Source organism: Paroedura picta, chromosome 1 (assembly GCF_049243985.1).
Source record: "Paroedura picta isolate Pp20150507F chromosome 1, Ppicta_v3.0, whole genome shotgun sequence".
Lineage (NCBI taxonomy): Eukaryota > Metazoa > Chordata > Lepidosauria > Squamata > Gekkonidae > Paroedura > Paroedura picta.
Genome location: NC_135369.1, coordinates 64,210,938 through 64,449,460, shown reverse-complemented (window position 1 = coordinate 64,449,460; position 238,523 = coordinate 64,210,938). Strand labels below are relative to the sequence as shown.

The following is a 238,523-nucleotide window of genomic DNA, read 5'->3' as shown; positions in this document are numbered from 1 at the left end:
GAAGAACAGCTGGCTCTGGTGCCTGGTCCAGCACTGGAATAAGGGGAATGACTTACCCCAGGCTAGTCGTATGGGTGCACAGCACATTGGAGCAGCCCTGGAAGGGCTTGAGGACACGGATTACTTGGGGGAGGGTCAGCCAGTAGTTGGATGCTGAGCTCCTCTTCCCCATGCAGGATGGACGTGGAGGAAATGAAAGCCTGTGCAACCCTCTTCTGCTCCACCAAATTCACAGTCATGGTGAAAGTGGAGTTCCTCATCACTCTTCTCCTGCCCATCACACAGCATAACCATGGGCAGGTAAACTATAATGAGTGGGCTGCTATTTTTAATAATATTTTTATTTAATTTATAGACAAATTGTTTTTGTGTATTTTAATCCATGTTGTGATGGTTAATCCGGAGCACAGTCAGTAGCTAACGGACAAGTTCCTTCCATATAGCCAGTCCCTTCTCTGCTGCTTTTAAGTTCAGCAGCCTATATTGAGCCATGTACCTGCCTCCTGCCTCAGTCCTGCTCCTGCAAACACTTGTCCTCACTGTTGATGTGCTGCCAAGTGGGCACTGCACCTTCTGTCCTGAAGGTCTCTCCTCATCTTCCTCCTATGGCATTCTCAAGGCTCGGGGGGGGGGGGGGGGTGAAGTGACCAGCATCTGACTTTCTGCTAGCTCAAGGCTGTGGGGCTGTGACATTGTGGGCACACTTCCTTTGCTTGTCTGGCAGAGCTGGGGCACTCACCATGCTCTCATAGGGTTACTTTGGAAAGCCCCTGTCAGAAGTCTTGTCATGTCTGCCTTTCTGTTCCTTCCAAATCTGCCTTTGGAGAATTGTGGGTGGACCAGCCAGCCTGATGGGTATTTCCTGTGCAAAGAAGAATATACTGTGGTGTGTTAGCCCTTATGGGGGGAGGGCAATGAAAGCTATAGACTTCCCCTGTTAGTTTGGTATAGCTGGTTGGCCCAGGTGAACTTTCCCTGGGAGTCTGAAGTTACTGGCTTGTTTCTGAGCCCTTCCATAGAGTCCGAGCTGTAATTGCAGCTATCTTTTCCAGAGAGAGAACTAAAGTGGGAGACCTTTTTTTTTTGGGGGGGGGGGGTGTTTCATAACTGGCACCCCAGAAATGGCTATTATAAGGGGCAATATATTTTATTCAATGGTTTAATAAACACATGTATTTTAATATATTTTATTACTGTTTGTTAATTTTTAAATTGACAGTATTATTTGGACTGTATGTTATATTTGTTTTCTTAACCATCAGGTACTTAATTCAATTTGCTTCGGGTTAAGTTTCCCCCCGCTTTTTTCCGGTTGGAACAGCAGTCTCCTTTCAGTTTCCATTTCCTTTGCTATCTTTTACTTTTCCATTTTTCCTTCCAAGCCAAATTTACCTCATCCTTTTGCTGTGAGGGACTGAAGTGTGGATACTCTCCCCACTTCTCTTCACCTGTCCTCTGGCCAGCTGGTTATCATTATTACCTGCCCCTACATTATCATTAACTCAAATACTTTGGCCACCTCATGAGAAGGAAGGTCTCCCTGGAGAAGAGCCTAAAGCTGGGAGCGATTGAGGGCAAAAGAAGAAGGGAATGACAGAGAATGAGGTGGCTGGATGGAGTCACTGAAGCAGTAGGTGCAAACTTAAATGGACTCCGGGGAATGGTAGAAGACAGGAAGGCCTGGAGGATCATTGTCCATGGGGTCGCAATGGGTTGGACATGACTTCGCACCTAACAACAACACATTATCAGGCAATTTGTGTTGGTATTTTTTTGGGGGGTGGAGAGGAGATTTGGGAGTCTAATGGCACGCTATATGACTCATGCCATGTGAGGGTCTTCTGAGCTGAAAAATTGTCTCCTTGACAAAATGAACTATTTGCTGATATTTTGGGAAATATCTTAGTTTACCCACAACCACTTCTGAAGTGATCTTAGAGAAGCAAGCCCATGTCCTGTCAGGAAAAATAAAACAGAGTAAGAAAATGGACAGCTGAGCCTTTTGGGGACTAGAGATACACCCTTCAATCCAGGCAGTATTCAGGAGAGAGCAGTAGGTTCCATACCTCAGGTGCCATCATTGACCAATCTTCAGAGGCAGCCTTGTGAATAGCCAGCCAGGTGGCCAAGAGAGTACTGGGATTTCTCTGGCCCATGCTAATGAATGCTAATTTAAACTAAGCCCTCTCAAGTGTTGAGTGATAAGAAGAATCAGGAAGGATATAGCAGCTACTTGACATCCCCTGGGGCAATGTGACAGGAATGAGGAAATTCCTCTGGAGCATTTATAGGGCACTCATAATTGAAGGACAACTACTAACTAGCAGGAGGAAGGGGGGGGGGACACGATTTACTTGTCATGTCCACTGACAAGGAATACACAAACTGTAGGATGACTTTCAAATATGTTTGGGGGCACATTTTAGAATGAAAGCCAGTGGATCAATCTAAGTTTCTGTGTCTAATATAGGCGGGTTTGCCACAAGAACATTTGCTAGACTATGCTTGGACCATTACTAGATTTGACCATCATTTGTCCAGTTTGTGTATATTTTCCAGTGGGGAGAGTCATGTGACATTGCCTTTTCAGATCTCTCAAAGCAACTGGCAAACAGGTGACTGTCATACTCCTAGCCTAAGAAAATGTTACTACCTCAGGGATAAAATTCAGGATAGCAGCTTCAATCATCAGCCGGTGCTACTAAATCACAAACTGATCCTACTATGTAACAGCTTTAAACATTTCTGAGTCATAACTGGCTTCTTTGCAAGATGCATTTGTGGGACTGTATGTTTGGAATCAGCTCGACAGAAAAGCTGTGTTTGTTTAAGGATTTTGTTTCCTTTCCATATTTACAGCATAAACCCCACAGAGATTCATATCAGCTGCTTGGAACAATGAAAGCTCTGAACAACTGCAAGGGCTCAGCTGCACACCACACCATGAAGCCAACACACTTGTGCTCCCATATGCAGTGCTGGGGAGTGGCTCTGCACAGGGCAACAGGCAACTGAACAATTGGGTGATCAGGAGGAAAAGCCAAATAGTTATTGTGTGCTTGAAAAATTTGCCCATGGATTTCAGCATTCTATGAAAGGCTTTTTCCAGCCTTTTGACATTAGAGGGGGGGCCCATGAAATAATTTTTCAGGCTTCCAGGGCCCCTGAAAGTGTTGTCAGCTGGCCATTCCTCCCTGCCATTTCCCCTGGAAGTGACATGTCATCAGAAGTGACATCATCACTCGCGTTAAAGGCAGGCTCAAGGATGATGGGGGGGGGGGGAGAGACAGAAAGCAGCTGAAAGTGGTAGTAGGCATACTGGCTCCACCCCTGTATTCATAATTATTATATTTACTAGAGGCAAAGCCCATTGCACCCAGGAAACAATGGGCACTAGGATGTACACCTGCACTGTGGCTTTCTTGGGGGCTCACTACATGGCAAAAGCTCCTGCCCACCCATGGACCCTTGACCCCCCTCCCCCCCGGCTAAGCTGCTTGCCCTGCCGTAACCCTTGTTAAAGGATTGTTCCACCCCCAAAGGGGTCCCAACACCCAGGTTGAGAACCACTGCTATAGAGATCAGCTCCCCAGGGGAGAATGGCTGTTCTGGAGGGAGGACTTTGCAATGACACTAAAGTTAACTAAAGCTCAATTGTCCCAGTAGGGGAGGGCCATATGATGTTTTCCGTGTGTGCTAGATGGTGGGGCTGGTTGAAGACCTCCATCTTAGGCCTTGTGGTACTGTGCTAGTTATGTCAGGGCCCTGATGTTCTCCAGGAGCTCATTCCACCAGGTGGCCAGCTGCACTCCTTTGGGGCTGGGGATCAAAAGTCACTTGGCCATGGCTGATCAAAACATTATCTGTGGGACATTTATAGATAGGTGGTCCCTCAGATACACAGATCCCAGACTGCAAATGGCCTTAAAAGTTACCACCAAGACCTTAAATCCGATCTATAACTCGACTGGATTATTATTGGACTACTTGACTCCCGCTCTTGGGCCACAATAAAACAATGCAGCTGCTGCAAGACTGATCCATAGTGTCCTCGTGAGGACTTAGGCAGTTACATTTTGGACCAGTTGTAACTTCTGGATTAGAGCCAAGTATAGGCCCACATGGAGCAAGATACAATAGTCCAGTCTAGGTGACCGTTCCATGGATCACTATGGCTAAGTGCTCCGTGGCAAGGTAAGGTGCTAGCAACTTAACTTGGAAAAGATGGAAAAATGCCAGTTTTGCTATTATTGTGACTTGAGCCTCCATTGACAAGGAGGCATAAAAAAATCATGCCCAAATTCCTGGCCATGTGTACAGTTGTCAGTAGCACTCCATCCAAGAGAGGAAGATGTGCTTCCTGTTCTGGACCTTTCCTCCCCAGCCACAGGACCTCCATCTTGTTCACTGCCTCATCAACATGGGCAGAGCCCACTGATGGGGTATCCCCAGTACCTCCACACTAATGAGGCAGTGAGCAAGTAGCTTAGGGTCTACCATGGCAAACACTGCCATAATTTCTAATAATACAAGCAGCGCTGACCCACCCCAGTCCAGCTGTCTCTGGAGATCATCCTTCAGGGTGACCAGGGTTGTCTCCACACCATGGTTGGGACCAAAGCCAGAGTGATATCTGTCAAGGACTGATCACTCATCCAGGTATGCTAGAAACTGGTCTGTGGCCACACTCTCAACCCCATTCCCTAGGAATGCAAGTTATGACACACAGCAGTAGTTGGGTGGGTCACATGGATCCAGTGACCATTTCTTTAACAGCGAGTAGATCACCACCTCCTTCAGGCCATCTGGGAAGGTCCTGGTAGAAAGGGATCAATTTATTATCTCCCAGAGCAGTCCTCCCAAATTCTTTTTGCTCGTGTTAAGGAACCATGAGGGGCAGGGATCTACAGGACAGATGATAGGCCTCAGTGAAGCTATGAACATGTCTACCTCAGTCTAGGTAAGTGGGCTGAAGTGATCAAAAGTCCTCTCCAAAAGTGACCAAGGGGCCTCTAACTCCCTTATTGTATCAATGGTTGGGGTAAGGTCATGGTGGCACTGTGAGAGCTTATCTGCAAAGTGGCTCGCAAAGGCCTCACAACTTATATCCAATGTACTACTGTTTGTATGCCCTTCTTCCATGGCAGTAAGTGAATGAATTACCCTAAATAATTGAGCTGGGTGTGAGCTTACACATGTAACAGAGGTGGCATAGAATTCTCTTTTGGCTACCTTCACTGCAGAGGTTAACCCAAGAAGCTGAAATGCTCTCCAAACATGGTTACAGGAAAGGACACAGTTTCTTGAAAAATCCTGCATGGCGTGTGATTAAGAATGCTTAAACGGAGCTTCTCTATTCAGCCACAGCATACCTCTGTGTATCAGAGACGGGGGGAGGGGTGGCACACAATAAGAGAGGTGTTGGATGCTGCCTTGGATCCAAACTAACATTTCTGCAGGCACAGCGATTTCTGCCTATGGAGCAGTTTCCGTCCCTCTTCCCTCCCATGGTTAGTCCAAAATGCCATCTTGAAATCCAGTTCCTAGAATCTCCCAGAAACAGGATTTCAGGGGGCATTTTGGACTGCCAAGTCGCTTTCCCTTGAACCCAGAGAAACACCAGTCTGGATCCAAGCCCCTGTGTTTGTACTCGTGGGCCTTCCACAGGCATCTGTTTTGGCACCAAGGGAAAGGGGGCACTGGATGATATGGTGCATTAGAATGTTCTAGTAGTGCTGCTTTTTGGCGAGGGGACACACAGAAAGGCATGGATATATAATGTTATGATATGCTGTAAAAAGGGCCATAAACATTACCTTCTTTCTAGAGGTCCAGTGGTAAGGAATTCATAAGTGCTATGCGTCCTGTGACCTCTACTTGTCTGCACAAGGGGTCTGTGCCTAATCTTAATTGTCCCTCTGGCTGCATTCAACTGCCTGCTATAGAGGTTTAGTTAATATCTGACTCCTGCAATTAGCTGGAGTAGACTTGCTGCTGGTCCATTTGGCTGGCATAGTTGTAAAAGTCAATCCTGAACCATCTGCCAGTGCTAAAGCGCATCATGAAGCAACAGAAATTGCAACATGGTGGTTTTCTTTCCACAGATACTATGCAGAATGGATTGGAATAGTTACCCACTGAGGCACAATTAGTGCCACCATGGATGGGAAGAGAACACATTTGTGCAGATTATTTCAGATTTCCATAGACACCTGCTCGCTTGCCTTAACCAGATTTATCAAACAGGGGCTAATTAGCACTTCCCGGGAAGCTTGCCTCTCTCTTTAGGCAGAACCTTTGCTTGGCATTTCCTCTGAGGGACGCCTTGTTAATTACTATATCAGGAGAGAGCTGTTAAAAGAAAGCAGATATTTTAGTATTTTAATACTCATTAGAGGACAAAGCAAAGCTCACTTCCCTATTCAAGTTTTGCCCTCCCATTGGTCAGCAAGAACTAGGATGATCTTGAAGGCATGTGTATTTTTTGTGCCACCTTACTCTTCAGATTAATAGGCCAGCAAGACATTTCTTCTCAATTTTCATCTGCAGAGCACTGAAGGAGTACAAAGTTCAAGCCCAGTGACATTTTTAAGACCAACCACGTCTGGATATAAACTTCCCTATGCATGCACACTTATTACATATAAGTAGAGGGTGGGGAGGGTGTTGCCAGGAAGGTCAAGATGGCTAAGTAACTGAGCAACTGATATAGCTAAGATTGGATTAAGGCAGTCTGTAAAACATGTGAACAGCTGCAAATTAGCATACGGCATAATGAGTTTGCAAATAGATGCAAGAATGTTTGTTAGCACATATAGTGAGATAAGAAACCAATATCTCTGTTAAACTCTGGGGGTTCTGTTTTCCTTAGTGTTGGGATAACTTGTAACTATGCAATCTCCCATTCTAGTCTGTTTCTGAAATTCCTTTTTAATAAAATAAAACGTGCTCTACACGTTTCTCAGTTTCACAATTCTTGATGTCAGATTTATACACGTGTCCTTTGGGGTAGAGTTCAGTTCTCTACATAGAGCAAATGGTTCAAACCCTTGTTATAAGCTGGTAATTTTGTGTAGGGGAGGGCAAGCAAGTCTGATTTATCCATGTAGCACATGCAGCGCATACATGCTCTCTGCACCACAGCAGGGAGAAGAAGCCTGATTTATCCTCCTTGCTTTCTCACCTGCTGCCACCTCACCGCTGCTCTTTCCTCCATGCCCAGTGCTCAGATTGCCTCCACTGCCTTCCCTCTCCTGCAAGAGGCTGCAGATGAGGCAGCAGCAGTTGAGTCTGAGGCCCCCTCCTCCTTCAGTCTTTTCAACACACTCTTGGCAAGGGCCTTTTTAAAAAACTGAGTTTGGCAAAGCTCTTTGAAGACACTCTGAGTGACACCCCTTTCCACTGTGGGGGACCCTTTGGCCTCCAGTCTGGCTGCTCCCACCACAGCTAGAGCCCTGCAAATCCTTAAACTGACTCTGATGCTACAGACCCCGTGAATCCTTAAACTGGTTCTGGGGACAGGCTGTCACCCATTTTCAGCAATTGAATGCTAGGCTGAATATTTTTGAAAGTGCGTGATTAACCAGTTATTCCTTCAAAAACATTACTGCAGTTATTCTTTGTTTTTCTCTCTTAACCTGGCTGAACTTGGAGAAGTTATCCCACATTTCAGGCCATGGTTGAAGAATACAGGATCTTGTTAAAGCTAACCAGGCCTTGGTCTGGCCAGGCTTGGATAGGGGGCTTTTATATAGCAGTCTTGTGAAAGAAAAACAGGGTATAAATAGAATATGTTTTTAACTCTGGTGGTCGATTCTCTAGCCTTGAAAATAGGCCTTATAGCTGAAGTCTTGAGCATGTACTTTCTCAGCCATGTGCCTGTTTTCTTTTCTTTTCTTAACATTCTTTCAGAGGCCGGATCACTGCTTTATTCCAGTTCCAGAGCAACTGCAAATGCCCACTTCTTTAAAAAGACTTTAGAGAGAAGTTGAATAATGGCCACAGTATTTTTCCAGTTGAACACAGGTAGCGAACATGGAGCTAGGTCTGCTTTTCTTTTTTAGTTTTTTCTGTTGACAGTGCTTGATGTGTTCATGTGGCCTGTGTTTGTATAAGATTCCTTGAGCCCCTTTTTGATGGTGAAACAGGTGGTATGAAAATAATTAAATACAGTATTTGCTGGCGTATAAGACTACTTCCCCCCCCCCGAAAAATATGCCTCCAAGTGGGGGGGTCGTCTTATACGCCGGGTGCGCTTCAGTTGGGATAGACATAGCTGCCCATAGTGGCCCATAGTACTGTAATGTAATGTGACAAACTCTATATTTTGAATTGAAATGTTGGGGGGTCGTCTTATACTCCCAGTCGTCTTATACGCAGGCAAATATGGTAACTAAAAGACTTTTCTGCCAGGGAATGAGCCAGTTGAACCTGATTGTCATTATCGTTAATTACCTGGCGTGAATAGGCTTCTGAGGAGGTCAGCTCAAACTGGATCTTTTGGCAACTTGGAGGAATACTGACTGTGGAGGACCACAGCAGAGAAAAGCCCAGTCCCAGCATACCTACAGTGATCATGGAAGACCCAAAGTACAACCAACAGCAACTGAGCATTCTACCAAAGTTTCTAGTAGCAATCCTTTCTGTTCCACCTGAATTACTTTCTGGAGCTTGTTAGCAGAGCTCATTGTTACTTGGATGCACAAATTCCAGATAAAAAACGTAATCAATTGAAAGCCGGCAGTATATTAATGATCCCCAGTCAAACAAATGTGATTGCATTAATAATCCATGCTGTTGCATGATGTAATCTTTAATTACCCGGGAAACTTGTCCTATTCATTTCTATTATGGCTCTTTCTTTTCTTTTTTATTATCTGGGTGGGCAGTTGCTCTCTGGAAAACTGGAATAGAAAATTAGGATTGCCACCAATTTTCTGAGGAACATATTTGACAATTGGACTTATTCTGCTCTCAATGACTTCTTTTGACTGCCCCATGTCATCATATTGATGGTTTTGCTGAAAATTAAAACAAGTAGTATTTTGAATGGTTTGCACAATTGGTAGCAGTTATCATGCTAGCTGGTCAAGTATATACAGTTGGTGCATTCTCATAATATACTAGATAGCTTGGATTACACATGCCTCAGGATTGTTGTGGGTAGGCCATGCAAACTAAGGCATGAAATTGGGATCACTATAGGTAGGCAGGTAGTTGGGAGTTCCTGCATTGTGCAGGGAGTTGGGCTAGATGACCCTGGAGATCCCTTCCAACTTTATGATTCTATATTCCAAATATTTGTGCTGTTTTAGTCCATGCACACTTGGCAATGATCAGTCAGCAGCTTTCATCATGATGGTGCATGACCAGGACCTACGGGATTGAATAACAGTTCCCGTGTGGCCATGCAGCAATGCATGAAGTAGTTGTGATCCAACTGAGAACACTAGATTAACAGAGTCAGGCTGGCCTTTGGGAGTCAGGCATGCAAAATGGGTGAGGCTAGAATACTAGAGAGTTATGGCATCCAGCTCCCCTCCCCCCATTGCAGTTGGATCAATATTAACAGGAAAAATCTCTCTTATCAGTTGTGTCAGGTAGGGGGACAGAAGATGGGAGAGGAACAACTTCAGAAAAGCTATGTGTGTACATATAAGGTTTCCAGTTTCTTCCAAGACCAATTCAAGGTGTGGATAATTAGCTTTAATACTGCCCTCCATGGCCTAGGACCCACATATCTTCTCTCATGCATCTCTGTGAGTTAACTGTGGTTCTCTGGCTGCCATCTATTAGCTGTTCTCTCACATAGGGAAGCCCCATCTGGCATCAACAACCGCAGTTTCCATTGTGGCTCCCACTTTGTGGAAGGTAAAGGAGGTGCCATCTTTAGAATAATTTAGGAGGCTCTGCAAGGCCATTTTATTTGCCAGGGCTTTAATATGCCCGGGGGGGGGGGGATGAACTTTAATTGGGGAGGAGAGGCAAGTAAGTGGGGTTTATTTTCTTCAATTTCAACTGTGATCCTTCTTATGATGTTTTATAAGCCACTTTGGGATAGAAGGAAGGTTTGATTAATAACATCTGAAACAAAACATGTAACTCTTTCGAGTACTGAACAACAACAAAATTCCCCAACTGTTCACACATTGTAATTTGTTATCAGATTTGGATCCAGAGTACATAACATGCAGCACAACCTTTAAAACATATATGAGCTACCACCAGTCAATGCTCCTTTAAAAAAATGAGTGCTTGTAGTGTTTATGTGTTTGTTCTCACAACTACAACAGCATGGCTTCCATGAATGCCCTCTTGGAAGGGACGCATTTCATTGTCATGCTGTTCTTCAGAGGAACATGACCATGGTAGAACCAGGAGTTAAATCCTTTGGGAGTCTGGTTGATAAAAGAACTGAACCCACAACTCACAGCCATATGAGTTTCAGTTATATCCTGCCTTTATTTTGAGTTAATCGATATGACATATAATCATAGTTCTTTATTTGCAAAATACATGGTTGTTCATTTTCTTCCATTATAATATGGAATTGGTAGTGGAGAGAAGAGTGGCCAAATCATGATTCTTAAGATATCCATGGACTACAATCACCATGAGCCCCTGCCAGCATGGAGAGCTGCAGTTTGGCCACCCCTAGTATTGATGAACTACCCCGAAAAGCCCATTCCCATAAGTTCTTCCAGTCAATAGAGTTTCCATAGAGGCAAATCTAAAAGAAAAAAAAAACACAAAAATTGCAATTCAGGATCAGTTCAAATATAACCCACTATTTTTTTTATCCACATAGTTCCAACTGTACTACAAAGTTGTTTTGAGCCATTCTATTTCTTTAATGGAAAAAAGGTAACTTGAGTTAAAACAGGCTCTCTGCACTTCATAGGAATGTGAACTATGGGATCAGACAAGTGACATGCAGAGAATTCAAGACTGATTAAGTGTTTCTTTGGAATCAATGTTCAACCTCAGTGCTCTGGGGCTGGCTCATTAGAACAAGGAAGCCCGCAGCTGACAGCTTGTTTGATTGGCTCCAGTCCTTGCATAAGGCACTGCCCCCAAACAAGCCAGTTGTCGCCTGTGTATTAATACACTGCTGCATCTAAAGGCTTACAATGCCTTGGGTTAATGCGAACAATCTGATATAGCAGCCCAGGTGATTACCACTGACCCCCGTGTTCTACTATTCCTTTAAAGTGGGTAGTGAGCAGAAAATATTATTAGAGTAGAAAAAGGGAAACTATGGGTAGAAAAATGAATTGCTCTAATTAAGCTGGGTATAATAAAGATGTGTGAAATTCTTCTGAACTAACATCTCTTGGATAATACAGTAACAAAATCAATAACATTAATGAATCATTCACTCACACTTTCCCCAGTTTAATAGGCTGATCCTGCACTGACCAGGAAGATGGATCAGATGGTCTTTATGGTGCCTTCTAACTTTACAATTCTATGATACGTGCCATCGTCTGTCAACAAGGCCCTTCTGCTTTTTTACATGGGACAGACAGATCAGTGTGTCCTTAAATAAAAGGGCACAAATCTGCCATTAAAGACAGCAGTACTTAGAAACTAGGGGGATCTTCCCCCCTGAATATTATTATATTAATGATAATAATAATAATTATTATTACGTTTCTTACCTGCCACTCTCAGAGTTGACTCATGGCGGGTTACAACAAGAATAAAACCCCGATACATAAAAGCATAAAAACCATAAAACCCAAATCCCAACCTACTCCGGCGACAAGAAAAATAAAAAACCCTTCTTCCAACTCCCATGACAGCCCCTCCCTCAGCGCCTCAAGGCCTCAAGCCCCAGAAATACACCCTGGTCTCAACCAAAGACCTGGTGGAAGAGCTTAATTTTACAGGTCCTGTGGAACTGTGGAAGCTCCTGCTGGACTCTTAGCTCTTCCGGGAGTTCATTCCACCAGGTCGGGGCCAGGACCAAAAAGGCCCTGGTCCTGGTTGAGGGCATGTGAACCTCTCAAGGACCAGGAATCACCAACAGATTAGCACCCTCAGAATGCAAGGTCCTGCGGGGAGAATAAGGCGATAGGCAGTCCCTCAGATACATGGGGCCAAGACTGCAAAGGGCCTTAAAGGTCAGAACCAGAACCTTGAACTTGATACAGGCTGCAACTGGCAACCAATACTGCTGTCTCAGAACCAGCTGAATATGGGCCCTCCAAGGTGTTTCAGTGAGGACCCTAGCTACTGCAGTTTGTATTAACTGTAATTTAAGTTACATAAGTCAATTTTGGAGGTGACTGTCACATGGATCACTGTGGCCAGGCATTCTGGGGACAGGTAGGGCACTAGTACCCTTACCTGGTGAAGATGGAAAAACACCAGGCATGCTACTCTCATGTGCCTCCATAGTAAGTGGTGAAGCATGAACCAAAAGGAAAATCAAAGCCTGTCAATAAATCAGTTCCTTGTGTTTATTGGTTTTGTTTAGGCAATCAGAATCATAGGTATCAAAAATCCACTTTCCTGATACTTCCTCAGTGATTGCACAGTAATTTCTAGTAAGTGAGGAATCCAAGATCACACCCAGATTCCTGGCACAGGGCATGATGTTAAATTGCAGCCTGGCTAGGTCAGGTAGATGCACTTCCTGGTCTGCCCCATTCCTTCTCAGACACAGGACCTCCGTTTTAGAGGGGTTGAGTTTCAGGTGACTCTGCTGCAACGACCCAGCTACGGCTTCCAAATGGGAATCCAGGCGACCATCCATGAGGAGACAAAGCTGGGTGTCATCGGCATACTGATGACAACCCAGCCCAAAACTGGACCAGGTGGGCCAAAGGGTGCATAAAGATGTTAAGGAGCATGGGGGGGAGGACCGCCCACTGTGGAACTCTATATGGGAGTTGAAAGGGGCATGACAACTCATCCCCCACAGTAACCCTCTGTGTCTGGTTCCGTAGAAAGGAGAGCAGCCATTGAAGAGCCGTCCCACAAATCTTGGTCCCAGCAAGATGGTGGGCCAAAATCTCATAGTCAACAACATCAAATATAGTTGACAAATCTAACATTATAAGAATGGCTAAACCTCTCCAAGTAGGACTGCCAGTCCTCCACTAGCGCCGCCAACAAGTCGCCGGGAGGCATTGGGTCCCACAGAATAGTGATCCCCAACCTGTGGGCTGCGGACCACATGTGGTCCTTCGACTAATTGGAGGTGGGCCCCGAAGGACGCCTCCCCCCCGGTCCTTTACTTCATTACCCCCCCCCCAGCCCTTTACAACACACTTCATTGTTGTGGTGTGTCTGTATCTTATTTTGAAGGGATGTTTAAACATTACCATAGTGATCAGAGAGCGTTAGGACAGTGGTTGAGAGTAGAGGAGTAAACTACCCCCCCACCGGGCCTCAGTAAAAGGCATTGAGTGGTCCCTGGTGAGTGGTCACCGGCGTTGAGTGGTCCCCGGTGATAAAAAGGTCGGGGACCACTGCCACAGAATATTCAGGAATCCAGATGGATCCATAAGTCTCTGCAGGAAGGCTAAAATATGTCAAACTCCCAAGCGGGGTGGTGTCTGAATCTAGGTGACAAACTCTTCCTTAACACTTGGCAGGATGGTACAAGTAGCCTGGGTGTGATCTTTCACGCTATAATATTTTGGTATCTGGATGATAGGATCAGTTGGGCTCTGATGGGTGGGGACATATCTGATATGGAACTGATATGGAACCACCCTGAGCCTCAAGGGAGGGTGGTATACAAATGTAATTAATAATAATTAATAATAACTTGGTAAGTAGGTGTATCCTGCCCATGGTAAAGGTTCAGTTTAGATACACTTCAAATATGAAACAAAGCTTCTTTGGACTTCCAGTATCATAATTGTAGTAAAAATGAGAAATATGGTTTGGAATATTGATATTGCAATCCCAGGAAACATCAGAATAGAAAAGAAAGAACAGAAGAAGATCACAAAATAGCAAGATCTTTGAATAAAGTTAGATCATCTCTAAGATAGGTAGCTTACCACTATGCTAGTTAATCAAGATAGGCAGCAGCAGAAAAGAGCAAGAGTCCAGTAACACATTAAAGACTAACAAAATTTGTGGCAGAGTATGAGCTTTTGTGAGTCACTGTTCAGTTCTTCAGATACAATTAGTCTCATATATTGGAAAGTGGAGTGATTTCATCAGGCAAATGACCATAGCAGGTGAATGACAGCAGTGATTGGAATAGGTATGATATGCAGATGATAGTAGGCAAGGAAAAATCAGCTTTGCTAATGAGACAGGAAACCTGGGTCTCAGTTAAGTCCAGGTGGATGCATCGTCTTGATCTTCATTATCACCTGCTAATGCCATTTGCCTGCCATGAATTTTGTTAGTCTTTAAGGTATTACTGGACTTTTAATAATGCTGTTGTCATTGGAGTCCTTGGAGCAGTGCCTAGAAGTCTCAAGAAACACCTAGATATTCTGGGCATTGAGCAAATAATACCAGCTCAGCTCCAAAAGACAGTACTGCTTGGAACAGCAAGAATCCTGTGGAGATATCACTGCAGTTCCATGGCTCAGTCTCAAATTGCAGAGCACCACCTACCAGATAATTAATAGCAATAATCATTATTATTCCCATATATTTCCTAGAAATAAATACTGCAATGGGAATAATAATATTATTGTTAATATTATTATTCCCATTGCAGTACTTATTGGTAGGAAATATATGGGAAGCCTCACATTTATAGCTTCCAGTAAAGAATGTACCTCTCGCAGCAGAGGACTTCAGCCCTGACTCATGCGTTCACCAGGTACAATTCTAGAATGCCTCCGGCTTCTGTCACTGCTGGCTGCACTTTCCAAAACCCTGAACAGGTTTTCTTTCACAAGAAGCAACATGATATTATGGTAGCCAATAGAATAAACAAAAATTAAAAAACAGGTGATATAAGTATTAGGATAAGTTTTTTCCTTCCTTCCCTCATGGATGTTTATATGGGAGACAGTAACTTTAGTTTTCATTCTGGAAACTGAAACCCGATATATTGTAGTACGCTTCTCTAGTTACTTAAGCAGACAGACTCAGGGAGTTTTGTTCAATAGCCTGTTATTAAACAGAAGAGGATAATGTTACCCAGGATATCAGGTTATAAGCGTTGTACTTAATAGCCTGTCTTAGAATCAAGAGCCCCATATTACTATACTTACATTGCTTGGTAGTTTGCGTACAGGCTAAAGAGATGATATTGCACATTTCCCAGTCTTGACTGACATGAGGGGTCGACAAAGGGACAAGTCTTCTGCAGCTCTTATTTCCAGTGTTTGTCTTACATGAAAAAATAGCCCTTGGGGTAACAGTGAAAAAGCCTTTCTAAAGAAACTTGGGTTGCTTACTGCCTATAGCACATGTCTTCATTAGTTGGAGAGCAAAGATGATATTAAGACCCAACAAAGTTTTATTCAAGGTATAGTTTTTATGTGCATGGATGTATCTGCTGAAATGTGCATACACATGAAAGCTTATTCCTTGAATAAAACTTTGTTGGTCTTACAAATGTCACAGGACTCCAACTTTGTTCTGCTGTTTCAGACCAACATGGCTACCTACCCAAATCTATCTTGGCATTTATGGGTTGAACATACTGGCAGTTTGAGATAGGCTCAATGACAATTATTTTTCAGTATCCATCATTAGTTATGTGACTGTGGTGATGTTAGGGCTGTGAACCTCCAAGGCTTGAAGCTCTCCTGGAATTAAAACTGATCTCACAGCTAACAAGACCAGTTCCTCTGAAGAAAATGGCAACTTCGGAAAATAGACTGCAAGGCCTTATGAAGAGAGGGCTGAACTGTGCAATTCCTACTTCAGTTCCTACTTCTCCTCAGTCTTCTCTTGTGAGGGAAATCATGCTCAATGTGGCAAAATCATTTCACATGATGAGGAAGGGGAATCATGGCCTAGAGCCACTGTAGGGCTCCATAAACACCTAGTTTCTTTAAATGAAACCAAATCCTCTGGGTCAGATGAATTGCATCTAAGGGTTCTAAAATAACTTGCAGATGTAATTTTTGAGTCTCTGTCCATTACTTTTGAGAACAGGTGAAGTGCCAGAAGACTGGAGGTAGGCAAATGTTGTCCCCATCTTCAAGAAGGGGGAAAAGTGGGATTCAGGTAACTACCGACCTGTCAGCTTGACATCTATAGCTGGCAAAATTTTAGAACAAATCATCAAGCAGTAGGTTCTTGAGGAGCTAGAGCAGATGGCTGTAATTACTAAGAGTCAGCATGGTTTTCTCAAGAACAAGTCATGTCAGACTAACCTTATCTCTGTTCCATCTTCTATAGGCCTTCAAGTATCTGAAGATGGTTATCATATTACCTCTTAGTTGCCTTTTCTCCAGGCTAAACAGACCAAGCTCCCTCATCTTTTCCTCATACAACTTGGTCTCCGAACCTTTCACCATCTTTGTAGCCTTCCTCTGGACCCGCTCCAGTTTTTATACATCCTTCTTCAGTTGTGGCGCCCAAACCTGAAAACAGTACTCCAAGTGAGGTCTTACCAGAGTGGAGTAAAATGGTAACATTACCTCATGTGATCTGGACACTATACTTCTTTTAAAGGTAAAGGTAAAGGTAAAGGTATCCCCTGTGCAAGCACCGAGTCATGTCTGACCCTTGGGGTGACGCCCTCTAGCGTTTTCATGGCAGACTCAATACGGGGTGGTTTGCCAGTGCCTTCCCCAGTCATTACCGTTTACCCCCCAGCAAGAAGGATGGAAGGCTGAGTCAACCTTGAGCCGGGATTGAACTCCCAGCCTCATGGGCAAAGCTTCCAGACAACATTTCTGCTGCCTTACCACTCTGCACCACAAGAGGCTCATACTTCTTTTAATACAGCCCAAAATCCTGTTTGCCTTTTTAGCAACCAGGCATTGACTCATGTTCAGTGTGTGGTCTACTAAGACCCCTAGATCCTTTTCACACTTACTACATCTCATACAGAGCTAGCATTGGTGTATTTCTGATATGCAAAGATGTATGGGCAGGCTTTCTGGCCTAGCCACATTTGCTTAGAATGTACCAGAAATAATAAAAAATGAAGGTTACTGCTGGGCTCAAGTGATTCAGCAACAGTTTGTCCCTCCTTGGCAGCAGGGCTCTAGTGATTCAACTAGCAGATGATCCCCCCTCAGACTGCTGGGCTCTGCACCAGTGAATTCAGCGGTTACTTCCTTCTTCAGCGCATGGGTGTGCATGGCAGCTTTGTTCCTCCATGGACGGCAGGGCTGTGCCTCGGTGGCTGGCTCCCCCTCAGGTGTTGGGTTTCTGCATTGATAGTGATTTCCATTGTAACTCGCTTGATAGCATGGCTTGCTAGCAACATGATTCCACCCTCCTCACCAGTGTAAAATATGTGGGTTTGCAAGGATGGACATCATGCGGTTAGGCGGTTAGGCACTCTTTGTTGATCTCAGGGTTGAGTGCATGTTGAAACAACAGCTACTTAACTGACTTCCCCGAGAACAAAGCCAAACTTATATACATATATGCAACAAAAGAATCTCCCGCGGCTGATCCCAATAGGCAGGATAATGCAGGATAATGCAGGACAGGCTCAGAGGCATTTGATTAGTTCAAATGGATTGGCTCCCACAGCTGGGGGTCTTGAAGCACATTGGTTGTGTCTGGGGCTGCTGGAATCCTACCTCCGACCTGAACCTCAGCCCTGTGTGGATTCACATCCACAACATCTGTTATGGTCATTCTGCATTGTTGATTAAGCTGAGGGCACAATGAGACATGATGGCATCCATAAGTCAAACCTGGGGACACAACTGCCATTTGAAATTGAATGGGGGCAAAGTAAAAATGTCCATGAGGGCCTGATCCTGGTGGGGCCCAGCCCAGGTGATTCAGAGCAGGACTGCACTGAACAAGGAGAGTGTCATGAACCCAAACAACTGTTTGAAAATGTGATCTGGGTACTGAGAACTGCAGGACATGCACCCTTGGATGATTAGGGTACAGGGGCTCATCATCCATGTGGGAGTGGGCTCCCTAATTTTGGACTGGGTAAGATACTTCCAGCCAGCTAAGACAGTAAGAGTTTAAAAGCTGGAATCATTCAGTTAGGGGGGTTCAAAGGCTAGGAATTGGATTCCCCTGCATAGAACTGGCAGGGACAGAAAATATATTTAGAATCATAGAACCATAGAGTTGGAAGGGGCCATACAGGCCATCTAGTCCAACCCCCTGCTCAATGCAGGATCAGCCCTAAGCATCCTAAAGCATCCAAGAAAAGTGTGTATCCAACCTTTGCTTGAAGACTGCCAATGAGGGGGAGCTCACCACCTCCTTAGGCAGCCTATTCCACTGCTGAACTACTCTGACTGTGAAAAAATTTGTTCTACATTCATCCAGGGGGATATGGAGATAAAATTTCTGTATTGTTAAGTTTAGCTTAGTGATATGATCCCCCTCCTGTTCTTTTCTGGGATCAGTATAACTAGTAGGTCATGTTTCCCTATCTTACACTCCAGTTTAATAACCTTTAGCAATAAAGTTTTCCTGTTTAAGACAGCAAGGCTGTATTTCAAACTTTTCTGTGCATTCCTGGCCCCTCATTCATGCTAACACACAGGGAGAGGGGCACGGTGAAGCTTATGTATAGCCCACCAACACATGTGTAGCCAATCGGTACGTGTAAGTTTCCACAGCAGCGTAAACAGCAGCTGCCTTGGACTGTTTTTCCAGTTCAGGACAACTGTGGGGAAATGTTAAGCCTTCTTTCATGCTGATTCAAATTAGTCCCCTTGAGAATCTGTTTCAGGCATGAGTTCCCACTGTACACCTGCCCAGCAGGCCCTGAAGTGGACAACAGAGAGAAACCTGGGAAGAGAGCACTGTGAAGTTACACCTCATGTAGATGTAAATATGGTGTACATTCATTAATAGCCACATTCCTGATATTGTTGTGAATAGGAGGGTAGTCTGGAGACAGAGCGTAATGAATAGGGGTGAAGGAGAGCATTGAAGGCAGTGACGTGAGACAGACAGATTTGGCCTTTGGTCTTGAGACACATACATTCTGCCCAACAAGCTGAACAGATCTTCATCTAAGATAAGGTCGACCTATCAGTCCATCTAATACACAATTGTCTACTCTGCCTGAGATTCAAGGAAAGAAAGATCTTCCCCAATTCCTGCTCCTGGAAGTCCATAAACTGAAGGTGTCAAGGTTGAATTTGGGGCCTCCTGCATGCTGAAGAAGGCCCCTTTAGCCCCTTGCATCATGCATGGCATGTGCAGGCTTATGCATGTCTGTTGCCTTGACTGCCAGAGAGATGCACAACCCCTCTAGTACACATTGTCCCGATCGCATCTGCAGCACACAAGACCTATTAGGGTGTGGGTGTGGGTGTGTGTATCTGTGTGTGTGTGTCTGGACTCTGGAGTAGTGCTGAAGTGTGTCGTCAGCTCAGTAAATGGCAATTTCAAGGTCATTAAACCATTAAATTAGCTTTTCCCTCAACCTCTGGGAAGCCGTCTTAATTCAGAGCTGGGTTCTTTTTTGGAACTCAGCTCTAATGAACTTCTGATGATCTGGGACCGAGGCAGGCAGCTGCCTCTGTTGAATCAATGTCATATGAGGCTGGCTTTGTTAATGAATGTTTTATAGGCAGTGAAACTGAGTGAATGGGAGATATTTCAGCTTCCAACTTTTTAATTTTCATTGCATTTTCAAGAGTTCTGGAGCAACAGACAATATCTTTGCGACGAACTGGAGAGCACTGTGGTTTGGAAAGAATGTCAGGCATCCTCCTCAGCATTATGTACAACCCTTGCTATGTGAGAAATATGGACCCACAGAGCTGCCTTGCAGGCAGAGCACAGCCCAGTTAAAACACACACACATACACCCTGGCCGTTGCTGTTTGATGCATAACAGGAGTATCAAGGGTTCATCTACAGTGTCAAGTTGTTTCTATTAGTAATCATTTACATTAAAAATCTACTGATGGTACAAATCCTTTAACTCTAGGCAGAAGTCCATGCAACATGCATCGCCAAGATGCCACCCAAAATAACGTCTCAAAGTTCAGGTCCCCCTTGGAATTGGGTCAGCCCACTCCTTACACCACCTTGTGCCATCATGCCATGAATGCAGCTGGGCAAAGGCACAGGGGGGCTCCCATCCTAAGAAGTGGGATATGGGGATGGCATGGGGACATGGTCCTTGCCTCTGCACAAGCCAGGATGATCTCTGGTGACACAGAAGAAGCTGGTTTCCTAAAGCCACTTACTTTTCTGATTAGAAGATATGCATTTTCAGCTTGCTCATTGAACCTCTTCTTATGGATTTTAATTTTTTTCATAACATTGTTTAGTATTAATTCCAAAAGTTGCCATCCTTCTAAGCCCATTGACTTAACAGATTTATTATTGTTGCTGTTATTTTTATTATATTTATTACCCGCCAACACGCACACGTGGCAGCTCCACGCAAACGCGCATGTGCAGAGCTGCCACTCATGCGTGTTTGCGTCCGCCTGCCTCCCCCCCCAGTGAGAAGCTAGCTGGGCCGTGAGCGAAGCGGCCGCTTTGGCAGTTGCTTTGCCCACAGCCTGGCGAGCTTCTCACTGTGGGGGGGGGGGAGAGGTAGGTGCAGCGAGACCCTTGGACTCTTGAGGCTCCGCCTCCAAATCTCAAGGAACATTCCTGACCCAGGGGTCACCAACATCCAGCTGTGGCCTGGAAATCTCCCGGAATTGGACTATAAAGATCAGCTCCCCAGGGGAAAATGTCTGTTTTGGAGGGGAGATCTCTGTGGCAGAGAGATTGCAGGATGGGAGAGGTTGGGACCTCCAGATTTGCTGGAATTTCAGGTCAGCCCTGGCTTTCAATCCTATGGTGATGCAGGGATAGTGTCTGAGGAGAACCTCTATATCCAGAGGCACTAAGCTTCTGAATCCCAGAGCCAGGAGGCAACATCAGGGGAAAGCCTCAACCTCTATGCCCTGTTGTTGGCTGTTCAGAGGAGCTGGTTGGCCACTGTGTGAGAGAGGATGCTGGACTAGGTGGAGTATTGGTCCGATCCTGCATGGCTCTTCTTATGTTATTTTTTTTCATTTCCCTGACCTGAAGTGGCCCCATGGAACTCCTATTTGATTTGAAGGCTACATACAATCAACGGAAACAAGCAGTGCCTCCCCATGGGCATTTCAGGCCAGGGAAAAGACACGGAGGAAAAGCTTATGCCACCTCTCCTCACACATGGTGATCCTGATTTAAATGGATCACCCGCATGCCAACTATGGAACTCTCAGATTACATCTGTTAGTCTGAAACATAGCAGACATGTGGCCCTTGTAATGTGCAAATCAGCCAGCTTATACAAGAGCTTTAATCACTTTATCATGGTAGCCCTGTTCAGGCATTCAAGGCTATTAGCCATGCAAATGTGGAGGGCTTGTGATCACTTCCATTGGCCCTGGATTCTGTACATACAGCCTAATATTAGCACTGACGCCCTAAACATAGAGAAGTATTCCTGTGGAGGCACCTCCAAGGTTCCCAGCTATATGGAATTGCCTGTATTCACACCAGTGTATATATGTAGGAGTTGCTGCTGTGATGTATGTTGTTGAAGGGAGATGTGACGTAGGTTTCTTTAAGTAAGATCATTCTCTTGTCACACCTGGAATGTATTTAAGTAATCTTGCTTTCTGGTTGTTCATTGCCCCTTGCCTTTGCTTCCTGCAATCCACTGCTGTTTTCTCTTATTCAACCTGCTAATAAACTTACTTATGCATGGGAGAAGATCTGAGTCTCATTGTTGTGGCTGTCAGAGACATTACAGCTACAGAACATCTATACACATGGACATTGTGGAGCAAACTGATATGAGGCTCCTTCCTTTCTGATACCACCGGCCAGCTTTGAATTTGGGCTCAAGAAATGGGTTGAAAATCCATGCTCACTTATGGAACTTTGAGGGTGGTCTTGAGCCAATCATTTTGGGATAGGACACAGGTCAGTGACAGAGCATCTGTTTAGTATACAGAAGGTCCCAGGTTCAGTCTCCAACATGGCCAATTAAAAGGATACAGTCACAGGTGATGGAAAGACGTCTACTTGAGAGCCTGGAGAATGACCGCCAGTCAGAGTAACATTGGTAGACAAATGCTCTGAATATAGGGCAGCTTCATATATGCTCATATATAGACCAGGGGGGTCTAAAAATTAAATAATAATAATAATAATAATAATAATAATAATAATAATAATAATAATAATAATATACTTACTCCGCTTACCTTTGCTCATATGTGTTGTGGGAATCAAATGTGTAAGACCCCCTGCATTTAACTCCACGTTTTTGGGAGGAAAGAGTAGAACAAATACATTCACCAGCTGGGATTTGCACCCCTAAAGAAAGAATGAAAATAAAATGCGTAGCTCAGAGGTTTTGAATGATATATGCATGAAATAAGCTGCAGAAGACATAGTGGTATATTATATGAGAGTGTAAGGCATAACAAAATCCCCTAAATCCCCACCCCAAACCCACTAAAATGTTACTCCACATGTTATCAGCCTGAGAAGGCTACAACACAACCAGAAGAGACATGATAAAAGTGAAACAGTTAGCCATTCCATAAATCTCAATAGTAGTTCTTTCACAATGGTATGATTGGCAGGTATGTTACTGTGAGATTTGGTAGAAGCAAATTAGAAACATGTAAGCACAGGCCCTGATCCACAACTGATGAGGTTCTTGGAAATATCAAAGAGATACGACATATCTAAGAAAAACACTCCCTTCAAATAATGTCTCCATGTGTTTCTCAAACCTGCTTTTTATGATCTTGACAAGAAGCTCATAAAAAGGGGAAGGTATAAAATAGGCACCAGTGAGTCTAAACTTAAGACAGAATGAGAATTCCTAAGGTGAGTGTTTCCCTCTACTGTGCCCATAAAACTCTCTTCTTCAGTGGCAGCTGTCAGTGGTGTACAAAGAAGGGGTTCCTTTGTAGGGTTGAAAGGAGGTAGGGTCACAAAGGGAATCTGACAGGTCTGGAAGCTCAGTAGAGGACTCTCCAATCGGAGGTTGCCATGGAGAAGGTGAAACTTATCTCACACAAGAGGCAACCTTGCTGGCTGACACATCCTTCACTTTTGTACCTGGTCCAAAAGACAGAGCTAGAGTTGCAGACCTTGGTTTGAGGCATCCCTCCACAAGGGCTTAGAATCATAGAATCATAGATTCATAGAGTTGGAAGGGGCCATACAGGCCATCTAGTCCAACCCCTGGCTCAACGCAGGATCAGCCCTAAGCATCCTAAAGCATCCAAGAAAAGTGTGTATCCAACCTTTGCTTGAAGACTGCCAGTGAGGGGGAGCTCACCACCTCCTTAGGCAGCCTATTCCACTGCTGAACTACTCTGACTTTTTGTCCTGAACTAGCCTATATTTTCCTGGTCTAGCCTATATCGTTGTACTAGTAGTTTAAACACATTACTGCACATCCTTTCCTCTGCAGCCAACAGGAACAGCATCCTGCCCTCCTCCAAGTGACAACCTTTCAAATACTTAAAGAGGGCTATCATGTCCCCTCTCAACCTCCTTTTCTCCAGGCTGAACATTCCCAAGTCCCTCAACCTATCTTCATAGGGCTTGGTCCCTTGATCATCCTCGTCACTCTCCTCTGTACCCTTTCAATTTTATTGTAAGGCCTACATGAAAATGCTATCTATGGCATGCAGTTCCTATGCATAAAATGAACCCTAGCTCTTGTGAGAGTGAAGGCAAAAAGACTACAAATACCTTTGCAGAAAGCCACTATCATATAGATTTATTTGCATGTTCCTGTACTAGTATATTTGGAGATGTTTTATTGGTGGATAGTGACTGGCTGATTATTTTATGGTTGTATATTCTTTGTTGTGAGATGCCTTGGGCTTTGACAGACAAAATATGCCAGATAAATAAATGGACAAGTAATCCCCTTTTAAAGCCTTCATAACAACCCTGAGAACAAGTTAGGATGAGAAGTAATGATTTTCTCAAGGTTACCCAAGGATCTAAATCCAGGGATCGAGCACTCCACCCACCACCACACAAGCTTTTGTATTACTGGTATCTGCCCCCAGGGAGGTTCGTTCCCTGCAGGATGTTCCTCCAATCTGCAGGGCATGTATGACTGCTCTGTTTTGTGCAGCCTTTAGTTAAGGGCTATGAAGGATGGGTGGGGGTGGGGCTGGCCAATTGTTTTAATTCTTCAAAGTAGTCTGCTGTTAAATTGTTCTATACTTATTGCATTTATTTGTATTGTATTGGTATTTGTTGTATTTTAAAACGTTCTAAGCTGCCCTGAGTCCCCATCTAGGAAGAGGGCATGCAGTATAAATTAAATACATAAATAAGAAAATTCCATCACTCATTTACAGTGGCATGTGTACACGATATTGTTTTATGTCCTTTGGTAAAGGAAGAGCCACAAAGGTTAATTTACTCATTCCCCATTTACCTTTTTTCCTGATACGGAAAGGAGGCTTACTCTATGCACATCAAGACTAGAAAGGAGAATGGGCCCCAGTCCCTTAATGTGTAGACGCAGTAGCACTGGTCCTTCCAGTAACAGGAGAAGATGAAAAGACCTCAAATACCCCTTTAGCTGCAAGGCTGACAGAGTGTGCTCTAATAACACTGGCTGGTGATGGTGATCCTGTGAGAGAGCCAGAGTAAGTCCTGGAGCAGAGAGAGGGAGACCTCACTGTGAGGGGAAGCCGGGATGGCAACATTGTTTTCTCACTTCTGCCTGAACAAAAATGGAGACCTTTGAGTCCTATTTCCCCATACAGTGTTGATGCTGCCAGTGTTTGTTGCTCATCTGAATTTGTATAATATGCATGAAGCTTAATAGACACCTATTTGTCAAGATTTGCTGCAGTCTGTGCATGTGAATTGTAACATCACCCCATGGGAATCCTAGTTTTCCACACTCCCAAGTGTCAATTACCGTTGCCTAGGATTTGAATTGTGCTGTCGGACACCATTATCCATGCTCTGGTCACATCTGGATGGGTGGCCCCAAATACTTGGAACACGTTTTGGCAATTTTAAAGAAACAACACTGGCTGTCTAGCTGGTTCTGGTCACATGCTCTGGAAAACGCTGGAGGGCGTCGCCCCAAGGGTCAGGCATGACTCAGTGCTTGCACAGGGGATACCTTTACCTTTACCTTTAGGTCAATGTTAGAAATAATCACTCTGGCTCTTGAAAGCCCTGTATGGCCTGGGACCAGGGTACAGATCTGAGGATCAGATCATCAGTGTAAACCACTGAGATTAGGTGATGGCCTCCCATAGTGCTACAACATCTCTAGAAGTCCCATGCCATCAATTCTTCTTCAGCACCTATTTTGATTCAATTTAGATATGAAGCAAAGACTTCTTTGTTCACCCAAGCTGGAGGGTGATTTTTTTTTTAATACTACTGATGTCTAGTCTGGATTTCATTGTTTTAACTGCTGGCTATTTGTGAGAGCCTCTTGTGGTGCAGAGTGGTAAGGTAACAACATGCTGTCTGAAGCTGTCCATGAGGTTGGAAGTTCAATCCCAGCAGCCGGCTCAAGGTTGACTCAGTCTTCCATCCTTGTGAGGTCAGTAAAATGAGTACCTAGCTTGCTGCTGGGGAGTAAAACGGTAATGACTGGGGAAGGGAATGGCAAACCACCCCGTATTGAGTCTGCCATGAAAACGTTAGAGGGCGTCACCCCAAGGGTCAGACATTACCCGGTGCTTGCACAAGGGATACCTTTACCTTTACCTTTTTATTTGTGAGATAAGGATTTTATTGTACATTGGCAGCTTCTGTATGTTGCCTTGGAAGCAAACAGGAGAGTTTGTGGGACATTTCTTCCCGTCAATCAGTAACCCACCTGAGAGCTAGTGTCAAGTCAAGTTAGGCTCTAGAATTTCTTTTAAGCTCTTTCCTACACGTATAAAGCATACTAAGCATACTAAGAGTTGCAAAGTACCAGAACATGCAGCGAGTGTTATTCTTGTTGACAAATTGGTAAAATGCAGTATGGATCCTAATTCTGTTAGGTGGATCAATAATTGGTTGACAAATCGTACCCAGCGGGTACTTGTTAATGGCTCAGCATCCTCTTGGAGAAGAGTGACAAGTGGAGTTCCCCAGGGTTCTGTCCTGGGGCCTGTGCTGTTTAACACGGTGGTCCCCAACCACCGGACCGTGGCCCGGCTGGCACAGGGCCACGGCTCCCTGCTTCTGCAGGGCCGTACTGGGCCGCGCATGCACATTTGCACCATGCGCGGCACTCCCACGCATGCACAGCATGGACGGCATACACGGCCGGGCGATCACCCTCCCCGCCAGGTTGCGGACCACTGGTTTAACATATTTATAAATGATTTGGATCTGGGATTAGAGGGAATACTTATTAAATTTGCAGACGATACTAAACTGGGAGGGGTAGCAAACACAACCGAAGACAGAAACAGAATACAGAATGATCTTGATAGGCTCGAGAAGTGGGCTATACTGAATAAAATAAAGTTCAACAGGGGCAAATGTAAAGTTCTGCATTTAGGCAGGAAAATCCACATACACCAATGGGGGAGACTTGTCGGCAGTAGTATGTGCAAAAATGATCTAGGAGTCTTAGTAGACCATACATTGAACATGAGTCAGCAGTGTGAATCAGTGGCTAAAAAGGCAAATGGGATTTGGGGCTGTATCAAATGGAGTATCATATCCAGATCATGGGAGGTGATGGTACCGCTTTACTCAGCTCTGGTTCGGCCTCACTTGGAGTACTGTGTTCAGTTTTGGTCGCCCCTGTTGAAGAGGGATGTAGACAAACTGGAGCATGTCCAGAGGAGGGCAACAAAGATGGTGAGGGGTTTGGAGACCAAGACGTATGAAGAAAGGTTTGGAGAGCTTGGTCTGTTTAGCCTGGAGAGCAGACAACTGAGAGGGGATCTGATAACCATCTTCAAGTATTTAAAAGGGTGCCATATAGAGGATGGAGCAGAATTGTTCTCTCTTGCCCAAGAGGGACGGACCAGAACGAATGGGATGAAAGTAATTCAAAAGAAATTCCATCTAAACATCAGGAGGAAGTTCCTCACAGTTAGAATGGTTTCTCAGTGGAACAGGCTTCCTCAGGAGGTGGTGAGTTCTCCATCTTTAAACAGAGGCTAGATAGCCATCTGACGGAAAGGCTGATTCTGTGAAGGCTCAAGGGGGTGGCAGGTTACAGTGGATGAGTGATAGGGTTGTGAGTGTCCTGCATAGTGCAGGGGGTTCGACTAGATGACCCAGGAGGTCCCTTCCAACTCTATGATACTATGATTCGATGATTCGATGAGTATTGTAACACATCCTTATATAGTTTCTTTTTACCACTGTGAAGTTCAATGCCACAGACATTTGGCAGTGTGACAATGCAATTGCTTTAGGGTGAAAGCATGTTGGGCTGACACCAAGAATGGCAGCAGCTTGTCAGGAATATCCCTCCCATCCCACTCCTCTCATCTGCTGAGGATATGGTTTCCTAACGCCCGTGCTCCAGGAGGAGAGAACTTGACATGCAGCCCCTGGTTCTGTGCAGTGTGTAGTTCAGGCCCTACTGCTTCTCAAATGGATGTGTCCTTGCCCAAGATTAGGGTTGCCAGATCTGTTAAACCAGACAGCAGGGGAGTGGGGGAGCATAGCAGGAGCTAGAAGGGAAGAACCAGGAAGTAGACGAGGCATCCCTGAGTCAGCTGGAAGTGGTGTAGCATTCCACAGATATTGGGGGCAGGGCCATAGCCAGAGGTTTTTTGTTAGTAGGGCAATTTTTTTGGTGAGGGGATAATAGAGTAAAGTGGACAACAGCCCAGGATGTGTCTGTACAGAACCGCCATGCTTATACTTCTAATGCGGTTCTGCTTTTGACTCTGAGTGATTGGCAGTATACACCTCTAGGTATGAACCTGACCATTTTCTAAGAAGAAAATATAGACGTTATTGAACTGTTGCCAAATTATCCAATACACAAGCCAGAATTATGCATTTTTAGAAATATGTTTCACAGATTGAATACAAAAGGAAAAGAGAATCATTGGAAATCACCTACCCCCACATATACACCTAAACATTTTTCTTCTATTTTTATAGAGCAAGCCACTGTGCATAAAAGAATGCAAATCGCTACCAAGTGATTCGTATTTTCTGACTAAAAAGAAAACCTATTTTTGTCTCTTGCTCTGCAAAACACTAAATACAACCTTCCACCAGCACCCTTTCAAATCTGCATGCTTGTAGAAGCATTATCTGTTCTGTAGCCCTGTTGGTCTGAAGCAGCAGAGAAGACCTTTAAGATCTACAACCCTCCTCACACTAACTTGACAGTAAGCACCATTGAACTTACTGGAAGACATGCTTAGGATCATAACAAACACTGCAATATATCTATGTACTCACAAGAACTGCAACCCAACTTCTAGGAACACAGGAGCAGAAAGCTAAGATAGAAGAGCAAATTCATGGAGGGCAGTTTTCATACATTCCTAATCAAATTCCAGTTAACTCTTTAAAGGTAAAGGTAAAGGTATCCCCTGTGCAAGCACCGAGTCATGTCTGACCCTTGGGGTGACGCCCTCTAGCGTTTTCATGGCAGACTCAATACGGGGTGGTTTGCCAGTGCCTTCCCCAAGTTAACTCTTTACTATACATTTATACTATACATTTATACTATACATATATACAAGTTAACTCTTTACTATACATTTTACTACACTGTTTTGCTGATCCAGAGGAAAACATGGACAAAATCACACTCTTACATCCTTGGGGACACTGGGAGTTACTGTATTTGCTGGCGTATAAGACTACTTTCCCCCCCCCTGAAAAACATGCCTCCAAGTGGGGGGGGGTCATCCTATACGCATTTCAGTTGGGATAGACAGAGCTGCCCATAGTGGCCTCCCGATGGCCGCCCACCTCATTCTACATTCCATCCAGTATCTCGTGGTATCCAGCACAGCTGCAGTGGGTCATCAGCGAGGCTGCGGCGAGCATCAGCAGCGAGACAGGGGGGCCAGCCTTTTCGGCATGACTGGCCCGTTCTGCTCGGCAGGAAGCAGCGGCGCTCCGGCCCGCCCCTTGTCTACACAGAGCTCGCACATGCACACTTACACACTAGTGCCGGTCGCAGGGAGATGCAGGGGCGGGCCGGAGGCTTTGCGGTCACGCTGCGGCCGTACAATGGTGACAATGACAGGTACTGTAATGTAATGTAACAAACTCTATATTTTGAGTGGAAATGTTGGGGGGTCATCTTATATTCCCAGTCGTCTTATACGCCAGCAAATACAGTAATTTCATCTCTTTAATGTGACCCCAGCATGAACAAGAACCAAAACTGAAACTGACAACCAACCCCAATTTATACTCTAAGCCCCACAATAGATCTTCCTGCCACTGCCTGCTATTGGTCAGTTTCACTTTAAACCCACTAGATCCAGTAGATGTAACCTAGCCACACATTGGTCAGTTACAGTGCAGGTTTACAATTCTGCCTTGGGCCTCAAGTTTGGTCCTCAGCAGAACTACAGACACACCATACATTTTAAGGAAATTCTTCAACACAAACAGTAATCATCCACACAAATGCCTAAGGGGGGGGGGTATTTATCCTGACCCCAATCTCCAGCACTCGGGCATACCACTTTTACTCAGACCCGATATGCAATGTAGCCATTAGTACTTACTGCTGAAATAGAGAGCACAGCACTACGAGGGAAGTGAGATGAGACAGCAGCACCCGAAGGAAGATGCTTGCTTCCCAAGCCAGAACAGACTCCTGGCTAGTGAGGAAGTTGTCTGGCTTGGAGGTGGCCAATTTGGGCCTCCTGTTAATGATCCCCAGGACAGCATAGATCAGAAGTGTGTGTGTGCATGAAATACTGCACTGTCTCAAAGCAGGCAGGGGCTGGGGGTTGGGAAGTCAGGTGAAGGGTGTGCATCAGAGGAATGAAGGCTTGTTCCTCTGGAATCTCCTTAGCACAGCAACAATGAGGCTGAGAATTCCCATCCACAGCCAACTCTCACATACAATCAGGAACTGAAGGCAGTCAGGCAAGGCAGGCTGCATCTTTGTATTGTCCCCATCAGCTACCATACTGCAGCCCTTTCTCTTCCTCCTCTGGGCACTGGGAGGTCAATGACCCCACACTGCTGGAATCCTATGGGGGAAGAGGGCAGGGAGGATTTAGGGGTGGGCCCAGCCCTTTTCTGCACCCCATAGCTATGGCCCTAGTGTGTGTGTGTGTGGGGGGGAATGTTCTGGTTTGTGGAAGAATGCCCCAACTAACTGACATCAGCTGGAAGTGACATTGGCATGCCAAGGTTGTTGGGTGGAGTTTTGGGCAAAACTCTATGGTTTGAGGCTCTTTTTTTTTTTTTACCACAGAGCTTTCATCAAAGCCAGAGTGTCATCCCCAATGTCTCCAACATGGCAATGTCACTTCCAGGTCATGTCAGTACATTGGACAGTCTTACTGGGTTTGGGTAAGTGTGGTGGAGGAGCCCATGGAGAGCTCCCCTCTCCCTCTCTGACAGTGTGGCAGCACCTGGCAACCCTAGAGAAACCCTGTTTTGCAGCTATCATCAATATGTACAGAGAGCCAGTTCGCTGTAGTGGTTAAGAGTGGTTGCCTCTAATTTACAGAACCAGGTTTGATTCCCCACTCCTCCTCCACATGCAGCCAGCTGGCTGACCTTGGGCCAATCACAGTTCTCTCAGTTCTCTCTCAGCCTCACCTATCTCACAGAGTGTCTGCTGTAGGGAGAGGAAGGCGATTAGAAGCCACTTTGAGATGCCTTCAGGCAGTGAAAAGCAGGGCACAAAAACCCAGCTCTTCTTTTTCTTCTTGTACAGTGTCACACAAGGACATAGAGAGTGATGTGTGTGTGTCTCAAGCTGACTTTTACAGAGTATGGTCTGAGACAAGCATGTCTGGTTCTTTCATCTGCAGCAAAAAGCCACTTGTGTATTTTGAGTTTCAAAAGTTAAACTTCAGATACTTTATTACCTATGTTACAAGAATCATCACAATGGACCTGGGCACTCTGTCTACACACTGTTCTGTTACAGAACTGTTTGCAGCATACTTGAGAGGCACAGAAGGAATAAGTGCTGTGCTTGGTGTGCATTACTAAAGTAGCTCCTCCAGGGCATAAAATGTTGAACTGCTGTATGGGTCAACTTAACCCAGGCTGCCATGGTTTTGACAGAGAGACGCTCAACATACTCCATGGGCTCAGACAAGCAAATTCTTTCTCCAAGATGACAGTAGCCCTCCCCAGACCCCCCCCCCCAACATTTCATGGAGAAAAATATGTGTTCACATTCCATGCAAAGTTCACAAGTGACTCATAGGGAGCATGCCCAGTGTGTTCTGTGGAACTGGATGGCCAGATTGCCAGTGGAATTTTTTCAGTGTTCAATTTCCAAAATATATATTTACCAGAAGCCTAGGACATTTGAGGCCACTGTACATATTATGAGGTAGCAAAGGATATGTGGATTCCAGTCTGCAGATACCAGTTCAGACAGTCCTTTTAGCCCCCTGGCAGGTAAACATGAACATCGGTGGTGGCAACATAGCAAAACTGACCATCAATCGAGTTGTGGCAGTGCACTGATGTGCACTGATCTTATTCATCAACTCTAAAAGGCAGAATTTTACTTCACTGCAGAAAGAAACATGCTTCATATTAGTCTGGAACAAACCCAAGCAAAGTACTTTGATGCCGAGGAAACTTTGTCCAAATGGATTCCTCAGCACTGAGCTTTTGAATCCAGGGTGCAGATACTGAGGATGCAAAGATAGCTAGGGAGAAAAAAATTAAATAGTTCTGAGAGAGACACCAACCCATCCCTTATTGTTACCTGATCCAAAGCATATAATGGTAAGGTACACAACAGCCTAAAGTTATACTCAGCCTAAAAGTTACACGTGGGGACAAAGCAGATACAAAGATCAGGAGATATACTATTTTTTTCTCTTCACCTATAATGTATTAAAGGTACATTGAGATATACACACAGATATTAACCTGACTTGGCAATTTATTATCTATATGCTTGTATTCTGCATTTCCTCCAAGTAGCTCAGGACACCCTATCAAGGAGAGCTCCCCATTGTTCCTCACAACTTCCTGGTAAGTTGAATTGCCAACTCTGGGTTGGGATATCCCTGGAGATTTGGGAGTGGAGCCTAGGGAGGGTGGGGACTGAGAAGGAAAAAGACCTTAGGCATAGAGTTGATCTTCTAAACCAGCCATTTTCTCCAGGAGAAATGATCTCTGCAGTCTGGAGAGCAGTTATAATTTTGGGCAGACATTAAATATGCATTGAGGAAACAAAGCACCAAGCTCCTTAAAAGAATAATCTTGTTATGAAGAGAAACAGCTTTGTATGGAAAGAGGAGAGAATTAGTCCTAACAGTCTAACTGCTTGCTCTGTTCATTCAATCTGTTGTGGGGTAAAGCAGGGAGGAAATGTTTGAAATCTCCTAATGAGCTAGTCAGGACACTAGAGGAGGCATTTAAAATATCAGGAAGTTCCTATTCTAACTATGCTAAATACACATCTCCTTAGATGCCCCTTGTTGGACATTCTTCACATGCTTTTGAATCATGCACACTGCAGATCTTGCATATTCCAACAATAATCCAGAAGAACTCCAGGCTCTACCTGACAGTTGCTGCACGAGTAAAGTGGACGATTCCAAAATTTTAACAAAGGAGAGACAGATTCTACCTGACAGTTGGCAACTGTGGGGCAGGAAAAGAGAACTTGATTGGTCAAAAGTCACCAGTGAGTTTTAGGGCTGAGCTTCACTACACCACACTGCTCTTCACTGGCTCTTTGTTCGTATACTGTTGAACATAAGGTCTGCAGCTCATGCACACTCAGGGCTCTCCCTATTTTCAAGCCCCACCCCACTTCAGCAATAGGAGCAGCTCTTTACATACACTCAGCTTAGACCTGCCTCTTCTATTGACCCTTTATGCACGGCGGCAACTACTCTGCGCTGCTGCCATGCCATTGCAGTGGGGCAGGATGCCCCACCATTCCACATGAACGCATGGGGGCGGGGTGTGTGGGGCTGCCCTGGTGTAGTGCGTGCACACGTGTGCTTTGCGCCAGGGCCAACAGGGTAAGCAGCAGCGGCGGGGGGGGGGAGATGTGGAGGGGCCACGGGGAGTTGGGGGGCTGGTCCCCCTCCATACGCTTTGGCAGGGGCAGGGGGATGTCCCTGCCAGCTCCGTGGATCCGCGGTGTCCCTGGCAATTATTCACAGCGCCGGCCCGCCACAGCCCTGCAGGCACCCGCAGCATCCAGGAAGCTGTGGAAGTTCCCGCATTTCTATAACGCAGGCCTCCTGTGGCCCTGGGCTGGGCTGGGCCCTGAATGGCAGCGACGTTCACCATAATCAGGGATTTTCCCTGAAGTCCTGTCGCCACCACTTCGGGCATTCTGGCCCATGCATAATGGGTCTTTTGACAGGAAAGGGGGAAACTAATGTACACAGAGCTTTTATCAACTCCAGACTGAGATGACTTCCTTTCCACAGGTTTATGGACATCATAAACATCAGATGCTTTGAGGTCATTTCTGTACTTATATTTTTAATGCATGTTTTATTCTACCAGTATTATTTAATTGTTGAATATGAAATTAATGCTTCAGGCCACTCATGGTGTCTGGTCAATGCATCTCCTGCTTCCCCTCTTCTCTAAACTTCCGCCACTGTATTTCAGAGATTACAGAGCAGCAAAGCAGTGTCAAACCATCCTCTGGAATGACATTCTTCAAGAAACATGCTGGATAATCTGGAAAATGCATGAGTAATGGGGCCTTCTGAAGGCTAATGGAAGAAATCTTTCCACAAAAATATTATCAGTGAGAGCTGGAGCCAACGGGGGTGGGGCGAGGGTGATTCATATTAAAAATGAATGTGCCAGGAGAACTGGAGAAGGGGCTAGAAAAGGAGCGCATCAGGCCCTTGCCGGAGGAAAGGCAATGATAACACGCAACTCTTCCAACAGCCGTAGAAAGCGATCACAATGGTTTGAGAATGACTGATGCTCTTGGAAAGAATGCAGGTCAGAGAATACGTAATGCTTGGCAGAGAGACCTCATGGAAGCTGGGAGATGTGGTGTGGAGATTGATGAGCAACAGCCAAAAGCGTTCTCAGGCCTTCTGTGATCTCTTTAGCAGCCCAGGCGGAATCACTTATCCTGTTTGAGCCTGATCTTTTGCTGTTTGAAAAAAAGGTGTGTGGAAGAAAATGATGAAACTGCTTCCTTTGCAGGGGCACTGTAGAGACTGCTTCCTGGAAAGGCTGCTGCTACATGGAAAAAAAGGAAAATGACAACTTCTCAGTGAAAATAAATTCTGTGTGCTTGAGAAGTAAAGGAAGGGCACGAGTTATTGTGCCTGAAGTGGTGAATATTTTTCCCCACTGATACCAGCTAGTACGTCTGGAGTTTATATCAGAAACTGGTTATCCTGCTTGGACTGTTAATAGGTTCCCCCAAGATGGATGATTTTATATTGATATAAACAGGAGGAGGGGGAAATTCTGCCTTAATTTGAAAGCCAAAGTAGCATGGGTGTTACTGACCTCAGTGACTCTTGGATTGTAACTTTTATTATATTATTAGAAATGGAAAGCTGTGAAATGAAAGAGAAAACACTCAGGCTGAAAGGGGATGCCTTAGGTTCCCCCTAATGCTCTCCATAAATTCACTGTACTGCTATTTCTTCTACTGTACGTGTAGTAATAGACTCACTAATTTCCATTGACTATAAATATGGCAGTCTAGACAAAGCATCCTGTAGATACAAATATTCCTGAACTTATAGTCATCATAGACATGAAGAAAAAGAAAAAGGAAGGACTCTTCTTAAGGTAGGAATGCCAGCCTCCAGGAGAGATCTGGGACCCGCCCACCTTCCCCTCAGAGTAAAGATATCAGTTCTCCTGGAGAGAGCAGATGCTTTGGAGGGGGACTCTGTCTTCTCCAGGCTCCATCCCCAATTCTCCAGAAATGTACAAACCTAAACTGGCCACCCTACTCCCCCATCCCCTCTCAGTGACCAATGGGAACCTGGCAACCCTATTTTAGTGTTGTGTTTCCAGAACTATTGGATGGCTTGCACAGGTCATTCCTGTATCTACAAAAATGTGCCAGGTTTTTATCTGAATGAGTTGTACAGACAGTAAGCTGGAAAGTACAGCCTTCAGAAAGTGGTTTGACAGTTTACAGGTCCAGCCGAGAGTCAAGATGTTCATATTCAGATACAATGTTTGCATATCCTTGCAGACTCTCAAGGGAGTGTACAAAGAGATCAGACCCAAATTAGTGCACAATGAAGGAGAATTGGCTTAAAGAAATACCTATGACATTGGCTGGTTTTGATTCAAGTGGTCTATAAATGGAACATACTGCTTGGGTTTGGCAAGCAGCACAGCTGAAAATGTAGGCATATTTATGCATTTCTGATGATGACTCACAATCACTTTTCTATTGTGTGTTCTACTACAAGTAGAAACCTGCAAGGACTTGTGGGGGCATCTCATTTTCTACTTCCCCACTGTTTCTTGCTTCCCTGCCCTGAAAGCCCCCACACCTTTTTCTTCTTCCTTCTCTCCTATCCAACAAAAAGCTAACCTTTATCTGGCCCTCTCTCTGCAGCTCCCCCCCAACAGCATCTGCCCAGTAAAACTGCGGTCCAGTTGTGTGGTACTGGCCACTAGGTCAGGCCTACTTGCGTTATGGGGAACTTTCAAGAATTTGTGTGATGGCATCTCATTTTCTCCTATATTCTTCTCCCCACACAATTTCCTCTGTTCCTACATCTGGCAACCCCAGTAACCTCTCCCCTTCCTAATTCTTTCATTCTTTCATTCATTTATTTCATTCAGTAACCTACCTTTTACCAGCTTTCCACAGGGCCTGCAAGACAGAGCTCTTCCGCCAGGCATACAGTTGAGGCCAGAGCAGCGTTACCATCAGTGGATCCCTCTGATAGGTTAGATCTGGTTCCCCGCTCCCATCGGAAGAGAACTTGGCCCTAGGGCTGAACCGGGGGCAGAGGGGAGGTATTTAAAAGCTTTTAGGGTAGTGATTGCTATCTGGTTGTTTTTATGGGATTTTAATGGAAACTATTGTTTATACAATGAGCCTCTTGTGGCGCAGAGTGGTAAGGCAGCCGTCTGACAGCTTTGCCCATGAGGTTGGGAGTTCAATCCCAGCAGCCGGCTCAAGGTTGACTCAGCCTTCCATCCTTCCGAGGTCGGTAAAATGAGTACCCAGCTTGCTGGGGGGTAAATGGTCATGACTGGGGAAGGCACTGGCAAACCACCCCGTATTGAGTCTGCCAAGAAAACGCTAGAGGGCGTCACCCCAAGGGTCAGACATGACTCGGTGCTTGCACAGGGGATACCTTTACCTTTACCTTTATTGTTTATACTTGTAAACCACCATGAGACTTCACGGGAGTGGTGGTATAAAAATTGAAAAATAAAAAAATCTGCCTCCTGACTTCAGCCACATTTGCAATTTATTTATTTCATTTATACCCCACTTTTCTTCATAGTTAGGACCAAAGCAGCTTACAGCATTATCTTCTCCTTTCTATCCTTACAACAACCCTGTGAGATAGGCTAGTCTGAAAGCATGTGACAGGCACAACATCAACTAGTGAACCTGGTGCAGTGGTTAGGACTGCGGACTTCTAATCTGGCAACCCAGATTTGATTCTCTGCTCCCCCACATGCAGCCAGCTGGGTGACCTTGGGCTCGCCACAGCACTGAGAAAACTGCTCTGACCAAGCAGGAATATCAGGGCTCTCTCAGCGGAAAATCCCATAGGAAGACAGATCTGAAGCTACCATCTGCACTTCGACACAGTTCAGTCTGCTTTGGCACTTCAGACAGCAGCCCTTTAAATTTTAAAGGGCAACAGATAGGGGGAACTGCTTAGCATTCCTGCTCTGTCTTTCCCGGGCTTCTCCAGTGCAAAGGGGAGGAGGGAGGGAGGCAGACCACTGGCTGGGCTTCCAGCCAATCATTGCAATGCATATTACATCTGCAAATGCATTGCAATGATGAGGTCTTACAGCGTACAAAATTTGTATGCTGGAAAGTTATTAAGGTAAGTGAGGGGGGAGGATTCTGGGGGGAATTTAGCTTATAGGAAGGCAGATTTGGGGGAGGACTTTTGTTGGCCAATCATGGAGGGAATTTCCTTTTTGAAAATCTTCTGTGCATGGCCAAGACCATTTATTATTATTATTATTATTTAATTTCTAGATTTATGCAGTGGAGGTTTCATGCCAGGCTTCAGGCTGGAGTTTTAGTCATGGTAGATTGCCCCACCTCTTCCTGCACCCACATGGGGGGCATTTGGCCCGGTATGCCTCATCTGCCCCCGATTTGTGCTCCTGCACGGGAGCTGGGGCAGTGATGTTCCTACTGCTAGGACTGACCGGTTTGTTCCTGTTGGTCTTTACAGTTTTTTAAAGGTTTAAGTCAGTGTTGTTGTGGGTTGTTGCAGGTTACCCACTTTGAGTACTATGGTTCTCTGGGTGGGTGGCCCACCACTCTGCTGTAGTTTGCTGCTGCTGTTTGCTGTTGTTGTGGCCTAGGGAGAACTGTTTGATTCTTCTTGGGGTGCTCAATTAGGTGTTCCCCTCTAAATAGGCACTAAACGAGACTATTGTAGGAAATATTTTAAAGTTTGACTAATAATCCTGGGCTCCAAGGTCATTGCAGATGGGGACTGCAGCAAAGAAATTAAAAGACGCTTGCTCCTGGGGAGGAAAGCTATGGCAAATCTAGACAGCATCCTAAAAAGCAGAGACATCACCCTGCCAACAAAAGTGCATTTAGTCAAGGCTATGGTATTCCCAGTTGCAATGTATGGCTGCGAAAGTTGGACCATAAGGAAGGCCGAGCGTCAAAGAATTGAGGCTTTTGAACTCTGGTGCTGGAGAAGACTCTTGTGAGTCCCTTGTACTGCAAGGTGAACAAACTGGTCAGTCCTAGGTGTAAACTGCACGGAGCTTTTATTCCAACCCCAGATCGAATCAGTCCCTGCCCTCTACACAGAATGCGATTTCAGTTTGGATTTTGGGCGATTTTAATTTTCCTTCTGCAGCAAGAAGGATTGATCCGGAGTGACCCTACCTTTAGTGTGCAATATCGCAGACTGCTTTTAATTCTCAATATCCGGATTGGGAAAGGATTGGGAAAGAAAGCTCCATGGTAGAAAACCTCTGATAGGCTACACCTGGTCATGTGACACACTTGCCTTAAAGGAGAAGCCCCTAATTTATCTCAACTTCTGTCAGTCCTGGATTTTTTCTCCCTTCTTTGACTTTTTCAATCATCTCCCACACCCCCTCCAAGAAAAGAAAGAGGCCCCTGCTTGGCTCCTCTTCCCCCGCCCTTCAAGAAAAGAAAGAAAGAAGCTTGGCTCCCCCCCCCCCCCCCCGAGCATCCCTAACCACATGCAGAAGACTTTCCTTTTTCAATGGGGGGGGGGGAGAGAGAGGAAGACCCGAGTTCAAAGCAATCTGAATTCAACAGGATTGACAATGGAATAAAGAAAGTAAGTGCAGACTCTGCTCTAGAGGAGATCAGCCCTGACTGCTCCTTAGAAGGCCAGATCCTGAAGATGAAACTCAAATACTTTGGCCACCTCATGAGAAGGAAGGACTCCCTGGAGAAGAGCCTAATGCTGGGAGCGATCAAGGGCAAAAGAAGAAGGGGACGACAGAGAATGAGGTGGCTGGATGGAGTCACTGAAGCAGTAGGTGCAAACTTAAATGGACTCCAGGGAATGGTAGAGGACAGGAAGGCCTGGAGGATCACTGTCCATGGGGTTGCGATGGGTCAGACATGACTTTGCAACTAAAAACAACAACAATATTTTAGGATAGGCTTTCCCTAATTAGCCAGCTCAGTATTGGAATTATAAGAGAAAAGGCAAGTAGTACCTCTTCTTTCCAGTTAAATCATTAAAAACCACCTCCAGTGGCTTGCCTCTTCTCCGCTGAAGGCCAGCTTTTCTGTTAGAGAGAGGAGGACTTCAAGGCCAGCAGTTTCCTGGGTTTTTAGTGGCAGAGGTGGGGGTCTGCTGCACATCTCTGCAGCCTTCCTCCTAGACTTGTTAGACAGGGGTCACAGGTTTTTTAAAAAAAACTTACCCTAACTTTCTAAAAAGATTGAGCATCATTGTTTCCTATTCAAGGTTAGCTAGGAGGAGGAAGGTGTCCATGTGACACTACCCCCCTTGCTTTCTGAGGCTTCCCCAGGGCTAATGGATTGTCTGTTGGCATGGATTTGTTCTGCAGAAATCCCCCCTCTCTGATGTGGTGTTTGGTGGGCTTCAGGTCCTCCCTGGAGGCTGGCATCCCTAGACAACTAGTGGTGCAGCAAAATTTCCCCACCACCACCTTGGCAGGTACCCCCTTCTTCTCCAGGGGAACCCAGGTGAGCTCTGGGTGGACTGAAATGGGTCTCCAGTTCTCACCTGGAGGCTGACACCCAAACATTGCTTGGGCAACCAGCCACTGCTGTCTCCTGCAGCTCTGGCATGCAGTGTCCCTTTTCCCCAGGGGAAGTGATGGATATGGGAACTGCTCTCTATGTAAAGATGAGCAGCAGATGCTGTTTATTCTTATCTCCTGCCTTGAGAATGGCATCAGCATTCTAGACCTGAGAGTGAGAGAGAGTTCCTCCCTGCTTTGGCAGTATTCAGATTTACAAAGTCTCAGTGACCTGGGGGGGGGGGTTGAGTTAGGGGCTCCAACCTTTCAGGGTTGCTCCAGGAACCTCTTCTCAGATTGGACCAGGGGGGTCCAATTCTAGGGGCTCCCCATCCTACCTCCTTTATATCCAAACTAGGAATCAAGCCCACTGTAGCTGCAATACAGTGGGCGCTAGTGGGCCAGGGAGCGACGGCGAGCCGCAGGGCGGCGTACCTGTGTGGCCATCTTCATATCCGTCCCGGGCGCTCCACTCACCTTACTGGCCGGGCAGCCAACGCCGCTCGCTCTCGCTCTTCCCGGCACGGGCCCTGGTCACGGTAAGGGGCCTGGCCCCCCTCCACCTCCCCATTCCCCTCCGGCTCCCGTGGGCGTTCTTCGCACCTCCCGACGTGCCAGGCCGACGGACAGTTGCTCCCTTGGCGGCGTGCGGGCAATCAGAGGGCCCAATCGGCATCCAGAGGAAGGGGCCAATCGGCACCCTTCCTCATCACAGACTGAGCCCACCCTAACTCCTCCCACTGGCTGCTTACCGCATTATGTCCTATGGTGAAGATCAGAATAGAGAGTCTGTTTTATCTCATCATTGGATATAATAGAGGTAGGATGAGGCACCTTCTTTGGGGAACCCTAGAATTGGACCCTCTGGTCCAATCTTCTTGAAACTTGGACGGGAGTCATAAAGAGGCTCATGAAGATTCACTGAGGGCCATTCCGCACTGATTCTTTGTAGTAGGAGTGTGCCAACTTGAAATCGCTACTAATTTGCAGTTATGCACAACGTTGTTGACAATCTGCCACACTCCTGAAACCGATCCACAAAAAGCGATTTGTTGTAGCGCTTTCAGGGAAATCGCAAAAAGTGGTTTCACCCTCCGGAAAGCGCTACACTCTTGCAACCGAACTGCAACACTAGCGGGAAAGTTCTGTGCGTTACCATTGTTGCATTTTCTGCAAAGTCCCTCCCCCTGGCTCTCTCCTCTGATCTTCCGGCAAAGTGATCACCATTTTTTCTTCTCAGAGCCAGCGGAGATCAACGCACCCAGCGAGGCTTCCCCGGCTGCAGTCCCTCCCCACAGCTGTTTTAAGTCACCAATCACCAAGCACCACACAGCCCCATTTGCTGGTTTATTTTTCCCTTTATTTTCGCCCCAAAATCGCACCTGTGCGGGGGGAGGGTACTTTTTTTTTCACTTGGGAGTGTGGCAACAATGAAATGGCTGCTCAAACACCACCTGCTAGCTAGATTGGTCTCTCCGTTGCAACAAATCAATGCAAATTCGTTGCAACGTTTTTTTTTTTAACCTGCCTTAAAGGGAAAGGGGCTTTTCGGGAGCATAATAACGGCCGCCCATTGGCTGCTCGTTTGATTGACGGCCAGGGGCGGGACAAAGCTCGGCAATAGCGCTTCCTGGCTAGCGATTTTTGCCGAGACCGGAAACCTGTGGGAAACGATAGAAACGCAACTGGATTCCACTACAAAGGCAGGTATGCATAAGAACGAATTCCACTATTTAAAATGGCGTCTTTTCATTCCGCAACCAATTTGCAACATAGATCCTGGTGTGGAATGGCCCTGAAAGTTTGGAGCCTCTAACTTAAGCAACCCTCCAGGCCACGGAGACTTTGGAAACCTTAAATTCCCCATTGAAGTGGCTGAAGCACTTCGGAGATGTCTGAATTGCCTCGGCCAAAGCCGGATGTAAATCAGCTGCTTCGGATGGGCTTTTAACAGTTCAAAGCAGGTTCTTTCAAACCCAAAGTGGTTCAGATTTTTTTGTTAGTGCACATGCCTACTGGAAATGACCCTGTCCTCTTCACCTTTTACTTCCAGAAACAAGCTTTGGAAGCTGCGGTTGCCTAGCAATGGCCATTGAAGGAATAAGTTTTTTAAAGCTACAGGTACTCCTTTTACAATTTGGGGTTTTTCATAATATCTCTCTGTGTATGTGTGTTTGTTTGTTTGTTTGTTTTAGATTCAGATATTTCTGCAAAACTGGAGAATTGTTCAAATTTGTAGAAAGATATGCCTGGCCTGTTCACAATTCTATTCACTGGATTTTATTCTCAATTTTGTCTGACTTTGCTATTAGAATGCATGATTTTATAAGGTAGAGTTTATATCTGTAGTTTCCTTGGTAATACATATCCCTTAGACAAAGCCATAAAATTTCACTAACTCTAAATGGAAAAGTCTAAGTAATTGGAGGTTCTTCCTAGGGATTAGTTAACTTATACAAACAGCTGTGTACACACACAACCATTCACTAAACCAGTATAAAGCACTTGTTATCTTTTAGAAGAACCAAGATATAAATGTCCTGGGACAGGCCAGAATCCCCTTATATATTATATAACTTATGGCTGGCCATTCAGTAACAGTGCAGAGTTGTGTAAGAGGCAAAAAGCTCACTGAATAACAGTCCCTCCAACTCCTTGTACAAAGCAATGAATAAAGCGCTGACTGTTCTGAACTTAAATAAACTCTCAATAGAGCCAGAGCACCAAGGTATGCAGCCAGGGAGTTTGTCATCTGGAGAAAGTTTCAAAGGGGGAAAGTTTGTTCAGAGAAGTAGGCTGACTACAGTGGTTCTCAATGGTGAAAGTGTAGTTGGAAGATACTTTAGGAGTTGGTCTGAGGATTAATGATACTGCCGTCCGGGCAACATTCAGAAGCCAAACTCTCTCGCTCATAGTTCACATTCATTTCACAAGCTGATCCCCTGTGCTCTCAAACCATGGATAGGTTCACAATTTAATAAAATGTATTTTGAGTGTGACCCAACTGTGACCCAAGCATGCCTCACTTCAGCAATCTGGCCCTTTTCCACAAGCAAAAAGACCTTTGTTTTTCAAAGGAACCTGCTGCCTAGCCAATGGAAACTGGCATTTGTTAGACCGTCATGAAATCCCTATGGAAAAACACAAAGCAACTTCTGCATTTGTGCAGAGGTGGTCTTCAGTGCTACATCAGGGTGACCATCTGGTAGCTTCCACTGAATTTGCTCAGAATTGATGAGATTGCTGGGAAAAATCATTTGTGACCCAAGTGTTGGATACAGTGAAAATGTCTGCTGATGAAACAGAGACCAATTTTCACTGTTACTGGCTACTCATGCTGTACCCACAAGCAAAAACATATTTGTTTTTCAAGGGAGCCCACCGCCTAGCCCAGTGGTCCATAACCTTTTTCAGGCTGCAGACCGGTGGGGGGGAAGGCAATCCGGGTGCCGTGCATGCATGGCAGCCCATGCACAAATGCGCATGTGTGGCAGTTCCGCACATGTGTGTTTGCACCATGCACGGCCACAAACATGCGTGCGTGGCAATTTCGTGCATGCGCGCATGCGCAGCAGGTATGCGCATGCACGTTTGCACCATGCACGGCCACAAACGTGCATGCCCAAAAGTTCCACGCATGCGTGTTTGCGGCTGCGCATGGTGCAAATGCCCAAAAGTTCCATGCGTACGTGTTTGTGCCAGCGGCCATGCTTCCCTTCCCCCCCTCCCTCCACCGTGGAGGTCTCATATCCAGCCTATTCTCCAACAGCTGCAATGGTTACCAGTTGAATTCCGGATCAGACTAAAGGTTCTGGTAATTACCTTCAAGGCCATACGCGGTCAGGGCCCAGTGTACCTGAGGGACCGCCTCCCCGCCTATGCCCCCAAAAGAGCTCTGCGCTCTACTGCCTCCAATCAGCTAAGGATCCCTGGCCCTAAAGAGGTCCGCCAGGTCTCGACCAGGGCCAGAGCATTCTCTGTTCTGGCCCCTACCTGGTGGAATGAGCTCCCAGAGGAGATCAGGGCCCTGATGGAGCTTAAACAGTTCCACAGGGCCTGCAAAAAGGAGCTCTTCCATCAGGCATTTGGCCGAGACCAGACGTAATCAATCAGCGACCAAGGGCCCCTGCTCCCCCCCCCTCAGAATCCCATCAATAAGCCCTGGACCTGTTTGTATTACTATATTGTTTACTGTTATACTGTGTTGTTATTTGGTTACAATTATTAGTTATCAGTTATACATGTTTTACAGACTGTTTTATGTATTGTTCTCTGTTATAATGTAAACCGCCCTGAGCCTCCAGGGAGGGCGGTATAGAAGTATGATAAATAAAATAAATAAATAAAATAAAAAAGAAGCTTGCCGGGCCGATTTGGCGGCCGATTTGCTTGCGGCCTGGGGGCAGGGAGAGGGAGCCGCGGCCCGGTGGTTGGGGACCACTGGTCTAGCCAATGGTAACTGGCATTTGTTAGCACATCATGAAACCCTGAAGAGATCCAGCCTACTAAGAATTTAAGAATTGCCTCTCAGGCTCAGACCAAAGAGCTACCTAGTTCCGCCTTCTGTTCATGACAGATGCCTTTGTGCAATCACAAGGGGACCAATCCCTCTCTAATCAAGTGATCCTTTGGTACTTGGATCACCAGCCTCAAGGTGCAGCCTGCAGTTTGCTCTGAATTAGGACTGACCACCAGACTGCAGGGATCGGCTTCCCTGGAGGAAACTCCCAAGGATGCTGGCTGGGTGAGCTGCCTCTTGGCATACCCAACACTGCTCTCCGTCCCCAGCAATCTCCCAAGACAGAGTGAGCAACTGTGTCCTGTACATGGAGATTCCATTTAGTGGTTACTCGGGCCAATAACTTCCGGTAGGCCCACGTTTTGGCAAGCCTAAGTGAAAGAAACAGTTTTCGAAAACATATGACATTGTCTTGAATTACTTAAACTTCTACAGTGTCTGTTTCTTTTTAAAAAATTAAAAAGGAAGTCAGGCTGATAAAGTAGTATTCAACCAGTATTGCAGGGATAGAGTCTAAAAATATGTAGCTATTGTTCCTTCATTTATGACCCAGATGGGGTGAGTTGTTTTGGAGAGGAAGCTGAAAGATAAACAGTTCCTACAGGCTGAGGGCTTTGTGCCAACCTAGTCAGATCCCTGAATAAGAGCCTGAGACTCTTTACTGTTGTTTGTAAGTTATTCCCCACGGCTTAGGTTGGCTGCAGCTTGGGCTGAACCAGCCTGTTCTGCAAAGCAATGCAATTCTAACAGTGCAGTCCTGAGAACCCTTTCCTGGGAGTAAGTTTAGATGCTGTCTAAATATAGTGGGATAGGACAGGGACACGTGTGTGTGAGTGTGAGAGAATAGAGAAGAAAGGGGTTTGAAATTAGGTTTTCTTCCCTACCTTTCTTTCCCACAGCAACTCTGAAAGCCAGTGTGGTGTAATGGTTAAGAGCAGCAGACTCTAATCTGAAGAATCAGTTTTAATTCCTCCACAGGAATCATACTGGGTGCCCTTGGGCCAGTCACAGTTCTCTCTGAGCCTCACCTACCTCTCAAGGTGCCTGTTGTGGGGAGAGGAAGGGAAGACAATAGAAAGTAGCTTTGAGACTCCTTAAGGTAGAGAAAAGCGGGCCATAAAAACCCTTCTTCTTCTGGGGTGGGGGACAGCTAAGGCCAAGAGGAAAAGAGAGTGTTCCTGGCTCAAGGTCACTCAGTGAGTTACTCCCCCAGGTCCAGTACTAGTGTTGCCCGTGCCAGCATCCCAGCCCCTTGACTCACATGGAAGGGCTGGTGATGTCACCATCTTAAAAAAATAACAATTTTGTTCATGGAAATGGTGGAGAGTGAAGGGGTTGATATACAGTATACAGTGCTGGGGAAGAGGGAAAAGGGAAAAAGTCAGGGCCATTCTGCACGACTTAAATGTAGCCAAAGTCTTACCTTTCATAAACGCTATTAATTTAACGTTCCGTATGACGTCATAAACAAACTGCAAAACTCCCGCCAAACTCCAGCAACAATCGGAATTTTATAGTGCTTAGGGGGAAATCCAAAAAAGTGGATTCCCCCTGAAAAAATCGCTACACTTCTGAGCACAAGCTGCAACACATCAGCAAAAGACATGTGCGTTCTCTAAATAGCGGTAGAAAGAATGTCCCTCCCTCGCTCTTGTCCCCGAACTTCCAGAGAGGCAATCGCCATTTCCCCCTGCCCTTAGACCTGCGAAAGCAACAAGCGAGCGAGGCTTCTCCGGCTAAAGTCCCTCCACAGAAGTGCTTAACAGTAAAACAAAGCTCCCCACTGCAAGTGTCTTTAAAGTTCCCAAGCACAATACACACCTCTGTTCGACACTGCCCGTAATTTCGGCCACAAATCACGGCCATGGGGAGGGGGATTTTTTTTTTTACTTGAAGAGCATGGAAACGATTAAGCACCAGCTCCTATGCCAGCAAAAAAGGTCTTTCTGAGACAATGCTTGAACAAATATTAGTTGCAGCTGGTGTGTTTGGGTTTTAAAAAAACAGCTTTTACAGGGAAAGGGGCTTTTTGGGAACATGAACATTGGCTGTTCTGTTTGATTGACAGCCAGGGGAAGGAAGAAGTGTGGAAAAATATTGCTTCCTTTGTTGTGATTCCAGTGAGAACAGAAACCTGTGGGGAATGAATAGACAGCTAATGGGACTTCAATATTCCACTAGAATTAAAGGTTTGTGGAATGACGAAATTCCACTATTAAATATAGCGTTTCTGCATACTGAAAACATTTAGCAACAGTGGTCCTTGTGTGGAAAGGCCCTCAATGTTTCAAATACAGTCTCATCTTAACATGGGTGTGGGGTTCCGCAGGTTCAAGGTTCAAGGTAGATTCAAGGTATTGGTATTGACCTTTAAGGCTATACGCGGCCTGGGTCCCGTCTACCTGCGGGACCGCTTGGTTGCTTATGCCCCCCGCAGGGCACTCCGCTCTGCGGGTATGAATTTACTGGTTGTCCCGGGCCCACGGGATGTTCGCCTGGCCTCGACCTGGGCCAGGGCCTTTTCAGTCCTGGCCCCGACCTGGTGGAACGAGCTCCCAGAAGAGCTAAGGGCCCTGCAGGATCTACCAGCTTTCCGCAGGGCCTGTAAGACGGAGCTCTTCCGCCAGGCATATGGTTGAGGCCAGGGCAGCTCTCCCACTAATCCATCAGAGGATCCCCTCCAATATTGAGATCTCTAACACCGAGATAATGGTTAGATGTATTGTACTGGTGCCACCCTCTTCTGAACATTATTCTTTCCACCAGGCTGAACTAAGATCAGAATTGTTACCACCGCCGCTATATGTTATGTGATATGTTATATGTAACTTTTAATTGGGGTTTTTATGGGGATTTTATTGTGTTTTAACTATTTATGTTGTAAACCGCCCTGAGACCTATTGGGAGAAGGGCGGTCTAAAAATTAAATAATAATAATAATAATAATAATAATAATAATAATAATAATAATAACAACAACAACAACAACAACAACAACAACAACAACAACATTCAGTCTACTAGTTAGTTAATTACAGTGATTATGTTTTTCTATGGATATATCATTTGATACAGAGCCTCTTGTGGCGCCATCTGAAAGCTTTGCCCATGAGGCTGGGAGTTCAATCCCAGCAGCCGGCTCAAGGTGGACTCAGCCTTCCATCCTTCCGAGGTCGGTAAAATGAGTACCCAGCTTGCTGGGGGGTAAACGGTAATGACTAGGGAAGGCACTGGCAAACCACCCCGTATTGAGTCTGCCATGAAAACGCTAGAGGGCGTCACCCCAAGGGTCAGACATGACGCGGTGCTTGCACAGGGGATACCTTTACCTTTACCTTATCATTTGATAATCCAGAAAGCATTTCCAATGGTTTTGAAATTTCTCTGGAGGTTCTTTGCATACCATGCTGGTCAGTCTTGCCATCGATACAAAATGTCCCATCTTGTCCAACTTCTGGAACTGATGTTTGCTTCCATTTCACTGCTACTATTAACCTAGCTGCAGCGGTTGCATAGAAATAAACTCTTTTAGTTGCCTTGGTAAACATATGTTTAGCATACATAGGAAACATATACTTCATAATTTCCTGCATGAGCCTGTGTATTTTACACCAAAACCTTTGGATCATTTCACATGTCCACCACATATGGTAAAAGGAATCTGTTGCCTTTTTACATCTCCAGCACCTGTTATCTGCACTGGGTGAGGTGATGTCACCTTCTATTGGTAGTACTAATGGTAGAGCTCCTACATGCCAGTAGCTGAATTGTACCATAGATTCTGTTCTTGAACAGCTGGTGGCTAGGCATCTTCAGGTCTTCCTAAATGAAGCAGATGGATTAAGTCCTTTCTAGTCTGGTTTCAGGCCTGATTATGGCATGGAAATATCTTTGGTCATCCTGCTGAATGACCTATGCCAGGAGATGGGCAGAGGGAGTGTGACCACTTTTCTGGGATGAGATTGGGAGGCACCATTTTGCAGTGGTTCTGGTTCTATCTGGATGGTAGGTTTCAGAAAGTGATGTGGGGGAACAAAAGCCCCTTAGCCCCTTAGCTTGTTCCCTGTGCTACACAAAACTGCAGTAAATTTTGGCTGGATTGTTACCAATATGTGGATGATACTCAGCTCTATCTTACACGTCTGGACAATCCCAGAAAGGCTATATAAACCCTCAGTGTCTGGTGAAGAGTGCTTGTACTCGAAAGCTCACATCCTGAATAAATCTTTGTTGGTCTTAAAGGTGCTACTGGACTCTGATTTTATTGGATTTCAGATGTCATCCATTCTGGGTGGGGTTGTACTCTTTTTGAAGAAACAAATCTGTACTCTGGAGGTATTTTTAGACCCAGGCCTACTGAAAACTATTTTCCCCTCTTGGCATTCTCTCAGTGAACCTCCTTTTATGCCTAATGTTTTAATTGCTGTTTTAATGTTTTGTATGTGTATTTTAGCTGTGGTATTAATCGGTTTAATGATGTGGTTTTGTTGGTTTCAATGGTTTTTAAGTATTGGCTTTTAATTTAAGAACATAAGAAAAGCCCTACTAGATCAGATCAGTGGTCCACCCAGTCAAACACCCAATCTTACAGTGGCCAACCTGTATCTCTGTAGGTCCAACAATAGAGGACAGAGGCCAAGGCCTTCCCCTGCCTCTGAATAGAAGTTTCCTTTAGTCACCATGGCTAGCAGCCACTGATAAACGTATCCTACATGAATATTCTTAACCCCTTTTAAAGCTGTCTATGGCTCTGGCAATCGCTACATCTTCTGAAAGCAAATTCCACATTTTAATCATTCATTGTATAAAGAAATACTTCCTTTTGTCATTTCTGAATCTACTGCTCTTTACCTTTACAACTAGCCCTCAAGTTCTAGCATTTTTTTTAAGAAAAAGGAAAAGTTTCCTTTATTAACTCTCTTCACCCTGGGCATCATCTTGCAATCCTCTATCATGCTACCCCCCCCCCCCCTTAGGTTGCCTCTTTTCTAAACTGAAAAGACCCAGAGTTCTCACCTTTTCTTCATAGACATTTGTTAACCATGCTAATGGCTACTGACCCTTCTGAGGACAAAAGATGGGGCAAAATTTTTGTAAAATAAATAAATATGTGATTGTGTGTAGACTCACTCAGGTGATTTTGAAGGGTACAAAACCACAAACTGTGTTCTAAGCATAAAATGTAGTTTGCCTCCCATCAGCAATTGATGAGTGGAGTAATCAGTACAGGTAAGTGTTCATAAAAGTCTTTTCATAAAGCCATAATACACGGGGGCTCTCTCATGGCCCTGAGATTTCTGTCTACCATCATGGAATCCTGAGAATGGGTCAAAGCTGAGTTTCAAGGCGAGACTTGAGATTTGGCAATTGTGTCCATCATCTGACTCACAAACAGGCTTTCTTGTTGTGACTGAGTGAACCTTTCCCCTCCTCATCCCATATGGACCCACGTAAGCTGGCAAAGTGTAGAGAGACAGTACTTGTTTTATTCTGAGCAAAAGAATGAGCTCCAGTGTTAAAGGAAATGAGAATGGCTGAAAGGAATGAATAGCTCTGGAAAGTCTGGTAGGGTTTGCATGCTGTGTCTCACCACTAAGGGTTTGTGTAGGGGAAACAGGCTTCTTTCATGCCCAGACTGCCTGCATGGGCAAGCCCTCTCTCACATACAAAATGAACTGTAATTGTTATCACGTTCAGCAGCTTTTGCTTTCCTAGACTGAGCCCAGTAATTACCAAAACAGTAATTGCAACTGTGCTTGCTCAGGTTGTCCAAAGTCTGAAATGGTCCCGCCCTGTGCATCTCATCCTGGGTGGGCCTTTTTCCACTTGCCTGAGGGGTACTCAGATTCCCTCAGACACCAGCATGGCAATTAAGTCGGTCCAGGCCATGGGCAGGTTCCTATGACGTGGCATACAGTCGAGCGTGTTTAGGCCTTCTTCTAAGGCAAGGCTGTAACCTGGGGCCCGCCTATTCCATTTAGCTCATTACAGTAGGGGTAGTTATATAGTCACTGAGGAAAAGTTACTTGGATGATGCTAACAAACCTCTGTTATTTTTCTTCTCTCAGAATCTGGAACTAAATTCTGGAATACATTAAATCCTGAATATGAGGGGCATTCATATCTGGCCCTTGCAAACAAGCATTCACAGTGTTGCAAGACATTTTCAAGCTGCACCCAACTAGGCTTCCCTTTAAATTGTGTGGAAATATGCATAAGTATCTGACATAACAAGGAGGGATGTGCTTTTGGATATTTTTGAGGTCTCCCAAAATACCAGAAATATTTGAGAATATTGAGAGCCAAGATTTTAAAGCTTCCAGGCCTGTTTTTCATCAACTTTACAGGTTTAGTTGCACTTGTAAAAGTTTGTTTGGCTTGGATTCTCTCTTGGTTTGATGTTGGTTCTATTGGACTTGATGGTTCTGTATTGGGAAATGTTTGGACAGTGGCTGCTCTGATATGTTTGGCTATGGCATGGGGCTGTAGGATTGTTCCTCTTGATCTCATTTGCTTGAAATTTTCTTGAAATTCAGAGGTCTTTAGTGGACAGGCAGTGCCCGAGTTCCCTGCAATTTTGGTGTCATTTCCTTCAAAAACAGCTACTTCAGCCTCCTAGAAAAAGTTCCCCAGAGGAAATAATGGACCTGAACAATTTCAGAATTCCTCTTTTCCTCCCCTCCCAAAATAAGAGGTGAGAATCCAAAATGTTATTGAGGATTCAAATGATCCCAACACTAGTATGGAAATCACTTTTGAAATCTAAATCTGCATGGTCTGGGTTTTGCTTTGTTTTGTTTTCAATTCCTAATTCCAAGAGTAGGATTCTGCTGGAATCTATCCACAAATTATGTGTGATGAATGACTATTTCTGTCAGTGTTTCTGAGGTGACTCTGTAATGCTGTACTGGTCCTCTTTCTTGATCCTCTTTGCTAATATGATACCTCTGAGTCCCTCATTTTCTCTTCCTTGAACTTCATACCCAGAGAAAAGCTACCTCTTCACAGCTGGAAGCAGATGACTAATGAAGACCTGAGAACATTCATCAGCTTCTGCATTATGCAGCCGTTCTCTAAATATAGCTGGTGGTGCAGGTCTGAATCTGACTTTGTCAAGGGAGATTCATAGGCCAGATTCAAAAAACAATTCATCACTTAGTGACCATAGCAACAGCCATCATGTGTGAGAAAGAGAGAGAGAACAAGGGAGAGACAAGGAGGTTTTAAAGTAGGGGCAACCACAGCAATACCTTCTCTGGCTTCACAATGGCAGGATCTACTGTTGTTTGAACACAACCAGAAGTGGGATTTCTCCTTTATGTTTCTAGCTGTTGGAATCAAAGGAGCAAGGTTCTAACATGGATTAGTGCAAAATGAAATAAAGAATAAAGATTTAGAAAATCAATTAGAAGCCCGAACATGTGTTTGTCCCGTGCCAAGCACCCTGGCCACTAATCCCTGACGAGAGCCCTCAAAATTTACTTAGATAAAATTAAGATATGGAGCATTTCCGCACATCAGAAAAAATAGTGTTACGCCAGCTGAATGGCATATTGCTAAATATTATCATGCCTCCCAGCCCCTCCTCACCTTTTTTGCTGTGTCGCTTTCATCTGCTGCCTTTTCCAGCTTCTCACCCTCCAGAACTGCTGCTGGAAATGGCAGGAGAGAGCAACACACTTTACATGCAACTCTCTTCAACCTGTCAATCAATCGAGGCAGCCAGTCCCCTTTCTCCATGTTTTAAAGGTCCCGCGATGCCACTATTTTTTTTAAATGCATAGTTCTTCATTTAAACGGCTAAGCATATAACTTTTTGGGGGGAGAGGGGGACTTTAGAGAGGCATGCTTTGTGTTACAACTTTGGGGGAAAATAATTTCTGGCATCGCCTGCACACTTGTCCACCTATTTTTTGCTCCAGGATGTTAGACCTTTTCAAAAAGAAATTCCTGTCCCCGAAAACAAGGGAGAGGGAGGCGGGTGCGAGGGCGGAATGAGGCAGCTGCCTTTAGTGTGTTTAAGCCTCCATACCTTCCCTCTGCTGGTTGCTCTCTGGTAGCTAGTGCTAAATAGGTTGGTGAATTCATTTTATGTGATTCCCCAACTAGCACTTTACAATGGGGGATGTTGCCAGCTGGTTACTGCCTAGACGCTGGATGTTGGCGACATTATATGAAGGGGCCAGAATATAATGACTACATAAGGTAAGCATTTCACAGCTTGAAACTGGCCTTTCTCATCTAACAACTGACACCTGGCAGAGCATCCTAAAGTTCAGGATTCATCTCCACTTAAGAGCACACCTCGATAGCATATTATCCTACATGCTAGTAGACTGTTTCAGCTCCACTTGGTATGGAGAAGTTGTCAACTACCTAAACTCAGATTCAGATTCAGGTACTTTTATTGGCATGTGAACTACTTAAACTCAATTGGATTACCATTGATGAATTCCAAGATCTAGGAGAGAATTTTGTGTTTCACCAAGTTAAATTACAAGTCCTAGACATAGACCACCAAGAACTGATGGCAGATGCCTGCTCACCGCTGGGTTATGGTCTTCAACCTACATACAGGTAGGTTTATTATCAATAAATATTTATTATGTTGTGAGCCTCAGGGTGACTAACAACATAATAATATAACATCTTTAAACCCGCGCCGCGGAATAAATAAAGGAGTAAGGGCTCTGGGGGAGGAGTTAGGGTGGGACCTGTCCGGGATAAAAACTCGGAGGGGCCAATCAGGAGCCGTGAAGCGAGTGTCCATGAAGCAAGTCTGTGAAGCGAGTGTCCATCCAGGGCCAGCAGCCAATGGGGAGGCGCGCAAAGCGCGCCTCCCCATTGGCTGCTTCGCCCTGCTGCTGACTCAGTGCAATCTCGCAGACCGCACTGACAGTCCTCTAGCCGGCCTGCTCCTCCTCCTGTTTCTCCCAGCTGGTGGAGCAACCCCGGTGAGTTGGGATCCACTCCGCCTTCTCCTGCCTGCGGGAGCGCCCTGTGACCAGGAGAACCACGCGCACATGTTCCGGCCTCGGGTGGGGAGTTTCCCGCCTTCTACCGGCTTTACCTTTCTGCTTTCTGCTTCGGGGGGTGGGGGAGGCGGCGGCCACCGTTCTCTCGGCCCCGGGAGCTCCCGGGGCTGAGAGAGCGCCATTTTTGGCTTCGGGGGGGGGGCGCCGCCGTTCTCTCGGCTCCGGGAGCTCCTGGGGCCAAGAGAATGCCATTTTTGGCTTCAGGGGGTGGGGGAGGCGGGCGCTGCCGTTCTCTCAGCTCCGGGAGCTCCCGGGCCAAAAGAGCACCGTTTTTTCCTTTGGCGGGGTGGGGGAGGCGGGCGCCGCCGTTCTCTCGGCCCTGGGAGCCGCCTCACTGTGGCAAGGCCGCTCCCAGGGCCGAGAGAACGCCGTTTTTGGCTTCGCGGAGGGTGTGGGGGCGGGAGCCAGCCTTCTCTCGGCCCCGGGAGCAGCCTCGCCACCGTGAGGCTGCTCCCAGGGCCGAGAGAACGCCGGCTCCTAGCGCCCATTTTATTCAAAAATAAAATGGGCTTTATTTCTAGTTACATAATAAAATAACATACAAAATTCAGATTTGGTTAATTAAAATTAAAAATTAAATCCAATAGTTTTAGAATGGCCACCTACTTTTCTTTAGAGAAAGGGGCATTTTTAGTCCATTTTTACTGATCAATAGGTGGGTACTTTGGGCATCTCAGGTAGGGAGGCCAAACAATTGATGGTATTTCCTGGCCTCAACCATAGGCCTGGTGGAACAGCTCTGTCTTGAAGGCCCTGTGGAGCTGTCTAGGCCCTTGCAAGGCCCTGATCTAGTTAAGAAGAGAGTTCCACCAGACCAGTTGAAGCCAGTTTAACTTATTTTCTGTTTGCTCGCCATTTTGTGGTATCACCCACTTCCCATTCACCAAATCCTAAACCTTCCTCTAAGGTCCTCAAGTTTGGAGAGCTTTGTCCTATGCAGTAAGTGATGAATGAAGGCTTTCCCTGGATCCATCCCTGGGACTGCTCGATGTGGCCTGGGAGACCTGTGCTCAGGACTAGATTCCCGGGCATATGGTGTGTTAAATTGGACGAGGACCATGGTATGAGCAGAGAGGGGACTTAAAGCATAAAATAACCACAACACATTGCTCCTGAAATGCGCTCCTTTTTTTCTGCTGTTAAATTTGGAATATATCCAAGTATGGGTCTTTGAACCTCGCTGTGAATTTTATTTTCTCTCCTCCTGCTTGATGAGATTTAAAATGGTGCCTTTGGAGAATACTAATCATTAGAGCTAGCTAGAAGAACATATTCAACTACTTTCCCAATTGAACTCATTCAGTGAGGTAAAACCAAGGAAAATTAATTCTTTTTAATAAAAGTGTTCAGTGGAATGGAAAGTGAAGTCCAAGCAATGGTAAATACATCAAAGCCAAATGAATTCCGTTTTTATCCTGTAGGCAATAAACAAACACAGGTGAAATTTTATGAGCTTTTAAAAAGAACGTTATGAGTGTTTAGGGAGCTGCAGTATAATTGCAGGCCAAAGCAGGGATAAAATCTAGTATAATATGAAATGTGTACCTGCAATACCTTGCTAACATAAAATAACCAGTTTTTAAAAAGATTCTCAAACAATAAATTTCCATTTCTGTGGCTTCTGTGTCTTAATATTCTCAATCATGTTTTTTCACTTGTCCTCTGTGTTTCATGTCCAATTACATGCTTCAGTGCAAGAGTGCACATGGCAGGACCTCATAGATTCCAGTGGAAGGAGCCAGTCTGTATATATGGAAAAGCATTTCCCATTAACATTTATGGAGAAGCAATTCAAAGAAGAGAAGCTCCGTGCACTGTGCACGCTGGAGAGCCAACACACAGAAGAGAATGCTGACCCAAGGCAATTGTGCCTGTTGCATCAAACCTGATCCTGAAGAAGCCACTGGAAAATTAGAGTTCTACTTAATTTTATTTACAGGTTTATGTAAGGTTTTCAGATGTCAGAATGGCATCATTTTCATCTCTGTTTTTAACTTTTTTATGTCACTGGCACTAAGATTATCATTATGAAAAGGTTGCCCCTTTTCTAAACAATAGGCCAGAATGCCTGATACTGTAAATTGGCTAGAGCCAAACAAGGCAGGACTTGGTAGCAAGGCTGGAAGCCCTAAGCAAGCTGCTGTGAGGTTTCTTTTCAAATAAGAACATGAAAGAATATAGGGTTTAAAGAGTTGGAGAGGTGCTTATCTTTCTGCTGTGGGGTGTGATTGTTCAGTTTTCATCAATTCTAGTGCAGATCCAATTGGCTGCACAGAAGTTGCTTTTGTGTTTATTTATGTTACTTATAGTCCACCTTTCTCACTTGGACTCAAGGTGGATTATGCAGAATGAGTCAATACTATCAAAGGATGGGGCATTCAGTGAACAGTGCAATTGGATTAGGGATGTAGAACCAACCAGAGGTCTAAAAACAGAATGAAGCAAAGCATAAGTGTTAACATGACAATGTGTTGTTGTTGTTAGGTGCGAAGTCGTGTCCAACCCATCATGACCCCATGGACAATGATCCTCCAGGCCTTCCTGTCCTCTAACATGACAATATAAAAATGCAAAAAAAAAAATAGTCAGTAGGATTCTACTTTCAACAAATGGTACACAGTAATATAGACAAGTTATCCAAGTAACTTTGTCAGTCATTTTGTACAGTACAACCCAAATTGACTAATTCAATTTCACAAGGCTTGAGGAAAGCCAGGAGAGTGGGAACCTGCCTGACCTCCTCAAGCAGACCATTCCGTGAGGGTGGAGGCCACAGCAGAGAAATCACGCACACAGGCATTTGTTGATTTTTGCACATTTGCAGGCTGGATACTGCAGAAGACCCTGCTAAGATGAACAAAGTTTTCATGGTGGAGCATAGGGGAGAGAGAGTCTCACAGGTACGAGGGCCCAATGCCATGAAGGGCTTTGTATGTGACAGCCAACATTTTAAATTCAGACTAGTAACTCCCTGAATACTGAACAATGAAGTTTAGAAAATTGGTTTTCCAGTAGGACATCTGAGATGTTAAAAAATCTAAATTCTCCATTACATACCAGATTTAAAGTAGAATGTGTATTCCAAGTTTTAGGAGATGAAGAGCTGTTCTCACAATTCCCCTTTCATATTGGCTTTATCGCTGAGGCAAAATTCTCACAAGATCCATAGAGTTAAACACTAAATCCTGAAATCTAAATCTGGCTGTCCTGGATAAGAACATCACAAACTGTTCCAAAGAAATACCTACAGTGTTACCAATAATAGCAGACTTTGTCTCAAAAGGTCATAATGCCCAGTGCCTCACATGAGGGTGATGGAGACATTGGACGGTGTCCGTGATGGGAGACACCGGAAAGAATATTTTTAAGGCACGGCAGAAATGCTTGAGGTTTGCATCACCTGTCTATTTGAGTGCAGAAGTTAATACATTTTCTAATGCACTCACTAAATTCAGACAATTAGAGCAAGATCATGTTTAATGGTCACTTAAAATGAAAAAAAAACACTCAGGAGAAATTCATTCTTTGCTAACTTTGCTAGCTTTTTCAGTCATGAATGACCTTGGCTATGTATCAGAGGAGGAGTTGTGGGATTCATTTATTAGTCTGCAAATGTTTTAATAAAGGACACAGAGTGGAAAAATATTTCCACATGACTGCAGCATTGTTTGCTGATGATGGTATATTTGGCAGATTCCTGCTTTGCTAGGGGCTTCATAAAATGCTCTCTGGTTTTGTTTCTCCATGGCAAATGGGTGTTTGTGGTGTGGGAAAGCTGGGGAATGCTGCTCAGAAATGTACATTAGGACACCCACATGTTCTGGCCTACACAGAAACTACAGGATCACTTATCAGAGGGCTGTCATATTTCATTATAGACTCCTCTGGGTGGCTTGTTTTTTGATGGAAGCATAACCTTCGGAACATATTTTGTATGTTCCGAAGGAGGGGGGCCTCCAATGACAGGAAGGAAGCAGCCGCCGCCAAGTTACTTTACAAACAGGTAAAACACATTACAAATAACTTGCAAATTACTCAGTAACTTCCATATGGCATCTATTATATATAGGCAGCTTTTCATTTGGAAGTGAGGTAAGGAGACAACAGCAGCTGCTCCCCGCACAGGGGTGCAAAAAGACAGTAGCAGCTGCTAGCAGCATGGGACTGGGTGGGAATGGCATCTGCACACCCTAGTCCTTTGCCACTGCTCAATCCCCTCCCCCCAATCCCTCCCTTTCTTCCCTTCACAGGCACTGTGGAAAGGCAGAGATACCTTGGAAATTATGCCAGCCCCACACCCATGGCCCAGCAGCCCCCTTTCTCCTTCCCTTTCCCAGCTAAGCCCTGCGCAGATAAACAGGGGAAAGAACACAGCCCTTTAAAGTAGCGATCCCCAACCTGTGGGCTGTGGACCACATGTGGTCCTTCGACAAATTGGAGGTGGGCCCCGAAGGACGTCTTCTCCCCCCCCCCCGGCCCTTTACTTCATCCCCCCCGGCCCTTTACAACACACTTTGGGTGTCATTGTAGAGAAACAAGCTCAGGGTTCCCATTGATTTGTCATTGTCATGAGTTAAAATGTCCATGAAAATAAAATGTTCCTTATGTTCATTGTTGTGGCATGTCTGTATCTTATTTTGAAGGGATGTTTAAACATTACCATAGCGATCAGAGAGCGTTTAGGGCAGTGGTTGAGAGTAGAGGAGTAAACTACCCCCCACCCACCAGGCCTCAGTAAAAGGCGTTGAGTGGTCCCCGGTGAATGGTGCCCGGCATTGAGTGGTCCCCGGTGATAAAAAGGTTGGGGACCACTGCTTTAAAGGGTCAAAAGGGGGTGGAAACATGGGACTTAGCTCTACCAGTATGGAAAGTAAAGTGTATATCCAGTTCCTTGCCCATACTGGCTGTGTGTGTAGCATCCAGATGGATGGTTTGCCTATCATCAGCCCCCAGTTTCTCTACTGAATCAGATGCAAGGAAGTTTCTTTTATCTGGTCAAAAGAAGAAAGCCCTGGGAGGTCCGCACGTCAGTCTCAGAATGAACAAGACACTGGGTGCTTTCACACGTGCTAAATAATGCTGTTTCAACCCACTTCAGCAACTGTTTGCAGTTGGCTCTTGCCAAGACTCCAGTATCAAAAAGTGGCTTGAGAGTGTTATTTAGTATGTGTGGAAGTGTCCATTTGTGTAGATGCTTCCATTTGAATTGGAAACTTTCCGTGCTCCATGTGGGACATTAATCCAGGAAATTATTTGTTTGCTTCTTGTTGATTGATCATTTATTCAGCTCTTAGCAAGTTGCGGTTGTTTGGCCAGGCAAGAGCGTGATCTCATACAGTCTTCCACATGCAGAGAACAACAAACCGCAAAAGCCAGCCCTTAGCTAGGTAATCCATAGTTGTCCGGTTTCTACTGTGGGCCTGGATGCAGAATGTGTTTGCAGCTGATATGAGTTTTGGGGAGTGATTCATGAAGCACTGGTAATTCCAATGCATTTTGCACAGAGTAAGGCTGAAGCAAAACCAGGGAAGAGCCAGAAGAAAACATAGTAATTGGCTTCAGCTATGACAGAACACACCAGACTCGCGTACGGCTGAGCAATTTTCAGCATACCTCTACAGAATAGAATTTCTTTTATCTGGTTACCTATTTGTAATGTGTTTTTCTCCCTTGCAGCTAGCCTACTGGAAGGGATGGAAGGAATGAAAATAAATGTGTGGCCAAGGCACACCTCTTGTCCTTTGCCCAGCTTTTGCCTCAACTTTAAACCAGTCAACACGTCCATGTTTCTCATCCAAGGACCACAACCCGCAAGGGCAGGGGAAGGGGGAATGAATGTTCATAGGTCTTGCCACCACATCCATGCACATGATCCAACATGTCTTAAGAGGGAAGGCTTTGCAGTAGTGGCAGTGCAAACATCCAGCTGTCAAGAAGCCATTGATATGCTTGTATGAACCACCCCTAATAAGATACTATGATTCATTATTAATATTAAGGTGGATTTTTCCCTCCTCGGGCTAGGGCCAGGATGGAGCCAGGTAGCTGCATTGCCTACCCAGAGCTCTGTTTCGCCCCACCTAAGAGCTGTTTTAAAAGACACGTTTTTCAGTTTAGATTCTGGCGGGTAACAGTGTTGTTGTGAAGCAGCAGAACAAAGTCTGAGTCCAGTGGCATCTTTAAGACCAACAGAGTTTTATTCAAAGTATAAGCACACTTCTTCAGTAGATAAATGCTTGTGACATTCTAAGTCTACACTAATCTTAGTTAGAGTATATTTTTTTCTCACAATAAGAATGCATAGGGTATAAAGTATTTACAAGTTCCTATTGGTTTATGAATGACCCTCTTGTGGCGCAGAGTGGTAAGGCAGCAGAAATGCAGTCTGAAAGCTCTGCCCATGAGGCTGGGGGTTCAATCCCAGCAGTCGGCTCAAGGTTGACTCAGCCTTCCATCCTTCCGAGGTCAGTAAAATGAGTACCCAGCTTGCTGGGGGTTAAACGGTAATGACTGGGGAAGGCACTGGCAAACCACCCCGTATTGAGTCTGCCATGAAAACGCTAGAGGGCATCACCCTAAGGGTCAGACATGACCCGGTGCTTGCACAGGGGATACCTTTACCTTTTATTGGTTTATGAAGAAACAAATTACCAATTTTTAAAGCTGCTCCTGACAGCTCCACTTGGTGAGGATGGCTGGCTGTGGCCTGGCTATATCCTGGGCGACCTCCAAAAGGGCTATGCTGTGCATAGGAATGCCAATCTCCCGGTGGGACAGCTCATCTCCTGGTGATAGAGATCAGAACATTACACTCCACTCAGGTCCCTCCCTGCCCCAAATCTTGCCTACTTCCAGCTCCACACCCAAAGTCTCCAGGTATTTCCCCACCCAGAGCTGATAAGCCTAGCTGCGCATCATAGACATGCACAGAATAAAAGCCTTAGGGAACAGAAGTTGTAATAAGAATTAGATGAGATCTATTGAAAAAGGAGGCTGGATTCTGTTTGTGAGAACCTGCTGACATCCTGGGGCTGTGTCCCTTGGTGGAATAAAGTGCTGTCAAGTCATAACCAGTTTATGGTGACCCTGTAGGGTTTTCAAGGCATGAGACATTCAGGGAGTATTTGCCATTGCCTGCCTCTTGGTGGTAACCCTGCACTTCCTTGGTGGGTCTCCCATCCAAATATTAACTATGCCTGACACTGCTTAGTTTGCAAGATCAATAGTACACCTTACCATAATACATTTCAGATCCTGTTCTGTGCAATGTTATGTGTTTGCATTAAAATAGTTATACCTCACCTTTTCTTTTGCCTCAAAACGTCATACAAATAATCACAGTTCAAGGTGGTTCAACATATAGAGGCCCAGGACTGGAGTTGAGCCATCTGGGTTCAATTTTCAACTGTGTCAGAGACACATAGACAACACTGATCTCTTAACCTCAGTTGTCCAGCTGTGAAATGGGAATAACAGCATGTCAAAAGGGTTGTTGTATGGAATATAGTATAAGGTGTGAGGAATCTTGAGCCAGATCCACCACTGTCTTTGCCATTATGGCTTACAGTCTTGACTCTCCACACCAGAAGAGCATTAGCCTAATTATATTTCCAAGTAATTAATATGAACGGACTCATTTTGCCACTGACAAAAGCACTGAAAACAGAAAACAATCTAGAGACCATTCTGGCAGAGTTCAAGTGTAAATAAAAGAGATAACAGAGACTCTTAAACTTTTTAATTAAGCCATCGGACAGATTATTTCTTTCCTTTGCCGTCATGGCAGCAGATGGCAGGACTCTCAGCAGCATCCTAATAGGCCAATCGGTTTCAAGTAAAGCTGCTAACTTGGATTGGCTGCCTGGTCTCAGAACCTGTCAGAGCAGGAATCATGAAAGCACTATGAACTTTCATGAGGGAGATGCAAACAGGGATGCAAACTGGAGAGTCCCCTGAGAAGTCACCCGCTGAACACACATGGACCTGTCCTATAGTATTTGTCTATCAAGGTCAAAATTGTTTGCCTAGGCTGGCATAGTCTCAGCTACAGGTCTTTCACATCACCTACTACCTATTCTTTTAAACTGGAGAGGCCCAGGAATGAGCTTGGAATCTTATGTATACCATGTGGATACTCTGCTGCTAAGCTATAGCCCCCCCCCCCCCCCTTGGCTTCAGACCAAAAGGACTCCATGCATCAGAGTGGCCTGTGGCTCCCAGGAGAACTTCTGGGTCAGGGTGGCACTCTGCCAGGACAACAACAGTATCTGCTGTGTCTGGATGGTTCCTGGCTATTGTCCAGCTCTGACTCCTGAGCACAGCCTATCTTGCACTGCCCACCCTTTCTGGCTTCCAGGCTTTGTTTACAGAGGCTTCCGAGCACCTTGCAAATTAAAAAAAATCTTGTCGTCTGGGTCTCAGGGCACACTCTTGTTAGTACAGGAGAGGAGGACAATTTTGGCCCGCATCATGCTGTTCCTAAGGGGACAGAATTTCAAGGGGACCTACAAGTTTGTTTCAGAGAGGAGCAAACCAACTATGTCCTTAGAAGGGAAGATATTACGGCTGAAGCTCACTTACTTTGGACACATCATGCGATCAAACTCACTAGAAAAATCATTAATGCTCGACAGGGTCAGCGGCAAAAGGAAATGTGGTCACCAAAGGATCCGCTGGCTCGACACGATCAAAGCTGACACAGGGATGACCATGAACCAACTAAAAGAAGCAGTCAGAGACAGGGGCGCATGGCAAAGACTTTCCTATAGACTTTCCTATAGACTTTCCTATAGAATCGCCAAGGGTCGGACACGACTGAATGGATAACACCATCATCATCAGTAGGAAGGGGGAGGCAGGGGGTCCCAGTCTGCAAGTTTCACTCAGCTAGCTGCACTTTGGATATAACCCTATATCAATCCAAAACATTCAACATAGATACATAGGACTAGCCCAGGCTTACATTCCTCTGCCAGAATATGGCTAAAAAATTTCCAGATCTACTGGACAGTTTCTCCCCATTTTTCCTAACTTCAAAGCTAAATGTGACCTTTTGTAATCCCATTTTTTGTGTATTCTCTTTTGATATAGATTTAGCTATACTGATCTGAAGCAGCAGAACAAAGTTTGAGTCCAGTGGCACCTTTAAACCCAGCAAAGTTTTATTCAAGGCATAAGCTTTCATGTTTTATTTCAAGGCATAAGGAGCTACAGGCTCTGCAGGATCTTTCGGCTTTCTGCAGGGCCTTGAAAACGGAGCTCTTCCACCAGGTCTGTGGTTTGAGGCCAGGGCGAAGAGAAGATCTATGAGCCCCGCAAAGAAGGAGTATTCCACCACGTGCCATATGTGATGGTCAGCCACTCCCCTGGCTCCCAACAGGGGTAGGTGGTGGGTTGGTTGTGGCTGTCTGTATTTTAATTGCTGGTTTTAAGGGGTTATAGGGTTTTAGGGGATTGTATTGTTTTTACTCTGTAACCCGCCACAAGCCAGCTCTGCCAAGAGTGGCAGGTAATAATTCCAAATAATAATAATAATAATAATAATAATAATAATAATAATAATAATAATATAATGTGCATGTGCACCTGTATCTGACAAAGTGTTCATGCATCCAAAGGCTTATATCGTGAATATATTTGGTTGGGCTTAAAGATGCCACTGGACTCAAACTTTGCTCTTTAGATATAGTTTACCCACTCCCCATTTTTCTAAATGAAAGATGAAAACTGCTAATGTGCTGCTAAATTAGACTTTATTTTCTCTAAGTGAAAGTTATTTAGCTCCTTTGCCCTTCCTTGTATAGCTGACTTGTAAAGGTCACTCTCTTCTCTGAATTGACCTATTTGATCCATGGCACTCAAAATATTCAAAATCTCAGGAATGACTTATTTTTAGTTCTGAATAGAATACTTTACCACAAATGGGAAACTTGTGAACAAGGCCAAGCTTGTCCCAAAACTGAATATAGATGAAATAATAAATTTGGCCTTTCATAAATAAATGTAGCCTTTCATAAATATACGATAATTCTGGTATAGGTAAGAGCTTGTGTTTGGGGCAGGGATAGAAATTTTGCTGCACCACGTGGGATATAGGAGCAGCAACGTTGGTGAAATAATTTTACCCCCACCCACAACATAGTTTTCATGTGAGAAAATGGCTTGGTTAGGGGGAGCAGGAACTCTTCCTCTCCCAGGGCTTCACCCCCAGGTTATTTGAGCTCTCCTTTTTCCTTTTCTTTTTTTAAGAAGCAGTTCACCAGAGCTACTGTGCAGCTGTGAGGAACATGGCAAAGCACATGAAAATGTGTGAAAAACATTTCTATGAACTTCCGTAGCTCTGGAATGGAACCTGTCAGACCTAATGTATTATGAAGTTCAGATAATGGTCCACCTGCCAGTGGTTGGTTGTTGGGTTTACACATGATGCTGAATGCATGATTTCTATTGAAAGCCAGTATGATGCTAAGAGATGGGAGTCCCAGGTTCATATCCCTGTTCAGCCATGGAACTCTGTCTCCTCCTAGGAGCATGGGGTGGCATTCATCATCACTGGCAGTCTTCAAGCAAAGGTTGGATACACACTTTTCTTGGATGCTTTAGGATACTTTGGGCTGATCCTGCGTTGAGCAGGGGGTTGGACTAGATGGCCTGTATGGCCCCTTCCAACTCTATGATTCTATGATTCTACGATTCTATCCTTGCCCACTGAAAGCACGTGGTACAGTAGTTAAGAGCAGTGGACTCCAGTCCGGAGAACTGATCCTCCAAATGCAGTCAGCTGGGTGATCCTGGGCCAATCACAGGTTAGCGCTCTTTGAGCCCCACCCACCTCACTGGGTGTCTGTTGTGGGAAAGGAAGGAAAAGCCACTTTGAGACTCCTTTGGGTAGTCAAAAGCAGGATATAGAAAACTCAGAAGGATTTTGTTTTTGTTGTTGTTCTTCTTCCTTTTCAATTTTACCCTGGCCAGGTTGTCTCTCTCAGCCTAGCCTACCTCACAAGGTTGCTGTGAAGACAGAATTGAGAAGGCCAAGAATGGTGCAAGCCAGCATGAGCTCCCAGGAAGAAGGGTGGGATAAAAAAAGTAATAATACATAAGTAAAATTATGTGAAGTTGCCCATAGTGGTCTGGTATTCAATATGTTATGCAGATAACTGGGGGAGGGGGGATCTTTCTTCATGTGATATTCAGGAAAAGAGAAAGGCAGATGAGTGGAGATCCAGTGGGCATTACTGTAACAAGAGGATATAACAGAAGTACAGGGCAGGAAGGCATCAGAACTATTCTTGAAGGGGGTGGGGTATCAAGGTCTGTTCTTGGAAGGGGAGCCACCAAGGAAAACTCTGCAGAGGAAATAAAGGCAAACTACCTCTGCTTCTGATTTATCTTGAAAGCCGTTTGCTGGACTTGATGTCATCTGACAGACACAACAGAAGCAGTGTAATTGCTACAAGTGGAGAGGGCTTGTCCATTGCGAATAACAGGGACATGCAGGTGCAATCCTTTGTCCTGTGTTTCTGAATTGTGCCAAAGGACTTAGGTATCATCAGCATCAGCATCTTCATCAGCTCCTTCTCTGAGTTAGATGTTGTGAATCACACTCAGCAACATGGACAATGTGATGCACACAGAGAGACACAGAGTATAGCTCAAAGAAAAGTGCTAATATGAGTAATTATTGGAGTATGTCACAGTGCTATTTAAAGGCCAGAAAGTGCTCTGGGCAGAGTTTCATTGCAAGTGTCTGCCAAAGCACTTCCCAAGGGGATCATGATAAATATAGAGAGTAGGGAGCCAATCTGAAACCACCTGAGTGAAGAGCAGCTAAGCACATGCCTTGGAGGCCTGCAAAGCTCATAACCCAACAGACACTTTGCTCCCTGAATTGTTTTGGAAGAGGCTGGCAAACATGAGCAATGGATTTTTTTCCAGGTAGCCTTCAGAGATCCTATAATAATCCATGTCCAAGAGGCAGCTCTAGTAGGCACTGTTTGAATATGAGTAACCTTGGCTTCTAGCCTTTGATTAATATTGTCAGGCGTTGTGATTCAAGCCATTTATTTTTACAAAATGAAAATAATGAAGAGGATGCTGATGTCACAGCACATGGCATCTTATCGTCAAAGGGAAATATAGGACCAAGACATCTACGCAAGAAAACACATTCCTGGCAACACTGTGTAACCTGCCATTCCAATCCATCTGGACACACATCACTTTTTTTTTTAGTCTTTGGGTCCTATTTTCTCTTCAAGTCCAAGAGATTGTTGATCTTGCTCATACTAAATGGGCCAAATGCAATGATTCTGCTAGAGTGAGAGACTCAGCATGCCTGGACATTGGAGGGGGGGTGCTAAGTGTATATCAGGGCTATACACTTGAATATGATGCTTCTCTTTGACCGTTTATGCACTGGAGGTTCCATGCCAGGCTGCATGCTGGAGTATTAGTCGTGGCAGGTTGCCCCACCTCTTCCTGCACCCATGCGAGGGAGCATTTATTATTTGTTTTTTGTTAATTGTTATTTATATTATAAATGTGGTTTTGTAATCTTTTGTTGCTCTATTGAAAGTTGTTTTGATGTTACAGTCTGTATATCATTCAATGTATGTTATATAATGTTCAATGTAAACCGCCCAGAGCTGCAAAGAAATTGGTGGTAAAGAAATCTATTAAATAGATAGATAGATAGATAGATAGATAGATAGATAGATAGATAGATAGATAGATAGATAGATAGATAGATAGATAGACAGACAGACAGACAGACAGACAGACAGACAGACAGACAGACAGACAGACAGACAGACAGACAGACAGACAGTGCATAAACGTTCTTTGTCTTACCTGGAGGCTGTCCTTTGACCCCTCCTTCTTTCCTGTGCCCTTTGTTCCACATCATTCTCCACACGGCTCTTCGTGGAGACATACATTGCAACAGGTCTCTCATGTTGAAACAATATCCACCTACATCCATATGCATGATGCTGGATTATCTGGCCACAGAACAGGGAATAGCAGTCGTCTGATTAGCTGTCTCTTGAACCTTTTGACTGCAGCCTAAAGGTATACTGAATCTACTGGAATAAATGTAAGTTTTGCTTTTGCAAGGTATTTCTTGGGAGTTTTATTTTATTCTGTGCCAGATTTTTCTCAACTTTTTTACCATTGAGAACCCCTGAGACATGCTTCAAGCTCTGAGAAAGCTGAGCAGTGGCCCAATCATGCAAAACATAGTTGGTAAGCATAGCTATGTACATGCCTACCTGTGCCCCCCCCCCTTCTCACCCCCTCCAGACCATCATTGGTCATTTGGGAAGGGAAGGCATATATGGTCATATCACTCAATAAATGTTTAACCAATTTTAAAAATATATTAAAATTACCTTAAATCCCACTTATTCAGCAAACCCAGGGCCCTCAAGAAATCCCAGGGTTTCATGAACCCCTCGTTGAGAAAGCTTGCTGTATGCAATATCATGGGCCATTCCGCACCAGGATCCATGTTGCAAATTGTCTGCGGAACGAAAAATCGCCATTTTAAATAGTGGAATTCGTCGTTATGCATACCTGCCTTTGTAGTGGAATCCAGTTGCGTTTCTATCGTTTCCCACAGGGTTCCGGTCTCAGCAAAAATCGCTAGCCAGGAAGCGCTATTGCTGAGCTGTGTCCCACCCCTGGCCATCAAGCAGCCAATGGGCGGCCGTTATCATGCTCCCAAACAGCCCCTTTCCCTTTAAGGAAGGTTTTAAAAAAAAAACACACACACACCCGTTGCAACGAATATGCGTTGATTCGTTGCAATGGAGAGACCCATCCAGCTAGCAGGTGGTGTTTGAGCTGCCGTTTCATCGTTGCCACGCTCCCCCCGAGTGGAAAAAAAATCGCCCCCCCCCTCACGGCCGTGATTTTCGGCCAAAAACAGTGTGAAAAATAAAGGGAAAATAAACCAGCAAACGGGCCTCTGTGATGCTTGTGCTTGGTGACTTTAAACAGAGGGACTGCAGCCGGGGAAGCCTCACTGGGTAAACAAAGGCTTGCCGGTACGTTGATCTCTGCTCGTTCGGAGAAAAATAATGGCGATCGCTTTGCCGGAAGATCAGAGGAGAGAGCCAGGGGGAGGGACTTTGCAGAAACCGCAACAATGGTAATGCACAGAACTTTCCCGCTAGTGTTGCAGATTGGTTGCAGGAATGTAGCGCTTTCCGGAGGGTGAATCCACTTTTTGGGATTTCCCTGAAAGCGCTACAACGAAGCGCTTTTTGCGGATCGGTTTCAGGAGTGTTGCAGATTGTCAACGATGTTGTGCATAACAGCAAAACTGTAGCGATTTCAATTAGTAACCATTGTGCTATTTTGGACGAATGCGGAACGGCCCCACGTTTCTGTGACCAGACAAACTCAGCTATGTTGTTAACGAAATATCCCTATAAATTCAACACCAGCATTTTATCTCATGTAGGCTAGGTCAGATGGAGGTAGCTGGCAGTCTTCTGATTAAGATCTCTATGTCCAAAAGTTAGGCAAAGATAACAAGAGATGCCCTCTTGATCCTAAGAGCTTCTGCTGTTGCCTGACAGAAGGATGGCTGGTAGGGGAGAGCGCTCTGATTGCCTGACAACAAGAGAATCCACACCTGCTGAAGTTCTCCCTTCAAAGCAGGTATTAAAAGCACAAGAGCACTCTTCAGACCAAAGCATTACAACAGACTTCATAATCAGTCGCTGAAATGTCACAACGGGTATTTATTCGCAGCCCCGCTGAGGCTTTCAAAGCCAAGCAATAACAAGGAATTTTATAAAGAGAGATATCCTTTGGAGGGGATTCGATTCCTCCCTTGCAGAATCCCTTGTACTTGCGAAAAATCCACCAGGGGATTAAATGACTTCTCTGCTGCCTGTTTTATGTCGCCCATTTGCTTTTGTGGGGGCAGAAGGTTAAAAAGCTACTTGTTTTAGGGGCCCTTCTTGTCTCATAATCTAGAGGGGCCATTTATTTGTTGGTTTATTTGCTGCCCTCCCAGGGCAGTGTACAGTATGGCACATAACGACAGTGATTAAAGCAAATAAAAACTCTCTGTTCACTCCAAAAGGATCATTGCTGAGGGGTAAAATAAATGACATATGAGAAAAGAAGGCTACTAAAGGTACTTTGGCTGTAGAAATCAGAGGGGAGCGAGAAATGATAAATTTCCTCTGGAAACAACCCACTGATGCTTAAGTGCATATTGACAAGTGGCATGGGCAACTATTCCCTATTAGGGGAAATGCATAAACGAAGGATATCACTATTTTTAAATTTTCTTTTGGACTTGGTTCAGAGTTTACTTCTGGGTTATATTTGTATATACATGAGGAATGGACTCTCTTCTGTATGCCCTGGCTTCCTCCTCCTCCTCCCCCTCCTCCTCTTCCACTTTCAGAGCTCTTAAATACATCTCAAATCCAGCTTCCTGCCATCTCCAGTGGACTCTTCAGTGTGAATACAGAAGTGCTCATAACTGGAAAAGCAGGTACCTTTTGTCCCAAAAGAATTACTCCCTATAAACAAGATAACAGATTTTTGATTTTTAAAATAAAACTGGACTCCAGGAGAGAGACAGCAACAGGTCCAGAACAGGGCAGAAACTGCACATAGCGTTGCCAGCTCCAAGTCAAGAAATTCCTGGAGATTTGGGGTGGGGCCTCAGGAGGGGAGAGGACTCAGTTGGATATAATGCCAACAAGTCTGTCCTCCAAAACAGCCACTTTTTCCCCAGGGGGACAGATCTCTATTCTCTGGAGATCAGTTATCATTCTTGGAGAGCTCCAGCTCCTACCTGCAGTTTGGCAATCCTAGATAACAAGGCCTCTTGTGAGATGAGGTGGAGGCAGAATAAAATCTGGTTGATCCATGGTACAGCCAACTAAACACCAGAAGCTACCATCCTGTGTCCAATCACCCATCTATCAAGCTCAGTGTGTTGTCCACTCTGACTGGAAGAGACCCAGAGATGGGTCTTTCACATCACCTGTTATCTTTTACCTACAGATCCTGGAGATTGAAGCTGGTACGTTCTGCATGCAAAGCAGAAATTCTACCAGTAAATAAAGGGGTAGCCTGGTGACTCCTGAACACAGCAGGATCCAGTAAGTCATAGGCAGAGACTGACAGGAGTGAAATGTGATATTTTTCTGAACCAAATCCTGGTCACCCAACATAGCATAGATTCGAGACCAGTACAGTTTATTTATTTTAGTTAGGTTTTCATTCTGCTGGATACACAGGCAGAATTAACAACAGATTAAAAACTTTGTCCAAAATAAGTGAAATGAAAACAAATAGGAGGAGGAACACAGACCAGCCGGCAGATTTTTTAAAAAACAGACTTTCAGCAAACTGTCAGCGGCAGAATCAAACATCAAAGAGCCCTTGGAAAGAAAATAGTTTTAAAAATGCAGCAAAATAATGTTTGTAGAACTAAAGAAGAACTGGGTTTTTTGTACCCTGATTTTTACTACCCGAAGGAGTCACAAAGTGGCCTACAATTGCCTTCCCTTCCTCTCCCCACAACGGATGCCCTGTGAAGTAGGTGGGGCTGAGAGACACTGTGACTGGTTGCATGTGGAGAAGGAGGGGGGAATCAAACCCGGTTCTCCAGCCTCTTAACCACTACACCATGCTGGAAAGGCACAGGCTGAAGATGAACCCAAGAGAATACAGACTACAACCATACTTGTACTATTTTCTGCTCTATCAGATTTTCTAAGTTACTATTTAGGACACAGAGCAATCTCTGCCATATTTCTCATTCCCAAATGAAATCTTAATAAAAACAAAAACAAAACCTGTCCTAAAAGTGGAAACCCCACATCCCGGGCATGAGAGTCACAACAGACAAAGAGATAATCAGTTCAGCTAGTGGGTGGGGTGGGGTGGGGTGGGAGCCTTTGCACAACCATCAGCCTGCGGAAGGACATTTATTGGCCAGGCCATCCCATTCAAAGCAACGGAAGAAACCATCTGTTTCTGTCTACATAACACTATGTATTCATATCATCTGGGAGAAGTCATAGAAATGGGAATGGGAAAATCTTAATGTGTACAGTCTTGATGGACTTGTCCCCTCTGCTTGGAATCCTACAGTGCTGTTGGGCTGCGGATGTGGAATGGTACAGTCTAGTGATGATCTTGGCAGATCTTGGCAGCTTAGCAAGGCTGGAACTTAGAAAGAAGACTTGATGGAGGAAGGCAATGACAATCCACTGTGGCTTGACCACTTGACTTGAAAACCCCACGAGGGCTTGCTGTAACTTGACAGCACTCTACATCAGGCTTTCTCAACCAAAGTTTAATAAAATCCTGTGGTTTCTCAATGACCCTGTTAGGGTTTCCCAAATGGATGGGAGTTAATTTATATATATATATATATATATATATATATATATATATATATATATATATATATATATATATATATATATATATATATATATATATATATATATATATATATATATATATATATATATATATATATATATATATATATATATATATATATATATATTTAATTGTTAAACATTTATCAGGTGATATGACCATATATGGTCATGTTGACCCACTCAGCCCTCCCCAAATGGCCAATGATGGGCCTGGAGGGAGTGGGAAGGGGAGGGACATGTACACAGCTATGCTTCCCAACTGTATTCTGCATGACTTTGTCACTTCTGGGTTCCTTAAAGCCTGAAGAATGTTTCAAGGGTTTCCCAATGGTAAACAAAAGTTATGAAAGGCTGCTCCACACACACAAGCACATAAACATTCTTTTCAAGATGTTGCCACCCACCTCTGCATGAATACATTCAACCTTGAGTCTCATCTAGTGAATGCATCACCCTGCATCAGAAGATTTGTCCATCTCAGTCAATACTTTCTACATGGGCAGTGGCTCTCCAAGGACTCAAGCAGAGCCCTTGCACATCACTGACTACCTGACTACCTGGAGATGCTGGGATTGAACCTGCGCCTTGTAAGATATGTGGGCCCAAGAACCACATGACACTGGAATCATTGCAGCTCTTTAATTGTGAAAGTACATGATAGACACAGCACCAAGACTTCACTCTCTAAGCAGCCCCTAAGGTCCCAACATATATACACAATGAGAACAATAGGGCTGACCAGGGCGGCAAGCCATTGGCACAGATCCCTTGATTCGTTCAAAGTGATTGGTTGTTGCATTGGCCACGACACTTAGAGTCCAGATCTACCTGATCCAATTGAGGACCATGTGCTCAGTCCACTGTAGGATAGTCTGCGTGCCCGCATACACAACAGGCCTTCTGCATTAAAATAACCACTGAGTCATTGTGAAGCGTGGCAGTCTTTGTTCCTCATCTTTGTGAGAATCATGGAGGCCTGCACATAGGTCTGTGGTCCAAATGAGATGTGAGACCATTTGAAAGTGATTTTAAAATGCTGGAAGAGCCCAAACCTGATTGTGCCTCCCATTTTAGTGATGAAACAGTTGGGATACTGTTAAGGCCATGCTGGCACTTGCTAAGGCATAGATGGGGAAACAAGAATGCCTCAGCCCACTGCATCTCTGGCCCATCAGGACTGGGCCTTGGTGGCATTTGTAAATCACTTTGAAAGAGTGTTGACCTCCATCCGTTGGCTCTCTGTCATGTCTAGTTAGGCCCTAAGAAGCCAAGGGAATTAGTGGCAGGGCTGGGTACCACGAACTCCTCTGTGAAGCTCCTGGGAAGAAAGGGGAGTGTTCCTGCAGAAGGAAAGTTTGAGATTTCCCAGGCTATTCCCTACTACCCTTTCCTCTTGTTTGCAGAGGCTCAGAAGGTGAAGGCAGAAAAATACACTGATGCAGAACAGCGTTATATAAGATGACACAAGAGAACAAGGAGATTAACACAGTTCAGTGATATATTATGGTGCCTTGGATGTGGAAAGCAAATTACAGAAAATTTATGACCTAAATTTTCCTGCTTACACAAACTTTTCCTACAGAAGCTCATTTTTGGCAACATCCCAAGAAGTGGAGGCCTGCAACTAAATGTTGCACATTTTCCCAAGGCAATTGGAAATACAACATCCTGTGCAAACCATTCAGTTTTGGTTGTTTCCCCCCCCCCTCTAATTAGGCCATTACTCCTTGTAATTTTAAATTTGTGTCATGTCTCATGTAAAGGATAGCCTAGACATGAGTTATCCCTGGATCACGTTTCAGCAAAAGTAGAATCCCCATTTCTCTTTTAATCGGCTTTTGAATTACAATAAATTGTTCCAGTGGCAATTACTCCCCTGCTGTATTTAGCACTCATCAGCACCTCATGAATATCAAATGTATGCTCTAGTTATCTGCGTATGGCATGAACCAGTATCCTGCCTGGATTCATAATCCCTGGGCACAGACTGAGGAAAACACTCTGAAATGTCCAAAGGGATGACAACTGGCAGTTTGTCCTGGCAGTCCCATATGGTTGCTACATTCTCATGCATCTGGGTGGACCCAGACATCATAGGATCTACCTTCTGCCCCAAACACCATTCTGGGGAGTCAGCAAAATTTTATTGTAGGCTTTTTATTTTATCTCTATCACAGGGAAGGTACATGTCACACCCTTTTCCTGGACTAGATCCTTTCCAGGATGTGACTTTGTTTTGTCAGTCTGCCTGTCCAAATGTTTCCTCTTGTTTAGATCCAACCTGCTTTGTTACTAGGCAGAGATGCAGTGGCATAGCTCTAGCTGTAAGATGTTATTCATGCCTTACTGGCTCCAGTTGGGTTTTCTTCACAGGCTCCTTGTAGGATAGTGATTAGGTCACCTCAGTAGGTGTCAGGCCTGGGACTTTCAATCAATTGCAAAGGCATTTCCTATAAAAGAGAATTTCTGAGAATTTCTTGCCTTTCTTACTGGGAAATAATGTGAGAATACAAGCTGAGGAAGATAAAAATAAGGGGCTGAGACTCAGCAGAAGAACACCTTCTTTGCATAGAGAATATCCCAGATCCAATCTCTGGTATCCCCAGTGAAAGGATATCTCAGATATCTGGGTTCTAGGAAAGATCTTTCTCTGCCTGAGATCCTAGAAAGCTGTTGCCAGTCACAGTAGGCCCTGATTTCATTACATCCATAGGGACTTCTGGAATTCTGAGAACATGGTGTGGGCACTAGCACACGATGGCTGTGATTTGGATTGGGACAATCATAGAAAGATGGGATGTTCTAATCTAAGCCAAGTGTCTTCTTATGATGGAAGTTCTTCTGAAATACCTCCTGCTCCAGTGAGGTGGAAAAGAGCCAGGACTTGCTCTTAGCTTTAGGAAAGAGACACTTTGGGGGGAAAGCAAATGGACTAGTAACAATAGGTATCTCAGGGAAGGTCACTGAAGGAGGCAGTAATAAGTTAGATGGAGCAATGATATCATCCAGCAGCTGAATGTATTTTAACTTGGCCATATTTTCAAATTCCTGTTTGACCCTAGGTTTCCAAACACACCCCAGTGAGATGGGATTGTAACAGAGGAAAACAGCTCCCATTTTGTTCTGTAACTTGCTGAAGAGGACCTCCTGGGTGAACTAAGACAATCATTTACTACATGGTGGCCAATTAAAAACTTGCAATTCTACTGCAGATGATTATAGATCCAAAGGAAATAAGAAATAGGTGAGTCAGTCTTCCCTCAGCAAGAAATGATAAAGCCTGGTTGCTTCATTCAGCAGACTGACTCCACATCAGGCATCCTTTACCGTCCTCTAATCTCTCTGCATCAAGAACAAGCTTGCTGTGGGTACAAGAATAATTCAGTGTGGCACAGCGTGTACGCATATGTTAGCGAACGTTAGAAACAAGTTGGCATATTTTGCAAAATATATCATGTACTTATGTAGTCTGAGTTTTTCATCTGTTGTGGACATAACTTGAACAAGAATGTGGCACATTCTGAGCTACTTTTAAAATATTAATTGGATACCATAAAAAGATACACATAAATACCCATAATAAAAAGAATATAAATTCTGGGCAACTTTTGTGTGGCATTTCAAAAGCCAATGAATAAACAAATCAAAATCTAAACCTATACCATGAAACAGAGTTCTTGGAAGCTTTATGGTGTAACAATTCTAAAGCTGCATCCTTCCAGTTTTGACAGGAAACCCTGACCATAAAATGGTATGTTAAAAAAGGACAAAAATGTATTTAAAGCACACTGAGTACACTTGATATCATATATTCTCAGGCAAAGAAAAACATTTTTTAAAACTGCTTTCCATGAGGCTGAAACCATGGGACAGAAATAGCTGATCCCTGCAGTTCAACACAAAACAAAACAGACATGAAATGCTACAAGCAGGAGTTCTTTGGCCTTTCACCTGTCCTGTGAGCTGACATCTCTTTCGTTGTAGGGTTGCAAAAAAGGATTGGAGCCTACAAGAGAACAGCCTACTTTTGATTTGGAAAACACACACTTGTTTGACACAACCTGAATTTATCCGTGTAATCCTTCCTCACATCTCTACAGCCAGGTTGGAGCATCCAGTGGAAAAAATTCCTGTCTATTTTCAGAAACAGATAAAAGCATTCAGATTATGGAGTGCAGATCTCGGCTCAAAATGGCTGGAAAAAATCCATTCAGCACCACTGTTGCTGACTCCAATGGCCCCCTTCAAGTAATGAATTTCAGTCATCTTGGCTCCCCCTCCCTTCTGGCAGGCTTTCCCTACACTCATCACCACTCTTGGAACTGCTTATGCACTTAATATCTGCACAAGATCACCCTTCTGTCAGAAGTGTTTATCCTTCAAGGGGATAGAAGGGAAGTTTTGTAAAACAGCTGGATTTGTAGATATTGTTTACTAATTACTTTGTGTCCCACCCTTCTTCCAAAGGACTCAAACAGATATAAGGAGGGTTTCCAGGTGGTCTTCTATCCCAGTACTGGCCAGGCCACAATCTGCTTTACTTCAGAGCAGAACTTCAGATATTCTCTGGGTCATTTACTATTGTTATTTCTTCTTGTTGCATGTGTGTCTTTTACAAGCTTCCTTTGGATCCTATTACATAGTAAATCTCTGGCCCTCATACACATATTTCAAGCCTGCAGGGGTTTCATTGAATGTGCTGGATCAGAACAACTGCTCGCTAAAGGCAAATGGCAACCTTTACTCATACATGTTTTTAAAAAGTTATTTTAAAGTTATTTATATGGGCTGAACAATTAAAAACATAGGCATAACCAGGATAGCCCAAATAAGTCTGACCTGGCAGATCTCAGAACCTAAGCAGAACCTGGCTAGTATTTGGATGGGAGACCTCCAATGATTTTACAGTCAGAAGGAAATAATTTATTTTTTTTACAGCATCGCTAGCATTCCCTTTCACAGAACAGCAGAAAAACAACTTAGATAGCCTATATCAATCTAGAATAAATTTGTTGATCCGGGAAAGTCAGCACGGATTTGTCTCCAACTGGTCCTGCCAAACCAACCTGGTTTCCTTCTCTGACCACGTGATGGGCTTATTAGATTATGGAAACTCAGTGGATGTTGTTTACCTAGATTTCAGTAATGTTTTTTACAAGGTTCCCCATTATGATCTGATGGGTAAACTGGAGGACTGTAGACTGGATTTTCAGATGGTTAGGTGGATAGAGAACTGGCTAGAAAACCATCCCCGAAGTGTGGTTGTCAGTGGTAAACACCCCAGAAGTTATAGAGTTCGAGATCTAAACATGATTTAAAAAACTGGGCAAATGAGAACAAGATGCAATTCAATATGGAGAAGTTCAGAGTTCTACATCTGGGTCACAAAAATGAGACGCATGCATACTGGATGGGAGATACATTTCTGAGCAGCAGTGTGTAAGAAAACGAATTTGGGGTTCTCATGGACTGTAAGCTAAATATGAGTAAACAGTATGATGTGAGCATAAAGAAGGCAAATGTAGTCTTGGGCTGTATCAACAGAGGCATCACATCAAAATCACTAGATGACATAGTCCCACTGTATACCACATTGATCAGACCCCACCTGGAGTACTGGGTGCAGTTCTGGAGGCCTCACTTCAAAAAGAACATGGACAAAATTGAGAGGGTTCAGAGGAGAGTGACAAGAATGATCTGGGGACTAAGCCCTATGAGGAATGGCTGAGGGACTTGGAAATGTTCAGCCTGGAGAAGAGATGGTTGAGAGGGGACATGATTGCTGTCTTTAACTGTTTGAAAGGTTGTCACTTAGAGGAGGGCAGGAAAAAGTTCCTGTTGGCAGCAGTAATGGGTAAACTGTGCGTAGAACGATATCAGCTAGATATCATAGGGGGAAAAATCACTGCCAGGGTAGTTAAGCAGTGGAATTGGCTGCCTAAGGAGGTTCTGAGACTTCCTCACTGGTAGTCTTTAAGCAGCAGTTGGACAAATACTTACCCTGGATGCTTTAGGCTGATCCTGATTGAGGAAGGGGTTGAACTAGATGGCCCATATGGCCCCTTCCAATTCTGTGATTCTATGAACTACACAAATAGTTCCCTCAACACAAGTCCTGCTACTGACCAGCTTGCTTATAATTATAGTAGGGGAGGGGACGCAGCATGGCTTAGCCCAATCTCATCAGGTTCTAGAAGACAAGAGACAACCAAAGAAGGTTCTGCAGAGGAAGACAAAGGCCAGTTGCCTCTGTTTCTCTCTTGGCTTGAAAGCCCAGGGCTGGGGTCACCATAGGTCAACTACAATTTAGCAGGACTTTGCATACACACAGTTGCAGATGAAAAAAAGGAAAATCTTACAGAAATTTCAATACAATTAAAATTGGTAAATATTAAAAAACAAAAACAAAAAAACACCAAAACTCTACAACAATTGAAGGAGGTGATGGCAGTCGTTTTGTACTATTGCTTCAAGTGGGTGGCCATATTGGTCTGAACATTGTATCTGAGGAAGTGTGCATGCACAAGAAATCTCATACCTTGAATTAAACTTAGTTGGTCTTAAACAGGCTTTCTTGATCAGGGTTTTGTGAAATCCTTGGGTTTCTTGACAGCCCTGGAAGGGTTCCCTGAATGGGTAGGAGTTAATTATTTATATATTTTTTAGATTTCTTAAACATTTATCCAGTGATATGACCTTATATGTTCATGTTGACCTCCCCCCCCCCCGCTTCCAAAACGGGCCAGAGATGGGCCTCGAGGGGATGGGAAGGGGAGGATCCCAGGTGGGCATGTACACAGCTACACTTCCCAACCATATTCTGCACAATTACCTGACTTCAGGGGTTTCTTTAAGCCCGAAGAATGTTTCCGGGGTTTCTCAATGGTAAAGAAATTGAGAAAGGCTGGTCTTAAAGATGCCACTGGACTCAACATTTGTTTTGGATTAACATAACTGATTTTTTCCCCAAGATACATGTACTTAGGGAATAAAGTAAGGAGCAAAGGTGGCCCAAACTAGCCCTTTTCTATCATGATTTTCTTAGATATTGGATGTCTGTTGGTAAGCCTTTCTGAGTTAGAATTTTTTAAATGAAATTTTTTTGAATTACTTCTAGAAAATAATTGGCTATCAATTGCATTTTGTGGTCTAGAATAGCGATCCCCAACCTGTGGGCAGCGGACCACATGTGGTCCTTCGACTAATTGGAGGTGGGCCCCGAAGGACGCCTTCTCCCCCCCGCCCGGCCATTTACTTCATCCCCCCCAGCCCTTTACAACACACTTCATTGTTGTGGCATGTCTGTATCTTATTTTGAAGGGATGTTTAAACATTACCATAGCGATCAGAGAGCGTTAGGACAGTGGTTGAGAGTAGAGGAGTAACTACCCCCCCTCCACCGGGCCTCAGTAAAGGGCGTTGAGTGGTCCCCGGTGTTGAGTGGTCCCCGGTGATAAAAAGGTTGGGGACCACTGGTCTAGAAGAATCATGGCTATGGTGACTGCATAAGCAATTATCTTGGAGTACACAGATCAATTTTGGACTAAAGAGAAGGGCAACCACAATGGGGGTTTAAGGATACAAGATTCCATGAGGCAAGGACTCTAGGCAACCCACAGACTTGGACAAGGTGCTACTTCAGAATAATAGCAAAAATCATCTTCTAATCAAGCATCCTGTGAGTATTCTTCTAAAAGGCGGGGACTATGGGAAGAGGTGTGCAGGAGGGGGGATCCTTGCATTTGGGTCCTTTGGGTCTTGGCAGCAGCTCTAGCAACAGTAGCATAAGAGAAGTTATTTATGAATAAGCACTGCAAGCTTGGTGCCACTTACTTGTTTATTTAGTTTGAATTTATACCCCGCCTCCCTTGACAAACCATAAAACAGCATAACCCATAAAATCCCATTAAAACATAATACATTCATCATAAAATCAGCAGTCATAAAGATGGCAGTGCAAAACAGTTTCTCCCAATCTAACACTGCTGGGCCCAACTGAGGACCAAGTCAAGATCTTAATAGCACAGCATAGGGCGGGACCCCCTGTTCGTAACTCCAGTCAATCCCCCCGGCCTCAACCAAATGCCTGGCGGAAGACCTCCATCTTGCAGGCCCTGCGGAAGCTAGATAGCGCCATCAGGGCCCTTAGCTCTTCAGGGAGCTCATTACCACCTCTTAGAGCCAGACTAGAAGTGACAGCTGTTTTGGCACTTGAAAAGGTGGTGTTGTTAGTGGAGGAATACGAGCACATCATCCTGATGCATGGCAAGCCAATCAAGATTGGGCTCTCGTGGCATTTTTAAAAATTGTCTCATGATGCTTCCAATGGCATGGTTGTCCATGTATTATACCTGTGGATACCATCGTCTAGTTTGGCCCTGAGCCAAAAGGTGCTGAACGCAGGGTGAGAGATTGGAATTCCAATAGTACTGCCCTCTGATTAATTTGTTAAGGGGTTTTATATTGTATTTTATTGTTTTATTGTAAACCGCCACAAGACAGTATTGAGACCGGTGGTATAAAACTCCAAATATTAATAAATAACAAATAAATATCTTTCAGGGAATTGTATAGAAATAATAAACATTAAGCAGTTTTGATGGAAAGGGGAAAGATCCAACTCATAATAGTGCTCTTTGTCCTGCAGAAACCTCTGGAATGTTTTCTGCTCATACCAAATTATAATCTAATGTTCCAACTAGCAGTAGAGTTCAGTGTTGCCTTACAGATCATGATTTTCTGCATCAGCTCAAGTTCTTGGGTGTGAGCCACATCCCACTGAGTTCAATGGCAACACTCCTATTGTATCTGGATTGTATTTTTCATGTGAAAATACAATACACTTCCCTGATTTAACAGTTTTCTATCATACTAATACTAAAATTACATTGCTGCTCTAATACATTAAATAGATCATGGAAACCTAGGGAAAAAATCAGATTCTCATAACCAAAAGGGGGGAAATGCATATGCTATTAGATTAGTTTAACATATGGCAACAATATATTTCATAAACAATTACAGAACGGAATACAAATATCTTTATATGGGATCCAACTGGTTAAGATTTCTCTGAACTTTAAATATTATTGGCCTCGGAGGAAATAAACTATAGAAGCATGCTGCTATGTCATTCTTGAGAATCATCCATATGCTGGCTAGTATTGAACAACAGCAATCTTCAGTTTTTACTTTTCAAACGAGGTCCAAGGCACCCTGGGCAGAAAAGAGCCTCACTAACTGTAGAAAGTCAAACTGATTTCTTTCCCTTTGCTCCCTGCCAGAAAGAACAGCCCCCATCCCCTGAAGCTATGTTTTCTGGTTCTGCCTCTAAAACCAGCTGCTTAGATGGACATTTCACTGGTGCAGGTCCTGATTCCTCCATATCCTCAGAAGAAGAGGCAGCTGGCTGACTCAGGACACCCAGGCTTCAGCAGCTGTCCCACCTCCTCAGGGTATGCTGATGCCAGGCCCTAACCAACTGCCTGATCCATTTAACGGGAGAAGTCTGGAGTTGAACCTGAGATCGTATTAAGCAGATGCACTACCCCTAAGCCACTACAACCCAACCTCACTCTCAGCCAGAGCTGGACTCTACACTATGAAGTCATCTGAGTGTTCTGGGCATTCTTCACTGAAACGTATGACAACATGGCAAAACTTGTGCCCCAGTGCTGAAATGCCCAGTCAGAGAGAGGTAGAGCAACAGTGCACCATAACAGTACATTACAATCACTGTATTATTCGGGGACGGGTGCCTTTTTGTAGTTTAAACATGCTTTCATAACTAAACGAAATAAGAGTTGGGACAGAACCCTATATTTGGCATTGTTTTGAAATTCCCCAGACTTACAAAAAGAAAATCATGTTGTTACCATTTAGTCACACTGCAAGAAGTGTTTGGATAGCAGCTGCTAGGCGAATGTTTGACACAGTAAATCTCTTTACTGTGTTGTTGTGACTCTTCAATAGTGCACCACCCAAAATCAGCAGGGAATGTATGTGTGAGTGAACAAAGACCATACTTTCTTCTCTCCCTTGTGAGGATGATCTGATGTTAAATGTCTGTTTCTCTGTTGAACTTTTATTATTATTATTACATTGGAATTAAGTATTTACAAATGTTTTCTGTTTTTGTTGATCTTGGATGTCCATCTCTGTGGAAGCAAATGTTTGAACAATAAATGTTTTTAAATCTACTTCACAACTCCTTGAACTTTGTTCCTGCTCCATGCGTGCTGTTTTCTTTTCCTGGAACCCAGGAGATTGCCATCTTCAGCATGATGAGTCCTTCTAAATGCTAATAATCAGAGGGTTTTTTTTGTTTTTGCAAATATGTAATGAGTAAAGCCTTGTGGCCTGAACTCAAAGAACAGCTGTTGGATACCAGTTCTCGTCAGTATCCTATGGAGTTCCACAGGACCCTTCAATGTAAAACTCTTAGAGCAAATCATTTGTAGTTTGAGGGCTGGCTGATACATGGATTATATACATACACCATCCAAATCTCCCTGGGATGTGGTAGAGATCATAAATCACTGTCTGGCTGCTGTAGTTAAATGGTTAAGATATAATATATGGTTAAGATAAATATATTAAATCTAACCCAGAAGATGGCCCTGTACCTTGATACAGATGATCTGGCCATCTGGATCCATACCACATTGAGCACTCTTTAGGGTTGTGCTGGCAGTGTCCGAGGTATGTGGGGTTGTGAGAGATCTGAGAGAACTGGGAATGGGCCGCAGTGACCCAGCAGGCCTCAGGTGTCTCAAAGCATTTTCCAATCGTCTTCCCCTTCTCTCCCCATAGCAGACTCCCCATGAGGGAGGTGGGATAGCAAGCCTCACAGGGAAGCTGGCAACCCTAAGAGGAAGACTGCCTGTGCACAGCAGTCTTGACCTTAGTAAGGTTTTTTATACTGTTTTTTTTATTTGCCAGGCCAAGGTTATTTGCCAGTTACTATTTCAGTTACGATGTGTCTCCAGACATTTACTTGTTCTCTATTTAGTTTCAGGCTGTAAATATTTATTTAGATCTTCCTGAACTTTCCAGACTCACAGGACTGATGCTGGTCTGCCTGTCTGCGCCCCAGAATACAAACAGTTGCTGGTAAGGGCTGGCCATAACCCATAGGCCAGGAGGGACACTCCTGCACCACTCCCTACCAACTGCAGGCAAAAATGGCTCATTTGAAGGCTGGACTCTGAGGCATTGTATGATTTTGAAGTCCCACCTCCAAACCTCCAGGAGTATTTCCAACCCAGGGGTAGCCAGCCTACAGGTGTGGCCTGGAGAGCTCCTGGAATTACAGCTCACTTGCAGAGTATAAAGATCAGCTCCCCAGGCAGAAAGGACTACTTTGGACAGGGTTGTGGTACAGAAGAAACATTTAAGGCTTCCCACACAGGTTGTTGTTGAACTGAAAGACTTGAGGCCTACTGCACAGGGTTGTTGTACAGATGAAACAGGAGACAAAAGAGCCAGTTTCCTCTGCAGAATAACGCTGTGCAGTGGCCTCAAATCTGCAGAGAGTTGCAAAGAAGAAAGACACATGGTTTGGCTGTGTCTAACCCCCGGCCAGAGCAGTATTTTAAGTGAGAAGGGGCTTTTCTGTGGCCTCCCTGTCAGGCAACTGTTTGGCAGAAGGGGATAGTCCCCCCCCCCAAAGGAATGCCCTCAGGCTCCCCTGCGTTGCTCTTGGAAAGGCCTCCCTCCCCTCAATCAGGGCCTGTCAGAGACTCCTTCGCAGCAGGCCTGAAGGGGGGAGGGGAGCACTCTGCAGCCTCCTGCCAGCTCTGTCAGGGTTCTGAGGCCATTTGTAGTTGGACATGACAGGACAGCCTTGGGGCGAAACAGGCTGGCGCAGCGTGTCCAAGCCTCTGTTCTCATCCCCCTTGGCAGCCCTACTGACCTCCTCTCCCTGCGGTGGTCAGGAGCAGACTGGTAGCCAGACTGGGTTGGGTGAATGGAATTTTGGTCTGTCCTGGTGAGGAGCCAATAGGAAGGCACTTTGTGCGCCTCCCCATTGGCTGCTTGGCCCTGGATGGACACTCGGAGGGCCCAATCAGGAGCCGCTTTGTGGCTCCTGATTAGGCCCTCTGAGTTTTTATCCTGGACAGGGCCCGCCCTAACTCCTCCCCAGGTGGCCTTACTCTTTTATTTAATAGGACCGGTTAAAGATATGTTAAATGAAACATGTTGTTATTGGTACTAACCTTTATATTTAAATATAGGCCCCTCTTGATCTTGAGGCCCTAGGCTGAAACCTAGTTAGCTTATAGGAAAATCCGGCCCTGAACTTGGGAGACCATTGGCCAGCGAATCTGGCCTCAGTCATGGGGAAGATAATGGAGCAGATATTAAATAGGTTGACCTGCAAATATCTGAAGGACATCTTTGTGATCCAGGGAAGTCAACACGGACAATAAGCTGCATAAGGAGGTGGTGAGCTTCCCCTCACTGGAACTCTTTAAGCTGTGGCTAGACAGATACTTAACATGGATACTTTAGGCAGATGCTGCATTGAGCAGGGGGTTGGACTAGATGGCCTATATGGACCATTCTAACTCTATAATTGTATGATTCTATCTAAGGTTTTTAAAGCAGAGTTTTAAATGCAGCATGAAAATCTTCTGGATAAAATTGTTTATATGATGTAATTTTGCATATGTACTAATTAAAAAATTATGGAGGTTGAAAATCCCTTTAGGAAAAAAAAGGATGTATGCACATTTTAAGGGAGAAAGTGCATTAATAACAGGCCACGCACAAAATAGACAGTGATATTTGAGGCTCAGTATCATTCTACCTCTAAACACAAAGGTTCTGCCAAGCCTTTATGGTCAGTAAATTATAGGGTGTTATTTATTGGGGCACCCAGTAGGGAAGGGTATTATTACCTTCATATCTTGTTTGTGTGCTTCACAGAGACATCTAGAATGCCACTGTGGAAATGAGATGCTAGCCTAGGGCCCTTGGTCTGAACCAGCAGGGCTGTTCTTATATTATATTCTTTGGGCGAGGGACAGATGGAAAATGTGCTCAAAAGATAGACATGAGAGTGATTAAACCAAACTTTCCTGGCTCTGAGAATCCAGCACTTACATGCTGGTTTTTCCATAGGGCAGTCCAAAGCCTCCTTGGTGTTAATTTTTCATAATTCACACCCTAAGTTAATGATCACTTCCTCATCCAGTGCTGACCGAGCTTATTGTTTACTGCCTGCAGTGCAGTGCCGCTTTCTGCTTTTGGTTTAGACTGCAAGATGTAAAATAGCCACAGGCTGTTTCTGCAGCCAGTTTGAAGTTGCAAAGTATTCCAGTGTTGGATTCTGTTAGGAAGGAAGGGGTTTGGCTCCTGCTTCAGGGTGACCTCAGCCTGAAAGCAAATTGGGACATCAAACTGGGATCAACAAAATAATGCTAGATTAGGGTTTTTGTTGTTGTTGTTGTTTGATTTTTGTTTTGTCAAAATCTTTTTTGGCACCTTTCTGAAGAAGTGGTTCCAGGACTGACATGGGAGTAAGTTTTGCACTTGTCACCTCTCTTGTTGTCTTTCAAACATGCCCTGGCTGTTTATAAAATTAACTGTTCATGCTGGAAGTGAAAATGTAAACAGTCATATATTCACAATGCAGAGTTCATGTAGTAACAAAAGAATTCTAAGTGTCAAACAAGCTAGAAGAGCATTCTCCCAACCTATCAGAAGTAACAAGAGAGTTCACGCCAATGACAAAATGTGACAGCCATATTTTAGGCAAGAATGTTCACGCTTTTGCGTAGATATGCTTGCTTTCATGCAGTAAGGCTGCTTGTAAAATCACACGCATGGTTTTTGTTAATCTATTTTCTCAGATCTCTGCTTTTCCCTCAGTGTACCTTCTTTGGGATACAATATGTTGGAGGCATTAGATCCACATAGTATCATTTGTTCTTTACTATGGTTTCTGCTGGAATGAGGGCTTTCAGTTTTCTGAGCAAAACAAGTTGAAAAGACAGCATGCCTTGCTGACATGGCCTTTTGTTATTGAGGAGTGGAACTGTGAAAGTTCAGGGAGTACAGGAAAAACAGGGCCTTGATTGGGAGATGAAACTACAAATGGCTGTCCAACAGGTAGAGGCAAACAGAATACCTCCCTTTTCACATATCCTGGGAAGCAGGAAACCCTGAAGGGGAAACAGAACTACATACGGACTAACGAAAGACCAGGCCTTTATCTGTCCTGATCCTCCAGTGAGAAACCCTTTCATTTGAATGAGGGCAGCCAGCAACATGCTCTGTTACGGTTGTCAACCTCCAGGTGCTATTACAATTGACCTCCAGAAAACCAAGATCCATTCCCCTGGAGAAAATGGCTGCGTTGGAGGTTAGACTCTATGGCATTACAATATGAGGAGATCCTTTCCCAAACTCCACCCTCTCCAGGCTCCACCTCCAAATCTCCAGGTATTTCTTATTCTAGTGCTGGTAACCCTATGCCCTACCTTTCAATGGCTGCACCCATTTTCTGAAAAGCCAGGTATGTGCCAAGGGATGGACTGATTAACACAATGTTCTAGAACCTCGTGCTAGGGTATTATCCTGTAATTTTGTCAAATTTTAAGAAGTTAGTCTTTATACCCTACTTTTCACAACCCAAAGAGGTCTCAAAGCATGCAATTGCCTTCTCTTCCTCTCCCCCACAACGGGGGCTGAGAGAGCTCTGACAAGACCGCTCTGTGAGAACAGCTGTAACAAGACTATGATTAGCCCATGGTCACCCTGCTGGCTGCATGTGGCAAAGCGGGGAATCAAACACCAGATTAGAGGCATCCACTCTTAATCACTATCCCAAGTGGTTAATGGAACAACATATTTATAAACATGTTATATATAGGCCCGTTCTTTTCCCCCAAGATATATATAATCTAATAATTCAGTGTTTTAAGCAGTATTGTACAGAGTAAAACACCTGCAGCTTTTGGTGAGGAGAGCAAGCTTTCTGGAATGTCATCTAGCTTCTGCTGCAGGCCATTTCCACACATTTCATTTGTCCTGGGTTGGATACTGTTGAGTTATGTTTTTTCTTATTGCTTTCCAACAGCATTTTGGTATATTCATGTACCTCCATGAGTTTCCCTAGCTTTTGTCCAACTTTTCCAAAACCTGCTTTGCTATGAAGTTTTAGGAGAAATTGCTCCAATCTTTGGTAGCTGCTATGTGGGTGTAGCCATTAGAAACAAATTGGTTTAGCCCAGTAGGGGTGGAGTTTGTGAATGGAGACCAAGGAGAGTGTGTTTGTGTGTACAATTCTGGTGCCTTGCACATTGTACAAGGTAACTGACATTTATATATGTAAAATGTTAATTGGAAAGTGTGTGTTTGTAAAGTTTGTATGACTCATTGTAGCATTATTACTGGAAACATATATTTTACCTCAAGACTGCATTTTCCAAGCTGAAGCCTGGTTTCTGTGATGGTCAGTTTGTTGTATTGTTCTGTATAAAGGTGGCTTTGGGCATTAAAAAATTGACTGACTTACATTGTCTTGCAAGTTCAGTTTCTAATATTGCACCATAGGACTAACAGAACCAAGCTGAGCCGCCCCTTCCCAGATGCTACACCAGGCCGACTACCATCTCTGCTCTGGGCCGCAACGAGCTGCCCTGCCACCATCAATGCCCACCTTCTGGACTGCGCAGAGCCCGCCAACCACTGCCCAGATCGCCCACCACTCTGGAGCTTGCTGAGCCACTCTGGACCATGCAATTCTCTCCCGCACATTGTTTAAAAAATTTTTCCCCTCTGGCCAAACTTGTCTGGAACTTTGGCCTGAGTTATCATCAATATGCAGATGTAACCTAGCTTTATCTCTTGATTGGTTGGCCATCCTGACTCCCCCCCCCCCGATAGTTTGGCCAGTTGTTTGTAAGCAGTGTTAGTTTGGCTCAAGAAAAGGCATCTGAAATATAACTCCTCCAAGACAGAGGTCCTATAGTTTGGCAAGACGACGACAGATCTGGAAACGCACTTACCCACCCTAAATGGGGTGCAACTAAATACCTCATATTCCACTAGGAATTTGGGGGTGATCCTAGAGGCCTCCTTGTCAGTGGAATCTCAGGTCACCAAGATAGCCCAGCAGGCATTTTTTCCACCTTCACCAAACATGGCTACTAGCATCCCGCCCCAAGAACACCTTGCTGTAGTGATCCACACAACGGTCATCTTCTGTAATTTGCTCTATGCGGGCCTTCCTTTGTCCTTGACCTGGAAACTTCAGCTGGTGCAAAATGCAGTTGTAGGTTTCTCACTTGTGTGGAGAGTGGAGTGTGGAGAGCCCATATCCAGCCAGTTCTAAGGCAGCTGCATTGGTTGCCAGTTGTATACTGGATCAAGTTCAAGGTTTTGGTTTTAACATTTAAGACCACCCGCAGTGTGGGGCCAATGTATATGAGGGACCATTTGACCCTCTATGCCTCCTACAGGGCCTTGTGTTCTGCGGGTATAAATAGGTTGGAGATCCTTGGCCCTTGTGAGGTTCACATGCCCTCAACCGGGACCAGGGCCTTTTCAGTCCTGGCCCCTGCCTGGTGTAATGAACTCCAGAAGAGCTGAGGGTCCTGCAGGAGCTTCTTCACTTCCACAGGGCCTACAAGTCAGAACTCTTCCACCACGCCTTTAGTTGAGGCCAGGGTGTGGAAGATTTGGCCCGTCCTTGGGTCCTTCTGAGACCCTGTCTCCTTACATTTTCCTGGGCACATATTGTTGCTTGATTTTACCATTTTTACTGTAAGCTGCTGTGGGCTAGCTGGTCTTGGAGCAGCAGCATAAAAGTTAAACAAACAAATAATGTACCTTCAACTCAGCGATTTTATGTCTCTGGATTTCTTACCTCTCCCTGGCTGTGCAATGTGCTTCTCTTTCTTTCAAAACTGAAATATGATCAACCCAGCCCCATTGTAGACAAAAGTTTAGGATTTTTTGGCTAAGATTTCTATTGTTCTTCCAACTTTTTATGATTCTGTGACAGGACTGAGCTCCACAAAGCCATCTATTGAATATTCAGCTTCCTTCACTGTAGGCCACATCCGCTAAACTGTTTGCAGTTATGTATGACGATGCGAATCCAACAATTTCTAATGGAGAACACCTATAGATATAGACCTCAAGAGAACTTCTGCAGAATAATCTCTTTGTAGATACCAGAGTTCATACATGCTATTTTATATTGTTTGTTCTCTATTTCTTCTGATATGTGAAACATGTCTAATTTTGATTTTACTTGACAGCAATATGTAGCCAACTCTCCCTGTGTATTTTTTAAAAACCCATTCACTTCCATTATTTGGATATTTTTTAAAAAATCAGTGTTCAGGTCAGGCTAATGTTTCCTTGAGGAATTTCTGGCATATTCTTCTATAAATGCATTTTACATGTGGCCAGGAAGAATAACATCTTGTTACATCATGTAAGAAAAAACCCTAGTTCTTTCCTAATACTAGTTTCCAATATATATAAGCAGATGGCTAATCAAAGACAAAAAGCCTGCCTTGGAACAAAATAATTACATCCACACACAAAAAAAATGGTATGTGTGGAGCCCTACTTAAAAGGACAAGGTCAAATCATTTTCCATTTTCTCTCCTTTTAAAATAAACCGTTTATTATATTTTGCTCTTAGAAACCTGACAATATTTTCTTTTCCTGCCACATATTCACTTCATCATTTTCACTTCAGGGCAAATTGCCCCCCCCCCCCCCCGCTGAACATAAAAATGGACATTGAGGTTTAAATGAGGAACACTCCAATCTTAGTTTCTTTGTTAATGGAGCTTACTGCTTCAGTTCTTAGGCCAGGAAAATTCCATATTACGGGAGGCATGTGGTTCCCACTGAAAACAACAGCCCTGAAGTTCCTCTTACTTTCACCTCTGGTAAAATTTTCTCTCATTTTCATACTCCTTTCCCACACACTTTCTGTTGGAATCTGCAAGATCTGTAGTCTGTAGCATTGGAGGAGATATGTAGTTATCATGGCTGGATTAGAAATTGATATTTTTCAATCTCCTCTGTGTCCTGATTGGCTCATTGGAGACTTTCTGCTCCTTTGAGCTCCTTTGAGTGGGAGATATGATGGTGGAAGGAGGTTTGACAAAAGAAGGGCTGGGAGATACGGTTATGCTCACAACCCTTCTAACCTCTGACCCATCCCCAAGAGCACAGGGGAGGAGGAGATGGTGGCACTGACACTGATGTTGTGTAATGTAAGGTCGATTAGCAATAAGACCTTGTGAGACTACCGGGCATGCCTGATCGAGACCTAGGCAAGAGAAGGCAAGACAGTCACCTTGAGTGATCTTGCTCATTCAGAAGGGGTTTTTTTGTAAAACACAATTTTTTGTAAAACTCTGGAGTGCAACCTGCTCCATACCACTGTCTCTAGGCTGGATATCATCAGACTCATCAGGCTTGCCAACATCATCAACAATGATCCCTTGCTTCAAATGACCACCAAAATTATTTTCTTGATTTTCTCTTCCTTTTCTGGGTTCAAAAATAACTTTGCTTTCTGTGTATCTATCAGTACCCTCAGATGCTCTAACCTCTGACTTGGCAGCAACGAACTCTTTGGATGTTCATGACAAACCCAAAGTCTTGAAACACTTCCATTGTCTTTTCTGTGTCCTTCCTTGACCTCTCTGTAGGTGGCACTCTTATCAACAAGTTGTCTAGATATGGATAGACGTGAATTCTCGTACATCTTAACTCTGCTACTGGTGATAACACTAGTTTGGAGAATGTCCTTGGGATAGTGGATAACCCAAATGGTAGAGTTTTGTACTGGTAGTGTTCCTCTTGTATGCCTTGGCAGTAACGGAACATACTCTGCTCTGGTTTGGTCTCACTTGGAGTACTATGTTCAGTTTTGGACACCCCAGTTGAAGAGGGATGTTGACAAACTGGAACGTGGAACAACAAAGATGGTGAGGGGTTTGGAGACCAAGACATATGAAGAAAGGTTGGGGGATCTTGGTCTGTTTAGCCAAGAGAGGAGATGACTGAGAGAGGATCTGATAACCATCTTCAAGTATGTAAAAGGGTGCCATATGGACGATGGAGCAGAATTGTTCTCTCTTGCCCCAGAGGGACAGACCAGAACAAATGGGATGAAATTAATTCAAAAGAAATTCCATCTAAATAGTGGTAGGGAGCAGATTGCACTCCTCGTGGGCTAGATGACCCATGAGGTCTCTTCCAACTCTATTATTCTATGATTCTATGATTCTACCTCCTTTAAATCTAGGGATATCAGAAACTCCTTGCTCTGAATAGCAAGTTGCCACTTGTGCATTTTAACTATGAGAACAGAAGGTAGAATGAGTTGCTGGCTGAAGTGCGAGCCCTTATGGAACTCTCTAGGTTCCAGAGGGCTTGCAAGACAGCAGTCTTCCACCAAGCATTTGGCTGAGGCCAAGGACCACCATTTCCACCGAGCTGAGGCCCCCAAGTGGATGCAGCAATGAAAGACACGCTGCCAAATGGAAGGTGTATTGCCAACATTTGTCTCCAAATTTGTTTCCTGTTGCAGTGTTCTTCAGTGAACCGCCAGGCATCTCCTGGTGAATCTTCCTGTTGTGATTTCTTCTGACATGGTTTCTGCTTTTCCTAACCATTTGTAATCAGGCTGCTCCTCTCATATGCGTACAGATGCAATGCTGCTACATAGAGAATTGCTTGTCTTTGTTGGAGCATTGTTACTATAGAACAACTTAAACCCTTTTTCTGGGGTCATTTGCATAGACTAAAATCCCTCTTCTTCACAACTTCACAACTGTTTCAAAATAATAAATCTGTATGTTGTTTTCACCTTCTATCTCTCTCTACCCTGCATTCCTTTTAATCTTTGTGGGTTGAAGCCAGCACCCTTATTATTATTAATGTAACTTGAAATTTGAAGTATTAATGTAACAAAACCTTAAGAATTGCACATAAATTCCCAGTCTATCACATCCTTCCTTTTGCTGAATACTGAACATTCTTTTCCTGCCCTAGCTGTTGTCTTTGGCGATAAATACCAGTCTTTCCATTTCAAAAAAACTTATGGAGGTTTTAATGATGCATATATAGTTTCTGAATAAACATTTGCTTTCTATCAAAACAGCTGTTGTTAAGTCACTTTAGCATTATACAGAGACAGCTCAATGGTTAAGGCACGTTCATTTTCCCTTGCTTTTTTAGATTGTTTTTCCAGATTAGCTGTAGCCTGTTACATCCATCCTTCCAATAGGCCTCTTGTATCATTACTTTTCAGCATGTAAAGAAATCCTTATTAAACTAATACCCACCTTAAAGGGAAGAAGGGTGCCTAAACTGTAAAAAGGTAAAGGTAAAGGTATCCCCTGTGCAAGCACCGAGTCATGTCTGACCCTTGGGGTGACACCCTCTAGCGTTTTCATGGCAGACTCAATACGGGGTGGTTTGCCAGTGCCTTCCCCAGTCATTACCGTTTACCCCCCAGCAAGCTGGGTACTCATTTTACTGACCTTGGAAGGATGGAAGGCTGAGTCAACCTTGCCTAAACTGTAGATGAAGCCAAAATGTCAGGCTGTACTTCACATGGTGCTGAAGTGACAGTTTTAAGTTACAATTTCCACATTGTTTGCAACTTGAATAATTTTGTAAGTGTCGACATTCATCTCTTAATCAAAAGGGTTTTGGAAAGTAGAATAACCTGATATTATTAATTTTATTTATCAACTAGGGGCAAAGCCCATTGTCTCCAAGAATACAACAGGCACTAGAGCTTGGCAGTGGGAAGAGGAAGGGGAGGAGTTGTCCAGTCTGTAAGGGCATGGGGTTGAATGTGTGTGTTGTGTGGGAGGTTGTGGTGGCATGGTGGCAAATGAGGGTATGGGTGTGGAGATATGGGTTTCAAGAATCTGTGGTGTGGAATGTTTGTTGAGTGTGGGAGAGGACTGACCTTTGGGAATTTTGGCATAGTGGTTACAGATGAGCTTTCCAGAGCCATATCCTCAGATATGTGAAGGGAAAATCAGACTGGAGACTCTTCTTAGGGTTCTGAGGCAATTTACAGTTGGACATGACAGTTAAGACAGCCTTGGGGCGAAACGGGCTGGCGAAGCCTGTCCAAGCCTCTGTTCTCATCCCCCTTGGCAGCCCTACTGACCTCCTCTCCCTGCGGTGGTCAGGAGCAGACTGGCAGCCAGACTGGGCTGGGTGAATGGAATTTTGGTCTGTCCTGGTGAGGGGCCAATAGGAACGCGCTTTGCGCGCCTCCCCATTGGCTGCTTGGCCCTGGATGGACACTCAGAGGGCCCAATCAGGAGCCACTTCAGGAGGCACAAAACTGAGTTTTTATCCTGGACAGGGCCCGCCCTAACTCCTCCCCAGGTAGCCTTACCCTTTTATTTAATACCGCAGGAGCGGTTAAAGGTAATAATTTGTGAGTACATACAGGTAGGTGTGTAATACTCTTCTTCCTACATCTTCAACAAATATTGCCCTTCTTTCCTGAACTGAAGTATTGTGTTATGCATTGTGCAATGTGAACATTACAGTCTACTCAGGCCTGGCAATAGGTAGGGCCAGGTAGCCTACCTCAGATGGCAGATCTGAGGGAACCATTAAATGTTAGCAAATGATTGACTGCCAAAGAAAGCAGCTGCTCAAATTTGGGTCATCAGTATATCTGACACTAAGACAGATATGGTTGCATTCAAAACAGTGGGCAAAAATCCCTATATGTGATATAAACTGATTTAAACAACACAAAAACAGTTATTTCGAAAGTTAAAGTAACTTAGTATCAAAAAGTCTACTGGCATGGATAGTGAAGGGGGGGGGGAAGAGCTGCTTTTTAATACCCTCTCTATACTACCCAAAGGAGTCCCAAAATGGCTTATAAACATCTTTCCCTAACTCTCCCCACAAGAGGTGGCTCACATCTAATTCTGGTTGCTCTCACTGATATATGGGGGTCCCCCCCCAAAAAAAAACAAATACCCATGAATTAAATAAGAACTAAAATTTTGTAAACAAAATTTACCATAGACTTTGTATTAAAAGCAGGAATAATAAATTGGGCTTGTTACTGGGTTTTGCTTGAAACCCAGTTTGGGGCACCACAACTGAAGAAAGATGTAGAGAAACTGGGGCATGTCCTACTAAGATGGTGAGGGGTTTGGAGACCAGTCGTATGAGGAAAGACTGAGAGAGCTTGGTCTGTTTAGCCTGGAGAGAAGACGACCAAACGGTGATATGATAATCATCTTCAAATACTTGAAGATGGAGCAGAGTTGTTTTCTGCTACCCCAGAGGGATGGACCAGAACCAATGGGTTAAAATTAATTCAACAGAATTTCCGGATAAACATCCGGAAGAAGTTCCTGTCAGTTAAGAGTGGTTCCTCAGTGGAAGAGGCTTCCTTAGGTGGTGGTGAGTTCTCCTTTTTTGGTAGTTTTCAAGCAGAGGCTAGATAGTCATCTGACAGAAATGCTATTTTATGAACTTAGGCAGATTGTGAGTGGATGGGCAAGTATTTGTGAGTGTCCTGCACAGTGCAAGGGGTTGGACTAGATGACCCTGGAAGTCCTTTCCTACTCTATGATTCTATGATCTGGAAATCTCCTGGAATTACAGCTGGTTTCCAGACAAAAAAGATACATTCCCTGGGGAAAATGGCAGCTTCAAAGGGCAACCTCTATGGCATTATATTCCACTAAGGTCTCTTCCCTCCTCAAACTCTACTCTCCTCAGGCTGTATCCTCAAATCTCCAGTAATTCCCTAACCTAGAATTCACTACCCTGCCTGAGCTATATCATGTTTCCTCTATGCCCTGAGATAAATAGCATGTTTTAAAATTAGGGTTGTCAGCTGTGGGCTGGGAAATACCTGGAGACTTTGGAGCTGGAGCTGGGACTGAGCAGGATCTGGGGAAGGGGGCACCTCTGTGGAGTATAATGCTATGGAATCCACCCTCCAAAGCAGCCATTTTTCCCCAGGGGAACCGATCTCTGTCATCTGGGGATGGTATATAATTCCAGGAGATCCCCAGGTTCTACCTAGGGACTGGTATCAGTATTTCAAGTTTCAAAATTTCAGCACTAATCTTGTTTTAAAACTCCTATTTCAGGGCCATCCACCTGACTCTACATTTAACCCATCTATTTGCTATAACATTCATAAGACCAATGTAACACAATAAAATCACTGAAGAAGTTAATTGTTTTGGGGAAAGATTTCTTTAGAGCTCTTCATATTCTACTTCAGCATTTGATCTTAAAGGGGGAATCTGAAAATATAGAATCATAGAGTTGGAAGGGGCCATACAGGCCATCTAGTCCAACCCCCTGCTCAACGCAGGATTAGCCCTAAGCATCCTAAATATCACCAACGTCTGACCAAAAAGTAACAGTAATGTGGCATACAATGCAATTCTAAGTATGTACACTCAGAAGTAAGTCCCAGAGTCCCTAGAACCAGTCCCTGTGCTTTTGAGGAGTGGGAATGAACCATACCCTTTATTTGAGAAGTGAACTGACTAACTGTTAAATAACCCAAAGCTTGGCTGGCTGTATCTGTGAAATAAGCTGAATTGAGAGGGAGACTCACCACATTATTAATTCAAAATAGGTGTTTTTTACCTTTACTCCCTTGATTTAATCCAGTATCATAATTGTAATGCTATTAAGGAGGAAGCATCAATACAGAGACGGTATTTGATTACTCATAGATAGAGCCTATTGAAAACCTAGCAACAAAAGGCACATTTGTTCTGTAGCATATTCTGTGAATAACCTAGGTGGTAATGAAAAGAACAGATGCCAGAAGCTATTTGAGTCTAGAGCACTGCTTCTGCTTTAAAATTAGCAATGGCCAATATGCATAGGAAAGGGTAAGACAATAAAACAAGTGGCCATTTAAAAACAGATGTTAAGGGAATATGGTCTCAACTCAGGAACACTGGTTTGATTTGGTTGCTCGGAGATCTACAGGCAAATCCCAGCAAAGGAAACCAAATACTGAATTAGCGTTCTTTTATAGCAAAAAGACAGTATGTGGCAGTCCCTTCCGCTGTTATTAATCCAGCTCCTCTCTGGTTACAAATGCAAAAACATTCCGTTCAACTTGAATCACAACATGCAGAAATGGAAAGAAGGCCTAGTAAGTCATCCCTGGTTACAGAAAGGCAAGATGGCATTGCTCTGGGCTCCATTGCCCATCCCCCAAGTAAATGCAAACCAAATTTTACACTCAAAATAAACTGTTCAGTTTACAGATCCATCCTAACATTTATTTGTTTGTGTATTTATATAGGGATTTATATCCTGCACATTCCTCCAGGGCAGGGCACAACAGGATGGAATAAAATAATTTAAAATACATTAAAAACATAAGCCCCCTAACCTCCCTCCTGCCTTCTCTCCCATTCATCCCAGCAGGACATTTAGTATGCAGACTCAAAGGACACAGAGTAAGTCCGTGACTGGCCATGAAAAGGAAGTTCTGTCCCTTTACCAGGAGTTTAATAGGCAGAAATGGGCAGCTGAAACCTTCTGGGGCACTAGGGCAAGTAGTTGTGGATCAAATGGATAGTAAAAGGCTAGCTTGAGAGGCTAGTTTAAATGTTGGCAACACTATGGCAGAATCAGATTCAAAGACCACAGAACCAGTACAGTACTGCAAATAGGGCCGCCAAGCCTGTTTGGGAAATTCCTGGAGATTTGGAGTGAAGCCTGGGGAAAGTGGGTTTTGGAGAGGGGAGGACCTCACTGGGTTACAATGCTAAAGAACCTGCCCACCAAAACAGACATGTTCTTCAGAGGAACTGATCTCTATAGTCTTGAGATCAATTATAATGCTGGGAGATTTCCAGGTTCCACCTGGAGGCTAGCAACCCTAGTTGTAAGGCAATGTTTACACAGCTGCAGCAAGAGATGTTGGATACAGCACTTGTTTCACAATTCAAGATAGTGCATACATAATGGGAGTAAGAAGTGTTTAATAAAGCATCCCTTTACAAGCACTGTGGAATTGGGTTGCTATTCTTCACACTGATAACTTATCCTTAAAAAGCTTTTAAGATGATGGAAGTTCTGCAGTCATGTATAGACAATATGTGCATAATTTGCCTTTGTTTTGGCATTTGGAATACCTTATCTAAGGCTAGTGGCAAAGTGATGAACTGGGAAGTTATGCAATATACTTACTGTATATACTCACATATAAGCTGACCCGCATATAAGCCGAGGCACCTAATTATACCACAAAATCTGGGCAAATTTATTGACGCGCATATAAGCCGAGATATGGAGCGCATTGTTCTTGAAAGACTTCTTCAGATTTCCCATTGACCATCAGTGTCAATTTCACCATCTTGGCCAGATCTGCCAGTTTGGCCAGCCATTCTTCTATTGAGGATAGTTCTTGCACTTTCCATTTTCTGGCCATGACTAATCTAGCTGCTGTCGTCGCATAAAAGAATAAACTTCTGGTTTGCGTTGGGAGGCACTGCGGTGTGTTATGGTTTCATTGGGAAGCTAAGACCCCACATTTTCTGCATAATAGTATGAACTTTAGCTCAATATTTGTATACTTAGAATCATAGAATCATAGAGTTGGAAGGGGCCATACAGGCCATCTAGTCCAACCCCTGCTCAACGCAGGATCAGCCCTAAGCATCCTAAAGCATCCAAGAAAAGTGTGTATCCAACCTTTGCTTGAACATTGCCAGTGAGGGGGAGCTCACCACCTCCTTAGGCAGCCTATTCCACTGCTGAACTACTCTGACTGTGAAATTTTTTCCCCCTGATATCTAGCCTATATCGTTGTACTTGAAGTTTAAACCCATTACTGCGTGTCCTCTCCTCTGCAGCCAACAGAAACAGCATCCTGCCCTCCTCCAAGTGACAACCTTTCAAATACTTAAAGAGGACTATCATGTCCCCTCTCAACCTCCTTTTCTCCAGGCTGAACATTCCCAAGTCCCTCAACCTATCTTCATAGGGCTAGGTCCCTTGGCCCCAGATCATCTTCGTCGCTCTCCTCTGTACCCTTTCAATTTTATCGACGGCCTCCAGAACTGCACACAGTACTCCAGGTGTGGTCTGACCAGTGCCGTATACAATGGGACTAGGACATCTTGTGATTTTGATGTGATGCCCCTGTTGATACAGCCCAAAATGGCATTTGCCTTTTTTACCGCTGCATCACACTGCCTGCTCATGTTTAGTTTACAATCCACAAGTACCCCAAGGTCTTGTTCACACACAGTGTTACCTAGAAGCGAATCCCACATCCAGTAGGCATGCTTTTCATTTTTCTGACCCAGATGCAGAACTTTACACTTATCTTTATTAAATTGCATCTTGTTCTCATTTGCCCATTTTCCCATTGTGTTCAGATTTCGTTGAACTCTGTCTCTATCTTCCGGGTTTAAAAAAAAAAATTTTTTTAGGCACAACTTATTTATTTTCAAGTGGGTGGTGGTCCCCAACCTTTCACTTCAGTGGTCCCCAACCTTTTTATCACCGGGGACCGGTCAACGCTTGACAATTTTACTGAGGCCCGGGGAGACGGGTAGTCTTTTGCCGAGAGACATCGCCGCCTAAGCTGCCGGCGCCTCTGACTTCCCACCACCCACTGGGGGTGCTGCCAGCAGCAGCTGCGCAGTGCCATGCTGAGGGGGAGCCCCAGCCATGGCGGCCGCCAGAAAGCACCAAAGGTGAACTGGCGGCAGAGTGGCAGGGCAGACCCCAAGGCAGCAGCCGGGCAGGAGTACGAGGAGGAGCCGCGGCCCGGTACTGACTGATCCTCGGACCAGTTGGGGACAGCTGCTCTATCACATTTCCACTACATATGATAAAAAGAGCCAACTTTATCTAGACATTTCCAACATTTGTTATTACAATTTTTTGTAATTTCAGCAATCACTTTTGGTGTTACATACCACCTATAAAACATTTTGTACCAGTTTTCTCTAAGAATTTGACTTAGTAAGCTTAGGAATTCTAGACCATATATATTCCCACTGTTCAATTGTAACATTCGTCTCAATATTTTGCATCCATTTAATCATACATGATTTGACCTGTTCCTTCTCTGTCTCATATTTTAGTAACACTTTATATATTTGTCCTTACAGATGAGGTTTCTCTTGGAATAAGAATTTTGTAGTGCAGCACGAGGACACAAACCCCGATGCCAGAGCGCGGCCGCGACAATGCACTTCTGCCCCAGTGCCCAAAGAGAGTGCTGGAGCACTCCCAGGCTGCCTTTTGCCTGGCCGGGCGACTCCGAGCAGCTACACCCCCCTTACCCTAGGCGCAAGCAGCTTGTTGCTGCCCCCAATACGTCCTGGCAGGGCACTCTGCCTTGGGGCCTGGACCATTCTGAGAAACAGCTCTGTCAGGAACTACTTCCGGATGTTTAGACAGAATTTCTTTTGCATTAATTTCATCCTATTTGTTCTAGTCTGTCCCTCTGGGGCAAGAGAGAACAACTCTGCTGCATCCTCTGTATGACACCCTTTTAAATACTTGAAGATGGTTACCAGATCCCCTCTCAGTCGTCTCCTCTCCAGGCTTAACAGACCAAGTTCCCCCAACCTTTCCTCATATGTCTTGGTCTCCAAACCCCTCACCGTCTATCTTTAGTGCCTCCTCTGGACACACTCCAGCTTGTCTACATTAATCTTCAACTGGGATGCCCAAAACTGAACACAGTACTCCAAATGTGGCCGAACCAGAGCAGAAAAGCGGTACCATCACCTCCCCTGATCTGGACACGATACTCCGTTTGATACAGAAACACTCTGGTCATAAACCCGCAACCTTGGATAGCTGCATGGCAGACTGCTCGAGTACCACATAGTGGCACGGGATGCAGCAAACATGTTGGTAGTGTAACGTCCTTATGCAAGCGGGCGCTGGTGAGCCAGAGGCCAGGGCTTGAGCCTGGCCTCAGGGCCTGTTCGGATGACCGTGCGGCCATCGTCCCTAACACACTCAGACACCTTTCCCTCAGGTGTTTTCTTTGCTCGGAGGCCTGCTCCGTCCCAGAGGCAGACAGCGCTGGAGCGGCTGGCAGGGCAGAAAAAGAGGAAGCCGCGCCTGCCCCGAGTGTCTTTCCCGCCGTGGCGGTCGGCGGGCCTGGCGAGCGCCGTGCAATTCGGGCGCCGGCTCCAGCCTTCCTGCCCCCGCACCCTCGGCCAGGGGCGAGACGGGCGGCGGGGGAAGGGCTCCCGCAAGGCCGCTGCGGGGGCATCAGGCGTCGGGGGGCGACGCCAGGGCCTTCTTGCCGCCGCCCCCGTCCCTTCCGGGATTAGGCCGGGAGAAAGGAGCGGGGGGAGGGAGTGGATCCCTGGCTCTTTAAGGCAGCCCTGTGGTCGGCGGAGGAGGCGGTCTCTGTCATACGAACCGGTGCAGGGGCAGGAGGCAATCTCCTTGGCAACTGTTGCGCGGGCAACAGCGCACCGGAAGTACCGCAGGGCGGCTAGGTGGGAGGTCAAAGGTGACATCGGGACGAAGATGGCGGCCGCGGGGGGGTTGGTTGTGTCGCCGCGTCGCTCGGCTTCTCTCGCGGTGGTCTGCAGCAGCCCGAGGCGGGGGCTGGGCATCCTTTGCCGCTAAGGGAGCGGGGCTCGGAGCCTTCGAGGCGGAGGCGGCGCTTCAGGTGAGAGGCGGGGCCGGCATGGCGGGTGGGCGGCTCGGGGGACGATGTCGGCTGGGCTCCCTGGGTTAAGTCGCCTGGGGGTCAGCGCGAGTATTTTGGCTTTGCAGTCAAGAGTATTTTGTGAGCGCTCTTTATTTATTTATTCATTCATTCATTTTACCCCGTGGCTCTCTCATGTGCTCTGAAGGAAGGCGCTACAAAGGATGAACCCAAATGAGTTAAAACCGTGCCCTCTGGAAATAATGTTGGAAGGCCGGTTGTCTAGAATTAGGAGTGTCATTTGATTTGCACGGGCGCTGTTGCGATACATCACAGCGCACAGAAGTTGCAAGGAAAATGTGGAACACGCTTAGAGAAACCGGCGCTGGTCCTGGAATGAAAGCTGCCCGAATGGACTAACGGTCCTTGGAAGTAGCACAATTATACTGGGGGTGGAATGACAGCTCTGAACGTGGATTGATAGTCCCTGGAACCAAAGCTCAATGCACAAGGCATCTACAGTGATAGACACATGTTCAATAAATCGTGAGGTTGGAAATTATCCCTCAGGTGTCTGTAGTTCTTAACCTTTTAGTTCCAAAGGCTTTTTTAGAATCTGGAGTGGCTTTCACCAAATTCTAGGTATATAATTAAATTATTTTCTTATTTTAAGAGTATCATCAACACCGTGTTTTCTTGTTCTTCACAAGAAACATCTCTGTTTTCTTTGCCTTCTCTAAAATATTTCCGCCTCTATCTAGAATTCTCTGTTGATCTTTGCTACTTTTTAAAATCCAGTCTTTAACAGCTCTGACTTTTTTAAGGTGACCAGATTTTAACATTGGTAAAGCATGGCACCATTGATGGGGGCAGGGGGGGGTTCTTGATTAAAAATTTGGTCTATATGGAGCAACAAAAAGTTTCATAGAACGCATAGAACACAAAAATAGTATTGTAATATATATATATTTAATTTTGATATAAGTACAATTTGCCAGGTACCCCCAGATGACTCTCCAAAAGTGGGACAATCTGGTCACCTTAGACTTGTTTATTATGTGCTAGACTAGAAGACAGAAGGTTTTACCTCAGTTTTTAAAAAAGAGGATCTCATTTGAAAGCATTCTGAAAACTTTGGAAAAAAGTAACTGACCTGTTGCTGTTTCTGTTTCTTGAAACTAACTTGTTTGGGCTGGTTTTAATCAGTGGTTGTATGTGGTTTTCATTTTTGAACTTTTTAAATTAAATTTATGTGTAGTTGTTTAAAAGAACTTTTCATTATTCATTTAACAATATAAACAATAAAATAAAGACTTTGGTAAGTAATATAAAATCCTTTCTCCTCTGACCTCTTCTCATTTCATTATTAGTGATGATGTGAACAAGCAAAATAAATCTGCTCAATTGTTATAACAGTATAAGCATATTGTCTTATTTTTCCATTGTTGTGACTTTTCTTCCAAGAAAGCAGTTATAGACACCATTTTCCCATAAAATGATCCTCTTGGAACCAATGCTGAGTTTTGGCTTGTTGCAAGAATTTATAATGATTAAAGGTAAAGGTATCCCCTGTGCAAGCATCGAGTCATATCTAACCCTTGGGGTGACACCATCCAACGTTTTCATGGCAGACTCAATACAGGGTGGTTTGCCAGTATCTTCCCCAGTCATTACTCACAGGCAAACAGCTTCAGAAAGCATTTCTGCCGCTTAACACTCTACGCCACAAGAGGCTCTTAATGATTTTGTTGTTGTTATGTGCGAAGTCGTGTCCGACCCATCGCGACCCCATGGACAATGATCCTCCAGGCCTTCCTGTCCTCTACCATTCCCCGGAGTCCATTTAAGTTTGCACCTACTGCTTCAGTGACTCCATCCATCCACCTCATTCTCTGTCGTCCCCTTCTTCTTTTGCCCTCGATCTCTCCCAGCATTAGGCTCTTCTCCAGGGAGTCCTTCCTTCTCATGAGGTGGCCAAAGTATTTGAGTTTCATCTTCAGGATCTGGCCTTCTAAGGAGCAGGCAGGGCTGATCTCCTCTAGGACTGACTGGTTTGTTCGCCTTGCAGTCCAAGGGACTCGCAAGAGTCTTCTCCAGCACCAGAGTTCAAAAGCCTCAATTCTTTGACGCTCGGCCTTCCTTATGGTCCAACTTTCGCAGCCATACATTGCAACTGGGAAGACCATAGCCTTGACTAAACGCACTTTTGTTGGCAGGGTGATGTCTCTGCTTTTTAGGATGCTGTCTAGATTTGCCATAGCTTTCCTCCCCAGGAACAAGCGTCTTTTAATTTCTTTGCTGCAGTCCCCATCTGCAGTGATCTTGGAGCCCAGGAAAATAAAATCTGTCACTATCTCCATTTCTTCCCCTTCTATTTGCCAGGAATTGAGAGGGCCGGATGCCATGATCTTTGTTTTCTTGATGTTGAGTTTCAAGCCAACTTTGGCACTCTCCTCCTTCACCCGCATCAACAGGCTCTTTAGTTCCTCTTCACTTTCTGCCATTAGAGTGGTATCATCTGCATATCTGAGGTTGTTGATATTTCTCCCTGCAATCTTGATCCCAATTTGTGACTCCTCTAATCCCGCATTTCTCATGATGTGCTCTGCATACAAGTTAAATAGGCAAGGCGACAGTATACAGCCTTGCCGAACTCCTTTCTCAATTAATGATTACAAGACCCCAAAGTTTATAAATTCAGTCTTGCTCATATGGGAACCCTGTTTTTTTTGGAGGGGGGGGTTGTTAGAGTTCAATAGCACGTTTAAGATCAACAAAGATTTATTCAAGGCGTGAACTTTCGAGTTAATGCACTCTTCCTCAGACTAAATGAACAACCATAATAACTGTAGAGATATAAGGAAAAGAAAATTGCAAATTGCAAAAGGAAATTGTGGCAAATTAATAAACTGCATCATAATATCCAGATTAAGCCATATGATGCCATATGATAATTATTTTCTAAAACAGCTAATCAATCCTTTTGTGTTCAGTTGTAGTTCACAAAAACATTGGAGAAATAAAACTGTCAATGCTAGTAATTAATGGCAGACACTTACACAGTTGTGTAAAGAAATAATTAAAGGAGACTAGTTGCTGGCCCCATCCGTCTCCAGCCAAGTGTGGAAGCATCCCTGCAAGTGACACACTGTGCTGGCAAGTTCCTTGTCCTGACACCAGAGAGTTAAATTCAAAATTAAATATGTATTACTAACATCACATTACAGTCACATTGTCCCAAATAAACTAAACTAAAAAGAAGAGGGGATTGTAATGAACGTGGTTATAAGAGTTGAATGGGGCTAACATAGTGAGAAAAAAAATCAATTTCCTTGTTGAGTCCTTGGGTATGCCATTGTTTTGAGTGTTGTAATAACTTGCATTTCTGCAATCTCCCTTTCTAGTCTGTACTTGAAATTCCTTTGCAATAAAACAGCTACTTTGAGGTCCCCTATCGAATGTCCTGGAAGGTTGTTCCCCTACAGGTTTTTCAGTCCAGTGATTTTTGATGTAGGACTTATGTCCATTAATTCTTTGGTGGAGGGTTTGACCTGTTTGTCCTACGTAGAGAACAGAGGGGCGTTGTTGGCATTTAATGGCATATACAGTGTTAGAAGATGCGCAAGTGAATAAGCCTTTGATGGTGTGGGTGATGTTCTTAGGTTCAGTCATTGTTTCTCCCCACAACAGGCACCTTATGAGGTAAGTGAGCTGAGAGAACTCTGAGAAAAACTGCTGTGTGTGAGAACAGCTCTGACTAGCCCAGCTGGCTACTGTGGAGGAGCGGGGAATCAAAACTGGTTATCCAGATCATTCATTCATTCATTCATTAGCCCACCACTTCTAGAAAGGCTCGTGGTGGGTTACAAACATATAAAATTCCCAATAACATTTCAACTAAAAACAATATACAATCCACAATTACATATACAAAAATCCAAGATATAACACGGCGAACTAAAAACAACTAACCCCACCCCCTCTGACTAACACCTCCGGGGGTGGACATGGGAGAATTGATCTCCAGCCGCCAGTAGAGTGATCCAAGGGGGGGGGGGTCCAGATCTTCCTTAGCGCACCGGCCTCAACCATAGACCTGGCAGAAGAGCTCCGTCTTGCAGGCCCTGCGGAACGCCCATTAGATAGATTAGAGGCTGCTGTTCTTTAAAACAATTCACTTTTTAATATTACCCTTTATCTTTTTGTATTAACAAATGAAAATATATACCAGAAACTTGAAAAAAAAATGTCTGCCAATCCTTCTGTGCTTTTTCAGAGTTCAGCAAGTTCCCCCTTTTTGCATTTATGGTGTAGTAACACAGAGGCAGCTGGAAAGGCCAGAGGAGGACCCACCTACTGGGTCAGAGGCGGTCCCTGTTCCTGATACAGCAGGGAACTACTTGGGAAGGCAGTTGGTGACCTGAGAGGTGCAGCAGGAATGGAGTATGCCACCTGCAGGAAAGTTGCCTGCCAATAAACAGAAGCAGGGACATCAGCTAGTACACTGGGCAGCAAAGGCTTCTGGATATACAAATGTGTAGGGCAAAACAAGGAAGGGGGTGAAAAGATGGGAAAGTCTCACAGAAGGGAAAGATGGTGCTGGGTTTGGTCAGGGTGGGTGGAGCCCCAAGGATCAAAAGGGGAGGTACCAGGAAAGAAGAAGAAGGCAAGCTGGCTGGGAAAGGCTTTCTCAGATACCACCAAATTAAAAGATTGCATAAGCTATTTTTGTCACATAAGTTTCTGTAGCTTTATCTTTTCCCATACCTTCTTTAAAGCCTCTAAAGCACAAATTACAACATCTGGAATATCTTTTAGCATAATCCACTTTATTTAATTATTTATTTCATGTGTACTCCGTCTTTCTCCCCAGTGGTGATTCTAAAGTGGCATACACCAGTCATCTCCTCCCTTTTATCCTCACAGCTGCCCTGTGAGGTAGGTTAGGCTGAAGAGTATGGCTGATCCAAGGTCTAGCAAGCGGGCATGAATGGGGATTTGAATGTCGGGCTCTTAGATAGTAATCTAACCTTAACTACTACACCACACTGGCTCTCAGTTTCTTTCAGGTGTTGAGTTTGCCTTTTTAAAGTTTTTGTGAAGGTCACTGTTTGTTCCATGGTGGTGGTGAAAAGTACCGTCAGATCATAGCTAACTTATCTTGACCCCAGAGTGTTTTCAAGGCAAGAAGCTAACGGAGGTGGTTTGCCATTGCCTGTCTTTGAATAGCCCCCCTAGACTTTCTGGGTGGTCTCTCACCCCAAGTACTAATTAGGGACAACCCTCCATAGCTTCAGGGATCTGATGTCAGGGTAGCCTAGGCCACCGAGGTCAGGATATGTATTCATAAAGTAGTTTTACTTCCTGTTTAAGAGAAGAAAATAATGCAGTCATATCAGCTTTCAATTCAGCTTTAAAACTTCCAAGATGAGTTACATGTAACCCTTCAGTCACTTATAGTAATGGAGATAGAAGTCTGTTCGTTTGCTAGTTATGAGCAGCCATTTTAGATCTGCTCTCCTCTTCCCCATCTGACCTTTGACTCAGACCTCATTCTAAACTGCCTCCTTATTTTGAAATAGCTGTTTATAATCTGTTATCTGTTTTTTTCTGTGTGGGGGGGGAGGGGTACTGCACTGCTGGAAAGGAGCTGTGGATTTAGTCAGCCTTCTTCAGCTGTGGATTTAGTCATGACCTCACTTCCCCCTCCCAGAAATAAATGTGCCGTTCCTATGGATGATGAAAACATACCACAATATTTATTGATGAAATTCTAGCTTCTTGCAGAATTTCTCATCACTGCAACTATCCCCCAAGCACAATCCCTTATTACTTGTAGGCTTAATATGAAAGACACTTAAGAAGGAAATCAGGGCTTCTGGTGCTTAGCTCTGTCTTGCACTTATGTACTTATTTGACGTTTCAGACTGAGATATAACATGTGGCTTGTCAGCTTTTAGAGCTTATTTGCAAGGCTGTCAGAAACTAATGGTTTTTTAGTGAACATAGTTTTTAGCCACGACATCTTAAAGCAGAATTGTTGGTGCGTTGTCACATTACTTGCCGTTTGTCTTTTGGTCAACTAGAATGCAAACATCTAATGATGGAAGCTAAATATAGTGTCGGTTGGTTTATTATGTGTAAAACTAACAAAAAAGCACTTGCAATCACTGGATTCTTATTTTGGTCCTGATAGAGGATATTTAAAAACAAATGTGATTCCGTTGACTTTTGTCTCTTGTAGAGACAATATTGTACCTGCTGCTTGTAATTTGTCAGATGAAGGCAGTGTTTATATATAAGCACAGTTGTAGCTATAATAAGATTTTTCATGTAACCATCTGCTTCTAGTTCAAATGAATACCAATATCTCTGTGTGCCCAGGAAACTACAAATTTAGTAGGATCTTCTTTGACATTAACTTGTTCCTCATAGTCTTTTTCCAGGCCTGTTCAAATTGAGGTACACTATGTGTCAAGTAGATTTATGAAGCCCCTGTAAACTGCTTTGGCAGATTACTAGTTTGAGCCAGCCTCATTTTTATAAAAGATGAAATGGGTATATGATAGTTGCAGAGTTGTGGGCTGAAATCTGTAAAATACCTATGTTTAATCCAGAAGCATTCTTAGGCCAGGATAATAACATTCCAGGAACTAGAAGCATGTTTTTGGTACCTAGCACTATTTAAGCCAGAACTGTAAAAATATTTCAAATTCTGTTACTATTGAATGATAAAGTTTATTTTTTTAATGCTTTAGCTATTCCAGACTGTGTCAGTTTGAAAGGTACAACATTTGAAAATAGTGCCTGGCCTCATAAAAATGTCTGAAAAATCATTTATATGGTCCTGGTGGTCTGAGAGCTATAAATGCATGTATAAGTAAATGTTTTGTTTCATTAGAAACTGAAAGATATATATCTTTGAAGGAAGGTGCTCCTTAAAATTAATGGTGTCAGTATTGAGTTAATTTTGGAATTGTTCTGCTTGTCAAAATAAATCTGCAAGCCTCACTTTGCTTAGAAGAGTTTATTGTTGTACAAGTCAAGTGTATCGTAGCAGGTTATATATTAAGCTTATAGTATTCTGTTACAACAGGGACTCTGCTTTATTTTTTTGTAGGAATTTTTGTAGATTCCCGAGGGAATCTGTGGCCTTTCCCCTCCTGCCTTAGTGGACTTGGCCACAAGCTAGGTAACTGGCTGCCTCCAGCCAGAAGGCTTGGTGTCAGTTGTGCTGTGGCATGGAGGGTCCGGTTTGTTTTCTTAGCTCCTACCTTTCTGGCCTTCATCAGGTGGAGCTGCCATAGTAGTAGTAAAGGTGAGGAGAGGAAGTGAAAGGGAGGCCAAAGGTGCAGGTGGTGATGTCATTTCTGGTGACACGTCACTACCGGTGGGTGTGGCATGGGAGGTGTGCCCAGCTGACATAACCTCTGAGGGTCCCCAAAGGCTGAAAATTTCTTTCAGGGGCTCCTCCATGGTTAAAAGATTGGAAAAGGCTGAGTTAGAGGCGCAAGGTTTGGTACTGACATGCCCATCATATGCCAGCTGGCTTCCTGCCTGTACATAAAATTACTCCTGCAGGTTCAAGGGACCATGTAGCCTAGCAGTTGGAGGACTTAATTGTGCATTAAAAGCTTTCAGACGTGTCCAGATTTTTTTGCTTCAGTCAAGGTGCATTTGCCACAATACCCTGTTAATAGTAATTGGGATAATCTTATCACAGTTAATGAGTCTCTAAAAAGGTAAAGGTATCCCCTGTGCAAGCACCGAGTCATGTCTGACCCTTGGGGTGACGCCCTCCAGCGTTTTCATGGCAGACTCAATACGGGGTGGTTTGCCAGTGCCTTCCCCAGTCATTACCGTTTACCCCCCAGCAAGCTGGGTACTCATTTTACCGACCTCGGAAGGATGGAAGGCTGAGTCAACCTTGAGCCGGCTGCTGGGATCAAACTCCCAGCCTCATGGGCAAAGCTTTCAGACAGCTGCCTTACCACTCTGCGCCACAAGAGGCTCATTAATGAGTCTCTAACTGATGACAATTATCCCTCGGATGACATCCCATGTGCTAATAAGGTAACTAAGATAATTTCTGACACACCCACCTTTCAGCCCTAGATATCCATCTTTCCTTTGTGGAAGTTTCCCCCCATTGTGAGAACTCTGTACCTGTACTGAAGAGGTAGTATCCACTTTGCTCATCAACCTTTCACTATTCTTTCACAAGCCACCTCAAAAGGAATATTTGTTTTCTATCATTCTTCTATGTCCCCACATTTTTGCTTGCTATAACTGATTCTGTCACATGCACAGACTTTTGAGACATGTAAAAATTAATATTGTTCATGATTTGGGGGGGGGTTTCGAGAGGCACACTTTGTGTTACAGCTTTGAAAAAAATATCTTATATTTCTGGCATTGCCTACATGCGTGATGGCCTATTAATTGCTCCAGGAAGTTAGCCATTTTTAAAAAGACATTCTCATCCCCAGGAACAATGAAGAGGGAGGCGGGTGCGAGGGTGGGACGAAGCAGGTGACTTTAGAAACTTTGAGCCTCCATACCTTCCTTATGCTGGTTGCTTTCCGGTAGTAGTGCTTTTTATGTTGGTGAATCCACTTTATGTGATTCCTGAACTCGCAATTTAAAATGGAGGATGCAGTGAGCAGTTTGCTGCCCAGAAGCTGGATGTGGGTGACGTCATGCGGAGCGGCTGGAATATAACAACTACATTAGGTAAGCATTTCTCTATATTTATTGGATGCAGAAAAGCCACCTGAATTTTGGATCCCTTGTACTTAGTACTGCCTTGCACGACAGATTTCACTTGTTCTTTCCCTGAATCTTTACCCCAGCATCAACTTTGATCCCCAAGCCTTATAGTTTCTGCAGATGCACTTAGATTATCAGCTGCTCAGATGCTTATAAATATCTCCAAATGACTTTCCTCATGCAGAAGACTCCAAAATAATACTATATTGCCCTCAGATTTTCCCACTACTGTGTTTGCCAGCCCCCCCCCCCATGTACACACAGTATACATGCTACACTTGTGTATGTTTCTTTGGTGATACAAAATATTTAATAGGTGATACAAATATTAAGTACAAAATATTAAGTAGTACAAATGGGAATTAGGACCATATTTTCAGGTTTAGCAGCACTGTACTTCTAGCCAAGAGATTCTTGTTTGACCCACTTTATTACCTCATACTTTATTACTGAAGCAGTCACTGAAGCAGCTGGTGCAAATTTAAATGGACTCCGGAGAATGGTAGAAGACAGGAAGGCCTGGAGGATCATTGTCCATGGGGTCACGATGGGTCAGACACGACTTCGCACCTAACAACAATAAACAAATTACCTCATATTATACTTGTAATGAACGCATATTCTGTACATTTATTGAGACAAACATACACAATGAATAATGTTACTGTTTTCCCATTTATAGCCTCCTTTCAACTTCTTTGCCTCTCAGAAACATCCATGATACTGAATTATCCAAACTGAAATGCAGAAGCTTGGTCAAAGTAGGGAAAGATGTCTGAGGCAGTCAAGTCCATAAGTATTGCATCCTCCGTGTTTAAAAGAATCTCACCATTACTGAGCCCATATGGGCCTAGATAGTTTTTGTTTCAGGTTTGCTAATTACTTATCTCTTTTAAAGTTATTGCTGTATCTAAATCTTCTGTATGGTCTGATATCTGGGGGCTTATTGATTCTCCCAGGTTTTCTTTACAAAATATATGAGTTTATTATCCATTTTGTATTCTGGATCTCATTGCTGTCATACAAGTGGGGAGAAGCTTTTGTCTCGTTGTTAAAAAAAAATGTCTTATGTTTGCATGTGTGCCTCTTTTCATGATTCTGAATGCTAACATCTAGCACTTAAATGTAAAATCTAAAACTGCAATATCTCTATTTCAGGCTAGGGGCTTGTTCTACCAGGATAGATTATTCTGCTATCTGGTGTACCCTAATTGCATGTAAAGCGGGATTGGAGACTGCAAATATTAGGTTAAAAGGAGCACTTAGCTCCCTCTATTTGCATCTGTTGTTTACATCTGTTATGCCTGGCCCGATGGAAGTGTGCCTGTCCTCAACTAGGGCCAAGGCCTTTTCAATCCTGGCCCGTACCTGGTAAAATGAGCTCCCAGAGGAGCTGCAGGCTCTGCAGCAGCTTTTGGCGTTCCACAGGGCCTGCAAAATGGAGCTCTCCCATTAGGTCTATGGTTCAGGCTGGCGCAATGAGAAAGATCTGTTGGCCCCCCTCCAGGATATTGTGTGTATGGCGGCTTGGTTTCATCTGCCCCCTCTTCCCACTTCCCATTTGAGTTACCGGGAGAGGGGATGGGTTTTTTATGGTTTTTTCTGTCATTCTTCTTTTTTACATTGTTCATTTGGATGGTGATGTTTTATGTTTGGGATTTTAATGGGGTTTTATTCAGACCAGTGTAACCTGTCATGAGCCACTGGGATGGTGGGCAATAAATCTAAGTTATAATATAATACAATACAATACAATACAATACAATATACATTCTCCCCCTCTCATTCATGCATATTCTTAGAACATCTGAGAAAGGCAGCATTCCTGAGGGGATAGGGTTAAGACAGACAATGACCAGGACCTCCACTACCTCTTTGCTCTGAAAATTAGATTTCCTGTCTTGGACTCCCTTGCACAGGGCATACCTGGAATGTTGTTGGCAGGTTCTATTTCAATTCATTATGTAAATACAATATACAGGAATAGGATATGGTATCTATTGGGGAGTATATTTAAGCCCAGTAGTGCTTTATGGACCCGCAAGATTTTCAAGGTCTTCCATCAGGCATTTGGTTGAGGCACGGCTGCCAGTAACATCTAAGACCTCCCCCCACATTCTCCCTTGTCTTATCTATACCCTGGTTTGTAGGAGAGGCTGCTAGCAGGATGTAGGGGTGATTCTCTAGTTATTTTAGCTGCTTATTTTGTGCATTTAATATGATGTATAAGATGAGACGGCTGGGCTGAGACGGCGGTCCTATAAATGTAATAATAACAATAACAATAATAATAATAGGTCAAAGAAAGCTCCCAAAGTTGTCAAATCTAAGCATTCTGTTGTAAACCAACACAGCTGCATTCTGAAACTTTTTTGTGGTGATTTCAGAACATTAGTCCTGTTTTACCTTGTTATCTCCAAGGTGAACATCAGTTTTATACAATATTATCCTTAAAGAGACCTTGTATGTTTGATAATGGAGGTTTTTGCAAAAATAATTTTTCTAATAATTGCAAATGACAGAATATTTCTCTGAAATCCAAGTTTTTGTGAGCAAGCTAGAGTGTGTAGTTGTTGAGAACATAAGGTTTAGATTTTTTTTTTCAAATCAAAGTTTAAAATAAAACTTGACAACTCTTCACTGTTTCCACTGTTTGTATTTGGCAGGATTTTCAAACTGCTTTCATTTTCCACCACATACTAAAGGGTGAATTTGTTGTGGGCCTTTTCTGGGGATACATTTGTTTCTTTAAATACCTTTTATGATAGTTTGTAAATGGCAAGGTTATCCAAGTATTTCCATTTATTTTGGCTGTTAAGGTGGACCTTAAAAAGCTTTAGTTCTAGACAAAAGGGCAGAAATTTAGGAGCCAGCTTGTTATTCTCCATGATATCCTGTCAGGATATGCAGTGGAGGAACCCAGAAACCTCCATGAAAAAGGGTAAACTTTAGTTACCAAATGGAAGAAAAGGCAGGAGTGGACCCCAGCTGCACCTAAAGGATAGTCAAGGTTTTAAACAATGTCCTTTCTTGAGTTTACTTTCAGTTTATTTCATTCATCCAAGGATGTCAGCCAGAACTGTTTTCCAGATAAAATCCGTTTTCTATTATCTTTTCCTCAGTGGCAAGTCCTTGGAATGAAATAAACTGAATGCAAGCTCAAGAAAGTACATTGTTGAAAAACATTCTTTATTATTGTTTAATGCTATAAGAAATGCTGTAAGAAATGCAAAGAAATTAAAAGACGCTTGCTCCTGGGGAGGAAAGCTATGGCAAATCTAGACAGCATCCTAAAAAGCAGAGACTTCACCCTGCCAACAAAAGTGCGTTTAGTCAAGGCTATGGTATTCCCAGTTGCAATGTATGGCTGCGAAAGTTGGACCATAAGGATGGCCGAGCGTCAAAGAATTGAGTCTTTTGAACTCTGGTGCTGGAGAAGACTCTTGCGAGTCCCTTGGACTGCAAGGCGAACAAAACCGGTCAGTCCTAGAGGAGATCAGCCCGGACTGCTCCTTAGAAGGCCAGATCCTGAAGATGAAACTCAAATACTTTGGCCACCTCATGAGAAGGAAGGACTCCCTGGAGAAGAGCCTAATTCTGGGAGCGATTGAGGGCAAAAGAAGAAGGGACGACAGAGAATGAGGTGGCTGGATGGAGTCACTGAAGCAGTAGGTGCAAACTTAAATGGACTCCGGGGAATGGTGGAGGAAAGGAAGGCCTGGGGGATCATTGTCCGTGGGGTCGCGATGGGTTGGACACAACTTCGTACCTAATAACAACAACAATGCTATAAGGATAGGTCTTCTCTTCTTGTTTTGAGTTATCTGAGACCGTCCTGTGTTTTTCCTATTGGCACCTAAAGGGTAGACTGGACTAAAGTCTGCCAGTGCAGGTCTCCTTGAGAGTAAAGGCCTACTCATAGTTTAAAGTGGGTAGCTGTGTTATATTTTACTTTTACATCCTGCCCTTCCCTGGTTGGCTCAAGTTAAATAATATAAAAATATATTACATATAAAATAATCAGTTTTAAGTTTAAGTTTTAAAATTATTTTTAAAAACTGCCTTCACTTTCCAATTTAGATGTTACTGAGTGGATAGTGCATGTTGGAAAGATTTCAGTTGCTGGATGGTTCTGTAGCAGGGAAGCCAGTGTCTTCCTGATGTTATTTCCTGGCCTCAACCGTAGGCCTGGTGGAACAGCTCTGTCTCCGGAACTGTTTAAAGTCCCAAAGGGCCCTGATCTCAGTAGGAAGAGCGGTCTACCAGGGCCAGGTGGTAGTTGAACAAAAATTTGGTCTAGTAACACCTTAAAGACACAGAATTTTAGGATATAAGCTTTCATGTTGAAACTTATTTTATCAGATACAAATGAGAATGAAGATCAGTCAGCTAGTCCAGGTCTAACAGTTTTCAATACTTTTGTTTTATAATATAAGTGAAGTATGTGCTATATCGTCTTTAAATTCTTATACACATTATTGCAATAACATCATTTCCATGTAAGGCTTTTGATTTTTTAGTATAACATTTCAACCACATGTAATTTGCGTTCGTTTTCTAGTTCGATATTTCAGTTGAAGTCCTGTATATACTCAAATATAAGCTGACCCGCATATAAGCCGGGGCACCCAATTTTACCACATAATCTGGGCAAACTTACTCTTTTATTTAGTCCGTGGCGCCCACGGCGCCATGGGCGGTGTACCGATTGGGCAAGGCATTCATCCATATAATCTGCTTGTTTACTTGGCCTTGTTGTTGTTATGTGCGAAGTCGTGTCCGACCCATCGCGACCCCATGGACAATGATCCTCCAGGCCTTCCTGTCCTCTACCATTCCCCGGAGTCCATTTAAGTTTGCACCTACTGCTTCAGTGACTCCATCCAGCCACCTCATTCTCTGTCGTCCCCCTCTTCTTTTGCCCTCGATCGCTCCCAGCATTAGGCTCTTCTCCAGGGAGTCCTTCCTTCTCATGAGGTGGCCAAAGTATTTGAGTTTCATCTTCAGGATCTGGCCTTCTAAAGAGCAGTCAGGGTTGATCTCCTCTAGGACTGACCGGTTTGTTCACCTTGCAGTCCAAGGGACTCGCAAGAGTCTTCTCCAGCACCAGAGTTCAAAAGCCTCAATTCTTTGACGCTCGGCCTTAAGTCCTTGCAAAAGATTTTACAGACCTCTGTTTTCTTAAATTATTGCAATACCTTAGCCTCCCAAATGGTACAAACTGTAAGACTTGGGAACAAAGGTAGAGAAGCAAGCTATTTTAAGAACAATAAGAAGAGACCAGGGATCTGTTTAGTCCTACATTCTATTTCACACAGCAGCCAATCAGTTACCTCAGGAGGGGGCAATGCACAAGACACATAGGTCAAGGGGTTCCCTTGATGTGTTTCCTGGCACTGGAATTCAGAGGTTTCTTGGTTAAATATAGAGGTTTCCTTTAATCATTATGTCCTAGTACCCATTGATGGATCACTCCTCCTTGAATCTGCCTAACCCCATTTAGAAGCCTTTGTATGCTTGTGGCCATCGCTACATCCGCAAAATGCTGATATGGGAGAGGGCAAAGAACCCTTTCTATCTCTTTTCTCAACTCATGCTTAAGTTTATAAACTTTTATCATGTCCCCCCCTAGTTATCTTTTTAAAAAATAAACCATACTCTTTAGCATTTCCTTATAGGAAAGGTGCTCCAGCTCAGAACTATTATATTGCTTTAGTTACAGCTCAGTTACAGAAGAATTAAGACTGTTCACAATGAGTCATTTCAGTGACTATTTTCTTTAAAATTACTCCTGTTGTAATTCGGAAGTTGACCATCATGGACGTTAAAATGGCTTTTCATTTTGATTCTTAAATATATAAACTTTTACATATGTGCCTTAACCTTACATTAAAAGTGTAATGGAAAAGTAGATCATTTTTCCCCCATATCTGAAAGTTGCTGCCAAGACTGCCTCTCTACAAAAATATCACTGTTATTTTGTAAAATAACATTTTAAAGCTGGTGTATCCTCAAGATGTAAACTACATATTTTTTAAAGCGCCTTAGTTTCTTACACTGAAAGGAAATTAATTCTTGAAAGAATGTTGTACATAATCCATCTGAGGCATTTTTGTTAAAGAAATGTTAGCTGTCAAGAAGGTTGCAGCCAATGTTGAATTATTACAATAACATTTGAAAGGAAGTTTTCATAAAGGGGACACTTTAAAGCATTTCTTCCAGCACTGTAATTGTAGACAAGTTGATTGTTGTTGTTGTTAGGTGTGAAGTCGTGTCCGACCCATTGCGACCCCATGGACAATGATCCTCCAGGCCTTCCTGTCCTCTACCATTCCCCAGAGTCCATTTAAGTTTGCACCTACTGCTTCAGTGACTCCATCCAGCCACCTCATTCTCTGTCGTCCCCTTCTTCTTTTGTCCTCAATCGTTCCCAGCATTAGGCTCTTCTCCAGGGAGTCCTTTCTTCTCATGATGTGGCCAAAGTATTTGAGTTTCATCTTCAGGATCTGGCCTTCTGATATGTCCTCTCAATTTTAGGATAAATGTCATATTTGTCTAAGAAGGCTACTGGAATGTGAAATTTGCTGTTGAGTTATAGACAAGTCATGAGAGAAGTTCCTAAACATTGTCCCTGATTTTGTGTATTTGACAGTAGACTGGAACATAGATATAGGCCAGCTTATATATTTAGAGAAAATTGGACCCATGTTGAGACAGGAAAATATGTCTAGGTGTGGGACTGCAATGAGGAAAGTAAGCTATACAATTTTCTTAGCTTCGTTCAGGTCTATTTTGGCCTATATAGCTTTTTGTGCAGAGTTTGTGGCCTCCAGAATTATCTTTCTAGAGGTTTTAGGGGTGTTGCTGTGAGAAGAGAATAATGAGAAAGGTCCATATCAGCAGCTGCCTTCTATAAATGAAGCTAATCATCTCTTAGATTCTGTATTCTTGAGTTAAAATCTGTGACTGGGATGGTATTTGCCGAGGTTACATATTTACTGAGTCCAGCTCCAGAACTGTAGTTTAATTACTGGCCAGATCCAGGAAGTACTTGCCAAAGTAGTAGGGGGGAAGTCATCCAAGGATGGTTAGGTCATGCCTCTGCTCACTCAGGTAGGTCTATTCAAATTCAAATGGATTGGGTGGCCTTATCTGGGTGACCAATGAGCCTCTTGTGGCGCAGAGTGGTAAGGCAGCCGTCTGAAAGCTTTGCCCATGAGGCTGGGAGTTCGATCCCAGCAGCCGGCTCAAGGTTGACTCAGCCTTCCATCCTTCCAAGGTCGGTAAAATGAGTACCCAGCTTGCTGGGGGGTAAGCGGTAATGACTGGGGAAGGCACTGGCAAACCACCCCGTATTGAGTCTGCCATGAAAACGCTGGAGGGCGTCACCCTAAGGGTCAGACATGGCCTGGTGCTTGCACAGGGGATACCTTTACCTTTACCTTTATCTGGGTGACCAAGGACTAGCTGTTCGCTCAGATAGAAGGTTTGTTTCCAAAACAACACAAGAAAATCATACCTTTGCTCCAATAACAATGGAAGTTAAATCTTTTGGCTCGAAGAGCAAGAAGAATGGCTCCAAGATGAGCTCTACTGCCCCCAAAAGCAAGGACGGCTCTGAGACCTAGCCTTAGTGAGATGCAGGTGGACTCCTTTGATTGCCCAGGACCCTGGCCCCAGGCTGGGGGCTCAGTCTGTGGCTGGTATAGGGCATCAGCTGGCTGCCCTGTCGAGGGAGTCACCTGAGGTACTGGGGCTGGGCTCTTTCACTGCCTCATCAGACATCGAAGAACCTTCTGGGGGACACCATGCCTCTCTGGTGAGATCCGCCTGCATCTTGGGGGCTCCCTTTCAGGGTCCTGGGGGGATGGCGGGAACACTTCTGATCAGGGTACCTATTCTGTGGGGGAGAGGGGGAGCAGCATGGATTGTAAAGCCTCATCCAAGACAAGACAAAACAGGGAAACGGGCTGGGAAGTCGGATTGCTCGAGTAGCCATGTAATGGCTGCACCCACTTCTCCTTTGGTGCCAAGCCCTCCCCCTAACCTGGCGACCCTCATCGCCTCTGTAATACCGACATCTAGTGCAAGTTCTTCCCCCAACATAAAGGTGCCCACGTTGCCATTGATTTATGGACTAACAGAACAAAGACTGGCCACTTCAGTGGTGGCAGCAGCACCCACAGAGCATTCTTCTCTTACGACCGGCCCACTCTATCCAGATCTGGTGGTTGCCCCATGGGATTTCCCCTTTCCTACCACCATGCTTCTATGTCCCCTTCCCCGAACGTGACTACACTCAGCCTCCATTTCCAGGTTTCTGTCAGGCCCTGTGAGGAATGGGGCCGGTGATGCCGAGTCAGCACCCCCACTACCAGGAGTGGAGCTGTGGGTCCTATGGGCATATTGGGCTATTGCCCCAAACCAGAACTTTATGTGAGCCTAAGGCTGTGGACTACCCTACCAGGGACCAGGACCGGTCTCTAGTTCTGCACAGAAGTCTCCCACATCATTCCTAGCCAGGCAGGCAGGGGAAATTGAGGAGCCCAGTTTTGAGGCCCCTCTCAGAGGGGTGCAAGCCAAGTGTTCAAGAGAGATGGGAGCCCCTTCACTGACACAAGGGATTGCTAGGGCTGGTGCAAGGCCTGTCAGCTTGGCCACCACCTCACTCCACTTCCCCAATCTGGTAGAGGATATGGAAGAGGGGGAGGAATCTTAGGAAGACAAAGATCTCGATGGAGTGTAAGTAGCTGGACACTCAGGGGAAGCACTTTCACTGTATTTGTGTTCCAATAAAGAGGAGGGAGAGTTGTCTGGGACTGAGGATCAGCCATAGCATGTCTCAACTAGATTATTCCACGCAGAGCACTTCCAGCCAATTCTCTCTAAGGTGTTGTCAACAATCAAATACCTGGTGCCTCCTGAGCCCCCTGAGGAGTTGGGGGAACCTGAGATGGTAGACCTGGATGATAGTATCTTCAGGGATTCTCTGCAGCAGAATAGCATCTTCCCCAGCCACTACCAACCAACCCTGAGGTCAGAATGGGGTATACTGGCATTCCTAACGGGAAAAAAATAATGTGTTGTCTGCAAACAAAAACTATGGAAGACCTCAAGATCCCCCTGGTTGATGTATCTGTGGTGGCTCTTCACTCAGGTGTGGTCCTGTCCAAAGATTGCAATAATGTCCTCAAGGACAACACTGACAAGTGCAATCAGATGGTGCTGAAAAGATCACACAAGGCTACCTCCTAGTTGATCCACAACAGGGATATCCAATTTCACTTGGGCCATCATGGTCTGGGCGGACAATCGGATGAAGTTGCCAGATGAAACCAATCGACAACTGAAGCCGACACATCTTACGATAAAGAGAGCAGCAGAATTCATTGCTGATGAAGGCCAAGACTTGATCTAGTTTGTAGCTAGGGCACAAGTGGCTAACATCATTAACTGCTGCAATGTCTGGTTAAAATTGGAAAGTGGAAACCTCCAAGGTTGCCCTGGCCATGGAAAATTTCTCGGGCTGCCTGCTCTTTGGTAAGTTGAATTTGGAGAAGGTCATAGTAGAAACCAAGGATAGGAAGAAGGTCATACTATTATTGTCTGCCACAAAGCAGGGGGATGACAGACAATGACCTCACTCCTTTCGTTCCTATAGATTGGCTTCCTCAAAGCAAGCCAGAGATTACAAACCCTCTGCAGCATTTCAAAGACACCTGGGCAGCCACACACGGGTCCTCTTGATCATCACTGAGGGAGACAGTATCGAGTGTACCACACTACCAAACAAACTACTTTGTTTCCTCACTGGTTCTGAAACATCCCAGCAGGAAAGCAGCCCTGATGCAGGCGATTCAACACCTTATGGATATGGGGCTATGGAATTGTTTCCAGAGGACCAGTGCTTCAAGGGAATATACTTCATTCTCTTCATAGTTCCAAAGAAGACAGGCAATTAGAGGCTCATTCTGAATCTTAAAACCCTCAACGTATGGGTTCAGGCAGCGAAAGTTCCACATGGAATCCCTGAGACACATCTACAGGTAATTGAAGACGGAGTGTACAGTTACAGGTCGACACATGCGTGACATGAAAGACAAACAACAAAAACAAAGATTTGGAGGATCTGCCAGAATGTTGAACTCAGATGGTCCTCATAATCAGGACTGACATGTTCATGGAGGAGCTTGTTAAAAAAACTGGAAGGCCAGTCCTTGGTCACCCAGATAAGGCCATCCAATTCATTTGAATTTGAATAGCCCTACCTGAGTGAGCAGAGGCATGACCTATCCATCCTTGGATGACTTTGCCCCACTGTAGAGAAGGAACCTTCAGGTAAGACCAATATTTCACTCTCCTATGTAGTTTTTTTTTTCCTGAGCAGCCTTGGGAATGCACTGTGGGCTGTGAAGCACATTAAAGAAAATTATTTGCATCTAAAGTTATTTCTAAATTGCTGACAAAGAGCTACTTGGAGTAGAATAACTCGGTACAATTGAAATAAAAGCTTTTCATGGAATTACAGCCATAGCGTTTGATCTATGTATTCATTAATCTGCTTGCTGTTGTCAGTTCAATAGCTTTCAATAGGCTGATTTTAAAATTATGCCTATGTGTTGCGAAGGTACCAAATTTTGCAATATTTTGAGGTGTGACATAAAAGGAGCAACATATTAAAAACCATCAATACCTTGTCAGAATATGATGAGATGGATTTATTGTAACATGATCCTTGTGGGATTGCCCTTGAAAATGATCTGGAAACATCAGTTGGTGCAAAATGAGCTGTTTGTCTGCATATTTAAGCAGGTAAGATCTGAACTTTAATTTTAAGCAATTCCACTAGTTTCCTGATTGTTCTAAGGTCCAGGTCATTATGCTAGTTGATTACTTTTATGGCTCTTTGGTGACCCAGAGTCCCCTTAACTAAAGGACTTGTATGTACTGGCCAACAATTTTTCCAGTTCATCCTTTCAGTTGGTATAACAGACTGACTAGAGACTGGACACTTTATATAAAGCAGTCACCTGAAGCTGAAGTAAAAAATGGGGGTCCTGTGTCTGTGTAGAAAAGGATTAGTAGAGGAAATGTGCCTACCTAACCTTGATGGCATGCAGCTTAATGCTGCACAACCTGAGAGTGATATTTGATTCCTCCCTCTTCATGGAGGCCTAAGTCACCAGAATAGCTTAGCTGTGGCTCACCAGAAGTCCATACTCCTAACCACTACACCAAGTTGCCTCTCAGTAGCAGTGATGACAACTGGAGAATAATATTCAGCATTTCTATGGTGCTTTCTTTATTAAAACAATGGTGAGGTTTAGCTCAGTTCTATGCCAACAGCCTCTCCACCCTCCCCACTTCTGGTGTTGGGACAGTCACAGGGCTCAAGAGAACCATACTCATGAAATGGTGGCTAGATGCTGAAAGTTATGATAACAGTCCCCAAAATCAGAATTTGGCCCTTTTGTACACCTCTGGCTAGATGGTGATTGGGAATCCAGAACTACGTAAATAGTATATTAAAGGGAGTTCTTCCCTTTAGACCAGGTTTTCTCAATCATGATTTCATGAAAGCCCTGGGAGGGTTTACTGAACGGGTGGGAGTTAATTAGTTTTTAAATATGTTTTTAAAATTTGTTAAACATTGAGTAATATGACCATACTAGTGACCAAGCGCATTGTACTTGTAAATACAACGGGCACTAGGTGTGCTTTTGGGGCGGGGGGGAAGGTTTCCCCCCCCACCTACGGGCCCAGAACCGCACCCGCAGCCTCCTCAAAGGCTGGACTCTGAGGCATTGTACGATTTTGAAGTCCCACCTCCAAAATTTGAGGAATATTTCCAACCCAGGGGTAGCCAACCTCCAGGTGGGGCCTGGAGAGCTCCTGGAATTACAGCTCATCTTCATAGTATAAAGTTCAGCCCCCCAGGCAGAAAGGGCTACTTTGGACAGTGTTGTGATAGAGAAGAGAAATTTAAGGCCTCCCACACAGGTTGTTGTTGAATTGAAAGACTTGAGGCCTACTGCACAGGGTTGTTGTGCAGATGAAACAGGAGACAAAAGAACCTCCACAACAGTATCCAGTTTCGTCTGCAGAATAACGCTGTGCAGTGGCCTCAAATCTGCAGAGAGTTGCAAAGAAGAAATACACATGGCTTGACTGTGTCTAACCCCCGGCCAGAGCAGTATTTTAAGTGAGAATGGGCATTTCTGTGGCCTCCCTATCAGGCGTTTGGCAGAAGGAGAAATTCTCCCACCACCCCAAAAAAGGAATGCCCACCCCCATGCCTTGAGGCTCCCCTGCGTTGCTCTCGCAAATGCCTCAGGGGCTGTCACCTTCCCAGAAAGCCTGAAGGGGGGGAGGGGGAGCATTCTGCAGCCTCCTGCCAGCTCTGTCAGGGTTCTGAGGCAATTTGCAGTTGGACATGACAGTTAGGACAGCCTTGGGGCAAAAAGGGCTGGCACAGCCTGTCCAAGCCTCTGTTCTCATCTCCCTTGGCAGCCCTACTGACCTCCTCTCCCTGCAGTGGTCAGGAGCAGACTGACAGCAATGTCTCCAGATTGCCCCTGGCTGGGCTGGCTGGGTGGGTTGGGAGGCGCAAAGCGCCTCCCAACTGGATGGAACTCTGGTCTGTCCTGGTCAGGGCCGAATCGGAAGGTGCTTTGCACCTTACATTTGGCCCCTCACCCCTCTGGCTGGAATTCCTGCCAGTCTGGGGCCAAGGGGCCAATAGTTGGCCCCTGTTCCCTATCCTGGACTCAGCCCATCCCCCCTTAGCCTTACTGTTTTGTTGATACCACTCCCTGAGCAGTTTACAGATGTGGTCATGTCGACTCCCCCTCCCCAAATGGCCAGTGTTGGGCCTGGAGGGGGAGGAAAGGGGAGGGGCCTTGGGTGGATGTGTACATAACTATGGTTCCCTACCATATTCTGCACAATCATGCCACTTCTGGTGTTTCTCAGAACTTGAGGAATGTTTCAGGGGTTTCTCAATGGTAAAAAAATTGAGAAAGGCTGGTTTAAACATTTGTACCATGTAGGTGAAAGCCCTGAAGTTGACTATGATGATATACAGAAATAGCTATTTATAGAATCAGTAGAATAAACAAAGTGGATTACACCAGACAACCTACAATTGTCAGCAAGGAAGTAATGCCTGTAAATAGTTGAGATTCTGAGATGCTAAAGGTCAGATCTGTATCTTCTAGTAACCAGTGATAAATGGCCTAGTAATAAAGCATTGTTCCAGGACAGACTTGCAAACTGTTGGCAATGGCTTTTATTTTGCTGATGGCTGCCAAATAATTGTTTTATTGGAAGTCATGGCAATGTGTTCATCTGACTCCTTTTCTTATATATTTACAAGATTTGACATGAGAGTTATATATACCTGTCTCAAAACATTTCCCTAAATTCACTCCAGCTCTGAAGTTGTGTTGATTTTTTCAAGAAGGCATAAGTGTCATTAATGCATAGGACTTTTCTAATCCTATCATTACTATGACTGTGCAGTTCAGAGAGCAGCTTGCCCAAGGCCCTTCATAGAGCTTCATGGTTGAAAAAAGAATCTGAACTTGGGCCTTTCATGTCAAAACACATAATGTTATGTGGGCAGAAAGTTCTGTGCCATTCTCCCCCTCCCCTCCCCAATTCTGGTAGAATTTCTTCAGTTCTGAAATCGCTACACACAGCTATCTTCTCTAAGGATTCATGTGGAATTGGGTTGAAGCAGCATAGTACTGGAGGCTCTTATTTGTTGTAACCACCGCAGTACTTATTTTCTTCAGAGACCTTTTTGTTAAAAACAAGTTTGTTTCAAGATCTATGCTTTAATCTCTTACGGCAATCTTTCAACTCCCCTGAAGCCAGGCAGCCTGGGAAACCATTATCAAGTAATTTTTTGCCTCTCAGTTTTTTCAGTGCAAGTAGTCTCCAGGGTTTTACTTAACTACAAATTCTTTAAAGAGATATTTTATATACCCCAAACTGTCATCAAAAGCAGTCATATCAAAGGTTCATTCCATATGCTAATCTCTTAATGAAGGAACAGCTGTAAACCAGTGCTCACTAGCTATATTGGTCTCTTCTTTCTGCTGTAGCCCAGAATGCTCCCTGTGCTATTTCTGGGGGCACCTGTCCCCCTGGGGCAACATTTTAGGTTCAGTGGGAGTGGGAGATAGAAAAAACTCCATGTTTGGAAATACATTTGTGGAAATGTTTCTTGAATCCAGCTTGAATCATTAGTCAGCTGATACTGGTCTCCATCCCTATGTGCATCTGCAAGCACTTCTTTCCTGGTGCTCCTGATAAGGAGTGTTTCCTGGTGTCTGTTTCTCCTGTTGCAGTGGTGCTTTCCCTGAGGAAGGAGCTAGACTATCTGCCCTAATGGCTTCTGAGAACAGGCTGTACTGGAGGTGAACGAGGGGAATTTTAGACTAGATATAATCTATTTCAGGCCGTATCTTTCTAAACTTTCTTCAAAATACCATAGGAAACTTGTAGGCAAGTTTAATGTTATATTTCTCTTAATGGCAGGAAGCTTTTCCTAAAGTAAGTTTACCTTCTCATATACGTTAAACTGCTTGACTCATTTCAGTGTTTGCCTCTTTTAATTACATATATTATGTATCATCAAGTTGCTTCTGATTTAATAGCAACCATAGGAATTAATGACCTTTAAAATGTCCTGGAAACAGTTTAAACCCACAATGAAACACCTCTATTGAAAAGAAATGTGATGTTCAGTGCATATATTTTCTTCCTACTCTGACTTGAATGAGGACATTTGAAGTGAATTGTTTTGCCCTGAGACAAAAGAGTGGTGTTGACCATGTTTATTCCCAGTGGAAATTGAACCAGATGTAATCTTCTATTGTGTCATGTGGTATGCTATTTTGGTGGTCTGTGCGCCTGGAAATTATTCCGTGGTCCAAACATTAATTCTGGATGGGAAAGGTAGAACGTTTGCAATAATCTCCAGCTATACCTAGTAGAATCCTTTTTAATATTTCTGATTTCCAAAAGGAGTCTCATATTCCTTCCGGTTTGCTATAAGAGAGAGTGGGTGGAAGGTTAGTGCTAGCCCACTCAGGTAGAAGGAATTTTTGAACTCTTCAAAACAACATTTTAATTAATTAAAATAAGACTTATACTTGATAACTTAATAAACAAGTCGAAAATAAACACTGTGCGTATTTGCTGGAGCTTTCAGTGTTCTGTAGGGCCTGCAAAACGGAGCTCTTCCACCAGGTCTATGGTTGAAGCCGGGCGGCAGGGAAGATCAGCCCCCCCCCCATAGGAGTGGTGGTAGCGAAGTCTATCAGCACTAGGGTTGTACGATTCGGCTGCCTGCATGTGTGCGTTGACCGGCGCGCCCGTGCCTCCCTCCCCCCAAGGAGATACGCTGGCTGCTACAGGCAGGAACAGCTGCTTTGGCGGCCGAATCACACAACCCTAGCACCCTCTTACACATTCCCCTCTAGGTGAAATAGATTTGGGGTTTTAGGTCCAGAAGGAGTTTTTTCGCTGCAGCATCTTGGTTTTATGGGGTTGTTTGTATTGTATATATTGTGTTTTTTATATCGGTTTTAATGGATTGTACTGGAGTTTTTATCTGAGTGTTATAACCTGCCTCGAGCCTTCGGGGCGAGGCAGGTAATAAATATAATAATAATAATAGTAGTAGTAATACTAATAGTAATAATAATAATAGATTTTAAAAGAGTGAAAGGTTTACAGGCTTGCACAGTCCTATTGAGGAGTGATTGTATCTTGCTTTGGTATGGATGTAATTACTTAAAAATTGAATCTAGTAAGTAACATATGCCATGAGAATGGATTTTTGACCCTGGTTTCTTTTGACACTCTTTCCAATTACTTTTGTAGAATATTGACAGGCAAATAAATCAGAATGATTGGTACTTAAATCCTGCATTTCCTTTGCAACTACGGTGCCATTCAGTCTTAGACCAAGTCTCCCCCTGTTTGGCCTCAACATGTACATGATTCTTCACATTGCCTACAGAATATTTTTACTGGATTGATGCATAATCAATTGGATATGATTTGGTTTATATATGACAAGAAACAGTTATTTAATCAGGTTTTTGTTTCTTAAGCATCATGTGTTCCTGATTAAAACAAGGGGGCAGGCCTGTTTCAGTGTAACACTTTTTCTCCCAGAGGTCAGGAGGACGTCCTGGTGGGTGTTTCCCACCTCTCTTCGAGGAAGTCAGGTCATGTTGCGCACTTCCTGTCCTCCATGGGAAACCCTTTCTTTTGCCTAAGTCTTTCTCCTACTTCGAAAGGGAGCTCAGCAAGATTCAACATCATTCTGTGATTGATTGAGATTAATAAAACTTAATTGTTGTGTTAATTGAATTCCGGACTACCTTGCCACAGGTGGGTAAGGGACAAAAGATGGCTGTTCGTGGATCCCCAGTGTGGCAGTGCTGCCTTCCACAGTCGCAAGGTACCTTCCCGGGAACAGACACACCTGGAGCGTTTCCCATGGAGGACAGAAAGTGTGCAGTTTGACCTGTCTCCTTCAAAGAGAGGTGGGAAACACCCACAGGATGTCTTCCTGCCCTCGCGGGAGAAGGACCCTTCTCGGTGAGTAACCAATAGTTGTTCTCAACTGGCAGTCTTCAAGCAAAGGTTGGATACACACTTTTCTTGGATGATTTAGGATGCTTTGGGCTGATCCTGTGTTGAGCAGGGGGTTGGACTAGATGGCCTGTATGGCCCCTTCCAACCCTATGATTCTATAAAATAGTTGCTGCTCTCCTGGCTTAAGTTCTGTAACTACCAATTATAATGCAATGTGTGCATTCTCTTTTGAGCAATTTTTATGATCTACCAGTTGATTAAATGTTTGGCATCATCCAAACCTATTTTGTGAGTTTGCATTGGAATGGAAATGCCCTTATCCCAGCTAATGAGACAGTTCAGTCTTGGTTGCTGACAGGAGTTTCTGGTTGTTCATAGCTCTTCATGTGTTAGCAGATCCACAGTGTGAAGTCACTTCTGTGATTGTGACCTCTGAGATAAAATTGTTGGGGTGTATATTCAGGGGTCTGCAATGATAGCTTTGTCTACTAGCAAGCTATTATTTGTGATTTCTCCTGACCTTCCATCATGAAGTCCTCTGCCATCACCTGAGAGCTTATATGAGAGTCAGGTTTGTCTTGCATTTGGCACAATATATTGTGTTTGTAAAAAATGAGAATCAATATTTCAGAGTATGTTAATGTATAGATACTAAAATTAGTGGATTAATTTGTGTGTATTCACTACAACATTTAATATTGATTCTTCCAGTTGTAATTTTACCTTGCTGACAGTTTTGCTTTAATTCTGTCTGAGCCCACTATTTGACTTCTTGTTTGAGATGCCAAACATCCATTCTTGTAACTGAAACCTAGAGTATACAGACATAGAATGTGTTAGCATGCAAGGAGGGATCATAGAATCATAGAATCATAGAGTTGGAAGGGGCCATACAGGCCATCTAGTCCAACCCCCTGCTCAACGCAGGTTTAGCCCAAAGCATCCTAAAGCATCCAAGAAAAGTGTGTATCCAACCTTTGCTTGAAGACTGCCAGTGAGGGGGAGCTCACCACCTCCTTAGGCAGCCTATTCCACTGCTGAACTACCCTGACTGTGAAAAACTTTTTCCTGATATCTAGCCTATATCGTTGTACTTGAAGTTTAAACCCATTACTGCGTGTCCTCTCCTCTGCAGCCAGCAGAAACAGCATCCTGCCCTCCTCCAAGTGACAACCTTTCAAATACTTAAAGAGGGCTATCATGTCCCCTCTCAACCTCCTTTTCTCCAGGCTGAACATTCCCAAGTCCCTCAACCTATCTTCATAGGGCTTGGTCCCTTGGCCCCAGATCATCTTCGTCGCTCTCCTCTGTACCCTTTCAATTTTATCGACGTCCTTCTTGAAGTGAGGCCTCCAGAACTGCACACAGTACTCCAGGTGTGGTCTGACCAGTGCCGTATACAATGGGACTATGACATCTTGTGATTTTGATGTGATGCCTCTGTTGATACAGCCCAAAATGGCATTTGCCTTTTTTACCGCTGCATCACACTGCCTGCTCATGTTTAGTTTACAATCCACAAGTACCCCAAGGTCTCGTTCACACACAGTGCTACCTAGAAGCGTATCCCCCATCCAGTAGGCATGCTTTTCATTTTTCTGACCCAGATGCAGAACTTTACACTTATCTTTATTAAATTGCATCTTGTTCTCATTTGCCCATTTTTCCATTGTGTTCAGATCTCGTTGAACTCTGTCTCTATCTTCCGGAGTATTTGCCAGTCTCCCAATTTGGTGTCATCTGCAAACTTGATGAGTAGTCCCTCCACCCCCTCATCTAGATCATTAATAAATATGTTAAAAAGTACCGGGCCGAGCACCGAGCCCTGAGGTACCCCGCTACTCACCTCTCTCCAGTCTGATGAAACACCATTGACAACAACTCTTTGAGTGCGGTTCTCTAACCAATTCCCTATCCACCTAACTATCTGAAAATCCAGATTGCAGTCCTTCAACTTATCTATCAGAACATCATGGGGAACCTTGTCAAAAGCTTTACTAAAATCCAAGTAAATGACATCAACCGAATTTCCCCCATCCAGCAAACCTGTTACTTGGTCAAAAAAGGAAACTAAGTTGGTCTGGCAGGACCTGTTGGAGACAAATCCATGCTGACTTCCTTGGATCACCAAATTGTCCTCCAGATGTTTGCAGATTGCTCCCTTTAATATCTGCTCCATTATCTTCCCCACAACAGAGGTCAGACTCACTGGTCTGTAGTTTCCTGGGTCATCCTTCCTCCCTTTTTTGAAGATCGGAATAACGTTTGCTCTTTTCCAGTCCTCCGAGACATCTCCAGTCCTGAAAGAGGTTCCGAAGATGATGGACAAGGGCTGTGCAAGTTCTCTGGAAAGTTCTTTGAGTACTCTCGGGTGCATTTCATCCGGACCAGGGGATTTGAACTCATCCAGTGCAGCTAAATGCCTCTCGACAACCTCTCTATCCATGTTAACCTGCCACCCAGACACTATCCTTTGGCTACGGCCATCTCTAGATGTGCCTAAACACTTTGACCTGTGGGAAAAAACAGATGTAAAATAGGCACTAAGCCTTTCTGCTTTCTCTGCATCTTTCGTTAGAGTTTGTCCATCCGCACCCAACAGTGGGCCTATTGCCTCCTTGACTTTACGTTTGCTCCTCACATAACTGAAAAATCTTTTCTTGTTACAATGGGCTTCCCTGGCCAATCTTAGCTCACTCTCAGCTTTGGCCTTTCTGATGATTGATCTACAGTGCCTAGTAACCTGTAGGTACTCTTCTTTAGAGCTCTGTCCTTCCCTCCATTTCCTGAACATTTTCCTTTTCTTTCTTAGTTCCTCTTGAAGTTCTCTGTTCATCCAAATAGGCTTCTTAGAGCTCCTGCAGTGTTTTCGTCTTTCTGGGATAGTTATTGATTGAGCATGCAATAGCTCTTGTTTGAGTAGCGCCCACCCTTCACATGCTCCCTTCCCTTCCAGCATTCTAGTCCATGGTATGACACTCATCATGTCTCTGAGTTTATTAAAGTTTGCCCTACGAAAATCCAACATCCGCGTCTGGCTACAAGCTTCCTTGGCTCCCCCGTGTTTGAATGTTCCTTGGAATGTAATATTTTTTTTAAAAAATAGTAGTGTTGGCTATGTTAATCCCCCCCCTCCAATGTCCATGTGTGTATATAGCAGGGAATTCTGTTTTATTTATTTCTTTGGCAGAGAGGACTTACAAGAATATGATCATACTGTGGAAGAAAGTTGATGGTTCAGAATCTTACCTCATTCTATATAATTAACTCTCACATGGGTATTAAACAACATCAAAATCTAATTTTGGGAAAATATATTTTTAATACTTTTGTGATCTTCTTCCAGTAACTTCACAAGTGACTATAACTGTATGATGACTTCTTTCCATTATGCCAAGTTAAATTAAATGTAAATAGAAAGTAACAGACCTCAAAAGTCTCTGGTTAAATTTGAACTCTGTTTCCCAGATTGGGCAAGTGCCTTTGAACTGAGGTCATTGTTTTTTCTATGCATTTTATGTTCCAAATTCTCAAAATTAAATAAATGCACTTGCTGTTGAATGTGGAACAAGTGATGTCACAAACATAATTTTGGTGAAATGAAAGATGTTGACAATTTTCTGGATCAACACTCTTACTAAGAAAAAATCTAATTAGTAAAATCAGATTATGCTAATAATATAATGATATGAAGAATTTAATGTCTTTTAACCCCTTAGGAACAAAGCCTTAACCAAACTCCACATTAAGATAGCATACTAATTATATCACTTCAGACTTGTTTGTTAATGTTTGTCCTTAAAGTAATACCTTTAAAGGCTACTGTAAAATACTTCTGGAATATTTCATAGACAATAGAAGTTTTACAGTAAAATGTCACCTCAGCTGCCTGTACTTCTCGTTCACCTACTTTCTTCGAACCAGATTTGGCAGCGTAAAGTGAAACAATCTGAATTTTAATGCACAATTAATATTGAATCATTTTTAAGTTGGATACAGTGTGAGGAAACCAACACTGTATACATTAAGTTGTCAAACTGTGACTTGAAGAATTAACACATTCCTCTGTATGGGCCTGTGTTGAAAGAGACATTGGTGAAAGCCTTCCTAAAAAAGCTATCCTTGGTCCCTAGTGATCTGACCAATTATTAGCCAGTTGGCTCATTCTATGCATGGTACAACTTGTGTGGCTGGTAGCAGAACAGCTCCAATCATTTTCACTCTTCTTCAGTCATTGGTTTCTCTGCCTTTAAGTTGAATACTAGAGGCAGTACAGCTTTGTTAATTATAGATTTTAGCAACATTTTACATTTTATTTATTCTTTATTATAACCTCTATTCTCCAGGATCTTCTTGAGATAGCTAACAACCTTGGTATCCTTCTTGGAGTATCAGGATCAAAACCAGATGAGTTAATGATCTGAAACTGGAAGGAGGTAGATTTGAGACCCGAAGTACCTTAGAAACCAACAGTTTTTTCAGGGTATAAGCTTTCTAGAGTCAGGATTTCATTTCTCAGACACAAGTAGAAAGTCCTTAAATCTCAGTCAGAAAGTGGAAGGGGTATAATGGATAAGGGACTCAGAATGTAAAGATACAATACAAAAAGTAATCTGCTTGTTTAGAGCAGGGGAGAAATGTCCAACATAGGTTGCAGGTCTAATGATATGTGGAACCAGTTTGAACTGAGAACTGTATGTAACCACTTTTTTTGTCTTTTCATTTAGTAACCAGTAGTTTACTCTTATTATTTAGTTAGGGCCTATCTTGCAGCAAGTTTTGTCTTGGTATTATTCTGGCTTTGTTCATCTATTTCCTTACTAGAGAGCCAGTTTGGTGCAGTGGTTAAGAGCGGGGGGCTCTAATCTGGAGAATGGAGCCAGATGGATGACCTTGGGCCAGTTACTGTTCTCTCAGAGCTCTTTCTGCTTCACCTACTTCATAAAGTTCCTGTTGTGGGGAGAGGAAAGCTAGGGAATGGCAAGTGCTTGAGAAAGCCTGAATTAGACATTCAAAAGACTACATTCTGGTCCTGGGAGTGGCATTTACTAAGCAGTGGACCAAGGTATTTAAAATGGATTCCAATGAAAAACAGGCATTACATTAAAAAAAAAAAAAGTGGTCAGAGTTCCATAAAAATGAGATATCAGAAGACTGTAGAAATGTTTAAAAATGTAAAGATTAAGGTGAACAGTTTAATGCCTGGAAAGGGGCAGAACAGACCATTTGTAACACACTTAAATTGGAGTAGTTTTGATGGGAAAAGGTATCAAGCTGTGGCTGATTAGTTCATCTTCCCTGAATTGTTCAGGTGCAGATGGTACAGTGTTATGTGAGCAGTACAACTGAGAATAAAAATCACTTTAATAGAGCAGCTGTTGCTCTGACATTTCCTTTCAGAGTCATTCTAAGTATTTTAAGAGAATCTTGCCAATATGGATTTATTGGTCGAATAATTTCAAAGGAATACAGTGTTCTTTGAAAATTAGGTCAAGATCTGTGAAGAGGAAGAGTGAGGAGGTGTTGGACTAATTTAGTGTCACTGTGAATAGAGATGGGTAAAATAACAGGTGAATGGTTTCTTAGTAGGAGAAACTAAATAACATTGAATATTTTTAATTTATAATTGGTGTAATAGTAGTGAAGTCAGGAACATTAACGTCATTTATACCCAAATTTATCCACAGTAGAACCCCAAAGTGGCTTAAAACATTCTTCCCTCCGTCATTCTGTCCTCAAAATAATCTGTGGGATGGGTGAGGCTGAGAGTTTGTGACTCGACCCAAAGTCACTTAGCAGGCTTCCATAGCAGAGTGAAAATTCAAACCTGAGTCTCTTGAATCTTAGTTTCATTCTCATTACTGCACCATGGTGACTATGTTAAGCATCACAGTTGTCCTAGATGACCTTTGTCTCCTGTTGAACTTGCTTATAGTTTTATGCAGTGTTAACCAGAGTAAATCTGCATAGGATTATACTGTTACTGTACTTTTTAATTCTGTCCTTCCTCTAAGGCGGGGGTCCTCAACCCCCGGTCCGCGGCCTGGTAGCGGGCCGCAAAGGCCGTAGTACCGGGCTGCCAGCAGCCGCGCCTGCCTTCCCCCCCCCACACAGCGAGAGAGGGGGAAAGAGGCAGGCGCAGCCGCCAGCACGCCAGCGACGCAAATGTGCACGCATTCGTGGCAACTATGCGTGCACGTTTACGTGCAGCTGTGGCGGCTGGGCCACCGGCTCTCTCCCACCCTCGGAGGCGGTCCCTGACCACAAGAAGGTTGGGGACCGCTACTGTAAGGAGCTCATAAAAGTATACATTATCCCGTTTTTCTTCACATCAGCCTGTCAATTAGGTTCTCAGCCAGGATTTTGTGAAAATATGGGGTTTCTTGATAGCTGTAAAGGGTTTTCTGAATGGGTGGGCGTTAAACATTTATTGTGATGTGACCATATGTGGTAATGTCAACCCACCGACTCCTTCCTCAAATGGCCAGTGATGGCCCTGGAGAGGGTGGGAAAGGGAGAGCCCCCTGGTGGGTGTAAACACAGCTATTCTTCCTAACCACATTCTGCATAATCATGCCCCTTCTGGGGTTTCTAAATACCAGTTTGTGGCTCTGACAACCAGCAAAGCATTTGCTTATTCCCCTCCTTCCCCTTCTTCTACATAAATTGTAATCAACTTCGTATCAATAGAAAAGCCTTATTCAGCTGTTTGTTCCCCGCAGAAGCTGTTTGTGAAACAGGCTGAGCTCCTGGGTCCTGTTGGGAATTTCCTTGACTAGTCACAGAGTGGGAGTTACTTTTGTTGATCATTTGTATTGTACATTATCTTTGAGTCTATGTAAAGAATATAGATTGTTAATTAAAACGTTTGTATACCTTTTCTAATCGTATAATAATTTTGGCATTTGATATTTCTTTGTAGTGAGTTTATTCATCTCTTGCTAATAAAGTGAAACATTCCACATTGTCGTAATGCAATACGCCATTCTCTGCTAGTTGCATAGTCTGACATGTTGGATCTGGCTACTCATGAGAAAAAAAAATCTGTTTGACAGGCTACTGTTGATTTGAAATTCAGCAAAGCCAGATATTTGGTTCTGATCACTCAGTTTGGAAATGCACCATGAAGTATGAAGTCAGACAGCTACTGCGCTGCTCTGTAGACATCTGCAATTGTAGAAGCAGTCAAACCTCATATTTTTAACCAGGTAATAAAATAAATTTTATACTGCTCCCTGTTTGCTGTATGATGGAATTCTTCATGCATACGTTGTGGTTTTCAGTTGAAATCTGTGTGTATTCAGAGTTTGTGGTGTAGTGCAGTTTGTGAAGTAGGACAAGGACCTGAAATGACCAGGTTTAAAACCCTTGCTTGACCACGGAAGTCTGCTAGGTTGACCATCTACCTGTCACTACCTTTCAGTTTAACCTACTTCACAGAGTTGTTGTGGGAATTAAGAAGAGGGGGAACTAGGTGAAAAGCTTTGAGTCTCTTAATTGAGAGGAAAAAGTGGAATATAAATAAAATATGTTGAAACACACCAAATTCCCAGCTTAGCAATGAGTGCAGCTGTATCGTTGGCGATAAAAAGACTGCGGTATAAAATAACTTCTGGATGAACAGTATTATTCAAATAACTACTGGAATATGCACATCTACCACTGTATTCCTTTGAATGCATTTCTTTTAGAAAGCAGCTTTTTCTATTGTTAACCAAGAATTTTAAAAATTAACTAGAAAACAAAACAAAATAGTTAGGACTTGCTGTCTCTCGTTTCCTGGAGACAGAAAATGTATTATTAAAATAACTACTGGAATCTGCACATCAATGACCATTTATGCACTGGGAACTTCACTGCTGCAGCTCCCTTGCAGGAGCACAAATCGGGGGCGGATGATGTGCACTAGGCCAAATGCTCCCCCGTGTGGGTGCAGGAAGAGGTGAGGCAACGTGCCGTGACTAAAACTCCAGCCTGCAGCCCAGCATAAAACCTCCAGTGCGTAAACGGTCTACCAAATAGCCATCAGGTTTGTTCGTTTGTTGTTAGGTGCGAAGTCGTGTCTGACTCATCGTGTCTGACCCGTCGCGACCCCATGGACAATGATCCTCCAGGCCTTCCTGTCCTCTACCATTCCCCGGAGTCCATTTAAGCTTGCACCGACTGCTTCAGTGACTCCATCCATCCACCTCATTCTCTGTCCTTCTTTTGCCCTCAATTGCTCCCAGCATTAGGCTCTTCTCCAGGGAGTCCTTCCTTCTCATCAGGTGGCCAAAGTATTTGAGTTTCATCTTCGGGATCTGGCCTTCTAAGGAGCAGTCAGGGCTGATCTCCTCTAGGACTGACCGGTTTGTTTGCTTTGCGGGTGCCGATAGGCCCCTTCCCTCCGATTGTCAGGGGCTTTCCGCACCGGGATCCTTGTAGCAAATTGTTTGCTGAACGAAAAATCACCATTTAAAATAGTGGAATTCGTCATTATGCATACCTGACTTTGTAGTGGAATCCAGTTGCGTTTCCATCGTTTCCCACAAGCTTCCGGTCTCAGCAAAAATCGCTAGAAAGGAAGCGCTATTGCTGAGCTCGTCCCGCCCCTGGCCGTCAAGCAGCCAATGGGCAGCCGTTAGCATGCTCCCAAACTGTCCCTTTCCCTTTAAGGAAGGTTTTTTTTTTTTAAACACACACGTTGCAACGAATATGCGTTGATTCGTTGCAACGGAGAGACCCATCCAGCTGGCAGGTGTGTTTGAGCTGTCGTTTCATCGTTGCCACGCTCCCCCCGAGTGAAAAAAAAAATCCCCCCCCCCCTCACGGGCCCGATTTTCGGCCGAAAACAGTGTAAAAAATAAAGGGAAAATACATCAGCAAACGGGCTTCTCTGTTGTTTGTGCTTAGTGACTGTAAAGAGACTGTAAAGAGCTTTGGGGAGGGACTGCAGCCGGGGAAGCCTCATGGGTAAACGAAAGCTTGCCAGTTATTTGATCTCCGCTTGCTCGGAGAGAAAAAAATGGCGATCGCTTCGCTGGAAGATCAGAGGATTGAGCCAGGGGGAGGGACTTTGTAGAAACCACAACAATGGTAACGCACAGAACTTTCCCGCTAGTGTTGCAGATTGGTTGCAGGAGTGTAGCGCTTTCCGGAGGGTGAATCCAGTTTTGGGGATTTCCCTGAAAGCGCTACAAGGAAGCGCTTTTTGCGGATCGGTTTCAGGTGTGTGGCAGATTGTCAACGACGTTGTGCATAATGGCAAAACTGTAGTGATTTCAATTGGCAACCATTGTGCGATTTTGAAGGAGTGTGGAAAGCCCCTCAGTCTGGCGGCAATTGGTCCCTTGCCGTCTGACTGCCTAATCGGGAGGCGCGAAGCCTATTTACTAGTAACAATATAACAGTATAATACTATAAACAATGCAACAGTGCAACAGTACAAGGATGTATGTTGGTGATTTCTCTGACTCAAATTCTTTCAAACTTTAGTTAGAGAAGGGTTAAATGATATGGGGAACACAGTGGGTTAATCTGTGGGACTCACGAGAAACTCTTCAAGTATATTGCTGTCCATATTCACTGGTGGATTAGAGCCCTTATGCCTTCCATGCAGTAAAATCAGTTTAGAACACATAAGAGTTACATTGTAACATCAAAGAAGTAACAATTAAAATATATAAAGTACATAGGATTCTGCAGCCACTGGTACAAGCTGACTTGCAGATGTTATTTATATTCCTTTTATTCCACAGGGAGGGCTCTTTTAGGAGTGAGCCAGTTCAACATTAATCGATAATTCATTGGCCCCAACCAAATGCCTGGCGAAATAGCTCCATTTTTGCAGGCTCTTCAGAACTGTGAAAGCTCCTAAATGGCTCGCAGCTCTTCTGGGAGCTTATTCCACCACACTGGGGCTGTGGTTGAGGCCAAATGTAGATCTTGAACGCAAGGGATCAAAATTCAGTTTGAAATGGCAGAGCAGAAAGCTCTACCGGGATGGAGGGGGGCACAGTCAGCCTGTAGGTATGTGACACCAAAGCTTGAACTTGATCCAGAATTCAACCCAGGAGCCAATGCAGCTGCCTGAGAACAGGCTTGATGTGGGCTTTACGTGGTGTTCTAGTGAAAACCCACATTGCTGCATTTTGGACCAGTTGCAGTCTCCGTGTGAGGGACAGGCCTGCATGGAGCAAGCCTATATATGATAATAAAATGGGAAGCATCTCCTAGTTTTCAGTCATTAGCTCTCTTCCAAAATTTTCTATGATGTGTTTCCTTTTTAGTGCATGTATTGCAAGGAGTGAAGGGAACTGGCATGCTGAAATGGCTAATAGCTATTTAACAATAATATATTGAAGTGAACTGGAGAAAATTCTTCCTTATAGTTGTCAGCTTGATATTTGTATTACTAATTCCAATTCTTTATATTCCATTATCCATTTCCATCATGTATATGACAAGCAGCTGGTTTTAGCTTGTTTTGTCTTCTTTAGATTTTTAAATTAATACATCATCGTATATCATCATATACATACATATGAATATACTAGCAAGAAAGCCCATTGCAACCAGGAATGCAATGGGCGCTAGGACCCAGGGGACACCAGGAGGTGTTTTTTTTTCTGCTGCGTGGAGCTGTGAAAGGCTCCGACAGGGTTTTTTTGTTTTCTGCTGCTTGGAGCTGGGAAAGGCTCCTACAGGGTTTTGTTTTCTGCTGCTTGGATCTGCGAAAGGCTCCTTCCGGGGTTTTTTTTCTGCTGCTTGGATCTGTGAAAGGCTCCTGCAGGGTTTTTTTTTTCTGCTAGCTCTCGTGGGCGTGCCGGCTTGGAGCTCCTACAGGGGTTTTTTTTCCTGCTGCTTGGAGCTGGGAAAGGCTCCTTCAGGGTTTTGTTTTCTGCTGCTTGGATCTGCGAAAGGCTCCTACAGGGTTTTTTTTTCTGCTGCTTGGATCTGTGAAAGGCTCCTGCAGGGTTTTTTTTTCCTGCTAGCTCTCGTGGGCCTGCCGGCTTGGAGCTCCTACAGGGGTTTTTTTTCCTGCTGCTTGGAGCTGGGAAAGGCTCCTTCAGGGTTTTGTTTTCTGCTGCTTGGATCTGCGAAAGGCTCCTACAGGGTTTTTTTTTCTGCTGCTTGGAGCTGTGAAAGGCTCCTTCCGGGGTTTTTTTTCTGCTGCTTGGAGCTGTGAAAGGCTCCTGCAGGGTTTTTTTTTTCTGCTAGCTCTCGTCGGCGCGGCGGCTTGGAGCTCCTACAGGGGTTTTTTTTTCTGCTGCCTCTCGTCGGCGCGGCGGCTTGGAGCTCCTACAGGGGTTTTTTTTTCTGCTGCCTCTCGTCGCGCTAGCGGCGAAAGGCTCCTCCGGGGGTGTTTTTTTTTTTCTGCAGCTTCTCGGCGGCTGGAGTCTTGTGTTGTGTTTGCGGCGGGGGCTTCCTTGGGGCCGGCCTGACGCGGTGAGAGACGCTTCGCGCCTCTCACCGCGTCAGGCCGGGAGCAACTGCGAGCCGCGCTGAGCGCGGCTCGCAGTTGCTGGGGCTGGGAATCGGAGGGACCAATCGGCAGGCGCTTCGCGCCTGCCGTTTGGTCCCTCCGGTTGTCTGTCATGAGGAAGGGTCCAATCCGGACCCTTCCTCATCCCGGACACATCCCGCCCCAGAACCCCTTACTGTTTTATTTAGTCCGTGGCGCCCGCGGCGCCACGGGCGGTGTACAGATTAAGAATTCCGTATTCACTCACCAGTATTTCCATACATAGAAGCCATTTTAACCTTCCATGGTGTTGGTGGTTAGAATACCCTAAAATGAACCAGAATTTTCTGGACTGTGCCCACCCTACTCCTCACTCCAGGCTCTGATAAATACAGCTATGCAGGTTATGTGAATTTTCTACGGTGTGGTGGTTGGGAATGGCTGTAGGGAAAAACGGAAACCCCTGTGCCCTCCACCCAGGAGTGGTTTAACACAGGTGCCTGTATTTTAAGTCATCAGTAAAGAAAAGTTAATCATTTGTTACATTTTAATAAATGCAAAAGGGAATATTGAAAATTTGAAAGTATTGATTCTGCAGGATAGCCATTTTGAACCAACAAGACTTTTGAAGGTATAATCTTTCAAAAGAAGTATAGTGTCAAGATTGCGCAAGGTGATAGTACCGCTTTATTCAGCTCTGATTAGACCTCACTTAGAGTACTGTGTTCAGTTTTGAGTACCACAATTGAAGAAGGATGTAGACAAACTGGAGTGCATACAGAGAAGGGCAACAAAAATGTTGAAAGCTTTGGAGACCAAAATGTATGAGGAAAGGTTGAAGGAGCTTGGTCTGTTTAGCCTGAAGAGAAGATAACTAAGAGGTGATATGATAGCCATCTTCAGATACTTGAGGGGTCTCATATAGAAGATGGAGCAGAGTTGTTTTCTGTCGCCCTAAAAATCGGACCAGAACCAATGGGATGAAACTAATTCAAAAACATTTTCGACTAAACATCCGGAAGAAGTTCCTGAAAATTAGAGCCGTTCCTTAGTGGAACAGGCTTCCTCGGGAGGTGGTGGGTTCTCCTTTGGAAGTTTTTATAGAAAGGCTAGATAGCCATCTGACAGAAATGCTGATTCTGTGAATTTAGGCAGATTGTAAGTGGCTGAGCGGAGGGATTGTGTTCATACTTTGCTCTTGTGGTCCTTTTTTGTATATCTAGAGAAATGCTGATCACCACTTCGGGATTGGAAGGAGAATTTCCTCCAGGCCAGACTTTCTTGGGATTCTGGGATTTTTTTGGGGGGGGGGGGAGATCATCTGAGCATGGAATTGTAGTCACTGTGCGTGGGCAGGTAGTTGTGAATTTCTTGCATCCTGCAGGAGGTAAGACAAGATTCCCGTGGAAGTACCTTCCAACTCTATGAGTCAGCTTCCTTCCTCAGATGAGTTTTGGGAAATATTGGAAGGTTATTTTTCAATGAGAATAGAAATAATGATTTTTAGATTGGATATAGAATCTGTTGAATGTATTTTTAATTTCAGAGTCAATAAATGCTCTAGAATTATTGGAATATCTACATTATTTTTCCTATATGATTTAGTGTAATTTTGATTCTATATAAAATTGGGTTTAGAAATAATTTTGCGTATAATGTGTTTTTTGTATATTTGGGGTGAAGAATGCATTTGTTTTAGAAAGCAGCTTTTTCTATTGTTAACCAAGAATTTTAAAAATTAACTAAAAAACAAAACAAAATAGTTTAGGACTTGCTGTCTCTCGTTACCTGGAGACAGAAAATGTTTTGGCCTTGCTGTGGCAACCAGAAAATGTGAATGCGCAATAAACCAATAACTTGGAGTTCTGCCACAAAATAGATGAGAAATTACAAGTGCTGTGGAATAGTGGTGTTATCTCAAAATTTCCAGCCTCCAATGTGAGTTGTAACCAAATTCTTTCTCTCACTACTCTATGACCTTTTCTTACAATAGGAAAGTTATGTTAGAATACTTTTTAATATATTAATTTAGATTTAGAAGAAGCTTAGTAAACTTATGCCTACCATTGGGAAACAGGGTAGCAGTTGGAGATAACCAAGCCTGTCACTAGCAGTTGCCATGTGGGGTGCCACAAGGAGTAGTTCTCTCCCCATTCCTATTCAGTGTCTTCATGCACCTTCTTACAGATGACACTCAGCTTTTCCTCATGATGGATGGCCACCCTGACTCACACCCAGACACTTTGGTGAGATGTCTGGAAGCAGTGATGGGCTGGCTCAAGCAGAGCCATCTGAAGATCAATCCTTCAGAGACAGAAGCCCTGTGGTTTGGTAGGAAAGGTCCAGTTGACGAAGTGTACCTCCCTTTCCTGGATGGGGTGCAACTATCAGTTGCACACTCTGCCAGGAACCTAGGCATGATCTTCAACACATCCCTCTCCATGGATGAACAGGTGACCAGAGAAGCAAGGCTAGTGTTCTTCCACCTGTGCCAAGCTAAGCTACTAGTGCCCTATCTAGACCCAGAAGGCCTAGCCACAGTGATCCACATGATGGTTACCTCTAAGCTAGATTTCTGCAACTCGCTGTACATGAGCCTATCCTTATCCCTGACCTGAAAACTACATCTGGTCCAGAATGCAGTAGCCAGGGTCCTTACGAGAACACTTTGGAGGACCCACATCCAGTCTGCACTCCAACAGCTTCACTGGTTACCAGTTCTGGTAATCACCTTGAAGGCCATACATGGCTTGGGCCCTCAGTACCTGAGGGACTGTGTCTCCACCTATGCCCCCCAAAGAGCACTACTCTGCAGGCTCCAATAAGCTGGTAACCCCTGGTCTCAGGGAGGTTTGTCTGGCCTCAGCCAGGGCCAGGGCCAGGACCTTCTCTGTCCTGGCCCCCACCTGGTGAAATGAGCTCCTAGAAGAGATCAGGGCCCTGTCAGAACTAAAACAGTTTCGTAGGGCCTGCAGTATGGAGCTCTTCAACCAGGCTTTTGGTTGAGACCAATGCAATCAATCAGAACCTAGAAGCCCCCCTCATCACCAAGTACCCCTTGCAGGCAGATGTCAGAAACCATAGCACTGAAATACAAAATCATGTGTTATAAATTATAATGTTATAAGTAAATGTTAAACATTCAACAGTTTAGTGTTATGAGTTTCCATTGTTAGAAATATATATGTTCTCAATTGTTATATGTTCTCTGTATTGCACCATGAATTTTATTGTGAACTGCCCAGAACCACAAGGAAGGGTGATGTAGAAATGTAATAAATAAATAAACAAACAAACAAATGTTGTTGACTGATAAAAGGTTGGTTCCCTACATAACTAGTACAGCTGATTTAATCGAAGATTGGTTGCATTAGGTTTTTAAATTTGTGGTGGCAGGAATAAATTGGATTAAACATTTTACTAAATTTGCAGGTTATGTCTTGCAATTCAAAGTGGAAATATACTTCGGATTTCATGGTGACAGCTTAATTATTTGGTGAGTAAAAGACTAGATTTTTAATCCTTTTTGTAAGCTGGACTCTAGGATATTCAGGACTCTGGGTATTGAGGCTTCTTATTCAGGTAAAAGGAAAAATAATATGCATTTTATTGGGACAACCATCAACACATTGTCTGATCTGTTTATACATCATTTTGGCCCAGTTGTGATGGATGTTGACAGGATCCTGGTATCTGTGAAGGCTACCACTTCTGCTTTAGATCTGTGTCCACCTTTATTACTACAATCCTATGAGGACCACATAAATGAGTCACCCTGTAAAGTGGGTGAGCCTGAGAGAGCCCTGACATTACTGCTCGGTCAGAACAGTGTTATCAGTGCTGTCACCCAGCTGGCTGCATGTGGGAGAGCGGGGAATCAAACACGGCTCACCAGGTTAGCAGTTGGCGCTCCTAACCACTATACCAAGCTGGCTCTCAATATTTTGTTCCCAAACTTTTGGCATTCTGTAAAGACTGTAAAGTTCTGTAAAGTTACCTCTTCAATTCGGTAAAGTTACCTCTTCAATGGACCATAAGTAAGGCTGAGCATCAAAGAATTGAGGCTTTTGAACTCTGGTGCTGGAGAAGACTCTTGCGAGTCCCTTGGACTGCAAGGCAAACTAACCAGTCAGTCCTAGAGGAGATCAGCCCTGACTGCTCTTTAGAAGGCCAGATCCTGAAGATAAAACTCAAATACTTTGGCCACCTCATGAGAAGGAAGGACTCCCTGGAGAAGAGCCTAATGCTGGGAGCGATTGAGGGCAAAAGAAGAAGGGGACGACAGAGATTGAGGTGGCTGGATGGAGTCACTGAAGCAGTAGGTGCAAACTTAAATGGACTCCGGGGAATGGTAGAGGACAGGAAGGCCTGGAGGATAATTGTCCATGGGGTCGCGATGGGTCGGACACGACTTTGCACCTAACAATAACAACAAAGACTGTAAAATAGAATTATTCATTAGGCATTTTTATATAAGGTTGTATTGTAACATAATGGTCCTGGAAGACATTTCAATAAAAGTCACAAGGCTATGCTATTAATATATACTATCCACACACAAACACACATACACTCTATACTAGTAATACTATATACACACAAACATCTATACCAGTAATATATATTATCTATTGCTGTATATTTTATCTTGCTTTCACTGCAGTCTATTTCTGCATTTGGAATGCCATTTTCTTGCATTATTTACATGTCATGTTTAATATTAAATAGCACTTTGAGTTGTAACACTTGTCTATTCTGACAGGAAAATTGCTGAGACAGTTGGATTCCCCACACAAAACTGTGCATTTGTTGCAGAATTCAAAAATTGTTCAGAAAGGTACAACAAAATCATAATTTACAAATGAGTTACCTCTTCAAGGCCCAAAACTTTGAGCGACATTCTCAGCAGTTATGTTTATGATCATAGAAGTGGAGTAATCTAATTTTCTACAAATGTGGCCAACCTTTTGAATTGAAATCTTGAGCCAAAGTCGGTCACTTAGCAGAGTGGCTATACTTTTAATTAGGCTACAAGTTACCAGTATTTTCCTTTTTTATAAGCTGGTGTTCCAGTGGTAAAAAACATGATTTAAGATGGCATGTATAGGATAATAATGAAACCCCCCTGCTTGTATTTACTTTTTGTTTGTTTTATATATATATATATATATATATATATATATATATATATATATATATATATATATATATATATATATATATATATATATATATATATATTGAAAGTACCAGTTTCTTATGTGAACTCCTGTATGTAATTTTATAAACTGTCCCAGTGTAATCTTAATTGTCACAGTACAATCTTAAATAATGAGAATGAGACTATTAATGATAGAAAAATTCACAGCCAATGATTGAATGTTTTGAGATTGTTCAGTGTTTAGCCTGCAAAACCTCTTAATATATAGGATAGTTTTAATAGTAATAATGGATGAAACCAAGACCACCTTAGTTTGAAGTGGATTGGAAATATTTATTCTGTCTTTTGGAGAACACTGAAGGGGAAAAAACAGCATTTGTTTTTTCTGAGAATCCTTAAAAAACATTTGGGAAACCCAGCAGACCCTTCTCAGTCATTCTGTTTTCTGGTTTCACCTTCCTGTTTCCCACACATTAGCATCTTTACAGAGATGCTGTGGGGCACAAGAAAATAGAAGTAATCAGTTCAAACTTCTAGGCAAAGTTTGGCGGTATATTAACATACAGTATAATTAAAATGATTAACAGATTCCAGAGATTAGAAAAAAACAGTAATTTTCATTTCCTTGTATTCACTTGAGATTGAATTGCATGAGAAACATCTAGGGTTCAATAAGAATGGGCAACTAGATAATCAGTTGCTGACAGCAGTTAGCTGAGACCTTGCCCTTCTGCCCCCTGCCTGTACTCTCAAGCATGGAAGCATCTTAGGGCATCAACTATATACACATACACACACACACACACACACACACACACAGATATATATATCTTTTCCCTCTTAATAAAACAGTAAGGGGTGTTGGGGTGGGCTCAGTCTGTGATGAGGAAGGGCAACAATTGGTCCCATGGCCCTGGACTGACAAGCGGAGGGGCCATTCGGAAGGTGCAAAGCGCCTTCCGATTGGCCCCTCACCAGGACAGACCAAAATTCCATCCAGCCAGGGGCAATCTGGATAAATGGCTGCCAGTCTGCCCCTGACCACCAAAGGGAGAGGAGGTCAGCAGGGCTGCAAAGGGGGATGAGAACAGAGGCTTGGACAGGCTGCGCCAGCCCTTTTCACCCCAAGGCTGTCCTAACTGTCATGTCCAACTGTGAATTGCCTCAGAGCCCTGAGAGAGCTGGCAGGAGGCTGCAGAGTGCTCCCCCTCCCCCCCTTCAGGCCTGCTGCAAAGGAGCCTCTGACAGCCCTTCCTGAGGTGAAGGAGGCCTTTCTGAGAGCAACGCAGGGGAGCCTGAGGGCCTTCCTTTTGAGGGGGCGGGACTTTCCCCTTCTGCCAAACAGTTGCTTGACCGGGAAGCCACAGAAAAGCCCCTTCTCACTTAAAATACTGCTCTGGCCGGGGGTTAGACACAGCCAAGCCATGTTTCTTTCTTCTTTGCAACTCTCTGCAGGTTTGAGGCCACTGCACAGCATTATTCTGCTGATGAAACTGGGTTTTTTGCCTCCTGTTTCATCTGCACAACAACCCTGTGCAGTAGCCCTCAAGTCTTTCAATTCAACAACAACCTGTGTTGGAGGCCTTAAATGTTTCTTCTCTACCACAACCCTCTCGAAAGTAGCCCTTTCTGCCTGGGGAGCTGATCTTTATACTCTGCAGGTGAGCTGTAATTTCAGGAGCTCTCCAGGCCCCACCTGGAGGTTGGCTGCCCCTGGGTTGGAAATATTCCTGGAGGTTTGGAGTTGGGACTTCAAAATCGTACAATGCCTCAGAGTCCAGCCTTCAAAGGAGCCATTTTTGCCTGCAGTTGGGAGGGAGTGGTGCAGGTGTGCCCCTCCTGGGCTATGGGCTATGGCCAGCCCTTACCAGCAACTGTTTGTATTCTGGGGCGCAGACAGGCAGACCAGCATCAGTCCTGTGAGTCTGGAAAGTGCAGGAAGATCTAAATAAATACTTACGTCCTGAAACTGTAAATAGTGAGAGGGAGAGGAAGGGAAGATGATTGGAAAATGCTTTGAGACACCTGAGGCCTGCTGGGTCACTGTGGCCCATTCCCAGTTCTCTGACCACTCACAACCCCACATACCTCACAGGTTGACTATTGTGGAGAGACAAATGGAAAAGGTGTTTGTGAACCGCTTTGAGACTCCTTTGGGTAGTAAGCAATAGGATACAAAAATCTGTTCTTCTAAGGAGCAACCATGAAAAAGAAGCATGTGGGCACATAACATTTTATCAACAGTGAAAAAATGGAAAAGAAGGAACAGGGTGGACACCTGTGTACTGTGACTACCCCATGTGTATTAGGGCAGAGGGGCATTTCGGTGTCTGTGGCCTAATTTACGCAATAAGGGAAATGACACAGAACTGGGGGGAATTGGTTGCCATTTAATCTTCCCCTAAGAAGAGTCACCAGTCTGATTTTCCCTTCACATATCTGAAGACATGGCTCTGGAAAGCTCATCTGTAACCACTATGCCAAAATTCCCAAACGTCAGTCCTCTCCCACACTCAACTAACATTCCAAACCACAGGTTCTTGACACCCATATCTCCACACCCATGCCCTCATTTGCCACCATACCACCACAACCTCCCACACAACACACACATTCAACCCCATGCTGTTACAGACTGGACAACTCCTCCCCTTCCTCTTCCCACTGCCAAGCTCTAGCGCCCGTTGTATTCTTGGATACAATGGGCTTTGCCCCTAGTGTGTGTGTGTGTGTGTGTGTGTGTGTGTGTATATATATATATAGAGAGAGAGAGATAGAGATAGAGATAGAGATAGAGAGATATAGATATATAGAGATAGATATAGATATAGATATATATATAGATATATATATATATATACATATATATATATATATACATATATACATATACATATACATATACATATATATATATACATATACATATATATATATACATATACACATATACATATACATATACATATACATATACATATACATATATATACATACATACACAATTCCAAATTACACTGCATTGTACTAGTCATAGTTACAGTACAGTCTACTTGTTCAAATCAGTAATTCCAATAAAGAGATAAATTAAAATACAGAGCGCTTCTGAGGGATTGCTGAGAATGTAGGCTAGGATATGTAGTGAGCTAAGAAACCAATATGTTTCTTAAGTTACAATATAATCTACTTGCTCAAATCAATTATAAGAGATAAATCAAAATACAGAGGATATTTGGTCTTTCTGAGAGATTGTTAAGAATGCAGGTTAGCATATGTAGAGAGTTAATAAACCAATGTCTGTTGAGTCCTAGGAATTCCATTGTTCTGAATGTTGTAATAACTTGCATTTCAGCAGTTTTCCTTTCCATTCAGTTCTTGAAGTTCCTTCATAATAAAACAGCTACTTTGACATCTATTGAATGTCCTGGTAGGTTAAAGCATTCCCCCACAGGTTTATAAGTCTTGTTGATCCTGATGTCAGATTTGTGTCCATTTATCCTTTGGAGGGCTTGCCCTATTTGTCCTTTGTAGAGAAAAGGGCATTGTGTGTATTTGATGGCATATACAGTGTTAGAAGATGAGCATGTGAATAAGCCTTTGATGGTATAGTTGATGTTGTTGAATCCAGTGATAGTGTTGTCTGGATGTATGTGACAGTAAAGTTGACATCTGGGTTTGTTGCAAGCTGTGGTACCAATGTCCTTGTTCAAATTAGATGTTGTCTTATTTTGGGTGTATTATTGTGGGTGAGGAGTTGTTTGAGATTGGGGGGTTGTCTGTATGCAAGAAATAGTTTGCCCCCCAGAACTTGTGAAAGAGAACTGTCAGTTTATATCACAACGAAAGCTCATGCCTTGACTAAATCTTGGTTGGTCTTAAAGTTGCCATTGTTGTGCTACTTCAGACCAGCACAACTATCACTTGAATCTGCCAATTTGTATGTGTGTTTAGCTTCTTCCTAGGAGGAATTAAGTGGGAGGAATTAAGAACAACAGGAGAAATCAGAGGGAACAGCTCTTCCTCCAGTTTAATACATTTGGGAAAGTGCTGGAAATGGGGGAAAGGAATAAAACTGACCTGAGAATGCAGGTGCGAAGCCATCATATGATGAGGCAATATTCAAGAATAATCTAGGCTTGACTGTAATGGACTTTCCAAAACTGAAGATGGTCACTTCCAAACCACCACCCACCATAATGTGAAACCCTTTTCCAACTCTAATTCTTAATGGACCTATGTAGCTGCTAGTGTACTACTGGAATATTTTGACTCGATGTGTGTCAGAAGGTTTGACCTTATATTGAACTCTTCATCAAACTTGTTGCTATACAGTTTTTATATCATTGTTTCAGCATTTTAATTGAACTGTGACCCTAAGTGGTGGGCAGTTTCTTGTAGGAGGAAATATGCTTGGCCCCAGACTAGAATTCTTTCTTAGATTGGCCAGTAACATTTAAAGACAGTGAAGTGACCTGTGCACATGAGATCCTTCCCTTGCATTCCTGGTAGTTTGACAGCAACTTGATTACTTGAAGTTGCTTTCAATAAATCATTGTGGTCATGAAAGCAACATGAGAGGGAGTCACTCAGAGATAAAGTAAACATATTTGGGGCACTCCTCAGCCATGTAGATATTTGGGGTTGTTTAGATAATATGCTTTCATTATGCAAAAGAGAATGCACAATGAAAAATGAAGCCAAGCGAAGATTCCTTTCACATAGGTTTGCATGGAGTTGATCTCTGAAACCATCATGGGGGCTGGACAGTCATCATGGCAACGCCTCTGCTGCAGCTGTCAGGTACTTGGATTGAAGCCAAAAGTACTCAAGAGACAGTGCCGCAAACATATTTGGCTAAACTTACTGTTCACATTATACCTTCTCAATCATTTAGTGTGATGTGGCGAAAAAAGCGACAAAGTGACAAAACTACAATATGCTTGATTGATGTACTGTAGAAGAATACTGCACTTATTTAGCAGTACAACACAAATTATTTGGAACGAAGATAGAATAATACTAGTGAAAAAGAGTGGAACTTAATGGGGGACTAAATTTGTTTCGAAGTTGCTTGTATAAACTTGTCTTCTTTATTGTCTTCCAGAGCCATGGTGTCATGGAAAGGGATTTACTTTGTACTTTCACTGTTCTTGGGAAGTTTTTTTGGAAGCATATTTATGCTTGGTCCCTTGCTGCCATTGATATTTGTCTCTCCTGCCTGGTACCGCTGGATTACTGATAGAGTTGTTGCTACCTGGCTTACTCTTCCAGTGGTAAGTTCCTTAAATATATATCTACATAAGTCCACATTTCTCACATTACCAAAATATTAGCTTTAATGCTAGTCTTTTTTTAATTAGAAATTTTATTTTTATAAAGATATACAGAAAAGAAGAAAAAAACAAAATTTCCAGTTCTTCGCCAAGACTAGTCTTTCTGCTGCCGTAGCATGAAAAAGAGAATCCTAGCATGAGAAGGGAGTAATTCTGGACATAAACTTGACAACATATATTCAGCTTTCATATCAACTTGATACTAAAAATCTCTTCTAAAACAGCATTTACCTTTATCCAAAACCTGATTACATTCCCACATCGCCACCACATGTGGTAAAGGAGCCCACCAGCTTTAATGATAGTCTTCAAGCAGACAGATACTTATCCGGGATGCTTTATCCTGCAGGAAGCAGGGGGTTGGACTAGATGGCTTGTATGGTCCCTTCCAGCTTTATGATTCCATGCAAATACAACTGTTGTCAATGTAATTAAATTGCCAAATGGGAAAAGGCTGATATATTAAGCCTAGTTGCCAAATACTATATTTAAATACATATAAATAAAAGCCCGTTCAGTCTTAAGCTCTCAGACACAAAATAGAATGCAGACTGTGCCTACCACTATTACAGCTACTGATCATATGTAAACCGCTCCATGGGAGCAGTAAAAATAAAAGAGTAAGCCCTAGGTGGGAGGAGAAAGGGGCAGGGCGAGTCCAGGATAAAAACTAGAAGGGGCCAATCGGGAGCCACAAAGCGGCTCCTGATTGGCCCCTCTGAATGTCAGTTTGGGGCCAAGGGGCCAATCAGGACATGTGGCTCCGGATTGGCACCTTGGACCGTCCCAGATGTCTCGGACCCAGGGGTGAGGGGGCCGGGGGAAGACACCGCCGCCGGGAAAGGTGCAGGCCTGCTCTGTTCCCCACGCTGAAGCTGGGAAATCGGGGTGGGGGCAAGTGAAAGGCTTCGACATGGCGGACCTGCTCCTTTCTCTGCGCCGAAGCCAGGGACTCGGGGGGGAGAGAAAGGCTTTAACATGGGGAAAGGAGTAGGCCCGCTGCCTCGGAAACGCGCTGGGCCTGCTCCTTTCCCTGCGCCGAAGCAGGGGACTTGGGGGGAGGGGGGTGGGGGTGGCGAGTTGCTAGTTCACGATTGGTCCCTTGGCTCGGGGGTGAGGGGGCCGGGGGGAGATGCTTCGCCGCTGGGAAAGGTGCAGAAGTCAGCGGGCCTGCTCCTTTCACCGTGCTGAAGCTGGGAACTCGGGGGGAGGGGGCGGGGGGTGGCGAGTTACCAGTTCCTAATTGGCCCCTTGGCTTAGGGGTGAGGAGGCTGGGGGAGACCCTTCGCTGCTGGGAAAGGAGCAGGACTCAGCGGGCCTGCTCCTTTCCCTGCACCGAAGCCGGGAACTCGGGGCTGGGGGGAAAGGCTTTGCCACAGGGAAAGGAGCAGGTGTGGCAAACCTACTCCTTTGCCCATGCCAAACCCGGGGACTTGGCAGGGGGAGGGGGTGGCGAGTGTCCAGCTGCAGTGGTGGTCATGTGGCTCATCAGCATACTTCAAGCAGAGAGATCCGAGTCCCAATTCTTTCACTGCTGAGAGGCAGTGAGCAGCCAGGTACACCATGCTGTTGTGAGGCTAGAAATGGGGGGGGGGGGGGGGAAGAAACCCAGCATGTGCCGGGAAGGGTGAAGGGAGAAAAAAAAGGGAGACAAGCCAGGCCCGCTCCTTTCCCGTGCCAAAGCCAGGGACTTGGGGGGGGGGGATAGGGGGGGCTGGCAGAAGGGCTGTAAGGGGTCCAGGGCCAGGAGAGGGCAGAATCACAGAATCATAGAGTTGGAAGGGGCCATACAGGCCATCTAGTCCAACCCCTGCTCAACTCAGGATCAGCCCAAAGCATCCTAAAGCATCCAAGAAAAGTGTGTATCCAACCTTTCCTTGAAGACTGCCAGTGAGGGGGAGTTCACCACCTCCTTAGGCAGCCTATTCCACTGCTGAACTACTCTGACTGTGAAAATGTTTTTCCTGATATCTAGCCTATATCGTTGTACTTGTAGTTTAAAGCCATTACTGCGCGTCCTTTCCTTTGCAGCCAACGGAAACAGCATCCTGCCCTCCTCCATGTGACAACCTTTCAAATACTTAAAGAGGGCTATCATGTCCCCTCTCAATCTCCTTTTCTCCAGGCTGAACATTCCCAAGTCCCTCAACCTATCATCATAGGGCTTGGTCCCTTGGCCCCAGATCATCCTTGTAGCTCTCCTCTGTACCCTTTCAATTTTATCTACGTCCTTCTTAAAGTGAGGCCTCCAGAACTGCACACAGTACTCCAGGTGTGGTCTGACCAGTGCCGTATACAATGGGACTATGACATCTTGTGATTTTGATGTGATGCTCCTGTTGATACAGCCCACAATGGCATTTGCCTCTTTTATCTCTGCATCACACTGCCTACTCATGTTTAGCTTACAATGCACAAGTACCCCAAGGTCTCGTTCACACACAGTGTTACCTAGAAGCGTATCCCCCATCCAGTGGGCATGCTTTTCATTTTTCTGACCCAGATGCAGAACTTTACGCTTATCTTTATTAAATTGCATCTTGTTCTCATTTGCCCATTTTTCCATTGTGTTCAGATCTTGTTGAACGCTGTCTCTATCTTCTGGAGTATTTGCCAGTCTTCCCGCATTTGCCAGTCCTCCCGCGTGTTAGCGTCCATTTTATTTTCCCATATAATGGGCTTTAAATCTAGTCATAAGCATATTCTGTCATTATATGAGTCCAGCAAGTATAATGTCACAGTCTTATTAGATAGCTGGTCATGAACAATGCTGATTTGTGAGGATGGGATCCCATCTCCCCCCCTCCCCCTAGTCTCTCACCAAGTCTAGCCAAAGGAGACTGAATGTGGATGAACAAAACTTGTAGGCTGGTTGTTGAGGGTTTTCCAGGCTGTGGTCTGGTAGTTTTAGTTCCTGATATTTCGACAGTAATCGTGGCTGGCACCTTCAGAGGTATGACATGGCAAGATGGGAATCTCCCCTTCATTTTTGCAGGTACTTTGACACACAGAAATTTCCCATCTTACTGTATTGCTACCTCTGAAGAGGTCAGCCACAGTTACTGGCAAAAAAATCAGGGACTAAAACTACCGGACCCTGGACACATCCCAGAAAACACACAAGAACCAGCTGACTTCAGCCTTGAAAGCCTTCTATAATTCATAAAACTTCTATGAATGGGAGGGGTTGTTTATTGAGCGGAAGGAAACAGAGGATTCAACTGGGAGAATTTGAGGAGCATGACTGGAGATGAAGACATTTGGCAGGGAACTGAATCTATAAAGATAACATATTTTCAATACTTGTGGAGAAGGTGAGGGGCTTCCTTGAGTGGAGCTGAGGGAACAGAGGAAGTGGTTATGTGGGATATTTGTAAACCTCACCTCCTTCATTTTGGGGGGGCACCAGCTGTCTTTGTGGGTCAAGAGCATGTGGTTGACCACATCAAAGGTGGTTGACAGATTACGCAGTACAATAATGGCCAACCTGACCCAATCAAGCTGGCATTGGAGGTCATCCCACAAGGCAACTAACACTGTCTCCACCCTGTGGCCAAGCTACAAGTCCAACTTGTATGGTTTGAACCCCGAAGTTTCCTCCAAGAATGCTAGGAGCTGATCCATGGTGACCTTCTCCACCACCTTGCCCAGAATCATGAGATGTGAGACTGGGCGGTAGTTGGATGAGTCCCACAGATCAAGCTATGATTTTTTTCAGTAAGGATCAAACAAGTTAAATTTTATTTGAATGAGTAAGGGTCGAAAGAGTTAAACTTTATTCTTAATTTAGTTTCCCTGTAATCAATCCAAATCCTTTGTGGCTATTGGAAAAAAATTGATATATTTATAGGGAACATGAAATTGAGGGGTACAGTTTTAGTTCTATTTACTAAATATGGACCTTTGTATGTTGAAGAAAAATGTCTGCTGGTGAATAAAAAAGGGAATAAAAATATATAAAATCAAATCATATTATTGTGAACAAGAATATTATGTGGAACTTTATCAGAAGCTTTACTGAAATCCAGATGGACTATGTCCACAGCATTCCCCTGATCCAGCAAAAATCCAACTTTCTTAAAAAAAGAGATAAGGTTGGTCTGACATGACTTATTCTTGCGAAACCCGTGCTGAGTCTTAGAAATCACAGTTCTCTGTTCCAGCTGCTCAAGGACCGACTGTTTGATCATTTGTTCCAAAATTTTGTCAAGCTGACAGGTCGGTAGTTACCGGGATCCTCCTTTTTCCCTTTCTTGAAGATGGGGACAACATTTGTCCACCTCCAGTCATCTGGTATCTCACCTGTTCTCTAAGAAGTGTCAAAAATAATGGACAGAGGTTCAGGGATTATACTGCAAGTTCTTTTAGTACCCTTGGATGCAATTCATCTTGCCCAGAAGACTTCTTTTCATTTAAAGAAACTAGGTTTTTATGGACTTGCCCCACAGTGATCCTAGGCCACCATTCCCATTCCCCCTGTTGTGATATGTTTTTGTCCCATTGAGCATGATTTCCCTCACAAGAGAAGACTCAGGAAAAATAGGAGTTGAACAGTTCAGCCCTCTCTTCTTCTTCTTCATCATCATCATCATCATCATCATCATCTGTTATAATTTCACTTCCTTGTCCTTGCAGTGGTCCTACAGTGTCCCTACTGTTTTTCTTACTTGAAATATAACTAAAGAACCTTTTTTTTGTTATGTTCAGCACTTCTTGCTAGCCTAAGCTCATACTGAACTTTAGCTTTTCTAGCACTTTCCCTACAATAAGGCCTTCCATTTCCTAAATGACTCTTTTTTTATTCCTCAAATCATTTGACAACTGCTTGTGGAGCCACTTCGGCTTCCTTAGGCTCCTTCCATCTTTTCTTCTCAAGGGAATTGTTTGTGATTGAGCCTTCAGTATTTCACTTTTAAGAAACTCCCAGCCCTCTTGCACTCACATCTCCTTAAGTCTTTCTGACCATGGGATTCTACCTAACATACCATTAAGTCTGTTAAAATTTGCTTTCCTGAAGTCCGGTCTATACGTTCAACTACATAAAGGTTTTCTCTTTCGTAAAATTGTAAATTCCAAAATCACATTGTCACTACTACTAAGTGTACCCACTACTTCCACCTCATCTACCAGTTCTTCCCTATTGATGAGAATCAAAGCCTTGCAGACCCCCTGGTTGCCCTCTCTGTTTTCTGGGAAATGAAGCTTGTCTTGAATAGTACTATAATCATATAATTGAATTGTTTTTCCTAGGCTTTGTTGGAGATTGTGTTTGGGGCAAAGGTGGTTATAACAGGTGATGGATTCATTCCAGGAGAAAGAAGTGTTATTATCATGAACCACCGAACACGAATGGATTGGATGTTTTTGTGGAACTGCCTATTGAGATACAGCTACCTCAGACTTGAAAAAATATGCCTCAAATCTAGTCTCAAAGGCATTCCAGGATTTGGTAAGGCATTAACATATTTTTGCATTTTTATATTGTTTGTTGCCTGATATGCTATTTTAGTTTTAACTCTTTTTTTACATGATGGCTTTTAATATTTATTTTCATCTGTAGATTTTATCCGACCAAACATTGTCATATTTCCCCCATATTCCCATCAGCAGTTCTCGAAAGCTGATTCCTATAGTCATGAGACCTACATTAATAATAAGCTATGTGGGTTGTAGGGGTGCAGTGAATATGTGTATGGAAATAAAATGAGAATATTCATTACCATCCTGTTAGGGCATGTTTCAAGCTTTTATTCTCAGTTGAACTTTAATCGTAGAGCCAGTGATCTATTTATGTCTCTTCATTACTCTTTGCCAATTAACTTGTGGAATGTATGATACAATTCACTTATCAATCAACTGTTATAATGATAATAAGCAAAGAAATCTTGGAAAGTATTTGTGTTTTCATAGCTTCCATGTTTTAAATCAGTTTTTGCTTATTGTTACGTAACAAGCAAAAACGTAGCAAGGTAAGCTTCGGATTTTATTTTATTATAATAACATTGTTGGTGATGCTTTTTCAGAATCCTTCTGAATAATAGCCATTTTATACTCAAATGAGAATCCCATCAGTGAACTTAATGTAGAAAAGGAGATGAGTCCATTTGCTCATACCGTGCCACAAATTTTGTTAGTCTTTAAGGAGCTACTGGGCGCTTGCGCTTTTCTACTGCTAAGACAGAGTGAAATGGCTACTCTGTTTAATATGCCTCAGTCAGGTTTCTCCTTTGACTGGAAACTTGTGCTGCTGTTTAGGGATGGATACGAACTGGTTCATTATCGTTGTTGTTGTTGTCATCAGCCACTTAGTTGAGTATGACTTTTGGTGATCCCATGGCTCAAATGTCGCCACGATCTACGATCTCGCACTGCCTCCCTCAGCCCTGCAGTGTTCTGGCTGGTGTCTGATCCTGTCCAGCCACCGGGCCCTTTGTCAGCCTGGTTTCCTTTTTCCACTGACCAAGCTTAGCATAATTGATTTTTCCATTGAGTTGGATTGCATGATACGGCCAATGTAAGTGAGCCAGAGTTTTGTAATTTTGCCTACCAGTGATATATCAGACTTTATGCACTGTAGTAATTTTTTGTTTGTGACTTGCTGTCCATGGAACCTGCAAAAGCCTTCTTGAACACCAGAGTTCAAATGAATCAATTCTTCTCGTTCAACTTTCACAACTATAAGTTTCATAAGAAATATGATAGATCTAACTAATCTACTTTTGGTAATCAGGCTTATGTCCTTGCTTTTCCATATTTGGTTTAAGCTCGTCATTGCTGAGCGACCCAGAACAATTCAGTGTTTTTATTTCCATACTCCAATCGCCACTAACATCAATTTGTGATCCAAGAAAAGGCCAGATTTCTTACTTACGTAGTTGACCTTTGTAATCAGCTGTTCTAGGCTTTTCTTAGTTTTTGACAGGAGGGCAGTATTTATATTCTTCCTCCAGTCTTAATTCCAGTGTTTGATTTTTTGAGTTCAGTCTCTCTCATGATCTTCTCAGCTTACAAGTTAAACAGGAAGGGGGGAAAGCTTACAATGTGCACTCCTTGCTCTATTTTGAACCAGTCATTGTCACCAAATGGTGTACGCACAATGGCTTCTTGATTAGCGTAGAGCAGGGGTAGTCAAACTGCGGCCTTCCAGATGTCCATGGACTACAATTCAATGTAGTCCAATTGTAGTCCATGGACATCTGGAGGGCCGCAGTTTGACTACCCCTGGCGTCGAGCGACTGCATCAGTTTGATCAAATATACTGGCACCCCTAAATTTTACAGGGCTTCCCATAATTTGTTGTGATCCACACAATCAAAAGATTTCTTGTAATCAATACGATAGATGTAGACATTCTTCTGATATTCCTCTGACTTTTCCAAAATCAAACTCAGGTTTGCTATATAATCACAAGTGCCAAGCCCCCATCAAAAGCCAGCTTGAACATCTGGTAATTCTTTCAATGGTGGTTGCTATGTGTAGTATGATTTTGACCAGGCTCTTACTAGCATGAGAGATGAGGGCTATTGTATGGTAAATGGAACAGTTTTTTAAGTCACCTTTTTTGGTACTGAGATGTATACAGATTGTTTTCACTCCTCTGGCCAGTCATTAGTTTTCCAGGTTTTCTGGTACAATGCTGTGATGGTTTTGATTGGTACACATCCCAGCAGTTCCATGGGTAGGATGTCAATACTTGGTGCCTTGTTTTTTGGCAATTGACTCAAGGCTCATTCAACTTCCTCCTCAAGAATGGCCAGGTCAAGTTCTGTTTCTATTTTTCATTTTGAAGAGAACAAACCTCCATTCTGCATGCATATAGTTGTTTTGTGTATTCCCGCCACCTGATGTTCTTGATGTTCTGTTGGTCAGTATGCCAGAAAGAGTCTCAAAGTGGCTTACAATTGCCTTCCCTTTCCTCTCCCCACAACAGACATCCTGTGAGGTAGGTGAGGCTGAGAGAGCCCAGATATTACTGCTTGGTCAGAACATCTTTATCAGTGCTGTGGTGAGTGCAAGGTTAACTAGCTTGACTGCATGTAGGGGAGCAGGAAGTCAAGCCTGGCTCGCCAGATTTGAAGTCAGTGCTCCTAACCAATGTACCAAGCTGGCTCCTGTCAGGAGAGCTTAATCTTGCAGGCCCTGCAGTACTGAACATGTTCAAGCAGGGCCCTCAGCTCTTTCTGGAGCTCATTTCACCAGGCAGGGACTAGGGCCAAAAAGCCCCTGGCCCTGGTTGAGGCCCAGTGAGCCTCACAGCAGATGGTTGATCTTCAACCTGTTTGTTACCACACAGCATGAGGCCCTGCAGGGGGCATAGGGAGTTAAACAGTACATTGTGCATGGTCTTAAAGGTTAGTACTACTTGAACTTGATCTGGTATTCCACTGGTAACCAGTGCAGCTGCCTAAATGCTGGGTGGATGTAAACTCTCCAGGATGTTCCACTGAGAACCCAAGCAGCCCCGCATTTTGCCCCAGTTGAAGCATCTGGGTCAGGAATGCAGGCAGGCCTGCATGGAGCAAATTATAGAAATCTAGCCTAGAGATGACCATCGCATGAATCACTGTGGCAAGGTGTTCCTGGGACACCTTCACTGGCTGATCTCCTTTCACAGGAATCACGGATTGAGATCATCAAGCTGCCACCAGCTTGCATTCAGAGTCCCTCAAGGAGCAGTCCTCTCTCCAATGCTATTTACCTCTTCATGTGCCCTCTTGCTCAACTGGTGCGGAGGTTCAAGGTGGGATGTCACCAATATGCTGATGACACCCAGTTCTTCCTCCTGATGGATGGACACCTTGATTCTCCCCCAGAAATATTAGCTAGCTTCCTGGAAGCAGTGATGAGGTGGCTCAAGCAGAGTTGTCTGAAGCTCAGCCCTTCAAAGATGGAGGTCATATGGCTGGGCAGGAAGGGTCAAGGTGAGGAAGTGTGCCTACCCAATCTGGACAGAGTGCAGCTATAAGTGGCTCACTCCACCAGGAACCTGACCCTGACCCTTTTTTTTTTTGTAATGATTTTTTTAATTTTCATAAAGATAGAAATATAGGATGCAACACGAGTTATTGATACAAAAAGCAGTAAATAAAATATAATCATCCTTTGAAAATATACGACCCCACATTGACTCCACAGTGATATAAACTTTTGCCCAAAACTCTAAGAGCCATGAGTCTAAGAGCCATCCACATTTCCACTACATTTAAAAAAAGGCCTGTTTAGATATACAAAAGAAAAGTTATTATTAATCAACTTACTTGAGAGATCGTAGACCTCACGTTAACTGCTTGATACAATCTAAGAGCTATCCTGGCAGATATTTCTAGGTTTGAGTTAGATGCTTAACATTAAACATTTCTTATAGAACAGTATGAGTTTTGGCCCTGTATCAATACCCTGATGAAGGGAGAGGAAAGTAGGGCTTTGCCTTAAAGATGTACAAAGAAAAAAAATTACAAAAGGATTTCATAATTTCTCCTTATCCTTAATACAGATACATCTACAAAACCATTTATACTTGACCCATTCTAAGAGCCATCCTGACAGGTATAAGTTGAGAGCTTTGCATTTTCTACAGATCAATATGAGCTTTGGCCCTATAACAATACACCAATAAAAAAAAATAAGGGGGGAAAGCCCCATTTTATATTTCCAACACTAACGATTATATTACCTATATGCCTACTAAGGAAAAGAAACAAGAGAGAAAAAAGGCACTGCTTCCCCTTTTTCGTAAAAATAGCAATGTAGGATACAGTATATGTTGTTAATACAGAGAATAATAAAATTTCCAGGTTTAGATAAATGCTTAACATTAAACATAGAACAATATAAGCTTTCAGTCTTCTATAGCTTCTCCTTATCCTTAATTCTGATACATCTACAAAACAATTTATACTTGACCCATTCTAAGAGCCATCCTGACAGGTATATTTTCAGATTTAAGTTGAAAGCTTAACATTAAACATTTTCTACAGGTCAGTGTAGGCTTTGGCCCTAGAACAATACACTAATAGAAGAAAGAAAAAATAAGGGGGGAGAACCCCATTTTATATTTCCAACACTAATGATTATATTACCTATATGCCTACAAAGGAAAAGAAACAAGAAACAAGAGAGAAAGAGACACTGCTTCCCCTTTTTCATAAAAATAGAAATATAGAATACAGTATAACATTAAACATAAAACAATATGAGCTTTCGGTCTTCTTAAGGGGGTCTCATCTCGAGGCTTGCTACATCTTGTCGTTCCCGTAGACTTATATTCTGTCCCATTGGCCTTTGGCGTAGAAAGTGCAGTTGTACTCTTTCCCGCAGAATATGCATCGATAAATCTTGAGGCCGTTGCACCTCCTGGACTCCAGTATCAATACAATTTTTTCCCCAAAGAGCCCCTTTAAATCGGTTACTTTCACTGCAGATCCATATTTCTTTTGATTGATGTTTGTACACTGTTGCTTTGAGATGGCTGTATGTCTTTTTAAAAAGGGTGTCCTTATCTGGGCTGCAGAACTCCGGCATCCCATTTTCCGTCTCCAGAATTTCAGATTTCTCTTCTACTGTTGGTTTTCCACCTTGTTTAGAGCTGTCATCAGCCACTGTTATTGATCCATCATTCCTGTTAAAGACTTCTTCCTTGGCATCTTGGATCTCCCTGAAGATATGAATTTCAGATTTCTCTTCTGCTGTTGGTTTTCCACCTTGTTTAAAGCTGTCATCAGCCACTGTTATTGATCCATCATTCCTATTGGAGACTTCTTCCTTGCCATCTTGGATCTCCTTGGAGATATTTTTGACCAATTCATCTATAAATACTTTGAAATCTTGGGTTTGTATCTCTATTAGATGAGCCAATCTTTTTAACATAGACATGTTTTTGACTTTAAAAAAAACGGCCTCAAACAATTTTACAAGTGGCCAGTAGATGTCCTCTGTTTTATCCTCTGGCATGTGACGTATTGAAGTCAGTTAAGGCAGATATTCTCGTGCTGGCACAGAGTTCTCGTGAGATCTTCCCATTCACAGCTCTTATCTCTTATCTCCGAAAACCAAAACAATTACAATAAGAGCTTTTGCCAATTAATTCGAGTTGATTTGAGTCCTTCTTCTGCTTAGTTAGGAGAATTAGCCTGCCTCATAACGAGGTGGCTTCGGGCAGAGCAGAGTAAGAGGAGGGGGGAAACAAAGGGCTTTGATGCAGGAAGAGAGACGAAGGGAAAAAAAAACGAGAGATACTTGCAGTAAATGATGTTTTGGAACTCATCCGATGTCCTCCCCTCAGTTCAAAACGTTCATTTGTGGTAAATCATCGTGTAGGGTTGAAGCAGATACTTTAAGATTAAAGAAAGAAAAGAAAGTCCGAGATAGAAAATGGCAGTCGTCCTCTGGACCTGGAACGCTGACAGCCTATAATCCAGGGAGATATACTCCCTAAAGGATTGGAGACAGCCCCAAGGACTTCCTGGGTAGAAAGGTGAGGTGGGGTTTGCGTACCCCTCCTCTTTTCTACCAATTGCTTGCGCAATTGACCCCTGTCAGGCTTCAGAGATAGCAGAGCAGATGCCCTGCCACCCTCTCAGGACGACATCTTTAGCCACACCCCGACCCTGACCCTTGATGGCTCCCTCTCAATAGAGGCTCAGGTCCAAGAGTAACGCGACTGGCATTCTGATACCTTTGCCAAGCCAACTATTAATGCCCCAAAATGCCTAGCTACAGAGATCCACACGATAGTTACCTCTAGACTGGACTTCTGCAACTCACTCTATGCAGGCCTGCCTTTAACCTAGATCTGGAAACTACAGTTGATCCAGAATGCTGTGGCCAGGATCCTCACAACAACACCATGGAGGTCCCATGTTCAATCCATTCTACAACAGCTGTGCTAGTTACCAGGCAAATTCCACATGCGGTCTGAGTCCAGTTTACCTGAGGGACCGCTTTTCTGCCTACACCCCTCAAAGAGCTTTATACTCCATCACCTCCAACTGGCTGGTGATCCCTGGCCCCTTAGAGGCTTGCCTGATCTCAACTGGGGCCAGAGCTTTCTCAGTCCTGGCCCCCACCTGATGGAACAAGCTCTCACAGGAGATCAGGACCCTAATGGAACTAGAACAATTTCGCGGGGCTTGTAAAAGGGAGCTTTTTTGCCAGGCATTTCGTTGAGATTGACCAGAACCAACATCTTTCACTGGGTCCCCGAGCCTTCCTCCCATGAATCTCAATGTCCTGAACTGACCAATCATGGGTCCAGTTGCTTGTTGCAGTTGTGAATTTACTGTTCTCACTGTTTGTTATTGTTATGTTGTTATTTATGGTTGCCAATTTTCTCTGTATGGTTGCTGTTCCTGTGTTTTATGTGAACTGCCCTGATCCTCCAGGGAGGGTGGTATGTTAATGTCAAAAATAAGAATAATAAATACATTTTATTTATACAAAACATGTCAGTTTAGAAACTATGAGAATCTCTTTGTGGCCTTTCAGGGTCCCAAAAGAGGTTGTAAAGTTTACTCCAAGACAGTTGCACAATGGATTGCATTCCCCATTTGTAAGAGCTACAAAGACAGGCATCTCATGCTCTCTTCAAGTAATAGCTAACTCTACTAGATCTCTGGCCTTTTTCTCTACCTTCAGCCTACATGTGAAGGATATGAGTGATGAAGATGCAGTTTTGAGCACAGAGTGACTTTCATGTGGAAGATTTTGTATAAAGTGAATAATCCTTCTATTTCAAGAATGTGTTAACCCATGATCTTTTGTCAAAATTCCAGTAGAACTAACTAGCTGTTTTCTTGACATATCTATATATTTATGGAGCTGTAAGGCAGGTGGGATCCAGATATTGTACATTAGCAAAGGCACACTCTGTCTTTTACTTTCCATCATTGAAAGTGTCATTCCCTTGAAGAGAACATGAATGACAGTACATCAGAAGGGTATAGTGCAATCTGTTAGCAAAGAGTTGTTCACCCATGAGGCTTTAAAATTACAACCCCCATTGCAATGTTTTCTTTTTGTCATGATTTTTAGAGACTTTTGACGTTCTGGCAATTTAATGCTTATGTTAGGTTGAAACCTATGGATCTGTTCTGCTGACATTAGAGCCTGCTTATCATTCAAAGTGATATATACTCCACTGGAACATTCCTTTCCTACCAGAACTAGACTTCTTGCCCTGGAGGGTGGAATGGATTTATAGGATCCATTTTAGTATAAATATGTAAAATTCAAGGTATACTTTTCTAAACAATGTTGTTGATTCTATGATTGCGAGTCAGGAATGGAAACAAACAAGAAAATTATACTGCCTTGTTTAAATTTGTTCAAATTTATTATAGGTTGGGCTATGCAGGTTGCTGCCTTCATTTTCATTCAGAGGAAATGGGATGAAGACAAAAATCATTTTGAAAATATGCTGGATTATTTCTGTGACATCCGTGAACCTCTGCAGCTTCTCATCTTTCCTGAAGGAACAGATCTCACAGGTAACTAACTTATCTCCTGTTATCAAGATGGTAAAACATTAGACTTACAAGTGGTAACCTGCAATAATCATGGAGGGAGGATCCCTTCTCTCTCTTAGACAAAGTTCCCCCCACCAATAGTAGAAACCACTGCAGCAACTTCCTCCTCCCCTTCACTGCCAGTAAGCCTGGCCCAGCCTTGGCTCTCCACTATCACATCCACCCACAGTGAGATTCCTGACTCTACCATTGACCACCAAATCTCAAGTCCCCCCCCACCCCCAGTTCTTTACAGTGCCACCAAATCTGCCACAACTACTGACCAACTCTTTACTTCCATTGGTCACAAGCGCAGCATCTCCAGTTCCTTGACATGACTTCACTCCCAGTGAACATAGTGCAGCTCCTGATGTCTTCTGGCTCCAGATCTTAGCACCTTCCCCATACCTTTATTACTAGTGGTTCTTGGCCTATGCTGCTGGGCCCACTGCGTCTCCCAACCCCTCTGTCTCCATTCGTAGCAAATCCAGCACAGTTCTCGACCTGGCCCACTGCAGAGCTCCAATATTGGAGCCCCAAGAGGGTGTAGGTTTGTTGTCTACATGCACAAGACGACAGATGTATTTTTGGAGGTGGGAAATTTAACTCCCTATAGTATATTTATAAAGTTTTCAGATTTTTTGCAAACCTGGGGAGACCCATAGCTTTGCAGATCAATCTGTTTTGTGCAGGTGCAGCCCCTTTCCATGGATTTAGATATCCACAAAAGGGGCATAACTTGAGAAATAATTGATAAACATGTCCAAGGAAAACACAAGCTTTACGTAAACAAATAATATGTAGAATTTACTGCTAGAGGATATAGTGATGGGTATGAGCCTAGGAGGCTTTAAAAGGAAGCTAGACAGATTCTGGGAGGGATGTCAGTAGGTTTTCTACCATTGTAAGAAAAGAGAATATCCATATTCAGAGGTAGTAAACCTTTGATAGCCAGTGCAAAAAAGCAACATCAAGAGGAGGCCTCTTTACCCTGTTTGTTGACTTTGAAGGACAACTGGGACCATTTCCATACAGGTGGAAAAGATCAGGCTGGTGTTGGTGTGGCAGCAGGTCTAATCCCCACTTCCATACAGCATCGCCCTGTCCTGCATTAGTCCCTCTGTTGCCCCATGGCAATGGAACACGGATATTTCCGTACATCCCTTTTTGCTGTGGACACCACCAGAGCCTGTCCCAAGGCAGGTGAAGAGTCCAGCCTTCCAGGGCTTTACGTTGTGCGGGTACTCATCTGTTGGTCATTCCTGGTCCTAGGGAGGCGCACCTGGCTTTGACCAGGTTCTTTTAGGTCCTGGCCCCGACCTGGTGGAATGAGCTCCTGGAGGAGTTATGTGCCCTGCAGGATCTCTCAGAGTTTTGCAGGGCCTGCAAAACAGACCTCTTCTGTTTACGGTTGAGGCGGGATGGCAAGGAAGATCAAGGCCCCCCTACAGGAGTGGCGGTAGTGAATGCCACCTGCATCCTCTGTCTCCCTTCTCCTCCAGGATGTACTATTGGGAGGATTATTCTGTGATGAGTTTTTGCCACAGCATCTTCTTCCCCATGGGGTTTGGATTGTATTTTGTATGTATCTGTATTTGTTCTGTTTTTATGTCTGTTTTAATTGGGGTTTAATTGGGGGGCTTTATCCAGATACTGTAACCTGCCTCAAGCCTTTGGGGAAAAATGGGCAATAAATTAAAATAATAAATAAATAAATAACTCCCCCCCCCTCCCGTTCTATGGCATCCCAGAGGGGGCAGAAAATGGCCCACTTGGCTCCACGGCACTTTGTGGAGCTACGGGGTCGACTGGGGCATTAAAAATTTTTCATGAAGGTGGGATAGTGTTATCATGCAATCCCACCTTTTTGAAAATAAAAAAACCCAATCATCCCATCCCTTCCATGAAGCATGGTGGAAATCCAGGGTGGAACAGGACAGTCGGGGGAAATCCCCTGGGAGACCCTGGGAAGCAGCAGGGCTAATTGCCCTGGTGCAGCCGTTGCCATGCAGAAAAGGTAAGATTGACCAATGTGTGAAATGTGAAATGCTAGTCTAGTTGGATTACTAGTCTTACCCAGCAAAATTCTTCTTAAAAAAATCTTCTTATGTTCTTACTAGATATATAGTAAAGGAAGAATGGGCATAGGCTAGAGTTTTAGCCAAGGAGCTAGTGATGATGGAGTGCATGTTTGAGGAGAGAAGCAACACTGATTTAGCAACATATTATTTCCTCCTCTTAACAATATTCAAAGATGAAGCCTGCTTGGCTGGGAGAAGACTGGTGATGATGTGATTGAAGAGGCATTGAGGGCAAGCAGGATTGAGTTAAAATATAAAGTGTACATATTGAGTTTTTGATGGTAATATAGAAATAGTTTTGATCTGCAGTATTTCTCACTCTGCCTTCTGTCCTAGCGCATTTGCAATTGGTTATATCAACCAGCAAGGCCCAGAATCAGTCAAGTTGTGCAATAATGCTGGAACTCTGAGGTTGCTAGGTAGATGGACACACTTGTTTTCATCATGTATATGAAAAGCAACAAAGTGCGGTTATTCTTAGAGCAGGTTGCCAGGCAAAATAATGCTGTGTGATGGCAGGGTAACTGGTTGCTCTTTTCCTTGTACATGCTCAGCCATGAATAGAATAATAATTAACCAAATTCAAATGTTTGCGCTTGCATATAGCAGCTAGAATTATGCTAGGAAGTAAATTGAAATGCTGAAATTTGCTTTCATAAGATTGACAGTAGAGACTGGACAAATAATGATGACAGGGAGCGTTATATTCTGGTCAGGTTATTTTGACTAAGAAATGCCATTGTCATTTTAGAGATACCATAATTCCATTTCACACTGTCATTCCTATTTGCACATCTTTAGAGCAAATGTAAAAAAAAATCATTCAGGATTATAGACACATTTCTTTCCTATGGGCTTTTATATAATACCAGAACACTTCTGCGCCTTCTCGGGAATAGCTTTGGAGTGTTCTGGAATTTTAGCCATTAAATAACTGCTGCAATCTCTTCTTTTGAGAAGGGCAAATCTGATCATCCCTAGTGACAATCTGTTGTTGGGTATGCTTATTTAACTTCTATTTTATGCCATGCTATGGCCTCTGAATGGCCCATTATGCACGGCCGCCGAAACGGCGATTTCGGGTCACATGGAAAATGTGGAGGGGGAAGACGCGACGCATACCGGTTATACACGGGGCGGGGTGCGATGGCGGCAAAACCCAGAGTAAACTATTATGCACGCGCCGATCCGGGCGCCACTTCTGGTTGCGCCCCGCTCACCCGGAAGCTGCGCTTTCTTCCGCGTTTCACTGACGCGGCTTTTTCGGCGGCATGCACCGAAGCTGCAGCCGGTTGCAGCCGGCTCCGTGCGTTATCCGTGATTTTAGTCGCCGCCATTCCACCCCGAATGTGCGCTAAAACCCCCGTGCATAATGGGTCAATGTGAGACATGATAAATTGGTGCTATTGATCCCGAAAATACTTTCCATAGAGAAGTTGGCCAGATTTATTATTTATAAATTTAGATAGATGGGAAAATATTAATTTTGAAAATTGACGTTTCATTAAAAGATGCATTTATTTAAAACTGCTTTTCTACCAAAATAGGATCCCCAGGGTGAAAATCAAGGTATTAAAACAAACAGTACATTACAAATGGATGCAACACCAGTAAAAATGGGAAGCTATGAAATTGTAGGTTTCTTTTTTTGTAGTTGGCTCTTTTTAAGCATCAAACATATTGAGCATACATATATGCACATGTACACTCTCTTGTCTTGCACACTTATGCATTGCAAATCACATTATCTATGCTCTATATATTTTTTCTTAAATATTTAATTCCAGCTATTCTTGGCTCTTTTGAGATAGTTAACCACCATGTAAAAATAATCTGGTTTACTTTTGAAGCTTTGTTTATTAAATTTTAATCAAATAAACATGTGAAATCAGATCCAAAGTGATTTACATTGGGGAAGAAATTCTGCTTATGATTTCCCAGGAATTTCACATCACTGGCAGTTGTCAAGCAGCCTAAACTGTCATACTGGTTCTCAGGTTTCAGAGGAGGGGGGTTGTCCTTATGTGTTCTGCTACACATCATTGCCTCTTTTTGGATCAGTGGCAACATGACTGGAACTACTGGGAAAGCCTTCTATGTTCATATAGATTTTCCATCAAGATGTGCATGATTCTAGTTAATGTCTCTTGGCAATCCTTGTTTTTTTCCAACTCTGTATTCATGTCTTCTTCCCAGAATACAGCCTGCCTATCTACTCCCTGCTTTCCCTCTGTAGAGGTCTGAAATGGTAATCCAATAGAATCATTGTCTGAAGGTTGTTGGACATTGTTCTGCAAAGGCTGTTAAATCTGAGTGTTCTAATTTTGCCTTAGATGCGGGTATTATCAATAAGATCCAGACTTGAATCCCATAGCTCTGTTCCTGGGCAACAGTTCTACGTATAAATTCTGCCAGCATACTCCTGATAAAGGCATAATAAAAACAAAACATGGAGTCTGAAGATGTTTATGTTTATATTTATGTAAGAAAGTAAAGCAAATACTTCATAGGATTGTTAATGTAACACAAATTACTTTTATCCGTTCCTCTACTGATATGTTTCTGATGCACATGTTATCAAGCTTAGTTGCTGCACTGATTTTAATCAGTGTTTATGCCCTTTATATCTTCAGAAAACACCAAAGCCCGCAGTAATCAATTTGCTGAAAAGAATGGACTTCAGAAATATGAGTATGTCTTGCACCCAAGGACTACAGGCTTCACGTTTATAGTGGACCGTTTAAGAGATGGTAATGATTACTGGATTTTTTTCTTTCTCTGTTCTCATTTCAAAACAACTGGATAAGGAATGATGTTGTCTTCTAATTCATTTGTGCTGCTTCTTGGAAAGATGGGGCCACACCACAGTTATCCATGCTCTGGTCTTGTCTAGATGGATTATGAAGATGTACTTTTAAAAGTTCGTTCACGTTAGCAGGTTCCAGATCTGATGGCCAGGGTTGCCTGTGTTGAAGAGTCTACAGTGGCTTGTCGTTTGTTTCAGGATCACTCTAGACATCACAGGACCCTTGGCTCAGGCCTGTAGATACTGATGCCATTTTAAAGTTATTTAAAAATGACACACTGATCCTAATTGGGCCCACAGTAGGCTGAGGCACAATTCATCCCACCTCCACCTCTGCCTTTTCAAATCATTTGGATGCCATGCCAGTTCATTTTCTGGAGTATTGTTGCATTGTGCAGATTGAATCCAGGCTAGGTTTTTCACTAGCAGTATGGTAGTTTCCACCAATTCCCTTTTCCTGTGGCAGACCTCCAGTTTGCCTCTCATTGCTGTTTCAGGGCAATCCCTGGGCTGCTATGGCGAGATGGGAGGCAGGAACATTCTTTTCCAAGTGCCTTGGGTGAGCATAATTTAGCCTGGCTTCAGCCCACCATGTAATGCTACTATTTTTCATATGGTGTAAGTTGTTGTATATAAATCCTGTGTTTATAGTTATAGCTTATAGTTACTTTGAAAAATGGAAAAAGCGAAAGTAAACATTTTAAATAATAAAGTCAGTAAAATGTAGATATGGCATAAAAATATGGCTCAGTTTGATTACTCCAGAGTAGAGTATCTGGATATGTTCAGTTAGCCACCACCCCCTTATCTAGGCCAGCTTTTCTGTTAGGAGGAGTTATATATGTATAATGTTACAGGGGTCTTTCTGAGTATTGCAAACCAAAATCCCTCTCTAAAATGCCACAGCTTCTGAAGCATTTATTTCAAAGGTCTGGTATTATGATGGACTTTTCGTATTGAAATTTGACATGCACAGCCATTCATATTGACAGAAAAAAAAACATACTTTCCCAAAATACTAGTGTGAATTAGTGACTGCAAGACATTTGCAAATGGTCTTACTGCTAGGTTTGTTTATTTACTCCATTTGTGTCCTGTCTTCCTCCCCAGTGGGAGTCCAAAGCAGGTGAGGCTGGTTTTTCCATTTTCTTCATTCTACAGTTGAAAATGATGACAAAATTAATTTTGCATTTCATGTAATACTGACTATATCTCAGGCCGTTTGGAAGGGCAATAGAATTAAACACACAGGAAAGTTATATCCTTCAGTATCATGCCTATATCTTTGCAGATTATTTTTTTCTTTTTGTGCAAAGATGACAACTTTAAATGCCTCATGCTTTTCTGTGAATAAATTTTGGCTTGTGGCAGTTTTTCGCTCCTCAGGCTGAAATGCATTCCCTTCAGGCATAAGTGCATTTTATAGCTCCAAAAATAGGTCAGTGGTGAAGGGGAAAAATGTCAGAAGAAGCTTAATTGCTTTTTTAACTTTGCAAAAATTAATTTCATTTGTCAAGAACTCTGATTAATCTGTATTGCAGGCTGTCGTATGAATGAATTACCTGTTATATTATAAATGCCACTGTTATATGAACCATAAAAATACTTAGGGAGAATCTGAAATAATAACCTTCAGAAGAAACTTATATTCACCTCTTTTGTTTTTGAGTATTAGCAGAGACCTAATGTTCACTGAGGTGAAATATTGAACCTTTCTAGTGGCTTATTTACTTCAACTTCCATCTCATTAAAAGGTATTTTACCTTTCTTTAAAGCTGCTTGACCTCTAGTCTCCTAGATTTAAACCACTGCCTCTGTACCATGATTTCTTGCAGGAATTAGTGGAATTCACAAATGGCTGCTAGAAAAATCCCTCTTGTGAAATCACACGTGCTTCTTCTACCTACTTTGAAACTTATTTACTCACCAATTCATTTTTCTTTCTTTCAAATTGTATTGATAGATCAACTTATATTCCCCCTTTTTAATGACATAGATAATGCATGTTTTCAATGGTCTAAAGCAATACAGACATTTATAACACATTTTAATTCTTTTTTATTACTGTGCTTTTCATTCAAATAAATTGGCCCACAAACTAAGAGGTACAATTTAAAAATATTTTAAAGTGCCTAGTTTCAGCTGCAAAAGCTTAAAACCATGTTTCCTGAAAGGTCCTCTGGTTTCAAGGCAAGAAAGGGAAGAAGGCATCACTTGTTACCATAGATACAAACCGTTTACAGCTTTTAAAGTTAAAACCACCACTTTGTTTTGAGTCTGGAAACCAGCCAACCATCTAGTGCAGGTCCTTAAGGTGTGTGTTTCACAAACTAACTATTGCATTCTGGACCAGTTCAAGTTCCTGTATTATCTTCAAGAGCAGCTCTACTTAGAGTGCATTTCAGTAATTCCATTTAGACAGATACCAAGGCATGTAGCATAGTGGCTAGGTCTTTGTGGCTACAAAAAGGATACAAGTGTTCAAAGTGTAGATAGGAAAAGACAATGCAGGTCATAGTCACCATCAGGAGTTCAAGCATCAGCAATACAGAATAAAGATACTCACCAAATAATGACTTCAGAAGACCATCTTCTCTTGATGTCTATTTGAGAAGAACTTCAGCAGTATTTAGTTTAAATATTCAGACTTCTTTATTATAAAATATGAATTTTAATTATGAGTATGCTAATTGATTTTTCTCTTTACAACCTGTTCCACCATATCTGTCTGCAATAATGTAGACATTCTCATTTTGTGTCCTAGTTTGTGATTTGCCCAGATGAATTTTCCAGCATGATAGAATGCAATTTCTTATTGACATTATTATAGACATTTAAATAAATGATACGTTATTCTTTAGATCTTATGAAAAACTGGAGCTGGAAAAGTAAGTCTTCCTGATCTTGCTCTTTCCTTTGTGGACCCTCAAAAATCATCTGCTGAGGGTCTCATACCATAAAGGTGGCTGCAATGAGAAAGGAAATATGGCAGATTAGTCTCATTGTCTGCTAGCAAAAGAATGAGGAGGATGCAGTTTTGCCCAGTTTCCTATCTTTTGCACATCTTCCAAATTGCCCATTTTGTGTAAGGGTCCCATAGCCTTTAGCAATGGGTGATTTGGGGTCATATTGAACTGTTGAAGTGAAATGCACAGAAAGCTTGTTTTGGTCCCATTCTGCAAGCTTTTCCATGGGTCAGAACCTTCTAACAAATGAAATATTGAATGCACAACAGGATAAAATCCATTATTTCCTAAGGTTTGAGCAGTAAAATCAAAACACAGAATAGGGAGTACGGTAAATATGTCATAATAATAATACAAACCAAATTAAAATGAAACTGATTAAAATGGCAGGTCACCATTTATCAAACTACCAGTGACTTGGCAAATTATTGTGAGGCACCACAAAAAACAAAGCTATATCACTGAGACCTACCCATCTTGTTCCGGAAGCATTTAACTGGTAGGGTTGTGAACTCCCCCTCACTGGCAGTCTTCAAGCAAAGGCTGGATACACACTTTTCTTGGATGCTTTAGGATGGTTAGGGCTGATCCTGCGTTGAGCAGGGGCTTGGACTATATGGTCTGTATGGCCCCTTCCAATTCTATGATTCATTTTTGCAGTCTCTCTTAATGGCTAGGCAGGTCCATATTAGAGAAGCTGTTAGTAAATTGTTTTTGTCTTTTAAGATTAAAAACTTTTTGCTTGGGGATTAAATAGATGGTATGTGCCATTCTTTCAATATTGATGAGATGTGATCCTTGTAATCTGTACCATTTAGCAGTCTTGCTGCTGCCTTTTGAACAAATTGGAATCTCAGAACAGTTTTCAAAGGGATCTCATATAAGGTATATTGTATTTTTAATCTAGATATAATCAAAAAAATGGATAATGATGGCCTAAACTTGATTCTCTGGGAATTACTGCTGTTGTCACACCAACCAAAGCTGATTAAAGATGCTGCATCTTATTGATATGTATTGTTCTACATATTTATAAATGATTTGGATGAGGGATTTGAGGAGATACTTAATAAATTTGCAGAGGATACTAAACTGGGAGGGGTAGCAAACACAAACGAAGACAGAATCAGAATACAGGATGATCTTGATAGGCTCGAGAAGTGGGCTAAACTGAATAAAATGAAGTTCAATAGGGACAAATATAAAGTTCTGCATTTAGGTAGAAAAAGCCAAATACACCAATATAGGATGGGGGAGAATTGTCTTTGCAGTAGTATGTGCAAAAAGGATCTTAGGAGTCTTAGTAGACCACACATTGAACATGAGTCAGCAGTGTGACTCAGTGGCTAAAAAGGCAAATGGGATTTTGGGATGTATCAAACGGACTATCGTGTCCAGATCACAGGAGGTTGTGGTACGGCTTTACTCAGCTCTGGCTCAGCCTCACTTGGAGCACTGTGTTCAGTTTTGGGCACCCCAGTTGAAGAGGGATGTAGACAAACTGGAAAGTGTCCAGAAGAGGACAACAAAGATGGTGAGGGGTTTGGAGACCAAGACGTATGAAGAAAGAATGGGGGAGCTTGGTCTGTTTAGCTGGAGAGGAGACGATTGAGAGGGGATTTGATAACCATCTTCAAGTATTTAAAAGGCTGTCATATCGAGGATGGAGCAGAGTTGTTCTCTCTTGCCAGGGACGGACCAGAACCAATGGGATGAAATTAATTCAAAGGAAATTCTGTCTAAACATCAGGAAGAAGTTCCTGACAGAGCGGTTTCTCAGTGGAAGAGGCTTCCTCGGGAGGTGGTGGGTTCTCCATCTTTGGAAATTTTTAAACAGAGGCTGGATAGCCATCTGACAGAGAGGCTGATTCTGTGAAAGCTTAAGGGGGTGGCAGGTTACAGTGGATGAGTGATAGGGTTGTGAATGTCCTGCATAGTGCAGGGGGTTAGACTAGATGACCCATGAGGTACCTTCCAACTCTATTATTCTATGATTCTATGATGAGTCCTGTGCATCCTTCTGTAGCAGTGGGTTTGACAGCACTCCCAAGATAACGCAGAATGCAACCTACCTAAAACAAGCTGAAACTTCTTTCCATGACTAGCTGTAATATCAAGAAGTAGCACTTCTGTCTTGTCTGGACTGACCTTCACTTCTGGAATCTGTTCACAACTTCTGGAATCTGTTCCATTCTTATACCTGCCTCTGCTGGAAAACGGCAATAGAATTGTATGTCATTCTCATAATGACAGTTCTGAATATTCAGGTGGTCTCTCTCATCAGTTTCCTGTGGATGTTAAATAGCACAGGAGACAAGCTAAAGAACCCTGTCTGGTGAACTTAGTTTTGACTCACAAAACCTTGTACCCTGAAAATCTTGTTGGACTCCGAGGTGCTGCTGGACTCAAATGTAACTATCAGACTCTGTATCAGAAGTGTCATGGAGTCATAGATCAGCCTTCTAGCACTATCTTTGATTGGCCAACTAGATGAGAAAGGAAGCACTGAAGAGTGGAGCCTCTACTATAGTCTCAGCTTGCAGGGTCAGGGAGGTGTTTAAAGTCATTGGTGCCTCATCTATTTGAAAATTGTTGACAAATGCAATGTACAATTGCTGATGCAAGTAATATTTTACAGTTTTTTTTAAATGGGTTATGTTGCTACAATAGAAGGATTTCACCATTTACGGCTTTTAATAGACACATAGTCTGAGATACAAGTATCTGTTTCTGTATGCAAATTGTAGCTGGCACACTTGCTGTGATCCAAAGGAAGCATCTTGGTAAAAAATATGCCTGTGAAATTGAGTAAAATAGGGAGAGACAAAGCAACTCTTTACTGCTTTGTTACAAGATAGTGCATGAATAATCAGAAACATGAGTGGATTTAATTTTCCAGATTAATGTTTCTAGTTAATTCTGTGCTTTATTTTTTATTGTGTGTGTGTGTGTATGTATGTATATGTGTGTGTGTGTGTATATATATATATATAACCGCTCCTGCGGAGCGGATAAAATAAAGCCCTAAGGGCTAATGGGGAGGAGTTAGGGCGGGCCCTGTCCGTGATAAAAACTCGGGGGGGGGGGGCAATCAGGAGCCGTGAAGCAGCTCCTGATTGGCCCCTCCGAGTGGCACTCAAGGGCTCCCCATTGGCCACTTGCCCCGGCCTCGCCTCGCCCGCCAGGGGAGTTGCTGCTCAGATGCAAAAGATCTCTGAGGTGGTGAGTCCTCTTGGTGAGTCCTCTTGGTGAATTCTCCTCCCCTTAGGCAGAGCCCGTGTCAAAGACGCGGCCTCCCTCGCCCTTGCCTGCTCTTCACCCTGGGGAAAGGGTGTCACACCGTGTCAAAGATGCGGCGGCCCTGCTCCTTTCCCGCCCAGCGGCCCCCCCCAAGCCACCCAAACACGGACGGAGCCTCGTGCCACGCCAGCCCCGGGAACACTTCGCCCCGGCAATCCTTCCTGGGGGATGTCGCATACCCTCCAGCGCCACGCACTCCACCCCAAGGACACCCTGCACACAGACTGCCCGACACTTCCCCCCCAAACGCCCAAGCTTCCCCGGCCCCCACCCTGCCTGTCATCTGTCCCTGCCGCCCACCACACCACCTAAGATGCCTGCGCGCAGCTAGACTACCCACCTGCGTGCTTCCTCTGCCGTTACCCCGGCTGTCCCTTTTCCCACCCCGCCCGCCCATTTTCCAACCCCCCCCCAGCCTTCTCCCTGGACCCTACTTACGGTCCTTCGCCACTGGCACGCCCATCCCCTCCACTTGACTACAGGCCCGAGCCCAGAGGCTTGCAAAGGCTCCGCAGCTACAGCCCCAACGTCAGCCGCTTACACGCATACGCGGATCTCCGCGCCTGCGTCCTTGCGGCCACTGTTCACCTGAGCCTACGACGCAGCCGCAGACCTCCGAGCCTGCGCCGTAACACCCGCTTTCCCTCCATCACCTCGTCCTCCCCCCATCGCACCACAAACGCGCCGCCGGAAGCGCCCGCCCGCGCTTCCCCATCCCCCTACCCTGCCCTTCATCAGCCCATTTTTAGAAATGGGCTTTAATACTAGTACAAGGTAAAGGTAAAGGTATCCCCTGTGCAAGCACCAGGTTATGTCTTCCCCTTGGGGTGACGCCCTCCAGTGTTTTCATGGCAGACTCAATACGGGGTGGTTTGCTAGTGCCTTCCCCAGTGTATACTAGTATATGTGTGTATCTATCTATCTATCTATCTATCTATCTATCTATCTATCTATCTATCTATCTATCTATCTATCTATCTATCTATCTATCTATCTATCTAGATATCTAGATATCTATCTAGATATCTATCTAGATACCTATCTATCTATCTAGATATCTATCTATCTATCTAGATATCTATCTATCTAGAGAGAGAGAGAGAGAGAGAGAGAGAGAGAGAGTAGCATAATTGATGCATTTACTGAGATTGCTTCCCTGTTGTCTTTGACTGTGCCATCTGAATATGAGTATCCAACTTAAAGTAGTAATAATAATAAACATACATAAAGAAATTTGGTCTCCATGGTAGAAATGTATTGTAGAGAGGGGCTCTTAGATATGTATACAAAGTTTGGAAGCCAGAACTCCTAATCCACATCCCCTACTGTAGGTCAAACCTAGTGTTATCATGATCTTGCTGTCAGAATGTGTTTAGGGGTTTTTTTTTAAAATTCCAGAAGCAAAAAAACAACCCCTCTGTATTATATGGAGAGAGCAAATCGATTAACACAATCAAAGTATAAGTTATAAAGGCAAGACACTATTGTAAAAATCCTAAACACACAATTGTAAATAAAAAGTTTTAAATGATTTATTGTAGATGAAAATCTGACTTTCTAAAGAAAAAAACAGTAAAATATAGATTTCTTGACAAGTATCTGATCTTAAAACCAGACTTGGCTCAAAGTGTACTTAAGTTTTGTCTAAGTTCTTCTGATAAAGCCATTTTGCTACATTCTCCTTGAGAAAAAAGGCTGGCAAGAAACAGGAAGCCAAAATGTCTTTCCTAAACTAGGCCAAGCATACAACTTCTTAAAGCTTAGAACCTTCCATGAGGATCAAAGCCAAGATTAGCTGGAAAGTTTGATTCTTAATAAGAGAGAAAAAGTTACTTTTAATCTTGATAAATATGCTGGGTTTTGAAATATTGTAAATGAAAACAAGGATGAGTTAATCTGTAGAGACCACTTTATGGACAGGAAGGAAGCAGGGCCCCTGAAATATTTTACAACTCAGATATCACTCTTAAGAAAGAATCCAGGGCTTCTGCTGCCTGATGGATAGACAAAGGAATTTCATGTTTACATACCAGGTGGGGGTGAAAAAAACCCTGATAAGATGCAGGAATGGCCTTTGGCCAGTAGATGAAAATTTCCACAGCCTCCCTGGATGCTGGTGGAAGCATGAGATAGAGCTGAGTATCATCTCCATATTAGTAGCAATGCAACCTAAATTTCTGCAAGGCCTTTTCTGGTAGCTTTACGTAGAGGTTGAAAATCACTCAAGACAAGATGGAACCTTGCAGAACCCTGTAGGCCCAGAGGCCAAGGAATGGAACAACAGTATTTCAGCAAGCATTGGTGAAACCAGCCTTCAAGGTAGGACAGGCATCAGTACAAAACAGTGCCTTCCAATCCTTAAAAAGCAGTCTAGAAGGATACCATGATTAATGGCAGTAAAAAAACAATCCATCAGGAGGTCCAGGACAGTTAAAGCCATACTCTCTGTCCATCTCCTGGTACATGTCATCCACCTGAGTGATGACATGTACCAGGAGATGGACAGAGAGTATGAGGCCATTTCAGTCCCATAACCAGGACTGAAACCAGGGTGTAAACTGCACAGAGCTTTTATTCCAACGCCAGATTGATTCAGTCCCTGACCTCTACACAGAATGCGATTTCCGTTTGGATTTTGAGCGATTTAAATTTTCCTTCTGCAGCAAGAAGGATTGATCCAGAGTGACCCTATCTTTATTGTGCAATATCTCAGACTGCTGTTAATCCTGAATAAAGAAAGTTCCGTGGTAGAGAACCTCTGATAGGCTACACCTGGTCATGTGACACGCTAGCCTTAAAGGAGAAGCCCGTAACTTCTCTCAACTTCTGTCGGTCCTGGATTTTTCCTCCTTCCTCTGCCTTTTTCGATTCTCTCCCCCTCCCCTCCAAGAAAAGAAAGAGGCTCCCTGCTTGGCTTCTCCCCCCCTTCAAGAAAAGAAAGAAAGAGTCTTCAAGAAAAGAAAGAAAGAGCCCCCCCCCCCATCTTCTGAGCCTCCCTAACCACGTGCAGAAGACTTTCCTGTTTCAATGGGGAGGAGGGGGGAGAGGAAGACCCGAGTTCAAAGTGATCTGAATTCAACAGGATTGACAATGGAATAAAGAAAGTAAGTGCAGACTCTGCCCAGGTTGGTACAGATAACAATATCCTTGGTCCCAGTCACCACTAGTTGAATAATCTTGCTCCGGAATGGTACATTTGATACTGAAGTTGATCAACTCTCCTGGGTCCAGAGTAGGTTTCTTTAAGAGCAGACATAATTGCCTGCTTCAAATCAACTTCTACTCTTCCAGGCCCAGTCTGCCAGCCCCCATCCTACAGATTTAAGAAGTGAGGAGGGGAAGGGTTATACAAACCAAGGGCAGACCACAAATCTCAAAGAATCCTGCCCATGTCCTCAGATTGTACAAGCTGAAAGGTATAGAATCATAGAGTTGGAAAGGGCCACACAGGCCATCTAGTCCAATCCCCTGCTCAATGCAGGATCAGCCCAAAGCTTCCTAAAGCATCCAAGAAAAGTGTGTATCCAACCCTTGCTTGAAGACTGCCACTGAGGGGGAGTTCACCACCTCCTTAGACAGCCTGTTCCACTGCTGAACTCTGACTGTGAACATTTTTTCCTGATATCTAGCCTTTATCGTTGTACTTGTAGTTTAAACCAGTGGTACGCAACCTTCCGGTTGCCGCGGACCGCTGCTCTGGAGTGGCAGGAGAGGGCGGCCCAGGGTCCCACGCATGCGCGGCAGCCCCAGTGCAAACGCGCGCGCGCGGCATTCCGCGCATGCACGTTTGCGCCGCCGCCATGCCGGTGGCCGCGGCTCCCTCTCCCAGCCCCTCCGGGCCGCCAGCAAATCGGCTGCCAAAGCGGCCGATTAGCTTGCGGCTCGGCAAGCTTCTCTTCCCCCCCTCCCGAAACAAGAAGCTTGCCGGTCTGCGAGCTAATCGGCTGCTTCGGCGGACGATTTGCTCGCGGCCTGGCGAGCTTCTCGCTTCAGGGGGGGGGGGCGGGAAGAGGGAGCTGCGGCCTTTGCGGTCTGGTACCGGGCCGCAGCCCGCGGGTTGGGGACCACTGGTTTAAACCCATTAGTACGCGTCTTTTCCTCTGCAGCCAATGGAAACAGCATCCTGCCCTCCTCTAAGTGACAACCTTTCAAATACTTAAAGAGGACTATCATGTCCCCTCTCAACCTCCTTTTCTCCAGGCTGAACGTCCCAAATCCCTCAACCTATCTTTATAGAGCTTGGTCCCTTGGTCCCAGATCATCCTCGTCGCTCTCCTCTGTACCCTTTCAATTTTATCCATGTCCTTCTTGAAGTGAGGCCTCCAGAACTGCACACAGTACTTCAGGTGTGGTCTGACCAGTGCCGTATACAATGGGACTATGACATCTTGTGATTTTGATGTGATGCCCCTGTTGATACAGCCCAAAATGGCATTTGCCTTTTTTACCGCTGCATCCCCCCTTCAAGGATCGCTGCCTTGTTGTGGCAAGGGGGCTTGCGTAGTTCAGTGAAGCTATGAGCTATGCCGTACAGGGCCACCCAAGACGGACAGGTCATAGCTGAGAGCTCTGACAAAAGGTGATCCACTGGAGAAGGCAATGGCAAACCACTCCAGTATCTTTGCCATGAAAACTCTATGGACAGTTCCAATAGGCATAACGATATGACGCTGGAAGATGAGCCCCTCAGGTCGGAAGGTGTCCAATATGCTACTGGGGATGAGCAGACGGCTAGTACTAGTAGCGCCAGAATGAATGAAGCGGCTGGGCCAAAGCCGAAAGGACGCTCAGTTGTGGAAGTAACTGGTGGCGAAAAGACAGTCCGATGCTGTAAAGATTTTTATTCCATAGGAACCTGGAACGTCAGATCCATGAATCAAGGCAAGCTGGACGTGGTTAAACAAGAAATGAGAAGACTGAACATCGACATTTTAGGAATCAGTGAACTAAAATGGACAGGAATGGGTGAATTTAATTCAGATGACCATCAGGTATACTACTGTGGACAAGAATCTCGCAGAAGAAATGGAGTAGCATTCATAATCAATAAGAGAGTAGGAAAAGCAGTCTTGGGATACAATCCCCAAAATGACAGAATGATCTCAGTTCGAATCCAAGGCAAACCATTCAACATCACAGTGATCCAGGTCTACGCCCCAACCACTGCTGCTGAAGAGGATGAAGTTGATCAGTTCTATGAAGCCCTACAACACCTTCTAGAAGCAACGCCCAAAAATGATGTGCTTATCATCATGGGGGATTGGAATGCTAAAGTAGGAAGCCAAAAGATAACCGGGATAACAGGCAAGTTTGGCCTTGGAGTACAAAATGAAGCAGGGCACAGGCTGGTAGAATTTTGTCAAGAGAATACAATGGTCATAGCAAACACTCTTTTCCAGCAACCCAAGAGACGACTCTACACATGGACATCACCAGACGGTCAACACAGAAATCAGATTGACTATGTGCTCTGCAGCCAAAGATGGAAAAGTTCTATCCAGTCAATAAAAACAAGACCAGGAGCTGATTGTGGTTCAGATCATGAGCTTCTTGTTGCAAAATTTAGGCTTAAATTGAAGAAAGTAGGGAAAAGCACTAGGCCACTCAGATATGAACTAAATCATATCCCTGACGAATACACAGTGGAGGTGACAAATAGATTTAAGGAATTAGATCTGATAGACAGAGTGCCTGAAGAACTATGGACGGAGGTTCGCAACATTGTACAAGAGGTAGCAACTAAAACCATCCCAAAGAAAAAGAAATGCAAGAAATCAAAATGGCTGTCTGAGGAAGCTTTACAAATAGCTAAGGAGAGAAGGGAAGTGAAAGGCAAGGGAGAAAGAGAAAGATACACCCAATTGAATGCAGAATTCCAGAGAAAAGCTAGAAGAGATAAGAATGCCTTCTTAAATGAACAGTGCAAACAAATAGAAGAAAACAATAGAATGGGGAGGACCAGAGATCTTTTCAAGAAAATTGGAGATATGAAGAGAACGTTTCATGCAAAGATGGGTATGATAAGGGACCAAAATGGTAGGGACCTCACAGAAGCAGAAGAGATCAAACAAAGGTGGCAAAATTATACAGAAGAACTATACAAGAGCGAGCTTAACATCCCTGATGACCACAATGGGGTAGTTACTGACCTGGAGCCAGACATCCTGGAATGTGAAGTCAAATGGGCCTTAGGAAGTCTGAGCAACAATAAAGCTAGTGGTAGTGACAGCATTCCAGTTGAACTATTCAAAATCTTAAAGGACGATGCAGTAAAAGTGCTACACTCAATATGCCAGCAAATTTGGAAAACTCAACAATGGCCACAGGATTGGAAAAGGTCAGTTTACATTCCAATCCCAAAGAAGGGCAATGCCAAAGAATGTTCAAACTACCGCACCATCGCACTAATTTCTCATGCTAGCAAAGTTATGCTCAAAATCCTACAAGCTAGGCTCCAGCAATACGTGGACCGAGAACTTCCAGAAGTACAGGCAGGATTTCGAAGAGGCAGAGGAACTAGAGATCAAATTGCCAACATACGCTGGATCATGGAGAAAGCTAGGGAGTACCAGAAGAACGTCTACTTCTGCTTCATTGACTATGCTAAAGCCTTTGATTGTGTGGAGCACAACAAATTGTGGCAAGTTCTTAAAGAGATGGGAATACCAGAGCATCTTATTTGTCTCTTGAGAAATTTATATGCAGGTCAAGAAGCAACAGTGAGAACTGAACATGGAATCACTGACTGGTTCAAAATTGAGAAAGGAGTTCGGCAAGGCTGTATACTGTCGCCTTGCCTATTTAACTTGTATGCAGAGCACATCATGAGAAATGCGGGATTAGAGGAGTCACAAATTGGGATCAAGATTGCAGGGAGAAATATCAACAACCTCAGATATGCAGATGATACCACTCTAATGGCAGAAAGTGAAGAGGAACTAAAGAGCCTGTTGATGCGGGTGAAGGAGGAGAGTGCCAAAGTTGGCTTGAAACTCAACATCAAGAAAACAAAGATCATGGCATCCCGCCCTCTCAATTCCTGGCAAATAGAAGGGGAAGAAATGGAGATAGTGACAGATTTTATTTTCCTGGGCTCCAAGATCACTGCAGATGGGGACTGCAGCAAAGAAATTAAAAGACGCTTGCTCCTGGGGAGGAAAGCTATGGCAAATCTAGACAGCATCCTAAAAAGCAGAGACATCACCCTGCCAACAAAAGTGCGTTTAGTCAAGGCTATGGTCTTCCCAGTTGCAATGTATGGCTGCGAAAGTTGGACCATAAGGAAGGCCGAGCGTCAAAGAATTGAGGCTTTTGAACTCTGGTGCTGGAGAAGACTCTTGCGAGTCCCTTGGACTGCAAGGCGAACAAACCAGTCAGTCCTAGAGGAGATCAGCCCTGACTGCTCTTTAGAAGGCCAGATCCTGAAGATGAAACTCAAATATTTTGGCCACCTCATGAGAAGGAAGGACTCCCTGGAGAAGAGCCTAATGCTGGGAGAGATCGAGGGCAAAAGAAGAAGGGGACGACAGAGAATGAGGTGGATGGATGGAGTCACTGAAGCAGTAGGTGCAAACTTAAATGGACTCCGGGGAATGGTAGAGGACAGGAAGGCCTGGAGGATCATTGTCCATGGGGTCGCGATGGGTCGGACACGACTTCGCACATAACAACAATAACAACCGCTGCATCACACTGCGTGCTCATGTTTAGTTTACAATCCACAAGAACCCCAAAGTCTCGTTCACATACAGTGTTACCTAGAAGCATATCCCCCCATCCAGTAGGCATGCTTTTCATTTTTCTGACTCAGATGCAGAACTTTACATCTCATTTGCCCATTTTTCCATTGTGTTCAGATCTCATTGAACTCTGTCTCTGTCTTCTGAAGTATTTGCCAGTCCTCCCAATTTGGTGTCATCTGCAAACTTAATGAGTAGTCCCTCCAGCCCCTCATCTAGATCATTAATAAATATGTTAAAAAGTACCGGACCGAACACCGAGCCCTGAGGTACCCCACTACTCACCTCCCTCCAGTCTGATGAAACACCATTGACAACAACTCTTTGAATGCGGTTCTCTAACCAATTCCTTATCCACCTAACTGTCTGAAAATCCAGATTGCAGTCCTTCAATTTATCCATCAGAACATTATGAGGAACCTTATCAAAAGCTTTACTAAAATCCAAGTAAACGACATCAACCAAATTTCCACGATCCAGCAAACCTGTTACTTGGTCAAAGAAGGAAACCAGGTTGGTCTGACAGGACCTGTTGGAGACAAATCCATGCTGACTTCCCTAGATCACCAAATTGTCCTCCAGATATTTGCAGATCACTCCCTTTAATATCTGCTCCATTATCTTCCCCACAACAGAGGTCAGACTCACTGGTCTGTAGTTTCCCAGGTCATCCTTCCTCCCTTTTTTGACGATCGGAATAACGTTTGCTCTCTTCCTGTCCTCCGTGACATCTCCAGTCCTTGAAGAGGTTCCGAAGCTGATGGACAAGGGTTCTGCAAGTTCTCTGGAAAGTTCTTTAAGCACTCTTGGGTGCATTTAGTCCGGCCCAGGGGATTTGAACGCATCCAGTATATCCCACACAACTAGATATATTGGTGCCATGGGACCATCCAATGCTGTTGCTGCTATTGTACAGTCCATCAGATTATTATTATAACAGAAAAGCCCATTGCAAAAAAAACAGGCTCCAGTTCCCCCACACACACCTGGGGCAGCTCCACTGAGGCCTTGCAAGGCCGGAGCGGGGCTACTTGAGGCTGGAAGGGAGCATCAGTGGGGCATTCTCACTTACTCCCCTGCCCTGGCTCTGCTGAGGCCTGGCAAGGTCACATGGGGCTGCTTGGGGCTGGGGAGAGCGCTGTTGGGGCATTCTTGCTTCCCCCCCATGGCGTCATGGTTGGGCCTCATTCTGCCTACTCCCAACTCCTGCCTGCCAGCTGGCCACCCTCTTGGCAGTAGGCATGGTCCTGGCCCACTCACGCAGCCACTCGAGCATGCCGCTTGCAGTTGGCAGTGGGCCCTATGCAGGCGGCCAGGCATGTGGCTAGACAGGCAGCCACAAGGCCTCACAGCACATTGTCTCCCTCCCTCCCAGGCTTTCCTCCCTGCCTCCCCATGGTGCCATTATTAAATGGGAACAGGACTTTTGAAGACAAAATTGGCTTTACCAAGTTCACAAAAGTGTATGCTAGAATAAAAACTTGGTGATTTGAGTTTGGTGTAAGACATTACTACTTTCAAAGCTATGTCTGTGTATGGCTAAGGACTACACCCCCACACCTGTCAAAACTTGTCTACTTTCAGCAGGCTCGGGCAATTCACCCAATACAAGATACCTGCTATCCCCTTGCTGTTGCCCAAGTTACTGCCAGACTTGAAATCACCCACTTGGAACTTACGGAAAAGTGAACTCCAGGCCTGTAGCTGGGGCTGCTGAGAAATATATGTTTGAAGTAGAAGGCAGAGGCATTCAGTTCCTGGATTTATGCTTTGCAGATTCTTCCTTACACTATGGAAATCCATTGGCCCATTAAAGACTAACAGTACTTAATCCATCATGTGCATTCATGAGTCAGAACTAGGGATGAGTGATTTGGCTCTGATGACCATGAAAATACTCAAATCAATGCTGATTCAAGTACTTTTCAGGTTTATCCAAGCCAAATCAAGTATCCTATCAATTTAAATCAGCTGAATCAGAGAAGCCCAAATGGATTCGATCTTGATTCAGCTGATTCAAGATTCAGCTGATTGAGAAAGAGCCCAATGTGTTTTGCAGGCTCTTTAAATACCTCTCCTAGACCCCTCACAGGCTGCACAGATCCCACTCACCACAGCTTTGGAGGGGTCTGCGGGGAGATATTTAAAGATTCCGCCAAACAACTGCTCCCCAGATAAGATTTTATTCACAGCAAGATCTGCTGCCTGGTGGCTGTTTCGGAGGAATCATTTCAAGTTTCCGGAATCAGCCAAACTCGAATCAATGTACCAAATCTGTGACTTGGTTGACTCAAGTTGTTCCGAATCAGGAAACCTCAAATCCAAAAAGTACTGATTTTTTTTTCCTGGTGCACATCCTCACATCTTCAAGCGCAATGAAAGGAAGAAAGTATTTTTTCCCCTCATTTTTATGCAGAGGGAGGCACAGAAGGAAATGAGGGAGGCAGGAACTGATCTAAGAGGGACCTGGCATTGTAAATGGGGCATAGTTTTCTATGTTAGAGACCTGAACAGTGCTACTAACTCCTTGGGTGAAGCAGTACTTCCTTTTATCTGTTCTAAGCCTACTATCCAGGAGTTCTTATATTGCGAGAAAGGGAGGAAACTACTTATTTCTTTGCCTTCTCTATGCTATGCATGATTTTGTAAACGTCTGTCACGTTACTCTTTAATTGTTTCTCCAAGCTAAAATGTTCTAATCTCTAACCTTTCTTCAAAGGTAAAGTGTTTCATCCCCTTAATCTTGTTTGAATTACAGTGACCAGAATTGTACACAGTATTCCAAATTAAGCTGCACTTTATATTTATACAAAGGCACTATGATACAATTTGATTTGTTTTCAGTCCCCTTCCTAATAATCTTCAGTTAGAATTTTTGGATGCAATGTGCATTACTTTGCCCTTACCCATTTTTCACATTGACCACCACTCTCCTAGCTTCAACAGACATCTTTGGAGCTCCTCAAAACCCTCCTTGGTTCTCATTTCCCTGAACCAACTTAGTGTCATCTGCAAGCTTAGCCACTTTACTGCTTACTCTCAACTCCAAATCATTAATAAACAAGTTAAAAGCTATCAGATCTAATACTGAGCCCCTGTGGAATCCCACGGCTTACTACCTTCCACTGCAAAAGCTCCATTTTTAATCTGCAAGAGAACTTGTCCTCTTATCCTATAACTTCAGAGTTTACTTTTGGGCCTTTATCAAAAGCTTTCTGGAAGTCTAGGTAGATGGCATCTACTGGGTTACCCTTGTTCACTTTTACAAGGAGGACGAAGCAGTTTCATCTGATTCCTGTTTGTGATTGCCGTACCTTGTGCTTCATCATATTTTGTTCTCGATGGCCCAGGCAAGCCTGTTCATCAGATCTTGGAAGCTAAGCAGGGCCAACCCTGGCTAGTATCTGGATGGGAGACCTCCAAGGATTTGGAGTCATGTTGCGGAGGCAGGAAATGGCAAGCCACCTCCGAACATTCCTTGCCTGGCTGCCAGACAATCCTTGGATTCACCTCCCATATAAATACTGAGAGAGAATTACAAGTGGTTCCTCACTGCAGTATGTGAAAAGCAGGGGACCAATACAAGCTGTCTTAGGCCTTCAAAGTTATTTTCAGAAGTGTCCCATGCATGGGGTGCTAGGGTAGTAATTTACATACATTAGAGATCATCAGGAATTGCTTAAAGAAGCCATTTTGTGCCTGTGAACTGAAGCATATTCATTAGCCAGTTTGCCTTGAACTCTGTTTCCTATAAATGAACTCTTCTGAGGTCCAGTTTTGCATTTTGCAAGAAGAGGGGAAGGTGGTATATAACTTAAATAAATAAGAAAAACTGCCTCTTTCCCAGATTTTAATTGCATTGTAGTTTGAGAATACACATCCTTCAATACTACAACACTGGCCCCTAGAGGACATTCATGCTAATTCTGTATGTTTTACTAATATGGATTCTCAAAATATGCCCTGTTATATAGGGAATTCACATGGTTGCTAATTCACCTAATTTTGAATTATTATACTTAAATAGTATTAATCTTTACTTTCCTGTTGTAAGCATTTGCTCTGTTGCCATTATTCCAAATGCCTGAAGATGTTTGGTTATCCATCCATACTGATTATATGCCTATGCCTACAAATGGCTATGCCTATTATCAAGAATGGCATTAAGAGGTCAGTGTGATCATAGTAGTGGGATTTGTTTCCTTCCTGCCCTCTTCTTTGTTTGTTTGTTCCCAAAGCACACTGTTTGGGGCTTGTTACTTTGAGGAGAATTGGATATATAAATCTGACAACCAATTGCCGGGTTTTACTGGAGAACTCTTGAAAGCATTGACATATTTATTTTGGCTGGGTGTTGTCATGGGTACCAAAGTTGAAAAGTCAAAATATACATGACAGAGATGCTTGGGAAAATATTATAGTGAAGTCAGAACTTTCTTAAAATAGATTTATTGGAAAACACAAACAGTAACACTTTGCTTGTTATGAAACAGTTGTATTATTAGAAGCATGATATTCATTCCAAATTTAGTTTTACCTTTTCTTTCCTCTTGTCTGTATAGTAAGTATTAAGATAAATGCAGGCGGAACAGAGACCCGGATCCGGCTGGTTGCTTTGAGAATGTACATCATGTACACAAAAGGGTACTGCACACGTAATAAACCCGGCATTAGTGGCTGTGCATACTGAGAACCTTGATGAATTGATTATGTGTGTGTGTTATAGTAGGCAGGAGAAATGCTGCTGGTATGAGAAGCTTAGCTGACCAAACCTCCAGTTCAGAAGTGGTAGCAGGTCATATAAACCTCTGGGATTTGACACCTAGATGGTTGCCAAGTAGACTGACAAGTACCACAGCAGGGGAGGACAATGGAAAAGCAGTTTACCTCTGCTGGTCACTTTTGGAGACATTTCTCTCATTCTTGTGTACATGTCCCAAAGGACTTTTGCAGCCCACATGTGCTTTTTCCCCTTCACTCTGCTTCTAGCTCTGCATAATCCCACAAACATCCTGAGGAAAGAGTTCTTTGGCAGGGGAGTAACGCTTTCCTTAATCCCCCTCCCCTTCTCTGTCAAAGCCACAGGCTATTTGCTTGGTTCAGTCTACAGACAAATGTTGAAGGAGAAGAAGCAGTTATCTTACTGGAGACAAGGAGCTTTCTAGAGTGCCCCTCCTTGGAGACTTACTGTGCTTTCTTTGTCATAAACACATGTATACATTCTAGCATCAGAGATCCAGGATTGGTCTGAGGTAGTCTGCATATGACCCAAAGAACTGACCGCCCAGATGGTGGTAGGCACAGAAGATCTGGTGGTATTGCAAGTTAAACATTACATCTGTTAAGTATACAATGAATCCAATACTCCGTGTGCTTCCCTCTGCCAGTGTTATCCTCAGAAAAATTCTAGCCTACCTCACAAGTTGGCAGACTATGAGACTAGAGATTTTAATCCATTATTTGAGATGGTCCCAGTTTAGCCGGATGATGAGCACTACAATTGGCGGTGTTTATTCTGCTGTCTTTAATTATACTTTTTGATCTTTTATTGCTATTGCGTTATTTTATATTATTATTTGTAAACCTCCATGAGGAGGATAGGAGAGAAATATTTACATACTATGGGAGTCACCCATACAAGGTTCGGTGACATTTCCTAGTTTATATAATTTCTAAAACGGATTAGAAAAATATGTTGAGGATAACAGTAAGACACAATGGCTAAAAACAAATCATAATTTTGCTGGAGCCAAACTAGGCATCACTGGCATTTCCTTACCCTGCTTGTAAATCCCCAAAGGCTGCATAGGAAACTGAAAGCTAGACTTTGTGATCTAGCAAGGCCCAGTTCTCATGTTAATTGAATAGAGTTATTTTGCACAGCATCACATAGAATTTTGCATTGCAATTAGTGAACAGCAAACATCTCAACTCACAGACCAGGGGAAGAAAACCTCTGCTTGGGCCTTTGGTACCAGTCAGAGTTGACGGTGCTGGGCTAAATGAGCCGAGGTTCTGACATGGAGAAAATGTGTCCTATGGTCAAATAAGTTCAATAGACCTCTTGCAAGGACTGACTGTAGTGTGCAGCAACACTGCATTGATGTGAATGGCAGTTCTGCTCCTTGCACATGGTGGGGTTGCCTGCACATTTGATGTGTTCTCTCTGGAGTTTTTGCTAGGGTATGCACAGCATTGTGAGCTAGCAGAGTATGGAGAGAAATCAAGGGGACCAAGAGAGAACCCCCAGATGCTTGCTCCTGTGTAAGGAATTGTAATTACCACATGTTTTGTAGAAAGACGGAAAAGATTCCAATGTTTGGTTTGGCAGTGCAAAAGGGCTAAGCCACTTCGGAAAAACTTGGTTTCAGCCAACAGATGTTTTACTTTGGATTCTGTTAAGGCACAAAAGATGCTATTGGTATGCCTGGACAACATAAAGCTCTGGAGTCAACTGCAGCCTGCACATAAAGGAGTTCCATATGTTTGTTGGTTTGCATCCTTTCCCCACCTTTATGTAAAAAAGTATAGGTTGTGCTCTGGGCTACCAAAAATGGGGATAGGGAAGGAAGGTGCCTTTTTCAGTATGCCTACATTGTTGCTCTTTCCCTGAATTCGAAGGATTAGAGAGGATCTAATGATAGCTCGTCTAATTGACTGCAGCATTTTTGTGGCCTGGCCCTCCTGCACCAAGTAAAGTAAAAGTTTTGTGGCTGTGGTTGCTGAACTGCAATCTAAATTAATTGTGTTGTACTGGTGTGTCCATAGGCTGATGGCCAGTGTAGATGGTGAAAGGCTATTTCTGGGGAGTGATGACTGGTGAAGAGGTGGTGGTTGAAGAAAGCACTTAACCTTCTCCATGCATTTAATTTCCCCATTCCAAATCGACTGCATTTTCATGTGGCTTTTTTCTGTGCATTTAAATGTGGAAAAGCATACATTTAGAACCCTGCTGGATAAAAGCTTCTGCCTGTTTGGAACAGCAAAACAGGTGGAGAAAGGTTTGTGTCTACCCGCTGCTTCTCTACTTCTGTGTGCCCCCCCCCACGCGGGGCGCTCATGCAGTAACTTTTCCACATCTAAAGGACCTGTTTTATATGCATGATAGGATAGGATGTAGCTTGGGCCTCGCTAAGGGGGGAAGAAACAAGTGTGACCCCAGAAAAATACAAGGGAGAAAATGGGGCAGAGTAACTAATAGATTGTGGTTCTAAGGAACTGTGATGGTCCAGGTAGCAGAGAGTATTATCAAAATGATGTGTCAATAACATGTGTAGAGTGGGGAATGGCTTGTAAGAGGTTGGGATTGCAGCTAAAGGATCGAATGCTTGTGCTTATGAGGTAAACCTTTTAGAACTCAAGGCAGATAACAGTGATAAAATAATAAGCAATCTTTATTTATAAGAAAATAATAAAAAGAAATAGTCTGTTAGTGTGTTTGATATATGTTTGACTAGCGAATAGGGAATTCAAGAGGGAAAAGAGTTGCAGGGAATTAGGGAAGATATTTACCAGTCCTGGAGAGCAGAGAGGAAGAGAGATGATATAACCGGCCAACAATGTGAAGGGTGATCTGAATGGGTCCTGGATCAGAAACACACTTTGGCTAGGCAAAGCAAGGGTTTTTGTACCCTTCTGAGAGGAGCGGAGCAATATAGAATTTTCCAGGAGTGACATTTGGAAATGGCATGGCTGATTGAGATGGGTGATGATGGGCTTAAAGAAAGGAAAGAAAGGAAACCATCATTTTTCAATAAGTGTCTGGTGATCTTTGGGGTGGGAGAGAGATTTCTCCTGGCAGATTGTCTTAGGATGAGTCAGAGGTGTGAGGACAAAAGATATCACCTAGATGCCTCTAGGCAAACTTGACTCTGCCAGTCACTTGATGAGCAATACAAGGGGGGGGAAGCAGGACGTGTCTCAGGCTGCAGCTGTCATGTCAATCCTTAGGCTTCGGTCAAGCTAGAGAGAAGATGGAGTCTGATCATCTTGGTAAAGAGCGTCTGGCTTTAGCATAAAGCCTAGACTCATGAAGGGTACCATGGGTCATTGGACAGACTGTGCCAGGCCATTGCTGTATAGCTCTGCCACACTTAACAAGAGGGAATACTGTAGTGTGGGCTACAGAGAAGGGTGGAGTCAAGGCATGGAGAAAAATATCTGTGAGATAGAAAGGCACAGCTGTTGGAGAGAACAGTTGCTAGAACTGTTGTGGAGTTAGAAAACAGAAAACTGGATAACAGGTGGAATTTGGAAAGTAATTAGGGATGCATGAACATCTGCTGGTTTATTCATGTCTTCTTCACCAGACATGAACAGGGGCACGATGTTTCAACAGTTGGATTGGTTTTTGATTTGTTCATTGGTATTTGAAGGTTCCTTCACTGTATTCCTTTCTAATTATACAGGGCAATTGGAAAACCTTCCAAACAGTGGCTACAGATCTCTGAATTTGCTGGGTTTCAGCCTTCCCCTACTAAAGGGATTGGGGGGTGGGGGGTAGATTAGAAACCCACTCTCACCTCAGCTGGGCTTCTAATCTACCCAGTATCACTGTGTTCGGTGAGAACTGGGTAAAAGTCACATTGGTGGAGTGGAGTGTGTCGCCATTGGGTTGGACTCGGTCAAGAGCTTGGCCATCTGGTTGGTATACTGTCAGCCCAATGCACGACCAGATACCCTGCCGAGCCTGCTAGAGGCAGCGGCCGCCTGGGCTTTGCAGTACCCCAGGCTCATAATCTTGTGGGACTTCAATGTTCATGTGGACGCGCTGTCTCCAGGACTTGGCTCGGACATAGTGTCAGCCATGGCGACGCTGGGGCTCTCGCAAATTGTTGCCAGGCCCACCCATCAGGCCAGCCACTCCCTCGACCTGATCTTCGGGGCTGGGATAGAGGTGGTTCTGGATACGGCCTTGGCCGTTCCATGGTCAGACCACTACGCCCTGCGGGCTCGGATCAAGACCCCACCCCCTCCCCAGTTGGGCGGCGGACGTATTTTTGCCCGGCCAGGGAGACTTACGGATCCAATTGGTTTCCAGAACGCTCTGTGGGACCTGAAACCTCCTGGTACCTCCTGGCACCTCGTTGGCGGCCATGGTGGAGGACTGGCAGTCTCGCCTGTTGACCGCCATAGACAAGATTGCTCCCAGACATCCTCATCTGCCCTCGACTCAAACAGGCACCCTGGTATACCGGGGAGCTCCGGGAGAAGAAGAGGTAATTGAGACAACTAGAGCGAGTGTGGCGGAAGGCTCGTGACGAAGCTACAAGAACATCTCATCGCACGCTTATGAGGGCGTATGAGATGGCAGTGAAAGCGGCTAAACATAACTTCTTTGCCGCGGAAATTGCATCCGTTAGCTCTCGCCCAGCTCGACTATTTAGGGTTATTAGATCTCTCACTGCCCTGGAAGAAGGGCGCCAAAATAGTAGGAAATTGACCATCAGCTGTGAGGCATTTGCGAGCCACTTTGCAGATAAAGTCTTGTCGCCCCACCACTCCCTTCCCGCCATGGTTAATACATCATCATCATCATCATCATGCTCTTGATCTTCTAGACAGGAGAGAATGGGCATTCGGCAGGGCAGTTCTTCAGTCTATTTTTAATTGATGAGCTCATACTAACTCCTAAGATACCTGTTCATGAAGGTCCCAATGTGTGTCTGCACTACACGAGGGATAATGAAAACGGGGTTGCGCTTACCTGTAACCGTTGTTCATTGATGTATTGTGTGCAGACACACATTCCCTCCCTCCATCCCTGCTGTGAACCATGGTCCATTCTGATATCAGGGTCTTGGGTCCAGGCTCGTGTTGTGGGATAGGGGATCAGGAGCTCTCCATCCTAGTCACGTGTGCGCTGGGTGGGAAACCGAGCGCATGCACAGTACTGAGGGCTAGAGTGACCCCTGTAGGAGCTTAGCTGGTGAAACAATGGCTCCCGGCCTGTGCTTACACAGTCCCAATGTGTGTCTGCACACAAGACTTCAGTGAGCAACGGTTACAAGTAAGTGCAACCCCATTGAACCTGCAAAATGACTAAGAATGCTTTTCTGGTCCTTTTGAGTTAGTAAATATATATATATAAATTGCCTACAAAAGTTAATTGGAATGTGCTACATGCTTTATGCTGTGGCAAATCTATCATGAGAAAAATGTGCCATAAAACCATCTTTGTGAACACCTCTTTTGTATGGAATTGGACACTGATATTCTGATTTAGCAACACAATCCAAACAGCCTCCTTTGAAAGAACCTAATTCCTGATAATGCTTTCTGAATACTTCAGCAAATGCCTTCATAAAGTTACTTCTGTTTTTCAATGGCCTTTGCAGCCATGAACAATCTGAATTAGCCAAAATACTGTTGTTGAACTAGCTTTTGCTGCATACTGCTATATACATATTTATTTGAATTCATTGCAGACTATAGCAGAGAGACAGAGAGAGATGGACTTCTGACAGAGTGTTCTGAAATATCAGTGGAGGAATTGTCATTATATGAAGCAAGAAATTGCTGGCCTCCCATGGGTGGGCATAGCTTCTTGAAAGGAGTTTGGTTAGAGTTGGTTCACTTGCGATCAGTGAACAGAGGGCCTTGCTCAGCAGTGCTTGACTGCCAGAGACAGTAATTCCGCCCTCCTCAGTGTCCAATTCTGTCTGTTAATTATCATTGCGGGTATATTGCATTCAGAGTCTCATGTTCCATAGTTAACCATGCCAAGAACCATCATCTACAGCCTGCATTGCTCCGGTCTCTTTTCAGTGTAGCTGACAAAGCAAATGGTATTTGCTGGCACCAACCAAATTTAGCCACGTAAGTGTAAGAGTTACCAATTTCACCCTACTTAAAAACATATAGTTAATGATAGTTAATGAAAGTGGGAGAGTTCGGTCATATACCTTTTTCAGCATTTTACTTTTCTTGCAATTTTAGATTTTCTAGCGAACGGTTTTTTAAGGATGCATTTTATTTTTAGCCACTTAAGTATAATTTTCTGATTCAGAACATATTTTGCAATAATGGTACTAAAAATAGCTCATTTTGAATTGCAGCCACTTGAGAGGGCTGCTTTATCCATGCTGCTTTGAAAAAAAACAGAAGAAAAATGCATCCTTAATAGCCATAGACACTTTTAGCCAATAAAAATTATTGTAGGCTATAAAATGTGATTAAATGCAAAGAGCAATCAATTATTTTTCTAACTCCCAAGTGTGTTCTTAGATGTGAACAAAACTCATTGTAATGCTAATGAAAAGCTTTTTGTTTAACTAGTTTACTTAGAGGATATCCTGCCCCCTGTTGCATTATTAATATAGCCAAACCACTGGAAAACTAAGTGCAAATGCCAATCTACTTAGTGCTATCATTCAGCACAACAGAATTTTCCATCTTCAGCTACAGCCTGTGTAGGATAGGCAGAATGAAAGATACATGTGCTTTTCAGATGTGTCGGTCTTGAAGAGGAAGAGGGAGCATACTCAGATTTAATATGAAACTCAAAATCTAGTAACTAAATAGAGTAAAAAAGAAAAGATTAACATAAAGTAGATACAAAAATATGAGAGCCCGCAGGAACTTTTAAAATTTGGACACTGTGTGGTAGAAAATGGCAGTCCCAAAATGGCTGCTGCATGAGGCTGAGCCAATCACCTTCATTTACACAGTGAAACTTCCAATGGCCTTTCAGAATCATTGCTGAGCAAAAGCCCCATCTAGCTGTTGTGAGGCCAAAACTTGCCTTTTATACTTGACAGTAGATAGCACAACTGTGAGTAACATGGATTCCAGAGGAAGTGGGGAAGAGTTCAATGTGTTTCTCAGTCTAGGATCCACTTGCGTCGACAGTGGTCTTTGTAAAATTCAGGTGGTCCCATCAAATTGGAGCATGTCCAGAGGAGGGCAACGAAGATGTTGAGGAGTTTTAAGACCAAGTTGAATGAGGAAAGGTTGAGGGATCTAGGTCTGTTTATTCAGGAGAAAAGATGACTAAGAGGTGATAACCATCTTCAAGTATTTAAAAGGATGTCATATAAAGGATGGAGCAGAGTTGTTTTCTGTTGCCCCAGACGGTCAGACCAGAACCAATGGGTTGAAATGAATTCAAAAGAATATTCAGGTAAGCATTCAAATTCCTGACAATTAGAGCCGTTCCTCAGTGGAACAGGCTTCCTCGGGAGGCGGTAGGTTCTCTTTCTTTGGAAGTTTTTAAGCAGAGGCTAGATAGCCATGTCACAAAAATGGCTAATTCTGTGAATTTAGGCAGATTGTGAGTGAATGGGTAGGAGGGACTGTGTTGGTGCTAGGCTCTTGTGGTTCCTTGCCACTTTGGGGTTGAGAGGTGAATTTCCTCCAGGCTAGACTGGTCAGGGATTCTGTTTTTCAGGGGGAGGCATCATCTGGATATGGAATTGGGGTCACTATAGGTAGGCAGGTAGTTGTGAGTTTCCTGTATTGTTCAGGGGGTTGGACTAGATGACCCTGGAGGTTCCTTCCAACTCTATGATTCTGTAAATAGTATTTCATTAATGTACAACCTGGAAGCACCAGTACAAAAAGAAGCAGGCTTTCTATGAAAGAAAACTGTATTAGAAAATAGGGGGGAAGAAAGTTATCTATAAAAGGTAATAATATTGCTGTTACATTGATTAAATGAATTCTTAAAAGCTACTCTAAGAAGTCTGTGGTACAAAGTGCTTAATATCTATCAAAAGAGATGCTGGAGTTCAAGCTAGTTTGATCTTAAGTTTCTTCCCCAAAGTTACATCCTACCATTGAAAACACATGCCCAAGTAGAATGCCTGGAAGTTATTCCAAATGCAGCAGCCTAGACAATTGCAGTAAAACTATGTTTCTTGAAAATAGTATTGATCAGATTTTGGAAATGTTATTGAGCACCTATATTTAGATGTCCTTTTAGGATTTTGCAAAAAGAAGTCTTATAAGAAATCAGTTGCTAGCATGCTACATATGGTTTGCGAGATGCAATTTTGATGAGCCTGACCTAGATTTGTCCACAAGTTCTTAGTGTTGTAACTAAACAGAAAACAAGTAAAATGTAAGTTTAACTGTTGCCCATGTGTGTGTGCTGTTGCTTACTGTTCTAGAATCATATAATCATAGAGTTGGAAGGGCCATACAGGCCATCTAGTCCAACTCCCTGATCAATGCAGGATCAGGCTAAAGAATCCTAAAGCATCCAAGAAAAGTGTGTATTCAACCTTTGCATGAAGATTGCCAGTGAGGGGGAGCTCACCACCTCCTTAGGCAGCCTATTCCACTGCTGAACTACTCTGACTGTGAATTTTTTCCCCTGATATCTAGCCTATATCACTGTACTTGTAGTTTAAACCCATTACTGCGTGTCCTTTCCTCTGCAGCCAACGGAAACAGCATCCTGCCCTCCTCCAAATGACAACCTTTCAAATACTTAAAGAAGGCTATCATGTCCCCTCTCAACCTCCTTTTCCCCAGGCTGAACATTCCCAAGTCCCTCAATCTATCTTCATAGGGCTTGGTCCCTTGGCCCCAGATCATCCTCATCGCTCTCCTCTGTACCCTTTCAATTTTATCGATGTCCTTCTTGAAGTGAGGCCTCCAGAACTGCACACAGTATTCCAGGTGTGGTCTGACCAGTGCCCTATACAATGGGATTATGACATCTTGTGATTTTGATGTGATGCCCCTGTTGATACAGCCCCAAATGGCATTTGCCTTTTTTACCGCTGCATCACACTGCCTGCTCTTGTTTAGTTTACAATCCACAAGTACCCCAAGGTCTCGTTCACACACAGTGTTACCTAGAAGCGTATCCCCTATCTCCTTCAAAGTATTTCAGAACCAATAGCTTTAGAAGTGGGCAGGCCAGTTCTCCTGCTCTAGGGGGAGAACTCATGCCGCTAAACACTACTCTGTGCACAAAAAAGTCGGGAAGAAGCCACCTGCATTGTTCCAGCAATGTCATCATTTCCATAGAAATTTTTGGTGAATCCTAAAGTGCTGCTCTGCCATCATGCTATTACTTCTACTTTGCCAAAAGTGACATTCTGCACTATTGTGCCTCTCCCTGTTCCCCAATTCCCCCCCCTTTTTGTGGGGGGGGGACTACCAGCTTTAGCTGGCAACCCCATTTAGATGCCATTTTCATACACAAAAAAAATGTCTAGCATTACTGTTTGCTGATATGGCTGCCATGCACTAATGCTAGAAAATGCAGAATGCCAGTAGATACCAGTAAGGTAGCAAAATGAATGGCAGTAGCCTAAACCTCTTACTGATATGCTGGACAAAAAGCCCGATGGAAGCACCCATCTGATTGATCTGTTAATGTGTTCCTGTAACAGGATGTACAATGCAAATAATTCTGACAAGCATGTCTTTCATTTTACTAATACAGGAGCACTATTGCAGTAAACAAGTCTTTTGAAAAAACAATGTTTACTGCAATATTAACTCAAATCTTAACCTATTTTTTAAAGCCGTTTTTTCCCCCTGCATACTATAGTAGTTTCTCTCACGCTTTGGTACCCCCACAGTTCTGACCCACTTCTGTTACTACATCTTTTTCTAGATGCCCAGAAATATTTCTCTCTCAATTATTTATTTTACTTTTAAAAATTTATATCCTGCCTTTCTGTTTTCACAAGAGCCATCAAGGCAGCTCCTTCCCTCCCTTTTCTTGCTGCTCTCTATAGTGGGCCCTCACATCTCAGTCATTTCCCCTTTTCCTTCCACATCTCAGTTATCCCACCTTCTTCCAATCTCTTGTAGTTGTTTTTTGTTTCCTCCCCCCTCGCCATTCCTCATCCCTTTTTACCCACACATAAGAGTAGCATGATAGGTTATTGAGATGAGGAAACAATTTATGTCAGAAAACACTGACTGTGGTGAATGGGTGTTTCATTCTTCTATTGCCTGGCATGCCAAATTGCCCTCCAGCAGGCTTTCCCCCACATTGAATATGTGGATGAGCTGATTGGGGGAGAGGTTACTGTAGCAGAAAAGGGATAAGCATATCTTTTTCTGCCATGTCACCCTTCCTGTAAACAATTTTTGCTTTTCTATATAGACTATTCAGCTACTATTACATATACCTGCAAGTTTTTAAATATATAGTGATGATGAGAGAAGATATATGAGAGAAGATATGGATTGCAGAAGCTGGTGGGCCATCCAGGATGGCTGATAGGCTGCAACATTAGAGAGAAACTGGCACAAACTGCATTTCATTCCAATGAACCCACAGAGAAGAAGAGCAGTAACGCATGCATTTTCCCACTCCTGCTTTTGGGAAATTGTGCCAGATTTTGATATGTTCAGCTGAAGGTGGAGAAATTCTGCAATTAATGGGTGTTTGGATTAAGACCGACAAATTGACAGGAGTGGGGCTGTAGTTGGTCTGAGGGCCCCGATCTAGAACAGTGGGGAAAATTATTTGCAAGAGGCATGGGACTGACTTGTTTGTGCACTGATGTCTTTTGCAGCTGTGGATCACAAAGTCATAACGTTGCTGTAATAATGAAGCGTATCTTGTTATTTACTTGCCTCTTTCAAACATACAGCCTAGAAAAAGTATATCAAAACAAGAGGAGGGCAAAAAAAAAAAAATAGAATCTCATCTATTGAATGGAAACTTGCTGCTATATGTGATCATCTTCGGTTTCACTGTTTGAGCACACTAAGAGTTCCGGGAACTAATTATTCAGCAATGACTGGTGAGATGGAAATGTATTAAATATACATAGATGGCTTATGGTGATTACTTGATCCGTACAAAAAGGTCAACGCTAGATTTTTTTTTTTTAAATGTACAGACTTTATATTAGCAAAATAATAAAAGCGAACAACAAGACATCTTAATATTCAAGCTATATAACAGTACAAAAATAAAGCTGGTGCGATTTGACTTTGCACTTATCGTTTAAATAGTGCCTCCTACTAAATTCTTAAATTGTGCTAGCATAGACACCACTGAGTTGTCCATATCATTTTGAAACACTCAGGTTAGTTTCCTGCATTGTAATATAGAGAACTAAAAAATCTTTACAAATGAGGTAGTCACTCACATGGTCCTCTTTCCATCAGCTCTTCAGCTTCCCGTCCCCTCATTTAATTGCAATTGCCCTGGCCAGCCCTAGAGCCAGCATGGTGTAGTGGTCAAGGGCAGTGGACTCTAATCATGAGTGTCGGGTTTGATTCTCTGCTCTTCCACATGCAATCAAGATGGGTGACCTTGAGCCTGTAACGGTTCCCTTAGGGCTATTCTCATGTTTTTATTTCAGCTCTAAAATGGTGAGCCCTGTGGGCTTGCTAGTAATATTTCCCAAAGCCAACTTTTTATGTGGGTATTATTTAGAAAAACAAAACACCTTACCTGATCCCCCACCCCACCCCTACCCTTTGGTCGTCACTATTTTCTTCTGTCTAGATCAGTTACATTGGTGTTGCAGCAACTCAGAGCAACTCAGTAAGTGTAAATAAATAGGCAAATGTTTCTGAAGGAGTCTTGAAAAGTGGATGTGATTTTTAAATCCTGGTGACAATTTTCATTAAATTTTGTGACTAGTTTAGGGTGAGTCTTTGTAATGGAATGGATGCAAAATTTAACTTGTATGATATACATTTCATACAAATGCAGCTTTTTGTAAAAAGAGCAGGGATCTCTATTCATCCATCACCCAAATGAATAAGAAAAGATGTGAATTGTGTGACGGGAATGGAGGGCCAGAAAATATTGGGCAAAGAACTGACCAGGTAACTCATGGAGGACAGAGCAGAAAAGCAGGGCCATGATGGCAAAATTACATGAGGAAAAGGTGATACAGTTTTACATCAGAAAATAGAGGGTATGAAAACATAACGCAGGAATTGAGCAAGAAGGGCTGAGAGCCACAGAAAGGTTGGGCAGCTGTTGGACCTTTGTTACATAATATATTTAAAGAATCTTAAGTCTTTAATTAACAACACAGAAAAGAGAATGAGAGAAAACAAGAAGATAGATCTTTTGCATTAATTTGTAAATGAAACTTTCATTCTGTTGACATAGATTTGGCTACTACTGGATGTGCTACCCCTTACGTACATACACACCAAATTCAAGGTTGGAAAGACAACAGAATTTCTAGAGGTTGACAGTCTCCACCAATATACAGCTTGTCTTGCTTTGGGATGGCACACCCAGTTTTTTTGTTTTTTTTACCATTCATATGAAAATGTCTTTTCTAGGTATCTAATTTCTTGGATTATATGTGTGCTAAATTTTTAACTTTCTGTATGACCTAGAAGAAACTCACAATGTGGAGGTACACTATTGGGAAACAGGAATACAAGTGTCCACTGCCGAAATGTTTAAAAATGGGATGTCTTAGTCCACCTTTGTCTCAAATTTCAGGGCTTTGTTTGCTTGGGAAATACCCTAACACGTAATCACATGTTTCATATCATGTTTCAAATATTTTCTCCCACAGCATAGTTGTGGTGTTTCTCTATGCTGGAATATTTCTGAACATTGGCACAAAAATGGACTCTTAAACAACTTTGGTTTTCTTTTTGGATCAGATCACATCATACCTAGACTAGAGAATTCATCCTATTTTCCTTCTTCACTCAGCATATTGTACAGTTTATTTTATATTTAAGTAACCTTTATGGTACACCTCAATATTGGGCTTTTGGGTGGCCAGCAACAAGATAAAACTTCAGAAATATAGTAACATAAAAATACATAGTACCCACATATAAAAAATAGACCATAGCTAAAAACAATAAACTATGTAATGTGTACTTGGAGGGTAGGGGAACAAATGAAAGAGGGATAAGGGGCTTGAATAAATAGAAATATGCCAACCTTGCAAAGAAGGCAGAATTCTGTAGCTAATACAGAAAAGCCTCTAGGTTTGGCAGTCACATTTGATTTGTGATGGTTGGGCCTCGTGGCAGAAAGACCTCAGCCATCCTTATCCATTGTTCCTCTTAATATTTGTGAAACAGCCTGGGAGGTGGAATGTGTCCGGGATGTTTGAGTTGGAATAGTGCCAATCAGGCTGGCCACATCCTGATTGGCCCTGCCCCTACAGCTCCCGCCCTCAGTTCCTGAATTCTAGCCACTTTGCTCTCAGACGCAGAGCCAGCAGCAGGTCAGGACAGAGAGCCCTGGGCATAGGGTGGTTGTGGAGGGAGCGAGCCCTCTAGGCTGCTAACGAGCAAGCCCCAGGCCTGGGCCCCGGCCCGCTAACAAACAAGCTCTGGCCCCGGGCTGCTAACGAGCAAGCGCTGTCCTCTGTTGGGTCCCGCCCTGCTAACGAGCTCTTTCCCAGAACTGGCCAGTCCCCGCCCATGCCACTTGCTCCGGCTGCAAGTGGCCCAAAGCCACCTTACATGGCAGGGGGGCCCTTTCAAAGCCCGTTCTTAGGAACGGGCTTTGCAGCTAGTTCATATATAAGAGAAGAGCTGTGCTTTATACTCTGCATTACACTATCTGACAAGGTCCCTTCCTCTCTCCACAACAGACATCCCATGAGGTAGGTGGGCTGAGAAAGCTCTAAGAGAACTGTAATTGTAAGGTCACCCAACTAGCTGCATGTGGAAAAGTGGGTAATCAAGCTCAGTTCTTCAGATTACTATACCACTATACCATGTTGGCTCTCAAAGAAAAGATGGTCCCACACTGTTTAGGACTATAAAGATCCGTTAAAATTGTGATTGGTATTAAATCGGTAACCAATATTACTGGAATAATGTGGCCCCTGGAGATCTCCCAGGATTACAGCTGTTCTACAGACTACGAAGACCAGATCCCCTGAAGAAAATGGCTGCTTTTGTTTGTTTGGTTTTTTAAAATAATATTATTATTTATTATTATATAAAGCATTTACAGAAAAATTGAGAAGAAAAAGCGACCAGCTGATATGGTTTGCCATCTCTTTTAACATACATATTCAGTTCCCATCATATATTATTCCTAATCTAGAAGTTTTTACCATTTTTCTTAGCCAAGTGATTGTTAATACATATGAGAGCAATAATAAAGCTAGTGGTGGTGACAGCATTCCAGTTGAACTATTCAAAATCTTAAAGGACGATGCAGTAAAAGTGCTACACTCAATATGCCAGCAAATTTGGAAAACTCAGCAATGGCCACAGGATTGGAAAAGGTCAGTTTACATTCCAATCCCAAAGAAGGGCAATGCCAAAGAATGTTCAAACTACCGCACCATTGCACTCATTTCTCATGCTAGCAAAGTTATGCTCAAAATCCTACAAGCTAGGCTCCAGCAATATGTGGACCGAGAACTTCCAGAAGTACAGGCAGGATTTCGAAGAGGTAGAGGAACTAGAGATCAAATTGCCAACATACGCTGGATCATGGAAAAAGCTAGGGAGTTCCAGAAGAACATCTACTTCTGCTTCATTGACTATGCTAAAGCCTTTGATTGTGTGGAGCACAACAAATTGTGGCAAGTTCTTAAAGAGATGGGAATACCAGAGCATCTTATTTGTCTCTTGAGAAATTTATATGCAGGTCAAGAAGCAACAGTGAGAACTGAACATGGAATCACGGATTGGTTCAAAATTGAGAAAGGAGTTCGGCAAGGCTGTATACTGTCGCCTTGCCTATTTAACTTGTATGCGGAGCACATCATGAGAAAGGCGGGATTAGAGGAGTCACAAATTGGGATCAAGATTGCAGGGAGAAATATCAACAACCTCAGATATGCAGATGATACCACTCTAATGGCAGAAAGTGAAGAGGAACTAAAGAGCCTGTTGATGCGGGTGAAGGAGGAGAGTGCAAAAGTTGGCTTGAAACTCAACATCAAGAAAACAAAGATCATGGCAGCCGGCCCTCTCAATTCCTGGCAAATAGATGGGGAAGAAATGGAGATAGTGACAGATTTTATTTTCCTCGGCTCCAAGATCACTGCAGATGGGGACTGCAGCAAAGAAATTAAAAGACGCTTGCTCCTAGGGAGGAAAGCTATGGCAAATCTAGACAGCATCCTAAAAAGCAGAGACATCACCCTACCAACAAAAGTGCGTTTAGTCAAGGCTATGGTATTCCCAGTTGCAATGTATGGCTGCGAAAGTTGGACCATAAGGAAGGCCGAGCGTCAAAGAATTGAGGCTTTTGAACTCTGGTGCTGGAGAAGACTCTTGCGAGTCCCTTGGACTGCAAGGCGAACAAACCGGTCAGTCCTAGAGGAGATCAGCCCTGACTGCTCTTTAGAAGGCCAGATCCTGAAGATGAAACTCAAATACTTTGGCCACCTCATGAGAAGGAAGGACTCCCTGGAGAAGAGCCTAATGCTGGGAGTGATCGAGGGCAAAAGAAGAAGGGGACGACAGAGAATGAGGTGGATGGATGGAGTCACTGAAGCAGTAGGTGCAAACTTAAAAGGACTCCAGGGAATGGTAGAGGACAGGAAGGCCTGGAGGATCATTGTCCATGGGGTCGCGATGGGTCGGACACGACTTCGCACATAACAACAACAAATGAGAGTATGATCTGTTATAAGAATACATTCTGTTATTATCTTAAATGATATTAGGTCAGTCTCCTTCATAAATTGGCCCTGACCCAAGAGTTACTACTGCCGTCTTGTTAATGCCTATGAAGTATGGTTTGTCATCCTCTTTTAGCATACATATTGACATACATATTTAATTCCCATCGCATATTAATCCTGATCTAGGAGTTATTACCATCTTTCTTAGCAAAGTAGTTGTTGATACACAATTGTATAATCTATTATAAGGATATATTCTATTATTGTCTTAGATGATATAAAGTCAGTTCCCTTCATATATTGGTCCTGTCCTAAAAGTTACTGCTGCTGTCTTTCCCACTGGAAGCCAGGAGAATACTCCATTGTTCAACTCATCCTTCAGGTGGTTGCAGAAAATGAAATTGTGTTTTTTTCCATAGTAGAGTGTTTCTGATTGTCCTTCTGTCAGGGCAAAAGAAATCTCTTACTTGATTCTTGCTTGCAGTCGCCTTTGAGTAGGCTCTGAATACTTTATCAATCTGGATCTCTTCCTCTGGTCGCACAGGAGTATCTCCTGATAGCTTCCTGGTTGCTGTCGCTTTTGAATAGACTCTTTTTATTTTGCTGATCCAAATCATTTCCTGCTCTGAATAGACTTCCAGGTTTTCGGTGCTTTCCTTCCTTGAATCTGTTTTCCCAGGTTCTTCAAAGGTACTTTGGGTTTTTACATCTCTGGCTCTCTCCCCCTCCTGTTGATTAACTTCCAAACATTGAGTTTTCGTTTGATTTATTATTGGCAAAGCTGTATCAGCTGCTCTCTCCGGACCGTCGGCTCCGTCCAAAAGCTCCCCCTTAATCCCACGGATTTCCTTTTCCAGCTTATTGACTGCTTTCAGTATCTTTGAGTTCCCTTTGCATAACAAATGGAAAAGCTGTGCCTTAGTTAATTTCTCCATAGTTCCAGGCAGTCACAAATTAAAAACAGAAAGTCTCGTGAGGTCTCGCGGGAGCACGGGTGATCCCAAATTATCAGTTTGTCGATCTCCGTATCAAGTCAGCTACCCCCACTGAACTCTCTCTTTGTTTGGTTAGTGGGTATAATTAGCTGGGAGTCTCTCAGTCGGCGAAAGAGGGAATTCACTTGTAAATTGGTTGAGGGGGGGGGAAGAGCTTGTGGAAAAAGAAAGGGGAGAGCCAGAAAGCTTTCAATCCTTACTGTTGCAGACTTCAGCTTCTGTCAACGCTCCTGTCAATCTGGTAAAAGATGGTCTGGGAGGAATGTAAGGTCAGCTGGTCGTTTCAAGCTTGTGAAGTTTTTTGCGACAAAGACGCCATCGTGACCTTGAGCACACGCCGCTATTAATCCGGGGAGTTCAGTCCCCCTACCTCCCCACGGATCTGTAGGACCCTCAGGATGCCGTTCCCGGTTCCTGGGGCGACCGGCGAGCAGATTTGCGTATCTGCTCAGGTCAGCCAGGTGCAGAAGCTCCTGACCCTCGGCATGGCTTAAGAGCTGAACAGAAGTCCAGCTTTTTATGGCGCCATCTTCAGTCGACTCCCCAAAATGGCTGCTTTTGGATCGTGGCATCATAGTCTGGTAGCATCATAACCATCCTCCCCATGTTCCACACCAAAATCTCCAGGAATTTCCCGGTGTGGAGTTGGCAGCTCTTAATTCCTAGTAATATGTACCTATCTGCATGCTGCATTCTGAGCAACTGAAAGAACCATACTGCTTCAAAAACAGCTTCATAGAGAACACGTTGCAGTATTCCACTCTTAATATCAAACTGTCAGAACATATGAGCTTCAGTGGACCAGGATGTTATAGCAGCTCCAGAGTACAAACCTTAAACATCGCTATCCCCAGACTCAACCCCCTCCCCCCAATCTCTTAGAGGTTTCCTTACCTGGAATTGGCAACTCCATTTCTTTTCCCACCCAGCAGCCAACCTATCTTCATCTGCCCTTCTGTCTGAGGATTCTCCCCCACCCCATCATGGCAGCCTCTACTTAGGAAAACCTTAGCCCAGTTCGTGGTAAGAACTCTCAAGGACTTGTGGAGTATCACCTCACTTTTCCTCTCTTCACACTATTTCCTCTTTTCCTACTGCAGGCAATCCCCTATATCCTCTGCCTTTCCCTGCCTCATTCTCTTCTATTCACCAATCTGCCTTTTATCTGCCTTCCATCTTCCACTGTAATTATTACTTATTTACTTCATTTGTACTTCACCTTTCTCCACAGTGGAGTCCAAAGGAGCTTACATTGTCTTCCTTTCCTGATTTTTATCCACACAACAGACCTGTGAAGTAGGCAACGCTGAAAGCATGTAGCTGGTCCAAAATCACCCTGTGAGCTTCCAAAGCAATATGGGAATTTGAACCTGGGCCTTCCAAACACTGCAACAGAGTTCCAACTGCTACACCACGCTGGCTTTTATAGTGTGGCTGCTGGTCTCCTTGAGTCATCCAAGTTGGGAGGCATCAAATCACCAGAGCATGGAATCCTGTGATTGCCTAGCAGCAGCCACTGAAGGAATCTGTTAACTCTACAGGTTCTCCATTCACAATTGTTAGACTTTTTAAAACCCTCCAATATATACTTTTTTTTGGGGGGGGGGTCACATTTTTCTACACGCCTGGGGCCCTTTTCATGTTTATAGAAACACCTGTCATGGCTCCAGTCACTGGTTTTAAATGTCCAAATTTGGCTGACTTCACTATCTGTTCCACTTAATATTTCTTTTAAGACCTTGGAGGAGGAGCGTGTCTCATGTCTTAAGTGCCACTCAACGCTTAACACCCACTCAGGGTGGCTGTCCCACCTGAGTGCCTCCTCCAACCGGCTTGTCTATCTGTCCAGCGGCCAGCCAATTGCCTTCCATCCCCCATCCCTGACCACCCCCTTCTCCTTCCACTTCCCTCTGAAGTTTGGAGGCTGCGGATCCCTGCCGTGTGAGAGCTGCCGAGCTGCCCCTGCCGGTGAGTTCCCTAACAGCTGCCTGCAGCCTTTCCAGGTCCAGGGGGTGGGGGAGGCAGTTTGCAGAGTTCTTCTACTACTCCACCCCCCCCCCCCAATCTAGCGCCTGTTGTATTCCTGAATGCAACGGGATTGGCCCCTAGTTCAAATATAAGATTAAGAACTTCTTGTTGTACGCTGATAACATAATAAAACCAAGGAAGTGATTCCCCCCCCTTTTTTTTATCTGGTTTAATAGCATCTACCCATGGTGTTGACATTCACCAGTGCTTCTGGAATGCAGAGACAGCTTGCTAGGAATCCAGATGTTTATAGTGTGGTCGAGGTTTCCAATACCTTTTTTAAAAAAAATATTGGAATTAAATATTAAGCTTTAAACAGTGTTGTTTCTGAACTGGTAATACTATGTCAGTATAATTTATTCTAAATATACAACATGAGACTGTTGAATAGACCGTTCATTTGTTCCCTTTATCAAAGCAGCAGCTTGTACTGCCTCTCACTTAACAAAAACATAATGTTGACCTTAGTCACTGGGCTATACTATGAAGTCAGAGTTATAATTCCTGGGAGTCTTTAATTCCAGATTGCTTTGTTTTTTTTTCTTCTTTGCTTGAGGTTGCACTCAGGAATAATATATCATGAGAGAGAGAGTTCTGTAGTAATCATATTGTTCTTAGGTCAGCCGTTAACTTTTTCATTTGATTTTATATGGAATAGTAAGGTTAGGCAGTTTATGTTAAACTAGATATTAAGCCCGCTGTGGGTAAAATACAGCGGGCCCTAGCATGACGGGTGGGTGGAGGGATGGGGCGAAGGAAGGAGGAAAAGGAGAGAGACAGAAAGAAAGGGAGGAAGATAGAGACAGAAGAAGAGGGAGAGAAACAGGTAGCCAGAAAGAGGCAGATGGAAGAGAGGGAGGAAGGGAGAAAGGGAAAAACAAAGTGAATGCTGGGAGGAAGGGAAGGAAAGGGCAAAGTGAATGCTGGGAGGAAGGAAAGGGCAAAGGGAATGCTGGGAGGAAGGGAGGAACAAAGGAAGGTAGGTGGCCATGGGACCTTCTGCTGGGCCCAGGGGCAGGCTCGGCTGCTCCAGGCCCCGGCAGAAGGCTCGGGACGGGGGCGGTGGGCTCCGCGGCCTACTGCCAGGCCTAGGAGCAGTCTCGGCTGCTCCAGGGCCTGGCAGAAGGCTCGGGACGGGGGTGGTGGGCTCCGCGGCCTACTGCCACGCCTAGGAGCAGTCTCGGCTGCTCCAGGGCCTGGCAGAAGGCTCGGGACGGGGGCGGTGGGCTCCGCGGCCTACTGCCAGGCCTAGGAGCAGGCTCGGCTGCTCCAGGGCCTGGCAGAAGGCTCGGGTGTCATGACCCCCCTGGTTCATGCCATCCTCTTGCATATTCTCTTGCATATTCCCACTTTCTCAGGCCTCTTCCGACCCAAGGCCATAAAGCAATAAACCTGTCCTCTGAGATGTTTCCTCCCTTCCTTTTCCCAGCGGGCGAGGAGGCCCAACAACTGTATCAATCTCACTGTAAGTGTCCTTGCGGAGACAGCCAAATCTCAACAATGTGCCATCTCCCCGATAAGGCACCTGGCCATCTGGTAGCCTGAGAACAGGACCCCTTTTGTCGTTTCTACCCACTCTCCCGCCAAATCCCCTGAGCGCCCCTCCTTTATTTGGTGCACCCTATATCTACCCCACCCGTTTCACTTGTACTTTGTTATTATCAAGATCTTTGCTTAGGAAGATCTTGGCATGCTTAGCTAACTGTGGACTTTGCCTAATAAAGCTCTATTTCGGAATTTGCAACCGACTGTTGGATTCTTGATGCGCTTTCACTTGGGACTCCACTGGCTGGGCTCAGCCTGATTCCTGACATCGGGATGGGGGCGGTGGGCTTTGTGGCCTTCTGGCGGGCCCAAGGGCAGGCGAGCCTGCCCCAGGGCCCGGCAGAAGGCTCCCTAGGCGAGGGGAAGCCGGCCGGAGGACTTACCGCTGGGGAAGGCTTCTTCCTCTGAGCGGCAACTCCCCGGCCTGCCCAGGCGAGGCTGGGCCAACCAGCCAATGGGGAGCCGCGCTTTGCGCGGCTCCCCATTGGCTGCTTGGCCCTCGAGTGACACTCGGAGGGCCCAATCAGGAGCCGCTTTGCGGCTCCTGATTGGGCCCTCCGAGTTTTTATCCCTGACAGGGCCCGCCCTAACTCCTCCCCACTTGCCCTTACTCCTTTATTCCTCCCGCTCCTCCGGAGCAGGGGGAGGGTTAAAGATGACAGCTGGTGATAATAGATTCAGGTGGGTAGCCATATTGGTCTGAAGTAACAGAACAAAGTCTGAGTCCAGTGACACCTTTAAGACCTTAAATAAAACTTTGTTGGGCTTAAAAGTGTCACTTGTCTCAGACTTTGTTCAGCTGACAATATTTATTATATTTATATTCCACCCTCTCCTGCAACTCAGGGCAGTTTACAGCGAAATTTATGGTACAATACAAAGAATGTCATCCTTGAGAACATTTAATAATTGAGAACATATTATAGAATAAAACATTTCTAACAGTAGTACTCACAACAATAGAACATTTAACACCCAACATTTTATTATAACATTATGACTTTACAGCTTGCTATTTTATGTTATTTCAGCACTGTGGTTTGACACACCTGTCTGCGAGATGTAGTTGGTGATGAGAGAGTTCTCTGGGCTCTGATAGGTAGAATTGCTTCATTGTCCTCGACCAAAAGCCTGGTGGAAGAGCTGGATTTTGCAGGCCCTGTGGGCCTGTTTTAGTTTTGGCAGGGTGCTGATCTCTTCTGGGATCTCATTCCAGCAGATGGGGTCTAGAATGGAGAAAGCCCTGCCCCTGGTTGAAGCCAGATGAGCCTCCCTGGACAGAGGGATCGCCAGCTTGTTGGTGCCTGCAGAGCATAGTCCTCGGGGGGGGGGGGCAATAGGTGGAGAGGTAGCCCCTCGGGTACTCAGCCCCCCCCCCCCATGTATGGCCTTGAAGGTGATTATCAGAATCTTAAGCCTGCTTGGGTATTCAACTGGCAACTAGTGGAGCTGTTGGAGTGCAGGCCAGATGTGGGCTCTTCAAGAACTCTGGCTGACATATTCTGGACCAGTTGTAGTTTCTGGGCCAGGGATAAGGGTAGGCCCACATAGAGTGTGTTGCAGAAATCCAGCCTAGAGGTATCTGCCACCTTGATCACTGGGGCTAGGTGTTCTGAGTCCAGATAGGGCACTAGTAGCTTAGCTTGGCACAGGTGGAAGAAAGCTAGCCTTGCTACTCTTATGACCTGCTCCTCCATGGAGAGGGAGGTGTCAAAGATCATGCCCAGGTTCTTTACTGAGTATGCAACTAATAGTTGCACCCCATCCAGGTTGGGCAAGTGCACTTCCTCTCTTGAACCTTTCCTACCAAACCACAGGACCTCCATCTTTGAAGGATTAAGCTTTAGACATCTCACTTTGAGCCAGCTTGTCACTGATTCCAGACATCTGACATCTAAGTAAGGCTGCCCATCCATCATGAGGAAAAGCTGGGTGTCATCTGCATATTGCTGACATCTCAGTTCAAACCTCCTTATCATCTGGGTGAGAGAGCACATGAAAATATTGAATGGGTCTGGGGAGAGAACCACTCCTTGTGGCACCCTGCATGGGAGTTGCCAGTGATGAGATCAATTCTCTCCAATTGCTACCCTCTGTCCGTGGCTCCAGAAAAAAGAGATCAGCCACTGAAAGGCTATCCCTTGAATCCCGGCATCAGTGAGGCAATGAGCTAGCAGTTCATGATCGATTGTGTGGAACACTGATGAGAGATCAAGTAATATTAGCAGTGCTGCCCCGTCTCTGTCCAGCTGGTGGCGGAAGTTATCCATCAGGGCAACCAGTGTCATCTCAACTGTATGGCCAGGCTGGTAGCCCGGCTGGCCTGAAGCTCCTTTCAGGAATGCTGTCAGTTGGACTGTGGCAGCTCTTTCCACCACCTTCCTAGAAATGCTAAATGCGAGGCAGGGCGGTAGCTGGTGGGCTCCTGCAGATCCAGGGGTGGTTTCTTCAGCAGAGGCCAGATCACTGCCTCCAGTTATGATGGAGCAGTTCAGAATGAAATGATACAGTGTGTGCTGTTTTGGGCATGGGCAGGATTAGCTAGTTGAGGAAATAATATGAATTGAGTGCTAGTTTTAGCTAGGAGTGCAAGGCTAAGCTGCATGGTGAATTGTCACCCTTTCCCACTGTAGTTAGTATTGCAGCCACTGAGGCTAATAAAGTGTTCATTTCTCGCTTAAAATGTTTGTTAAAAGTTCTCAAGGGGATAGATCAGGAGGACTTAATAAATTTCAATGTATATAGGTAGCAACAAAGATACCGTAGAGCAGTGGTCCCCAACCCCTGGGCCACTGCCCGAGCCTCGGCAGCCGGCCACGTCTCCCTCTCCCTGCCAACCCCCCCCCCCCCCCGCAGCGAGAAGCAGCCGATTAGCTTGCGACCCAGCAAGCTTCTTGCTGCGGGGGGGTGGGGGGAGAGGGAAGCGTGGCCAGCGATGCAAACGCACATGCGTGGACCTGCCGCACATGCACGTTTGTGACCGACGGGGACGCAAATGTGCACGCACTGCAGGTTCCCGCATGTGCGGAACTGCCATACATGTGCGTTTGTGCCCCCGCCGGAAGCGCAAACGAGCACCCGCGGCAGGTCTGCACATGCACGAAATGCCATATGTGCACGTTTGCAGCCCTACCGGGTGCAAACATGCATGCGCAGCAGGTCCGCGCATGTATGTTTGCGCGGGCCCCGGGTTGCCCTCTCCCCTCACCCCTTGGCAGCGGTCCACAATGTGAAAAAAGGTTGTGGACCGCTGCCATAGAGAACCTGCCAAATTTCTTTTTTCCTCATCTTTACACTAAAAGCTACAAATTATTTAGTAAATACATTTATTTGATAACTGGAAGCTAATGTATCTGTTTTAAAATAGGCAAAATGACTTTCTGTCAGCTAGCCAAATTTTCAGGTGGGTTGTAGCTACCCAGTTGTTTGAAAGGGCAATGCAATGCACAGCATATTATGATTTTTGAAGAGTAAAAAGGATTTGAATAAATAACCCTCCATATGTAGGGAATTGTATGGAGAGATTGCAACCACCAAGGCAGCCTTTAATCCTATTATAAAAGCTTGGTAAAAACACTTAGGGTAAACGGATCGTTGAGTAATAAGGCTGCCTTAGTATTTTAGAACATGATACCTAAAGTGTTCTGTCGCTGTGATTTCCTTGTGTTTGCTAGCTAAAGGGAAAAGGAAATCAAATGTTCTGTTCTCTGGGTTTGTTATCTAGTCAATTTAAACTATTTAGACCAGCATTAATACGCAAACAACACACTTCAAAGGCTGCTTGTTAATGTACCATGACTGAACATGAAGCACTTCTGATAACACCATATATTAGTTTATGCTGCACGACTGGCCCTGTGCTAAAGTTAAGAAGCATGTATTCCATCCACACACTGCTTATATAACTATACATTTTATGATGCATGAAGTTCGCCTGAAACAAGCTTCCTGAAGAAGCACAAAACTTATTTCTGGGCTCTCGTACCAGTTTCTCAGACAATAACTACAGTATTTGCTGGCGTATAAGACTACTTTTCCCCCCTGAAAAACATGCCTCCAAGAGGGGGGGGGGTTGTCCTAAACGCCAGGTGCACTCCAGTTGGGATAGACATAGCTGCCCATAGTGGCCCATAGTACTGTATTTTGAGTGGAAATGTTGGGGGGTCGTCTTATACACCCAGTCGTCTTGTACGCTGGCAAATACGGTAAATGGCCAGATTCTTGCATCCATGTCTCTGTGTATGTCTTATGTTGTTTGCCATTCCTAAATTCATTTGCAAAGTCTTGAACTTCGAAACATGGTTAAGAGAATAAACTCTGGTGCTGTGCTGATTTATGAAACTGGAGAGGTCAAAAACAAATGCAGTTCTAAATGATTCTCAGGTGTTGAGCTATTGCATCAAAACCACACAGAGCATGCCTCTTGTTACTTAGCCTAAGCTTAGGTTAAATACTGTTCTGTATTCAGTGATCTAAATGTGGGAATTTAATAGTCCTGGAATGGTATGTATAATATAATCCTATGCAGAGTAAGATTGCCAGTTGTCTTCAGAGTATTGTGGCTGGCAAACATTTAGCAATTTGGTTAAAGCTAGATAGAAGTGCAGCATGACTGCCCAAAGGTCTGACTGCCCAAACAACCTACAGCAAATAGAACTTGAATGCTGGGTTATCTCCCCAAATAGATTTTTTTTAAAGAATTAGAATGGAAGCTGGTAACCCACGCCTTCGTGACCATCATCGCTCATATATTTATTTGTTTGTTTGTTTGTTTGTTTATTTATTTAGATTTATATACCGCCCTCCCCGAAGGCTCAGGGCGGTTTACATTAAAACTAGTCAACAATACATGAAACAATACATATAGATCAGGTTCAGCAAATCATCTGTAACCATCCTCACAATGATAGACTTTGCTAGTTGATTCATTCATCTGTCAAATAGCATAGCTCATTAAAAGAGTATGAAAATGATTAGGACCAAATGGTTGTAAGTTTGACAATTAGCTGTTTGCACATTGGTCAATTAGTGCTTTTTCATTTAGGGAAACAATAGATTGACTTTCAGTTGTTGAGTAAAAATATCTTGCCCTGCAAATCTGACAGAGATGAAATTTAGCTTGGGATATATTTTGCCCATGCTGCTCTGCTCAGTTCCTGTTACATCCTTTTAACTAACCCACAGATCTTGTACATTTTATAGTTTTGTATACTTTAAAAGGCTTTTTACTATTCAACCATGTGCTTGTTTTGTCCAGACTGATTCCTTTGGGATTACTCTTTGAGCTTGCATTGACAAATTGAGAATATTGTCCCAAAACAAAGAATATACCAAAAAAGGGTGTTAGTTGATGGAACCCGAGGGGTAAATTTAGCCCATGTTCATGTTATCAATTTACTATATAAAGATATTCAGCTTGTTATTTCACAGGACAGCCAACTGACCCTCATCATGTTTGTACTGAGGGATTTTTAAATACTTGCCAAATATTTTTCCAATGGCGTCTTCCAAGAAATGTTCTTGCCTCTTAGAAACTTGAAAACAGTATTTTCTCTACTTTTTCTCTATTACCTCATTATACTTGTTCTTTGGCAGACTGAAAAGTAAGTTCCTAAATTTGTTCTGCTTATATATTTAGAAGAATTGTTGTTTTTTTATACCCTGTTTTTCACTACTTGAAGGAGTCTCAAAGAGATTTGCAATCACCTTCCCTTCCTCTCCCCACAACAGATACTTTGTGAGGTAGGTGGGGCTGAGAGAGCCCTGCCAGGACTGCTCTGTGAGAACAGCACTATCAGGACTGTGACTAGCCCTAGGTCACCCGGCTGGCTGCATGTGGAGGATCAGGGAATCAAACCCAGTTCACTGCCACCCTTAACCACTATGCCAAGCTTTCTTCACTGTGTTCTTCTGATTTAATTCTCTAGTATAATAGGTGTTATTATTTCAAAATGTAGTAAAATTAAAATAAAGTAGTTTTCATGGACTATGATACTTGCCTTGATGGCATCTACTTAAGAGTAGTTAAGCATTAAAATCTTTGGGATTTTAGGCAGGGGGAGGATGTGAGGATGACTCCATACACAGAAATGCAGTGAGGTGTTTGTTGTTTCCAGTCTATGTTCCTGCTGGTTTCTTAACAATTTTTGTTCTTTGTAGACTGAACAACAGCTTCCATGAGAGAAATAACGTCATCTTTCACTGCTGGAATGTTAACCATATTAAATATTAATCTTAGCTCCAGTAGTTCAGCCTCTGAATATCAACAGAGTTTGAAATTTTGGTGAATCATTCTTAAAATTATACTGCAGAATGTCAGTGGTGTCATCCAACTTGTTTGCTAACATGTTAAATTTATACGTTCATGAGGCTTACCATATTACAATCTGTGGAATGAAATTATTTTTTCAAACACACATAGTAACAGAGCTGTGTACTCTATTTTCTCCAGTGTTGTTAGAAATAGATCTCAGAATCAAAGCCTAAACACATAACCATACATGCCAATATTTATATCCCTTTTCCACTTAATTTGGTGATGCATCCTGCATGTTCAGTTCACTTTTTATATTTGACAGAGAAATATAAGAGGTAAAACTGTGAGTGGGGAATAAAGGAGCTCAACTATTGTTGCCATATCTTTTCTTCCTCCTATGTCCAAAGTTGAGAGCATTGAGAACTGTTGAAATGAAAGGCTAGATTTCACTCCTGGCTTTGGAATTGCCAGGGCAGGGTGACAACCTGCCTCCTAAAGTTCCTTAGGGTCTCTTCTTCTGAATTCCCCTTTCTCTGCCAGTCCTTTGCCTCCGAGATCTCTGAAGCCAAATTGGAAGAAATACTGTTTCCAACAGTGAATGTGAGACACATGAGTCAGTATGAATATTTTGTGGCTTTGCTGTTTCTTTGTCCTTTAACTGAATCCTCTGCTGGCAATCTGGTCTACTACACTCTGATTACTCCATTGGGCTGCAGCTATCTAAGTGTTCCCACAGCCTCTGCTACAGGTATCATCCTGATGGGATACCTTCCCATCACAACTGTATGACCAGTGTTCAGTCTTACCAATTCACCACATTATTAACTTTAAAATCAGCCCCAGTTCTGCCACCAGTAGTTTGTATGTGTTGTAGAATTATGTACTACAGTATCATCTTTCGTTATGCATATCCTTGAGCCAGTTAACAGAGGGCTGGTAATTCCAGAATGAAAAAAAGTATTGGCTGAGCAGGAGAGTATGTGATAAACATATAATCTAACATTTTTGCAGTGCTGTTTTTTTTTTTTTTTTGAAGAGCAGAATTTCAATTTAACATAACTAATTCTATTATTTTCGTTGCCACTGATTCTTTCTTACAGGTTGGTTTGCCAGAGGTTCTGCAAATCTAGGCAGTTAAAAATAACTCTTTTTGAGTTAAGGCAAAGTGTTAAGACTGCAACATGTCAGGGCTAAAGCACATGGCCAAAATTGTCATCAGTTTTATGTGCAGAGATTGTAATACCTAACCTAGCCTGTTCACTAATATATGTTTAAGTCATGAAATACAAGAAGGCTAACGTAGGATGCACAGAAGGTCTCTCTTGCAATAACCACTCATAAAGCTATTTACTTTTTTTTAGGAGTGTCACTATATCACATGCCTTCACATGTCCTGTAGCCATAGGTACAATCTGGCAATGACTTTGGCAGTTATAATGGCAGCTCACTAAAAAGCAGAGACATCACCCTGCCAACAAAAGTGCGTTTAGTCAAGGCTATGGTCTTCCCAGTTGCAATGTATGGCTGCGAAAGTTGGACCATAAGGAAGGCCGAGCGTCAAAGAATTGAGGCTTTTGAACTCTGGTGCTGGAGAAGACTCTTGCGAGTCCCTTGGACTGCAAGGCGAACAAACCGGTCAGTCCTAGAGGAGATCAGCCCTGACTGCTCTTTAGAAGGCCAGATCCTGAAGATGAAACTCAAATATTTTGGCCACCTCATGAGAAGGAAGGACTCCCTGGAGAAGAGCCTAATGCTGGGAGCGATCGAGGGCAAAAGAAGAAGGAGACGACAGAGAATGAGGTGGCTGGATGGAGTCACTGAAGCAGTAGGTGCAAACTTAAATGGACTCCAGGGAATGGTAGAGGACAGGAAGGCCTGGAGGATCATTGTCCATGGGGTCGCGATTGGTCGGACACGACTTCGCACATAACAACAACAACAACAATGGCAGCTCTCAAGGCCCCCTCCCCACTTGTGAGATTTGCTACTGAGTTACTATGGTTGCATCAGTGGATATGGATACACTGAGTCACATGTTATATCCTCCAGCAACATGCCTCCCAGTTGATCAGGGCAAAGTATTAAATGCATGCTGGTTTGATAGTGTGTAGGGGGCTTGTGTGTGTGTATGAGATGAATGGCCCATTAATTTCCCTTGGGCTAAAAGAATTACTGGATATGATTTGCTGCTTGTAGGAATGGCAGGCTATAAATTCAAGAATAAATAAAATAAATATATAAATAAAAATGGGGAGTGTTGAATGCTATCCTTGGATTTCCTTTCCACCGTAACATGTTCAGATGTTTGAAGGAGAAAAGTTTATTAAGTAGATAGATCAATTTAAGATGGTCATCTTGGAATACTGAATCCAGTGGCATTTATGAGCCAATAACCAATTGTCAGATTGATCTGTCTTCTGTTAATAAAAGGACAAGCAGGATTGGGTTTTATACAGTACCAGAAGAAAGTTAATAAGTATATAGTCCACCTATTATACCAAATTATTTATATTCATACATTAAGCCTGAAAAACACAATTAAATGAAGTAATTACCCAAAAGAAAAGAAAAATCTAAAAATGTCTTTAAAATCCACTTAATGTATTCTAACTTGCTTCCAGAATGCTTAGTGTGTCCGATGCTGCTGGTCTTATTTTGGTTGGGTCATTGATAGCCTTCCTGGGTCTTGCCATCCCAATTATTTCAGGTTAATGCTGAACTATAGAACATAAGTCATGAACTTCCCTTTTTTCCTAGCTACATACATGGAAGGAGTGGTTCATAGTGGATTCAGTAGAGCGTGCCTTAAATGTAGAAGGCTTCTGTGAAAAATAATGAGAACAACATTGGAGATGCCACAGATTTATCATTATATCCAGACAGCAAGCCACCATTTCCCCTGCATTCTTCATTTGCCATGTCAGTCAAAAGCTTTTGGGGATTAAATTGGTAATTGTTACTGTGTTATTATGTTGTTCTGAAAACGTACTGCCGTGATCGCTAATGTCCCAGCTTTCCTTTTTTTAAAGTGTGGCCCTAGCTTCTATTTTTCCGGCATAATAAAAAGAATGACTCAAGCAGCACATTTCTATTTATCACTTCACTTTGGAAGGAGCTTGAGATGTAATTTTCGTTTTTTGTTGTTTTCAAAAAAAATTTAGCGACCACAGCAAGACATGGTTATCAATTACTGATATTTTTTAATGAACTTGCACAGCAGCAAAAATGGCAGACATGGTTGAAAGAAAAGCCATTTATTTTGTATTGCATCCCTGACAATAATGAAAGGGAAGCCATTTGGCAACTAATTACAGTAGTGACTGGAAGAAAGAAAAGGCCAGAGAGTGGGTGAGAGCTACTCAGTGAGCCCCCACCACCACCAGAGAAGCAGCATGTGTGAGCATGGCCTCCATCTTGGTGTTGCTCCTTCAGTAGCCTAGCCTCCTATAGCACCTCACTGTCCTCTCCTTACTGTAGAAGATATATATTACACAAAGCCCCCTTGCTGCCACTGCCATCTTTATGCATTTCCTAAAGCAGGCAACCCCCCCCCCCCATGCCTTCCCAGCCTCCAGGTCTAGGTAAGCCTTGTGAATTCTTCACTCAAAAGAAGAAGAAGAAGAAGATGAAGAAGATGAAGAAGAAGAAGAGAAGATGAAGAAGAAGAAGAAGAAGAAGAAGAAGAAGAAGAAGAAGAAGAAGAAGAAGAAGAAGAAGCAGCAGCAGCAGCAGCAGCAGCAGCAGCAGCAGCAGCAGCCACTTTTCTCTACCTGAAGGAGGCTCATAGCGGCTTACAGTCACTTTCCCTTTCCTCTCCCACCACAGACACCCTGTGAGGTGGGTGAGGCTGAGAGAGCCCTGATACCACTGCTCGGTCAGAAGAGCTTTATCAGTTCATGGCGAGCCCAAGGTCACCCAGCTGGCTGCATGTGGGGGAGTGTAGAATCGAACCCGGCATGCCAGATTAGAAGTCCGCACTCCTAACCACTACACCAAAGGGTTCCTAGAATAAACAACTGCAATGCTTAATCTGAGAGATGGCCTTAACCTGTATTTTGGAAACTGATCCCTGAACGTGGAAACTATGGGCCATTCCGCACAGCCACCAATGTAGCTAATTCTGAGCGCTATCGAAAAGTGCTGCAATTAATAGCAGCAGGTCTCAGTAACACATACAGCCATTTTTCTCGGGGGAAAAAGGCTTTCCCACTAGCGATGTTCTCATAACACACAAGTTTCTGGTCTCACTCTTCCACCCCTGGCCCCTATTTTTCCACACTTCCACCCCTGGCCGTCAATCAAACAGAGCAGCCAATGAACTGTTGTGTTCGTGCTTCCCTTTAAAAACTGTTTTTTAAAAACTCGAAAACACCTGCATATTTGTTCGTTCGATGTATCAGAAAGACCTCTTTCACTGGCGTAGGAGCTGGTGCTTAATCATTTACACAATCTTAAAATAAAAAAAAAATCCCCCCCCGGGTGAAATTTCTAGTCGAAATTATGGGCAGTGTCGAACAGTGGGCTGTATTGTGCTTGGAAACTTTACAGACAATTGCTTGTAGAGGGATTTCAGCCGCAGAAGCATTGCTTATTCGTTGCTTTTGTCGATTTAAGGGGGGGGGATGGCGATCGCAACACTGGAAGTTCGGTTGCAAGACTTTAGGGCAGGACATTCTTGCTACCGCTATATTGAGAATGCACGTGTCTTTTTCGGATGTGTTGCAGGTTGTTCTCAAGAGTCTAGCGGGTTTTTTAGGGGGGGAAATATCTATTCCCCCAAAAGCGCTACAATGAATCAATTTTTGCAGGAGTGTTGCAGATTGTGTACGACATTGTGCGTAATGTTAAAAAATAGCGTTACACAACAGTAAGACTTCAGTAACATTAACGCTGTGCGGAAAGGACCTATATCTTCCTTCGCTGCTTGTGCATTTTGTGGAAAGGTGGTGGCATGGTATTGCCTGATCTTATCAGATCTCAGAAGCTAAGCAGTTTTGGTACTTGGATGGAAAGACTCTGCAGAAGATGGCAATGGTAAGCCACCTCTGCTTCTCACTTACCTTGAAAGCCCCTGGCTGGGGTTAACATAAGTTGGTTGTGGTTTGATGGCACATACGCACATGCTAATTGACTTTTAAGAAGTCAAAGATTATATTTCCTGATAGTACTAGAGTAATGTTCTTAGAATCCAAGGGAGGATTAATGAGAGTAATGTAGAAAGAGAGGGTGATCAAAGAATGGAATTAGCTTCCATATGCAAAAACGGTATTTCAGAATGGCACTTGCTTGGAGTTGATAATGGAGGCAGCTGTGCCATTTGTGTAAAGTTTGTTTGTTTGTTTCTTAAAAGCATCTGATTGGCCACTATAGAAAATGGAATGCTGGAATAGATGGGTGCCAAGATCATAGTTTGCTCAGGGTACCTCCCTCCCCTCCAAAAAAACAACAACATACCTAGTAAATGTGGACTTCTAGGTTACCAAAAAGGGTGGGAACTAGTGATGTAGCATATAATCAGTCAGCAGCATGAAGAAGAAGAAGAGTTGGTTCTTATATGCCGCTTTTCCCTACCCGAAGGAGGCTCAAAGTGGCTTGCAGTCACCTTCCCTTTCCTCTCCCCACAACAGACACCCTGTGGGGTGGGTGAGGCTGAGAGAGCCCTGATATCACTGCTCGGTCATCATCTGCATCTCAGATGTTTTCTCTAATATTTGAAAATGAAATTTAACTCTGGTATCTATTAAAATAATTTGTTTTTAAAGGCAGTTTAATGCCAATATCATTTTTCTGAGACAAGTACAGGGCTTAATTTTTATGGGTAGCAGCCATCAGTTGCAGGGAGTCGTTTTCTGTCTTTATTATTTTCTTTTCTGCAACTGGCATGCCACATGTTTGTGGCTATACATTTTTGATCTTGCCCTCTGCTTCCAAAAAACACTTCTCTTCTAGACAGTTGCTGCAATACCATTTTTATACCCTTTGTTCTTATTAGTTACATGATCATGATTAGCTACATGATTAGCTACATGATTATAATGTCAAAGCACCCCATAATCAATTAGATCTGGCTGCATGGCAATGGGAGCAATCCTAAACTGGTCTACTCAGAAGCAAGACCTCCAGATATTCAGGCAGGTTTGTTACCAGGAAGGCTTATGTGGCCAGTTTAAATGTAGCCAATGTCAGTGAGGGCCAATGAAGCACTCACATTTCTCTTGCTCCAGATGGAAGCGGGGAAGGAACGTGTTGGGCCATTGCAGAGGCAAGTTATTCTGTGTTTCCCATTTTACAGTACTTCACTGGCGATTTCATTGGCTAGCGATGCAGCACGTCAAGAAAATACATCTTCTGAAAAGTTATGAAAAATGGTCTACTGCAGGGGTAGTCAACCTGTGGTCCTCCAGATGTCCATGGACTACAATTCCCATGAGCCCCTGCCAGCATGGGAATTTTAGTCCATGAACATCTGGAGGACCACAGGTTGACTACCCCTGGTCTATTGTACACTTTTCAAGGGGCACAAAAATGTTTATGAATATCACCTCTCCATCCCTGTTATGGCTCATTAAAGTTTTACATGTGATGCTAGTGCAGATGCTGCTTTTACCTCCCTAACAGTTTTGCCTGCTAGAAACTGGAATATTTTAAGTGCAGGATTTGGACCTGGTATGCCATGAATGTGGCTTCCATCTAGGGCAGCCTTTTTCAGCATTTTGATTATGGAGGAACCCCTGAAATATTTTTCAATCTTCAGGGAATTTCTTTATGGGTGCAGGAGTAAGATGCAGGACCCACCCAAAAAATCATATACCGTTTCCATTATGGAGAAAGAGACTAGGCCAGAGCAACAGGGGAAGAGGGCTCCAGTGATGTCTAGTGATATCAGCAGCCATCTGAATTTCTGGGAAAGGCCTTGTAACCCCCAGGGAGTCCTTGTGTAAGCCCAGGGTTCCCCCAAACCCTGGTTGGGAGTCCCTGACTTAGGGGAAGGGATATTTCCTCTCAGGAAATATGACTCAGTAATACCTTTTTAGTTCGACCACTAGGACCTCCAGTGAATTGCTTTCAAAATGTGTCAGGAAAATAGCAAATATGTGCCACCTTTTTATGCTGCTCAAAGCTCTATTTTGAGAAGGATCTACTGTTAAGATTGTATGAAGTTGCCTTGCAGCACCATACTATTGCTCTATGTAGTCCAGAATTGTTTACTTAATATATAAACAATTGTCTGGATTAATAAATAAACCATACTCTGAATGGCAGTAGCGCTCCATAGAAGTTTTCCCAGGAAAAATCCTTTCTCAGCCTTGCAGCCTGATATCCATTAACAGAAGATCCTGAACCAAGGAGTTACTGATAGACTCTCCCCAAGAGTAAACGCTCTTTCCCCATAAGTGAATAGAGAGGCAGCAGTTATATACAAGAAAAGTACATCACAGTGGTAACTGTGCAAAGATCTCCAGTCAATCTAATACAAAACCTGGCTACAATATCACTTTTCCTGAAATACATTGCCTTTTGTTTACATATGAACGATGTGGAGGAAGAGAGAAATATAGGCAGTACTCTCAGTGTAGCTCTCAGTTAACTGAAGCATTTCAAATCAAGTTTGTATTGTGCCTAGATTTGAACAGGCTAGTAACCAGCCTAGACATCTTTGCATACAGCAATGTCTTCTCATTTAAATTCAATCATAGTCACAAAACAAGCCTGGCTTAGACTAGCTGAGGATATAAACTTCATTTTCATCTCATTAGGCCACCTGGAAGCAGCAATCAATGAGCAGTCCTGACGTCAATGGTCTCTCTGCCTCATTAAAATGTTAATTTCATGGCTTTAATTCCTTTTGTAAAACGTGCTGCTGAGGGACACTCTATACAGACCACCCACACACACACACACATAGCACTGAACTAGACAAATCACCATGCCATATTTCATTTTATTGCCTTTGGAGTCCCCCCCCCCCCCCCAATTCTTTTTTTAGTTCTCTGAAAGGACATTGCGGACATTAGACAAATGTAAATATTTCTTGAAGCGGAGAGCCTTCTAAGAGTGCATCAAGTTCATGAATTAATCATGTTATAAATTTCTATGCTGTGCCGTTCCAGTGCTCCTGAAGTGATCAAAACATGAGACAAATGTGATAACTAGCATTTTACCCAATAATAGATCACAAGAATAGAATGTATGTTCTATAAATACCAGGAGCCTTATTTGAAGACTGCGCCCAGTGTTGTTTATAGCTACTGCTAAAGTTACAAGACACTGCTCATATACTGAAATTCTGCCTCAGAAACTGCCATGACTAAGATCCCAATCCTGTCCTTGAGTATGAAATTGCAAGAATGACAAGGAACTTAGTTCCCCTACAAGTGACCACCTTATTCCTGTACTTTAGCACTGCTGTTCCTCCTTTGCTGGGGTCAGCATATAGTATAATGGAGTGCTCCCTTCTCCCTAGCTCTAGTATAGAATCATAGAATAATAGAGTTAAAAGGGAACCCTGGGTCATCTAGTCCAGTAGTCCCCAACCCCCGGTCCAGGGACCAGGACCGGTCCATAGATCAGTTGGTACCGGGCCGTGACTCCTCCTCATCCTACTCCCTGGCTGCTGTCTCGGGGGCTGCCCTGCCACTATGCTGCCAGCTCACCTTTGGTGGTGTTCTCCAGTGGCCGCCATGGCTGGGGCTCCCCCTCGGCGTGGCACTGTGCAGCTGCTGCTGGCAGTGCCCCCCAGTGGGCAGCAGGAAATCAGGGGCGCCAGCAGGAAAGCAAGTGGAGCAGGGGCGGCGACATCCCTCAGCAAAAGACTAGCCCCCCCCCCCCCCGGGCCTCAGTAAAATTGTCAAGCGTTGACCGGTCCCCGGTGATAAAAAAGGTTGGGGGCCACTGATCTAGTCCAATCCCCTGTGCTGTGCAGGACACTCAAAACCCTATTGCTCATTCACTGTAACCTGCCACCCCCTTGAATCTTCACAGAATCAGCCTCTCCATCAGATGGCTAGCCAGACTCTGTTTAAAAATGTCCAAAGATGGAGAGCCCACCACCTCCCGAGGAAGCCTGTTCCACTGCGAAACCACTCTGTCAGGAACTTCTTCCGGATGTTTAGAAGGAATTTCTTTTGCATTAATTTCATCCCATTGATTTTGGTCTGTCCCTCTGGGTCAAGAATTTCATTTTTTATAATCTACATACAGAAACATGTTTTCATGCGTCTGTTTTTCCCAGGACCTATCAAAATGCTGCCGTAGAGGGAAACAACCATAGTCTGTCTGCAGGTACAGCATAGGCTGTCTGCAGGTTGCTGAAGTCATGAAATGTCCTTTAAAAAGTCATTGCTCTTGTTTCTCTCCTTAAAGGGTAATTACCATGGTCACAGATGACTGCATTGATCATGTTTTTCTTGGGATGGGAAGGGGAGTAGGCTGCCATCCAAGTTAATGTTTACAATTTTCCACCAATTTTACAATTTTACAGTGTTTACTGTAAGAGCCTCTTGTGGCGCAGAGTGGTAAGGCAGCAGACATGCAGTCTGAAAGCTGTGCCCATGAGGCTGGGAGTTCAGTCCCAGCAGCCGGCTCAAGGTTGACTCAGCCTTCCATCCTTTTGAGGTCGGTAAAATGAGTACCCAGCATGCTGGGGGGTAAATGGTAATGACTGGGGAAGGCACTGGCAAACCACCCCGTATTGAGTCTCCATGGAAACGCTAGAGGGCGTCACCCCAAGGGTCAGACATGACCCGGTGCTTGCACAGAGGATACCTTTACCTTACAGTGTTTACAATTTCTGGTAATCACCTTTAAGGCCATACACAGTTTGGGCCCAGTGTATTTGAGAGACTGCCTCCCTGCCTATACCCCCAAAAGAGTCCTACTCTCTGCCACCTCCAACTGGCTGTGGATCCCTGGCCCCAGAGAAGCACGTTAGTCCTCAACAAGGGCCAGAGCCCCCACCTTGTGGAATGACCTCCATGAAGAGATCAGAGCCCTGCCTGAACTTCCACAATTCCACAGGGCCTCTTCCACCAGGCATTCGCTTGAGGCTGACCGACTTAGAACACCTGCTGAGCCCTCAGACGCCCTCTCCATGACTGAAAGAACCAACCAAAATTGTTATTTTTATATTATAAATGTGATTTTGTAATCTTTTGATGCCTTATTTGAAAGTTGTTGATGTTAGTCTATATATTGTTCCATGTTGTTGTTGTTGTTAGGTGCAAAGTTGTGTCTGACCCATCGCAACCCCATGGACAATGAGCCTCCAGGCCTTCCTGTCCTCTACCATTCCCCGGAGTCCATTTAAGTTTGCACCTACTGCTTCTCCATCCAGCCACCTCATTCTCTGTCATCCCCTTCTTCTTTTGCCCTCAATCGCTCCCAGCATTAGGCTCTTCTCCAGGGAGTCCGTCCTTCTCATGAGGTGGCCAAAGTATATCGTTCCATGTAAGTTATATAATGTTCAATGTAAACTGCCCAGAGCTGCAAAGAAATGGGCGGTACAGAAATCTAAATAAATAAATAAATAAATAAATAAATAAATAAATAAATAAATAAATAAATTTTCATCAGGTCTTCAAACTGACAGCACCACATTTCAGAAAGAAGCCTTTGTGAATTCTTTGTATCCATATCACATGTAAACTGATAGGAAATGGAAAATTCAGGTTTCCATCGTAATTTCCGTATTCTTATAAAAATAAGCAATTGATTGTTCAGTTAAATTGAAACAGTGTTCTTTCAATGTATAATGAAGTCAAAACAACATATAGACAGCATAACTAATAAAACATGGATTAAGTGAAAGATGCCTTTAAGCACATTGTCTAACTCAAGAGGTGCATGCAGATAGTTTGAAAAATAATGCCAGTGGCAGTAGCCTTTCACAGACCTTTACAGCATGGAAGGTTCAGTGCCAGACTGCCACCTGGTGTTTGAGCAGGGACAGATTGCCCCCCCCCTCTTCCCACTCCAGCACAGGGAAGCATTTGGCCCATTACATCTCATCCGTCCTGGATTTGTGCTCCAACACGGGAGCCAGAGCAACGAGGTTGTGCTGCAGGCCAGCAGGAGCCTTTTTTTCCTGTTTAAGAAAGTGGTATTGTGTACCAACACAATACCGCATTCTTAAACAAACAAACAAAAAATGCCCGAGGCGGATCCACTGCACAGCATGGCGAGGCTGCCTGGGGCATTTTTTTGTCCTTTTTGGGATGCTGTACCAAGGCAAGGGTGGGGAGGAGCTGAGCTAGGATGGCCCAACTCTTCCCCTACAGACGTCCTTGGCCCAACATAGGCCCCACTGACGCCTGGCACAAAAAAGGGAACACAGAATTCTCTTGCCGTACGGCAGTGGTCCCCAACCTGCGGGCCGCGGCCCAGTGCCGGGCCGCGAAGGCCATGGCGCCAGGCCGCGGCTCCCTCTCCCCGCCCTCCCCCGCAGTAAAAAACTTCCCAGGCCACACGCTTGCGGCCCGGGAAGCTTCTTACTGCGGGAGGGCGGGGAGAGGGAATCAGGGCCGGGCCGCGCATTCACGCGGGCATGGCCCATGCGGGTGTGGTCCGATGCGGGCCGTGGCCCGCGCGGCCCGATGCGCAGGCGTGGCCCGATTCGCGGGCGCGGCCCGATTCGCGGGCGTGGTCCGCTGCCCTGCCGGTCCCCAGCCTCAGAAAGGTTGGGGACCACTGCCGTACGGTATCTGAGGGCCTGAGTCGAGCCGTGCTGACATCAGGAAGAACCGGGAATTTCCCCACCACCAAAAAAGCAGTGAGGCTGGGCAAATTCCTGGTGCGGAAAAGGTCACATTAATTGTCATTACACCCTTTATAATATCAGCCAGTGGTAAAATAGCTCAGCATTCACATGTAGGAAGATTGTGTTTCATCTTCTTGTGTGAAAATAAATAAAAGCATTGCCAAGCATTGCCATTTGAACATTAGTATTTGAACAGAGCTTTAACAGTGCCATGCTAAGCAAAGTTACACTTTTCTGAGTTCACTGAAGTCCATGGACTTAGAAGGATGCAACTTATGTAAAACTTTGCTTGATCAAGTACTCAATAGTGTCAAGAAATGCATGTTAGAGCTAGTTAACGCAAATATATTTTTAATCTGTTGACTATAGAAGCTAAGCTCTGACAATTTTCTTGAGTGGATGAATCATCAGAGATCAACTACCATAGGCAATACATTCATTTCATCCAGTATTAAATCAAATAGTGCATTAGAACAGCCACATTTGGCTGAAAATCATCAAGTACTGAGTATTCAAGCAGTTATCCAGTGATAGGAATGTATGTTTCAATCAACATCAGTACCTTTGCCCCATTCCTTTGGGACCCTAATCAAGTGGAAAGATGACTAAATGTTATAAATAGAACAAATAAATTAGCTGCTTCACAGCCATTGTCATAGGAAAATATTTTCAGGATTGGATAACGGAGGTGTCTCTGAATGAGATTGCTGCACATATAAAGAGATCCTTTTGTTTTTCTCTCCCCAAGTAACTGATGCTGAAAAAGAGGAGAAAGCTCTAAAACACTGACCCTGATACTGAGAAAAATAAGTCCAATATAACAGGCATAAATATATTTTATTTTTTTAAAAAATAGCAAAATAAAATGTTGACCCAGAAGAAAGTCCCATTTTATTCGGTAGGGTTTGCTCACAGGTAAGCTTACATATGGTTGAAGCCTTAAAAAACCTAAGGCTGAATCTGCACTTTATTCCATTGTCAATCCTGTTGAATTCAGATCAATTTGAACTCAGGTCTTCCTCTCCCCCCCTCCCCATTGAAACAGAAAAGTGTTCTGCACATGGTTAGGGGAGTTCAGAAGGGGAGAGGGGAGCCAAGCACAGCCGGAGCCTCTTTCTTTGTTTTATTGAATGGGGAGAGAGAGAGGATTGGAGACAGCAGAGGAGAGAGAGAAAAATCCAAGACGCAAATCCCTACCGACAGAAGTTAGGGCTTCTGCTGAGAGAAATTAGGGGCTTGCACTTTAAGGCAAGTTTGTCACCTGGGCAGCCTTAGCCAATCAGGGCTTCTCTGTCACGGAGCTCCAGCAAATTCAAAGCAGCCAGAGATTGCTTGCTTTCTCATGCTTTCTCAATCTGATTCTTCAAATATGAGGGTTAAAAGCACACTATTGTAGGATAAAGGTAGGGTGGGTCACTCCGGATCAAGCATGCTTGTTGCAAAGGGAAAATTTAAATCGGACAAAATCAAAATGGAAATCGCATTCAGTGGAGATGGCAGGGACTGAATGGACCTGGGATTGGAATAGAAGCTCCATGCAGATTCCACCCAAGACTTAATAGAGCTATGGTGGAGAGAAACACAAACTAGGGAGACCTTACATTAATCTGAAATTTTATTACGGTGTTTTTCAGCATCACCAAGTAATCCATTTGATACAAACTCATTACTGGGTTTCAGTGAAAATTAAATTGCAGTGGATCAACTTCCTTCATTAAAAGGTCATAGCCCCCTACTTCCTTGAGCTTTCCATAACATAAATTCTCTTGGTAATCCTTTTGTACAGATAATTTCATGAGTTTGAAAGTTCTAGGTACATACATTAATTCCCTTGTCTTGCCTCTTGTACCTATTTTAGATCACTTGATCTTTGTTAACTTTCGTAAAACTAATCTTGTTTTCTAATGGAGATAAGCAGGGCATATACAAAATACAGAATACGTAGAAGCAGTTGGCCAAGTCAGAATAACAGTTGACTGCCAAATTATAAGGCATTCCTTTTAATTGGTTCCGAATGCATCAAGTCAGACATTTCATTGTTACCCAAGTTGTTTTGCATTAAATAAATCTCACATTATCAGGATCTAAAGTCTTAACTAACTCTTAATTTTGGTTATCTGAAAACTAAATTTTCTCCTTTTAAAGTTCCAGATCAGCCAGGGAATAGGGGACAGACACTTTTTACTTATCTTGACTAGACTTCAATAAGGCTCCTGAGGAACCAGTAAACTTGTTTGGGGACAGACCATAAACTTCTGACTATTCTTGGGCCTGATCATGTCACTGGGGGGGGGGGGGGGAAACATTAGACCTATTCACCTTATTAAGGTCTTGTGGCACAGTTGGAAGGCCCATATCAATCTTTCTGAAGAAAAGCTGGTAAGATTCTGGTCAGTGCCTGCATGGGAGACGTGGGAATCATATTGTTGACTCTGGCTAGCCCTTGGAAGGGCAACCTCCAGAAGCAGGCAATGACAAAACCACCTCTGAACATTTCTTGCCTGGCATCTAGACAATCTTAGGCTCTCCTGGCTATATTACATCCATGGCATGTGGTAAATAATATTAATAATATAATCATGTGCCACCTTTCATTCCAGGGTAAAAGACTGGTGGAATATAAGTGAATATGAATGTGCCTTGAGCATGGATGACATCCTGTATGATATAAATTTGATTTGAATCCTTCCCCAGTTCCTACCCTTTACTTCTTTTTACTGTTGCTTTAAGAAGAAATGCCTTAATGTATCCAGTAAAAAGCAATTGTACTAAATAAATCATGTGTGTTAACAAAGCAGTATATCACAATTAGAAATCCATTATAGTCAAATTAAACATTCCATTATTGAATTGATAGATTTGACTTCTTCCAGGTCTCAGGCTAAGCCTGCAACAAATTCTTCTTTGTGGATAAATATTAGTCAGTCATAATTAAAGTGTATTTATTGGAGCTGAGACTTTTCATTAAATCCCTTTCTGATTAAGATGGCTCCCTGAGTACTGGGTTGATTGAACGTAATAAGATTTGTCCACTTGTGTATCATTGTATGATAGAAATTGTTTTGGTGCCTGCAGATGTAGCAGCTATAAGATCATTTCTTCATCTGTACCCTCATGGATTTAAACACCTGTCACTTCCAAAGTTATATAATCTGCATACTGATCTGGCATTTTGTATTTTAAGGCAAGCACTTTGTATGCATAGCTAGTGAGTCATGACATATATGGAGTACCAGTAATGGCCACATAGCAAATCTTGAATTTGTATTGCTGCATCTAGCAGTTTTTAAGGAGCATTTGTTCCACTGGCCTGTTCAGGATGTTCACAGGTAGTTCATCCACCTGAAGCTGATTTCTTTCCTAGGTACATAGATAAACTAGTTTGCATATATGTACATAACATTCTTCAGGAGATGTTCATTTACAAAAACAGATACCTATTTGTATGGAGTTTTAATGAAACTGCAAGGACTATAGGCAGAGCATTAGCTGTTCAAATGTGTGCCAAATTCTATTTAAATAACTAAGAAAAGAACTTTTATGAGTATCATCATCCTTCTAAGTAAATTATACACTTCTAAGCCCATTGACTTCAATAATCTATGTATGCTTTCTTTCAACCATTACACAGCCAGTAGTTTAGTACTACCCACTCCTGAAATAATGCAGTTTTCTAGAAAATTAGTGTATATTATTCCAAAGAACTGCTTTCCATGCAAGAGGGTTTAGTCGTCCATTTGAAATACGGATTTTTTAAACAGTCAAGCCCACCACCACCACCACCACCACCACCCAAGCCAGCTTTCTTTTTTAGACTCCCTTCTGTTTCAGAAGAAGTTTGCTTGGGATGATGAGGAAAATATGAGAATAATGTAATTATTGGGAATAAAAACCAGTAGAATAATAGGTTTAAAATGGCATTTATAATTGGCTGTATAAGTGACATTCACACAACTGATACAGCCATGTTCTTTAGAGCAGGGGTAGTCAACCTGTGGCTCATGGGAATTGTAGTCCATGGACATCTGGATGACCACAGGTTGACTACCCCTGCTTTAGAGCTTTCTTGGAAATCTCCCCCCCCAATATGGAGAGTATATGCTTGAAATATATGGAGTAAATCCATTTTGAACTAATATATGTTAGTCTTTTTTGGATCTTATGTGTTCAGGGGGCTGTATAAGAAACAAAAGAACAAAGCCCTGTTGAGCTCATGGCACAACTACTACTTCTACTGCACGGTTCTTTGGCTGCTGGCTGATGTTAAAAGCTCTGCTGACCAATGGGACTTATTTCCAGGTAAATTTGTATCAGAATATAGCTTTAACCTATCATCTACTGCATCTGCTTTCTCCTGACTGCCTGGAGCACATAGTGAAAATAACTGAGTAGCTAAAGAGAACTAGTGGTTGACTTTAGACACTGATGTAAAGTTGTGCATGTATTTGGTTGAAAACAAGGGTTGTTCTTACCCATTTCTAAGTTATTTTGCAAATTGTTCTAGGATTTACAATCTCAGTCATAATAAGCCTCTCTAGTCCAACAGTTCTTCAGGTCTCCTCAGGAGAAGGGGGAAAACACTGGATTGCCATGCAAGGTTAAATTATGTACTTCTTGCAAAAAGAAAGAAAAGAAAACTAGATCAAAATACAAGGAAGAGCCTTACAGTCCCAGAATATGGGCTTCTAGGAATTCAAAACCATGTACCAGAAAAGATTATATTTTTCTTTAAAATTATCCCTAGCATATTACTAAGTGTATATGATTTAAAAAAAAATCTTAATGGGCTATAATATATGAAAGGAGTTTTAAGGTTTTAAATGAGTTTTACTCATCAAGCCTTCAAAAGTCAGGCCAGGCAAAAATTAACTAGCATTTACTGGCTAAGGATCAGCAAGTACCTTGTTCACATCCTTAGATGGTCAGGCTTGATATCTTTAACCACTCCTAGCGGAGTTGATAAAATAAAAGAGTAAGGGCTCCATCGGTGGGCCCTGTCCGGGATGAGGAAGGGTGCCGATAGGCCCCTTCCCCCGGACTCACAATTGGAGGGCTCCCGGGAGCTGCGGCCCCGCCCCAGCCCACCGCAAGCTTCCACCAAGGAGCGCCCTTCTCCGTCGCCACCCGCACTTAGACCTGCTGCCATCGGAGGCACCGCCCACCGCGCTGCCGGCCCCTCCGTGCGCTCCAGCCTCCCGCCAGCACCTGCCTCCTGCCGTCCATGCCGCCACTGGCCGCCGCCATGCCGCAGGCCCAGCTCCAGACATCCAGGTAGGCCACGGCGCCCCGTCCCCTGTCCAACACTCTCAAAGTAGCTGTTTTATTACAAAGGAACGTCTGAAGAAGTTTGCATCTATGCATGCTATGTCTCTCAGTTCTTGATTATTCCCAGAACTGAGCTTTGTTGTTCTTGGAGGTGCCACTGAACTCAGGCTTCGTTCTCTCACATCTGTTTGTTAACTCTTGTATTTGTATGCCAATTTATTGCCATTCACAGATCTTATCAACTCCTGTAATCTATATCTCAGCTATAATGTGGTGTGCATGTCATGTGCTCTGCTTTTTTATGCCCAGCCAGATACTTCATGCATGTAGACTATGGCAGCCGCCAGAGACTGCTTGTGTGGAGCACTTCATGGGCATTGGAGCTCCAGTGGAGTTTTGGAATTTGTATGATTCTTCTATGCTTAATAATATCTGCATTAGATAGAATGACTAGGAATGTGTGGTGCATGGCCTAAAGAGAGAACAAATTTGCATAATTGAAGGAAATCTGTGATTGCTAAGTCTGTCATTTGAGTTAGACCAACGGAGCAATGAAGAGCAGTGAGTCAGTTCTGCCTGGTCATCCCGGAAGGCTGAAAATAACTTGTTATTCCAACCCTTTTATCCTTTCTCTACCCCACTCTTCATATGTTATATGTTTTTATTTATAGCTCAATTGCTTTGTCATTCATGGAATAGCACTTCAGAGACTGTGGAGGAAAGAAAGCATAGCTATGGAGGCTAAAGGGCAGCTGCCAGGTTGACGCTTGGATGAATGGAGCAGCCATTCCATTAAGATGCTCCACAGCACAGCATGTGTCCTGCTGCCCGCAGTCTTTACACTTCCCCATTTGCTCAGTCTTCCTTAACACATGAGAGACCCTTTACGAGACACTTAGTTTTTGTCAGGCGGAGTAGCGTGGTCATGTAAGCAGGGGGGGGGGGAGCAGGGCCTTTCTGCATAATCGGAACCGAGACACATGTCATCATTTGCTCACTACTTGTGTAAGTCCTCATCTAATGCCACATGATGGGATGGCAGGGCAGAATCATGCTGTTGTTCACTCTTTTTAAAGAAATGTAGATGGTCCCAGCACAGAAGAGGAGATTGAAGTACACAATTTCCAAAGAATCGTTAAAAACAAACTATCCTGAAAGTTCACAAAATGGCAAGACGGAGGGAACAAATAGTCCTGAGCATTCTTATGCTGAGAGTGCGTTGTTAAAGGTTAAAAAATGAATTTTTACTGCATTATATAAGCACAGAAAAAAATTATGTTGGTTTTCATTAATCTATCACAAACAACATCCCAAAAGAGCTTGTAATATGTTCTCAGCCATGATTTAAGCAAATAGAGAAAGAGTTGAGTTTTCGCAGGTATAAAATTATTGGGGGTTGAATGTCAGGAAAACTCAAAAGAAATGCAATCTTGAGATGCTAAAGTAAACTCAAGTTTTATAAGTAACTTGCTGCATATATTATCCCTTCCCCTAATCTCAAAATAATTCTCATAGGAAAATAATTCCTATGCCATCCGAATGAGTAAATTCATCTCCATTTAGGACACACAGTGTTGGAAGCCGAAATATCTTTATTGGGTAAGAGTACAATTGGGGTTTCTTTGAATCAAAACCACCATTAGAATTTATCTTTCTGGCTGACTTTTGTTATTATCTACATGCAACGAATGGCACTGTCAGTTGAGCTGTACTGTGGTTTTGATCAACAAAGATGGATTATTGAAAGGAAAGATGTTTAAAGCTTAAAATCTTGGTCACGTATGCCCTCTCTTCTTAATACTGCAAGAACAAAAGAAACCAATAGAATGCCTACCTGTATCATTCCTGTTCTTAGGTTTCCAAGGCCATCTGGAAAACAGTGCTGGAGTTAGCAGACTCTTAGTCTGATTCAGCAAAAGAGTTTGGTTTAGTTTTCCCCCCTCTTAGTCATTATCAGGTCATGTCAGAATTCAAAATCATGTAGCAAAAGAGGCCGCCTAAATTTATATACCTGCGCAAGCAATTGTGTCGAACAAAAGTTCCATCTCTGTTCCATATAGATAGTATTGTAGGGGGAGTTTAACTGTTACAGTGCTAGTAGTTTCCAGCTGCAAGGGTTAGTGCATAGTCACACATTGGAAGGCTAATCTCTCTTCTCCGTTTTCCATTTAATACAGTCGTACCCAACCTTTTTATTGCTGGGGACCGGTCAACGCTTGACAATTTTATTGAGGCCCGGGGGGGGGGTAGTCTTTTGCCGAGGGACGGCGCTGCTGCCGCCTGAGCCCCTGCTCCACTTGCTTTCCCGCCAGTGCCCCTGACTTCCCGCCGCCCGCTGGGGGGGCACAGCCAGCAGCAGCTGTGCAGTGCCATGCCGAGGGGGAGCCCCAGCCAGGGTGTCTGCTGGAGAGCACCAAAGGTGAGCCAGTGGCAGAGTGGCAGGGCAGCCCCCAAGATAGCAGCCGGGGAGGAGGACGAGGAGGAGCCACAGCCCGGTACCAACTGATCCACGGACCAGTACTGGTACCGGTCTCCGAACCGGAGGTTAGGGACCACTGCTTTAATACACTCCCAGATGCTTTCAACATTTGATGCTCCAGGAGCATTCATTCTTCCTTAGGCCGGTTTGTTTTGGGGAGGAGGCTTTTAATTAATTTACTAAGTCATAATTTCTGCACCCAGCTTGAGTACCCAGCATGCTGGGGGGTAAACGGTAATGACTGGGGAAGGCACTGGCAAACCACCCCGTATTGAGTCTGCCATGAAAACGCTAGAGGGCATCACAACAAGGGTAAGACATGACTCGGAGCTTGCACAGGGGATACCTTTACCTTTACCTTTAATTTCTGCACACCTGGGAGGCACTCAGACAGACAAAGACCTGTTTGTGGGTGGCCTGATTTTGCTGCTTTTGTTGTTTTCAGCCACTTTATACATGTTTTATTGATTTATTCACTTATTTTATATGCCACCTTTATCCCCAGTGGAGACCCAAAGAAGCTTCTCACATTCTCCTCTTCTATGTTTTATCCTTACAATCACATTGTGAGATTGGTCAGGTGAGGTCCATTCAACACAGCGTTAATGTTGCTGAAGTGTTACCATTGTGTAATGCTATTTATTTTTTGTTATTCACGACGTTGTACACAATCTGCAACACTCCTGTAACACTCCCGCAAAAATCGCTTTGTTGTAGTGGATTCCCCTTAAAAAACCGCTAGACTCTTGAGAACAACCTGCAACACATCCAAAAAAGACATGTGCGTTCTCAGTATAGCGGTAGCAAGCATGTCCCTTCGTAAGCTCTTGCACCCAAGCTTCCGGCGTCGGAATCACCATTTCCCCCCCCTTAAACTAGCAAAAGCAACAAATAAGCGATGCTTCTTTGGCTGAAATCCCTCCACAAGCAATTGTCTGTAAAGTTTCTGAGCACAATACATCCCCCCCTCCCCGTTCGACACTGCCAGTAATTTCAGCCAGAAATTGCATGGAGGGGGGGGCGGGTTTACTTTAAGAGTGTGTAAACGAATAAGCGCCATCTCCTACACCAGTGGAAAAAGTTCTTTCTGATACATCGAATGAACGAATATGCGTTGCTACTGGGGTTTTCGGGTTTTTAAAAAACAGTTTTTAAAGGGAAGCACTAACACAACAGTTAATTGGCTGTTCTGTTTGATTCGCGGCCAGGTGCGTGAGGAAGCGCGGAAAAATATCGCCTCCTTTGTTGTGATTTCGGTGAGACTGGAAACTTGTGCGTTACGAGAACAGCACTAGTGGGAGAGCCTTTTTTTTCGATAGAAATGGCTGTTGGCATTACCGAGACTTGCCGCTTTTGATTGCGGCGATTTTCAATAGCGCTCCGATTTAACAACATTGCCCATTGTGCGGAATGGCCCTGAGAGTATGTGAAAGACCCAAGGTCTCCCAGCAAGCTTCCACAGCAGAGTGGGGGTTCATACCTGGGTCTCCCAGGCTGGCTGTCTTTAATTATTATGTATCACTGGGATTCTCAGCCAGGGCTTCCTGGAACCTTGGAGCTTCATGAGAGCTCCCAAAGGACTCCCCAGCCTTTCTTCTACGTCCTGCCTTATGGGCACAGCCACACTTCCAGCCTTTCTTTATCCAATTTTTTTAAAAAAATACTGTAGCCCCTCTCATATAGCCAGTTTGGTGTAGTGGTTAGGAGTGCGGACTTCTAATCTGGCAAGCTGGGTTTGATTCTGCACTCCCCCACATGCAGCCAGCTGGGTGACCTTGGGCTCGCCACAGCACTGATAAAACTGTTCTGACCGAGCAGTGATATCGGGCCTCTCTCAGCCTCACCCACCTCACAGGGTGTCTGTTGTGGGGAGAGGAATGGGAAGGCGGGTGTAAGCCGCTTTGAGCCTCCTTCGGGTAGAGAAAAGCGGCATATAAGAACCTACTCTTCTTCTTATATAAAATGTCAAATATTTTCAGAAGCCCTTTTGTATGCTGTGGAGCAGGGGTAGTCAAACTGCAGGCCTCCATATGTCCATAGACTACAATTCCCATGAGCCCCTGTCAGGAAATGCTGGCAGGGGCTCATGAGAATTGTATCAATTGACATCTGGAGGGCTGCAGTTTGATTACCCCTGCTGTGGAGTATAGTTCAATGGGGAAGACATACTTTGGTCACAAGCTTAGTTAGAATTCATAAGAGTTTCCTTTGCTGGTCTGAAATAATGCTGAAAGCAATTCATATTGCGTTGTAATTATTGAGAGAAAGACATCATGTCTGTAGATTCTGAAATATGAGCAACTTTAAACAGAACACCAACGTGCCTAAGGAAATATTATTAGCTAGGAGCCAGACAACAATGCCTTCTGGAAGTTTTCTGCGTAGTATTTTCTAAGTAGCTGGAACCATTGCACATTTTACTGCTTCATCTTTATTAGTATTAGTTATGCATTACTTCATATTAGTTTGTCAGCAGTTGAATACTGATGCTTTCATTTTCTGTTAAATACAATCTACATTTTAATCGCAAAAATAATTTCCCTTATTACAGTAACAGTGCATTCCTATGCAGAGTGTGTAAGTGTGTAAATGTAAAACTGCAATCTTGTATACCTCTACTTCAGAGTAAAACCTATAGAACTGAACAGGGTTTTAGTCTAAGTGTATGCCTGCAGGAACATGTTGTGGGATTTTAGCTAGAAGAATTGAAGAGTTGACCTAAACAAGTACGGAAGAGAAAGGTTCTCAATCATATAGTTTGTGCATAGATTGTTCCATGGATCCTTTTGTAAAATTATTTCTGGGCAATTGCAGTAATGTGGAAAATCACGAAGCAAGGTTAAATTTACAGTCATTGGACAGAGCTTGTCTGCCTTTAGGTGACACCATACCTTCATCTCTGATCCTGCATTCAATCCTGGGTTTCCTATATATTTAAGACTGTATACACATACGGTATTTAACCAGGGAATCTCTGTGATTCCTGTACCAATAGGCTTCTAAACATTCAAACTTTGCTGCCTACTCTTGAAGTGTAGTGTATTGACTTGAGATTTACTGTCTGGAAGCACTTGAAAAAGCTTCATGCTTTTGAATATGTTACATCTCTGTGGCCACATAAAACCCAACTTCTGTAACCATTTGGGACCAGTTCAAGATATATTAATCATGATCCTTAAGGTCTGGAACAAATACAGTACATGATTCTGCCAAAGTGAATTTGGAGACATTAATTAATTGTTACTATTTATGAAGCAACAATGGTTTACATGGTCCTGTACAGAACACACAAATGAACAAGGCAAAGAAGGAGAGAAATTATCAGGGATTTCCAGAGAGCTGAGTTAGAAAAAGAGCGATAAGTAAATTGAGGCTGCAAAATTGGGCATAATTAAGAAATGATAAATAGTGCACGACTGTTGCATCAGTACCTAAGTTTTTAGAATTAGGGGATACCAAAAATAAACCAACTAATTGAATGGACCTCTCTTCCTCCTCCCCCCCTCCCTCTCTCCCCGCTCACACACACCCCCTTGTATTTAATTACAGTATTTGCTGGCGTATAAGACTACTTTCCCCCCCTGAAAAACATGCCTCCAAGTGGGGGGGGGGTCGTCCTATACGCCGGGTGCACTTCAGTTGGGATGGACATAGCTGCCCATAGCGGCCCATAGTACTGTAATGCAATGTAACAAACTCTATATTTTGAGTGGAAATGTTGGGGGGTCGTCTTATACACCGGCAAATATGGTAGGATTATTTCATCTGCAGGTGCAAGCTTAATTGATTGATTCTGTAATTAAAGGATAGACTAAACAAATCCATTTGTAGATGTATGCTGGAGAAAATACTGGTGATATGAATGCCAAAGTAACAACTTGTTTGAGCATCAATTTGAAATAAACAATAAAATACAAGTAAATATATGTATAATTACTCTAGTATAGCTGTTATGAGTTACCCAGCTGAAGCATGTTGCTAGATATAGCACAAGTGTTTGAAAGCCATCCTCCTGGTTGTTGCTAAAGTCATGTTTCTTGTTGAATTCATTATGTGTATGTGTATAATATTTCTATACATGCTATAAAAGTCTCTCGGGTTATCCCCAAAAAGAGGAAATAGGGAAAGATTGTGAGTGACTATAGAAGAGTAGGAAACAATGCTATATAGGGGAGGAGATCCGAGCACAGACACATAAATTGACAACCACATCAGAAAAATCATCAGGGAAATAAACATATGGGATAGTAATGGCAGAGTGACCATAGAAAACATCTCTTGGTTTCACAGTTTTCAAACCCTGAGGCAGACATCCCTGGGGATATCCTTTCCAAAGCTTTATGTTCATCTTAACTGGACAGGAGACAAAGTTTGGTTGTACTCAATAGCAAATTGGTATAGGTCCCTGCTCTCGCATCGTTTTATGACCCTCATCTCCCTTTAGTTAAGATGATTTATCTAAGCTTTTGAAACTTCCCAATTATATTTATATATTATATATATTTAAATATTCATTAGATGGTCATTATCTCTTTATTTTCTTACGTCTTTTTCTTAGGAGGCATTTTGCATTGCTTTAGTGAATAAAATAGTTTAATGTTGAATATTTATTAAAAATTGAATTACATAAATTTAACTTTCACTTGACAAAATGATCATATTACAGTGATCCTGGTCTATTTGAACTCTGTGAAGAATAAAAGGCATCTTCGGATGAGTTTCATATATGTTTCTGCCATAATATCATATATTCTTTTCCATTAATACCGTCATTGCTGTGCTTACAGTCTTATCTCTTTCTCTCCCAGGTAACAACCTTGATGCGATTCATGACATAACAGTAGCTTATCCTCAAAATATACCTCAAACTGAGAAGCATCTTCTCTATGGGAACTTCCCCAAAGAAATTCATTTTCATGTCCGCAGATACCCGGTAGAAGCACTGCCAGTCTCCCGGGAAGAACTGCAACTCTGGTGTCAGAAGCGTTGGGAAGAGAAAGAAGAGAGGCTCCGTTTATTCTATGAGGGCAAAAAATACTTTGATGCAACAGGGAGAAGCAAAATCCCTCCTTGTAAATCTGAGCTCAGGGTCATGGTGGTTAAGTGCGTTTCACTCCTGTATTGGACACTTTTCACACTTGCTGCGTTTGTGCTGTTGTACTTGTACAGCTTTGTACGGTGGTATTTTATGATTCTGGTTGTTATTTTTGTCGCACAACAAAAATTGTTTGGCGGGCTCGAATTGATTGAACTTGCACGCCATCAGTTTGGGCGCAGTAAACAGAATGTACATAATCTGAAAAGAAACTAAATTTATTTGGGGCACTGTGGGGGGGGTATGTTTGTGGATGTTTTTTAGATGTGTTACAGACTTCGTAAATTGGGGAGAGATTTTGCATGAGAATCTTTAGCCTTTCTTACTGCTGTCACTGGTTAATACACTTTTGCACTTATATTGTGAAAAAGGTAGGCATTGCTACATCCGAAAAGTTAATTTTTGAATGTATATTCAGTGTTTCTGTTGCCAGCAGCTAGTGTCTACAGTTTAACTCAAAATAGTTTGCTGATCATTCAAAATGTGTAGCCATTGAATTTTTCAACAGTGAGCTCTAAATATAGCTGGACAAATCATGAAGCTAAAAAGAGTGGCCTGTGGTTTCTACACAGCCTTGCCATAAATCAAGGGCAGGATTTCAACATCACATTGTATTGCATGATAGCATTTGCCTCTTGGTAATTCTCTTTCCGTTATCTCTTTCAGGGAGATAACAGATTATACAACTGCAGCAAATTTGGACACCTAAGAGGATGAGAAAACAAAACAGAGTTTTAATTTGGATCCACTATATTGCATTCCATTTAGACTTGCCTTTTTTGTTTTTTTAATTGAATGTTTACAACTTGCACTTTACAACTCCACCCTCAGTGCAAGTTGCTCTGAAAAACTTAAGGCTCATCATTCAGTAAATGTGATGGCATATATTTCTGATATAGCTTCATGACAGATCTGAGCACTGTGATCTCCACAGGTTTCTATCCCATTCTGGGTACCCACATCCTAGTCTTGTGGATGCTTTGATATATTTTCAGATCCTGGCCCATTGTACATTCAGAACAAGGATGAACAAAACCCTTGGCAAAATAACCCTTGGAAAGCTTATAGATACCCAGCATAAAGTAAATAGGAAACTTGGGAGGAAAGAATTATATGAATCTGATTTCAATGAAAAAAGAAACTGGATTATAAAAAATTCTCTTTCCCCACAAAATTAAAACATATAATTAACTTTAGAAGTAGCATTTATATTACGATATGGTGGTCTCTATAGGATTTTAATGTAATATGACAAGCCACATTAAAAAATCTTATTGGTATAATGTCTTCAGAGTCCCAGTTAGTGTATTGTTCTGCTGACTTTCTAAAAAGATTTACTCTAGCAGTGTCGGTAGAAAAATCCCTCCTGTCTTTCCCAAGTTCTGAGCATATGAAGATGCTACATTGCATTGCCAATGAAGGAAAGCATGTAACATTCATAAAAGAGTCAAACAGACATACAGGGTAGGAACTGTTGCCTTCCATCTGCAAAGTCTGATGAACTTTTCAGACAGTATAGTACAGTTATGAAGTGAGTCCACAGCTAAAAAACCTCATTTCCCTGAATATGTGTCAGAAAGCTTTCCTTATTCAAAAAATGTTTCTCTGCTTAATTCTAAGGTGTAAGACATAGCAGCCCTACCTAGTTTTATCAGCTGTAGTGAAAATAATAGAAACGTAAAAACCATGTAGGAGTTTTATGTAGCACACAGTGTCCCACCACTACCTTGTAAGATAACTCCCTTGCCACTGTGTGGGGTTTCATTGTGGTGGCTGCCCTGTGGGAACAACACTTGTCACTGCCTTTGCATATGTATAGAGGATGCTGGGCTGAAGACTGATTCCAAGCACAAGAGGTACTGGTCTGTGTGATCTGTAATCCAAAGCAACCCATCAGTCACCTATGGAAGCAGACTCCAGAGAGAGTGCTTCCAAGTTGTATTCTGGTGCCTAATTGCAAATACAGGAGGTTATCAAGCATCTGACAGGTGACTAAATATGGCTGATAGGCTGGGATCTGTGAAATCGTACCACTCTGTCGACCAAATGCCCTTTTCAGCTTTTGGGAAAAAGCTATTGGTGGCAAGAACCCTCTCTCTTCACTCTCAGGATTTCTCTAAGCAATTGCCTCACTGCTGTTTTAACAGCCAGACTCATATGGCTTCCGCCGTACCTTGTGAGCCAAGTTCCTACAAATCCTTGCTTAGTCATATGTCCTGTCATATAACTAAGCATGTTTTCCCTTCCTCAGCACTCCACTCCCCTTAACAGTATAGTACACTTGTGTGTGGTCTGCATTGGTTACCAAATCCATTCCTTACAGATGACAAAGCATGCCCATTTTTTTTCCCTCCACTCGTTTTCCCTCCACTGAATATTAGTAACTCCAGAGCCATAAGCAGCTTGTAAAGTATTCTGCATCAATCATAATAATGTCATGTCAAGTTACATGTGTTTTTTCAGTCTCTGTTGCTTCGGCCATGCATTTTATAGATTCATTTTATAAATAAAGGGTATTAAAACAAACACTAGGGTATGAAAGATCTCCATAATACCCTTCGTTTTCAGATTTTATTGAAATATGGGAATGTTTTTAGCCATGACCGAACAATGTCCTCTTACAACCACAATAAAGACTTTAAAATGTACATGAGTGTTATTTCGTTGTTTTCTTTACGGTAATATGTGCTGCAAAAATAGTCCCTATGCCTTCAGCACTGCTCCCTCATTAGAATAATTGCATTATTATAAGTTAACAATAGGAGGGAAGTTGGAGGCATTCAAGCTTAGAGAGCCAGTTTGGTGTAGTGGTTAGGAGTGTGGACTTCTAATCCGGCATGCCAGGTTCGATTCTGCACCCACCCACATGCAGCCAGCTGGGTGACCTTGGGCTCACCATGGCAGTGATAAAACTGTTCTGACTGAGCAGTGATATCAGGGCTCTCTCAGCCTCACCCACCCCACAGGGTGTCTGTTGTGGGGAGAGGAATGGGAAGGTGACTGTAAGCCGCTTTGAGCCTCCTTCGGGTAGGGAAAAGCGGCATATAAGAACTAACTCTTCTTCTTACTGAATCTACATGACTTTTTAAAAAGAGGGAACAGGGTAGTTTAACCCAGTCTATTCTGGGAATAGTGCTGGGTCTACTCAACAGCTATTTAGGCTTCTCCATATTTCTGTTTGCACACAACCATTCATCAGGACTTTCCCATCTCTCCAGTTAACAGGAAATCTAAAAAGTAGCTATAACATATCTTTTAATATATATTCCTGTTTTATACATATATTACTAAAATATGCTAATATATGTGTAGTGAATAGAGTTTTGCCTAGAAACAGGTTTGTATCCCTGCTCTGTCATGGAAGTGTGCTTGGGGATCTTGGGCCAGCCACTCCCTGCCTAACCAACCTTACATGGTGGCTGTTTAGATAAAATGGAGGAGGGGTGTGTGATCTTTTAAGCCATTGGGCCCCCACTGATGAGAAATGCAGAGATCCATTTTGCACTACGCTGTGAATCTGGTCCCCATTCCACCAGTACCTGAAATGGTATTCCTAGTAATGTAGCAATTGATACACTAGTATCAGCAAGCATTATACAGAGCCTGGG

General features: G+C 43.6%; 1 protein-coding gene and 1 long non-coding RNA gene across 8 annotated transcripts; one reads left to right on the top strand and one right to left on the bottom strand.

Moving 5' to 3' along the window:
• Positions 1-10,458: 10,458 nt before the first annotated feature.
• Positions 10,459-51,804, bottom strand: LOC143839288 (uncharacterized). Of its 2 annotated transcripts, none has more exons than XR_013231681.1 (5): positions 51,746-51,804; positions 47,559-47,654; positions 22,299-22,419; positions 16,370-16,520; positions 10,459-10,729 (listed from the first exon to the last, which is right to left on the bottom strand). It is a non-coding gene; the product is annotated as an uncharacterized LOC143839288 (long non-coding RNA). The 2 variants fall into 2 exon arrangements; XR_013231680.1 differs by having other exon boundaries at positions 22,308-22,419.
• A 47,086-nt stretch (positions 51,805-98,890) lies between these two features.
• On the top strand, positions 98,891-237,563 carry LCLAT1 (lysocardiolipin acyltransferase 1). 6 transcript variants are annotated; one of them, XM_077341039.1, is made up of 9 exons: positions 98,891-99,294; positions 131,715-131,867; positions 139,535-139,598; positions 140,865-140,939; positions 146,368-146,536; positions 151,847-152,045; positions 159,934-160,080; positions 164,813-164,929; positions 234,629-237,563. In XM_077341039.1, the coding sequence occupies exons 5-9, from the start codon at positions 146,372-146,374 to the stop codon at positions 235,129-235,131; spliced, it is 1,131 nt and encodes a 376-aa protein (XP_077197154.1). In that variant the 5' UTR covers positions 98,891-99,294; positions 131,715-131,867; positions 139,535-139,598; positions 140,865-140,939; positions 146,368-146,371; the 3' UTR covers positions 235,132-237,563. The 6 variants fall into 6 exon arrangements, with proteins under 6 accessions (XP_077197154.1, XP_077197134.1, XP_077197145.1 ...); XM_077341019.1 differs by lacking the exon at positions 131,715-131,867; XM_077341030.1 differs by lacking the exon at positions 140,865-140,939 and having other exon boundaries at positions 98,892-99,294.
• The last annotated feature ends 960 nt before the right edge of the window (positions 237,564-238,523 follow it).

Coding starts and splice junctions, on each gene's coding strand:
- LCLAT1 (XM_077341019.1), top strand. CDS start 146,372: ATGGTGTCATGGAAAGGGATTTACTTTGTACTTTCACTGTTCTTGGGA. Junction 160,081..164,812: donor TGAAGGAACAGATCTCACAG/GTAACTAACTTA, acceptor TTATATCTTCAG/AAAACACCAAAGCCCGCAGT. Junction 164,930..234,628: donor AGTGGACCGTTTAAGAGATG/GTAATGATTACT, acceptor TTTCTCTCCCAG/GTAACAACCTTGATGCGATT.